The sequence below is a fragment of the Suncus etruscus genome, chromosome 7 (assembly GCF_024139225.1).
Source record: "Suncus etruscus isolate mSunEtr1 chromosome 7, mSunEtr1.pri.cur, whole genome shotgun sequence".
Classification (NCBI taxonomy): domain Eukaryota; kingdom Metazoa; phylum Chordata; class Mammalia; order Eulipotyphla; family Soricidae; genus Suncus; species Suncus etruscus.
This window is the reverse complement of record NC_064854.1, coordinates 64271071-64521422: the sequence shown is the minus strand read 5'-3', so window position 1 is coordinate 64521422 and position 250352 is coordinate 64271071. Positions and strand designations below refer to the sequence as shown.

The window sequence follows — 250352 nt, the reverse complement described above, 5'->3', positions numbered from 1 at the left end:
AACTTGCAATGAAAATGTTACAAATCTGGATTCTTAACATATTAAGTAAATTCTTTTTTTTTTTTTTTTTTTTGGTTTTTGGGCCACACCTGGCGGTGCTCAGGGGTTACTCCTGGCTGTCTGCTCAGAAATAGCTCCTGGCAGGCATGGGGGACCATATGGGATACCGGGATTCAAACCAACCACCTTAGGTCCTGGATCGGCTGCTTGCAAGGCAAACGCTGCTGTGCTATCTCTCCGGGCCCTTTAAGTAAATTCTTCTGAGGACAACTGATAAAAAAAATTTTTCCCCAAGGTTATCACCCTTGAAGTCATACACAGGCATAAAATGTTATAATATGAAAAGTATCAAGTTCAGTTGAAAGATTAAATATGGAGACTTTACTCTTCTTTTATTTCTGAATCACTTAATTGCCCAACTTTCACTCCATAATCTACTTTAGGATTAAACTGCAACAGACAACTTTATACTTACTCTTCTGTGAGAGACTGCAAAATGTTTGCTAGTATTTTTATTAACTTAATGAACTTGTAGTATTTTTAATCCCCAAATATGTGAAATAAAATAGTTTAACCCCTTTAAAAGATGTAATAGGTGAAATGAAATTGATCTTTAAATACTAAGTGTATTTTTGTTGTTTTGGCCACATCAGTGGTGCTCAAGGATTTGAGCTCTATGCTCAGCTACTCCTGGCTCTACATTCAGGGGTCATTTCTGGTGGTGCTTGGGGGAGCCTGTGGGATGCTGAGGATCAAATCTGTGTGTCACATGCAAAGCAAACTCCTTACACACTGTGCTACTATTCCAGCCCAAAATATTAAGTTTTTTGAGTACTACATTGTACTATGTGTTGAGGATCTAACACAAGGAGTCAAATAGAAAATATATTCTCAGAGTTTCTTTATAAAGATAATGGGAGGGACTGGAAATCAGCCTGGTAATCTGATAATCAGCCTCACATTTCAAATAATATGAATTTTCACATTTCAGATTATTTCAAATAAGAAAAGCATTGGCAGACATAAACTGGACTATGAGAATAGTGCTTATAGTCTATACAAAGGCCTTTCAATAGAGGAATGATTGTCCTAAGTAATAATAGTCTCATTAAGTATGTACTATGTGCCAGACAATATACTAAGTTCTTTTGAATGTGCTAATTTAGTCTTCAAGATGGTCTTACAATAACATACTTTATGGCCCTCAATTTATAGGACAAACAGATCTAGAGTTTCCCCAACAAGGCTGGTCTTTGAATGCTCTCTTACCCTAGAGGTTAACATGGCTACATTTAAAAAGAAATAAAAATGTAAATATTTTTTTAGAAATGCACTGACTAAACGTTGCTTATTATGGAAACTAGTGCAGGGGATGTTGAACTATGTTATATTTTAGTACATTTAAATATTTTATTAATTTTTATAATTAATTTTATTATAAAGACCTGAGAAGCTCAGAGTTAAGATGAAAAGTAAGCTCAAATTGATAAAGAAGTGCCTTAAAACTGTCCAAGAGTCCAGAGAGATAGCACAGTGCTAGGGCATTTGCCTTACATACAGCCAACCCAGGACAGACCTGGATTTGATTCCCAAAATCCTGTATGATCCCCCAAGTCTGCCAGGAGTAATTTCTGAGCACAGAGCCAGGAGTAACCCCTGAATGTGACCGGGTGTGGCCCCAAAACAAAAAACAAACTGTTCAAGATTTGTACTTTATCCTAAAAATTCTTTGAAGCATACTAAACAGGAATAAAATGACAATGTTGAAAAGATTATAGCAATGATAATGAAAGCATTAAAAGAAAAACTAAATGTGAGCCCATACTATAGCAAATACAGAAATTATGTATTATTTACAGGTTAGGTAAAAGATACAACAAAGCCTATGAATTATAGAAAAATGAAATGATGATTTGAATATTTGAATTTTTTGTTTTGGGGCCACATCTGGCAGTGCTCAGGAATTACTCCTGAATGCTTAGAAATTACTCCTACCATGCTTGGGACACGGGGAATTGAACTCAGGTTGGCCTTGTGCCAAGCAAATGCCTTTCCCACTACTGTTGCTCCAGCCCCTGAATTTATTTCTCTTTTCTTTCTTTCTTTTTTTTTTTTTAATATAGAAAGGTGAAAAACTTGGTTTTTTCAGACTCGGTCTTATCTCAATCAACATATAATTATCAAAGTGAAATATACAACCGAAAATGGATAAAATAACTGGAAAACATTATTGCCATAACTTTTTTAAAAATATTAAAGTATGGGCCCGGAGAGATAGCACAGCAGCGTTTGCCTTGCAAGCAGCCAATCCAGGACCAAAGGTGGTTGGTTCTAATCCCGGTGTCCCATATGGTCCCCCATGCCTGCCAGGAGCTATTTCTGAGCAGACAGCCAGGAGTAACCCCTGAGCACCGCCGGGTGTGACCCAAAAACAAAACAAAAACAAACAAACAAACAAATACTAAAGTATTTGAAACTTTTTTTAAGCATGTTATATTTAAACCATTTTTTTCTCTTTAGCACCCCACCCCCTAAAATATATTTTTAAGTTAAAAAATAACGTACAAGGGGCTGGTGATGAGAGGCCCTGGATTCAATGACCTGCACAAGTTTTTTACTGTCTTGAATTTCCAAACATTCTTCTCTAGAAAATTCCTAGAAGCTTCCGTAATATTTTAATTTATTGCTTTTTCATCAGTCTAATGTGACAGCTAAATGAATTTGGGATGGGCACCCTTCCTCAAAGTTTGAAATGCTTTGTGACCTAGCAATTAAAAGAAAAAAAGGAAATAATTTACTAATTGAAAATAAGGTCAGTGTTGAAATAACATTGTTTTTAAAATGGCTTTTGCTTTGTTACCACCTGGTATTGATTGGATCACTCCTTGCAGCATACAGTGGCTACTCCTGACTATGTTCAGGGATCACCTGTAGTAATTCTTATCAAAATGGGATAATATCTTTTGGTATCTTTGTCTCTGCAGCATCTTGTGAAAATTAAACTAGTATAATGAAAGTCAAAGTGAAAATTATGGGCATTTTATCATTCCAGGTAAACTTAGTTGGATGAATAATAGCTGTCCCAATTCTCAGTAGTCTCCCTTTGTTTAGTGAGGTTTGGGGATTTTTGTTTGTTTGTTTGTTTTCCTTGGGAATGTCATTAATGACAAAAAGAGGAAAGGAAGGAAGCTCTGCTTATCAGTTAACTTCATGTTAACATCTAGGATGATGGAAAATTACTACAAAAGGACCTGAAGAAACAGTATAATGGGTAGAGCACTTACCTTATGCATGGTTGTCCTGGGTTTGATCCCTAGTACTCCTGCAGACCCCCAGGAGTAATCCCTGGGCATAGCTAGATATGGCACTCCCTCCAAAAATGATTACAGAGTAGGAATCAGGTGAGAACCTGGTGAGCCATCCATTGACTCAAAGTGTTACATTACCTCTACCGCACTGCACTGGTATAAGCTAAATAGTGCTCCTATTTTTGAAAGGGACAAAGTGATGTACTTTACCATGTTTACAGGAAACAGTTTTAGCAGCCTAAGTCTATACACGTAAAGGTCACTCTCTTTTCCAGTTTTTTGCAATAGTACATCACATTTCCTGTATTAATTATTTAAGTACTTTTATTTATTTTAGATTCCCAGGAATAGCTGGATCAAAATTCATATCTACTTTTGAATTTTATGTATGTTAGCTTGTTTTACAAAAGAATGTATACATTCACACAAGTGATTGAGTGCAAATTTTTCTGCATCTATTTAGTATTGTAGCTATTAAATGTTTTGTGCACATAAAGAAGTTTTCATTATCACTCGATTTGTCTTTGAACTAGTAGATGTCTTTCTGTATATAAATATAGATTTTTGTGCTCCAGGGACATATGTGGTCCAGAGTATTTCTGTGATTATTTTTCTATATGTTCTAGTGTATGTTCAGTGTCTTCATAATATATTTGTAGAATTTGCTTATAAGGTATCTTACATATCAAAGGTTTTGTGTATTGTTTCTTATCTTTATATCTCAGTTTAGAAACTACAAATGTATTTTTGCTTTAAATCACACTTGGTGGTGCTCAGGCTCTACCCCTGGTGATGTTGTGGTGACTATATCATACTAGGGATTAAATGTGGGTCTTCCACATTGCAAAGCTTATGCTCTAACCTTTTGAGGTTTTCTAGCTAAGAAGCTAATGTTTGACTCTTGATAGTAGATACCATCGCATTCTTCTTACAACAGATTTAATAAAAATTGTTGTTTTTTTTTTTCTTTTTGGTTTTTGGGTTACACCCAGCAGCGCTCAGGCGTTACTCCTGACTCTACTCTCAGAAATTGCTCCTGACATGTTCGGAGGATCATATGGGATGCCAGGATTTGAACCACCGTCCTTCTGCATACAAGGCAAACGCCTTACCTCCATGCTCTCTCTCCGGCCCCAGGTTTAAAATTTTAATTAAAATGCTAATAAGCCTACAATTTCTGTATATGGAATTATTAAAATTTTTAAATTCTTTCAAAATTTAAATTTACATTATAAAGATTTTTTGCTGATGTCAATTTACTTCTTTTACAATGCCAAGTTGTTTGATCTATTCGTTTTATCTGGTAATGCAAGCTATACCCAAATAAAGACTTATTAAACCCAAGATTAAAAGAATTAAAGCTTTATGTTAACAATTTAGAAGCAGGCCACTGAAGAGATAGCAGCCAGAGGCCTTGAGCTGTATTCCCAGCATAGTTTCTCAGCACTTATCCCCATTTCACCCTGCACTGCCAGGTTTATTGTCAGTGGCCTCAAGCAGTATACATCTCAGGAACTGAATGCCAAAACTGTCAGGATGTGAGTCACCCTCAAGGGCCCTCCCCGCAAAAAATTAGAAACAAAAGAGTAAGGTACTTTATTTCTAATTAGAGAAAGGAAATAAGATAATGGGTTAGAATCCATACCAACATATTCCTCACATCTCTTTTATTTTCAAGATAAGTAGTTACATAACCATAGGGTCGCATTTTTGAAAGTTTAAAGGAAATATATGTTTATTCAGAAAGTTAAAATACCACACAACTGATTTAAGAAGCAGATTAGGGGGCCAGGCGGTGGCGCTAAAGGTAAGGTGCCTGCCTTGCCTGCGCTAGCCTTGGACGGACCTCGGTTCGATCCCCCGGTGTCCCATATGGTCCCCCAAGCCAGGAGCAACTTCTGAGCGCATAGCCAGGAGTAACTCCTGAGCATTACTGGGTGTGGCCCAAAAACCAAAAAAAAAAAAAAAAAAAAAAAGAAGCAGATTAGGCAGGTAAGTCAAGTTAAACTTTTTTTAGAGAATAGAAAGAAGTATGATTCAGTTCTGTATAAGGACAGCATAACTTTTAAAAGAGACTAGAGGCTCAATTGGTAGAGCACATACCTGTCATGTTCTTCAGCCTGAGTTTAATGCCAGGTACCCCTGCACATACACTGGTCTTTCCCACTTCAGTAATTCCAGGTAGAGATTACCACTGCACCACTTTTTTTGATTTTGGACCACACTTAGCTGTGATCTAGACTTACTCCTGGCTCTGTGCTTTAGGGATCATTCTTAGTAGATTTGGGGCACTGTTGATCAAACCAGGGTTGGCCATGTGCAAAGCAAGTGGCCTACTCACTGTGCTGTCGCTATGGTGGCCCTTTATTTTTAAAAACCTAGTAAAGATGGTGTCGGAAAAGAAAAGTCAAGAAATTATGTAATTTATGATTTTAGATAAAGTATTGACAAGTAGAATCTAGAAATAACAAATGATACCTTATGTCCAGTGTTAAAAATATTCAATATCAGAGACTATCAATGATTATGTCAAGAATTAAAGGAAATATAAATGATTGTAAATTTATTTTAGGACTATTTTTAAATTTTTTTACTTAGGCACCATGACTTACAGTAATTTAATAGTAATGTTTCCACACCCATTCACCAATATAATACAATTATAATGAAAATATAAATTTGTGAAACTAGTATAAACATAGCTTATTAGTTATACATTAAGTGGTGAAATGTTTAAACTAATATAAAGTCCTAAGTAACCTCCATACAATATTCAACACTTTTAGCGCGAAGATTGATAATGAGATGTATAAACATTTTGTTTTACCATCATTGGGCATTAATCAAGAGACCACTCAATGCCATAGTTTGACTGAGAATTTGGTCACAGCCAGAAAAGGCAAGCACCTTAAACTTGGTACTGTGTTTCTGGTCCTGGCATCGATTTTTGTAAATAAGTTATTATTTTTGTTGATTAGGTATTCATTCAGAGAATTCAGGAAACATGTTTGAGGTACAAAAATCTTGGTATAGTGTATGGATAAATTATACAATGAACCTAGAGATGAAACGACAAACAATAATTTAGAATAAATATAACAATGAAAACTTATTACCTGAAGGAGACAGCTATATAATTTTTCATAAGTAATTTTCTATATAATTTTGCAAAGAATAAGTAAGACCTTTAGAAATAGAAATATGCAGGTAATTATATTTCAGATAGGAAGATACAGTACTGTAATAGAGTCAATTTTTCAATGTCAATTTAATTTTATACAATGCTAATAGTACTGATATTTAGTTTTTGAAGTCTCAAGTAAAAACGCTTAAGATGAAGCAGGAAAAGAGATGTAGACAACCTTAGAATGTATGACAATGCCAGTGTAAAACCAATATAGAATCTGGGGAGAGGAATAGAAAATGCGGTAAGGTCAGAAAATCAGATTGAGGCAGAGGAAGATTGAAGCTATCACATGTGAATGAGGTACTAACAATACACAATAATAAAAGAACATCATAATACTGGAATATAAATGAGCAGTCCAAATATTTTTTTTTCTTAGTTTTGTTTTTTGGGTCACACTCGGCAGCACTCGGGTCCCCCTGGCTCTACGCTCAGAAATTGCTCCTGGCAGGCTCAGGGGACCATGTGGGATGCTGAGATTCAAACCACCTTCCTTCTGCATGCAAAGCAAACACCCTACCTTCATGCTATCTCTCCGGCCCCAAATAGTTCATTTTTTGGCCATTTCTCAACCTACCATTCATTTTCAGGTGTTCCCAAGTTATTTGGCTTACTATCCACTGCTCAGGAAAGAAGTTACACACATACACAAACCTCCTACCTGAATTGCTCCTGCACACACACACACACACACACACACACACCTCCTACCTGAATTGCTCCTGCACTCCTTCCCCATTCCCCAGACACACAAATGCATGTACACACACTGCCTATATTGCCCACTTTGGGAAAGGCTGTTTTAGATTGTATACTATAGAGCAAATTGCAGCTCGTCATCAGCAGTATTTGTAATGGAATTATCCCATGATAATAGTCCTTCAGATTGTTTTTATATGTAAGTCATTAGAGACTGTTATAAATAGGATAATCATGGGACTCCTGAGAAAAAATGGTTCTCTAGAAAAAGCACTGGTCATGATTTTCTCAAGTTGCCAACTAATCTAACAGGCCCGGCCAAGACAAAAGTTCATAAAGTGAAGTTCCTTCATTGGATAAGCAGTGGCTATAATGACTGTCAGGCTTCTTCTTTTTGTCTGGTTGTTGGGTAGTGACATTAATTTTTTTTTAATTTGGGGGTGTTTTGGAGGGCACAACTGGTGATGTCCGGGGTTACTCCTGCCTCTACTCAGGGATCACACCTGGTGCTTGGGGGACTGTATGTGGTACCAGGGATTGAACCCTAATAAATCAAATGCGAGACAACCCTACTCACTATACTGTCATTTTTACCTCACTCCACCCATTTTTTTCCTTAATGCACAAGCACCAACTAAAAAAGTCAAACCTCTGGTGAGCACAGCAGCAATCATTGAACATGTGCACTTCAACTAAAGAGTGTTGTGATTTTCACCTGTGGTTGACTTGGAATATCCTAAAGCCTAAAGGTGAAGGCATATGGTCCCAGGTTGAGAAACTCTGCCTTAAAGCACAAGCCTTGCAAGCTACAATTTTGTTTTGTTTTGTTTCTAATAATATCTTTATTTTTTTTATTTTTGTCAATGTCGTTTTTTTGTTTGTTTTCTTGTTTGTAAGTTTCTGCGATTTCTTTTGTATTTTTGTTATGTTTTTCTTCCTTTCTTCCTTTCTTCTCTTAAATTGATATTTATAACCTTTAGATGGACTCCTCCCGGATTTTTGTTTGTTTTTGTTTTTGTTTTTCTTCAAATAGAACCACATAACTTGAATCATCTTGTTTTACCTCATAAACTGAGGAGGAAAAAAAAATGGATGGTACCAAGTCGTATGAACATTGAGTAGAAATAAAAAAAATGATCAGACTTAAACACCAAATCCAAAGCCAATGACAACAGAATCGATACCCAACCTACAACAAGCTAGACAAAGACTTATACTAGCAGCCCAGGGGCAAAAGAGGAGGATATGGGATGCATGCTGGGAATGGGGTGGGAATGCCCCTGATTCAATGTCACTATGTACCTAAAATAGTACTGTGAAAGATATGTGATTCACTTGGCTCACAATAAAAATTATTTTTAAAAAACTTTAGATATAAGAAAAATATCTTAGAAACAAATTTTCTGATTTTTATGAAGAATATAACAATAGAAGTGTAAGGAGTAGATTATTTGTGTCAGAATGATAAATAAAATCAAATTTATCTAAAAAATATTTTTATTTAAGAACCTTGATTACAAACATGATTGTAGTTTAGGTTCAGTCATATAAAGAACACCTCCCTTCACCAATGCAAAATTCCCATTCACCAGTGTTCCCCATCTTCCTACCCACCCACCCTCTGCCTGTATTCAAGACAGGCATTCTACTTCTCTCATTAACATTGTCATGATAGTTGTCAGTGTAGTTATTTCTCTAATTGCATTCACCACTCTTTGTGGTGAGCTTCATATTGTAAGCCAGTCCTTCCAGCACTCATCTCTATTGTCTTTGGGCATTATTACAATAATGTATTTTATTTTTCTTAAAACCCATAGATGAGTGAGACTATTCTGTCTCTCTCTCCCTCTGATTTATTTCACTCAGCATAAAAGATTGCATGTACATCCGTGTATAGGAAAATTTCATGACTTCATCTCTCCTGATGGCTACATAATATTCCATTGTGTATATGTGCCACACAGTTTCTTTAACCATTCATCTGTTGAAGGGCATCTTGATTGTCTGGATATTGTAATTAGTGCTGCAATGAATATTGGTGTGCGGAAAGGATTTTTGAATTGTATTTTTGTGTTCCTAGGGTATATCCCTTGGAGTGGTATAGCTGGATCATATGGGAGCTCAATTTTCAGTTTTTTGAAAAATCTCCATATTGTTTTCTATAAAGGCTGGACTAGATGGCATTCCCACCTGCAGTGAATGAGATTTCCTTTCTTTCCACATCCTTGCCAGCGATTGTTCTTGTTCTTTGTGATCTGTGCTAGTCTCTGTGGCATGAGATGGTACCTCATTGTTGTTTTGATTTGCATCTCCCTGGTCATAAGTTTCAATCCTTGTGTTCTATGTGCACTGAGCATGATCTGGCACTTCTGCTGTGATCTGGCTATGGCATTACTGGGTATGTGTACCACAAAAGTGGTGTCATTTCTGGTATGCATAGTAGCTACAAATATGTGTGAGCCCATGGTCAGGAAATTTGACCTCTTGCAAGTACATGTGAGCACCACTGCACCCCCAGATGAGCAACACAACTATACTACATGTGTGTCAGTTACATATGTGAGTCCCAGTAAGCACATGTACATGTATCACAACAATCTGTATAAACCTCACTGTGCACCTTGGCCCTCAGCTGAGTATACAAGCACTGTAACTTGTGTGACTGTCATGGAGCATCTCAGGAAGGTGTATAACTCTGGTTATTATAACATCAGCAACAGTGAGGACAAAGGGAAGAGTGAATTAAAAGTCCCTATTTTCTTATAAAGACCATACTATTCATCTATTTATCTTTTTAAATGAATTATATTAAATTAAGGCATTTTAAATTTATATTTGTGTCATTGAAAACAAACATGCTTTATTTTTTATTTTATTTATATTTTTATTTTGGTTTTTGGGTCACACTCGGCAGTGCTCAGAGGTTACTCCTTGCTCTACGCTCAGAAAATCGCTCCTGGCAGGCTCGGGGGACCATACGGGATGCCTGGTTTGAACCACCGTCCTTCTGCATGCAAGGCAAATACCTTACCTCCATGCTCTCTCTTCGGCCTCCTACCAGTAACATTTTTTAAAGCCAGATCACACTAAGTAGAGCAGGGAGGTAGTGGGTGCATTATTGGGATTTGTAGCTCAGTGTCTTGCCCAGCACCTGTGGTAGGGATATGCTGGACCATACCGCACAGTGGGTTTATGCTGCTGGAATTGAACTCAAGGCTAAGTCAGCATGTGCTCTAGTACTTTGCATACTTTGCATGATATTCCTGGATCCTTGTGTCTTTTCTACCAACTCTGTCATGTAATCTTGAATAACTAATGTGATAAATTAGATTATTAAACAATTGCATACTTTGCATGATATTCCTGGATCCTTGTGTCTTTTCTACCAACTCTGTCATGTAATCTTGAATAACTAATGTGATAAATTAGATTATTAAGCAATTGCTCAACAGTCACTACACAAGAATTTTATGAAGTCTATTCATCCTGGGCTGGAGAGAGGACACAGTAAGGTTAAGGCTGCTTTACTGACATGTGACCAACACTGGTTCCAGCTCCAGCACTGCCTATCCCCTCCCTTGCCCCACCTCCTGGACATTACTGGGAACAATTCCTAAACACAGACCTGGGAATAGTCTCTAATCATAATTTGGTGTACCCAAACACTCCCCACATACCCCTTCAATCCCATGTCTATTCCTCCTTGGTTGCCGAAATGACAACAGAATGCAGGAAGAAGTTTCAGTGTTCCAATTCTGTCTAGCTTTAAGAAACCTCGTGGGTTACTAACATGTGACACCAAGTAGATGCTCCCCGGCCAGTGATTGGCCCTGCAGTCTAAGTCTACAATGCCATATATAAAACAAACCTGAATTTACTAGCAGCTTAAATTAAGATGACCTGTATACTTGCCAGGGAGAAAGGTAATTACTTTTGTTATATCCCATTGAAATTGTGTCTGCTGGCCTACCAGTAAATAATCATTTGGTAAATCTCAGAAAAGCCTAAGTGTAGGAACTTAGTTTATTACACTCTGGATCAGTTTAATGCTTTGTTCACCTCGAATTTAAGTTTATCATTAACTGTAGGATAATATTTAACTGACATGTAATTATATGCCTCATGGTTAGTTATTATTTGATACTTTCTTTTTTTTTTTTTTTTTTTTTTGGTTTTTGGGCCACACCCGGTGGTGCTCAGGGGTTACTCCTGGCTGTCTGCTCAGAAATAGCTCCTGGCAGGCACGGGGGACCATATGGGACACCAGGATTCGAGATTGGAACCAACCACCTTAGGTCCTGGATCGGCTGCTTGCAAGGCAAACACCGCTGTGCTATATCTCCGGGCCCTATTTGATACTTTCTATTTGAAATAGAGTGCTCTGTTTCAATATATTACTATTTTAAATGCAAGGAATTCTACTACCACTATTCTTTTAACTATTTTTCTTATTTATTTATGTGTTATATCTGGAAGTACTGAGTGCGTGGGAGTTATTCCTAATAATGCTCAGAGGACTATGCAGTGCCAGGGCTAGAACCTGAGTCTTTGGCTTGGATAGCATATTCTTCAGCCCTTAGAACTATACACCTTGGACCTACTTAACATTTTTAACACGTTTTTGCACTAAAAAGAACATTGTGAGTTGATGAGTCCTTCAAATAATACAACGCACACCAACTATATTTCTATTATTAGTAATATTTATGTAATACCATTTGTAGCATTTCAGTAATTCTCAAATATTGGTACTGTTTAGAGTACTGTATGCTTTGCTGGAGGAGTCCTGGATTTGACCCTCAGCAATATATATGGTTCTTTCAATTCCTGAGCATTGATAGAATTGCTGAGATATGACCCAAGAACCAGTATAGTGTAATAAAATGGAAATTTTTGAGAATTATATATTTTGAAATATAAATTTTAGGGACTGGAGAGATTGTAGAATGGGTTGGGTGCTTGCTTTGAAAGTAGCCAACCCAGGTTCGATCATTAGCACATTGGGTAATGTATTTCCTTGAATTCCACTTGGAATGATCCCTGAGCACACACAGAACCAAGAGTAATGCCTGAGTCTACCACAAGAGAATGTGGCCCAAACAAACAAATAAACAAAAATATATGTGTTACAGAGAATAGTTTTAACTTTCAGATTTCATTAAAATTGCACATAAAAATAAATCTATATTGGGGCCGGAGTGGTGGCACAACAGTAGAGCATTTGCCTTGCACACGCTAACCTAAGACGTATCGCAGTTCAATCCCCCAGCGTCTCAGATGGTCCCCCAAGCAAGGAGTTATTTCTGAGTTCATAGCCAGGAGTAACCCCTGAGCATCACCAGGTATGGCCCAAAAACCAACCAAACAAACAAACAAAAAACTATAATGTATTTCTTAGTATATTCAAAAAACTATTTGTTGAGGAAGGGGTTGGGAGGAGTCCTTAAGAACTGGTGGAGGAAAGTGAACGTGGTAGTGGGTATTGGAATTTTATATATATATATATATATATAAGAAACTGTCATTAATAGTATTATAAAAAAAAGAGGTCTGGAAGATCCAGCTGACTACATGAAGCTCACCACAAAGAGTGATGAGTGTTGTTAGAGAAATAACTACAATGAGAACTATCATAACAATGTGAATGATCAAGGAAAGTAGAAGCCTGTCTAGAATACAAGTGTGGGTGTGGTGGGGAGGAGGGAGATTTGGGACATTGGTGGTGGGAATATTGCACTGGTGAAGGGGGGTGTTCTTTACATAACTAAAATCATACAACTACAATCATATTTGTAATCACGGTATTTAAATAAAGATAATTAAAAAACAGTATTATAAATCATGGTACCTCAATAAAGATTTGTAAAATTTCAATTTTTAGTAAATTTTAGCATTGGTTTTATTTTAAAAGATGTACTTCCTTATTTTTCAAATTATTTACAAATGTTTCTAGCATGTAACAATTGTAAGATGACATATGAGTGTGTTCTTTTTTGGGGGGTACTCAAGGGTACTCCTGGCTCTGCACTCAAAAATATTCCTGGCAAACTCAGGGACCATATGGGATGCCAAGGATCGAACCTGGGTTGACTGCATGCAAGGTAAAAGACCTTGTGCTGTGCTGTTTATCTTTATGTGAAATTGATACTAAGCTGTTTGTAAACCTCTATGTAGTTTGCAAAATATTTTTATTTTTGTATTATACTACTTAGTCTCTTTCTTGTGGAGGCAGTATTTTATCACGACTACTTTACTGATGAGTAAACTGAATCTCAGAAAAATTAAATTACTTATATAAGTCACAGACCTGAACAGCCAGTTGAAGCATGGCTCCTACTCATGCTAGTCACTTCATGTCAAATATATTTCGTTTGATCTTGTCACAATGACCTTGACTCATTTGCTTGCTTCTAATTTCCAAGTGAAGCTAGATTATATTTGCCCATTTAAATTTGCAAAAATAGTTTACTCTTCCACCTGTCTTCAAATTAGCATACTTGAGCTGAAGATCACAGAGCATGGCAGATTAGATGAAAGATTAAAGACACTGACAGCTCAGGTAAAGTGTTTAAGATGATGAACTTTGGTTATATTTAGGCATTTGTTTTAGTTTCAATTATAAAGCCACTAAAACTATTCAGGAAAAACTAGCTAGAAGTTTCTATAAAATAAACTACAGTTGGGGCCCGAGATATAGCCTGGAGGTAAGGCGTCTACCTTCCAGGCAGAAGGATGGTGGTTCAAATCCTGGCATCCCATATGGTGTGCTGAGCCTGCCAGGGGTGATTTCTGAGCCTAGAGCCAGGATTAACCCCTGAGCACTGCCGGATGTAACCAAAAAAACAAACAAACAAAAAAACCCAACTAACCAAACAAACAAAAAAACCTACAGTCATGCAAAGTCCCAGAAGCTAAAATATTAAAAGATATGTGGTAATTTGGATAAGAATTTTTAAAAAGTATTTACCCATAATAACATTTCAGCTTTAATTCTATTTATGTTAATTATGTTAATTCTATTTATGTTAAAATATATTGAAAGTGCATTATACTGATTATAGTTAGAATGGTAAAACTTAGATACAGGTGTTTTTATTATCTTAGCAGGCACTAAGATCTACCCTATGAAAAAAACTTTAAGATTTTTTTTAGAGACCTATTATTATGTAATTTATCTTACTATAAATTCCACATGATTTTCATTTCTGCAAATTTGCAACTGATTGTTGCAATGATTAAAACTTTTAGAAGCTAATATTTATAAATACTTGTTTGATAAATATTCGAGCACCTATGCATTACCTTTTTTTTGTAAAATGGAGAAAAAATAATCACCCTTTATCAATTAGAATTCTTGCTTGAAGCTAACACAAAATCTGTAATTTATCTATTAAAATACTGCATTGAAGTGTCATATAGTTTAGACTCAGGGGATGATGGAAAAATGGTGGGAAAAAGGGGCATCCATTTGAGGTATTACTATTGACACTGTGATGATCAGACCTTAGCTGCCACAACAATCTCTATTACTGTGAATACTCTCTCCCACTTGGCATCTTAGTATCACTTTGTCCAGATTCCAAGTTTCAGGTGAGAACATCCAACTGACTTTAACTTAAGTCTCATGCCATGTATCTGCCCTAGTTGTCAGATACTTTGGGGACTTAGGCCAAACTCAATTTCCAAAGTAAGAGGTAGGGAATATTTCTACCAAGATAAAAAAGGAAAGATTCTCTACAAAGTAATGAAGTTAAAAATCTAGGAAGATACACAGCAAATACCTGACAATACCTCACAGGATTGTGAAATTTTAATGTATAATTTTTATAAGGAATTTAGTAGACATATAATAAATAATTTATGTTAATTTTTTCAAATTCCATGATTAAGCATTGTGCTTAACTCTAGGCATAAAAAGTAATAGGGATGGGTCTGAGCAATAAAAAACAGTGGGTAGGGAGCTTGCTGGTCTGAGGCTAATCCAGTTTGATCCTCAGAGCCCTGTATTGTCCTTTGAACTCTGCTATGAGTGAACCCTGAGAAAAGAGCCAGAAAATCAGCCTGAACACTGCCAGGTGTGGCCCCAAAACAAAAATAATAAGAAAGATTTTTTTTTTGTGAAAAAAATAAAGTATCTTGAGGCATAGAGCAATGGCACAGTGGTTAGGGCATTTTTGCCTTGTACATGACCAACCCGTTTTGGATTTCTGGCATCCCGTATGGTTTCCTGAGCCTACCAGGAGTGATTTCTGAGCCAGAAATAACCCCTGAATGCCACTGAGTATGGTCCAAGAACAACAACAACAAAATGTAGTATTTTGAAAAGTGGTTATATTACTATGATGAGTGCTTAGATTGCTATGTTTAAAGTGTTTATAGTACTAAGCATAATAGGGCAGACTTTTTAGTTAAAACATTCAGAATTTTGAATAGTAGTTCAGTAATATTTAAAACAATGTTATTTTAAACATAAAAGCATGATTATAAAAGGACAATATATGCTACAACATATGCATGAAGTAAAAAGTAAGTGCTATCTCAATCCTCTTCTATTTTGTGAAGAGTTGGAGAGAGAATTCAATGGGCTGAGAGTATACTTTGCACATTGGAGGCTAGGGTCCTATTCTAGAAGTGACTGAAAGCAAGAGCAAAAAGTAACCCCTGAGCACCATAAGATGTGACCCTCAAGAAAGCAAACAACAACAAATGGAGAAAAGGGGAAAGAATTATGCCAGAATCAGACTAGAGAAAATAATAGATGAGCTAAATTTTAAATTTTGAAAAGAAGCATCATGAAAGGAAATGACATATTTCAATAACTATGATTTGGGTACGATCAGGATTGTGGAGGACTCCAAGTATCATATAAGTAAATTGTTGATGATATTAAAGTTATTCTACTTTATAAAAGAGTCACAACTATTTAGGCAAGGAATGACTTTCCAGGAGTAGTGATGGAATGCACTAGAATGAGCAGAGGCAATGCCAAGAGTTCAGATAACAGAAGATGATGACCTAAGGAAAATGGAGAATAAGACATCAACATAGAAATAATTTATGAATTGAATTCACTGACTGCAATGAGGGCAAGAGAGGCAAGGAGTCTTGGGTGACTTAAAAACTATCCATGAGAATAGTGATTAGTTGAATTATAGTGATTAGTTGTAATTATAATAGGACCTATTGGCTAGAGAATCATTTCAGACTGTTGGAAGAGGAAAGAGCATAAGATTTTGTGGTTATTCAGCCAGCCCTACTTTAGGAGTAGGCAACAGAGATATGGTTGAAGCTGATAAGGTGGCTATCAGCTAGGAAGGGTATATAGAGATGCTTTAAATACCTGTGATATTAAGTACTATAAAAACAAAGGGTAAAATATCACAAAAACTTGTATATGGTTTCTGAGAGGTGTATTTGGATTTCTCATTCAACATAGGGTCTCTATGAATCTCTGAGGTAGAACAAGAAGACTCTTGGAAAAGTCTTTAATATTTTATAAAAAATTGATTTTCAATATAAATATAGGATAAATTGTTAAGATGAGCTTCGATTCTAATATTAACATACTTACATTCTCCATGCTTTGATGAAAGTATATTTCATTTCCTAGGGTTTTAAGTTCTTCACATTTGCTGAATCATTTGTCCCATTTATTGAATACTAATGATGATGAGTATGATAATAGTTGGCACTGTTTAATGATTGACTGCCATATGAAAGTCACCATATTTGTCAGTAGGTACAAAAATATTTCTACTCTTCTACCCTTAAGTTGCATATAGTTGAGCGATACTTATAGTTGCCTGATGTAGCAACATGAAATACATATTAAAATAAATGTTATTTATGGGCCCGGAGAGATAGCACAGCGGTGTTTGCCTTGCAAGCAGCCGATCCAGGACCAAAGGTGATTGGTTTGAATCCCGGTGTCCCATATGGTCCCCCGTGCCTGCCAGGAGCTATTTCTGAGCAGACAGCCAGGAGTAACCCCTGAGCATCGCAGGGTGTGGCCCAAAAACCAAAAAATAAATAAATAAATAAATAAATGTTATTTATATTTATTGCTCAATGAATGCCAATCAAAAGATATTTTGAAAAGAATATCAACTTGCATTTAAGTTTGGAATAAGGGTGTTAGGATGACTTCTTGGAGAGGACAAATTATAAAGGATTAATTAAATTATCCTGGAAACACTTGGAGGTTGTAGATAGCATAGGTACAGCAAATATTTTGGAGGTGATTGAATGTAAAGCAAAAGATATGGAGAAAGGCAAAGCAGGGAAATGAAACTGGACAGTTAATCAAAGGTAGGTCGGAGGCCACATGACAGTTATTCCAAACATTGTGTGAAAAAAACTGGTTTAGGACAAGGCTTTAGGCACAAAGATGTAATGAGAATATCATTCAAATTCAGTAGAAATCACTCAAATTCAACGAAAAATAGTTCACTATGTTGGTCAAACAAAACAGTCAAAGTTAAAAGTCATCTTAATGAGTTTGGGTTTTCAATGCAAGACTGTCATTTTAGGAGTCTGAAAAGACAGTTCTCATAAGGTTCTCCAAGCCCAAGCCCTGCCAGGAGTGATCCCTGAGTGCAGAGCCAGGAGTAAGTCTAAGTATTGCCACATATGGCCCCCAAACAAAGGCAAAAACAAGACATTAAAATAAAGTTCATCACCATGCAGCCAGAGCAATAGTACATACAGCAGGTTCACTGTAGCAGACCCGGGTTGGATCCCTAGCATCCCATTATGTCTCCCGAGCCTGCCATGAATAATTTCTGAGCACAGAGCCTGGAGTAACCCGCCAGATGTAGCTCAAAAACAAAAATCCAAATTTAAAAAAAAAAAAGAAAAAGAAAGTTTATAACTAGACTTTTTATAAAATACAATGCAGGAAAAGAAAGTCCATAAAGAGTCTTTTTTATAAAATACAACGCAAATGACTGGATTAGGAGGGGCATGATTTCAGCCTGGGACTGCAATTACTTGGTAGGTAATGTAGTATACCAGATCTGAAAAGATGTTGGCCTGAAACAAGATGATGGTAGGGTTTATGAAGAGGAACTGGATACATTAGAAAGATAGTGAGCTAGAAGCAAAAGAACTCGGTAAAAGATTAGAAGCTGGGGCAGGTAGAGAGCTCACCTAACCAAGCCTCAGGCTGTGCATGTGAAAGCTGGTTCTGATCCATAGAACAGTACTGGGCCACCAGTCTAGCACTGGGTCAGGAGTAGTCCCTAAGTAACATAGGGTGTAGTTCACGCAAACAAAAACACAATCAAGAGGCTGGACAAAGGATAGAGAGGAGCTTCACAAGCCATACGAAGTATAGGCACCTATAGGATCGAGGATTTGGGATTTGATCCCAAATCCAAAAGGAAGTCAAGGCAGTTAATTGAAATCATCCTTTCTTTGTTCCTTTCCTCCCTTCCTACCCCATTCGTTTGGAAATCTGTTTCTAGATATTTGATTTAATACTTAATTAGATATTCTTAACTTGAAATCGGATTTTTTTTTGGCTTTTTTTGGGCGGGGCACACCCGGTGATGCTCAGGGGTTACTCCTGTCTAATGCGCTCAGAAATCGCTCCTGGCTTGGGGGACCCTTATTGGACACCGGGGGATAGAACTAGGGTCCTTCCTAGGTTAGCCGTGTGCAAGGCAAACACCCTATCGCTGCGCCACCACTCCGGCCCCAGAAATCAGATTTTTTGAGATTGCTGTTAATTATTTCCTTTCTGGATTTCTCTTCCTGTTTTTGACTTCCCTAATTTATTCTTTTTTGTTTTATTTTTTGTTTGTTTTGTACCACACCCGCTTGAGCTCAGAAATTATTCCTGGTAGGCTCCGGGAACCCTATTGGATGCCGGGGACGCAAATGGGGTCGGCCGGGTGTAAGGCAAACTCCTACTCGTTAATGCAATCTTAATTGGATTGCTTTAGTTCTAGCTGAGAATTTTCTAACAATTGTCCCATGAAGAGAACCGTGCAACTCTGACTAGCTGAGGGTGTCCAACCCGAATCCTCTCGTTTTCCTCCAGCTTTCGAGACGAAGAACAAAAGCTCTAATGTTTCTAGGGGCCCTCGTCTTTTCCTGCTAAACTTGACCTGAGTGTTAAAAGCGACTTAGTTCCCTTTCTCAGGGTTGAAAGCAGAGCTCGGAGTTAGCCCTGACCACAGCCAGGGGATGACATCCTCCCCGACCAAACCCCCATAGAAATCAAAAGAAAAGATTCTTTTTCGTCGCTCGCACAGGCCACATACGGATTTCAATTTTGCAAAGCGACTTCTGATCTAATGTTCAATATGACTTCCAGGTTTGACATTTATAAGAAACAACAGGAGTGACCATTACTCCTCCTTTTTGAACTTGCTATTGGGGGGGCCCTGCGTGCGCCCCTGCGCAACTTTCTCCTTTCCAGCTCTGGGGATTCTCTAGGGGACCATCCGCATCGTACTCGCAGGGTCTGACCCCGCCAGGCCCCCGCGGCTCAGGGGCCCGAGCGAGAGGGACTCTCGGGCCGGCCGCACGCCGACCTCGAAGCGCCCTTCCCGGCCTCGAACCCGCCCCGCGGGAGCTGGACTCGGCCCGCCGCCCAGCGCCTCCTCCCGGCCCGACCGCCCCGCCCCGGCCCCAGCGCCTCCTCCCTCTCGGGCGCTCCGTAGCCGTGACGTGCGCGCGGCAGGGTCGGGATTTGGGGCGCCGGCCGGCGGGCGGAGACGGATCCGGGATTCGCAGGAGCAGGAAGCGAGCGAGTAGCCCGGGAGTCACCACTGCCCTGTCCGTCCCCGAGTGCTCAGTTTGCGCCGCCGTCCTCCGCCCTCGCGCGCACCGGCCACCCGCACCCGGCCGCGGGGGACCCGGCTCCGCACCTGCCTCCGCGCCCGCCGCTGTAAGTGTCCAGAGCCCCACTCTGCGCCGGGGCCTCGCATATTCCCTCACCCCACCCGGGGGGGTGTGCTGGGGGCCACTTTTCACTTTCCAAGATGCATTCGGTGGTGTAGGTGAAGGGTGGGCCCGGAGTGCCGGTTTGAGCCCAGGAGCACCCCACTGGGAGTTGTCCCACCTCCACCCACACCCGTTGGGCTGATCAGCGCCCTCAGACCTGCTTGCCCTTTGTGGGGCCCAGGTAAAGGCGGAGCTCGCGGGTGTCCCACTCGCCGCCTCGGACACTGTGATGCTGCTGGGTTTTGCTCGCTCATAAACAAGGTCACTGTCAATGCTGGACCCGGGCAGTTTGTTTTGGGGTGAGGGTCTGCGGCTGGCACTGAGATCCGTAGAACAAGTGTCTCTCCAAAGCTCTATTTTTTATTCTTTTCCTGATCCCGAACTTTGAGTATGCAATTTTATATATTTTACTGAAAAAGAAGCTTAAAAAATTAGCTATTGTAAAATGCTCCAATGCCAAGAGATTTCCATTGCATCACCAGAACATGCCTCTCGGAAAAGTATTTCCTTAAAGTTCGAGAAACATGTTGCGCTTTTTTTTTTTTTTTTTCTGGCATAAAATAAGTGTGGAAACGTTTCCATCGATTCTATATCCAGAACAGAGACTAGGAAGTCTTACCATATTAAAAGTACACGCGTAGTAAAAAGTTCATTTATTGTTTTACTGGGGGGAAGCAGGTAAATCTTAGTGTTGTGAGCTGACAGTTTAAAAATTAGGTTTAGCTCAGCTTTTCATGCCATAAAATGCAAATCTTGAACTTGAGTTGGTAGTGGTCATGGTACAAAGGTTGGGAGCAAAATGGAGTTTCTGTACAAATTAACTCAACTTCATGGATGTCTTGGGTTGTGGTTAGCTACTTGGAAATAATTTTAGAGAAAAAAATTGCCTTAGTGTCTTTCATCATTAATTTCAGCAACACCACAAACTGGACTGTAGCCAGTGCATGAAACAATGCTGCTGTTCAATAAAAACTCATTGACTTTTAAATATTCAGCTCATTTTTGTATTTTCTGTTGTGTGGTCATCAGGACACCCCTGATGTTCTCCCGGCTCTTTAATTTACAGTTTTGTTATCAAAAACTTTTAAATGGCAGGAATAGAAGTGATAAATAACATTAATAACAGATTATCATTATTTAAAAACTATATAATATGCATATCTATTAATGGTTTATATAAGAATTTAATGGCACATGGCAATATGTAACGTAAATTAATCAAGCTGTTATAAATGGACCATAAGTAATAAGTCATGGAATGTCTGAAATGGAATTTTCCCCTCTGTTTATGTTTATGTGATAAAACTTTAAAATAACAGTAGCCAGGAAATCTGAGAGGGCTGAAGGCTCTTTTCTCTTCCTGTTGTAACTTTGGAGACTGTGTGTATCATGTAGCCTATTGTTTAGATAACTGGGCTGTCTGCAGATTCTAAAACAGCTTTCTTCAGAAAGATTAACATTTTTTGACTATGTGAGATTTGATTAAGTACCCCAAACATGAAAAAAAAAGTTCTCACTGTTGATAATTGAAGCACCATTTTTCTATATAAAGTGTCAGTTTAAAAAAGATGTCTTATATCTGTGTTAATTTTATTTTTTCATTCTTTTAATTTTTGTATTTCTATTATTTAAGTAAAAAATTGAAAATGGGGGCTGATGAGGTGGTGCTAGGGGTAAGGCGTCTGCCTTGCCTGAGCTAGCTTAGGATGGACCGCACTTCTATCCCCTGGAGTCCCATATGGTTCCCCAAGCCAGGAGCGATTTATGAGCGCATAGCCAGGAGTAACCCCTGAGCGTGACCGAATGTGGCCCAAAGACCAAAAAAACATAACAAAACAAAACAATAAAAAGATTGAAAATGTATTAAAACTTTAGTAAATCTCATGCAGTTTAATTGTGATCCCCATAATGTGACACCAGTAATACTTTGTGAAATTGTCCTGGCTTTCTTTGCATCACCACATACACATAAATAGAGACACTTGTGAAATGACCATTTAGTAGTTTCTGACTGTTGATCATTTGCCATAGTTATGCATAACCATAACTAGAACTCCCACAAAAGAACTTGCTCTGCCAAATAATTTTCAAGGTTGTTGGTTTTACTCTTTTAATCATGAGGAAATTTAGTTCCACATCAAGGTAATTCAGCACAACAACTGTCGCTTTCACACCAAGTCTTTGTTTTTGGGTTACATCCAGTGTGCGTCTTCTTTGGAGACTGTATGTCGTTGTTGGAGAGATCAAATCAGTGATGGCCTTGTGCAAGGCAAGCACTGCAACTCCTTTATTATCTCTCTGATACCAGGTGAAATTTTTGTTCTTTCCACTAGACCAGGGAAACTTGATCTCAAATCCTTTAGTAGAGAATATTAATTAGTCTGCAGAATCAGTTTGTTCCAGAATGCTATTTGAGGTTTGAAGAATGCACACATCAGTGGGGATAAGTAATGTCATGACTGTGGTCTGAAGCTGATTTTGAATTCTGCTATTTGTTTCTTTATTTTTAAGCAGACAGCCTTGAACACTGACAAGATCCTGCCCTATATTTTCTGTTCTTTCACAATATTACACATACTGAACACTTTTTGTTTTAGAGACTTTACAAGAGGGAGAATTTCACTGTAATATGAAATTTGACATTAATTGTAGCTAAGATAAATAGTATAATGTCCCTAGTCAAGAATTGTAAGATTTTCTTCAAATGAGATAGACTGTTGACTATAAATGCAGTAGCTGTGTTTTATATAATTGATTTGATCTTTCTAGAATAGAAAACATGATTAAATTGTAATCTGTGCAATTAGAACAGATATTTTTGTATGTGTGTTTATTTCATATTTTTGTGTGTATTTATTTTGGGTATAACTCAAGCTAAAATAGACATAAAGAATAAAGATGAGCACACAGTTAATCTTTTGTAATAAACTAGGAGTATTCTTGTGAATTAATGTTGTGAAAATGAGCAAAAATCACAGGAAGCCCAAATTGAGTGTTTCATTTCTGAATTTGAATTATTAAAATATTTAACATCTTAAAGATACTTATATTCAACTGTAAATACAAAACCATCATCCAAGTTCTTAACATAAATGACTTGTAAATATATCTGTTTGTATGTATATATATAAAAGGAAGAACTAACTAAAGTTAAATCAGATTTAATTCTTTTGGGGGGGACTAGATAGTACAAAGAAAAAGATTAGAGTGCTTGAATAACTTGAGATCCTGGAACCAAATACAGGTGGCCTCCACAGAGTCAGGTTTGCCTCTCCTCCCAAATTTTGTTATTGAGGCATTGTGTAATGTTCAGAGAAAATCATGTTTTGATTAAATAGTCACACTTTTATCTTACAACATTTGTTGGGATGCTAGTATTCCTCTTTAAAATTTAGAATATATTTGTGTTTTTTAAAATAAGAATTGAGTAGCTTGAGAATGATTGAAAAATGACCAGTCTGCCAGAAATTCTTGTATTAGTATTGAAGCATAGGAAGTAAAATTAGAACCAATCTGTCATTAGAAATCTTGCTGGTGTTCAAGAGAGAGGGAATCCTTTTCTCTGTATAAAGTGAGTCTCCAGTGAAACCAATATACAGGAACACATTCCTTTTGTGATACTCATGGCCACATTGAACAGGTTGCACAAAGAAAGGTGGTGTTCTGGCAAAACCACATGCATCTTTGTGTATGTCACTTCACTTGTTATTACATTTGGGAGTAACCTGCTGCTTTGCCTATAAAAGGTCAAGTATTACATCTTGCAGAATTAAAAATCTTCTATTATCACCTTTTTTGGCAGAGATGAAAATACTTTTGCATTTAAAATATGACTATCTTTGAATTTACAAAATTAGAATTGTGGAAATGTATAAAGAAATATTCATTTAAAATTACATGATGTCAGAAATTTGTTAGAACACTTCCAAAATATGGTGCAGTTATTATCCAAATTATTAGAATATAGTCTAAGAAGGAAGCTATTTATTTTTGCTCAATTAGTGCTTAAATCCTAGGGCCACTCCTAGCAATACTGGTCCAACTGGGCTTGATGGTTAAATGGTAGGGCCCCATGATAGGGCTCAGGATAGAACACATTCATTGCTTGTATGAGGCTCTGGGTTTGAGACCTGGTATAAAAACAAAAAGTTATCATTTTTTTTGTATGATGTTTTCTTGTCCTAGAAATCCAAGTTCAGAAATTTGATCCTTAGAACACCTTGGTAAAGTATATGTCATATATGTCTTCCTCAGATTATACAAGTGAAAAGATGGAGACAATAAATACCTTGTTTAAGATCATATACATGGTTACATAGAAGCGTAGCTGAGAATGGAATACAGATTCCTTAATTATGCACCCCATCTCATCATTCTCTATTTCTTTGTCTCTTAGCAGTGGACTCTAAGACTTGAAGTCCAGTGATTCAGAAAACTTAAAACTCAAGATTACTGAAGTGATGATATGTATAATATTCTTTTTAGTCGAAGGTAGAGATGATCATGATTCTGGGACTAGTTTAACTTTTCTAGGGTGTTGTCCATATCCAGTGGTACTCAGGCTTGTTTATTAAGGGTACCTCTAGTGATGTTTGGTAGGGGATGATAACAATGTAGTGCTGAGACTCAAACCTGGGACTTCTGCATACAAATCGTGTTTGCCACTTCATTGAAGTATTTTCCTGGCTACTTTAACATTTTTTTTTTTTTTTTTTTTTGGTTTTTGGGCCACACCCTGTGACGCTCAGGGGTTACTCCTGGCTATGCGCTCAGAAGTTGCTCCTGGCTTCTTGGGGGACCATATGGGACGCCGGGGGATCGAACCGTGGTCCGTCCTAGGCTAGCGCAGGCAAGGCAGGCACCTTACCTCCAGCGCCACCGCCCGGCCCTACTTTAACATTTTTACATTTTTCATTTTAATGAAACAAATTCAGTAATCAGTTTTTTTTTTTTTTTTTTGTTCTTTAAAATGTTTTTAAAATTTAGTTTAGGGATCATGGGTTACAAAACTGTTATTAGTAGGGCTTTTTTCTTTGGTTTGGGGGCCACACCTGATGGCATTTGGGTTACTCCTGGCTCAATGCTCAGGAATTACTCCTGGCAGGGTTGGGGGACCATATGGAATGCCAGGGATCAAACCCAGGTTTGGCTCCTTGCAATGAAAACGCTATTGCTCCAGTCTCTTAGGAGATTGTGTGTGTGTGTGTGTGTGTGTGTGTGTGTGTGTGTGTGTGTGTGTATGTGTGTGTTTGGGTCACACCCATCAGCGGTCAGGACTTAATACTGGCTCTGCGCTCAGAAGTTGCTCCTGGCAAGCTCGGGGTACCATTTGGGATGCCGGGTTTCGAACTGGGATTCATCCTGTGTTGGCCACGTGCAAGGCAAAAGTCTTACTGCTGTGCTATTGCTCCGGCTCCTTAGTAGGGTTTTGTACTGAAACATTCCAGCAACACCTCCAGCAACACCCCATCCACCAGAGTGTCCACTTTTCTTCACCATTGTCCCTGTGTTCTTTCCTCCCTCCCTTCCAGGGGTAAGCTTACAAGTAAAGGAGCAGTTCTCAGTTTTGGTTGCCTTTGGATGTTTTTCAACAGCAATTCTCTATATCCAGTGTAGGAGAGATAATTCTTTGTCAAACTCTTTCTGTTTAACTAACTTCACTTAGCATGATATTCTCCAGCACCATCCATGTACAGAAAATTTTATGATTTCTTTCTGGTTTTGGTACCACAACCTGATTAAGGTTTATTCCTGACTTTGTGCTCAGGGATCCCTCCTAGCTGGTTTGGGTGAGCTTGATTGAAAGGATTGAACCCAAGTGGCTTTCTGCAAGGCAAATAAAATAATGCCTTACCCTCTGAATTGCCATGCCCTCATTTTTTTTCTTCTTAAACGCCAGTGGTATTTTTTTTTTTTTTTTTTTTGCTTTTGGTTTTTTTGGGCCACACCCGGCAGTGCTCAGGGGTTACTCCTGGCTGTCTGCTCAGAAATAGCTCCTGGCAGGTACGGGGGGACCATATGGGACACCGGGATTCGAACCAACCACCTTTGGTCCTGGATCGGCTGCTTGCAAGGCAAAACCACTGTGCTATCTCTCCGGGCCCACCAGTGGTATTTCATTGTGTATATGTACCATAATTTCTTTATCTAGTCATCTGTTTTTTTTTTTTCATTTTTTTTGTTTTTTTGTTTTTCGGTTTTTGGTTTTTGGGTCACACCTGGCAATGCTCAGGGGTTACTCCTGGCTCTATGCTCAGAAATCGCCCTTGGCAGGCATGGGATTTGAACCACCGTAACTTCTGCATGAAAGGCAAATGCCTTACCTCCATGCTATCTCTCCGGCCCAAACCATCTGTTTTAAGATATTTGGGTTGTTTCCAGATTTTGGTTATAGTGAATAGTGAGTGGCACAGTGAACATAAGAGTAAAAATGTCTTTTCTAATGGAAGAGATTTTGGACCTTGGGAAGATGCCAAGAAGTGGAATTGCTGGGTCATATAGAGACTCAATTCCTAGTTTTTTGGAGGTGTGTGTCTGTGGTGGTGGGGCCATTATGCCTTCATGCAGTTAACAAATCTTTGAGTGTTTTCTATGGCCCTAACACTATTCTAAGTGACAAAAACATAGTGATAATTTAAGGCCACGTCTACGTACTGAGTGACATTTCATTGTTTTGAATTAAGATAATTATAGACTCTTCATGCTATATAGTCAGCAGCTTGACCTGAAGTAGGTGTAATCAAAATGATGTTATTTAAGGACTGCCGAAAGACTCGTTGGCTATCACAGATTATCTGGCCTTCACCCACTGAGTTATAGCACTGCACACATTCTGTTCCTTATAAATATAAATCCTTTGTTATTATCTCCAGAAACAAAATAAGTGAGCTATGAGACATATGTTGGCTTAAATAAGTGGAGGCTGGCTAATATAATTTTAATAGCCACTGTTTATTGTGTTGATTGTACGTGTCAGAAATTGTAGCTAGCAAGTATTTAGTCACCATGTAGCATTAGGTCACTTAGCATGAGGATTCTCATTTTAGACACTAGGAAACGGAGCCACAGAGATGCTAAGTTTGCACGTGTTTCTATCCAATAGTTTGTGATCCTGAAATTAGGTTCCTTGCAATAATTAGTACTTAGTATGTTCTCCTTTGGGAATTGTGCTGATAAGCCTTGTGATGGTCTGCTGTGCTGTGCTATTCCAGTATGTAGATGAAAACTTGGATGAGTGAGTGATGGTTGTAGTCATTAGAGCTTGTCAGTGAGTGATGAGTGGTGATATTGTGTGTGTGTGTGTGTGTGTGTGTTTTGCTGTGAGAGAGAGTGTAGACCTTGCCTTGTATATGACGAATCAGGTTTGTTCCCCGGCATCCCATACAGCACCCCCTGATGATTGCCAGCAATAATTCCTGAGTACAGAGTCTGGATTAACTCCTGAGGTGATTTGTGCCAGGATGCATAAAAAAACAAACAAAAAACCCCAAACAAACAAAAAGGGGGCTGAAGAATATTGCTAACCTAACTGCTTGACAATCTTACAGTGATTACCCTTTGGTAAAGAGCAGTGGCACCTGAGGTGAATTTAGTTTTTCAAATTCTTAACATTGTCAGTTAGATTGCAAGGTTACTCAGTACTTTCGGTTTTTGATCAATGAAATCAAGGAAACAGTTTATCTACCTGATGTGAGGTTAAGTTTTATAATATATGCAAAGCACATTTCACACTGTGTGGCATATGGTTTATTTATTTTTTAATTGAGTTAAAATTTTTATTTTAGTCCTGTTAGTATGGGAGGCACATCCATAGGATCAATAGAGATTGGGTGGAACCTGGAAAAATTGACATTTTAGAAGTAGTTTTGAAATGTAGGTATGCAACAAGAGTTACTCAGGTAACTATTTGTCAGGGCAGTGTGGGTCGGGCCCGGCAGTCACTTTTTAATAGGCTTGTTGGTTGATTTACCTGTGTGCTGAAATTTGATGATCACTGTTGGCTTTAACTTTTTCCTTAATCCTGTGCTTATGAAAGGATGAAAGGCTTCAACAACAACAACAACAACAGCAACAAGAAAAATTGCTTGGAATTACCAGGCAGTGTGTGATAGAAGGAAGTGAGTTATCAGTTACCAGCATTCCTTCATTAATTTTATTTTTCTTTTAAGCTTGAGATTTCTGGCATTGATCTTGAGAGGACAATGTGGTTTTAAGTATTACACCTAGCCTCAAATTTGAATATTAAGTTTCAGGTTTTTAACCAGTTTTGTTTGGAAATTTTAAGCAATTATGCAAATAGCAATAATTCATACATGCTTGCACAGATCTTTAGATAGTTTGTTAGACAACACACTGCTGTTGAATAGCCGTACTTGGGATCCTTTGCCCTGTTTGGCAGGGCCCTAGCAGAACAGCCATGTCTTCACTGACTGTAGTGTAGAGCCTACAGGGATTACAGAACCAATAGGGGGAAGGGAAGCACTGAGGGAGGATCTGCAGCTAAGACCCTAAATGGGAGAAGTCCCCCTGGGAGCTGAGGCTTTGAGGCAGTCAGGGATGGGGCAAGCTCTCAGATCTATCCTCTTAGGCTTTTGGGATCCTGCAGATCTGTGCCTGCAGAGACTTGAGGGTGCCATGGTTCAAGTGGAGAGTAATGAGGGCGTTGATTAGAACCTTGGGGAACTGCTGCATTTCTTCTGTGCTTTTAAAGTAACTTTTAGCATTGTGATACAGCTGCAGAATGCCTAAAACTACTTGTTTTTAGCCTTGTTTTTCAGAAATAATTTATTTTACTGTCACTTTAATCAGTTATTTTAGGAACCTGTAATGATCCTTATCCAGTGAGGAATGTACTTTAATTCTGTTAGTTTAAGGCACTTTTATTAACATGTTGTATACTTTAGTGAGGCTTTCTGCAAATGCCTTCATTAGGTAGCTTTAATTTGATAGAATAAATATTTTTCATTAAAATTCTTTAATGACTAAAATTTTAAAACGACATCATAGGAAGTCCATTGATTTCTGTAATTTATGATTCCTATTCCTTGGAACCTTTTAATAGCAAAATACCAAAACATATAATCTTGGTTTAGCAGTGGAAACAAGGCTGTTAAGAAATAATGTCATTCCTTGCCAGGTCTTTTAAAAAACACTAAATTTCTCTCTCTCTGTCTCTCTCTGTCTCTGTCTCTGTCTCTCTCTCTCTGACTCTATTTTTTATTTTTATTAAACTTTATTTATTGATTAATTGATTCCAGTGGTGCTCAGGGATCAGTCCTGGCTCTGCACCCAGAAATTGCCACTGGCAGGTTGGAGGACCATAGGGGTGCCTGGTATCGAACCAGGTCCCACTAGGTTGGCGTCATGCAAGGCAAATGCCCTACCGCTGTGCCATCTTTCCTGCCCCAACTCTATTTATTTTTAGATTATTAAAATGTACTTTAGTGGGGCTGGAGAGATAGCATGGAGGTAAGGGGTTTACCTTGCATGCAGAAGGACAGTGGTTCGATCCCGGCATCCCTTTTGGTCCCCTGAGCCTGTCAAGAATGATTTCTGAGCGTAGAGCAAGGAGTAACCCCTGAGCGCTGCCAGGTGTGACCCAAACATAAAAAAAAAATGTACTTTATTTAAACATTGTGTTGTATTTTCTCTCACAGTTAAAAAGTTTTTCATAATTGAGTTTCAGTCATACAACGTACAGTGCCCTTCACTAGTGAACATTTCTCAGCACCAATGTCCCCAGCTTCCTTCCTACCCTCTACCTTCCATCTTCCCTAGCTGTCTTTTGGGCAGACATTCTTCTTCTCTCTTTTTCTCTCTTCCTTTTTTCCCATTTAGATAAATACTGTGGTTTACAATATTGTTACTGAAAGGGTCTCATACATACCACTTGATCTTTCAGCAACCAGTTCTTGTCTAGAGTGATCATTTCCAACTATCATTATCATAGTGTCCCTTCTCTACCCTAGCTACACTCCCCTGCTATTTGTGACAATCTTCCTACCATGGACTAGTTCTCCCAAACTTAATCTCTATTGTATTTGTGTATTAATATTACTCTCTCTATATTTTGTATTACACAAATGAGTATGATTATTCTGTCTGTCCTTCTCCCTCTGACTTACTTCACTCAGCATAGTACTCTTTATATCAATACATGTATAGGCATATTTCACGAGTTCATTTTTTCTAACAGCTACATAGTATTTCATTGTATTCATATACCATAGTTTCTTTATCCACTCATTTGATCTGGAGCACTTGGGTTGCTTCTAGATTCTGTCTATTGTAAATAGTGCTGTGACAAACATGAATACAGAGGGCTTTTCTGCATGTGTTTTTGGGCTCCTAGAGATATATATCCCTAGGAATGGTGTCGCTGGATCATATGGAAGTTCAATTTTTCATTTTTTTGGAAGAATATCCGTATTATTTTCCTAAAACTGGACCAGTCAACAGTCCCAACAGCAAAGAATGATAGTCCCTTTCTCCTCATATTCATAGCAATACTTGTTGTTCTTGTTCTTTGTGATGTGTGCCAGTCTCTGAACTAAGATGATATCTCATTGCTATTTTGATTTGTACCTTTGGTGATTAATGATGTGGAACATTTTTTCCCATTTTTTAATTTTTAATTATGAGAACAAAGATGCAAAGAAAGAGGACAAGGTAAAGCTACAGTGGAAGGACAATCACCCATAAACAGAATTCTCAGTAGTCCTATTGCTGATATCTTAACTTTGAACTTTCAGCCAAAGAACATTAAGAAAAATAAAACAGAACCTATGTACAATTGCTTTGTCCCTCAAGTCCCCAGATTATAGTACATAATATTTCTTAGCAGCATACAAAGTAATCTAAAGACATAACACTTATGTAACTCCTTAAACATTGAAGGCAAAGTCTTTTTTACATTTCCATGCACATGCATATTAGTTTAAGTTAACCTCAAAAGTTTAAATGGTTTGTTTCTCTTAAGGATTAGAGTCAAAGGAGCACAGTAAAAACGGTGTTAGAGTGGCAATTATTATTTGCATAGGCCCACCAAAATATGAGGGACATGGAACGGAAAAGCTTTGGCCTAAATACAAGGAGACCCTACCCCTGAAGTTTCCTGGCATAAGACCAACTCTAGGCTCCAGGCAAACTAGTTTTTCCAATCCAGGTCATTGTCTGTAGTGCCAGTACATTTTTATTTTTCACACAGTCTCTGTTGTTGGTATCATGTTTCTGTATTAAAGATCCTGAAATCTGCATATCCTATATTGCAGTCAGGATGGTGCAGAGCGTCCTCTCGTTTCACCTCACAATTAAAGGGCAATGCAGAGAACCCTGTCCTGTAAGCAGGTCGTTGTTGTTGTCAAGTCTTCTTAGTGTTAAGGGAAGTCTCTTTTGAGCACATCGATGTCAGAGCAGTGGTAGTGTCTTCCTGGTAGAGGATTTCTTCCAGGTGATGTTATAAAAAACCTTGGATGTTTCATAGATACTTTCCCTGGTTCAGGGGTGAATGGAGGATGCCCAATCTTCTGAGGCCTGTGCCAGGTCATTATATCAATGTTCAGGGTGTAAGGCCCCATTGCACTACAAGATTTGTATGTTCCGTTCTCTAATAGATAAGAACTTATTTGTATTTATAGTATTTTCCCATTTTAATGTGCCTATGCAAACAAGGAACAATGCCACGTGGTGTTGTCGGCTCATATGGGGGCCATAAGAACAAGTCCAACAATCCCCATGACATGGTTCAATCATAAGCATTAAACTGAGGGACTCTTATGTGGAACATTTTTTCATGTGCTTTTTGGCCAACTTTTATTTCTTCTCTGAGGAAATGTCTGTTCATCTCTTCTTTGCATTTTTGGATGGAGTTAGACGTTCTTTTCTTAAGTTCTACCAGTTCCTTATATATCTTAGGGATCAACTCCTTATCAGATGGGTTTTGGGTAATAATTTCTCCCATTCCCTGGGCAGTCTTTGTATCCTACTCATCATTATCTTTGAGGTGCAGAAGCTTCATAGTTTAATGTAGTCCCATTAGTTTATCTTTGCTTCCACTTGCTTGGTCAATAGTGTTTCATCCTTGTAAATATTTTTAGTTTCAATGTCATGTAGTGTTCTACCATTTTCCTCTGTGTACCTTATAGTTTCAAGTCTGATATAATGGTCTTTAATCTATTTTAATTTGACTTTTGTGCATAACATTAAAAAGAGGTATGAGGTAATTTTTTGGCATGTAATTAAACATCTTTTTCAACACTCCTTGTTGAAGAATCATTCCTTGCTTCCCTTTTATTACTTGTCCCTTATATCAAAGATTAATTGATTATATACCTGAAGTTCAGTCCCAGGATATTTAGATATATTTCATTGATCTTAGAGTCTGTCTATATTCTAATATCATGCTATTTTAATGACTACTGTTTTATACTGTACAGTTTGAACGTGGAGAAAATGATGCTCTTATCTTCTTATTTTCCCAAGGATTTTGTTAGCTATTTATGGAAATTTATTGTTACATATGAATTTCTGGAGTGTTTGATTCATTTCTGTGCAATAAGTAGCAACTTGAAAAATGGCATGAGTATCTTTATAAGAATTGTATTAAATCTATATAATTCCCTGGGAAATATTGCCATTTTAATGATGTTAATCCTCTCAACCAAGAACAGTGTTTGCATTTCTATTTCCTTATGTCTTTTATTTCTTGAAGCAGTGTTTTGTAGTTTTCTTTGTATAGGTCTTTCACTTCTTTATTTGAATTGATTCTAGGATACTTTATTTTCTGAGGCACAATTGTGAATGAAATTTTTAAAAAAATATCTCTTTCTTTTCTTTCATTATTTGTATATAGAAACACCATGGATTTTTGTGTATTAATTTTGTAGCCTGCCACATTTATATACAAATCTAGTGTTTCTAGAAGTCTTTCTGTAAAGCTTTTAGAATTTTCTAATTATAACATATCATCTGCAAGCAGTGAGAGCTTGACTTCTTTTCTATCTGGTTGCTTTAGATATAGTTTTCTGGCCTAATTGCTATGGAAGTACTTTCATTACTGTTTTGCATACAAGTGATTAGAGTTGGCTACCTTGTCTTGTGCCAGATCTTAGAGCAAAGGCTTTTGATTTTTCCTCTTAGAGTATTATGTTTGCCAGGGGCTTGTGATAAATTGCTTTGACTATATTGAAAAAGGTTCCTTCAGTTCCCATATTGTTGAGAGTTTTTAATATGAATGGGTGTTGGATTTTGTCAAATGCTTTCTCTGCCTCTATCTTATGATCACATGATTTTGATTTTTATTGATATGGTGTAGTAAGCTGACTGACTTGCTTATGTTAAATCATCCTGCATCTCTAATATGAATCCTGGTTGGTCATGGTGTCTGACCTTCTTTATGACTATTTGGATTCTATTTTCTAGTATTTTGTTGAGAATCTTTGCATCTATGTTCATTAAATATATCAGTTTGAAATTCTTTTTTTTTTGTGTGTGTGTGAATGATGACTGTTTTGGGTATCAGGTTGACTCTAGATTAGTACACATCTACACATTGGTAGTCAATTGTATACTCAATACTTATGTTGTACCTTTTAAGTGATCATTTATTTTTTTATTTGTTTTGGGTAAGCCCTACAATGCTTCTATGTCTATACTTTGTGATCATTACTGGTTGAACTGAGAAACCCTATGCAGTGCAGTCTAACCCAGGTTAGACTTGCAAGCAAGGTAAGTGCCTTACCCACCGTACTCTCTCGACATGTAAAGTTGGTATTTTTAGCCCATTTTGTAGATCAGGGAGCATAGATTTGAGACCTATGTAACTTGTTATTTTGTTTGTTTTTGACCCAGACCCACTGCTGCTCAGAAATCACTCCTGGCAGACTTGGAGGATCATATGGGATGCCTACCCATTATGCTATTATTTCTCCAGCCCCTATGTAACTTATAAAGTGCTAGAACTAGTGAGCAACAGAGCTGTGAAATATCTTCAGACTTAGCATTATAAAGCAGATTATATGTGTGCATTTTAAGACTGTAGACTTTGAAAAACTCCTCAAGTAGTAATCTATTCTGAATTTCTGTATGTAAAAACAGAATCACAGACTGATGATACACATGCAGCTATTGCTTGCTCTTGAGTCTAAGCTCCTCTCTGAAAGCTTCTTCTGGTCTTCCATAGAAATCCTGCTCCACACAGTGGAACAGCATCCCTGTTAGTGGAGACCTTGTGTATGTATATTTAAAAATATTTTTAATTAATTTTTTAAAATTATTATTTTTGGGGCGGAGAGATAGCATGGAGGTGGGGCATTTGCCTTGCATGCAAAAGGACAGTGGTTCAAATTTGAGCATCCCATATGGTCCCCCGAGACTGCCTGGAGCTATTTCTGAGCATAGAGCCAGGAGTGACCCCTGAGTGCTGCTGGGTGTGACACAAAGACCAAAACAAATAAAAATATGTTTTTGTGTCATACCTAGAAATGCTCAGGAATCACTCCAGTCAGTGCTCAGGAACATGCAAATCAAGTGCCTTATTCTCTGTACAATTACTCTGGCCATTTATTTTTTAAGACTTTTTTTTTTTTTTTTTTGGTTTTTGGGTCACACCCGGCAGTGCTCAGGGGTCACTCCTGGCTCTATGCTCAGAAATTGCCTCTGTCAGGCATGGGGGAACATATGGGATGCCGGAATTTTTTTTTTTTTTTTTTGGTTTTTGGGCCACACCCGGTAGTGCTCAGGGATTATTCCTGGCTGTCTGCTCAGAAATAGCTCCTGGCAGGCACGGGGGACCATATGGGACACCGGGATTCGAACCAACCACCTTTGGTCCTGGATCGGCTGCTTGCAAGGCAAACGCTGCTGTGCTATCTCTCCGGGCCCGGGACGCCGGGATTTTAACCACTATCCTTCTACATGAAAGGCAAATGCCTTACCTCCATGCTATCTCTCCGGCCCCAAGATATTTTGTACATTGTTTTTGCATTGTCTTTCACATTCAGTGAAATGCATATTTCATATAACATACCTATATTGCTTGTTTTTGTTTTTGTTGGTTTTATTATTTTGGCCACACCCAGCAGTACTCAGGGGTTACTCCTTGTTCTTGCTCTACACTCAGGAAATACTCCAGGTGGTGCTCAGAGGATCATTTGGGATTTTGAGGATCAAACCCGGGTAGGCAGTGTGCAAGGTAAATTCCTACCTTCTGTACTATCACTCTGGCTCTATATACCTAAATTGTTTATCTCATATTGTTGATATTAATTAGAAGTGATAGCTGTGATATAGGTTTTTGTTGTTATTAAGTATAGTTTGTTTTTGATTTGCATGGCAATATACTTTAGTAGTGTATGCAATAAGAAATATTTTTTAGGAGTGGAATCTAAGTTTATTATATATAGTACAATGTTTGTATCATACATATTTTTAGATAAAATGCTAGTTTTCTGTTGTAGAAATGATTAAATCAGCTATTTGTTTGACTAAAACAAATTTGCTGAAAATAATATGTTGTAGATATTTTCATTACATGTTATAATTGAAAACAGGCAAACTATAGTTTATAATCTGCTTTCATGTAATCCTAAGTAAAAGAACTTGCTAATAAGACCATGAACTCAGATGCATTGTAATATGTATTCTGTTCTCAAATACTCAATCAGACTGCTCTATAACTTTCTAACTAATAGATTCAGTGACCTACTTAGGATCTTTTTTCTCTTCTGTCCCTTTTAGTGATAGACTAACAAAAGCTCTTTGAATTTTTTCTTAGTTTCTGTAATTCTTCACTCTCAGATCTCTAGCGTTTCCTATTTTGCTTTTGATTCTTTTACTTTATTCTGCCATGCCTTTATGGTTGTCTCATAAAATCCAACAATATAAAATCATAAAATCTTGAAATTATGAAATAAAAATTCTTTGTTCACTAGGGACACAGTTTCACTGAGTTTTGTACATATTCTAGCCTATGTAATGTCAAAAATTATGCTTTGCTTACTTAATAATAGTCTAACCATAGAATGAGGATTAGGAGGATTAGTCTGTGGTAGGAAGCTGACCAAAAAGAGCAGAGAGTGCAGTTAGAATAGAGAATGATCTAATGTGAAAGGGACCCCTTCATTAGCATAAGAGCAAACCACAATAGGTAGAGAGAAATAGATAGAGAGAAAATGAGAGAAAAAAAGAGAAAGAGAAGTAAAATGGCTGCCCAGAGGCAAGAGGGGGAGATTGGGTGGAAGGGAAGAGGACATCAGGGAGAGAGAGAGAGAGGGAAACTTGACTTATTTGATGGGAAATGTGCACTGGTGAAGGTTGTTACACATTGTATGACTAACTCAATCATGAACAACTTTACCTGTGGGAAAAAATTGTAGTATGAACAACCTTGTAACATGGTGTTTAAATTAAAAATAAATAAAAATAAAAACTGGAAAAAATAGTCTTTAATTTTTTGTGGTGCTGGGGATTAAACCCAGGGCCTCAGTAATGAAAGCAAGTACTTTTCTATGGAACTAAACCACAAGCAAAATCCTAATATATTTAAATGTAAATAGTATAACCTGATATGCCCACAAGTTAGGTAAAATTTTCCTAGTTTTTATTTTTTAATTGAGTTTGATCATTGCTAGCAAACAATGTTAGGCACATTCCTTGAAGTGAAGTCAATCAAAAGATGATTCCCCATCCCCTCAAGTATATAGATCTATCTATCTATCTATCTATCTATCTATCTATCTATCTATCTATCTATCTATCTATCTATCTATCATCTATCTATCTATCTATCTATCTATCTATCTATCTATCTATCTATCTATCTATCTATCTATCTATCTATCTATCTATCTATCTATCTATCTAATCTATCTATCATCTATCTATCTATATCTATCATCTATCTGTCGGTTTATCTGTCTTTCATCTATCTACCTATCAATCTTTCTCCGTTTGTCTATGCATCCATCCATCCATCCGTGCATCCATTCATCCATGCATGCTTCCATGCATACATCCACCCTCCCACCCATCCATCCATCCATCCATCCATCCATCCATCCATCCATCCATCCATCCATCCATCCATCCATCCATCCATCCATCCGAGTTGTCTCTTTGTACCTGGCCAGCTCTACAAACTAATTTTTTTTCTCAAAATAGATGTAAACTAAGCTGTGAAAAACCATGGGTACACCAGCCATGCAGATGAAAGCTGGCAATCTTGGGAGAAGGTAGGCCAAAGCCTTACCCTGCCAACCCACATCTGCTTCATCCACCACTCATAATTGCTGCTTTTCTATGGCCCTGCTTCACTAGTGCTTTATGATTTTCTGCAGATCATCATCTGTCTAAATTGTAGATATGCTGGTACATGAGCTGATACCACTAGGGCTTTTTTTGAGTGAGTATGGGCATTTTCCACCACTTCTGCCTGCCTTCTATTACTTGTGGGGGAGCTGACAGCTGAGACTAGGCCTCATAAAAGCTGCAGTATAAGTAATAATGCTTTGAATTCCTGGACAACTTCATTTGTTTGATACTGTCATCCCCATAGTAGCGTACCGATTTTAATCCCAGTGTGTAGCTGAGGTCACTTAATGTTTGAAAACAAATGAAATAACAGAATGGAGCTAGCAACAAGAACTTACTAAGCCTGTCAGTGCCTAATGCAGATACAATAATTTTCACAAACTTGCCTGTCATTGTACTTTTTAAATTTTTTTCATTCTTTTTTTCTATTCTATTCTTTTTTTTTTTTTTAATTAACTTTGACTCACTTATTTGGAAACAAATGTATTATGGTCAACTATGTCAAATATGTGATGCATGTTCTTAATATTTTTTTGAATTTTTTGTTCTTTAAATAAAGTAAAAGAAAGAAGTATATCCCAAAGTTTAACTCCCCTCCCCTTTTTGTTTGTTTTTGGGCCACACCTGGTGGTGCTCAGGGTTTACTCCTGGCTCTCTGTAAATTTAGGGAATCAGTGCTGGCAGGCTTAAGGGACCAGATGGTATACCTAAGATCAAACCCTGGGTCGGCTACTGTGTGCAAAGCAAACGCCCTATCCAGTTCACTATTGCTTCAACCCCATGACCAATAATTTTTTGTTGTTGTTTATTTTTTACTGTAAAAATGCTACTGAATGGGCCCGGAGAGATAGCACAGCAGTGTTTGCCTTGCAAGCAGCCGATCCAGAACCTAAGGTGGTTGGTTCGAATCCCGGTGACCCATATGGTCCCCCGTGCCTGCCAGGAGAAACCCCTGAGCACCGCCGAGTGTGACCCAAAAGAAAAAAAAAAAAAAAGCTACTGAATAAGAAAAGAAAAAGGCAAATTTCTCAAGATTACAACTCACTGGTATTTGTGACTGCCATCATACTTTATTTAATTTATTTTTGATTTCCTTCCTACATATAAAATATTAAAAAAAATGGATGTACTGGAATGGGAGTATAGCTGATAGGTCATTTGCCTTGCACACTGCTGACTTTGGTTCCATCCCAGTATACTACATGGTCCTCTGAGCTTTCAGGAGTGATCTCTGAGCTCAGAGCCAGAAGTAATTTCTGAGCACAGCTGAATGTAGACCCCCCAAAACAGGAAACAAAATAAAATTAAGATGTAATAAAATTAGTAAATGACATTGCTTTATCAAATTTTAAGTCATGTGGACTTACTAACTTTGTGGCCTTGATTACTAGGTAGTGTTTGTTTTATCTATCACTGCTTCCTCATTGTTTGGGCAAAAGTACACATGTTGAAAAGGTTCTTCTAGAAAATCATGTTTACCTGGTTGATTCTGAGAGAGTATCAGGAATCGTACTTGAGTGGTCTTGGTAATTGAACTATAAATGTGTTTGATTCCCATCACACTTGCTATGTAGGAGCCTAGAGTGTTATAATTAGACTTTATCCTTAAGTTTATTTCATTCCAGTTCAATATAGAGAAGTTGTGAAAAAGGTTTAGAGAGGAAAAGAGACTTCTTGAAGATTGTACAGATTAAAAGTTAGTGGTAGAACTGAAAGATATTTTAAATTACATTTTATTTCAAAATTTATTTTTATCTGTCCATATTGTATTGTTAGAAAATTTAGAGGCCCTTTAAAACACATTTTGTACAAAACTATGACTAAAATATAAGCATTTCTGTTTATGCCAAAAGAATACAGTCAAATTCAAAGTAGTGAAGTTCAATCTCTTTAGAAATTTTATTTTGAGCTTTGATCTAGCTGTGATCAGCTTTCATCTTTTTTTTTTCACCTTTAAGAAAAAGATCCATTATCGATATGAAAGCACTCATTTTTATTAGATAGAGGATTAAGTGATTTGGGTCACATACAGTATTCCAGGGCTATTCTTGTTCTGTGCTCATTTGTGATTCTTGATAGTGCTCAGGGAACCATATGCGGAGTTGAGAGTCTATCTGGGGTTGGCTGTATACAAGATGAGTACCTAATACCTTAACCTCTGTACTATTTCTCAAGAATGTTATCCCTTTAACTTTGCAGAAACTTCTCAAAGACTATTATTTGTGCTGTTAAAAGCTAAATGTGCTATAATTCGTTTATCATTCTTGATTTATTTATGTAAAATTTATTGAGTATTGATGAATAAAAGTATAACTGAAGTTTTCAGTGTTTTTGAGAATTAGTATAGTAACCAGCGGTCTTCTGTATTAATTAGGGGGTCCGAGTGGTCTGCAGCCTTGATGTAACTGCTGATTTCTGGACCTCGACACAGGACGAGGTTCAGTCTGTATGTGGAAAAGCAGTGAAGAATGCTGGGTAGATTGCTTTGCCCCTCAAATGTATGGAACTGTAAATTTAAAAGACCTGTATAGAAGTTAGAAATTCTAAAGAGAAGAAGTTCCTCTTTAGAATAATTCTTTCAAAGGCTCTTTACTAGGATATATTTCTTTACAGGATATATTTCCAAAAAACAGATTAATTAACAAAAAGGAAAGAAATGTAAAGGGCCCAGGTAAGAGTTTCACATGTCTGGTGGCTCTAGAGAACTGCTGCGTGTGATCCCTGTTTAAAAACAAATAGAAATTACATGTTTTATCTCAAAACACATCTATACTAGTTGTCATTCTGAGCTGCAGTATTTGTATTTGGGAACTGAGTAGTACATGTACTTGCTTTTCTTAAAAAGACAAAATAAAATTAGGGCTGGAGAGATAGCATGGAGGTAAGGCATTTGCCTTTCATGCAAAAGGTCATTGGTTCGAATCCCGGCATCCCATATGGTCCCCCGAGCCTGCCAGGAGTGATTTCTGAGCCTGGAGCCAGGAGTAACCCCTGAGCACTGCTGAGTGTGACACAAAAACCAAAAAAAAAAAAAAAAAAAAAAACCAACAACAAATAAACAAACAAAAAATCCCACAAATAAACAAAAACAAAAACCAAAACAAAATAAAATTAAACTGTTGATATACAAATTGATTCCTTCAAATTATTTGACGGTGTAATAAAGTCGTTACTTTGCAAATTTGTGAAATCTTTCCAAACAATTATTGTATCAACATGAAAGGGATTGAATTTCCAATGGTTACATTAAAAGCTAGACTCTAGACTTATAGGCTTCTCAGAGGATAGTAATATCCTTTTTCAGAGGTCCTTAGAGAGTCCACTAAAGAGTTTGTCTTAAAAATATTTTTATGGGGCCGGGTAGGTGGCGCTGGAGGTAAGGTGTCTGCCTTGCAAGCGCTAGCCAAGGAAGGACCGCGGTTCGATCCCCTGGCGTCCCATATGGTCCCCCCAAGCCAGGGGCGATTTCTGAGCACATAGCCAGGAGTAACCCCTGAGCGTCAAACGGGTGTGGCCCAAAAACAAAAAAAAAATATTTTTATTATATACATGCACAGACATATATTATTGGGGGGATGTATTTGGAATTGAAACCATTTAAGGTTTCTGTCAAAAAATGGTGGTGATGGGGCCAGAGAGATAGCAGGGAGGCAGGGCATTTGCCTTGCATGCAGAAGATCTGTGGTTCAAATCCCGGCATCCCATATGGTCTCTCAACCTGCCAGGAGCTATTTCTGAGCATAGAGCCAGAAGTAACCCCTAAACATTGCGGGGTGTGAGCCCCACAAAAAAATGGTGGTGATTAAATGGAATTTAAAACAGTTTAATATTTGTACACTATTAAAATGTTCATTTTATCATGGAGGAGATTAAAAAGTGAATATAGTTCTAGAGCAATAATACAGTAGGTAAGGTGCTTGCTTTGCACATTACAGACACAAGTTCGATCCCTGGCACCTCATAGGTCTTTGGTGTCTACCAGGAGTGATTTCTGAACACAGAGCCAGGAGTAACCTCTGAGTTCACTTCCCCCCACCAAATGAACATATTCTAGGTGAAGGCTTAAAAATGTCAAATCATTAAAGTCTATGCTTGAGGGCAAGGGAGATAGATAGCTGAGAATTCTAGGTGAAGGCTTAAAAATGTCAAATCATTAAAGTCTATGCTTGAGGGCAAGGGAGATAGATAGCTGAGATGGCTCTGTGTAGCTCAGGCTTTTCGTGCCTTTGTCTGTGTTCAAGTCCCATTACTGTGTGGTCCTGAGAGTAACTTTTGATCAAGGAGTTAATTGTGTCTCCAGCTTCATTAGATATGGCCAAAACTCCCCTCAAAGAAAAAAAAATATGTGTTTGTTAGTCATTATAAAATTTGGAAATAAAATAAAAACTAGTGCTATTAAGTCATTTTCTATTTACTAGCAGACCATTTTTTAAAATGCAAAACTGATTATTTGCTATTTTATCATTATTTCAAAAAGATCCTAAGAAAGTGTTTTTGTAATCACTTTTAGTCTCTGTTTTTCCAGAAGATTCATGCCTGACTTAAATTTTTCTATCTTCATGTTCTGTCTTTTTGGAAATGTAGGCCATTTAATCATTGTTTTATTTATTTCACTTGTCTGCCCCATCCCAAACATATTTTTGATCTTTATTATTGTCATAATCAGACTTAAAAATGCCTTGTTTAATCTAAATAGTCTAGGTAAACTTTGTTCATGATTCAATTAGAAAATTCTCCTTTTGGACTTATTTTTTAGGTTTAGGAAGTATTTTATTTTATTATTTTACTTTTACCTTGTTTAAATTTTTTCAAAATAATTTCTTTATTTAAATACTGTGATTACAAACGTAATTGTAGTTGGAGTTTTAGTCATAACAAGAACATCCCAGCAACCTTCCCATCACCAATGCCCCATCTCTTCCCTCCCCACCCCCTGCCTGTATTCGGGGCAGGCTTTCTACATCCCCCACTCACTGACATTGTTATGACAGTTCTCAGCATAGTTATTTCTCTTAACTGCATTTACCACTCTTTGTGATGATCTTCATATGTTGAGCTGTTCTTTCCGGCCCTCATCTCTGGGAATATTTCAATGTCTTTAATTTTTCTTAAAACCCATAGATGAGTGAAACTATTCTGTGTGTCTCTCTTCCTCTGATTAAACTGTGATACATATACACAGTGGTATATTATGCACCTATCAGGAGAGATGAAATCATGAAATTTTCCTATATGTGGATGTACATGGAATCTATTAGGCTGAGTGAAATTAGTCAGAAACATTTTAAATAAGGAGTCATTATCTTGACCGTCTTGATGATGAATCAAAAATAGTAGTGATAAAATGGTTGATTTTAGTTTAGAAGACAGTGTAGTGGAGAAGTTAGGCTCTAGAATTGAACTCAGGACCATCTTTGAAGAAATAGCTCTGAAAACCACTGGGTGTTGTTTAAGGTTTGGATCGATGAAGTAACATCTGTGTTTTTAACTTGGGAAGGTGAATTGTTAAGAGATTTTATACTTTAATGCATTTTTCCCTGTTATTTAGGCATTAGGTCATCACATTTTATAGCATGTAAAGAATTTTGAGTTCTTTAATAGAATCCCAAAGCTGTAGACAGTTTCTCACAATTTTACTAAATATGCTGCTTACTAAAATAAATGGTTTAAGTACATTGTTCAGATTTAACTTTTGTTTACACTTTTCAAAATATATATTGATTCTGTGAATATTATATGTGCTTTCTTTGTGACGGATATGGGCTAAGTAATGGTCTTAAAGATAGTCTCACAAATAAAACAGTACAGTTGTATTATAGATCGGAAATAATGCTAGTAGAGAATGTTGAAAATGAAATGTTACTGGCAAGTTGATATTTTATCTTTTGGGAAAGTAGGTATTTTTTTTTTTTTTTTTACAAATGAAGGCATTGTGAATACTTGTTAATGTTTACCCCAATTTTATAAAACAAAAGAGATAATAAAATGACTTGGAATATACCAAATTTTATAACAAGCTAGTAAACAAACTAGTATTCAGAATGAAAGTCTCATAGAGAAATGTTTAGGGAATTGAAATTTGTTTACCCATAACCATTTAACTTTCTGCTTTCTGCTTACTGTTAGTGGCACTATGCCCAGTTCTACAGATGGAAATGTGATCAATGGAGAAACACAATCCTATCACCAAATTTATATTCTACTAGAGACAGATGTTAAATACTTGTTTATCTTATGGCTATGCTTCAAAGAAGTTTTGCCTATACTCTGAGTGCACATGGCAGGAGGAGGAAAATGAGACAAGAAGCGTAAGCTGGAAGTAAGATATTAGGTTGGTTGTAGAATGCCCCTATCAGACTTCTTTTTTGCATCCCGTACACACACACACACACACACACACACACACATACACATACACATACACATACACATACACATACACATACACATACACATACACACACACACACACTTCACTCATCATTTGCTAATTGCGAAAAATACTCAGATGAAGTCATTAGAATTTTTGGTTAGGCGAAAGAAAGAAAGAAAGAAAGAGAGAGAGAGAGAAAGAGAGCAAGAAAGAAAGAAAGAAAGAAAGAGAAAGAAAGAAAGAAAGAAAGAGAGAGAAAGAAAGAAAGAAAGAAAGAGAGAGAGAGAAAGAGAGAAAGAAAGAAAGAAAAAGGAAAGAAAGTTGGTTCGAATCTCTGTGTCCCATATGGTCCCCTGTGCCTGCCAGGAGCTATTTCTGAGCAAATAGCCAGGAGTAACCCCTGAGCAACGCTGGGTGTGGCCCCCCCAAAAACAAACAAACAAACAAAAAAAAAACAAAAAAGAAAGAAAGAAGAAAGAAAGAAAGAAGAAAGGAAGGAAGGAAGGAAGGAAGAAAAGAAAAAAAAACAAAGAATAGCTATGCTGTTGCTTAGAGATATTTTGTGATGAGTGAGGTTCAAAGAAACTAAGCTTTCTTCTCCTTTTGTTTGTTAGTTTTGTTTTGTTTTGGGGCCACACCCAGTGATGCTCAAAGGTTATTCCTGGCTCTGTGCTCAGAAATTGTTTCTGGCTTGGGGAACCATATGGAGTGCTGGGGGTTGAACCCAGGTCCATCCTGAGTCAGCTGCATGTAAGGCAAATGCCCTACCAGTATGCTATCGCTCTGGCACTGCTTCTTATTTTTTATTCCATATTTTTATCCTTTATTATTATGAAGCTCTAAAACTAGGGTTATTTAGGAGATTGATATTTTACAGTAATATATACATGATTTTCGTAGCATTAAATAATTAACGATGGTGCTGGATGGTGAAGGATGGATTGAAGGATTCTTCCCTGCCATCCCAGGCCACGTGGCTCCGCAACCCCCATTCAGCTGGCGGGTTCCAGGTTTAGGTGAACAGCGGAATCAGACTCATCCAGAGACAGGCATCAGGAAGTATCAGCTTTATTCATGCCCTATCCACCTTATAAGTATTTAGCCATTCTTAGCTAGCCCTGCCTCTTAACTCCTTTCAGCCATCTTCCCTTTGGGCTCCATGCTGGCCAAAAACCAGAGAGCCAGCCAAAAAGCCCTAATCCCCTCTGGTCCATACCTTATCTACCTTTTCCAAGACCCCTCCCAGGAATGGGCGGGGTCTTACAGGTAAGGTCAAGTTACCTAGGGGGAAAGGGTGGGGGATGAGGCTCCAATTTTCCTTTGATATTATCCATCATGCATGGTAAAGAAGGTGTGTTTTTACAGTATTTAGCTACATCCCAGTAGACCAATGTACTTTCCTTAGTAAATATCCCCGTAGGACTGACTCAGAATTTGTTATTGCTGGGTTGCCAGTGATAAGGCTAGTGTGTGCTTAGTAACTAGGCTGAGTAAATCCTTCATGGATATTAGCAAGTGTGGAAGATTTTATGTTGGTTACCACTGGGTTGAGAATATTTACAGAAGATATTGCTGCTTTAGCTGCTGGCATTGGTGCTGGGCTAGCCCATGTCCCTGGATACTTCAAATGAGTCAATTTGGCAACACTCCTGATTGGAAAATATAGCTTCTCGGGTACAGGCCTCCCTTGGCTCATCTGAAGACAGAGCATGGGGAGAACAGCACCCTCAAGTGGACTCCTAACTTTGCAAAAGTTGGTCCCCTGCGTGGAGAGCTGTGCTGTTTATCTGTGAACAGGGAGCAGGTTGGCAAATAAATACATGTCAGGAAGCACATATGAACTGCCAAATGATCCTCTTTTTTATTATTTAAGTTTGTGTTTTCTTCAGTTATTATTGGTTTAATGTTGTTTCCTTCTTTAGCAGATTTTGATATCTATTCAAAGGAAAAATTGGAAAAATTTTAGTTGAGGAAATATGGCTTGTATCCAATTCAAGATGATTAAGAAATGTGTTACAGTAGGTGTGGGGCTAAGATGAGATAGTTTCTACAAATGAAGGAAATATGCTGCTCATTTGCATTTCAGGGCGTGAACTTTTTGAAAATTTTCCAAAGTTAATTTTACTAATTTGTACATATTATTTCTTTTAGACTCCTCCTTTGTGGTTTTGTGTACTATATATTTTGCCACAGAGTTGAATATGTTAGAAAGGTAGTTAACTCTTGTAAATATATACCTTTGTAGTATCATCCTTTTGCATGCAAGGCAAATGCCTTACCTCCATGCTATCTCACTGGCCCCACAGAGGAATATTTTGAGCTATTTCTCCCTCCCTAACTTTAAGATTTTTGTAACATTTTGGTTTTTGGGCTACACCCAGCAGCGTTCAGAAGTTACTTCTGCTCTGTGCTCAGAAATTGCTCCTGGTAGGCATGGGGGACCATATGGGATGTCCGGATTTGAACCACCATTGGTCCTGTATTGGTCACTTGTAAGGCAAAAACCCTACTGCTGTGCTATCTCTCTGGCCCCTTTTTGGAAACTTGTTTTAAATTGTGATATTTAATCATTTTTAATATGCTCAAAGAAAAATAATGATCCTTTGGATTGAGGGCTATGAATTCAGAGTGATGTTTTTAATATATTCTTTATCACACCCCAGTGGTTTTTTTGAGTAATAGCTTTTATATTGCATTTATTTAAAATGAAATGAGTTAATAATTGCATTCTTTGCTAAGTTAGGCAACATTGATAAAGTTTAAATATTGCTTTTTTCCCCTGTATTTCTTATTTTGGTTTGCATTCTTTTGTGTCTTTTATTATTCAGTTATGGACTAAAATGGCTGCATAATAAAAACCTCTTCGAGAAATTATACAGAGGGTAAGGTGCTTATCTTGCACATAGCTGACTCAAGTTTCATCTCAACCACCATATATGGTCTCTCAAGCCTGCTATCAGTGATTTCTTTCTGCAGAGCTAAGAGTAAGACCTAAATACTGCCTGTATTGGCCCCAAACCAGTCAACAAACCCACCCACCCACCCACCCACCAACCAACGAAAATGGTTGGGTGTCTTTCTAAGCTTCAGGTCTAGCATAGTTTATTAAACCATTTCATTCATTGATAGGCATTTATATTATTTGCAACTTTGTTCTCAGAGTTTTATGATACATATTCTTGGGGAATATTATTATTTAAAAATTATTTTTATTGAGACCATTGTGAATTACAAGTTCTTCATAGTTGTATTTCAGGCATATAGTGACAGTGAATTAGGGTCATTCCTACCACCAGTTTGACCTCCCTCCACCAGAGTTCCCAGCATGCATTCCCTACTCCCACCCTTAGCCCCCTGGTCTACCAGTATAACAGGTCCATTTTGTGTTTATCATGTTATAGTTTGGGTCTCTTAATTCTATTGTCATTAACGTTGGCTTGGGTATTTAGTTCTTACCATTTTATTCCACCTAATGTACCTGAGACCACGTGGCCCCTGGGCCTCATCCACTTTTTTCCCTTCTCTCAGTTTGTAGAAAGATGTAGAAATATGAATTAAAATAAAGTGATGTGATTGATATTCCAAGGTCCTATGGAAAAAGTTGGAGCCCCTATCTAGAAGATATAAATAAAATTTAAAAAGGTGTGGTGGGTGTGGCAGGTTTTTTTTTTTTTTTTTTTTTTGCATACAGAAGGGGGGAAAGGGCAGGAAACCTACATAATATAAGAAGGCAGCTCCTAAGCAGGCTTTCTACTATTATTACTTTGATGTTTTTTTAATGACTAAGGTCTAAAGTAGGGGTCCTCAACCTTTTTAAACAGGGGACACTTCACTGTCCCTCAGACTGTTGGAGGGCCTACAAAACAAAAATTATGAACAAATTCCTATGCACACTGCATATGTCTTATTTTGAAGCGAAGAAACAAAATGGGAACAAATACAATATTTAAAATGAAGTAAAATTAAACCAACAAACATACCAGTATTTCAATGGGAACTATGGGCCTGCTTTTGGCTAATGAGATTGTCAATGTCCTGTTCCATATTTGTCACTGCTAGACATAACAAATGACGCAAGTGTGTGTTGATCTGGTGGGAGATTTCAAATGTTTCAAATGTTTTATTCTAGAAAAAGTCTGTTCACAGACATTAGTGCTGCCACAGATGGTTGCCATTTTGAATGCATCGTTCCTGAGATGAGAATATGTCTAAGAGGGGAAAGATGCATAAAAATTAAGAAGGCTGCTCGACTTGAATGTGTCTTTCAGAGAGTCACAATTGTGCAGTTCAGACAGTTCCATTTTGTAAATTGTGTCCACATTTTTAATGTCAATAGAAAATGAATTACAGAAAAGCTGTATGTCTTGTTTGTGGAGATGAAACTCTTTAAATCTAATTTGGAACTCTTTTTGCAATATTTCCAGTGAATCCACATGTTTTATTTGGGAATGCAACCAACGGTTTTTCCACTAACAGATTTTGAGTTGTGGGAGATGGCAGAAGTTTTCCTCCTCCACTTGTTGATGAGGAGGCCTAATTTTACTTTAAATGCTTTGACATGTGATGCATTCACAGATGAGCTTCCCCTTTCCTTGAAGTTGCACATTGAAATTGTTGAGTAGCTCTGTTACATCTATCAGAAAGGCAAGGTGCCATTTCCATTCTATATCATTGAGCTCTGGTACTTCTTTGTTTTAGAAAGGAGGAAATCTGTGGAAGTAACTTATAGAAATGTTTCAAAATTCTCCCTCGACTCAGTGATACAGAACATCTTCATAGTCAACATTTAGCTCAGACAAAAATTGTAGTCCAGCTGCAATGTTTGGATCCTCTCACTGCCTGATGGCCAGACATTGATCCCCATAATTTCCCACCCCCTCTCTCGCCAATGACTATCCTTCTGTAAAAAAAAAAAAAAAAAATGACAGGCAACAGCTGGCCCAGTGGGCCAGCAGGCCATATAAATGTCCTCAGCAGACTGCATGTGGCCCACAGACAGTAGTTTGAGGACCTCTGGTCTAAAGCACCATAATACATTCTGTATTTTATGGTTTCTTGAGATTGTGCAGTAAATGAACAGTTTTGTTTAATTATTTTATAGTACTTAGTTTTATGTCTTATATTGGTTTAGTGAAATAAAAATAAGAGAAATAGTTCTGTCTTCATTTACTTCATGTGGGGAAAATATATCTTAAAATTGAACTAAAGAGTAGGGCCAGAGCAGTAGTGCAAGCAGTAGGACGTCTGTCTTGCATGCAGTAACCTAGGATGGACTGCAGTTCAAGCCTACGGCATCCCATTATAGTCCCCTAAGTCAGGAGAGATTTCTGAGTGCATAGCTAGGAATAGTCCCTGAGCATCACCGGGTGTGGCCCCAAACCCAAAAACAACAACAATAACAACAATGACAACAACAACAACAAAACCCCACCAAAATACCTTTCTTCTCTTTTTTATTTCTATTCTTTTTTATTTATGTAAACAACTTTGCTCTCACTTGTCTGGAAACAAATTATCATGGTCAACTATGTCAACTATGTGATGCATTTTATTTAATAAAGTAAAAAAAAGAGTATAGTGAAATGCTTTGAAGTACGGAAGGTATTTGATAAAATTTTGAGACAGTAAAGAGACCATACAAATAGTAGAAGAGTGCATATATTCCTGGTGAATGGTTAAATCATTGTTGTGTTTGCAGCACAGAAGATATACTAAGATTGCCTTGCGGGAAAAGGACCCATTTAATGTAGGTAGAGGGACCCTGTCTGAATGCTTTCTCCCAAGAGGGGTTGATTGGTTGATCTGTGAGGGGTCATAACTCAGCTTTCCAGGTTTTCAAGATTGCATGTGTCTGCTCTAGTGTTGCTTGGAGGAACAGTTTCAGTTCAAGATAATATAGACAAAGGAATCGGGAGAGTGGGGTGTAACCTAAACCTCACACAGACAGACAGCTTGTGCAGGAGTGGAGTTCAGAATGGAGTTAATTATTCTGAGTAACCTTACTCCAAATATTAAAGTCAGGTGAGGCTTGGGAAACACAGCAGGAGAATGAAGATAACTTTGGAATGGGTTTCATAGATCTTTGCCTTAATGGAATCCTCATAAGCATGCTATCTTTGCACTTCAGATCTAATCCTATGTGAGCATTTTAATCAATATAGGTTTAAATGCAATTAATATTAGTGAATTACCTTAATAGCATTTAAAATTTTGTCCTATGGTTTAACTTTATATTTTGTTCCTTATATTCAGGACGTTGGCATCTTTTTGCAATTTCTTCCACAGATTCTGCTTTATCTTTTTCTCCATAGTTGATTAAGAAAAATAGCATAAAAATGATGAGTTTTGGTAATTTAACATGGTGACCATTGCAGTTTTCCCTTTTTCTTCTCTGCTATTTAGTTTGCAATGCTAAGTGAGTTATTTTCTTCTTTCCTCTTCTTCTCTCCCTTTGTTGCTGTTGCTACAAGGTCAGATACCATTGTTTGTGGTAGTCTCCACACATGTAGTCATTGTACATACTTGCTCAAATACTTACCAGGGGTCATCCATTTAGTATTGCTGCTCAAGCACATTCTAGTGCTTGGTGCAAGTTGTTCTGATGTTCACACTTATGCTTGATGACAACACTCAAAGCAGGGATCACTCTTCATAGTGCTCAGCATACCACATGGGGTGCTATGGGGGGTTGAACCAGCCACATGTAGGCCAGCACTCTATCCATTGTACTAATCTTTCTAGCCCCCTGTATTACGGTACTATTTTCTTAAGTCGGTTGTTATTCTGGTTGCTACAGCTTTCATCTTGCCCTGATATCCTATCCTTGGATTCATGTTTCCTCTCTGCTCACTCTGTTCCTTTTAAGCCTGTGCCGCATCTGTCCTTGTTTCCTTGACCCATAATCTATTTTGTGTGCATGCTTTCTATCTCTTAAGTTGAAAACATGTTCTTGCTTTGTCTCCCAAGGTTCTGGCATAACTTCATGAAGCTCTCTGAAATCTACTTGTTTCAAATGAGCTTTTGTTTGTTTGTTTGTTTGTTTGTTTTTGGGCCACACCCAGAGACTCTCAGGGGTTACTCCTGGCTATGCACTCAGAAACCACTCCTGGCTTAGGGGACCATATAGAATGCCAACTGCATGGGCAAGGCAGACACCTTACCCCTTGTGCCACTGCTCTGACCCTCAAATTGAGCTTTTAACAAAAGAATAAGCAGCAATCTTTGATATATTCATATAGCTTTTTAGACTTTCCTAATTTCTAGTTTTCTCCCAAAGTTTTTATTTTTTCTGTCCTTGGAGAACTTACATTGACACAAGTTTTTTGAATGACACATATTCCTGGATTCATAATTGGGTTCACTGAGCTAGTAACTCCTCTACTTGTGAAATTATGACTTCAAAATAGCCTTGTTAAATAGGACTTTGACCTCCTCCCTTATTCTCTTCCTGTATTTTGGTCACAGATCATAGGGTGGAGCTCATTTGTTTAATGAAATATTGGACATAGAATATAATTACACCTCTAGGATAGCATTTAATTTCTCTCTCTCTCCCTTTTGCTACTTTAAAAATGCTGCTTGCACAGTTAATACTGATTCATTCCATAATTTGACACAAGGCCTTGGGCTATATCAGGAGGTGAGCAAAATAATTGTTTTGATAGCTGAGGCAAGGCTTCTCTCAACTAACATCTAATGTATACCCATTTTTGGTTATTTTTATAATTCTCAGTGCTTGTTAGCAGTCTTGAAAGAATTGGAGATGAATTTTCTAGAAAAGTACAAGCTGTATAAATGTTACTTGTATCTGTAAATATTATAATTGAGGAAGAGCAAAAAGGAAGGCTATGGTTTTAGAAAGAAATAAGAATGGACCAAGGAAACAGAGGTGCAGTTGAAACAAGAATTAGAAGTGTAGAAATTAGGCTTGGGAAAAATCAACACGATAACAGGACATGGCAGTAAGTAATAGAATAGAGTATACGGAAAGTGTTTCAGTACAGACAGACTTAAAGAAAAAAGAAAAAGGATGGAGAAGAGGAATAAACGTACTAGCTTGCTTGAGATAGAAAAAATGTTTATGTAGTTTTAAAATTATTATAGAGGCCAGAGACAGCGTTAATTTGGGAAAAACCATTGGTTTGTAGTTAGTTGTTTGAAGTAAAGTTTCTAGACATGTGAGTATAGAAGAAGAAATCATAGCTAAGATAAAAAAGTATAAGAACTGAAAAAATTTTTTTTTTGTTTTAGGGTCACACCGGCAGGCTCAGTGGTTACTCCTGGCTCTTTGCTCAGAAATTGCTCCTGGCAGGCTTGGGGGACCATATGGGATGCGGAATTCGAACTACTATTGGTCCCTGGGTAGGCCCTTGCAAGGCAAAGGCCCTACCACTGCGCTATCTCTCCGACCCAGAAACTGAAATTTTTTTTTTTTTTTTTTTTTTTTTTTTGGTTTTTGGGCTACACCCGGCAGTGCTCAGGGGTTACTCCTGGCTGTCTGCTCAGAAATAGCTCCTGGCAAGGCACGGGGGACCAATGGGAACAGGGATTCGAAGCAACCACCTTTGGTCCTGGATCGGCTTCTTGCAAGGCAAAAGCCACTGTGCTATCTCTCCAGGCCACCAGAACTGAAATTTTTTATGAAGTTTTTTTAAGGGGAATCTTTAAAAAAAGGTAATATATACAATGAGTTAATACAGAACACAAACTCTTTATTAGACAGATTTATGATTCTTTTTCTTTGTGATTAAATCTTATCCTGTTTAAAATTCTTTGTTCCTGTGCTCAAGAAGATAATTTATTGGATTTGGAAAGGCCTTTATTATTTGCCTTTTATATGGATATTTATAATACACTTTCAATGGTTAATTTTTTTTGGATATGATGTGAGATAGGTCTCAAATTTTATTTTTTCCAAATGTTTATCAGTTCTTTTGTTAGCATTTGTTGAATGCTAAATCTGTCCCCGTGTGTTGCTACTTTTTTCAAAATTATAGATATGTAAAATAGCTTTATTTAGATTTTTCTGTAGTGCCTCAATATTTTTGTATCTTCCCCAATATGTATTTTATATATGTGTGTGATTACAGATATTGTAATTGATTACAAGCTACCAATGTTCAGAAAAATAGTAATATTACAAATTTAAAATGTGTATTGCATGATAAAACTGGCAAATACCTTTCTTTTTTTAAAAAATTACATGTATATCTACACAAATCTATATAATATAAATTGTATTTCTGTTTCACTGTTCTATTTATTATTCAGTCATTCTTCCTTTGTTTTTGTTTTTGTTTTTGGGGCCAAACCCTAACGATACTCAAGGGTTTACTGCTGTCTCTTGTGCTCAGAAATACTCTCTGGCAGGCATGGGGGACCATATGGGGACACCGGGATTCGAACCAACCTTTGGTCCTGCATCCATCCACTGCTTGCAAGGCAAACGCCCTACCGCTTCGCTATCTCTACTGGCCCACCCACATCAGTCATTCTTCCTTTATTGTAAATCTTACCTTTCAATCTGGATCTTTGAGACTGTCTTGATTATTTTGGGTGCTTATACTTTCTTTGCTTTTTTCTAAAATTTTATTTTGAGCCACACCCAGTGACACTCAGGGTTACACCTGGCAATGAGCTCAGCATTGCTCCGGACTTGGAGGGACCATATGGATGCCAGGGGATTGAACCACGGTTTGTCCTGGGTCAGCCACATGCAAGGCAATGCGCTACCATTGCACCATCGCTCCAACCCGAGGGTGCCTTATATTTCTAAAGAAATTTTAGAATTCGTTTGTTCGTTCTTTTTGTTTTGTTTTGTTCTTGTTTTCTGGGCTACATTCGGTGGTGCTCGGGTTATCTACTCCTGGTGCTCAGAAATTGCTCTTGGCAAGCTTGGAGGACCATTTGTGATGCTGGGATTTGAACCAGGTCTGTTCCAGGTTGGCCACGTGCAAGGCATTACACACTACCACTGTGCTAGTTGTTTAGCCCCCAGCCCATAGTATGTCAGTTCTGATAAAATACCCACCACTTCTATATTAATTTTGTAATTCCCAGGGCCAGAGAAGAGAGTCTGAGGCAGGGCGTTTGGCCTTCATGCAGAAGGATGTGGTTTCGAATCCCGGCATCCCATTTGTCCCCAACCTAATCCTGCCAGGAGCAATTTCTGAGCATAGAGTCAGAGGTAACCCCTGAGCGCTGCTGGGTGTGACCCAAACCACCCCCCCCAATTTTTTTGTATTTTCAATTCAACATAATGCTGAATTGTTTATGTCTTTGTTAGTTTTTGTTGTTTGTTTTTGGTTTTGGGGTCACAACCTGGCAGCGCTCAGGGGTTACTCCTGGCCTCTGTGCTCAGAAATTGCTCCTGGCAAGCTCAGGGGACCATATGGGTATGCCTGGATTCAAACCACTGTCCTTCTGCATGCAAGGCAAATGCCTTACCTCCATAGCAATCTCTCCGGCCCTTTTTGTTAGTTTTATGACGGGTCCCCGTAGTTTTATATTTTTTAGGTTGCAAATTCTTACTTTATTCTAATTTCCCACTTTGAGATGTATTACAAAGACTGTTATGCCTATAAAAGTAATTATAAAGTACACCCTTCATCCAGATTCCCTTGATGAAGACTCTGACACATTTTGAGGACCTAGTAGTTCAAGGATCATTCCTACAATGTTCAGCCTGGCCGTCCCTCAGAAGGCCATTGAGTGCTGGCAAGAAAAACTCTGAATCTTGCATAGTCTAGGCATGTGTTCTGCCACTTGACTCTCATGTCCAGAATTGTGTGCTTTATAACATTAAATATGCTCTAAACAAGTCTCTAAGGACAGATGAAGATGCCAAAGGTATTTCTCTGTGTAGTTGTATTAAATACATTTTAGATTATAGTTTTAATACTGGAATTGATTTTATTACTATTTGCTTAGTATGATAGAATGACGTAAGTTTTTAATATTTATAATTTTTTTTTAGTTTTTATGGGCAATTTTGCAGAATGCAGAATTTTTTTCTTTTTTTTGGGGGGGGTAGGGTAATACCTGATGGTGCTTAGGAATCACTCTTGGCTTTGTATTAAAAATGACTCCTGGAGTAGTTTGGGGGGCCATATGGGATGCCAGAATTCAAACCCAGGTTGGCTGCATGCAAGGCAGGTGTACCCACTGTACTATCGTTCCTGTACCTGTAAAACAAAAAAAAACAAAAATTAAACAAAAAATTCATTTTTGTTTTGTTTTATGACAAAATGATATAAGATACTGTACATTAGAAAAGATAGAGTGGGCCCGGCAAGGTGGTGCTAGAGGTAAGGTGTCTGCCTTGCAAGCATTAGCCAAGGAAGGACCGTGGTTCAATCCCCCGGCGTCCCATATGGTCCCCCCAAGCTAGGGGCAATTTATGAGCACTTAGCCAGGAGTAACTCCTGAGCATTAAACGAGTGTGGCTTGAAAAAACAAAAAAAGATATAGTGAAATGCACTGGAGTGAATAAATGGTTTTCCTGTTCAGTTACATAGGCTTTAAAAGAAGAATGAACGGAAAACTGGGACAATGAGAAGGGATCTAGGGGGAGGGAGTTGGTTTGAGATAGAACATAGCAAGTACATTTGATGATTTGGCGAGTGTGCATGAAGAGACATTTGTTAAAATGAGATTGTAGTGTCAGTACAGTATGAGTCATGGAAGGCATGATAGTGATATTTTCAAGAATTTGGTCTGTAATCTTATGGTCTTCTTATTTTGCTCCTGAACTGTACTTCGAAGCTGCCACTGAGGGTCGATATCAAGGCTTAGAATCTTTGTTTAGGATTACCTAAATTTGCCTCTAGATCTTTCTGGATTTAATTCAAGGATTGTTGTTTTGTTTGCGAAAAGTTGTTTAACAATTATGTGAATGGTGGAGATCCTTTGAGAGATTTCTCTACTGGTGCTAGCTATCCTTAAATCCAGCTTTCTTTCATCTGTGAGGCAGGAACTGTCCTCAGAGCCACAATCCCACATGTCCTCTGAGAAATTTTAAATTAGGTAATTACAGGTCCAATAGGCAAATTAGAAAAATTGGCAATGGAATGTCATTTTCCTGTATATTTTTTGGCAAGACATAGGTTTTTGATGTTTTCTATTTTAATTAAGAAATAAAATAGTTGGGGCCGGAGAGATAGCATGGAGGTAAGACATTTGCCTTTCATGCAGTAGGTCGGTGGTTTGAATCCCGGCATCCCACATGGTCCCCCGAGCGTGCCAGGAGTGATTTCTGAGTGTAGAGCTAGGACTAACCCTGAGTGCTGCCAGGTGTGACCCCAAAACCAAAAACCAAAAAAAAAAAAAAAAGAAATAAAAATAGTTGAAAATTTCTTTTCTCAAACTCTTTTTAAAAATTACTTTATTTAAACACCATGGTTATAAGGTTGTTCTTGATACATATGTCTTTTTTTTTGTTTTGTTTTTGGGTCACACCTGGCAGTGCTCATGGGTTACTCCTGGCTCTATGCTCAGAAATCCATTCCAGGCAGGCTCAGGGGAGCCATATGGGATGCCGGGATTTGAACCACCACCTTCTGCATGCAAGGCAAAATGCCTTACCTCCATGCTATCTCTCCGGCCCCATATGTCTTTTTTAATAGTTACAAATTTGTTCATGATTGTGTTTCAGTCATACAATGTCCAACACTCAACAATCAGTTTTTCTCCTGCCTTCCTCCTTGCCTGTCTCTCAGGGTGAAACATTTTTCTCTTTCATTCTCTCTCCTCCCTTTCTCTTTTAGATACTATAGTTTGCAATATTGTTACTGAAGTGGGTATCTTGCATATTACTTAATCTGATTTCAGCCCCAGTTTTTGCCCAGAATGATCATTTTCAGCTATCATAATGATCCCTTCTCTACCCTAACTATACTCTTCTATTTGTGGCAAGTTTCCTACCATGAACTTGTTCTCCTGGACCTTGTCTCTTGTTATCTCTGGATATTATTACCATACTATCATATATATATACATATATATCTCACAAATGATCATGCTTATTTTATGTGTACCTCTCTCTCTGACTCATTTCACTCAGTGCAATACTCTCTATATCATGTATAAGCAAATTCCATACTCTTGGTTATGCAGTTTGAAAGCTGTTAATTGTTTTTTACAAAAATCTTTATATCTTTTGTATATTTAAGCTGAATAGAAGAGTTCAACATTCACAATCAGGAACAACATAGAAGCTACATTGAGCAAGACATTTTACAACCGTATTATCTGCAGGAAATAACTTGGAACCTGACCTTTGTTAAATATACACTTCTAGTAGCTCCAGTTGGTAATATGCTTTGGAAAGCCTGGAAACTCCTATCAACCAGGAAGGATGTCATTTGTTTTTGAAAAAAAAAAAAAAAAAAAAGAGTACAATAATTTTTCTCATTTGAATGCATTGACTTCAGATTACTAGGATATTATTCTTTCTTTTTTGGGGAGAACAAACCAAAAATCAGGGGGTGACTCAGGGATTACTCCTGGATCTGCACTCAGAAATCACTCCTGGCGGGCTCAGGGGACCATATGGGCTGCCGAGAATTGAACCCAGGTTCGTTCAAGGTCGTCTCTGCAAGGCAAACACCCTACCACTGTGCTATCGCTTTGGCTCCACTAGGATATTTCTAGGAAATTAATAGATAACGTAGTTTTAGTATTGATTTAAATACTCTTAGCAGTACGTAATTTATGAACTTTATTCCAGATTCAAAATCATTTTGGCATTATTTATAATAGTTTTTTTTTTTTTTTTTAGAATTAAAGAGGTAATTCTGTAACAAACTTGAGAAAAACTTGTTTTAAGATTATATAAAATAGGGGCCGGAGTGGTAGCATAGCTGGTAGGGCATTTGTCTTGCATGTGACTGGCCTGGGTTCAATCCCCGGCATCCTGAACACCACCAGGAGTAATTTCTGAGTGAAGAGTCAGAATAACTTTAGAACACTATGAGGTGTGGCCTATACCCCCAAACAGATTATTTAAAATGAAGTGGTTGTTTATTATCTAAAATAAAATGGTTGCCAGTTTTCTCAACCATTTTATTTTGAGGTATGATGGGATAAAGTTAATATATAAGTTAAGTTCTATTCATATTTTGTGGCATAAGAATATGCCACAAATATGAAATTAGTTAAGTATAAAATTAGATTTTAGTGCCTTTTAAATATTTCTGTCATATCTAAAATTAGTTTTGTTCTGTGATACATTCCTTTATGTAACATTTACAGGAAGTTTACTGTGTTTGTGTCTTGAGAAACTCCAGTTTAGTGGAAAGATGTAAATTACTATTAGTAAAATACTAGTAGTAAAATCAATCCTTCCTTCCTTCCTTCCTTCCTTCCTTCTCTTCCTTCCTTCCTTCCTTCCTTCCTTCCTTCCTTCCTATCCTTCCTTCCTTCCTTCCTTCCTTCCTTCCTTCCTTCCTTCCTCCCTTCCTCCCTCCCTCCCTCCCTCCCTCCCTCCCTCCCTCCTCTTCCCTTCCTCCTCCTTCCTTCCTTCCTTCCTTCCTTCCTTCCTTCCTTCCTTCCTCCCTCCCTTCCTCCCTCCTCCCTCCCTCCCTCCTCCCTCCCTCCCTATCCCTCCCTTCCTCCCTCTCCTCCCTCCCTTCCTTCCTCCCTCCCTTCCTTCCTTCCTCCCATTCCTCTTTCCCTTCCTCCCTTCCTCCTTTCTCTCTCTTTTTTATCCCTCCCTCTTTCCTTTTCTCTCTTAAAATAGTTTATTAGAGATCACATCCAGCTAGGCATGTGCAAAGCAAGTAACTTATTTTACTATATTACCTCTCCAGTCCCAGTAATAGTATTTTCTTTGGTTCTTATGAAGCTGCATATGTATGTAGTGGGAAGTGGAAGCAAAGATGATAGCGTGGGCAAAATTAGGCTCAGGAGGAAGTGGAAAAGATGATTTCAGAATCAGTTCTGGAATGATTATTTTCAAAGGAACCTATTTGTTCCAATTGTGTAAAGGGGTTCAGCTTGGAATAAGAGAGAGTGGGTGTAAAGAATTTGTAAAATAGTTAGCAAAATAAATAAGCACTTGCTTATTGAATAAGCTAAGCAAAAAAAGACAATGTGTTATTTCCTCAAATGCAATTTATACTTTAACTTGCATGAGTTACTTTGCATGCCATTTGTCAGTACCATTAATGCTGAGGTCTATGGCCTCAATGCTCAGATGACAAATATTAGGTCACCAGATTCATATATTTCTTTCTTTCAATCTGTTATTAGGATTTATTGAATTTAAATCTGTCCTAATATCCACCAATTCTGAGGAGCAGAATTATTTTATGTACATTTGACAAAGGAAAAGATTACCTATTAAGTAATTGTTTGTAGACAGAAAATTTGAATGCTAAATATATCTTAATTTTAAACATGTGAAAAAGTGCATGTTGAAGTTGTTGAGATAGTCAATGCTTTATTTCATCCTCATAGTAATAGCCCTACATGGTACACCCCTCCCCAAATGCCATGGATTTTCAGAATAGTTATTAATAATCAAACCTGTGTTTGTTAGCTCCTCAAATACTGAATTACACACATACTATAGACATTTAGCTTTTTGTTTGTTTGTTTTTGGGTTAGCAGCTCAGAGACTACTCCTGGCTCTATACTCAGAATCTTCCCCAGCATGCTCGGGGGGACCATATGGGATGCCAGGATTCGAACCCACCATCCTTCAGCATGCAAGGCAAATGCCCTACTGCTATGCTTCTCTCCAGCCCCAACATTTAGTTTATTTTTATTTATTTATTTATTTATTTATTTATATTTTTATTTTAAAGTTTTACTTTTTCTATTTTTCCTTTTGCCTTAGCTTTATTTAATTTATTATTTTGGTGAGTACCTTTTCAGAGAATATATTTATAGATTAATTAATCCCTTTTTTTGTTTGTTTTTTTTGGCCACACCCAGTGATGCTCAGGGGTTACTCCTAGCTGTGCTCTCAGAAATTGCTCCTGGCTTGGGGGACCATATGGAATGCCAGGGATCAAACTGAGGTATGTCGTGGGATCAGACTGCATGCAAGGCAAATGCCCTTCTGCTGACGCTATCACTCCTGGCCCCTGATCCTCCCATTTTTTAAGAGCTATCCTTAGTGGTATTGGGAAGTTGCACCACCACTAAGGTGGTTGGCTTGGTGGGGATTAAGTAATAAGACATGTGGTGTTGGTTTGAATTCAGGGCCTGGCACATTAGAGTTAGCTCCTAAGTTAGTTGCCAGGAGTTTTAAATATGGATCTGTTTTGAATGAATCGTGAAATAGTAGGATATTCACTGAGATTTTTAAATGATATATTGGTTTGGAGAGAGATACAGATTGTAGCGAGTTTGCCCTTGCACATGGTAAAACCTTGTTAGAACCCCAGCACCCCCACGTAGTTCCCAATCCTGCCAGGAGTGATATATGAGTTCAGAGCCAGGAGAGAAGCCCTAATCATAGTAGGGTAGGGGATGTTGGATTCCACCTGATCTGCTGTTTTTCTATATCGATTAGGTGGCATGTCTTAGAATTTTATATAAATTGAATTACACAGTGTGTATTTTTTGTTTGGCATTTATTAATTAGGATCATCTTAAGATGCATCCATGCTATTTTTATTTACTGAGTTTTAATTTCATATGGCTATACCACGATTAAATACATAAACTGTAGAATTTTCTGGTGGCAAATATTCCTACTACTGTGATGTCTGGTAGAAGCTAATTAAAAAAGAAAGTTGAAAGGTCAGTACAGTGTAATTGAAAACAAATGAATAAACAAAGGGAGCTTTGTCTTAGTGCATTGTCATAGATGAGTCATTTAACTTTGCATTTGTTTTCTTCTCTATGTTTGTTTTCTTTTTATTTGAAAAAGAATATATAATACTGGTAGTGATCATATTATAAAAAGTCAAATTCTTATATTATGAGTTTATATTTTAATATGTACTATTACATGTAGCCCACTAACAGTATTTAATATATGTTTACATATATAAAATATATTTACATATAACAACATAACATTTAATACATATAAAATATGTTTATATATAAAATAATATATAACCCATATATTATAATGATATCAACACTATTGGCAATGATAATAACACTTGTATACATAGTAAGCTATTGATCTTTCTATCTAAATATCAATATTTAGAAATAAATGGTTTTGGGTTAAAGATTTTTTTCAAAGCTTGACCCAATCTAGAATGTTTAAATTATTTTACTTTTTTGATATTTTTGAATTATCATGGATGATGACAGTTATCTGTTTAGAAAATATTATTATTATATTATTCTCCAGAATATAGGCTGATTGTATAATTTTTCTACAAAGTTTTAAAAAGGTACATTTGGCCCATAGATATTAAAATTCCAAATGTATAATTTTTATTGTGTCAGAAAATGATAGTTTCTTTAAAGTCACCAGAATATTTTTCCATAATTTTTATTCAACTATTAGACATTTACTTTAGCCTTTTGAGATATATTTAAATAAACTTTTGAGATATGTTTAAATAAAGTAAAAATATAAAATTATTTGTCTTCTGTGAGATTGTTATCATAGTACTGGTTCTGCTAGTATTAGATATTTCATATCTTCTCTTTGCTTTATAATTTAATGTATACATCTGAGCAGTTCTTTAAACATTTATGTGAAATTTAATGTTTTCATAATAATTTTATTAGGTACTTTTGGGCTAACAGCTGGCTAGTGTCAGGGTCTATTTCTAGCTTAGTGCTCAAGTCTACTTCTGGTGGTGCTCAGGGGACATGTAGTGCTAAGAATTGAACTATGGTCTTCAGTGTACAAGGGAAACTTCTTACTTCATGTGCTAACTCTCTGCCCCTCCTTCAATAATTAAAAGTCTTTAATATCTTAAAATATTATTCCTGGAATTCAGTCTCTTTCCCTTCAGGAAAAAAATTCTAATTTATAAAGTAAATATACAAATCAACAAGAATATAATTCATTTACCTGGAATACTTTATGTTAAACTTTCAGAAATTAAGTTAAAATGATTATAATAAAAAAAAATGATTAAACTAAAGTATTGGGACATTTAAAATAAATAAATATACAAGGCTGGCGAGGTGGTGCTAGAGGTAGAGTCTGCCTTGCAAGCGCTAGCCAAGGAAAGATCGCGACCGCGGTTCGATCCCCTGGTGTCCCATATGGTCCCCCAAGCCAGGGGCAATTTCTGAGCACTTAGCCAGGAGAAACCCCTGAGCATCAAATGGGTGTGGCCCAAAAAACCAAAAAAAAAAAAATAGATAAATATTTGGAATCTTTGTTGCATATTTCTGATGCAATGATGAAAGTAATTATTTACAGTGAGTTATTCTATAAAAATGTTTGCCCTTGTGTCTTTTGTGAACATTTATCTCTATTTTTTTACTCCATTTTCATTACAGTAATAGCACAATAATTAAAAAAAGGTCTTAATCTACAAGAGCACAAATATTAGATAAAGAAGCAATAATAGATGAAGGATTTCAGCAAATCTGGAGTATTACCTGATTAAGTTAAGTGAAAGAATATGTAGTCTAAATTATTATAGGGGGAAAACCAAGATGGGGATAAATCAAACTGAAGAAGAGTTACCGCCCACAGTGGTCCTCAAACTTTTTAAGTAGGGGGCCAGTTCACTGTCCCTCAGACAGTTGGAGGGCCGGACTATAGTAAAAACAAAAATTATGAACAAATTCTTATGCACACTGCATATGTCTTATTTTGAAGTGAAAAAACAAAACAGGAACAAATACATATGTGGCCTGCGGGCCATAGTTTGAGGTCCACTGTTAGAGTATAAGGAAATTAGGTCTTTGTCTTTAGGTGTCTTGCCAGTGGCTTTGTACTCTGGAAAACAAGATTTTTTTTGTTTTGTTTGTTTTGTTTTGTTTTGTTAGATGGGCTTCCCGGGTGGTGGCCCGTGTGGAGGGGAGGTCCTCAGGATCCACTGTCAGTTTTTAACCAAATGGATCATCAGTTCCACACATCTGAGACTGGTACTTTTTGGGCTCTGCAGTGTTGGGTCAACCCAGTGGTGTTGGAAACCCCCAAGGCTTCTCTGAGTGATGTTCACTCAGTAAATCATGTGGTGCCAGAAATCAACTTGATTTAGTTGTTCATGCCTTAATGTCTATACTGTCTCCAGGTTTCTGAAAAACAATTTTATCAGAGGAAGGTGAAGATACTACAGGGGAATTTTTCCCATAGTACTGCCCAGTTACATTAAAAGGAAATCTTTGAGGTGATGATCTTAATTTATTGAAGCAGCTTTCATGTCTTGTGAATGAATAGAACTAAAAAGACATGACATAACCAAGTCTATGCAGAGAACTTCAAAGAAGAAATAAAAATTTCTATAAAAGAATAATAGTGGAGATGTTTCTAACTAAATTTGCATAATGCAGTAAAGAAATGGGAATGTGGTTCATTGGAAGCAATTTCCTGTTTCCTTCTCAGACACTGCAGAAAGAAAAAGAAAAATGTGTAAGAAGTTAGAAATGAGAGATTTTACAAAATACAGTGTTCAATTGCTAGTACTTTCAAAAAGATGACAAAATTTGGAGAAACATTGAAAAAGAAATAAAATAGAAACAATCTCAGGGAAATCCTAGAACATTTCTCAGTACTCTGTGATTTGTGTTTCCAAATGAATGTATTCATGAATAGAACTTGTCAAATGCTTCTTTTGAATCTATTGCTATGATAATATGATTTTAATTTTTCTTTTATTGATCTGGTGTATTATATTGATTGACTTGCATGTGTTAACCATCCTTGTATCTCTGGGATGAATTCTACTTGGTCATGGTGGATAATCTTCTTGATGAATTATTGGATTTTATTTGCTAATATTTTTATTAAAAATCTTTGATTTTTTTTTTTGGGGTCACACCCGGCGGTGCTCAGGGGTTTCTCCTGGCTGTCTGCTCAGAAATAGCTCCTGGCAGGCACGGGGGACCATATGGGATACCGGGATTCGAACCAACTATGTTTGGTCCTGGATCGCTGCTTGCAAGGCAAACGCTGCTGTGCTATCTCTCCGGGCCCAGAATCTTTGATCTTTATTCATCAAGAATACTACCCTGTAATGCTCTCTTTCTCTCTCTCTCTCTCTCTCTCTCTCTCTCTCTCTCTCTCTCTCTCTCTCTCTCTCTCTCTCTCTCCCTCTCTCTCTATATCTCTTTCTCTCCCTCTCTCCCTCTCTCTCTCTCCCTCCCCCCCTCTCTCTCTCTGTCTCTCTGTCTCTCTCTCTCTCTCTCACACACACACACACAAACACACCACACACATACACACACACACACACACACACTTTTGTGGTGTCTGTCTGCTTTTGGTATCAGGGTGATATTAGCTTCGTAGAAACTGGTCCCTAGGAGTGTTTCTATTTCTTCAATTTCCTGTAAGAGTTTGAAAAGGACTGGCAGTTGGTCCTCTTTAAATGTCTGAAAGAATTCACTAATGAAACCATCTGGGACTGGGTTTTTGTTTTTGGGAGGCCTTTTGATTACCAAATGAATGTACTCAATTACCAAATGAGTGTATAGCACGGTGAGAATTCAAGCACTACATTGAATTCTGCCATGCAGAATTCTGCATGTCATCATAGAAACTATGGCATGTATGAGGAGAAGATCCTTGCAGCTTGTAGCTTAAAGGAGAGACACAGAAGAATGTAAAATGATCAGCAATCTGAAAGGCTTGTCAGTTTTGAATGTTGAATGTTGAAAATATACGGTAAAAACCTTAAACTATTGAAGAGAAATGTTTTTTAACCTAAAATTTTATTGAAGTGCTTGTGTGCATGCATGTGTGTGAACAAGCTCTTGTTTCAGCATGATGGCAGAGTAAAAACTTTTTTTGGACATGAAAGAATTTTCCTGTACCCTAGAGTGAGCAGTTAATGAAATATTCTAGAATGAGAGTGGAGCCACAGGCTTCAAAAACAGTTACACTAAGTAAAGATGGGTGAGGGGAAGGCAGCAACCCATGTTGGTTTTGTGTATATATATATATATATATTTTTTTTTTTTTTTGGTCACACTCGACGGTGCTCAGGGGTTACTCCTGGCTGTCTGCTCAGAAATAGCTCCTGGCAGGCATGGGGGACCATATGGGACACCAAGATTCGAGCCAATCACCTTTGGTCCTGGATCGGCTGCTTGCAAGGCAAACGGCACTGTGCTATCTCTCCGGGCCCTGGTTTTGTATATTAATAAACACATATACATATATTTAAATATTCTTTTGTGTTTTAATAAAAATATTAGAAACCATCTCCACAAAGAGATTGTAATCAGGCAATTGTAATAAGATAAATAACTGAAGGGATAAAACTAGCATAAAAAAATCTTTTCTTAATGAAGACCACTTAGTGTTTCTTACAAATTCTCTTCTAGCATTGTAATTCTCAGTTTTTCTCTTAAGACTGGTTTTGAGTCTGTAAATTTTCTGAGCTGTTTTTTGTCTGTGAAACCATGTATTCTTCCGTCAAACTGGAAAGTGAGTTTTGCTGGATACAGAATTCTAGGTGAAGCGTTCATTTCATTCAGTCTTGTCACAATATCCCACCACTGTTTTCTGGCCTTGAGTGTTTCTGGTGACAGGTCTGCTGTAAATCTCAAGGATGCTCGCTTGAACGTAATTTCCCCTTTTGATCTTGCTGTTTTCAGAATGCTGTCTCTATCTGTGGGATTCGTCATTGTGACTAGGATGTGTCTTGGGGTGGTTTTTCTGGGGTCTCTTTTGGTTGGTACTCTTGGAGCATGCAGGATTTGATCACATATATTCTTTAGCTCTGGAAGTTTTTCTTTAATGATGTTCTTGACCGTTGATTCTTCCTGGGAATTTTCTTCCTGAGTCTCTGGGACTCCAATGATTCTTAAGTTGTTTCTGTTGAGCTTATCATAGACTTCTATTTTCATCTGTTCCCATTCTTTGACTAATTTTTCCATTGTCTGTACATTTGCTTTAAGTTATTTTTTCCAATCTCTCTTGCTGTATGGAATTGTTATGTATCTCATCTTCCACAGCACCAAGTCTATTCTCAGCTTCTGATACCCTGTCCCAGAGCTTATCCATTTTGTCATTCACTTCGTTTACTGAGTTTTTCAGGCCTGTTAGTTGACATGTTATTTCAGTTTGGAGTTTTGTGATTTCTGTCTTCATATTTTCTTGGTTCTTATTAGTGTTCTGTTCAACTCGATCCATGGTTTCTTTGAGTTCGTTGAGCATCTTCCATATTGCTAGTCTAAAGTCCTTATCTGAGAGGTTGATTAGTTGGTTGGTCATTATCTGGTCATCAGAATTGTCATCTTCATTCTCTATGTCTGATGCTGGCCTGCGTTGTTTCCCCATTGTCACACTTGTATTGTGGGTTTTTTTACGTGTTGTGGTGTTATTCATTGGCTAAATGATGCAGGCAGCACACTCATCTGGCTCCACCCTTTCTGGATGGGTCGACTTGCCTCCAAGGGAGGGGAGTCCTCCGTGGATGAAGCCTCACACAGGATCAAATCTTAGGCCTGAGCACGCAGCAGAGAAGACAGTCAGGAGAGAAATGCTGGGCTTCAGTGATCTAGCACATTTTTAGTGTGATTTTTTCTTCTTGTTGCGATGGTGTTCTTTTCTTAGAAAGAGCATAAGGCCGCGTAGCAAAGCGGAGCCAAAGTGCTCTGCTGGAGCCTCTTTTCGGCCCACTCCCAAGAGGTTCACGCAACAGGATAGTAGGTAGATACACACAGGCAGCACTCACAATTTTTCACAGTCGGGCCCCACTGGGCAGGCGTAGGTTCGTGGATTTTCCCAGCCTGACGTCACAAACAGGGGACCTGGCTTCTGCAAAGCCTAGCATTGTAATTCTCATGAATTGAAACTAAATTGTAACTGAGTTGAATTTTAATGGTTGAACAATCACTATTAATTAAGCCCAGAAAATGAGTTAAAATTATATTAAAAAAATAACCTAGTACCCGAACTACTAGGGCTTAAAATTTTTGGACCCAATTGACTTTAATTCCCAGGGAATTATTAATAAGTAAGTTGATACTTAAAAATCTCAGGATTGAACTTTTTTCTGTGGGTGGAAAGCATCAGAATTAAAAGAAATTATTCACAGTCAGGAGTAAAGGCAGAATGCCCAAAACACAGTTGAGGGGAGGTTTTCTTTGTGAGGCCTACTTAAAACATAAAACAAAACAAGTTTGCATACTGTTAACTCTGTTTAGGGAAACTGAAGGCCTTTAGCTGGATTTTGCTGAAATGTCATGTTTTTTGGGATGGGATGATGTGATGTATGAAGTTTTAGATCATATAATAACCGTTATATTTTAAGGTGATTAGTTCCTTTTGTTTGTCAAAAGTTAACTATCAGATTAACTTCTAAAGTGACTCAAAAAAGTATTGGCTTCATAAAACTTTTTTGAAGTATGATAATACAAAAATTTATTTGTTTCCTAATACAGTTAGAAGGTTAGAAAAATTAAAATAAGAAAGTTAGAAAAACTGGCAGATGTATCTTTTCAGAGGGCTATTAAATGTTTGATCTTTTTGGAGGTCTACTTACAAATCTATTTTTGGTTTTAATCTTTTTAAACAATCTTTTACTTAAAATGCTGCTGAATTTTGGACAGAACTTTGTGTTTTTAGAATGTTTTGAGAATGTATTATGTTACACTATTTTCTGTACTTTTATTTATCCAACATTTTTGTGAAATCCAAAGTTGCAAGAAAACTAATGAATAAATCTTATTTGACAGATATTTATATCTTAGGAGTTTGTGAAAATAAGAAGTATTTACTGCTGAATAATCTTTTTTCTTTTTTTTGTGTGTGTGGGGGACACCTGACTGCACTTGGGTTATTACTCCTAGTTCTGTACTCAGAAATCACTCCTGGCAAGCTCAGAGGACCATATGGGATGCAGGGGTAGAACCTGGGTTGGGTGTGTGTAAGGCAAATGTCCTTACCCACTGTGCTATTGATCCGGCCCCAAGCTAAATAATCTTTATTCTTTTGAAAAAAAATGAATTACATTTATTCATTTATTTTATTTGTATTTTTATTGAAAGCATTGTAAGTCTTTTAGAGCTGGATTTCAGGCATAAAGTGATGTGAACTAGGACCATTCTCACCACTAGTGTTAACCTCCCTCCACCAAAGTTCCCAGGGTGCAAACTATACCTTCATCTTTAGCCCCCTGGCATGCTAGTGTTGCAGGCCAATTTTAAGTTTAGAATGTTGTAGTTTGGGTCTTTTGATTCTATTGTTGTTGACTTTGGCTTAGGTATTTAGTTCTGTTCTTTTTTGTTTGTTTGTTTGTTTGTTTTTTGGGTCACACCTGGCAGTGCTCAGGGGTTACTCCTGGCTCTATGCTCAGAAATCGCTCCTGGTAGGCTCAGGGGACCATATGGGATGCCAGGATTTGAACCACCAACCTTCTGCATGCAAGGCAAATGCCTTACCTCCATGCTATCTCTTCAGCCCCAGTCTGTTTTTTTTTTTTTTTATCTTGACTAATGTACTTGAGACCACTTGGCCTCAACGTTTATCTACTTTTTTATTCTCAATTTTGTAGAAAAGTGTAGAAATGTGAAGCAAAACAAAGTAATTCATGTTCCAATGTTCTATAAAAAAGGTGGGAGCTTCTTTTTTTTTTTTTTTTTTTTTTTGGTTTTAGGGCCACACCCAGCGGTGCTCAGGGGTTACTCCTGGCTGTCTGCTCAGAAATAGCTCCTGGCAGGCTCGGGGGACTATATGGGACACCAGGATTTGAACCAACCACCTTTGGTCCTGGATCGGCTGCTTGTAAGGCAAACGCCGCTGTGCTATCTCTCCGGGCCCTAAGGTGGGAACTTCTATACAGGGGTCTCAAACTCGCGGCCCATGGGCCGCAAACGGCCCTCTGTACATTTTGTGGCCCTGCCCTGGAGGAATCTTTTTTGTTTTAGTTGTTTGGGTCATACCACCCAATGTTCAAGGCTTACTACTGACTTTGCACTCAAGGATCACCCCGACTTTGCCTCCTGTGGCCCCCAGGTAAATTGAGTTTGAGACCCCTGAAAGATAAAAATAAAAGAATAGGGAATGGCAGGTTTTTTTTTTTCCTTATGGGTGCAGCAAATTTTGGGGAAATTAAAAAGGAAATATCCTTGGCCTAAAAAAAGCAGTGCGTTCCTATCCATGAAGCATCCAGTCATAAGGCCAACTACAGGGTTCCAGGCATACTAATTGTCTAGCCCCAAGGTCTTTCTTTTTGGTCCCAGCAAAAGTTCTACTTAATTGTGGTTATTAAATTCAGGCTTCTATAATTAGAGATCTTGATTTTTACACAGATCCTATGTACTACTGTGATGTGTCACAGAGCATCTTCTGATTTCATCTCACCATTAGGTGACGAGTCAGGGGAAACCTACCCTGAATGCAAGTTGTTGCTGTTTCCTAGTCATCAGGGTGTCATATGAGCTCACCCTGGAGCATGTCAGTGCTAGGGTGGCATTAGGGCCTCCCAGGTGGAAGTTTGATTACTGGTGCAGAAAACTGTTCCAAGGATGGGATCAAAGGATCGGGGTTGGATGTTGATGTCCAATCAGCTGAAGCTAAGTCGAATCATTATATAAATGTTTAGGGTGAAAGGCACTCTTGCACTATAAAATTTATGAGTTCCTCTCCCTATTAGATAAGAACTTCTTTATGTAATATTTCCCCATTTTTATGTGCCTATGAAAAGCAAAACAATGCCACATGATACTAACAGTGCATATGGGGGTAAAACTAATAAGTTAAACAATCCCAAGAGAAACTTATCTATTAGAATTTCCTACTAAGCAAATCCAAAAAGGGAATGGGGACACTATTTCTACATAAGGCAATACACACCAAGAATTGTAACTATTAAGGAAATACATCTAAGTAAATATACAAAGAACATATACATATACTCTTTAAGTCGTTTGAAATAGTGGGACGGCACTCATAATATCCAGAGCACAGCTTCAACCTGCAGTGTGGTCTTGTAGAATCTGAAAAATGGCTCACAGAAGTTAGGGATCAGGTAATGTCCTCTTACTGCATCTCTCAGGAGCCAAATCTAGTAGTGAGCAATAGTCTATGGATGTGAGAGAAAGGGCCCACATAGAGTTAATCATCAGGAGTTGTGGCAAGGTGGGTTGGGAGGCTATCCATTCACTTTGGGATCTGGCTGGCAGCTGGCTGGGGCAGGGGTAAGGTTCCCGTTTCTGAGGTGCTAAGAGCTGAGGATAAAGAGCATTAAATAGGGATAAATAACAGATCAGGGGTGAGAGGATAGAAGAGGATTTGTAAAGTTTTAAGCAGGGAAGGTTTAAAAGGAAGGACGACTATATAAAACAGGACTATATACACTATAGACAGGGATTATGTACAATACAGACTAGACAGACATAGAGATGCCCCCTAAACTGAATAACTTTAAATGGCAGATACAATTCTGAATTCAATATATTGGGGAGTTTTTTTAGTGAAATTTTTTTATGTAGCAATTAATTTTCCTTTTTAATTGGGAGGTTCTTCCCAAGTGGTGCTCAGGGAGTCCATGGCTCTTCCCAGCTGTTCTCTGCTTTACTTTAGTATGAGGGCTCAAGTCTACAGTGCTTATTGAACTCTCAGTGCTCATATTAACTAGGGCCCTTCCTGATGGTGCTCTCTTCCAGGACCATACCTTATGGTGTTTTGGGGTTTCTGGGGCTATACCTGATAATATTTGGTGGATCATGTCATTCTCACATAGAGCCCAACATGAAAGGATTTGGAAGCTTTTGAAACCCAAATATTAAGTCTCTAGACCTGACCAGTAACAGTCTTGGTTATATTTTCCTTTTTGTTAAAAATATTCAGTTAGTAAATCTGTTTAGTTCATTTATTTATGCATTAACTAATTATTTCCTGCTGTGTGGTATTTTATCATCCTTTCTGAATTTCCTGATTTTGTTGTGGTGATGTTTCCCCTCATATTGGATTCATAATCTCTTCTACATGATCATAGCAATCTTTTCATATGCAGTCTAATTAGATGCCTCTTCACTGCCTCCAGGATAATTAGTTAGACCTATCATAGGTCTGCCTTTCCAATTTTATCTTCAACTGACTTTATTTTTGTTCATTTCAATACACCCCCTTTCAGATCTTTTAATTTCTGTTTTTCTTATTTAATTAAAAAAATCTCTCACTGATGTTTTTCTTATTTGTTTTTGAGAAAAATTTTTGGACTGTCAAGACTCAGCATAAATTGTTACCTCTCCAGACTAAATTCTCTTCAGATGACTAAGTTAGACAGTGAAAGTTCCCATATGAGAGCATTTATTTCACTTTGGATCATTACTTATGTGCCAGAGAAGAATAAATAAGGTTATAGGTGAGACAGGCAGAAAATAATCTCTAAGTCTGGAAATAATCGCAATATATACATAGCAATTTTTATCATTGTTTGAAGAAATACAAATTAAATATTTTAAATAGTATTATCTCAGGGGAATTAATAGGACAAGCTAAATATAAACTTGATTATAAAGCAAAAAGCATTAACTACCCTTCCCCATTATTATCCAGGGTGGTTAGAAATATTAAATGATAAACAGTGGGCTATAGCGCTCAATTCTAGGATTCTTTGTTGAAGATGATTTCTTTAAAAGTTGGTTTAATTTCACATAAAATAAAGCCTAAGTAGCTGAGGAAGTGAAGTTTAGTATTTACTTTTCTTACATTAATGAAAAGTTATGAACAGAGCCAGAGGATAATGCAGTGTGTTGGGTGCTTACATATTACCCAAGACCTGCCAGGGTTAATCCCTCAACGCAGAGCCATTGGACTATAAAATAATTTACCTGATCATTTCCAGGTATAGCTCAAAAACCAAAACCAAAACCAAAAATCTAAGAAGAAAACTTAATTTTTTATTACTTTATTTAAACTCCATGATTTACAAAGTTCTCATAATACAGTTGTTTCTAGCGTTCTATGTTCCAACACCACTAGTTCCACCACTAGTATATCATTCCCTCCACTATTGTCCTGAGATTCTTACCAACCAGCCTGCGCCCTTGGCAGGCACGAAATAACTTCATTTATATTACTTGTTACTACTAAGTGGTAATGGAATTAATAATAAAAACACTTCAGTAATAAAAAATTTATGAAATTATTATGTCTCACAATGTAGTCATTATATTATTATCTTAAGGTTTACTAAGCAGTTTGTTGCCAGTTGAGCATGCAGTGTTACTGATTTTATTTGCTGTCCTTAGGTGGCTTCAGTGCTGCTTTGTCACCTACTTTGGTGCATTCTTTCAGGGGTATAAATACTGAAAAATTTGAGATGTCATGCATGGCCAGTAACTCCAAGAATTCCAGGATCTGTGGAGCTGGGCTGATGAGTTGCCATGGCTGTGGCATCTGGGTCCTGGGGCTTCTGGAATAGAGGAGGGGCAAGGGGAGCTGCCCACCCTGACTCAAAAAGACCCAGAATTCTCAACCTGCAAAACAGCTCACTTGGAGTTTTTGTCATTTATGTATTTCTGTGGAGATTAGAGGAAAAGTGTTAATGTTAGGCCATTGTGGGTCATGGATTCAACTGTCGAGGCCTCGGCAGGGCATTGATTTGGCCTATCTCCCCATTCCATGCCCAAGAATTTTCAGCTTTAAGACCAGTGTTCCCATGAATTTTTGTGGCTTGGCTTCTCTTTTGAGAATAAAATGAGTTTATGGAGTTGGTAAATGAACTGACCTGGCAGTGGCTGTAGGACTTGTCTGTGGCAGTTGGGGCTTCTGGAAGTACAGAGGGGTTGGGAGAACAAAACTTCTTTTTGTTGAAAAGTGCTTCCTGACATTATTTCTGGTTATTGAGCTTCTCTTCTGAACCATTTGTCTCAACAAATACTGAGCTGTCCTGTTAGGTAAGGTGTCCTGTTAGGTGGGTGCACCTCAGTAGCAGTGTACACTGTGAACTTTTTTCCTTGGATTCTTGTTTACTGTACGTTAAGTTACAAGAGACATATGACATAAGCCCTTTTAACCAAAGAAAATTCAACTTGGTATGAGACTAAACAGATGTGAACAGATCTACATTTTCATTCAGAAGCACACACCATGAGTTGTGTTCCCTAAAAAAATTATGGGCACCCAAGACCTAGAGCTTCTGAAAAGTACTGATTTTCTCATTTTCCAGCTTTCAGATACAAGTGGGTCCCCATAATTTGTTTTTAGTATTTCAAAAGCCTGATGTAAGGTTTATATTTGCTGTGCTAGCAGTGGAGTAGTATAACTAAAGTGTCATTTCTTTGCTTTTAGTTTATTATCTCTGCAATAAAAAAAGGCTGTTTTATGGATGACAGGACCATAAAATAATCTTCCAGTTTAGCAAATACCCTTTTATAAAAAAAAGTTGGTGTGTACTTGACATTGATCTGAGTGTTATTTGGATTCTAAATAGTGAAACAAACTAAAATTTCTAGAGGGAGGGAGCATTTATTTGAAGTAAGTAAAATATGTGTTTATCACATGATAAGTACAATAGAAAAAAAGTAGTGAAGAGTTGTTAGGGTTTGCAGGCTTAGGGTAAATAGGTGTGGTGGTAATGTAAAGGAGTTGGTCAAAGAGGTCTTTCTGAGAAAAAAAAAGTGCCATTAAATTATCATTTAATGAGAATAAGAACAGATTTGAAAAAGAGAAAGAAGGACATTTTAGCATGGATTTGAGATGGTCTGTTAGTCTCCAAGGAATTTATTTTGAGTTTGGTATGTGCATTAGATAATCTGAAGATTTCTCTTTTAAAATGAGTTAGCAGAGCATATTAATGATAGGTGTTTTGCTAGAGCAATGGCACAGTGGGTAAAGGCATTTGCTTTGCTCGCAGCTGAAGCAGGTTCAATCCTTGGCATCCCATATGGCCTCCTGAGCTTGCCAGCAATGATTTCTTCTTTCTTTCTTTCTTTCTTTCTTCTTTCTTTCTTCTTTCTTTCTTTCTTTCTTTCTTTCTTTCTTTCTTTCTTTCTTTCTTTCTTTCTTTCTTTCTTTCTTTCTTTCTTTCTTTCTTTCTTTCTTTCTTTCTTTCTTTCTTTCTTTCTTTCTTTCTTTCTTTCTTTCTTTCTTCCTTCCTTCCTTCCTTCCTTCCTTCCTTCCTTCCTTCCTTCCTTCCTTCCTTCCTTCCTTCCTTCCTTCCTTCCTTCCTTCCTTCCTTCCTTCCTTCCTTCCTTCCTTCCTTCCTTCCTTCCTTCCTTCCTTCCTTCCTTCCTTCCTTCCTTCCTTCCTTCCACAGTTCAAGATGCATTTATTAAAGGTCTATTAACATTTTCTCAAATAATATACTAAAAGTTATATATGAAAGCAGAAACTGATCCCCTAGTTTATGTTCCTGCAAAACTTCATACAAAGCTTTTACACCTATTAAATCAAACTACTCCATATCCTTCCTTTAGTCATGATTAGTTATTCATTTTTATATGAATTTTATTATTCTAAAATCTTCATCTACATGAAAAAACTTCTCCACTTTGGGCTCTGTTTTCAGGATCACTCTTGGCTCTATTAGAGGGCCTATAATCAGTGCCAGGGATCAAACTGAGGCTACTTGAGTGCTGTACCTTTAGTAGTATCTGTCTACCCCACAAATCTAAAAATGATAAGCTTACTAAAGTAACTTCAATAATTCTTCTAGCCTTTATTCTGTGCTGTGTTATATAATAGGAAGAATCTCCCCCCCCCCTTTTCTTTTGGTTTTTGGGACACACCTGGCAGCGCTTAGAGGTTACTCCTCGTTCTATGCTCAGAAATTGCTCCTGGCAGACTCGGGGGAACCATATGGGATTCCGGGACTTGAATCACTGTCCTTCTGCATGCAAGGCAAATGCCTTACCTCCATGCTATCTCTCTGGCCCCAATAGGAAGAATCCCTTTACTGACTTTGGGACTTGGATCTGATGCAGGAGCAGCATTAGATATGTGCCTTTAAATTGTTGTCTCAATGGTAGTAAGTGAGAGAAATAGAATGTTTGTCTCAAATACAGGCAGGGGGTGGGAAGGAAGGTGGGGAGGAAGGATTTGGGGGGCATTGGTGGTGCACTGAATGTTGCACTGGTGAAGGGGGTTTTCTTTTTATGCTTGAAACCCAACTACAAACATGTTTGTAATCATGGTGCTTAAATAAAGATATTAATGAAAAAATTTGTTGTCTTAGTTGGGAAATTGTAGTAAATGGTTCAAAATTAGGAAAGTAGTTTGGATTGTTTAAGAAACTTAGCCATTTTATTTTGGACTTCTTGGGTTTTCCTTGCTGTGATTTTTCCAGTTAATTGTTTCTAAGTGAGCTTTCATGATTATCATTTTCTTTTATATTTAGAGTTATAACAAGATAACTTTTTTTCTGTAATTTGTTGGTAGCTTTGTACAAGGACTGTGAGTAGATAAGGTGAGGATATGTAACTAGCACTTGTTGGATGACTTTGTAATGGTGCTCTCAGTTTTTTTTTTTTTTTTCGGGCCACACCCTTTTGATACTCAGGGGTTACTCCTGGCTACGCGCTCAGAAATTGCCCCTTGCTTGGGGGGATCATATGGGACGCTGGGGGGGATCGAACCGTGGTCCTTACCTTGGCTAGTGCTTGCAAGGCAGACACCTTACCTCTAGCGCCACCTCGCCCTGTGCTCTCAGTTTTGTCATTTAATCCTCATAGGAATTCTGTCTGGGTAAGGATCAAGATAATGATCAGAGAGATTAAATAACTTGATTAAGAGCTAGTCAGAAGGAGATGGAGCTTAGTTTCAAACTGGATTTTAAAACCTTCCAACACACTTTCTAGTCTACCAATTTCTTTAATTTTCCTTGAGTAGTGTGAACAGTTTATTCACTTGTGAGTATTGAATTGTTACCGTGATTGGCCTTGGAGACACAAAAAACCCAATGCCCTGATGAAATAGAAATGACACGATCAGGGACCTGAGAGATAGCATGGAGGTGTTGCATTTGCCTTGCATGCGGAAGGGCGGTGGTTTGAATCCCGGCATCCCATATGGTCCCCGATGCCTGCCAGGGGCGATTTCTGAGTGTAGAGCCAAGAGTAATCCCTGAGCGCTGCTGGGTGTGAACCTCCCCCCTCCCAAAAAAAACCAAAAAACCAAAAAAACAAAAAAAGAAATGACATGATCAGATTTTCTTTTCTATAGTATTTCTGGTAATTTGTGTAGAATACAAAGAAAGATAGCATCAGGCTACTAGTTTAGCTAAAGATATGCAGTAAAGAGACCTATTGTTTTTGACTAGGTGCATAGCAGGGTAGATATAGAAGAGTGAGTTAGATTTGAGATACATACTAGAGAAAGTAAGCCTGATATGATTAATGAGGAATGATGTGAATTTAGAAAAAGAAATTAAGGATGCGTGCCAGAGTGATGGTACTATGAGTAGGACATTTGCTTTGCAGCCAAACCGTTATCAATTCGGGCATCCCATATGGTCCTCCTAGCATTTCCAGCAATTCCTGACTAAAGAGCCAGAAGTAACCCGAGTATTACCAGGTGTGCCCCCCTCAAAAAGAAAAAAACAATAATGAGGTTGAGTCCAGATTTTTATCAGCAGTGCTGTTGTTGCCTTCATGATTTATGAAGAAGAGTAGGCAAGGGGGTGGAAAAGGATAATAATGTAATGCTAATGTTGCATCTGTTATAATCATGAGGAGGTTTTCAGTAGACAAGTTCATATCTGGGAATGCAGTATTGTGAGGAGCTGGGAAATAAATTTAGATATTATTCACCTATTAATGGCATTTAAAGCCATGGAACTGATATATAGTAGTACTAGTTTGAAGTAGTGTTAGTGATAGACTTCTTGGGGAAATCCTCATTTAATTGATTATTTCAGAATTATACTTAAATATTATAGCATTTGCTTAATGGAGAAAGCAGGCCTTATGGTGTAATTAAAATCTGACAGATATTAATAAGTACTCTGAAAATATGCAAGTTAGCTGTATTAATTGGAAGGGATGACTGTCTCAGATGATTCTTTGGAGGTACAGCCAGTCTGGTAATTCTGAACAAGTACAAGTAAATCTGAGACTGTCATTCATAAAAGAACACTTGAAAATTAGGAATTCTTAAAATATTAGAAGTTACAGTAGTAAAAGTAGGAAACAAAAGCAGTGTGGTGTAGTCAGAGAACTATTATATACAAATTTATGGTAAAGGTTTGTTGAAAGAAAAAAGTCAATCAAAAGTAAATATTTTACTTGTATACTAGTGTGCTTACATATTAAAATACTTGTATGCAAATATATATTAGTATACTATATACAAAATATATATTCTATATAATTTCATTTACAAAACTTAGTGACAGGAAAAAATAACAATGATGATAAAAGCCAGAAGAGTTGAATGAAACCAAAAAATGTTTGTTTTGTTTTTGCCCACACCTAATAATCTTCAGGGCTTACTCCTGGCTTTGTAATTAGGAATTCCTCTTGTTAGTACCTGGGGGACCATATCGAATTCTAGGGATTGAATCCAGGCCTGCTTTATGCAAGGCAAGCATCTACTCGCTGTACTATCTCTTTAACCCCAGAAATAAGTATTGAGCAGGAATCTGAATGAGAGAACTTTCTGGAATGATGAAAATAGTCTATATATTTATTTGGATGCTTGTTAAATATACATATTTATATGTTGAATTCTTTTGAATTTTATGCTGTTATATTATTAGGATTTTACAGATCACTGTGCATAAGTTTTACCTGAATGAAATAATAAGAACCGTGTTATGGGCCTGGAGAGATAGCACAGCGGCGTTTGCCTTGCAAGCAGCCGATCCAGGACCAAAGGTGGTTGGTTTGAATCCTGGTGTCCCATATGGTCCCCCGTGCCTGGCAGGAGCTATTTCTGAGCAGACAGCCAGGAGTAACCCCTGAGCATCGCCGGGTGTGGCCCAAAAACCAAAAAAAAAAAAAAAAAAAAAAAAAAAGAATCGTGTTATGTTGAATGTTCTTGTGGGTGAGAAATACCTGTTACCTCAAACTGTCAACAATAATATCCCAGAGAAAGTAGTTTTCTTTTTTTACTTTTAATTCTTGACCTGAAGTGATTATACAGTAACATTATTCCTAGTATAACTTAATTTGTATTACTGTTTTAAAATTTATTTTCTTATGGGGTGACATTGATTTTCAAGAGTGTAAATATTTATGTGTTTTAGTAGTACACTGATGCAAAGCAGACCCACCTCTAAGGTGCTGATATTCTATTCTAAGGTAAAGTCTTGGACTGACTTTGCATTTTATTGTCTAACCTAAAATACTTGAAGTAGAGAAAGAATTGGGCCAATTGGTGAAAAAATATTTTCTGTGTAGCTTAAGTATAATGATCTTTAGTTGCAATCACAATTGGAGAGGCATTAGAAGAGCAGATATTAGCTTAGGGTAAGTAGAACAGCTCTGCCTCTTCCTTCTCCAGAGAGAGGTGGATAAAGGGAAGCAGTGTATAGCAAGATGAGACTTTAAATGGTGACTATCTGTGGCAGAAATAGCTAAGTTTTGAGAGTTACTGTTGACTTTGTAATTTTTGTTTTTTCGTTATTTTTTACTTCCAAATTTACTCATGTTTCTTTTTTAAAATTTTCTTTGAAACAGGAGATAGTGGACAACTTCTTTTGAAAAAAAAAATGGAGGATGGAAAGCCCGTTTGGGCACCACACCCTACAGATGGATTTCAGATGGGCAATATTGTGGATATTGGCCCAGATAGCTTAACAATTGAACCCTTAAACCAAAAAGGCAAGGTGAGTTTCTCAGAAAAATGAAAACGTTTAGTTCCTTTCTGAATTGTCTCCCTTTCTAATGACTTAGAACGATATATAACAGCATCTGATAAAATGATTTAGTTTTCTACTGTTATTTGATTTAATATGAAGTACATATACCCTAGGAAAATGATATACTATGATAAAGTCAGAAATGTGGTGTATTTTTTTTGTGGTTAAAACTTTAGTAAATGATAAATTTTGTGTGATAAAATATGTTAAGCAGCCCTTTAAATTTCTGTTGCTGAATTATTGTAGTCAAAAGGCTACAAAGTAAAAATATGAAGTGAGTGGAATTATGTTAGCAAATTATGATTTTTTATTTATCTTACTGAAAATTTAATTTAATTTTTTTTTATTTAAATGTATTAGCATAGGATCAGAGTAAAATGATTTCCATTAAGTACTATTAATATACCTTTCATTATTTTTGTTGTAACAATAGCTTTTAAACAATAATATCTTAATTTTTGTATATATGTTGTATGCTTTATTTTGTGCCTCTATAGACCAGACAGTATTTTTAAATGTGAATTTGGGTAAAAAGTGGAATAGATCGATTTTCTCCGTTTGTCTTGGGCATTTAGAGGGTTTCTTATGGGGAGCTTCAAAGCGTTTATTTTAAGAAATATTTCTTTTAAACAAGTCTTGTGACTAAATTTGTTGAGGTCATTTTTGTTTACTTTAGACTGTGAATGTTCATGAATAATTTATATTCTACTGATATGTGGTTAACTAATGCCATATGACTGCCACCCTTCTGGGAACCTTAGAATAACAAGCTGGATCTCTCATGAGGTGTTTTCACAGAGAAAACTATTCTGTAAACAACCCTGGAACCTAAATGCATAATATATAATGTACTGCGTTTGAGGAGGCCAATTAATGATACCCTCAGGAAAGAAAAGACAAAAATGTTTCTTGCTTTTCCCTCTTATTAAACAAGTACCTACTTATAATGCAGTGCATACTTAAAAAAAAAAGAATAGCTCAGTCATATAAAAGAAAAGGTCAATCATTTTTATATATTTGAAGATATAGGGAAGAAAATTTTTTCTGTATTGAGAAGCATGAGACTCTGACTGGGCCTAATGACTAAACATAAAACAATAAATTCATAGCAGAAAAGCATATAATTTTATTATTAATAATCTTTGCCTGTACATGGGAGTCTCCAAAAGAGAATGAGGATTCAAAGAAGTGACTGAAGTGCAAAGCTTTTTAAATACTTTTTAGACAAAGAAATGAATTGTGAAGTATTGAAACAAGAATGTGAGCTAGAAGCAGTAAATTGTAGAGAAGTAATTAGGAAGGTAGGATCAGTTTAGCAAGGTCTGTTTGTACAGATTTCTCCCTGCTTCATTTCCTCTTTTCTAAGAAGATCTTCTTTCCTTCTGGCATGGGAGTGGGTGTTTGGGGGTACCTTTCAAATGGTAGGTTTATCTTTGGTTTTTGGAAAGAAGGGGAGTGTAAAATTACTTCGCATAATTAGAGGCTGGGTTTCAAATGGCTCTAATTAAAAATAACCATAATGCCAAAACAGCATCTTTGCAGGTTGGCGTGGTTTGAGCTCTGCCAGTCTTTTAAAACTTAAATATATTTTATAAACATAGTAAATCAGAATGACTAAATATATATATATATATATGTTAAATATAATTTTTATTTTGACCATATTGGCTCACATATCTTTCACAGTAATATTTCAGGTACATATTAACATTGAATCAGGGGAATTCCCATCACCAAATTTGTCCTCCCTCCATCCCCGTTCCCATCTTGCATCCCATACCCTCACCCCCCCCCCCTCCCGGGCTGCTAGAATAAGTGGTCCCCTCTGTGTCTAGCTTACTACTAAAAATATATTTTCTACAGAAAAAAAACAAAAGCACTTTCTAAGCATATCTATTAAAAGTTATTAAGTCTACAGGTTATAAAATAGTTCAGATCAAGAATGGGAGAAAATTGATCAATGTGTATATGCGTAATACTTTTATATATCTTAATACTTTTAAGTACTTTCAACTCGGCTTTGTCAGTTTTAGTTATACATCTTGAATGAATAAAGCATGAATAGTGAAGTTATGAAGTTTGTGTAGATCTTTCAATAATTCTATAAAAGTGGCATTTTTAGTTATCAATTTTGTTTGTTAGTTTTTGGGCCACACATAGTGGTACTTAGGGTTTACTCCTAACACTGTATTCAGGGATCATCTGGGGCCTGGATGACCGACCATCTAGGGTGCCAGGGATTGAATCTAGGTTTGCTGCATGTAAGGCAAGTGCCCAAACCATTGTACTATCTTTCTGGCCCAGACTCAACATTTAAAAAGAAATTAATTTTGTTTTTGTGTTTTTGGTCACACCTGATGGCAGTTCTCACAGGTCCATCAAGTATCAGGGATCAAACTGGGCTTCCTGCAAAGCAGGTCCTGTGAAACTGTAAGATAAAAACTTTTTATTTCTTTGAAGTTAAATTCTCAGAAATTCCTTCTTTTAGTTATTTTTTAAAAATTAAATCACAGTAAGAGACACAGAATTAAAAAGTTGTTGAAAGTTGAGTTTTGTTTATAAATGTTTCAACATACAATTCCTTCACCAATGTTCATTTCTTGTCACCAATTTCTCTTGTTAACTCCCATCATCCTACCCCCATCTCTAGCCCTACTCTTTAGCCTGCCACAATAGAGGCAGACACTTTCTTCTCTCTCTTTCTCTCTTTTTTCCTTTGGGGCATCATAGTTTGCAATATTGTTACATGAAGGAGTATCATTTATATCTTTTAGCTTCTTTCTAATTCCCAGTTCTTGATATGGTGTTAAATTTCAACTGTTATTGTCATAATGGTCCTTTCTCTGTTTTAACTGAACTCCTCACCCATCATTTCAGGAAATCCTTTTAATCTTAATTTCCCTTTTCGTTCTTGGTTGAGGGTTCTAATAATAGTTAAGATATATTAATAACTTTATAGTTTAAAGCAGCCATCAGAGCAGCAGTTTCTTTTCTTGTGGCCCAATAACTCATTGTCTGGAAATCATTAACTTTTTTTTTTGTTTTTTGTATTTTGGGGCACACCTGGCGGTGCTCAGGGGTTACTCCTGGCTGTCTGCTCAGAAATAGCTCCTGGCAGGCACAGAGGACCATATGGGACACCGGGAATTGAACCAACCACCTTTGGTCCTGGATCGGCTGCTTGCAAGGCAAACGCAGCTGTGCTATCTCTCTGGGCCCGAAATCATTAACTTTTTTTTTTTTTTTTGGGTTTTTGGGCCACGCCCGGCGGTGCTGCAGGGGTTAACTCCTAGCTGTCTGCTCAGAAGTAGCTCCTGGCCGGCACGGGGGACCATATGGGACACCGGGATTCGAACCAACCACCTTTGGTCCTGGATCGGCTGCTTGCAAGGCAAACGCCGCTGTGCTATCTCTCTGGGACCGAAATCATTAACTTTTAAGTAATGAGTTAAATACATAAAACAGTGAATGAGTAAGTTGATCTGTTTGGCTGTTTATAATTCTCTGATTTAATGAACTTTTGTTTTGTTATGCTTATTAGACATTTTTGGCTCTCATAAACCAAGTGTTCCCTGCAGAAGAAGACAGTAAAAAAGATGTAGAAGATAACTGTAAGTATCAGTTAAAAATTGTTTCTCAGTTTATGAAAAAAGTTTCATAAAATATGTACACTATGACAAACAAAATATTTTGAGGGAAATTATTTTTTTTAAACTAAAAATAGCTAAAGTTTTTTTTGTTTTTTTGTTTGTTTGTTTGTTTTTTTTTTTTTTTTTTTGCAGCACTTAGGGGTTACTCCTGGCTCTATGTTCAGAAATCACTCCTGGCAGGCTCAGGGGACCATATGGGATGCCAGGATTCGAACCCCCAACATTCTGATTGCAAAGCAAATGCTATCTCTCTGGCCCCTTGTTTTTTTTTTTTTTTTTTTTTTTTTTTTAATTTTTGGGTTTTTGGGCCACACCGGCGATATTCAAGGGTTACTCCTGGCTCTGCTCTCAGAAATTGCTCCTGATTGGGGGACCATATGGGATGGCGGGGAATTGAACCAAGGTAGGTCAGCCGTGTGCACCACTGCCATGCTACCTTTCCGGCTTCTAAGAAGAAAAATAATTTTTTGATGTTTTCTACTATTAAATAATTTGGTGTTTTTATTTGCATGTGGCTAAATACAAAATGACTTTAATTCAAACTTATAATTTATGTTTAATTTAATAAATTAATATTCTGAAGCATTTTACATGTTTATTTATCTTAATCTAGATGACCAGTCTTTTATTTTTCTTGGTCTTAGTGTTATTTAGCTTCCTTTTACTGGCATTTTCTTTGATGTTGATGGAAGCATTGTTATTTAACTATTTTCATCAACCCCATCCTGATTTGAGTACTTTTTCTGAAGTGAAATGAACATAGATAGAATTGGTCATTGATTGTAGAATGTCAGTTTTCCAGCTGAAGTGATTCCATCACTTAGAGTTTTTTTATTCCTCAGAGGCTTGCTCCTATACCATTGTCTTCTGTCAAATGTCGTAGGACATTTGGGGGCATTTTAAACATATATTCAATTTATATATGTCTAAAATCCACTTCTAGAGGATGATGATGATTCAAAGCTTGCTGTCCCTGTAGCATTCTGAATTGTTTCTATTGAAGCAGAGATAAGTAGTTTGTTAAATAATACCCTAACAGTATTGGAGATTTTATTACTGATTTCTTGCTGTAGGTTTTCTATGTTAAGGGCTATATATGTGAAAATTAATATCTGCTTTTTCTTTTTATCCAACACTTAATTTTAATATCAGAATAGCAGTGTTCTTGCACACTGACTAGTGCTGTTAGAGTTGGTGTAATTTGTTGCAGTGTATGTTGTACATTTTTGTTGCAGTAACCACACAGACTATACTGCAGCATGTGTCTCCATATTTTTAGGGTGCCAGAATTACCAAAGGTTGTGCCCTGAGGCATTAGGGTACCTCTTCAGAGGTAGGGCAGTACCAGAGATAAAGTTCTGGCCACATATCTACTATTTTACACCATTTTTATAGTGGGTTACTTATTATATTAAGCTGTGGGGATGCTGGGCCATTGGTCCCTTCTCATTCTGCAATCTGATCCTTTCGTGCTTCATGCTTTCTGTCAAATTCTGAGCATCAGACTGAATTGCTGTCATCACTTTGTTGTAACAAAAGTATATTAAAACTAGCACTACCTCATATGTACTGATATTCAAGTACCCCTTTACTTGAGTTTCTCAACTTTTAAGCCAACTTTTGTTAATGCATACTCACCTGGTACTCATTTTTTTTGGAGATTTATTATTAAAAGATACCACTGTAAAGGGACCAGAAAGATAGTGTAGGAATTAGGTGCATACCTTATCTGCATCTCACCTAAGTTTGATCCCATGCTATTGCTTGGTCAACCAGTACCACTGGGAGTTACTCCTAGGTACAGAGCTGATAACCTCAATCACTGCCAGGTATTGCCCAAATTTACCCCCAAACAATACTACTGTAACACATAGTAAATAGGTAAAGGTAAAATAAACCTTTGGGGATTACATCTAATTAAGTATATTATAACAGGGGAATTTTAGTTTAGTTCAAGGTAACTCTGGTTAAGACAGTATTTTTTCAAGTATTTAATGATTTACAAATCTATTTCTCAGGTTCACTCATGTATTTAAATGAAGCCACACTTCTCCATAATGTTAAAGTTCGATACAGTAAAGACAGAATTTATGTAAGTATTTTACTTGTAGTTTAAGTTTTTATGGAGATTAACTATTTTACCTGTTTCCATTTGATGTTGTTGAGCTTGGCATTTTCTTTTCTTTTCTTTTCTTTTCTTTTCTTTTCTTTTCTTTTCTTTTCTTTTTCTTTCTTTCTTTCTTTCTTTCTTTCTTTCTTTCTTTCTTTCTTTCTTTCTTTCTTTCTTTCTTTCTTTCTTTCTTTCTTTCTTTCTTTCTTTCTTTCTTTCTTTCTTTCTTTCTTTCTTTCTTTCTTTCTTTCTTTCTTTCTTTCTTTCTTTCTTTCTTTCTTTCTTTCTTTCTTTCTTTCTTTCTTTCTTTCTTTCTTTCTTTCTTTCTTTCTTTCTTTCTTTCTTTCTTTCTTTCTTTCTCTCTTTCTTTCTTTCTTTCTTTCTTTCTTTCTTTCTTTTTTTTTTTTTTTTTTTTGGGTCACACCTGGCAGCGCTCAGGGGTTACTCCTGGTTCTATGCTCAGAAATCGCCCCTGGCAGGCACGGGGACCATATGGGATGCCGGGATTCAAACCAATGACCTTCTGCATGAAAGGCAAATGCCTTACCTCCATGCTATCTTTCCGGTCCCAAGCTTGACATTTTCTAACATTGAATGACACATCACTGCTATGGAGAGACACATGCCTGTCATGCACATAGACCCGAGTTTGGGTCCTGTTCTCTGGCATTGCTGGGTCAGAGCTATACAGCATCACTAGGGCATGCAAGTGTCTGGCCAACTTGAGTTTTCCTTCCCCTTATGGGGGTGCCTTTTGAACACTACTTGGGAGAATAGCTCCCAAGAAAAGAAAAATCATGTCTGTCTTAGCCTGTACAGACCATGTGTTGCACTCCATGAGAATAAGGATAATTTTCTAATTATGTGTTAAACTTCATGTAGAAAAATAACAGAACAAAGTAGCCAAAATTATATTTGACAATACTTAGACTTATGAATGACAGCTTAAACTCTGTGAGACGACATAGCAAACTCCTGTGTACTTCCACAGTAGAAAGAGCCTCACCCCCCACTCCTTGATAATGACTATCATTTTTAGAATTAGTTCCTTTTTATTTATTTCTTTTGGCTAATATTCCACATATGAGTGAAACTATTTGCTAAATTGTCTTTAATTTTCTAATTTTATTCAAGTTTTATATCTTTTGCCTCCAAAAGGCAAAATTTCACTTTGTAAATGGCAGAATAATATTCTGTCAGCATGTAGACCACTGTTTTTTATCTGGTCATTTGTTGGTAACTATATAGTTCTATTTCATTTTTTAGCTACAGAGAATAAATGCTATGATCATAAGGGTGCAAATATCTTATGTATGTGTGAGTGGGGGTGGGTGGGTGCTGAGTTCATCAAATCTAGATCCTCACACCTGCAAGGCATATGTTCTACCATCAAGTCAGATACCCAGTCCTGCAGATACCTTTTCCTTTTTTTTTTTTTTTTTTTTTTTTGCAGATACCTTTTCAAATAGTGTTCTTATGTCGTTTGGATAAAAGATTGGTGTTGCCGAATTTGGTAGTTCCATTAAAATTTTTTTTGATTTTTTAATATATTTTTTTTATTTAAGTAACATGATTATAGTTGGGTTACAGTCACAAACAGAACACACCCTTCACCAGTGTAACATTCCCTCCTCCCAATGCCCCCTCCACCCATTTAAATTTTTTTTTAAATTTTAAAATTTTAATTTTTTATGATTCTTTCTTTTGGTTTCCATAGAGGCTGTCCATAGGAAATCACATCCTTTTCCTTCCTTCCATATCCTCCCTCACACTTGTTTTTAGTCTTTGCGAGATATATCATTTTTCCTGATGTTGGATAATAATTCTTTGGTTGACCCTTCTCAATCTATGTGCTGCTGAGCACTTTTTCATGAATCTGTGGGTCATCTTCTTTGACAGTGTATCTTTGAAGAAGTGTAGAAGTCATTTGCTCATTTAAAAAATGGATTACTTGCTCATTTGAAGTTGTGTGAAGTTTATTTATAGTTTGAAAGTTAATTTCTTGTTAGATGTGAGAATATTTTTCATGATTACTCAATTGTATCCATTTTTGTGGTAGTCTTTATTGCTGTATAAAGCTTTTAATTTATCTAGTACTGTTTGTACTTGCTTTTATTTCCTTTGCCAGTAGAGTTGAGTTTCCAGAAATGTATATAACCTCTGTTTTTTTCATGTATTTTAAGTTTCAAGTCATGTGTCAATCTTTAATACATTTTGAGTAAATTTTTTGTTTTCAATTGTTAGTGATTTCTTTTTCTTTTATGTATCAATTTAGTTTTCCTAACACTATTTGGATAAGGTGCTTTTATTTCTTATAATATGATATAGTTTTATTTATGGTAAATTAGATGTTATGGCGATATTTTGTGGGGGTATATTTTGCTATCTATTTCTTTAGTTTGTGTGCTTTTTTGTATTCCCAAATATTCATATAACTAATTGCTGTTAATTTGTAATATAAATGCAAGTCAGAAAACATAATGCATCTATTTTTACTTCTTTCACAAATGCTTTGGCTAGTCAGGATCAGTCTTTTGTTGTTTTACAAATATTTTATCATGTTGCATTTTTTATATAAAATCTTTATTTAAGCACCATGATTACAAACATGATTGTAGTTGGGTTTCAGTCATAAACAGAACACCCATCATCATCAGTGCAGCATTCCCACCACCAATGCCTCCCCCCCACCCCCCCCCGCTTCCTTCCCAACCCTGCCTTGTATTCGAGACAGGCATTTTACTTCTCTCACTCATTAAGATAGTCATGATAGTTGTTAGTGTAGTTATGGCTCTAGCCATTTGAGTTATCTCCTACATATTCTCTTTTTTTAATTAATAAACTTTATTGTGACCAAAGTGGATTACAAATATTTCACAGTAATTTTTTAGGTACATAGTGGCATTGAACCCAGAGCATTCCCACCACCAGTGCTGTCCTCCCTCCACCCCTGTTCCCATATCCCCCTCTGGCTGCTAGTATAAGTGGTTCCCTCTGTGTCTAATTTATTGTAGAATGGGTATTGATTCTGTTGTCATTGGCTTTGGATTTGGTGTTTAAGACTGATCTTTTTTTTTTCTATTCAATGTTCATACAACTTTTGGTCTTGGTACCATCCATTTCCCCCCACTCATTTTATGAGGCAGAACAAGATAGTTTAAGTTATGTGGTTCTGCTTGAAAGGAAAGAAAAAGAAAAACATAAAGAAAAGAAAACAAACAAGAACCCCTCCAAAATCAAAAAACAAAAACAAACAAAATATTGGGGAGGGGTCCATCTATCGAGTTATAAATATGATTTAAGAGAAGAAAGGGGATAAGGAAGAAAAACATCACACAAAGAAAAAAAAATAAATAAAAATTAAGGAAAAAACCCAAACAAGAAAACAAACAAACAAACAAACAAAAAAAAAACAAAACAAAACCAAAACTACAGTGACAAAAACATCCAAAAAGCACCACCGCAATACAGACAACAACCAAGCAATAATCACGAGCCAGAAATAAAAAGAAAGAAAAAGGAAAAAAATTGTGCTTCCTTTATTTTCCTCCCTCTTTTGCAAAGGCACAGTAAATATTGGGAAGATTAGAAAGGGAATTCCCTTGGCCTAAGAGATACAGGGTTTCTCCGCCTTTGAGACATTCTGTTATGGATAACTACAGGCTCCGTACATGCTCTTTTACTAGGTCTTTTTGTGGTGTCTGGAAACTTACTGCTCAGTTGTGGATGAAAAATCAGGCCTCTGTAACTAGAGATCTTGGTATTTTCAGAGGTCATAGGATGGAGTCTAGGATAGAGTCTTTCTTTACAGTTTTAGAAGTTCTGTTCCAACTCTGTTGTTTTAATCAGTCTTCTGTAATTGGTGGTCTTGGTGTTTGCACTGATCCTAGGATGAAGCCTAGGACAGAGTCTTTCATTACGTTTCCAGAAATTCTGCTCAGTTGCAATTGTCTCAGTCAGACCTCTGGAATTAGAATTTTTGGTTGTACAGATAGATCATAGACCAAAGCCTAGGCTAGGGTCTTTCTTATTGGTCCCAGGATAAGTTCTGCCCAGTCATGGTTGTTGCAGTCAGTCTTCTGTTTTTGCATAGATCAAAGGGTGACATGTCTTCTGATTTTATCTTTTTGATAGGTGATGAGATAAAACAACCTGCTCTTAAATCAAGTTGTTGCCATTTCCTCATTGTCAGGATGTCATATCAAAACTGGCGCATATTGGTGTCAGAGCCGTATTAAGACTGTCCGAGAGGGATTTTGGTTCCTGGAGCTGTTGCAAAGAACTGTTGGTTCTATGTCTGAGATCTGGGGATCGGGGTTGAACAGCCGCTGTCTAATCACATGGAGTCTAAGTTGGGGCCACATGATATATGCTCAAAGACATAAGAACTCATACTTCTTCTCTTTTAGTAATTAGTTGCCTACATCTTCTTATTTAGTAATGCTGCATAGTTGAAAGCCAATGCTTTTAATGTAAATAAGGTTTGCATCAAATTATTAAGAAAGATGCTTAGCTTATCTGCTTTAACAATATTTATTGGTCATGTGTAAGATTTTTTTTAAATTTTATTTAAACACCTTGATTACATACATGATTGTGTTTGGGTTTCAGTCATGTAAAGAACACCACCCATCACCAGTGCAACATTCCCATCACCAATGTCCCAAATCTCCCTTCTCCCCACCCGACCCCACCTGTACTCTAGACAGGCTTTCCATTTCCCTCATACATTCTCATTATTAGGACAGTTCAAAATGTAGTTATTTCTCTAACTAAACTCATCACTCTTTGTGGTGAGCTTCCTGAGGTGAGCTGGAACTTCCAGCTCTTTTCTCTTTTGTGTCTGAAAATTATTATTGCAAGAATGTCTTTCATTTTTCTTAAAACCCATAGATGAGTGAGACCATTCTGCATTTTCTCTCTCTCTCTCTGACTTATTTCACTCAGCATAATAGATTCCATGTACATCCATGTATAGGAAAATTTCATGACTTCATCTCTCCTGACAGCTGCATAATATTCCATTGTGTATATGTACCACAATTTCTTTAGCCATTCGTCTGTTGAAGGGCATCTTGATTGTTTCCAGAGTCTTGCTATGGTAAATAGTGCTGCAGTGAATATAGGTGTAAGAAAGGGGTTTTTGTATTGTATTTTTGTGTTCCTAGGGTATATTCCTAGGAGTGGTATAGCTGGATCGTATGGGAGCTCGATTTCCAGTTTTTGGAGGAATCTCCATATTGCTTTCCATAAAGATTGAACTAGATGGCATTCCCACCAGCAGTGGATAAGAGTTCCTTTCTATCCACATCCCACCAACACTGTTTATTCTCATTCTTTGTGATGTGTGCCATTCTCTGTGGTGTGAGGTGGTACCTCATAGTTGTTTTGATTTTCATCTCCCTGATGATTAGTGATGTGGATTATTTTTTCATGTGTCTTTTGGTCATTTGTTTTCCTTCTTTGTCAAAGTGTCTGTCCATTTCTTCTCCCCATTTTTTTGATGGGATTAGATGTTTTTTTTTCTTGTAAATTTCTGTCAGTGCCTTGTATATTTTGGAGATTAGCCCCTTATCTGATGGGTATTGGGTGAATAGTTTCTCCCATTCAGTGGGTGGCTCTTGTATCCTGGGTGCTATTTCCTTTGAGATGCAGAAGCTTCTCAGCTTAATATATTCCCATCTGTTCATCTCTGCTTTCACATGCTTGGAGAGTGCAGTTTCTGCCTTGAATATGCCTGTAGTTTCAATGTCCTGGAGTGTTTTGCCTATGAGTTGTTCTATATAACTTATGGTTTCGGGTCTGATATCGAGGTCTTTAATCCATTTGAATTTTACTTTCGTACATGATGTTAACTGGAGGTAAGTTTAATTTTTTGCAAGTGGCTAGCCAGTTGTTCCAACACCACTTGTTGAAGAGGCTTTCTTTGCTCCATTTAGGATTTCTTGCTTCTTTATCAAAAATTAGGTGATTGTATGTCTGGGGAACATTTTCTGAGTATTCAAGCCTATTCCACTGATCTGAGGGCCTGTCCTTATTTCAATATCATGCTGTTTTGATAACTATTGCTTTGTAGTAAAGTTTAAAGTTGGGGAACGTAATTCCTCCCATATTCTTTTTCCCAATGATTGCTTTAGCTATTCTAGGGTGTTTATTGTTCCAAATGAATTTCAAAAGTGCCTGATCCACTTCTTTGAAGAATGTCATGGGTATCTTTAGAGGGATCGCATTAAATCAGTATAATGCCTAGGGGAGTATTGCCATTTTGATGATGTTAATCCTGCCAGGATTAACAGGGTATGTGTTTCCATTTCCACGTGTCCTCTCTTATTTCTTGGAGCAGGGTTTTATAGTTTTCTTTGTATAGGTCCTTCACATTTTTATTCAAGTTGATTCCAAGATATTTGAGTTTGTGTGGCACTATTGTGAATGGGGTTGTTTTCTTAATGTCCATTTCTTCCTTATTAATATTGGTGTATAGAAAGGCCATTGATTTTTGTGTATTAATTTTGTAGCCTGCCACCTTGCTATATGAGTCTATTGTTTCTAGAAGCATTTTGGTAGAGTCTTTAGGGTTTTCTAAGTAGAGTATCATGTCATCTGCAAACAGTGAGAGCTTGACTTCTTTCCTTTTTATCTGGATTCCTTTGATATCTTTTTCTTGCCTAATCGCTATAGTGAGTACATCCAGTGCTATGTTGAATAGGAGTGGTGAGAGAGGACAGTCTTGTCTTCTGCTAGAATTTAGAGGGAAGGCTTTTAGTTTTTCTCCATTGAGGATAATATTTGCCACTGGCTTGTGGTAGATGGCCTTAAGTATATTGAGAAAGGTTCCTTCCATTCCCATCTTGCTGAGAGTTTTGATCAAGAATGGATGTTGGACCTTATCAAATGCTTTCTCTGCATCTATTGATATGTTCATATGATTTTTATTTTTATTGTTGTTGATGCTGTGTATTATGTTGATAGATTTACGGATGTTAAACCATCCTTGCATTCCTGGGATGAAACCTACTTGATCGTAGTGGATAATCTTATTAATGAGGCATTGAATCCTATTTGCCAGGATTTTGTTGAGGATCTTTGCATCTGCATTCATCAGCGATATTGGTCTGTAATTTTCTTTTTTGGTCGCATCTCTGATTGGTTTAGGTATCAAGGTGATGTTGGCTTCATAAAAGCTATTTGGAACTGTTTCTGTTTGTTCAATTTCATGAAAGAGTCTTACCAGGATTGGTAGTAGCTCCTCTTGGAAAGTTTGAAAGAATTCATTAGTGAATCCATCTGGGCCTGGGCTGTTGTTTTTGGGCAGACATTTGATTACCGTTTTAATTTCATCAATGGTGATGCGGTGTTTAGATATGCTACATCCTCTTTTTTCAACCGTGGAAGATTATAAGAGTCCAAGAATTTATCTATCCATTTCTAACAGGTTCTGATTTTTAATGGCGTAGAGTTTCTCAAAGTAGTTTCTGATTACCCTTTGAATCTCTGTCATATCAGTAGTGATCTCTCCTTTTTTATTCCTAATACGAGTTATCAAGTTTCTCTCTCTCTTTCTTTGTTAGTTTTTCCAGTGGTCTATCAATCTTGTTTATTTTTTCAAAGAACCAACTTCTGCTTTCGTTAATCTTTCAGATTTTTTTTTTTTGGGTTTTCACTTCATTGATTTCTGCTCTCATCTTTGTTATTTACTTCTGTCTCCCTAGTTTTGGGTCCTTCTGTTGAGCACTTTCTAGTTCTATTAGCTGTGTCATTAAGTTACTCAGGTAAGCCCCTTCTTCCTTCCTGATGTGTGCTTGCAAACCTATACATTTTCCTCTCAGTACAGCTTTTGCTGTTTCCCATAAGTTCTGATAGTTTGTGTCTTTATTGTCATTGTTTCCAGGAACCTTTTGATTTTCTCTTTGATTTCATCTCGGACCCACTGCTTATTCAGTATGAGGCTGTTTAACTTCCAGGTGTTAAAATTTTTCTTCTGTGTCCCTATGGAATTCACAAATAATTTCAGAGCCTTGTGGTCAGTGAAGGTAGCCTGCAAAATTTCTATTCTCTTGATATTGATATTATGGAGGTATGTTTTATGTGCCAGCATGTAGTCTATCCTGGAGCATATCCCATGTACATTGAAGAAGAATGTGTATCCAGGTTTCTGGGGATGGAGTGTCCTATATATATATCCACTAGGCCTCTTTCTTCCATTTCTCTTTTCAGCTCTAGTATATTCTTGTTGGATTTCAGTCTGGTTGACCTATCCAGTGTTGACAAAGCCGTGTTGAAGTCCCCCAGAAGTATTGTATTGTTATTTATATTATTTTTCAGATTTGTCAACAATTGTATTAAATATTTTGCTGGCCCCTCATTCAGTGCATATATGTTTAGGAGAGTTATTTCTTCCTGCTCTAGATACCCCTTGATTAATATAAAATGTCCATCTTTGTCCCTTACAACCTTCCTGAGTATAAAGTTTGCATTATCTGATATTAGTATGGCCTCTCCAGCTTTTTTATGGGTGTTGTTTGCTTGGATAATTTTTCTCCAGCCTTTTATTTTGAGTCTATGTTTGTTCTGACTATTCAGGTGCTTTTCTTGTAGGCAGCAGAAGGTTGGATTGAGTTTTTTTGATTCATTTAGCCACTCTGTGTCTCTTAGCTGGTGTATTTAGTCCATTGATGTTGAGAGAAATAATTGTCCTGGGATTTAATGCCATCTTTATATCAAAATTTGGTGTGTCTTTTGGTTAGTCTTGTCTTAAATTAGGTCTTTCAGTTTTTCTCTTAAGACTGGTTTTGAGTCTGTAAAGTTTCTGAGCTGTTTTTTGTCTATGAAACCATGTATTCTTTCGTCAAACTGGAAAATGAGTTTTGCTGGGTACAGTATTCTAGGTGAAGCATTCATTTCATTCAGTCTTGTCAGAATGTTCCACCACTGCTTTTTGGCCTTGAGTGTTTCTGGTGACAGGTCTGCTGTAAATCTCAAGGATGCTCCCTTGAATGTAATTCCCCGTTTTGATCTTGCTGTTTTCAGAATTCTGTCTCTATCTGTGGGATTTGCCATTGTGACTAGGATGTGTCTTTGGGTATTTTTTCTGGGGTCTCTTTTGGTTGGTACTCTTCGAGCATGCAGGATTTGATCACATATATTCTTTAGCTCTGGAAGTTTCTCTTTAATGATGTTCTTGACCATTGATTCTTCCTGGAAATTTTCTTCCTGGGTCTCTGGGACTCCAATGATTCTTAAGTTGTTTCTGTTGAGCTTATCATAGACTTCTATTTTCATCTGTTTCCATTCTTTGACTAATTTTTCCACTGTCTGTTCATTTGCTTTTAGTTTTTTTCCAATCTCTCCCACTCTATGGAATTGTTATTTATCTCATCTTCCACAGCACCAAGTCTATTCTCAGCTTCTGATACCCTGTCCCAGAGCTTATCCATTTTGTCATTCACTTTATTTACTAAGTTTTTCAGGCCTGTTAGTTGACATGTTATTTCAGTTTGGAGTTTTGTGATTTCTGTCTTCATATTTTCTTGGTTCTTGTTAGTGTTCTGTTCAACTCTATCCATGGTTTCTTTGAGTTTTTTGAGAATCTTCCATATTGCTAGTCTAAAGTCCTTATCTGAGAGGTTGATTAGTTGGTTGGTCATTATCTGGTCATCAGAATTGTCATCTTCATTCTCTATGTCTGATGCTGGCCTGCGTTGTTTCCCCATTGTCACAATTGTATTGTGAGTTTTTCTACATGTTGTGGTGGTATTCATTGGCTAAATGATGTAGGCAGCCACTTTCTGGATGGGTCGACTTGCCTCCAAGGGAGGGAGTCCTCCGTGGATGAAGCCTCACACAGGATCTAATCTTAGGCCTGAGCACGCAGTAGAGAATGTCTGGAGAGAAATGCTGGGCTTCAGTGATCCAGCACAGTTCTTAGTGTGATTTTTTCTTCTTGTTGCAATGGTGTTCTTTTCTTAGAAAGAGCACATGGCCTTGTAGCGACGTGGAGCAGCCGTGCTCTTCTGGAGCCTCTTTTCCGCCCACTCCCAAGAGTTTCACGTGACAGTACACACACAGGCAGCACTCACAATTTTTCACAGTCTGGCATGTGTGAGATTTTATCAAATAACACCTAGTTGTAGATTCCTTTGTTGGCTGGAGATAAGTTACTTCACTCTAGTTCTGCTATAAAATGGGAACTCTTCATTATTTTAAGACGAAGAAAACACATGGCTTCTTTGATACTTCCAAGATCCAATGACAATTTTAATCTTTTATATCACTATCAATTTGCCTAATTGTACATATTTAATTATGTCTAAATTACTCACAGTCTTTACCATCTGTCCAAGTAGTGACAGCTGGGAAGTAGAGCGAATCTAACGGCGTTTAAATGCCAGCTTTTGGTTATTAACTTCCATACTTTTCTCCTACCTCCAGACTCCCAAACAAATAAACTAAATAGAGTATATATTGTGGCTTTACTAGAATTTCCTATTTAGCAGATAAAAGGGGATGGGGAAAGCTACCTCTACATAATGAAATGCACATTAAGAATTATACATATTAAGAAAATACTCGTAAAGAAATAAACAAAAGAAACATACATATGCCCTTTAGGTTTTTTGAAGTAGTCTGACGGGAAGGGATAAAAGCCAGAGCACAGCTTCAAACTGGATGTGGTCTTGTGGAGTCTGTACAATGGTTCGCAGAAATAAGGATCAGGCAATATCCTCGAGCTGAGAATCTCTCAAGAGTCCACAGTGAAGGGAGGTGAGAGAGAAGGTGCCACATAGAGCAATCAGCATGAGCATTGGCAACACCTTCTACCCTGGGTGAGGCCAGGTAGGCTGGGAGGATGTCCTTTCACTTTGGGACCCAGCTGGCAGCTGGCTGAGGTAGGGGGAAGGTTCTGATTCCCGAGGAGTTAAGAACTGAGAGTAAAAATGGTTTAATAGGGTAAAAATGGTTTAATAGGGAGAAATAACAGATCAGGGGTGAGGAGAGTATAGAAAAGGATTTGTAAAGTAGTAGCTTTAGAGGGGGAAATGGAAGAATTATATATAACAGGGATGATATACAACACAGACACATTATTTACAATACAGATTACACAGACAAAAAAGTGTCCACCATATATACACTCACAAATATACATATAGACAGACATTAAAGACTGATTCATAGGTTGCAATTGAAAAATCTGACCTAGGTAGAGTTGGTCAGAGCACTTAAAATATATGAGGCTGGCAAATCAGGGGAAAAAGTTTTCTTTGTTGGTCTTTTAATTCTCTTTTTTTTTCTTTTAATGCTCTTATTTGCAGTGGCAATACTCTTGCTGCAATCAGTAGTCAATCATAGAAAATTATATGAATATTAATTGTATGTAAAGTATTATTTGTCATTTTCCATTCTATTACCTACAAGTGTGCTATATTTTATTATTGATTGGAAAGATGTGCTATTTACAAAAATTTAGCTTTTGTTTGCTTAGTATTATACCTGTGACACTCTTTTATGATGGGGTTTTAGGTTTATGTCTAGCTGTCTTTTTTGGCGTTTGTATAAAGTTATGACTTTTTTTTATCACTCTGTAATAGTTCAGTATTCTCTGAACTATTGTTGAATTGTTGAATGTAAGCAGTAGGAAATTTAGCAGTTTTATAATCCTTATATTCCTAGAAAAAATATATATGTATATACATATACATATCCCAAGTTATTTGTTATTATGGAAGAGTTTATCTCTGTTAGGTAATGACTATTTTGTTCTTGAATGAAAACGTATTCAAAGTCAACTGAAGCCAGTAATATTTTCCCTAACAATTTATGCCTCTTAGTTATAAGGCCATTAAAAGATAAAACTAAATAAATATACTTCATAATGCTTTAAAATACATGAGAAGGAAACTTTGAATTAGTTTAAATTTTCTATTTTCATAGTTTTTATGACTCATATTTTTATTATTTCCCTTTATAATTGTGTACAACATTAGCTAAATCAGATTTAACATTTCCATCAATTTCTAAAAATATCTTACTTGCTTTTGCCTCCAGTGGATTAATATATAACTTCTCTCTATTTTTAAATCACACTTCAAGAAAATTTTTAATACCATTTTTTAAATTTTGGATAACAGTTTGAAAGTTTAGTTTTTCCACATCATTTTTTTCTATAATTAGAAGCATAAAAAATATGTATCTGTATGTCCTAGTTTGACCAGTAAACCACAACTAATGCTAAACCACAGCTCATTTTCTTTTCACAAAGAAATTTTTAAATCCTGTTGGTACATTTTTCTGATCTTTTAGAGCCACAGTTAAATGCCAAATTTAAAATCATGCTTAAGGCTTGTTAAATGTTTAGTGTAACAGTATTTTAAACAGCGGTTTACACATGTTGCTTGCAAAAATTTGGGGCCAAGTGATCATCACATGTTAATAAACTGTTGGTATGAGTCATATGAGTTTTTATTAAATTATTCATTAAATTGTGTGAACAAAGTATTCTAGGTGAGGAATTTAAGTGATCAGATCTCAAGCAATAGGAATGTAAGCAGGAGAGTAGACATTTTAAATATTGTCAGTAGAGGGTTGCTGTTTGAGACAGAGGCTGAGAGACTCAGCTTTGTGTTTAAGATGTCTTGGTGGTGATACCATGAACTGGGAAAGCACATAGGAGATTGTTGGCTTTATTTTTGAACCAAAGGGAAGTCAGTAAGTATTATCTACACTTGATTGTGCTGAATTTAAGATGCCTATGAGACTGAGAAGATATTGCTCTTGATTGCATTAGAGAAATATGAATTTGTGGAGATCAGTAAGACAAGAAATAAATATATCAGAGTCCTAGTAATAAAATCTATTGTATTTTCTTTCTCTTTCAAAAACTGTAGTTTTGGGGTCAGAGTGAAATCATAGCAATAGGTTATTTGCCTTGCATGTGGCTGACCCAGGACGGACCTGGGTTCAATCTTTGGCATCCCATATGCTCTCCTAAGCTAGGAGCGATTTCTGAGTGCATAGCCAGCAATAACCCCGCGCGTCACCGGGTGTGGCCCCCAAACCTGAAAATAAAATAAAAAAAAACTTGTTTAGTTTTAAAAATTATCTTAACTGGAAATTTTTGTTTGTGCTTTTTCAATATAGACTTATGTTGCCAATATCCTGATTGCAGTCAACCCTTACTTTGACATACCTAAAATCTATACTTCAGACACAATAAAGTCCTATCAAGGAAAATCTCTTGGGACAATGCCACCTCATGTTTTTGCAATTGGTAAGCAATTTAACTTTGTTTTCCTTAATTTGTACATATTAAAATTTGTTCTTTTGGCTTAATAAAATATACCATGAGTTCAATATATATTCTGGAGGGGCAATATCAATTTTAAATATATCACTGTTGTTATATCTTATATCTTATAGGGTAGAAAAGACATCTGATGGAGTAGTTTATATGTCAGTATCTTTCTTAAATGCTTGTATCCTTTAATATATGTTTACTCAATTCAGGTACATATGTTTAGACTTTAGTATTTCTAGACTCCTCATTCCCATCAGCTCACTTAAAAAGTATATTTCTGCATTGCTTTAAGACCAAGACTTTCCAGTATTTTCTTAGCCAGAGCCTCTTGCCTAAGCAGGTTATTTGAGTTTGATAAGAGCTACTAAGAGCTGACTTTTTTCCATGCTTGATCTTACATTAGGGCCTAACATATTTAAAGAGACATTGATGTAAGAAAATAGTCAACACTTTTTATTTTTTTCAACACTTAATGGATCAGAGAAAAGTTACTTGCTACACACACACACACACACACACACACACACACACACACACACACACACACACACACACACACCCTACCCTATCACCTGTGATTATGTGTCATTTTCATATAGCCAACTCTTTAGAACCACCATTACTGGAAGTTAAGTGGTGACATGTTTTAGTGCTGCTGTCTAGTGTAACTATTTTCTCTTTGGGTTTTCTCTTCATGTCTGTGTTTTGGCCTACAGAAACTTCACCTTCAGAATTGACTTGTGTGTGTAATATTTACTGCTAAGTCCAGTGCCACAGCAGATTGACTGTGGGTTCTAAGATGCCTATTGGGTACAGGCCTGTTTTCTATCAACTATAAATAAAGTTCAAAATCTCTCAAGTCTAAATCTAAGCAATTTTATTACTAAAGAGAGGCTGCATACTTAAAATGTAAAAAGGCCTTCTTATAAGTTGCTTATTACTGTTAAAAAAGTATTGACAAAATTTCACAAATGTGGGTGAAACAGATTGTTGATAAATTGGTCAAAAGAATGGCTATATACTTTTCATATTTTTCATTTAGTCCTGATGAATAAAAGTCAAATTTGTAAAGTCTTCTTCTGTATAGTTTGTTTTGTAGCACATGCCTAAGGTAAATGACATCTTAGGATTAAATTGTCAGGACCTAATTTTATATGAAAATTATTTGAGTTAAAAACCACTTTAATAGATTTAAATTTTTGTTGCAAAATTTTTAAACAGTTAGTTTATTACTTCTTGCTTTACTCTGATGACTTCATTAGTTGTAGAAGGCATTTTAAAAATCCTTTAAGATTTTCTTTAGTACTAGGAAGAACAGAGCCACCATTCCTAATATGAAGATATTCTAGTTTATTCTTTTTTTATTTGTTTTTGTTTTGTTGTTGTTTTTGGGCCACACCTGGCAGTATTCAGGGGTTATTCCTGGCTCTGTGCTCAGAGATAGTTCCTGGCAGGCTAGGGGTGACCATTTTGGATGCCAGGAACTAAACCTGGTTCTGTCCAGGGTCGGCTGCTTACAAGACAAATGCCCTGCTGCTGTGCTATTACTCCAGCTCCAATATTCTATTATATCCTATACAAAAAGCAAGAGTTGTTTGTTTGTATTTCATATTACTTAGCTGTTAGAATATTTTTAAGGGTGATGCTGTTAAGGGCACTTTAAATTTGTGTGTAATACATTTTATTAATATGTTATTTTGATCCTAGCTGATAAGGCTTTTCGAGATATGAAGGTGCTCAAGATGAGTCAGTCTATCATTGTATCTGGAGAATCAGGAGCTGGAAAAACAGAAAATACAAAATTTGTTCTCAGGTAAGGAGTATAATCCTTAGCTAACCTGAAATTACTTGAGCAGGTTGCTTTTTATAAATGTTTCAGTAAAAATTTTGAACCCATGCATTTTGAAAAATTTTATTCAAAATTTTTGTTTTTGTCCTATATATTACATTGTAATTATCACCTATAATCTATTAAATTAAAAGTAAGCATACTAAAAAGTGATTCTTTTAATAAAAGTGATGTTGAATTACTTCTACTAAATTGATGCTAATCGTAAGAAGTTGTTTTTCTGTGAAGAAGTGAGTAATTGATAGCAAACATATTGTTAAAACATTATTTAAGTTTCTTCCTTTGCAGTTAGCTTCAGTGTTTTACCACCTTTGTGAGAATCTTCCTAAAGAGTGAGAACTTAAATATCCAAATGTTTCTGAATATAGTCTCTATTTCTGTAGATCTTGATTTTATGTTAGTTCTGTGCAAATCAATGAACAAATAATTATGGAGACTAAATGTGCTCATATTGTAAAATAAGAATGTTTAAACTTAAAATAGACCATTTAATCTTAGTTATTAGTGTTAACTATTTTCACATGGTAGAACCAGTCTCTAGATTTTTTAATCTTGCAAAATTTAAACTGTATCCATTAAATAGCTTACCATCACCCCTTATTCTCAATCCCTGACAACACCTATTCTGTACTTTCTGCTTCTCTAAATACCTTATTTATTGGTAATACATTATTTGTCTTCCTTAAACTGGCTTATTTCTTGGTATATTATATTATAATATATTTATATTATAATATTTTCAAGTTTTTATTTTTGTAATAATAAAGAATTTTCTTTTTAAGTTTCCATTACATATATATATCACTTTTTTTTCCTATCAGTTTTGGGAAACACTTTGTGGTGTTCAGGGATCACTCCTAGTGGTACTCAAGGGACCATCTGGAGTGCCAGGAATTGAACCCGGGTTGGCTACAATCAAGGCAAGCACCCTAACTGTTTTCTACCACTCCAGCCTACATTTTTAAAAATAGGAGCCACATCCTAGAGGGAGGGTGGCATTTCTATCAATGTTCTGTTCAGTGCTATGACCCTGATTGTTATGTGCTTAGACTAGCAATGTGGTGCCTGAACTCAGATCATGGCCTGGAGCCCTGGCAATTAGGTACTTGGTCTGGTAGTGTGTTGCCCGAATCCACTAAATCCGGCCCCGGGTCCATCAGATCAGTGTCTGGTGGTGATGGGTGCATAAAGGTGTGGTGTTGGGGACTGACCTCAGCTCCTTGTATGTTGCATTAGAATTATATATATCCCAGTCATACCATGTTTTATTTACCCATCTATCCATCAGTGGGCACTTTTTTGGTTATTGTGAATAATATATAGACTTGCTATGAAGAAAGAGGTACATATATTTCTCTGAAATTTGAACAAGTTGCCTTTGGATACATTCACATATTAATATATTGCTTTAAAGATTGGGCTTGATCTCTACATAAAAACATATTTTATGTATGAAGCTAAGTCTCATTTCAGAAAGCAGTTCTAAAGTGGTTCTCATGAATAAAGTGGAGAAGGCTAATGCTAATTTGTTGAAGGAGTCTAGGAATGCTTCTCAGAATTCAACTATTGTATTCTATTCTCAACAGTCCTGTTGAAAGTGTGGTTGAAACATATTTTGCCTTACATATGACAATTAATCTTATTTCAATCTTAAGACTTTCTTTCTATCCCCTTTTCTGCCATCAAATTAAATCTACACTAATAGATGCACAGTATTTTATTTATTTACTCATTTTAATTAAAAAATAAAATGGCCATGAATTACAAAGTTAAGAAGTTATTTATGATTGAGTTTAGGTATACAAATGTTAAGAAGTTATTTATGATTGAGTTTAGGTATACAAATGTTTCAACACCAACTCATTCTCCAGTGTTTGGTGTCAACTTCCCTTTTCCTCCCACTCCCCAGATTTCCTCTGTTGCAGGCACTTTTTTCTTTTGGACTCTGTGTTTTAGATTAGAATACTGTTACTCATAGGGTTTGGTTTCATGCATATCATGTTACCTCCTTTCAGTACCCAGTCCTTTTCCAGAGTGACTACTCTCCCTAATCATTGTCTAGTGGCCCCTTTCTGACCTATACATCCCTAACCCCACATTGGAAAGATTTCTACTAAGTATCAGTTCTTTTGATCTTCATTTCTATTGTCTCTAGTCATTACTTATTTCCCTAATATATTTCTTTATCCCACACATATTGTGTCCCTTGTTTTCATTTCACTCAGCAAATTGCTCTTCAGATCTTTCCACATAGCAGGAAATTATCTTTACTTTTTCTTTCTGTTGATTAGTATTCCATTGTGTATTGTGTTGTAACTTCTTTATATAGTCATTTATTTTAGACACTTGTTTCCAGATTTTAGTTATTGTAAAAAGCACTACCATGAACATAGGAATGAAGATATCTTTTCTGCATTATGTTCTTGGGCTCTTGGTGTATACTCCCAGGAATTAGATTGTTGGGTCATATAAAAGCATAATCCCTAGTTGCAGTTTTTTAAGGAATGTCTGTATTATGTCTGTATTATCATCCAAAAGGTTGACATTCGCTCAAGCAGTGAATGAATGGCCCACATCTACACCAATATCTGTTGTTGTTGGTTTTTTTGTTTGATGAGAAACACAGCATTTTAAATATACAAGGAATCATAGTACTTATTACAGATCTTTCAATCTGTACAGCTATGGACCAACAGTGAAACACTACTGCTGCGACCAGAGAATTTTAAATTTTTGTTCCACTGTTCTTAGTGGAATATTATGGGTCACTTAGGTCATTTTTTTTTTTTTTGTGGTTTTTGGGTCTCACCCGGCAGTGCTCAGGGGTTATTCCTGGCTCCAGGCTCAGAAATTGCTCCTGGCAGGCACGGGGGACCATATGGGACGCTGGGATTCGAACCAATGACCTCCTGCATGAAAGGCAAACACCTTACCTCCATGCTATCTCTCCGGCCCCGGGTCACTTAGGTCATTTTTAAGAAAAATAAAAAATATATTTTGGCCACCACCTGGTTGTGCTCAGTGGTCACTCCTGGCAGATCTTAGTGGGACCATATGCTTTGCTGGGGATTGAACCTGGGTCGACTATCTGCAAAGCAAGCACCTTACCCACTGTACTATCTATTTGGCCCAGAGAGATACCTTTAAAATTTTGTTGTTATACAAATGTCAGTTATTTGTGCCTAACCAAATTAAGAATTCATTTTTTGACTGTTATTTAGCAGTTCTGATTAATGCTTTATAATTAGTTGTGAAATTCTCAGTGGCTTAATGCCATATTCCTTCTTTCTTGAATGCAAGTGTTAATTGGTGAGTTTGTGATTTCTATATCCTTTGGAAAATAAACAAGTAATTAAATGGTAAACTCAGAATGGAAAACATATTGTGAGCTAAACATAGCTTTTTCATTTGACATGTACTGAACAACTAGTTGTCTCATCTCCTGTAATACTCTAACTAATATTAAACTCCATGGGGGTTTGGGGTGATACCATTTTTCCTTTAGCTTTACAAATTACATTAATATACTGTCACTTAAGAATTTAGAATCTGTTATAGAAGTTGAATATTTCTGTATAAAATGTAGGGAATATTTAAAAGTAAATAGTTGCTTAAAATCAAAATATTCTTTTTATTTCGTTTTTGGGCCACATCTGGCTATGCTCAGGGGCCACTCCTGACTATGTGCTCAGAAATTGCTCCTGGCCTGGGGATCACATGGGAGGCCCGGGGATTGAACCCTGGTCTGTCCTAGGCTAGCGTGCGCAAGGCAGACCTTATGCCTTGTGCCACCTCTCTGGCCCCCAAATCAGAATATTCTTAATAATAATTTTTAATTTATTTAAAATTATTATTAATATTAAAACTTAATATTTTAATAACATTATTTAATATGTTTAATAATTTTTATTCAGGGGCAGAAACAATAGTACAGTTAGTAAAGACTCTTGCCTTGTAACTGAATCAGTTTCAATTCTGGCACCATATGTATTTCCATGAGCCCACTAGAAGTGATCCCAGGCTGAATCAGGAATAAGTTCTGAGCACAGTCGGGTGTGGCCCAAACACCAAGAAATGTAATTCTGATTTATATGTAAAATGCAATTCATATAGAATTTTAAGTATCTGATATATTAATATTATAAAAATAATACATGTAATATTGTTATCTAAAAGTCTTATTCTAATATTTAAACAGATATCTGACTGAATCTTATGGATCAGGCCAAGATATTGATGACAGAATTGTTGAAGGTATTGTTAATTTTAAAAATTCATATTTTTTCACTTGTTTGATATATAAAGATATTAGCTTAGGGGAATCCTCTTAGTGGCCTGGAATGTTCTCACAGAGGTATAGAAGTTTCTTCGATGTCCTACAAATTGTTGCTCAGATATCACCTGCTTGTTTATTTAATAACTATAGTCTCCATAGTTATGTGGTATAAATGAAAGAGATAAGGAAAACCCCATCGCTTTGTTTGTCATGCTTTTTCTAAAGAAGGAGGTAGGGAGAGGTTATTTGGAATGGTCATGCCTTTTTATAAATGACTTTATTGACCATTATTACATAGTTGCTCATAATAAATTTGTTTACAAGTGACAATAAAATTCTTTCAAAAGAGAAAAAAAGAAAAAAGATAAAGAAGTACAACAACAAGAAAATTTGTGAAAATAATTGTATCTCACTATGAGGTCATTGTCAGAAGGTTGACTAAACTCTTGTAGCTAGTTGGTCTATTACATATTTTGTTACTGAACATGAAGTGGCATTGAATCAGTTTGACATCTAAATTGGGATGACATCTATATACTGGGATGAAGATATTGAAAAATTGAAGTTGTTGCACAACCCCATGTGCAGCTGTGCAGTCCGGAATTCCAAACTCTATGGTGGATATTTCAGTATTTGTGGGGGTGTAGTTTCTGCTGCCACGCCTTCCTGAATATGAAAAGACAGGGAAAGATGCCTGTAGTCACTCCACAAAAGTCCTGGTGATGTCACCCCAAATACTGACATACCTAGAGTTTGGGGCTGCTTGGCATCTCTGCAGATCCATAGTTGAGAGGTGAAGCTGGGCCATTGGTGAGTGATGGTTGTGGGTGCTGATATGGATATGATTTGTAGGGGAACTTATAATAACAAAAGAAATAAACACGAATAGACTTTTAGTAAGAAAGGTTCCATATCCATTTTGAGATATTTTGGTAATATCCTAAACTACAGCAAGAACTAGTACATTGGGGCAGGAGGTAGTAGAGCACATGACACTCATGAGTCAGCATCATCATCTGGTGCCCCCTGAGCATGACCCAGACCCACCACCATAAAAAAAAACAAAACTAGTTGATCAGTGAGAGAATATGGAAGACCGTTACTGAGATCCTCCTTTTCACCAGTGACAAATCCTGTAGTCTTCAGAAATCAGGTCCTGCCTGAAAGATGGTGTGGATGTGACAGCAATTTCTTAGTCATAAAATACCTTATTTTGGGGGCATGATCTTTTAAAGGGTTTAGGGCCAGTTAGCTTTCTATTATGGATAAAATAAGAAAAATGGATTTTAAAAAAAATTGTTTTTGGGGGAGCCACACCTGGCGGTGCTAAGGGGTTACTCCTAGCTGTCTGCTCAGAAATAGCTCCTGGCAGGCACGGGGGACCATCTGGGACACCAGGATTCGAACCAACCACCTTTGGTCCTGAATTGGCTGCTTGCAAAGCAAATGCTTCTGTGCTATCTCTCCGGGCCCGAAAAATGGATTTTTAAAAGCCTTAAAGAATACGTTGTAAACATTGTAACATGGTTAAGCAGGTTTTGAGGCTGTGGATGAAATTGTAAATGAAATTAACATGCTGGTTTGCATCTCTTTGAGACTATGTAGGTAGAATAATAGTATCTAATAATCCTTTTCTAGTCATGTGTAATGTATGATTGTAAAAGAATAATTCCATGTCTATATTTGTTCATTGGTATTCATTTTTATATTTTGCTGGTTGTAGAGCATCCAGCTCAGCGATGTACTAGAGCAGTACACGTAATGCCATAATTTGCTTTGACACTTGACTTTATCCTCAGCTTATAGGAATTTGATATGATTTAAAATTCTTTTTTGTGAATAGCATAATACTTTATTAGAAAAAACATGAAAGATTTAGCATGTTAAATCTTTTGACATCCAATACTATATACATATAATTTTGTAGTGAGAAATTAGACATATATTCTCTTAAGAACTTAAAATATGCAATACTGTATTATGAGACATAGATATCCATTTGGCGCCTATTATAATTCATTATATATATATATTTCTTTTTTTTGTTTTTTTTTGGGGGGGGCCACACCCGGTAACGCTCAAGGGTTACTCCTGGCTATGCGCTCAGAAGTTGCTCCTGGCTTGGGGGTACCATATGGGACACAGGGGGATCGAACCGCGGTCTGTCCTGCGCTAGCGCTTGCAAGGCAGACACCTTACCTCTAGCGCCACCTTCCTGGTCCCATTATTTATATTTTAATGACAATACTATGTCATTAAACATTTAAACGGACTAGTTTAAAAGTATGTAATTATATTTGTCTGTGTATTTTCAAAACTCATGTTCTGAAACTCTCTTAGATAATTCTGTATGCCCATTATTTTTAGCTTGTATTGGATACACATATGAAAATATGTATGTTAATTAAGAGATTATGTGATATATAAGATATTTCAGGAAAATAAGTCAGCAGTTAACTTTATTGCCTATATTTTGTATTAGGAGGTTTGTGTATCTTGTATCATAATCGTCTTTTAATAATAATAGACATGCTTCTGAGATCTTAAAATTTTTAGGCAGTCATTTTTAAAAGTTGAGTTATACATTTGTAATTTAGAGACATTTAAAATTATTCTATTGAAACATTTATACCATCTTTATATATATGTTTAATAAGTGTTTTTAAATCTGCACATGTTAGGATCTGAATATAGTGGACCTGAATTTATAAGTATTTGTACATAGATTTTTGCAGGATTTGGCCTAATATAGAATTCGCTATTTTAAACTTTGAGAACTTTTTCTACCCATCCATATTTATTAACAAATGAAAACATGGTATGTATTATGTTATAAATATTATTTATGTCAATTTTTTCAATATTCTTATTTATTTCTAATAGCTAACCCACTCTTAGAAGCCTTTGGAAATGCAAAAACTGTTCGTAACAATAATAGCAGTCGATTTGGAAAATTTGTCGAAATACATTTTAATGAAAAGGTAGGTGAGATTAGTTTGGGGATAAAATTCGGGAGTATTTTTGAAAAGTACATGTCCTTTTATAGAATTGATACTGTATTTTATTAAATTTCTGGTATATCTATTAACTTTCTACCATTTTAGGTAATTGGGAAAATATTTATCGTTACAGTGACATCAAAAATACTCTGTTTTGGGGGCACATCCAGAAATGCTAAGGAGTTACTCCTGTCTCTACACTGGGGAATTATTCTTGGTGGGTTAAGGGATGGGATGCCAGGGATTGAATCTAGGACAGCCACATGTAAGACAGATGCCTTACCACTATATTAACTCTCTGGTCTCAAACCTCAAAATACTCTTAGATTTCTCATTTTTTTTTAAATTTCTTTATTTAAGCACCATGATTACAAAAATGTTCATAGGTAGGTTTCAGTCATTGAATGTACACCATCCTTCACCAGTACAACCTTTCTGCCACCAATGGTCCCCATTTCCTACCCCAATCTCACCTCCTCCTGCCTCTCTTTGGGACAGGCATTCCATCTCTATCATTGTTATGGTAGTTGTCAGTGCAGTTGGTGCTCTAATTGTGCTCAACACTCTTTGTGGTATTAAGCTTCCTTTAATAAATAGTTTTTCCCCTTTCTTTGATAAATATTGCATCCTCTTAAATAAGTATTTTTAATGATAACTATTTTTGTTATTATACTAGAAGACTTTACATGTATCATTGTACTTTATTTATGGTACTGGGAATCAAGCCCTGAACATCATACATTTTAGTTAAGACTATCATTGAACTATACCCCAAATTCCAGCAATAATATAACCCAAATATAACATCATTTTCTTTTTGTTTTGTTTTCTAGAGTTCAGTTGTCGGAGGATTTGTATCCCATTATCTTCTAGAGAAATCTAGAATCTGTGTTCAAGGCAAAGAGGAAAGGAATTATCACATATTTTATAGATTGTGTGCTGGTGCTTCTGAAGATATTAGGGAAAAACTTCATTTGAGCTCTCCGGATAATTTTCGGGTAGGTAAATACAAGAGTGAATATAAATACCATTATTCCTGAGGTATTTTGTGTTTATTTTGAGCTAAATAGAAGATTTGTGGTATCTAAAATAAGTTCTATTTTGGAGACAATGAATCATTCTAGTGAGACTGTTTGAAGGACAGTTTAAGTGTAATAACCTGAGATAGGTATGGAAGATATTTACTTTTTTGGTGGTATTTATTCTGAAAATATTATTAAAAATTGAGGTCAGAGTGATAGCACAGTGGTAATGCATTTGCCTTGCATGTGTCTGACCCAGGACAAACTGGGTTTTGATTTCTGGCATCCCATATGGTCCCCTCAGCCTGCCACAGGCAATTTCTGAGTAAAGAGCCAGTAGTAACCTCTGAGCACTCCTGGGTATGGCCCCAAAACAAAACAAAAATTTTCATGATTTAACAAGTTATTCATAGTTAAGTTTTGGACATATAGTGTGCCAGCACTGATCCCACCATCAGTGTCAATTTCCGTCCACCAAAGTTCCCAGGTTCTAAACTATAACCATCCTCTTTTACATACCTACCCCTGCCTGCCATCTTGCCTGACACCATTTTTAAGTTTGGTTGTTAAAGTTTGAATCCCATGATTTCAGTGTAGATGACTCTGTGGTTTGGATATTTAGCTCTGCCATTCTTTAACACTATCCATGTACTTGAATCCCCTTGACCCCTGCCTTCACCCATTTTTCATTTGTCTTTCTACCCTTTTCCTTCTAGTATATTTCTTTCCTTTTCCTTCCTATACTCCGGGTGATCTTGTCATTACCTTTTATTTACTTGCTCCAGTTTTTATTACAGCATTGTGATTAAACAAGTTCATAGTACAGTCATTTCAGGCATTAAATATTCAAACATCAGTCATACTACCAGTATGTCCACCCTTTCACTAGTGACTCCAATGTCATACCCACTATTATAGTCTGCCTCCACGCAGGCACAAAAATTTTACTTCGTATTTCTTGTTAAAAACATGAAGACTGGGGCTGAGTGATAACTCAGTGGTAGGGCGTTTGTCTTCCGTGCAGCTAATTTAGGATGGACCTGGGTTCAATCCCTTGTGCCCCATATGGTACCCTGAGCCAGGAGCGATTATATACATAAATATAGTTAAGAGTAAATACTACTTAACAATGAGCAGTTGATCGTGTTTAGCATGATCATATAATGTCTAAAATATGTTTGAGGGTCAAAACTTTGGATGTGAAGTAAGATGAGCATATGGAGTTTGTTTCCAAGGGAAGAGATAGCATACTTCACAAATCCTCAGAAAATAGCAACTGTATGCAGGATATGTGGGAGTCTTGGTTGGGACCAGGTGTGTGCTTTGGATAAAGTTTTCCAGGAACTGTGATAGTCTTCTTTGCTAGGAGTCTTGCATTTGGAAATTGCATTATACGTACAATCTTTAATTATTGCTCTCTGTATGTATGATTTTGCTCTTTCTTCTCTTTGATACTTCAAGCAGTGGCTTTTAATGTGTATTTGGAAATTTAAAACTTAAAAGTATTTCAAATGCTTTATAAACTCAATTTATTTAAAAAAATTCTGAAATACTTAACTTTATTCACAACTCTCCAAATACCATTTAAAGTGAATTTATGTTTATGAAAGGAAAGAGGCATGTTTCTAAATCATGTTAAGAAAGCAATATAAGATACTCTGAGTAATATAAAATTTTGTAATGTGGCTTTTTCAACAGTGAGTTTATGAAAAAGTGATGTAGTCATCTTAATATACCATCTATTATATAGAATATATATTGACTATAGAATAATCTCACTCATCTCTTAGATATAAGGTAAATAAAAGACGGTGTGGGGATGATATCCAGAGATAATAGAGATGAGGATTAGGATTAGGAGGACCATGGTAGGAAGCTTGCCACAAAGAATAGACAGTACAGTTAGGGTGGAGAGGGTCTACTGTGAAAGGGACATACATGGTACCCCTTCAGTGCAAACTGCAGTGTCAAAAAAGAAAAGGAAAGAGAGAGAGAGAGAAGAAAGAGACAGAGAGAGAGAAAGAGACAGATAGAGAGAAAAAGAGAGAGAGAGAGAGAGAGAGAGAGAGAGAGAGAGAGAGAGAGAGAGAGAGAGAGAGAGAGAGAGAGAGAGAGAGAGAGAGAGAGCGCTTGCCCCAGAAGCCAGTGGGGAGATTGGGTGAAGGGAAGAGGTTATCAGGAAGGGAAATGTGCACCGGTGATGGTTGTTGTACATCATGAGTGTAACTCAATCATGAACAACTTTATCTTTTTCTATGGAAAAATATTGTCGTATAAACAACCTTGTAACCATGGTGTTTAAATAAAAAAAATAAAGCTAAAAGGATTTCAGGTTAAAAAAGTAGATTAATTATTATGCATACTCCCTGAATTTGACACTGTGCTAGGCAAGGAAACAAAGGGGAAAGGAAATGATAATGCAGGAGGGAATAAAATTAAGTAACCCAGATTGCAGTTTAGCTAGAGATGACTCATTTACTCAAGAACATGTATCTGGAGTTCAAGAGAAAAATATACACCATTTTTCCTTGGAGACTTGGGAGCATAGGATATTGTGTGTGTAATGATGTAAGCTTTTTTTTTTTTTTTTAAGCACAGTGTCTTAATCATAAGAGGACATGCATACTGAAAGTTTTTATTAGCTCAGAGTGTTTCCTGCCTTTGTAATTTGGGGACATGCTTTCTCTCTTCCAAGGTTTTACTGGTGAGAGGGATCATGAAACAGTATGTCTGTAGGTCTGAATACTCTTACACATGCATGCATATCTACACCTCTGTATTTTTTTCCCAAAATGATTATATCTTAAAGTAACTTAAAAGTATATAAATAATTGCATGTTTTTCCATAGTTCAGCTTAAGTGGTTGGTTATAACTCATAGACATGGTTATAAAGACAAATGATAACCCTACAGCAGGGTGAGCACTTACATGAGTTTTGTGTATCCAGAGAGATCTCAGTAGATGTGAACATTGTTTTGCATGTGGGAGACCTAGGTTCAATCCTGGTCTTTGCGAAATCTGCCAAGTACCACTAGTACAACCCTGAGCACAGAGCTGGGAGTGGCCTACAGGCATGGCCAAGTGTGGCCCCAAAACAACAAAAACATTTTTGTAACTGTGCTCAAATTGGTATGGAAAGAATTAAAGAGCTGTATCTATCTAAAGTCATTTGAATTATATGCAAATATAGTCTAGAAAATAAAAAGCTGGAGATGATTATATTAAAAAATTTAGAATTTAAATTAAAATTTTTGGGGCCACCCAATTGTTGCTCAGAGGTCTGATACCCTACCAACAGATAGGATACCCAATGCAGAGATAAGAGGATATTGTTGGTGCCTTATGGTTTTGATAATCACTCTGATCATCCCAGCAGTGTTCAGGGCATTTCAAGGCTGTTCCCAGAGCTGCTCAGATTTTAATCTGGGTCAGGCACATGCCTGGTCTGCTCCTTAGTAATCATACTAACTTCTGCCCCAAATCTCAAACATTTCTGTGTTTTATAAAAGCACTTATTGAAGTCATGCAGAAATCCTTAATATAATAGAAGCTTGGTAGAATGAGAATGAATGGTGGGAATAGTAAGGAGCATTCTAACTATTCTAATAAATTGGAAGAAAAAAGTATTTTTTCTAGGTTTAATAATAGGTCTATCTGCCCACAAATCAAATGTGTGACACAATAGTAATGTGATAAAAAAATCTTGCTAGAAAAAATATTTTTGTCTTTATGTTTATGCTACTGTTATCTTAAGAAGTAAAATTGCTGTTTGAAAATATACTTTGAAATATACTTTGAAAATACTTTCAATGTTATTGCTCCTTTCTCTTTTATTCCCCCCCCCCCAATATTCTAGGGTATCTTGATATTTGAGTTCTGAATTTGAGTTTTAAGAAAGTGAACTCATTGCGATTTATTTTCTGATTCTAAATGTATTTTAATTTCTCATTATAATAGAGGGTAAAGATACATTTCTCATCTAAAATGCTCATTTATCTTCAACTTATTAAATTCTTTTTTTTTTTTTTTTTTTTGGGTTTTGGGTTTTGGGTTACACCCAGCAATGCTCAGGGGTTACTCCTGGCTCTACTCTCAGAAATTGCTCCTGGCAGGCTCAGACGAACATAGGGGATGCTGGATTCGAACCACCAACCCTCTGCATGCGAGGCAAACGTCTTACCTTCATGCTATCTCTTGGCCCCTTTTGTTTTCTTATTTTTTTATTTTTTATTTTTTTTTTGTTTTTTGGGTCACACCGGCAGTTCTCAGGGGTTACTCCAGGCTCTACGCTCAGAAATCACTCCTGGCAGGGGACCATAAGGTTATTACATTCTTTTTTTTTTTTTTTTTTGGTTTTTGGTTTTTGGGTCACACCCGGCGTTGCTCAGGGGTTACTCCTGGCTATCTGCTCAGAAATAGCTCCTGGCAGGCACGGGGGACCATATGGGACACTGGGATTCGAACCAACCACCTTTAGTCCTGGATCGGCTGCTTGCAAGGCAAATGCCACTGTGCTATCTCTCTGGGCCCAAGGTTATTACATTCTTAATACTTGTATTGTGTAGTCAGTGTTTAAGCTTAGAATTCATACCATGATATAGTGAATAGAATAGTGAAGGGATTTAAAATAAATTGAGATGTTTAGAACATTTCCTATCCTGTTACATGTGTGGTTCCTTCCTGATTCCCTCTCCCAGCCTTTCTGAAATATGAATAATAGATTCTACTCGAGGTAAGTGTAATATTTTCTTCTAAACTTCTTCTATATTTTCTATATTTTCGAAGTTTTACTGTTTCAAAGGTTCTAAGCAGCAAAGAGTATCATTTAGATACAAGCTGAAATTGTTATTTGAATACCTTTGAAACAAGTTATTTATTTTATATGTGATCTGTGTTAACTGTCAGTAAATATAAAAGTCATTTTAAAGATTTGAATCTCAAAAGTAAAAAAATTTAAGAAAACATGTTAAGAATTTTAAATGCTAAATTACAATATGTAGATCTTGGGCCAGGGCAATGGCACAGTGGGTAAGGTAAGGCTTTGCCTTGCAGGCGGCTGACCCTGGTTCGACCTCTGGCATTCCATATGGTTCCTGAGACAACCAGAAGTGATTTCTTTCTTTTTTATTTTTTTTAAATAAAATCTTTATTTAAGTACCATAATTACAAGCATGATTGTGGTTGGGTTCCAGACATAAACAGAACACCCCCCTTCACCAGTACAACATTTTCACCAAACAACAAAGTTACAAACGTAGTTTTATAGTAGTAGTGTTGCCCCCCTCCCACCTCCCAAATACCTGCCTTTATTTGAGGCAGGCATTCTACTTCTCTCACGCATTAACATTGTCATGCTAGATGTTAGTGTACTTATTTCCCTAACAGCATTCACCACTCTTTGTGGTGAGTTTTATATTGTGAGCCCATCCTCCCGGCCTTTAACTCTATTGTCTGGGATTATTACTATAATGTCTTTACTTTTTTTTTTTTTTTTAGATGAGTGAGACTATTCTGTGTCTATCTTACTCTCTCTGACTTGTTTCACTCAGCATAATAGATTCCATGTACATTCATGTATAGGAAACTTTCATGACTCAATTCTTCTGACGGCTGCATAATATTCCATTGTGTATATGTACCACAGTTTTTTTAGCCATTCCTCTGTTGAAGATGCTGGCATTTTGGTTGTTTCCAGAGTCTGGCTATTTGTAAATAGTGCTGCAATGAATATAGGTGTGAGGAAGGGATTTTTGAATTGTATTTTTGTGTTCCTAGGGTATATCCCTAAGAGTGGTATAGCTGGATCATATAGAAGCTCAATTTCCAGTTTTTGGAGGAATCTCCATATCACTTTCCATAAAGGTTGGACTAGACCACATTCCTTTCTTTCTTTCCACATCCCTGCCAGCACTGCTTATTGCCATTATTTGTGATGTGTGTCAATCTCTGTGGCATGAGATGGTACCTCATAGTTGTTTTATTTGCATTTCCCTGATGATTAGTGATGTGGAACACTTTTTCATGTGCTTTTGGCCATTTGTATTTCTTTTTTGAGGAAGTGTTTGTTCATTTCTTCTCCCCATTTTTTGTATGGGATTAGATGTTTCTGATAAATTCTGTCAGTGCCTTGTATATTTTTGGATACTAGCCCCTTATCTGATGGGTATTGGGTGAATAGTTTCTCCCATTCAGTAGGTGGCTCTTGTATCCTAGGCACTATTTTCTTTGAGGTGCAGAAGCTTCTCAGCTTAATATATTCCCATCTGTTTATCTCTGCTTCTACTTGTTTGGAGAGTGCTGTTTCCTCCTTGAAGATGCCTTTAGTCTCAATGTCATGGAGTATTTTACCTATGTGTTGTTCTATATACCTATGGTTTCAGGTCTGATATCAAGGTCTTTAATCCATTTGGATTTTACCTTTGTGCATAGTGTTAGTTGGGGGTCTAAGTGATTTTTGAAAGTGGCTTACCAGTTATGCCAACACCACTTGTTGAAGAAGCTTTCCTTGCTGTTTTATCAAAAATTCAATGATTTTATGTCTGGGGAACATTCTCTGAATACTCAAGTCTATTCCACTGATCTGAGGATCTGTCTTTATTCCAATACTATGCTGTTTTGATAACTATTGCTTTGTAATACAATTTAAAATTAGAGAAAGTAATGCCTCCCATATACCTTGCTTTAGCTATTCATGGGATTGCTTTAGCTGTTCATGGGTGTATTGCTCCAAATGAATTTCAGGAGTGTTTGATCCACTTTTTTTTTTTTGACATTTTAAATTGCTTTATTTAAAGACCATAATACAGGTTGTTCACAATACAGTCAGGAGTATTTTTTTACAGTTGCAAAGTATGCATGATTGAATTTCAGTTATACAATGCACAACACCATTCACCAGTGTATGTTTTCTGCCACCACTTTCCCTAATTTCCTCCTGCCCTGCTGCATCTGAGTGAGATATTTTCTTTTCTCTCTGTATAAGTATATATACACACACATATATATACACATATATGTGTATGTACATATATTTTTTTTCTTTTCCTTTTTTTTATAATAGCTTATTTTTATTGAAGATCTGAAGTTAATATACGGTTAACATTATTTCTGCACACAACTTTCCAACAGTACCCCCATGGCCTGAGCGCTTCTAACCTTCACAGTAGCCCAAGGGCCCCTTTCATAATAGCTCAATCCAGGGCCTATTTTAGTAACATAGGATTGAAACATAAACCAATCAGATTTGTACAAGTACAACAATTTTAACCAATGGGAGCATAAACACATTTTGATGGCGGGAAGGAGAAAGAGGAACTTGGCATGATGGGGGGAGGGGAAGCAAATTCTTAAACAAATAGCTAAATGATATTTATGCAAATACAATTATTTGTTTAGCCTATTTTCCATTTAGATCTATCTTTTGTGCAAGCAATAAGGATCATAATTTAAACTTTACAAAAACATATCAATAACTACATACTTGAGAGCAGTTACAAAACCAGGTTCCATGGAAAGGTTAAGGCATCTGGTTAAGCCAGATTCTTTGTGCTGAGCTAAATTTATTTGCAGAGTTTTCTGTTGGTTCGGGGCTATGCAAACTTTTGTGGCTTGAATCAGACAGGCGGTGGAAAATTCATTCAGAGTTCCTTTGATATGTGGGGTGCTCGATCTCCCACATCTCCCCCTGTTTAGTATACAATATAGAAGGGACAGACGTGCCTCGGTGGACTGGCCACACTGGGTGAAGAGGTGTGGGGCTTCCAGTCACCGCATCTGCTACCCTTGATTCAGTCGTTTCCAAAGCTTGGCAAGGCACAGATTGAGGTCTATGCGCCAGCTCCTCGATAACTTCAAACTTAAGTGGCGGAGAGTTGGCAGTAGGGGAGATGTCAGGTGTCAGCTGGTCTTCTGAGGTGCATAGTTGTTGGTATAGAACCTTTGAGTCCTTTCTGGTTGCTTCATCCACTTGATTCTTTACGAAGGTGGTGAGTTTGCGAAAAGCCCAAGGACCAAAGGAAACTAGCAACATAAAGCCAATGAAGGGCCCCAAAAAGGCTGGGAGCACCGTTGTTATCCATGGAGTGGTAGAAAACCAATTTTTGTACCAGCTCTCACTCTGCTCTATATCTTTTTGTCTATTTACTAAATTATCCTCTATGTGTTGAATGCTATCTCTAGCTAAGCCGAATTTATTTTAAAAAGCAACATTTTACTCTAAGGATGACACAAATTCCCCCCTCCCTCAAAAAAAATGTTAATTTTGAACCACGGCGGTTATTCTGCACTCTTTGCTAGGAAATCAACAGTAGTGTAAACTTCTTTAAGTTTGTAAACATTTTTAGCCATAGTTATAAGGCATTAGCAGATTCTAGAGTATGAACCAATGAATAAATATTTGTGCTTACACCAATAACACGTAGGCCTTTTAATAAGGCTAGGGTGATGGCAGTGTTTGATTTTTGTACTGCAGCGGGGAGAGACACAAGATTATATTTAAGAGGTAATAAGGCAATTTTTGATCTAACAGTCAATTTAGGCATTAAAACAACCAAAACACAGTGGTACTAGGACTAAAGAAACAAATGTAAAACAATGGGGGAGATAAACTAGTGAAACAGGCAAAAAAAACGTTAAATTGGGGGCAATCATGAACTGAAAGGAAAAATCAACAACAAGAATTTGATTACAATTTTTTCAGATTATTAAAATTTGCGGCAGGGAGGTCTTGGAAGAGTTCTTGCAATGGGGATACTTTTGGAGCTAGGCCCAGTTTCAAGGAACAGTCCGCGTTAGGGAGAGTTAGTAGGGAGGGCCTCGCAGCATGTGTCCACAGGGGAGTTGGCTGTCTTTTCTTTCAGGAGACAAGGTGTGGGTTTATCTGGGTGTCCCCTCGCCTGGGTGCAGAGTACTGGTTCGTTGAGTAGGAGGTCGATCTTGAACCCTAATAGAATAAGGACTGAGGGTGAAAAATTTTAATATGGTGGAAAATCTGGATGGGATTGAGGGGTAAAGGGATAGTTGGATTTCCGGAGGGGAGAAAGGGGAAGTTATATGGGAAGGGTATGAAGGAAGAGAAAAAAGAAAATACCTTAGAGAGAAAAGGGGAAGAGAAAGAGGAAAAAAAGTAATAAGCAGAATAGAGAGAAAAAAAAAAGAAAAGAAAAGTAGTAAGAAGAGAGGAGAGACTAGCAAGGGAATGCTGGTTTAATTAAAAGTGTTCGAAGAATCGAGCCTGTGGTTTAAGTCTGTACATCTCAGGTACTGCTTCGATGATCTGAATGATCACGTGCTTCAATTCCTAAATGGAGGTATTACCTAGAGATAAAGTGTATGTTAAAGAGTTTACTCGTGGCCATCTCGTAGTGCATGCAAGGTATGGTATCCCGTGTGGTATCCCGAATTGATCCACTTTTTTGAAGAATGTCATGGGTATCTTTAGAGGGATCACATTAAATCTGTACAGTGCTTTTGGGAGTATTACCATTTTAATGATGTTAATCCTGACAAACCATTCGCAGGGTATGTTGTGTAATACTTTATTTCTTGAAAGAGTGTTTTGTAGTTTTCTTTGTATAGGTCCTTCACATCTTTAGTTAAGTTGACTCCAAAATATTTGAGTTTGTGTGACACTAATGTGAATCTGAGTGATTTCTGGGTGCAAAGCTGGGAGTAATCCCTGAGCACCATTGGGTATGGACCAAAAATAAAACAACAAACAATATGTAGATATTTATTTATTTGGTTATATTTTAAATAAGTTTGTATTTTAAATAAGCATATTTCTAATAAATCCTGGACAATTAAAATATTTACAATAAGATAAATATTTGATATTGATTTTTATGTTAATGAGTTCAGTAACTTTCAAGAATTAAGATGTTTAGCATTCTTTGATTAGTGAAAATAAATGTCTATAATATATGAGAGTATCCACACTCAAAATTATAACTACATGTGGTGATGGGTTGACCAACCAGATTTATTGTCATCATTTTCCAATACCTATCAAATCATGCTATATACTTTAAACTGATATAAATGTCAGTTATATTTTAAGATTAAAATAAGAAAAATAAAAACTTAAAGATACTATTAATTGAATGATCTAATGAATGGTCATGTTTAGAAATTGTTAATATTACTTGATATAATGAGCTTCTGCTTTTTTTACTATTTATCTTGGGTTAAATTTGCTAATTACTTTTTTATTTCTTTGTCATAGTATTTAAATCGAGGCTGCACTAGATATTTTGCAAACAAAGAAACTGACAAACAGATTTCACAGAACCGTAAAAGTCCTGAGGTATTGTATATTTGAAAAATGATTCTTTAATTTTTTTAAATTTAATTATTTAATTAATTTATAATTAAAATGATTCTTTAATTCACTCTCAAAATTTCATTCTAAATTGTTGGAAATCAAGTAATATTTCTTACTTTAAGTTTATACTTTAAAACACAGTCATCCAAATTCCGTACAGTATAATATTTGAGTGCTTCTATTGATTTATGCAGAAGCAACAGTTAATAGTTCTTAGATTTTAGTGCAGTGTTTCCTTTATTTTTGCTAACATAAAGTTATTAAATTGTCTCAGAATTATTGTTTTGCTAGGTTTTTCAAAATTCATTCTCATAATTCCCACTTGGGTTGCAGTGCAAAATGTTGTTTCATAATTTTTTGTCTTCTGAACGATAAATAGAACTAGCATTCATGTGAGCAAGTTTATGTATTGTGTTTCTCATAAAACATCATATGTCTAGGAGTGGGAGATGACTCAAAGGGCTGATATGTGTACTGTGCGTTGGGAAGCCCTCAGGGGAATAATCCTTAAGTATAAGTTATAGCCTCTGAACAGCACTGAGTGTGACCCACAGACTAAAAGACAAGTAATAAAAGCTTCAGGTCCCATCACATTTCTTTTTAAGACATTATGAAATAGTTTTAATTTTTTTCACATAGTTTTTTGGTTTGGGGGCCACAACTATCTGTGCTTGGGAGGGCATGCAATGTTGAGGTGATATCTAGGGGAGTGGGATCCTGTCCTTTGAACTACCTCCCGGCATTTTCACCTAGATTCCCATCTGTGCCAGTATTCCTTCCTTTCTGCCTTCATCCTTTCCTCCATTCCTTTTTCCTTTCCCCTCCTTTCTACTCCTTTCCCCTCCTTTTACTTCCCCTCCTTTCACTTCTTTTCCTTTCCCTTCTCCTCCCTTCTTTCCCCTCCTCTCCCTTTCTCCCCTTCCTCCCTTCTTCCCCTCCCTTTCTCTCCTCATCCCTCCCCTCCCCTTCCCTTTTCTCTTTCCTTTCCTTCCCTTTCCTTCTCTTCCCTTCCCTTCTCCCTTCCTTTCCCTTCCCTCCCCCATCCTTTCCCATCCTTCCTTCCTCTTTTCCACTTTCCTTCTCTCTCCTCCTCCCTCCCTTGTTAGCTGCATGGAAAATTTATATATAACTCTTTAAATGATAGACTTCAAAGAGTAATTACATTTAATTTATTAGGTACTATATAAAAAGAATTAGATACTTACTCTTGAATAACTTTATAAAATTTTAACATGCAGTGTTTATATTATGTAATCTTTTATCATTTTCTTTAGGAACTTAGATTAGAAATATCTCAGATTTTTTAGTTATTTTCTATTAATTTGACTGAAATACGTGTATTTGAATTTTTTAAAAATATAACCAGTTTTAATCTTCATTATTTGTGAGTCATATCTTTAGACTCTTTTCAAAATGGAGGAGATGAATAATGCCTCTAATATATTTCTAGTAGATAAAAAAACCCAAATTATCGTTATTTTGATTGTACATCAGTGATAATATTAACCTGCAGTTAATATTATTGAGGCTTATATTTGACCCCATCATTACTGACATCTGAATTATAAACTATAATCTTTACTTTAGAGTAATGGATGGGACTTGATAAAGGAGCATTAATATTTATTGTCAGACACCATCAAAATATAGAAACTGCATTCTCTCAGTAAAATCACAGATAAATTTGCTGTTGTTCTAAAGATCTTACTTTTAATATGAAAAACACTAAGAGAAAAGTAAGTTAGATTTTATTTCCCCAAGAGAAAAATACTTTATTCTCTCCTAAGAGAAAAATAAATATATTCTTTCTGATTCTAGAGCTAGCATACTTTGACAGGAATCTTGTTTATATTTTTGAATGTATATGTAAAGCTATGTAAGTAAACAATGTATTAATATGTTAAATTACTTTTTATGTCTCTATCAGGAGGATGAGGTGATCATTTTGACTAATTAGAATCCTTTACTTAGTTCTCATTGGAGTGTCTTGGCTATATGTAGTTTTATAAAAATGCAGTATTTTTAGTCTGCCATAATAGCTATTTATTAAAATTTGATTAAAATAAATTATTAAATCAAATATCTAATTACATGGCTAAAAATTCTGCATGATATGCACCTTCTGCAAATTTTGGCTGCATGTAACTGTTGGCTTATTTTAAGAAGAAATTTAAATTTCTTTAGATATTTTCCAGAACTTTCACACAAGCATAGTTGAATATTTTTAAAAAGTCTTGTGAAAAAATAAAACATAGGGGAGATCCCTTCTTAGTGGTGTCTTTAATGGTCAGTTAATTCTCATACAGTGTGTCCAAATGTTAAATTTTACTTACTAATTCCCAAGTTCTGGAAAATTTCTAATCTCCTCCTATCTTTTGTTCAGTATCTTTTAAATTTATTTTTATCATTTCTGCAGGGTTGATTAATTCTTCCCATTTAATGAATTTATTGTAGATGTAACAAATTAATACTATAGGTACAATTTTTTTTAAGAGCAAAAGCAAATATAAAAACTTTTTTTTTTGGGTCACACCCGGTTGTGCTCAAGGGTTACTCCTGGCTGTCTGCTCAGAAATAGCTCCTGGCAGGCACGGAGGACCAAATGGGACACCGGGATTCGAACCAACCACGTTTGGTCCTGGATCGGCTGCTTGCAAGGCAAACGCCACTGTGCTATCTCTCTGGGCCCAAATATAAAAACTTTTACTGGTCTCTTCAATCATTTTCTAAATTCCTATAGTATACTTATATAAAAATTATATTGTCACATAAATTAAGATTACATATCTTAAAGGCTTAAAATAATTCATAGAAAAAATTTAAGCTGTTTATTAGTTACTATTTTAAATCTTGTTTCAATTGAGGCAGTTTACCCAAAGGAATATAGTACCAGGCTTAATTTTATTTTGCCTTAATTGTTTTTGGTCTATGGACTCATATTCATTGTAACCACTGACAATAAACTTCTCCAAAATTTAAATTTTTACCCAATATTCTGGCCTTATAACACTTTACATTGTAATTACTTGGAAAATATTTTATTCTATTTTGGAGTACTTTTTTTTTTTTTTTTTTTGGTTTTTGGGCCACACCCTGTGACGCTCAGGGGTTACTCCTGGCTATGCGCTCAGAAGTTGCACCTGGCTTCTTGGGGGACCATATGGGACGCCGGGGGATCGAACCGCGGTCCGTCCTAGGCTAGCGCAGGCAAGGCAGGCACCTTACCTCCAGCGCCACCACCCGGCCCCTTGGAATACTTTTTAATGAGATAATGTATTTTAACATGTAATTGAAGTAAATAATAATAATAATAATAATAATAATAATAATAATAATAATAATAATAAAGAAGTATGCTGTATCCTTTGCCCAGTTTTTGAATGTTTTATTAAAGGTTTTTCCATTGGCATTTTTTGCATGTTATGTAGTATATTCATAGATTTATGTCATTGTCCTTAAATAATATAAAATCACTAAATAAATGTTCTTGTTTTGTAGTATCTTAAGGCAGGTTCCTTGAAAGATCCTCTGTTAGATGACCACGGAGATTTTATTAGAATGTGTACAGCCATGAAAAAAATTGGTTTGGGTGATGAAGAAAAGCTCGATTTATTCCGTGTAGTGGCTGGAGTTCTGCACCTTGGAAATATTGATTTTGAGGAAGCTGGCAGCACCTCAGGTTTCTGTGTGTGTGTGTGTGTGTGTGTGTGTGTGTGTGTGTGTGTTTGCACTACTTTGCTTCAATAGGAATATAATTAGAAATCCTGTCATTTAATTATCGAATATAAATTGAATCTTGTTTGTGTGCAAATGTTCCTTGCTATTTCAAGAATGACCTGTTTTTACAAGGTAACTCTTGTAAGTTAGTGAAGTGGCCATCATAAGTAATTATAGGCAAAAAGTAAACCACTTATTTAGGGATTGATAAGTGAATGGTTATTAGGTTCATGTTTTTACTGGTATTGTACTTTTCTAGTAAATGATTAGAATATACTCTCCCACCTAATAAGGATTTTTGTTTGTAACATTTTTCTGGTTTATTGGTAAAATCTTGAATCAATTAGGCCTTTTAAATTTATCAGTTAAATATATACATGTAATGATTAATAAGTAGAAACTTTATGCAAATTGAAGGGTATTTACTCTCCTGTATGATGGTAATTTTTCAATCTGTATTTTATTCTCTATATAGAGACTACTTTTTATAATATTTTAAGCTTGATTGGTAATAATATGGATCAAATCTGACCAGTCACTGATTTTATAAAGTGTTATTGAAACATAGCTTTACACATTCCCTATGTCTTGACTCTGCTGACTTTTATACTTTAATGACAGAATTAGTAGGATGGAATAGAGACTAGTTAGCAAAACTTAAAATAAGGCCCCCTTATTTGGACAGGGAGTACACCCGGTGACTCTCAGGGATTACTTCTGGCTATGCACTTAGAAATCACTCCTGGCTTGGGGGACCATAAGGGATGCTGGGTGATTGAACTGCAGTTCATCCTAGGCTAGCACATGCAAGGCAGATGCCTTATGGCATGTGCCACCGCTCTGGCCCCAAAATAAGGCCCTTTTGGCATGAAATATTATTTCTCTCATATTACTAATGTAATATTAAAATTTTTTATGCCAACAGTGAGCTTTTAAAGATACAGCATCATTTTATATTGTAGCCAATACATATATTTTTTATGTCAGATCCCAGGAGTTCCCTGAGACTTGACTTACTAATTATATGAAAAAATAATTTGTGAAAATATACTTGAACCAAAAAGAACATTCAGAAATTTGTCTGCTATTGCAAAATCCTATTGCAAAACATATTTTATCACATACTGCACATAATTTAAACATCAGAAAGAATTAAAGGTTATTATCTTCATTTCACAGAAATGGAATCTGGCAGAAAGTAAGTGATGTGGATATCAATGACGTTGATGTGACAGCTGGGTTCTAGTCTTGTCTGACTAGGAACTTGTAACACTTGTGTCTGCCCTCAGTCACTGAACCTTCTTCAGAGCTCTGATCTACAGTGAACAAATGAAATAGACATTCTCCTTTTTTGTGTGTAGCTGGGTCTCCCAGCACTGCTAGGAGACTTGTACCCCTCACACCCCTGTAGCTCTTGACCAATCTGACTGGTGGTTAAGCTAGGCTGTTTGTTCTAGGCTGTGGTTTTTCTCAGAAGACCACATTGACCTGGAGATTGAACCCACCCAGGCTGTGCATTGACCACTGTACTATTTTCAACCCCTATAATAGGCATTCAGAGACTTTAAGACATAATGATGCTGAAGAGTCATATAGTATAGTGTTTAGGACAAATGCTCTTGGGCTGCACTGCTTTACCATGTGCAGCCAGAACTTAACACTTCATGCACAACACTTTGTAACTATTAGTTTTAATTCTTTATTTATTTAATTATTTAATTTAATTATTTATTTCATCTTTGAACCACAGCTGGCAGTGCTCAGAACTTATATTTGACTTTGTTTTCACTCCTGGTCATTTCAGGGAACCATTATATATATCATTATATATATCAGGGAACCCATAGTCATAGATAGAGTCCAGGTTGGCTGTGTGCTAGTAAAGTGCCCTCCCAATGGACTATTGCTTTATCCCCTGTAAACATTGTGTTTTAATGAATAAAGTAAAATTACAAGTCACTGTGTTTAAAATAAAAAGAAAAGGGTCAGAGAGCCCTGTAGTTAACCTTGTTTGAACCCCTGGTATAGTTCCTAAACACTACTAGTCATGAGCACAGAGCCAGGAATAGTACCTGTGTACAGCCAGTGTGAGTTAACCCCACCCACCATAAAAATATCAAGCAAAAGCAATTATGTTCTCACTATGAATTAAGATATTTTAATTACTTTTTCTGAGGTATTTGAAATTTTGTGTTGAAACACATCATTGGCTCCATAGCATTGTTAAAGAAAGGAGCTGATAGGAATTCTATATAAAGCAAAGGAATTTTGAATACTTATTACACATTTTTATTATGTAACTTGAAGGGAATTGTTGAGTCATTTGGGAGCCTATATTTAAACTTTGAAAACTTTCAGACTGTTTTCAGAGTACCTGTGCCTTTTTTAAATTTTATCAGTGGTGTATAAAACTTTAGCTTCTATCCATCCTCATTAACACTGACTAATTATACCCACCACGATCTCTCCCATTTGGTCACATCTGATAGTGCTTAGGGACCACTCCCTGAAGTTTGCTGAGGATCCAGTCAAGGCCTCCCTTATGCAAATTATGCACTGTGTTCCTTTGAACTAGCTTCCTGGACCTGGTTATACCCATCTCAATGTAGCTATGAACATTAATCATGAAAATATTAGCAAATTATTATTTAAAATACTAGTAATAAAAAAGACAACCAGTTGGGACCAAAGCAGTGGTGCAGGAGGTAGGGCATTTGCCTTGCATGCACTAATCTAGGACAGACCACAGTTAGATCCCCCGGCGTCCCATATGGTTCCCCAACCCAGGAGCAATTTCTGAGCACATAGCCAGGAGTAACCCTTGAGCGTCACTGGGTGTGGCCCCCCCCCCAAAAAAAAAAGACAACCAGAGTAATGTTTAATTTTTATATAATATATGGGGACCTCTTCCAACCACTTCTCTATGTAGCCTCCTTAATCTTCCTGACGATCGCATTAAGTATAGTAGCTGTAGGATGAAAGTGAACACAGAGCCAAGCTATTCAAATTCACATAGATAGGTAGTAAGTTGTAGGGTTTTTATCAGCTTAGAATATAGAGCACTGTAGTATAGTATCTCTATAATATAAGCATAAATAGATAGACAAATATATAGTATATGTTACCAATATAATAAAGCGTCCTCTTTAAATAGAAACCTTCAGGTCTGATTTGTGAATAATAGCAATTTCTTCTTTATCCTCTTATCTTACCCTCAATCAACAGAAGCATATAGTGTACACACATATACATTTATTTACAGACAGAAACAAGCACCCCATTGACTAAGCATCCTACAATATTTACCACTAAATTACTCTTTAAAGTTTTCTGAAATCATGTGAATCTAAACTATAAGACACTATTTCTACAAAGTCTTCAAATGTATTAACTATAATTCTAATTCATCAGTTTATTTCACTTGCAGGGTTATAAAAATATTGGCAGGTTACTATCAATAATATGAAAGCATATGAAAAATTAAAGCTGCCTCATAGTATGAGTGTTTGATAAGTGTGTAATGAGTCTGCTTCTTTCATAGTTTTATACAAATCTAGTTTACATATATTTATTTTAAATTAAAATATTTTTAGGTGGTTGTAATCTGAAGAATAAATCTTCTCAGTCACTGGAATATTGTGCTGAATTACTGGGTTTGGATCAAGATGACCTTCGCGTAAGTTTAACTACAAGAGTCATGCTCACTACAGCAGGAGGCACTAAGGGAACAGTTATAAAGTAAGTCACTTTGATTATTGCTTTATAAATTCCCTGCATTGTGGTTTGCCAAGGAAAAATTGTTTTGAGAGCAGTGAAATTTAAATTTGAACTTTGTACGTGATTTATTTTACTTGTTTTTTAAATTTTCTTGATAGAACAAATTTCTGTGCATCCCGAGTTTTGTGGTTACAAAAAAACGGTCCATTTTATCCATACTATCCACCATATATAAGCACTGATTATTTTTAATATAATTTAAAATAGTGTCTCAAAGATACATTGAAGGGTATGGATTTAGAATTTATAAGATCTTTTTTTGATTTATAAGATTTAAGAGCTGCTTTTATACAGTGTTGAAAATAGGGATTGATTGTGTTAATAAATATTTGACTTTTATGTGACTTATTTTTCTAAAACTTTCAGATATGAATTTTTGGAGATACATTTTAATAGAATTTATATAAATTTTATAGTTGCAAAGTATATAGTAGAGTTTTTGAGCTAAGAAATGAATCTTTTACTCACATAATTTTACAATATAATCTTAGATTTTACAGTATAATCTTAGTTTCTTCTCTGTGGTACACAAGTTTCATCAGTATGTCCAATTTATAAAATGAACTATTTTCATCTTCACTGTGAATGCATTTAGATATACTTTTACTTGGATATCTGGTTTATTTTCACAATTTTTAATATATTTTTTATTTAAGTAACATGATCATATTTGGGTTAGTCATAACCAGAACACCCCCCTTTACCAGTGTAACATTACCAGTGTACATTACCCCCTCCCCCTTCCCCATCCCTTGCCTGTATTCGAGACAGGCATTCTACTACAGTTATTTGTTTTTAAGTTCAGTAAGTTGTATTTTTTTTCCTTAAAGGATAAGAGTAAAAAAATATAGTAAAGGTGTAATAGTGGCAATCGCCGTTGTTTGCATAGGTCCAGAAAAATGGGAAAATGGAGAAAAACTCCTTGACCTGATTACAAAAAGGCCTCACCCTTGAAGTTTATTGGCATAAGATAGACTCTGGGTTCCAGGCATACCAGTTCGTCAAACTCCAGTCATTCCAAGGTCCCGGTGAAACTTTTTCACACTTTAGCTATTGTTAGTATCAGATTCTTATATTTAAAGACTCTGGATTCTGTCCATTTCTTTCATCGATGTCAGGCTGATGTGGAGCATCCTCTAGTTTCAGCATACCATTAAATGCAGAGCAATCTGCACTGCATGCAGACTGTTGCTGAGTCGTCTGGGTGTTGGGAGCACTCTTTGGAGTAAGTCAATGCCAAAGCAGTGGTAGGAGAGGCTTGGATCCTGGTAATGTTAAAGACAATTGTGGTTGTTTCCATAGATGGTATCCATTGTTCAGGTGTGTGTGGGTGATGCCCATTCTTCTGAGGCCTGAGCCAAATCATTATGCCAATGTTCAGGGTAAAAGAACTAATTACATTACCAAATTTGTGTTCCCATCTCTATTAGATAAGAACTTGTTTGCATATGTATTATTTCCCCCATTTTAATGTGCCTATGCAAAAGAGAAGCAATGCCACAAGATATTGTTGGTGCATCTGGGGGCCAACGAATAAAATCCAACATTCCCCATAACTTGGTACAAACATGAAATCTATACAGAGATACTCTTCTACTAGTATTGCTTATAAAACAGATCTCAAAGGGGGGAAGTCAAACAATCAAATAACAAATCCAGTGGGCAAAATTGTCACTATATGAGGATATTCACAAGAGTTATAGATGTTAAGGGAATACATCTGAGATATACAAAAGAGATACACTTGACCCTTTTATGTTTTAGAAATAGTCAAGAGGGAGGGGGTTGTTTCCGAGATACCACTTTGGTCTATGATTGGACAAGCGAAGAGAGAGCATGGAGTCATGTCCTCCCCTTATTGCCTGCTGAAGCTCCCCGAGAGGCTTTTGCTTCCTAATTGCTGGAAGTTGAAAGTTCAGTAGACCCCTCTCAGCCCCTTGCAGGAACAAGGAAGCCTGGGGTCTCTTTTAAATTGCACCTCACTGGATCCCACTTGCTGGGACCTTGAGCAGGTGTCCAGGAATAACCCTGGGGACAGGGAGGAAGGAGAGAGAAGGCTGTGGGGGGCTGCCGAGGCTGCATCTTCAACTTATCTTGGCCAAAAAGCCGACAGCATGGAACCTTGCCATGACGCGTTGCCTGCTGAAGCTTCAGACTCCACACAAAAATTACTGTGAAAGATATATAATTTACCTTGGTCAAAACAAAAATCATTAGTACAGAAAATGGTTAAATGTGGGGTAACATTCCTGGACCTGTACAGAGACTGAGATCTCTAGATACAGAGGTCTGATTTTATCACCCAGGAAGGAGCAGAAGCCTTCCAAACACCACGAAAGTACCAAGGGGAGAGTAAATGAACCTGAACAGAATCTATAGATAATCCCATGACAATATACTCCAAGGGTGGAGAAACCCCATATCTCTTTTTTTTTTTTTTTTTTTTTTTTTGGTTTTTCGGGCCACACCCGTTTGATGCTCAGGGGTTACTCCTGGCTACGCGCTCAGAAATTGCCCCTGGCTTGGGGGGACCATATGGGACGCCGGGGGATAGAACCGTGATCCTTTCCTTGTCTAGCGCTTGCAAGGCAGACACCTTACCTCTAGCGCCACCTCGCCGGCCCCGAAACCCCATATCTCTTAGGCCAAGTGAATTCCTTTTCGAATGGCCCCAATATTTACTGTGCCATTGCAGGAGGGAAAAAAGGCAAAAAGCACAAAACATTTTTTATATATATTATTATTTTTTTAAATACTCATTTTTTATTATTTTTTATTTTTATTTACCTATCTACTTTTTGTCGATTTCCTTGTTTTGGTGTGGTTATTGAAGTTGTCCCCATTTACATTTATGTTTTTCCCTTCTTTTCTTTCTTTATATGCCCTGCCATGTTTTTTATCTCAAGACCATGGCTATTTTTGTGGTGCTTATCATTGTTATTGTTGGAGTGCTCACTGGATATTTGACACTTCTTTTTGTACTGTTGGGTGTTATACCTTTTTTTTCTCCTTTGTCTCTCAAACCGATGAGAGCCTCTAGAAGGATCCTGCCCATTTTCAGCGTATTAGACTTTTACCCCAGTTTGTTACTTTTCTCTTCTTCAAACAAAACCACATAACTTGAACTATCTAGTCCTGCCTCCAAGTTAGAGGGGGGAAATAAGGGAGGCACCAAAACCAAACAGGTGCAAGACTACTAAGTAGTAAACTAGGTACAGAAGGGACCACATTTTCTAGCAGCCCCAGGGGTGAGGGAGGAGGATTTGGGAGGTAGGACGAAAACAGAGGTATAGGGAGGACAAATTGGTGATGGGAATCCCCCTGATTTTATGTAAATATGTACCTAAAATATTATTGTCAACAATATGTAAGCCACTATGTTCAAAATAAAAATTATATTTAAAAAAATGTGGGGTAACAAGAGATGGGAGTGAGGGAGTAAAGGAATAAAACGAGCACCTGGACGGCATTCAGATAATGACAAGCAGATGAAACACAATGATATCCATTATTTTCACAATTTTTTTTACTGTAAGTAATTTTCTTTGGTATAATTTTTTTATAGAGTTCCTTTGAAGGTGGAGCAAGCCAACAATGCCCGTGATGCCTTGGCAAAGACTGTCTATAGCCATCTTTTTGATCATGTCGTCAACAGAGTAAATCAGTGCTTCCCATTTGAAGCATCATCCTATTTTATTGGAGTCCTAGATATTGCTGGTTTTGGTAAATAGTTTTGTTTGTAAATATTTGTTATTTTCCCTTTCAAGTTTTTCACACATGTTAAAAGAACTTAAATATCTTTCATTTGGTGCATTTTCAGTTATCTGTCCATATCTGTATTTGATTTTATAATATGATTTAAGTAGGACTGCAGTGCTTGGAATAAAAAAAATAGAAAACTTTTCAATTTTGGATACACAAATGTGAAAAGATGTTGATTGAAACTATAGTAATTAGAATATGCCTATATACTCTTAAAAGTAATTCAATAAAGGTAAAATCTCAGCTGCTTATAATGGAGAAAACTAAGTCATTAAAAATAACGATTTCAGGGGCTGGTGAGATGGCGCTAGAGGAAATGTGTCTGCCTTGCAAGCGCTAGCCAAGGAAGGACCATGGTTTAATCCTCTGGCATCCCATATGGTCTCCCCAAGCCAGGGGCAATTTCTGAGCACTTAGCCAGGAGTAACCCCTGAGCATCAAATGGGTGTAGCCAAAAAAAAAAAAATAACGATTTCAGCATAGGGCCGAATACAGGTTCATACAACACAGTGGTTTATAGCTTTTTTATAACTGAAAACCAGCACCAGTCTGGTTGGTTAAAATCCACCATTTAAGTGGCAGTACTTTCCCATGACAGGGAGGAAGTTTCTGTGGATCAATACCAGTCTACAATCTAGAAGCTAAAACAACTTTCTTTGGTAAAAATAAAATTTAGAGTCAATTTTTAACAATTGTTAATTGTTAGCTGTTTCTATTTAGTTGTAAGCAAATGAGTAATATTCTAAGATAAAATACCTGAGAACAGCAGCAAAACTCTTCTACTAGAATTGGGTTGAGTCACCAACATCTGTATGCTGCTTTGTTTTGAATGAGTGTGTTATGAAAGTCTCAGAGTAAATCTGACTGTTTGCATAGAGTTTATCAGTATTGCAACAGAATAAAGTTCCTTCTAGTGTAGGCTAATGTGAATGTGTGCATTCTGAGAGTGACAGAAACTTTGTTTTTAATATAAAACATACCTAAACATACTGTGATAAATCATTACTTTTTATTCAAAGATATAAAAATATGTCTATTTATGATGTTATTGTCTTTAAATGTTTCGTTCTTAGTCTGTACAGTTTTAGCAGAATGCAGATACATTTTAGATATAGAGCTATAAGGATCTTTTAATTTTTTTATTTAAGCCATTGTGATTTACAAAGTTATTCATAATTGGGTTACTTGAGTTGAGAACAGTTATATGTATTTTAACCTAATCATTGAGCAATAATATTTTATTAAAGTAAATTTTGATAACAAAGATGATTACATAGTGACTCTTAATTCTGGTTTTATGTTTTCAGAGTACTTTGAGCATAACAGTTTTGAACAATTTTGTATCAACTATTGCAACGAAAAGCTTCAACAATTTTTTAATGAAAGGATTCTCAAAGAGGTAATTATCTTTATAGCTTACAAATAGGTATGCCACAGTTGTCCTTATTGATTAGATAGGTAATGCAATTTCCCCCAGGGAATTAAAGATGCCCAGCATAAGTTCCACTGCCTTTTCATTGTTGTTTAGGCAATCTGACCTATTAATGGTGCAGTTAAAGATTAAGGATAAAACTAATAAGCACCTCCTTAGGAGTTAACATTATTTCACATAGTTGACATAATTGATCATAATACATTTGTTTCCAGATAAGTGGGGACAAAAGTATTAAAAAAAGAAAACAAAAGAAGAAAGAGAAGAAACAAAAGTATAGTGACAGACAAATTTGTGAAAATTATTGTACCTCCAATAAGTCATTAAGTAATTCTCAGAAGGTTTAGTAAACTCTTATTCCTAGTTGATATTCTCTTACTTCATTTGTTTCTGAACATTAAGTGACTTTAGCTACCCATTGGCATCTAAATTTATGTGTTCCTAAGGGGATGACAGTATTAAACAAAAATATGATTGCTTGGTCTAGGAATTTCAAGCATTATTGCTCATATAGTGGCTCTCGTGGGGCATGATTTTAGCTGCCAGATTATCTGGATTTATGAAGAGATTCGGGGAGGGTATCTGCACTCCAAAAAGGTCCTGGCAATATGAACAAATACCAGCATAATTGGAGTTTGGCTAGATTGGCTTCTCGGCAGAGTTTGTAGAGGAGTCATCAGTGAAGTGGCAATTGTCAGTGTTGGGTGCAGCTGGTGTGGTTTTGGCAGGGCGGGACTTGGCCCATCCACACTTCCTGAGACTGCCAACTTTCACCAGCATGACCAATGTACCCATGATTTTTTCACAGCTTGGTGTACATCTCTTTTGAGAACAGAATGAGTCTGTATCGGTTACTTTCTCACTAGTGCTTTTCACTAGTCTTAAAGTTTTCTACTTGTTTCTGTTTCTGATTAGTTTTGTCTCTATTCTGTTACTGCTAAACAACTTTCTTCTCATCCTAGTTCTTAGTAGCTCTCAATCTTCCTTTTTCCCTCTATTTTGGGGGCATGCTTTGCTATCTCATCATACTTTCTCTTTTTAAGAAAGGAAAGGCACTGAGTTGGGAGATTCTTGAAGGGGAGTATTGACCTGAAATATCTTTGGGAAGAACTTCTTTTGTTTATGATTAGACTAATTTCTAGTCATCTGTGACTGTGATTGTGGTCTGGACATATTTCTGGTTCTATCTATAAGGAACTTCCTGCCATTACTCCTAATAACTGTGGAAATGGCTGCCACCACATCTAGGAAAGTTTATCTTTTGTATTTTGGTGGGGAGCAAGTTCCCAAGTGCTTAAGAAACTTGGCCTCTCGTGGTGATTCTTGACCAGTGAGTGAGGCTGGGACTTTATGCTTGGATCCTGTGCTACTGGGAAGTTTACCTGGGCTACCTCAACCCCAGCAGTGGTACCTTCGGGGTCACAGCTTGCAGAATCTAGTTCCCTCAAGGTTTCACCTGGTGATGCTAGAGGATGTGGTGTAGTTTTCCCTTAAGCCTTGTAATATATGACCCCTCTCTTTATTTCTTGGCACTGTAGAAGCAACCAGGGCATATATACAAAACATGCATTTACCCTTGATCTGTACTCCAGGTTTCTATAATTCATCAGAGTAAGTTACAGAGGTTCTAGATAAGTTGATTTATAAACAAGCTTATCTTCTCCACTCCCAGCCCCTGTATTTAAATTCTTTAATATCTTTCTTCTAAGATCTTGACTTTACTTAGTAAATAAGTGCAGCAATGTTAAAAATCTAGTCTGGCCCTTTATTTCACTAATTAGAACTTTAGTAACTGCTTCAGATCTGAACCCCAGCCTCATAACTTGCTCATCCACATAATTTGCTCTTTCTCTTTTTTATTTTTTTGATTCTCTACAAACTTATTTAAACATTTCCGGTTTGAATTTCAAACTATTCTGTGGCTAAATACTTCTTAAATGGACCAGGGAAGTAAGGCACTAAGGCAGTTGCCTTGTGGATGCAATTAGTGGTTGTGAACCATTTTTACCTCTGAATGCCTCTATCATACATCAGAAAGAGGGTAATTAATGATTATCAATTAAGGTTTATATTTTCCAAGGAGAATGAACACCCACCCACCCACACACACACAGACACACACAAATTCTTAAAGCAGTAGTGCTAGAGTTGAGGTAAAGAAGGTGAAAGAGCAATTTTTGAACACTGTATTCTTTTTTATTGGCACTGAGGCTTTTAAGTTCTGTCTTCCACTGTATCTGGACTTTAAATGTGTAATATTTCTATTACCATAAAATCCATCTTTATTTTGTTAATTTTTGTCCTTATGGATTTCCCACATGCACATTACATTTATATATATTTTACTTTTATGCATTTTAATGTATATAATATCTTTTTCTTATATTAATCTGGAATGAATAGATAAAATAAGCACTTAACTTTAAAAAATTGTTTTCCTATAAATGTTTTCTCCAACTACACTAAGTCATTACTTTTATGTGAAATTTATTTGTCTCATTGCCATTTAATATACCCTAATTTTTTCCTTCATACCAATCAAAGCTGTATCAAGAAACTCTCTACAGAGACAGTGTCATGATATAGCAATATATAAAAATTCAAGGAAAAAACTGTTCAAGCACATGTTAACTTAAGTTTATTCATAGTTTAGTATTCTACAGTAACATTTTATCATAAATGATAAAGGATTTATGATAAAGGATTTTAAATTTTAAGAAAATATAGTATTTAACATCTAGTGTTTAAACAAATTTGTAATTGTTTTTTCCAAATAATATGTTAAAAATAATTATACCTCTTTTTCCCAGTGACATGTTCATTTTAAATATATCACCATATAAATATTTATAGTTGTTTCCTTGATTTTATTTTAGTAATATTGAAATTATTAAAGAAAAATTCTAACTCAGAAATAAGGTAGTTTTTTTAGCTGATCTATAAACCTTTAAGACAAATTTAAAAATTATTTTTCACTACACTTGGCGATTACTCTTGGCTTTGCACTCAGGAATCACTCCTGGTGGGCTCCAGGGACCATGTAGGATACCATGGTTTAAACCCAGATCCATTGTGTGCAAGGCAAGCACACTACACACTGTCATATTGCTCCGTGTCCAAGGCAACTTTTGTTATTTTTTTTTAATTTCTACATTTAAAAAAAATTCTAATAATATCTATATTTAAACATGACTACAAACATGTTTGTAGTTGGGTTTCAGTCATAAAATGTATACCCCCTTCACCAGTGAAAACTTCCCGCCACCAATGTTCCCCATTTCTCTCCCTGCCACACCCTGCTCCCCATCTTCAAGACAGGCATTCTGTTTCTCTCACTTACTATCGTTGTCATGATTGTTATTAGTGTAGTTATTTTTCTAAGTGTGCTCACCACTCTTTATTTATTTTTGAGGTTTTTTTTTGGGGGGGAGGAGGGTTGGATCACACCGGCAGGGCTCAGGGGTTACTCCTGGCTCTTTGCTCAGAAATCACTCCTGGCAGGCTCAGGGACCATATGGGATGCCCGGATTTGAACCACTGTCCTTCTGCATGCAAGGCTAATACCTTACCTCCATGCTATCTCTCTGGTCCCCTCTTTATTTATTTTTAAATTCAAAGGGAAATGTTTATTCAAAGATGAGGTAAAAACAAGAAAGGAATGGCCACTAATCAGCAGGAAACATTACATATAGGAATTTACAAATTTTTGCTGCTTTTTAAAATTCAAAGTGTCGTATATTGAACAAAGCAATTGTCCAACTATTTCTCACTTAAAAAGCCTGAGATAGGCTATAGGCCCCAGAATCAAACTTTTTTTTATCATTATTTTTATTTAAATACCTTGATTACAAATATGATTATAGTTGAGTTTCAGTCATGTAAAGAACACCCCCTTTACCACTGCAACATTCCTATCACCAGTGTCCGAAATCTCCCTCCTCCCTAACCCACCCCCACCTGTGCTCTAGACAGGCTTTCTACTTCCTTCCTTCATTCACATTGTTATTATAGTTCTCAATATAGTTATTTCTCTAACTGCACTCCATCACTCTTTATGGCTCACCACTCTTTGAGGTAAGCTTTCATATAATGGGCTGGTTCTTCTTGCCCTCATCTCTAATAGGTATTATTACCTTAATATCTTTTATTTTTCTTAAATCCCAAAAATGAGTGACACTATTTTTGTCTCTCTCTCCCACTGACTTATTTTACTGAACATAATAATTTTCATGTCCATCCAAGTATAAGAAAATTTCATACCTTCATTTTTCTTTCTTTTCTTTTTTTGGTTTTTGGGTCACATCCAGCAGCGCTCAGGGGTTACTCCTGGCTCTACGCTCAGAAATCGCTCCTGGCAGGCTCGGGAGACTGTATGTGATGCCAGGATTCGAACCACCAACCTTCTTCATGCAAGGCAAATGCCTTACCTTCATGCTATCTCTCCGGCCCCACCTTTAATTTTTTAACAGCTGCATAGTATTTCATTGTGTAGATGTACTACAGTTGTCTTTAGCCATTCATCTGTTGTTGGACACCTGGTCTGTTTCCAGATTCTGGCTATGGTATATATAGCTGCAATGAAAATAGGTATGCAGAGGATATTTCTGTATTATGTTTTAGTGTTCCTAGGGTGTATATATACATATATACATGTATATACATATATATATATAACATATATATGTAATAGTGGTATTGCTGGATCATATGTTAGCTCAATTTACAGTTTTATGAGAATATCCATATTGTTTTCCAAAAAGGCTGGAAATTCCAATCAGCAATCTCACCAGCTGTGAATGAGAGTCCTTTTCTTCCCACCTCTACCATCAACACTGCTTGTTCATGTTCTTTGTGATGTGTGCCATCTCTGTGACGTGAGATGATACCTCTTTCTTTGTTTTGGTTTGCATCTCCCTGATGATCAGTGATGTGGAGCATGTATTCTTGTCCCTTTTGGCCATCTATATTTCTTCTTTGAGGAAGTGTTTGTATATTTCTTTTCCCCATTTATTGATGGGGTTAGATTTTTTTTTTTGGTTAAGTTCTATCAGTACCTTGTATATCTTATTAACCCATGCCTGATGGGTAGGGGTGAATAGTGTCTCCCATTTATGGGTGACCTGTGTATCCTAGTTATTGTTTCCTTTGAGGTGCAGAATCTTCTCAGTTTAATGTAGTCCCATTTGTTTATATCTGCTTCCACTTGGAACAGTGTGACCCTCCTTGAATATGCCTTTAGTCTCAGCATCATGGAGTATTTTGTCTATGTTTTCTTCTATACACCTATTAGTTTCAGGTCTGATATCAAGGCCTTTAATCCATTTTGAATTGACATTTGTGCATAGTGTTAGACATGGGTATGAGTTCACTTTTTGCATATAATGACCAGTTTTCTCAAAACTGCTTATTGAAGAGGCTTTTCTTGCTCCATTTGTGTGTGTGTGTGTGTGTGTGTTTGTGTGTGTGTATGTTTGCCCCCTTTTCAAAGATTAATTGTATGTATAGGGATGTCCTCTGAATATTCAAGTCTATTCCATTGATATGAAGGCCTGTTTTTATTCCAATATCTTGCTGTTTTAAGGACTATTGCTTTTTAATACAGTTTAAAGTTTGGAAAGTGATGCCTCCCATTTCTTTTTCAAAAAAGTTGCTTTATATATTCATGGACATTTATTGTTCCAAATCAGTTTAGGAGATTTTGAGACAATTCTTTGAAGAATGTCCTGGAATATCCTGAAATTAGAAGGATTGCATTAAATCTTTACAAAATTTTGGGGAGGATTGCCATTTTAATGATGATAATTGTCCCAATCCATGAACAGGATATGTGTCTTTATTTTCTTGTGTTCTCTTTTATTCTTAAACAGTGTTTTGTAGTTTTTTTTCTATAGATCCTTCATATCTTTAGATGAGTCCAAGGTATTTGAGTTTGTGTGGCACTATTGCAAATGGGATTGTTTGTTTAATGTCCATTATAATGATTATAGCGTCAATTTTAATGTTTGTCATTATTTGTGTACAATTTCTATCCTCTTGATTTTATGGATGCATGTTTTATGGCCCATCATGTGGTACATACTAGAGAATAATCCATTTGCATTAGAGAAGAATGTGTATCCAACTTTTCTGGGGATGTATACCACTCTCTATATATCTACAGGCTATTTCTTCCATTTCTCCTTTCAGAGCTAATATATTCTTGTTAGGTTTCAGACTGGTTGACCTATAGAGGGGTACCAGGAAGAAGTGCAGATCAGCAGTACAGGTTTTCTGGGGACTAGCAGCTGACCCTGCACTTCTCAGTGATTGCAGCACTGATCCACACAGCTGGTCTTAGAGCATGAGTAGCAGGGAGGAGTGTACTCTGTGTCCAGAAAAGTGTGGGGTGACATGGTGGTGTTGAAGTATACCACTGTTGTGTTGCTATTGTTGTCTTCTTTAAGTTGTGGAAACAGATTTTTTAGTTTTTTAGAATTAGATTCTTTAATGAATCATCATGAGGTACACAGTTACAAAGTTGTTCATGATTCAGTTTCAATCATACAATGTACAACCTCCTTTACCAGTACACATTTTCCACCACCAACATCCCCAGTTCTCTCTCTCTTTGCTCTCTCTCTCAGCAGTAATCAATTCATTTCTTTTTCTCTCTCTTTCTCTCTCAGCAGTAACTAATGTGTAGGCTTACTTTTTGTTTTGTTTTCTTTTTTGTTTTTTAATATAATTTTTATTTTAATCATAGTGGCTTCATATCGTTGACAATAATATTTTAGGTACATATTAACATAAAATCAGGGGAATTCCCATCACCGAATTGTCCACTCTCCACTCTGTTCCCGTCCTACTTCCCATATCTTCTTCTCTCACCTCCAGGGCTGCTAGAATAAGTGGTCCCCTCTGTGCCTAGCTTACTACTTAGTGGTCTTACACCTGTTTGGTCTTGGTATCTCCCTTATTTCCCCCCCCCTAATTGGGGGGCGGGACTAGATAGTTAAAGTTATGTGGTTTTGTTTGAAGAAGAGAAAAGTAATAACCTGGAGAAAAAAAATAAGAAAAAAAGAATCAAATACTTCGGAAATGGGCGGAGTCCTTTTAGAGGCTTTCATCCTTGGTTTGAGAGATGAAGGGGAAAAAGAAGGTGAAACACTACAACAGTACATAAAGAACTGTCAAATAAAATATCCAGTGAGGATTCAAAAAAAAAAAAAAGAAAAAACGGTAAGCACCGTATAAAAGCCATGGTATTAAGATAAAATAAAAAAATGTGGCAGAGCACATAAGAAAAGAAAAGAAGAAAATAAATAAATAAATATGAATGGAGACATCCACTTCAATAGCCAAATCACAACAATGAAATCAACAAAAAAAATAGTAAGTAAATAATATATTTTTTCTTTTTTTTTTTTTTGATTTAAACACCTTGATTACATACATGATTGTGTTTGGGTTTCAGTCATGTAAAGAACACCACCCATCACCAGTGCAACATTCCCATCACCAATGTCCCAAGCCTCCCTCCTCCCCACCCGACCCCTGCCTGTACTCTAAACAGGCTCTCCATTTCCCTCATACATTTTCATTATTAGGAAAGTTCAAAATGTAGTTATTTCTCTAACTAAACTCATCACTCTTTGTGGTGAGCTTCCTGTGGTGAGCTGGAACTTCCAGCTCTTTTCTCCTTTGTGTCTGAAAATTATTATTGCAAGAATGTCTTTCATTTTTCTTAAAACCCATAGATGAGTGAGACCATTCTGCGTTTTTCTCTCTCTCTCTCTGACTTATTTCACTCAGCATAATAGATTCCATGTACATCCATGTATAGGAAAATTTCATGACTTCATCTCTCCTGACAGCTGCATAATATTCCATTGTGTATATGTACCACAGTTTCTTTAGCCATTCTTCTGTTGAAGGGCATCTTGGTTGGTTCCAGTGTCTTGCTATGGTAAATAGTGCTGCAATGAATATAGGTGTAAGGAAGGGTTTTTGTATTGTATTTTTGTGTTCCTAGGGTATATTCCTAGGAGTGGTATAGCTGGATCATATGGGAGCTCGATTTCCAGTTTTTGGAGGAATCTCCATATCGCTTTCCATAAAGGTTGAACTAGACGGCATTCCCACCAGCAGTGGATAAGAGTTCCTTTCTCTCCACATCCCCGCCAACACTGTTTGTTCTCATTCTTTGTGATGTGTGCCATTCTCTGTGGTGTGAGGTGGTATCTCATCGTTGTTTTGATTTGCATCTCCCTGATGATTAGTGATGTTGAGCACTTTTTCTTGTGTCTTTTGGCCATTTGTATTTCTTCTTTGTCAAAGTGTCTGTTCATTTCTTCTCCCCATTTTTTGATGGGATTAGATGTTTTTTTCTTGTAAAGTTCTGTCAGTGCCTTGTATATTTTGGAGATTAGCCCCTTATCTGATGGGTATTGGGTGAATAGTTTCTCCCACTCAGTGGGTGGTAAGTAAATAATATTAATAAAAAATTGTTTTGTGCTTTTTTTTTTCCTTCCTGCAGATGCACAATAAATATTGGGATCACTCGAAAAGGAATTTCCTTTGCCTAAGTGGTACAGGGTTTCTCCACCCTTGAAGTATATTGTCATGGGATTAACTATAGACTCCTTTCAGGTTCATTTACTCTCCCCTTGGTGCTTTTGTGGAGTATGGAAGACTTCTGCTCCGTCCTGGGTGATAAAATCAGACCTCTGTATCTAGAGGTCTCAGTATCTGCACGAGTCAAGGAGTTGAACTTATGGTTATGTCTTTCTTTGTGGTTCTAGAAGTTCTGTTTCCTCAGTGTCGTTTTAATTCGTCTTCTGTAGTTGGCGGTCCTGGTCTTTGCATTGATTCTAGGAAGGGGCCTAGGATAGCGTCTTTATGAAAACAGTTTTTAAAAATATTTTTCTTGCCTCTTATTAAGTGTATACATGTTTATGAGTGTTATTTCTTCCTGTTTTACATATCACTGGATTAAGAAATATTCATTTTTGGCCCTTAGAATTTTTTTAAATCTAAAATCTGTGCCATTTGATGTTAGTATTGCCACTTCAGCTTTTTCAGAGAGTTGTTTGCTTGTCTAACTTCTCTAAACTATTGACTTTGAGTCTATATTTGTTCTGACTATTCATATATGTTTCTTGTAGGCAGCAGAATGTTGGATTCAGCTTTTTGATCCACTTTTCCACTCGTCTCTTAACTAGTGCATTTAGTCTATCTTGGGGCCTGCGCGATGGTTCAGCAGTAGGATGTTTGCCTTGCACGTGGCTGAATAGGACAGACTGCGATTCAATTCCCCCAGTGTCCCATATGGTCCCTCCAAGCCAGGAGCAATTTCTGAGCACAGAGCCAGGAGTAACCCTTTAGCATCATTGGGTGTGGCCCAAAAATCAAATAAAGAAAAAAAAAGGAATATCCATCTCTGTCCCTGATAACTTTTTTTAAATCTAAAGTCTATGTCATTTACTGTTAGTATTGCCACTCCAGCCTTTTTAAGGGAGTTGTTTGCTAGACTGACTGTCCTCTAACTTTTGACTTTGAGTCTATTTTTATTCTGACCATTCAGTTGTTTCTTGTAGGCAACAAAAACATTGATTTCAGCTTTATTATCCATATTTCCACTTTGTGTCTCTTAACTGGTGCATTTAGTCCATTGATGTTGAGAGAGATAATTATCATGGGACTTATTGTCATTTTTTTGTACTAGTTTGGTATGTCTGTTGGTCTGTCTTGTCATAAAGTAGATGTTCAGTTCTTTTAAAGCTGTTTTAGAACCTGTAAATATTTTGAGCTATAGTTTATCTATGAAGCTATGTATCCTTCCTTCAATTCTGAATGTGAGTCTGACGAGGTGAAGTACTCTGGCGAAGCATTAATTTCTCTTAATTTTGTCACTATATCCTACCACTTCCTTTGTGCCTTGAAGGTTTCTTGTGACAAAAATCTGCTATCAATCTTAAGGATGCTCCTTTGAATGCTATTTCCCTTTTTGATCTACATGTTTGTAGTTGTGTCTCTGTCATAAAAATAACACCCTCTCATCACTAGTGCAACATTCCCACCACCAATGCCCCCCTTCTCCCTTCTACCCCACCACCTGCCTGTATTCCAGACATGTATTCTATTTATCTCACTTGCTAGCATTTTCATGATGGTTATTAGTGTAATTATTTCTCTAACTGCACTCATCACTCTTTGTGGTAAGCTTCATATCGTGAGCCGGACCTTTCATTCTGTCCCTATCTTTGTATTTGTCATTGTGACTAGGATGTGTCTTGTGGTGCTTTTCTTTAGATTCTTAGCTGCTACCCCTCAGATATGCAGGGTTCTGTTAGCTCTTTAGTTCTGGGAGATTCCCTGGGAACGTGTCATTGACTTTTGATTCTTCATGGGAATTTTTTTTCGGAGTCTCTGGGACTCCAATGATTCTTATATTTTCTCTGTTGAGTTGTCAGAGACTTCTATTTTTCTCTATTCACATTCTTTGAGGATTTTTTTTCATTGTCTGATTATTTGTTTTAAGGCTCTTTTTCAATCTTTTCTGGTATATGGAGTTGTTATGCGTCTCATCTTCCAACTCACTGATTATGTCCACAGCTGCTGTTACTGTGTTGGAGAGGCTTTCCAGTTAGGTTTTCATTTTGCATGCCAAGTTTTTCAGTCCTGTTATTCAATTTGAAGTTTTAGCATTTCTTTTTAAAAAATAATATCTTTAAGCACCATGATTACAAACATGTTTATAGTTGTGTCTCTGTCATAAAAATAACACCCCCTCATACTAGTGCAACATTCCCACCACCAATGCCCCCTTTCTCCCTTCTACCCCACCACCAGCCTGTATTCCAGACATGTATTCTATTTATCTCACTTGCTAGCATTTTCAATATGGTTATTAGTGTAATTATTTCTCTAACTGCACTCATCACTCTTTGTGGTAAGCTTCATATCGTGAGCCAGACCTTTCATCCCTTATTTCTATTGTCTCTGGGTATTATTACAATAATGTCTTTTATTTTTCTTAAATCCTATAGATGAGTGAGACTATTCTGTTTCTATTTAGCTCCCTCTGACTTAAGTTCATTCAGCATAATAGTTTCTATGTCCATTCATGCATAGGAATTTTTTACGACTTCATCCACTGACAGCTGACAGTGATGGTATTGCATTGTGTATATGTGCCATATTTTCTTTAGCCATTCATCTGTTGAAGGGCATCTTGGTTGTTTCCAGGTTCTGGTTATTCTAAATAGTGCTGCAATGAATATACATGTGCAGAAGGCATTTTTGTATTGTATTTTTGTGTTCTTTCATATCCTCTTGATTTTTACTTGTGGTTTATTCAGTTCATGCCTTACTTTCTTTGAGTTCTATGAAGACCCTCCATATTTCTTTTTTATCTGAGAGGCCAATTAGGTGTTTTTTTTTCTGGTCATCAGAACTGCCATTATCATTCTCTATGCATTGTGAAGGCTTGTTATGTTTCCCCATTGTCATGCTTGTAGTGTGGTGTTTTCTATGTGTTGTGCTGTGGTTTATTGACTAGGAGAATTGCGCAGCCATAGAGTGGAGCTGATGTCTGTGCTGCTCTGGATCCACCCTTTATGGGAATGGGTAGGATCTAATGGCAAGTTTTTAAGCTCTGTCACTTTCAGGATTTGTAAACTATGGCCCCTGGAACAAATTCTGCATTTCATTAGTTTTTGCAAATGAAATTTATTGGAAGAAAGCCACCCCTTGTTTTTCACTGCTAATCTAAGACCGCTTTTGTGCTGCCATAGGCATAATTGGGTGCTTGTGCTGCAGAGTTATGACTCATACTTTCTTTATTTACTGTTAGGCCCATTAGAGTAAAATGTTTACTGACCTTGGGTCAGTTCTAGTAAGTTTGAGTTTAAAATTGCTAAAATATTTTGACAAGTCCTGGACTTTTCTTGGGTCTGAGTGGTTATGAAGAAATCTACATTTGTGCATGCCTGCACTACATATTTTAAGAACAGTATGCTTATATTCAGGAGGGAACATTTTCATATATGTAAAGCATATGTTGGCCATTTCAGTTTTTATTTTATCTTACCTTTGGGGAAAGGATTTTTATTCTCTAGTACTTTGTAAGACTCAGGCCTCTAAATAATTTTGATGGATTTATATACCCTGACTTTTTAATGCATGTTATGATAAAAATGACATGGAACAATGAGTACTATTTATATCACATAGTTTTCAGTACTTGAGATTTTATTATTTAATTTTAGGAGCAGGAACTCTATCAAAAAGAAGGTTTGGGAGTTAATGAAGTGCACTATGTGGATAATCAGGACTGTATAGGTATGTATGCTTTTCACTTTATATTTGGAAAATATAAGGAAAATGGATGCTTTCACTAGTAATTATTTTGTATTGTGTTGACAATTGTTTGAAAGTTATTTTTATTTAATAATAATTTATTTAAGCATATGGTCATAGAAATGTTTATAGTAGGGTTACAATCATAGAATGTATACCACTCTTCACTAGTGCAAGCATTCCTCCCACCAATGTCTCCCATTTTCCTACAACTTCCCACTCTCTGCCTGTCTCTGGGACAGACATTCTGCTTTTCTCTTTCACGTGCTCTCTCTTTGCTTTCTATATTTAGAAATATTATTATTATTTAGAAATATTATTATTAATGAGGGGGTGCCTTGCATATCACTCTATTCCCTTTCAGCATCCTGTTCTTATTCATAGTTATCAGTTCTAACTACATTGTCATAGTAGTTGTCAGTGCAGTTACTTCACTCACTGATTGTTATGGCAAACTTCATATCGTGGCTGATCATCCTGACCATCATCGCTGTTGTCTCTGGACATTATTTCCATGCTGTCTTTTATTTTTTTTATATTCTACAGATGAGTGAGACTATGTGTCTATACTCATCCATCTGACTAATTTCACTCAGCATAATAATCTCCATGTCCATCCATATATAAAGAAATCATATGACTTCATTTTTTCTTAATGGGTTCTTGTTGTGTTAAATAAATAACGATGGGGCTGGATGGTGGATGATGCCATCCAGCCCACATGGCTCTGCAACCTCCATGCAGCCGGTGAGTTCCAGGCCCAGGTGAAATCACTCACACGCAGGCTTCAGGAAGAATCATCTTTATTTATGCCCTAGCCACCACAGGTGTGTGGCCTATGTCAACCTTTTAAGCATTCAGCTATATTTTGCTAGCCCTGCATCTTATCTCCTGTTAGCCATCTTCCCTTTGGGCTCCATGCGGCCCAAAGATCCAAAAGCCAGGAAGCCAAGCCGGGCCAAGAGAGAAACGGCCAAAGGGGCCGAATCCCCTGGCTCAGAGGTTTATCTATCCTTTTCCAGACCCCTCCCAGAAATGGGAGGTCTTGCAGGTAGTTACACCTATTATCCGGTTCCCAAGACCCCTCCCAGATATGGGTGGGTCTTAGGGTCTTTGCACCCAACTTCAGGGTTTTAGCTAGGTACACCAACATTTCCTCCTTTTCTTAATATTTTTATGCACCAACGTAATAGAGTGAAAATTAATATACCAGCCCTTTTCAAAAACATATCATTTGCAAAATATACTTTACACCTGTAACCTAAAATTCTATTAATGCTTTTTTACCAAGCACTATTTTGGAACTTTCATGTTCCTATATTTTTAAACTATATTGGGGGAACTTCATTGTTCCTATAACTTTTCTATACACAAGTACTGCAGCATACATGCATAACATACATTTTAAAAACAGGCTAAGTACATTAAAATACACAGTAAAACATTTTGCAATTGAAAATATTAACTTTGAAAGACAACAAAACACATTTAAATCATAAAGAAAATGACTAAGACAAAGATGCAGGTGGTTAGAAATTAGATGTTAAAATGGGCTAATTTGTATTACCTCCCTTATATTTTTATTTTTTAACCACTAACTAATTAAAACTTATTCCATCACCAACTATGAGTAAAATATTACTACCCACTAATTTTCTACACCTAAAACCATAGTTTAGATTAATTTGTCCCACGCTGATTTCACCACGTGGCTTTTGTAAACTTTTAAAGTTCAGATGTTGGTTTGTCCCACGCTGATCTTACCACGTGGCTTTCTTACGTAGTTCCAGGCTCCGCTGCCGGTTTGTGATCTGGAGCGAGGATTCCAGGTTTTTCGCTTTTCCGGGCAAAGCTGAGCCCAGCCAAGCCGATCCCAGCCGAGATTCCAGCCGAGCCGAGCCCAGCCGCTTGGAGCTTTTCGCAGCCTTTTTTTTTTCTTTGGGCGCACTTTGCAAGCAAGTTTTCGGCCACTTTTCTGATGCTGGAGGGGCTTCACCGCTGCCTTATTTTTCCCTCCGGGCGCACTTTGGAAGCAGCTTATGGATGTTCAGAGTTTCAAGTGATTTAAACTAAAAGTTCAGTTCGAAATTTCCAAAGTCGAAATCCAAATTCAAGCCAAAGGTCATTTTTAGAAAATCAGTCCACTTTAAATACAGTCTTTTTTCTCCTCCGTTTCCAATTTAGACTTTTAATAAGTTTTTGAAGAGGCCAAGGTTTTTGTTTCTTGTAACAAAGTTTCAGTTTTGGGCCTGGGCCTGGGCTGGAGGTGATGCAAGCTTCCACCTCTTTTGTTTTAATTGCCCTTGTTTCCCTAGAAGGGGTCACGGCCATGTTTGAACATGGCTGCACGTGGCCCAGTGTTTTGGGCTTAGTGCACCCGAAAAGAGCCAAAATGAAACTGAAAAGCAGAAATATTACCATTGTTGCTGGTTTCTTGGGTCCAGGATTCAGGTCAAAGTTCGGAGCGCCAGATGTTGTGTTAAATAATTAACGATGGGGCTGGATGGTGGATGATGCCATCCAGCCCACATGGCTCTGCAACCTCCATGCAGCCGGCGAGTTCCAGGCCCAGGTGAAATCACTCACACGCAGGCTTCAGGAAGAATCATCTTTATTTATGCCCTAGCCACCACAGGTGTGTGGCCTATGTCAACCTTTTAAGCATTCAGCTATATTTTGCTAGCCCTGCATCTTATCTCCTGTTAGCCATCTTCCCTTTGGGCTCCATGCGGCCCAAAGATCCAAAAGCCAGGAAGCCAAGCCGGGCCAAGAGAGAAACGGCCAAAGGGGCCGAATCCCCTGGCTCAGAGGTTTATCTATCCTTTTCCAGACCCCTCCCAGAAATGGGAGGTCTTGCAGGTAGTTACACCTATTATCCGGTTCCCAAGACCCCTCCCAGATATGGGTGGGTCTTAGGGTCTTTGCACCCAACTTCAGGGTTTTAGCTAGGTACACCAACAGGTTCTGTTGTGTAGATATCCCACAGCCTCTTTAGCTGTTCATCTATTGTTGCTCATCTGGCATGTTTCCAGATTCTGACTGTTACTGCAATGAACATAGGAGTACGTAAGGCATTTTTATAATGTGGTTTTATGTTCTTAGGGTATATATCTAGGAGTGGTATTGATGGATCATGTGGGAGCTCAATTTCCATGTTTTTTTTTTCAACTCCTTCTAAATCTCCCTTTTGGCTTCTTTTTTTTTTATTTATTTAAACATCTTGATTACAAATATGATTGTGATTAGGTTTCATTCATGTAAAGAACACCCCCCATCACCAGTGAAACATTCCCACCACCAATGTCCCAAATCTCCCTCCATCCCACCTCACCTCCACCTGTACTCTAGATAGGCTTTCCAGTTATCTCATTCATTCACATGATTATGGTAGTTCTCAATGTAGTTATTTTTATAACTGCACTCACCACTCTCTGTGGTGAGCTTCATGAAGTGAGCTGGAAGTTCCAGCCCTCCTCTCATTGTCTCTGAGGATTGTTGCAAAGATGACTTTTATTTTTCTTAAAACCCATAGATGAGTGAGACTATTCTGCATCTCTCTCCCTCTGACTTATTTCACTCAGCATGATAGACTTCATGTATATCCATTTATAGGAAAATTTCATGACTTCATCTCTCCTGACAGCTGCATAATATTCCATTGTGTATATGTACCACAGTTTCTTTAGCCATTTGTCTGTTGAAGGGCATCTTGGTTGTTTCCAGAGCCTGGCTATTGTGAATAGTACTGCAATAAATATAGGTGTGAGGAAGGAGTTTTTGTATTGTATTCTTGTGTTCCTAGGGTATATCCCTAGGAGTGGAATAGCTGGGTCGAATGGGAGCTCAATTTCCAGTTCTTGGAGGAATCTCCATATCGCTTCCCATAGAGGTTGGACTGGACAGCATTCCCACCAGCAGTGGATAAGAATTCCTTTTTCTCCACATCCCTGCCAGCACCGATTGTTCTCATTCTTTGTGATGTGTACCAATCTCTGTGGTGTGAGATGGTATCTAATCGTTGTTTTGATTTGCATCTCCCTGATGATCAGTGATGAGGAGCATTTTTCCATGTGCCTTTCAGCCATTTGTATTTCTTTTTTTATCAAAGTGTCTGTTCATTTCTTCTCCCCAATTTTTGATGGGATTAGATGTTTTTTTTTTCTTGCAAAGTTCTGTCAGTGCCCTGTATATTTTGGATATTAGCCCTTTATCTGATGGGTATTGGGTGAATAGTTTTTCCCACACGGTGGGTGGCTCTTGTATCCTGGGCACTATATTGTTTTCCAGAAAGGCTGGACTAGAAGGCATTCCGCGCAGCAATGAATGAGAGTTTCTTTCTCCCCACATCCACACAAGCACTGGTTGTTCTTTTTCTTTGTGATGTGTACCAGTCTCTGGTGTGTTATTTTATACCTCATTGTTGATTTGATTTGTATTTCTCTGATTAGTGATGTGGAGTATTTTTTCCTGTGACTTTTGGTTATCTGTATTTCTTTTTTGAGTAAATGTCTTTATTTCTTCTCCCCATCTGAATGGGGTTTGATTTTTTTTCTTATTGAGTTCTGTCAGTACCTAGTATATCTTAGATATACACTTATCAAATGGGTATTGGGCTAATAGTTTCTCCCATTCTCTTGATAGCCTTTGGATCCTAGTTTCTGTTTCCTTTGAAGTACATTGCTTCTCAGTTTAAAGTAGGAATTTATTTTTCTTATCAATACATCAAATTCAGTTATTTGAAAACTAATGTAATTTTACTAAGGTTCAGTTGGTAGTGTTTCTTTTGTAGTTTTTCTTTTGGGCCACACCTAGGGATTATTCTTGTGAGGTACTGGGGGTCAAAGCCAGGTCAGTTGCATGCAAGTTAAACTCCCTATCACTATAAAATGCTTGAAACTCACTAGTGTTTCTTATCTTTTTCATTTGGAAAATCAACTATCAGGTAAGCTTGTTTTAGAAAGCCCTTTGACTGTTGAGTCAGTAACTCATGCTAGAATTGGAAGTAAGAGGATTATAATAGTGATATTATTTTACTTTTCAGAATCTTTAAGTGAATTTATATGTAAAAGTTTCACCTCCTTTATAATAGTTTTTAGTTCCTCAGTATCTTTCCTGGCTTAGAGATGCAGTATTAATTATAGTGGTCACTTTATGAAATTTTCCTAAAACTTGTGATAACCCCAAACCTTTAATAAATTGCCAGAATTTTATATTTTTGTAGAGATTTTGAGAGAATATTTACAAATCTCATTGCTTTTCACCTCACCTTGAAATGTTTATCAGCAGTTGCTCACAAATTTTTAAGGTGACATATTAAAATTTTTATTTAAAAAATACTGATGTTCAGCTTTATGAATTTTTTATATTTTGGAAATAGATTTAATTGAAGCAAAATTAGTAGGAGTACTGGATATTTTGGATGAAGAAAATCGCCTTCCTCAGCCAAGTGACCAGCACTTTACATCTGTTGTTCATCAGAAGCACAAAGATCATTTCCGACTTACTGTGAGTTTTCTGTTCCAAAATTGAAACTCTCTAATAAGAAGAGAAACCTTTAAAAGGATGTATGAGGAGAAAGAGAGACAATGCAGAGATAATAAGGCACAATTCTTGGCACTTTGGGGCCTTCCTAAGCATTTGGTGGCCCCAGCATTATTGGGGTTTTGGACATATCTGGTGATTCTCAGGGTTCTGTGCTTAGGGTTCAATCTTAAGTGCTTGAATATCAACCATGGTTGACTCTGTGCAAGAGAAGTGACTTAACCTCTGTATTATTTCTTTTGCCCCCTTCACTGGTACTCAAAGCTTACTAAAGATCTTTAAAGGAGCATAATTGTGAAAAACATAAAAATCACTTATATGTTTTTAAGTATTTTATATTCTATAATTTATAAAGTAAGTTATATATTATCTTAGAATTTAACAAACTATCTTATCCATTTATTTCAGATTCCAAGGAAATCAAAGCTGGCAATTCATAGGAACATCAGAGATGATGAAGGTTTTATTATCAGGCATTTTGCAGGAGCTGTATGCTATGAAACAGTGAGTATGGCTTTTACCGGGAGAAAAGTCATTTGAAGTTGAAGTTGTATGCTAAAAAGTATGGTTAACTTCTAGTTACATCTAGCTACTTGCATTTTAATTAAATAAAATTAGAAAGCCAGTTTCTCAGTGTTAGATGTTCTCTGTACTCACAATGGCAGGTGGGTTCTGGAACAGCACAGCTATGGCAAATTTCACTTATCCCAGAAATATTGACTGGACATTGCTGGGAAATTATATAAGATGAGCCAAAAGGAGGTAAGCAACCCATACCATCAAAGGCTGAGGCGAAAAAGGGAGTCTGTTTGGTGGTGCCCAGAAAGCATCACCAGGTAAGTGACCCCTGCCATAAACGACTGGGAAAGAAAAGGGAGTCTGTTTGGGTGACCAAAAAGCATCATCAGGTAAATGACTCCTGCCACCAAGGACTAAGCAGAAAGGAACTCTATTTGGCAACACCCAGAAAGAATTGGCAGGTCAGTGTGTCCTGCCATCAATGACTGATTCAGAAAGGGGAGTCTGTGTGGTAGTTCCCAGAAGGATCACCAGGCAGGTGACCCTGCCATCAAGGAGAGCCAGAGGAGCATGATCACTCCACTTTATTTTATGGGTACATACTTTTTTTAGTTAATGGATGCCAGCATAGCATGTAGAAGACACTACACTGAAACCATGACAATGGGGAAACAATACAAGCCACAACCATGCTTAGAAAATAAAGAATTCTGGTCAGCTCTGATGACCAGAAAAGTAAAAACCACCTATTTCGCTTCTCAGATAAGTACTTTAGAGAAGAAATATGGTGGATACTCATAGAACTCAAATAAAACACAGTACGAACTGAATAGACCACAAATAAGAATTAAGAAGATATGAAAGTAGAAATGCTAAAACTTTAAACTAAAATAATAGTACTGACAAACTTGATAAGCAAAAGGAAAACCTCACTGGAAAGTCTCTCTGATGGAGTAACAGCAGCTGTGGACATAATCAGTGATCTGGAAGATTAGATGCATAACAACTCCATACAACAGAATAGATTGGAAAAGTCTTAAAACAAATGATCCAACAATGGAAATAATCCTCAAAGAATGTAAACAGATGAAAATAGAAGTCTTTGATAAAAACTCAACAGAAACAATGTAAGAATCATTGAAGTCCCAGAGACCCAGGCAGAAAACTCCATGAAGAATCAACAATCAATGAAATCATTGTCGAGAAACTCCAAGAACTAGAGTGCATAACACCAAATCCTGCATTCCACAAGAGTTTCAGCAAAAGAGATCTAAAGAAAAGTACCCCAAGACACATCCTAGTCACAGTGATAAATCTCAAAGATAGGGTTAGAATACTGAACCGACCAAATCAAAAAGGGAAATAGCATTCAAAGGAGCACCCTTAAAATTTACAGCATAGCTGTCACAAAACAAAACAAAACAACAACAACAACAAAACACCCTTAAGGCCCGAGGAAGTGGTGGGATACAGTGACAAAATTCAGAGAAATGAATGCTTTGCCAGTGTACTTCACCCAGTCTGACTCACATTCAGAATTGAAGGAAGCATACATAGCATCACAGATAAACAATAGCTTAGAAACTGTATAGACTCAAAACCAGCTTTAAAAGACAAATTAAACATCAACTTTATGACAAGACAGACCAGCAGACCTACCAGACTCTTACAAAAAGATGACACACTAAGTCCAATGACAATTATCTCTCTCAACATCAATGGACTAAATGTACCAGTTAAGAGCACAAAGTGAAAAATGGATCAAAAAGCTGAACCCAATATTTTGCTGCCTACAGGAAATATACCTGACTAGGTATTCTGAATAGTCAGAATAAATATAGACTCAAAGTCAAAGGTTAGAGAACAGTCAGTCAAGCCAAAAAACTCCCTTAAGAAGAAGAAGCACAGTTTAATATTTTTCTTTTTATTTTGTGCTCATGGTTATTGTTTGGTCGGTTTTTTTTAATTTTATTTATTTTTATTGTATGGTTCTTGTCTTTATTGCTGTGGTGCTTTTTTAGTCACTGGTTTTGGTTGTTTGATTTTTTTTGTTTTTGTTTTGCTTTTTTGTTCTTTTATTTGTTACTGTTTCTTATATATTTTTTTGCCTTTTTTGTTATGTTTTTCTTCTTTTTGTCCCTTTCTTCTTTTAAATTGATATTTATAACCTCTAAAGGTTATAAATTCCTCCCCATTTTTATCCTTTCTTTTCTTTATTTCTTCTTTCTTTTCTTTAAACAGAAGCACATAACTTTTTTTTAATAATAATTTTTATTGTGACCAAAGAGTGAATAACAAATCTTTCACACTAGTATTTAAGGTACATAGTGACAATGAATCAGGGCCATTCCCACCACCAGGGTTGTCTTCCCTCCACCCCTTTTCCCAGCATGTGTCCCATATCTCCCCTTTTCCCCCTGAGTGCTAGTGGAATTGTTCTCCTCTGTGTATAGCTTGTTGTAGATAGGGTATTGATTCTGTTATTGACTTTAGGTTTGATGTTTAAATCGGATCATCTTTTAATTCCACTCAATGTTCATATGGCTGTTTGGTCCTGATACCATTCATTTTTATTTTACCCCTCAATTCATGAGGCAGAACAAGATGATTCTAGTTGTGTGGTTCTGCTGGAAAAAGACAAAGAAAAAAAAGAAAAAAAGCATAAAAAAAAAGAAAGAAAACCCAACAGTTTTTACAAACAAACAAAACAAAACAAAAAAAAGATAGCAACTACCAAAAAATAAAAAGCACCCAGCAGCAACAAAATCACCAAATAATAACCACAGGAGTGAAAAAGGAAGAAAAAAGAAAAAGAAGAGAAAATAAGAAAAAAAAGAAAGAGTGCTGGTGTGGCATGGTTTTGTACCCCCACCCCTTTTTTTGTATAGGCACAGTAAGTATTGGGAAAGTAAGAAAGGGAATTCCCTTGGCCTAAGAGATTCAGGGTTTCTTTGCCCTTGAAGCATACTGTCATGGGAACAACTACTGGCCTCATTAATGCTCATTACTACACCCCAAGGTCTTTTTTTGTGGTGTGAAGAAACTTTCCACTCAGTTGTGGATAATAAAATCAGAACCACATAACTTGAATCATCTTGTTCTGCCTCATAAATTGAGGGGAAAAAAATGGATGGTACCAAGACCAAACAGTCATATGAACATTGAGTAGAAATAAAAAAAATAATCAGACTTGTATCAAATCCAAAGTCAATGACAACAGAATTGATACCAAGTCTACAACAAGCTATACACAAAGGAGACAAGTTATACTAGAAGTCTGGTGTCAAAAGAGGGGGAAATGGGGTACATGCTGGGAACAGGGATGGAGGTAGGACAATACTGGTTGAGGGAATGCCTCTGATTTAATATCATTATGTATTACTGTAAAAGATTTGTAATTCACTTTGGTCACATTAAAATTTATTAAAAAAATGCTGGAGTGGCAATACTAACATCAAATGACATAGACTTTAGATTTAAAAGAGTTATAAGGAACAGAAGTGGATATTTCTTTCCTTTTTCTTTTTTTTTTTTTTGGTTTTTGGGCCACACCCGGTGAATGCTCAGGAGTAACTCTCGGCTTTGTGCTCAGAAATAGCTTCTGACTTGGGGGACCATATGGGACACTGAAGGGTTGAACTGAGGTCCATCCTAGGTCAGCTGCATGCGAGGCAAATGCCCTACCACTGCACCACCACTCAGGACCTGAGATAGATATTTCTTAATCCAGTGATATGTACAACAGGAAAAAATCACACTCATAAACAAATATTCACCCAATGAGGGGCAATAGAAATATTTAAAACAATCACTGACAGATTTGAAGAAAGGCTTCAATAGCAACAAATAATAGTGTGAGACTTCAACATCAACCTGTCAGTTTATGATAGGTCAACAAGCTAAAGTCCAGCAAGGATAAACCAGCTCTATCAGGAGAAATAGATGAGAGTCACTAAGTATATATAAATAAGGTTCTCTATCCCAAAAAACTGGATACACATTCTTTTATAATGCACATGGCTTATTTTCTAGCATAGACCACATGCTGGCCCATAAAACATATGTCTATAAAATCAAGAGGATAGAAATTGTACAAACTGCCTTCTCAGATCATATGCATTGAAATTAGAAGTGAATTACAGACACACAGGAAAAACTTTAACACCTGGAAATTAAACAGCTAACTATGGAATAACCAGTGGGTGAGAGGCGAAACTAAAAGGAAATAAAAAAATTCCTGTAAACAAATGAGATGAAAACAAATTATCAGAATTTTTGGGACACAGCAAAAGCAGTACTAAGTGGAAAATTTATAGCTTTACAGGCACTCTTCAGTTTATAAAATTAGAAAGTGATCAACAAAATTAACTAAAAATGAGCAGGCAGAAGGAAATAACAAAGCTTAGAGCACAAATCAATAACTGGAAACCCCTTCAAAAACAATCTGAATATCAATGAAAGCAAAAGTTGGTTCTTTGAAAAAAAAAATCAATAAACCACTAGCAAAAATCACAAAGAAAGGGTGAGAGAGAAACTTAATAAATGAAATTAGAAATGAAAAGGGGGAGATGGGCCCGGAGAGATAGCACAGCTGCGTTTGCCTTGCAAGCAGCCGATCCAGGACCAAAGGTGGTTGGTTCAAATCCCGGTGTCCCATATGGTCCCCCGTGCCTGCCAGAAGCTGTTTCTGAGCAGACAGCCAGGAGTCATCCCTGAGCACCGCTGGGTGTGGCCCAAAAACCAAAAAAAAAAAAAAAAAAAGAGAAAAAAAAAAAGAAAAGGGGGAGATAACTACAGACATGCCAAGTGTAATTAGAGAGTACTTTTAGAAACTCTATGCCACAAAACAAGAGAATTTGTAAGAAATGAATAAATTCTTGACCTCTTATAACCTCCAAAGGTTGAACCAAAATAGTCTAGCATATCTGAGCAGACCCATCTTTATTGTGGAAATTAAAATGGTAATTAAAAACTTTTCTCCAGAACAAAAGCCCAGGTCCACATGGATTTGCTAACAAATTCTTTCAGACCTTCCCAAATAGTTTTTTATGAAGCTAACAATACCCTGACACCAAAAACAGAGAACCACCGCCCCCCCCCAAAAAAAAAAAAGTAAAGTACTGACCAATAGCCCTGTTTTACACAGATGCCAAGATCCTCAACAAAAATCCTAGCATGTAAGATCCGGCACCTCATCAAGGAGGTCATACACTATGTCCAGAGAAGCAAATCAATCAATATAACACACTGAATCAACAAAAGAAAATAACATGATCATGTTAAAAGATGCAGAGAAAGCACTTGATAAGATCCAATACCCATTATGATAAAACTCTCAAAAAAATGGAATAGAAGGAACTTTTCTCAATATAGTGAAGGACATTTGCCACAAGCCCATGGGAAATATACTCAATGGAGATAAAATGAAAGCCTTTCTTCTAAAAGGTGGTACAAGTCAAGACTTCCCCACTTACCATCCCTATTAAGCATACTAGTGGAAATACTTGCCATAGAAATTAGGAAAGAAAAAAGATATTTAAGGGCATCCAGATAGGAAAGGAAGAAGTGAAGCTTTCACTGTTTGCTGATGACATACTATATTAAGAATACGCTAAGGACTCTACCAAAAAGCATCTGGAAACAATAGGTTTATATAGGAAAGTGGCAGGCTAAAAGATTAACATGCAAAAATATGGCCTTCTTCTCTATCATACTTAACTTACGATAGAGAAGAAATAAACCATCCCATGTAGTGTAGTATCGCAGGTATCAAATTCTTTAGACTAAAGTAATGAGGTTAAGGCTTATACAAAGAAAACTAGGAAACACTCCTGCAAGAAATAAAAAAAGACATAAGGAAACGGAGTCTTATATCCTGTTCATGGATTGGGAGGTTTAACATCATTACAAATGCAGTAGTCCCCAAAGCATTGTATAGATTTAATGCAGGAGTCTCAAACTCAATTTACCTGGGTGACGCAGGAGGCAAAGTCGGGATGAGGCAGGGCCGCATAAGGGACTTTGCTTACCGAATATTCGCAATAAAAAAATCGCATTAGTAAGAAAAAAATAGCAAAAAATCGCATTAAACATTTGCATACCCCGAACGGAACTGCTCGGGGTATGCGAATGTTTAATGCAATTTTTTCTTACTAATGCGATTTTTATTGCAATTATTCGGTAAGCAAATAATCGTGAATACTGCGATATTTGAAGGCCAGCCGTGGGCCACAAAATGTTGTTTGGAGGGCTGCAAATGGCCCGCGGCTGCAAGTTTGAGACCCTTGATTTAATGCAATCTTTTAAGGGTACCCGTGACATTCTACAAAGAAGTTATCAAACCCTCCTGAATTTAATTTGGAACAATAATATTTCACAAACAGATAAAGCAATCCTAGGAAAAAAAAAAAGACTATACTTTCAGGGCTCATTTCTTTTCTTTTCTTTTTTTTTTTTTTGTGCCTGTACTAACTGTTGTAGAAGCTGCACATAATTGCATATTCTTGAAAATGTAGACAATATATTATTTTTCTTTTTTTTAAATTTAAACACCTTGATTACATACATGATTGTGTTTGGGTTTCAGTCATGTAAAGAACACCACCCATCACCAGTGCAACATTCTCATCACCCAATGTCCCAAGTCTCCCTCCTCCCCACCCGACCCCCGCCTGTACTCTAAACAGGCTATCCATTTCCCTCATACATTCTCATTTTTAGGACAGTTCAAAATGTAGTTATTTCTCTTACTAAACTCATCACTCTTTGTGGTGAGCTTCCTGAGGTGAGCTGGAACTTCCAGCTCTTTTCTCCTTTGTGTCTGAAAATTATTATTGCAAGAATGTCTTTCATTTTTCTTAAAACCCATAGATGAGTGAGACCATTCTGCGTTTTTTTCTCTCTCTGACTTATTTCACTCAGCATAATAGATTCCGTGTACATCCATGTATAGGAAAATTTCATGACTTCATCTCTCCTGACAGCTGCATAATATTCCATTGTGTATATGTACCACAGTTTCTTTAGCCATTCGTCTGTTGAAGGGCATCTTGGTTGTTTCCAGAGTCTTGCAATGGTAAATAGTGCTGCAATGAATATAGGTGTAAGGAAGGGGGTTTTTTATTGTATTTTTGTGTTCCTAGGGTATATTCCTAGGAGTGGTATAGCTGGATCGTATGGGAGCTCGATTTCCAGTTTTTGGAGGAATCTCCATCTCGCTTTCCATAAAGGTTGAACTAGATGGCATTCCCACCAGCAGTGGATAAGAGTTCCTTTCTCTCCACATCCCCGCCAACACTGTTCTCATTCTTTGTGATGTGTGCCATTCTTTGTGGTGTGAGGTGGTATCTCATCTTTGTTTTGATTTGCATCTCCCTGATGATTAGTGATGTGGAGCATTTTTTCATGTGTCTTTTGGCCATTTGTATTTCTTCTTTGTCAAAGTGTCTGTTCATTTCTTCTCCCCATTTTTTGATGGGATTAGATGTTTTTTTTTCTTGTAAAGTTCTCTCAGTGCCTTGTATATTTTGTAGATTAGCCCCTTATCTGATGGGTATTGGGTGAATAGTTTCTCAGTGGGTGGCTCTTGGATCCTGGACGCTATTTCCTTTGAGGTGCAGAAGCTTCTTAGCTTAATATATTCCCATCTGTTAATCTCTGCTTTCACTTGCTTGGAGAATGCAGTTTCCTCCTTGAATATGCCTGTAATGTCCTGGAGTGTTTTGCCTATATGTTGTTCTGTATATCATATGGTTTTGAATCTGATATCGAGGTCTTTAATCCATTTGGATTTTACCTTCGTACATGATGTTAGCTGAGGGTCTAAGTTCAATTTTTTGCAAGTGGCTATCCAGTTGTGCCAACATCACTTGTTGAAGAGGGTTTCCCTGCTCCTTTATCAAAAATTAGGTGTTTGTATGTCTGGGGAACATTTTCTGAGTATTCAAGCCTATTCCACTGATCTGAGAGCCTGTCCTTATTCGAATACCATGCTGTTTTGATAACTATTGCTTTCTAGTACAGTTTAAAGTTGGGAAAAGTAATTCCTCCCATATTCTTTTTCCCAATGATTGCTCAGGGATCATTTCTATAGTATGTGCCTAGGAAAAAATATGGGAGGCATCACTTTCCCCAATTTAAATTGTATTACAAAGCAATAGTCATTAAAACAGCCTTGTATTGGCTTAAAGACAGATAAAAGGAATAGTTTTTAATATTCAGATAATGTTCCCCAGACATGCAATCAATTAATCTTTGATAAAATGGTAAGAAGTGTGAAACTGGAACAAGGAAAGCTTTTTCAACAAGTTATTTTGGACAACTCGTCTTCCACATGCAAAAAAAAGTGAACTCCAACCTATGTTAAGGTCAAATCAAAGTGAAGTAAACCTTGATATTAGACCTGAAACCAACAGGTATATAGGAAAAAAAAACCAAAAAACAACAAGACAAAACACTCTATGACTTTGAGACCAAAGGCATCTTCAAGGAGGAAACAACACTTTCTCAACAGGTGGAAGCAGAGATAAACAATGGCATTACATTAAATTGAGCTTCTGTACCTTAAAGGAAACAGTGACTAGACACAAAAGCTACCCACCTAATGGGAGAAACCAACCCAATACCCATAATAAGCGAATGAGATATACAAGGTACTGACAGAACTTAAGAACAAAACATATAACCTCAGCAAAATTGGGGAGAGTAAATGAACAGATATTTCCTCAAAGAAGAAATACAGATGACCAAAAGAGACATGAAAACATGCTCCACATTACTAATCATCAGGATCTTGCAAATTGAAACAACAAAGAGGTATTATTTCATGCCACAAAGGCTGGCTCACATCACAAAGAACAAGAACAACTAGTGCTGGCATGGATATGGGGAGTTAGGGACTCTCATTTTCTCCTGGTGGGAGTGCTGTGTAATCCAACTCTTCTGGAAAAAATATGGATATTCCTCATAAAACTGGAAATTTGAACTTTCATATAATCCAGATAAACCACTACTAGGGATATACCTTAGGAACACTAAAACACAATACAAAAAACCCTTTGCACTCATATTCAGTGCAGTACTATTTACAACATCCAGAATATGGAAATAATCTAATTTCTTAACTACAGATGAGTGGCTAAAGAAACTGTGGTACATCTACACAATTGAATAGTATGCAGCTGTTAGGTAAAATGAAGGCATGAAATTGATGGACATGGATACTATTATGCTGACTGGAATAAGCTGAGGGTGAGAGATAGATAATAATCTCATTCATCTGTGGGATTTAAAAAAAAATAAGAGATAGCATGGTAATAATACCCAGAGATATTAGAGATGAGGGCTGGAAGGACCAGTCCATGATATGAAGCTTACAACAGAGTGATGAGCACAGTTAGAGAAATAACTACAGTAACAACTACCATGAAAATTAGAGTGAGCGAGAAATAGAATGCCTTTCCTGAATACTGGCTGTGGATGGGGAGGAGGGAAATGGGGTACATTGCTGGGGGAAAATATTGCACTGATGGCGGGGGGTGTACATTAAATGACTGCAATCCAACTACGAACATGTTTGTAAGAAAGATGCTTAAATAAAAAATATTAAAAAAAGCTGTGCCAACCAATTTGTTGTTTTCTTTTTCAGACCCAGTTTGTGGAGAAAAATAATGATGCCCTACATATGTCTCTTGAATCCTTGATATGTGAATCCAGGGATAAGTTTATTCGAGAACTATTTGAATCATCCACAAATAACAACAAAGATACTAAGCAAAAAGCAGGAAAACTTAGCTTCATTAGTGTGGGAAACAAGTTTAAGGTATTTGTGTTAAATTAACTATTAACAATTTTAACTGCATTTAGAATGTGCTGTCTTATAGAGAATAGTGTAGATCACTGTTGGCAATCACACAACTGAAGTTCAGCAGAAGACTCTGCATTGTTAATGTTTTATGCAAAATAATATAATGTAGACAGTAATAGTATAACATACTGAAATGTTCCTCATTTCATGAATATTCTTTCTCGGTGCTTAACATGCCTGGTTACTTCTCCAAATGTTCTCTTTTCTGTTCTGGTTGACCTACAAACTTTCTCTTTCCCATGTGTTTTCTGTTTCCTTCTTCATTTAGCAGTTTTGTTTTAGTTGGAGTAGTCCAGCTTGGAGTGTCTAGAGAGGACTAGTTGAGTTGAGAGAGGAAAAGCAGGCTCAGCCAGGGCTTCAGGTAAATGATCAGCTTCATCTACTCTTTTTCTGAGCAGTTGCCATGCTAAAAAGAACCATCTTTCATGTCGCTTTATGGTTGTGCTTATTACACTAAAATTTGCTTACTGCTTTTGTAAAAAATGAGTGCTCTGTATGGCAAATTCTTTAAATCGCTTATTTTACACTTTACTTTTAAAAATTAATTTTGTAATTTTTTTAAAAATATTTGTTCTTTGACATTATACCAAGGAATATTTACACAATACATTTAAGAAATTAAACAGATAATTATTGAGTATTTACCACAGAAAAATATTTTTAAAACTTTTATGTCAGGACAGTGATTGAAAGTTTGGGGCACTTTTGTGTGGAAAATGTGCATCAATATATAAATATTAACACTTTTATAACCTGTTACATAATTACAATAAATTTTAGAAGAAAAACTTCAAAAGTTTAATGAATAAAGTTAATTTTAGTAACATAAAGGATTAGGTTTACTTTCTCTTACATAGTTTCATAGTATAATGAAATTCTGTCTCATATTTAGTAAATATAAAATAAGACAATAGTTTATACTATTATTAATATACTCATTCTGAAATAAATAGAAAATAATCATATTTTAATAAAGCTATGTTTATAAATAGTAAATTTATTCTAAGTGTAAGCATAGAAGAAAGCCTTTAGTATCTTTTCAGGTAATGGAATAAAATGTCTAACTTTATCATCAGTTTTGTACATTAGTTATCATCCCCTAAAACTCTTGAGCACTATTTTTTATAATAATTTTTATTTTGACAAAAGTGGATTACATCTTTCACAGTAATATTTTAGGTACATATTAACATTGAATCTGGAATTCCTATCATCAAAGTTGTCTTCCCTCTACCCCCTTTCCCAGCTTGCATCCCATATCCCCCACCCTTACCCCCAGGTCTGCTAGTATAAGTGGTCCCCTCGACCAGTATTTTTTAAGACAAGATAAGAGATTGACTAGAAATTGTGCATTAGTCTATGTGAAATGCCTATCAATTCATTAAGTATTTTCCTCCTGTATTGTAGTAATCTTGCTGGCAGAAGCATGCTTGGAATTTTAAATAATATACACAAAAATAAACATTCTTTGAATTTTTTTTTTTTGGTTTTTGGGCCACACCCAGTGACGCTCAGGGGTTAATTCTGGTTATATGCTCAGAAATCCTCCTGGCTTGGGGGACCTGGGGGAGGAATTGGGGGAGGCAATCCGTCCTAGGTCAGCCGGCATGCAAGGCAAATTCCCTACCACTGTACCACCGCTTTGGCCCCTCTTTGAATTTTCTTGTTAAAATATTTTATATAGTCTCATCTGTCTTTAATTTAGATACAATCAGAGGCATTTTGCATATTAAACATCTGAAAGCTGTAACTGATTGACATTATTATTATTTATTATTATTAATTATTATTTTGGTTTTTGAGTCACATCCAGCAGAGCTGAGAAGTCACTCTTTGCTCTGCACTCAGAAATCATTCCAGGCAACTCAGGAAACCATATGGGATGCTGGGGATTGAATCTGGGTTGGCCGAGTGCAAGTCAAACACCAAACTAACTGTGCTCACTTTGGCTCTTAGTGATGTTATTTATAAAATATTTCAGATTCATTTTAAATGATTTTAATGGAATAATTTATTCTTTATTTTAAATGTAAAGGAATAGCTTATCAGATTCAATATATGTAAGACCATACAAATAAAATCAATTTAGAGTTTGGAGAGCTAGAACAGGTGATTGACCTAAAATTAGCTGATCCATTTGACCCCAGAATCACAGATGGTTTTCCAAGCACTTTAGAGAGTGTCATCTGAGCACAGAACCAGGAGTAAGACCTTAGCATTTCTGGGTGTAGTCTTAACCCCTTCCAAAAAAAAATATATATATATATATCGAGCATTTATAATAGAATTTTAATCTAACATTTCTGAGACACAAACATTTTCTACTCAGAAGCAACTTCTTTAGACAATGAATCTTTTAGCAGGAGTGATTCTTCTGACAGAAATCTAGTTCTGTCAATATATGCATGAATAGTTGTATGTTCTAAAATAAAAATAAACTGCAAAGCATGAAGTTGCATAAGGCAGTCTATGCTCTTGACTTCTAATATTTTATTATGGACATTCCACCTTCTTTCAGGTATCTTTAGTTTATTTTTGCTGCTCCACTTATGCTCAGTTTGAAGAATGTTTTCGTGACAATTTTTTCTTTCCATGCTTTCTTATGCTTACTTTCAGCTGGTGGTATCCAGACTATTAGCACTGTTACAACTCTGCCCTCCAGATAAGAGGACATGGCTAAATACATATTTTTTATCCAGTGATAAGTTTATTTTTTTAACATAAGCCTATATTATCTGAAGTATACAGTGGTGTAAGGGATAAGAAAGTAAAATTTGATGTCAGACCTATATTATAATCTTAGTTTTATCATTACCAAGTACATGATCTTGGGCAAGTTAGTTATTTCTCTACCTGTCAACATGAGGCTAATAATAACCCTTAATTAAAATTGTGCATTTTAAAAATGAAAATGCCTGTGAAAAGTTTAATGCAGTGTCTAACTTGTGGTAATGAGCTACTTGATTGGTGATTTATTAGTCATATTTATTATTTTTGTATTGTTAATAGCTATGATTGATCCAATAAATTAACTTTGCACTTATATTCTTCTGGTAGTCTGATGTGTCAATTATAAAATTTGTGAACTTTATTTGAGAAGCAGAACACATGATGTTAATGTATTGAATCAGAGGTATTTATAAACCATTTCATGTTAATAAAAGCAAGAAAGTGGGTAGAGGAGATAAAACAAAGATAAGAAACATGTGTGTGGTGAGTCTGACCCTTGGTAACCCCCTCAACACTGCCACCACAGATGCAGCTTACCTTTGGCCCTGGGTTGTCTGGGTGTTGCTGAGCGTGGTTTTCAGACACCCTGATCATTATTTGGAAGTCCTCTCATTCCTCAAAATAATAACACAACAAGAAAATGTAGTAAACTGAAATGTTTACTGTCAATTTATTTTTTGAGAAAGTGTCCAACTTAAAAAAAAAAACTAAAGTTTTATAATAGTAAAACGAGTTTCTCTAGCTAGGCAGGATAATTTTATAATAACTGTTATAAAGAAAAATACTAATAATGTACTATATGTGGTATTTTTAATGCATCTACATTCAGTTTAAAATCGTATCACATCACTTACTGGCGAGTGACACAAACTATGCCCTGCTTGCATATATTCAAATCCCAGCCTCTTCAGATTCTTCTCTGTTAGTCTTTGAGTCAGCCCTTTAATTTTTATTTATGTATTTCCTTGCCTGTCAATTTTTCTTTCATTCACCTCACCTGGAAGTGTGCATGCATATGTTTAATGTTGCTAATTTTTAGTCTTTTAATTACATGTACAATATATGTACTATAATGTAGGTTATATATAGTAAAATAGGTTAATTATATATGATGTTACATAGATTGTGCATGATATTTATCTGCTGAAGTTTGTTTACCATTATTGCATGTTATTTTAATCTAATATTAATTTTTACTTTTCTCTTTGAAATAAACTGATTTCCTTTTATTCACAGACACAATTAAATTTACTTCTGGATAAACTTCGAAGTACTGTGAGTTCACAATATTTAAAATATTATCTCTCAAATTATGATTATTAATTGATCAAAGAAGCCATATAAACAGAATAATTAGAAATTTGCATTTTAAGCCCAATTTCCTTCACTTAAAATCAGTTTCAGGGCTGGAGAGTTAGGCACTTTCCTTGAACATGGCTAATGTGGTTCAGTCCTCAACACTAATTATGCTCAATATGAGTGATCCTTGAACACCAAGCCAAGAGTAAACCCTGAGCACCACTAAGTGTAGCACCAAATTCCCTCCCCCACAAAATCATTTTTAAATTATTGTCATTTTGCTTTGGCTTGTTTTCTGAAGAAAAGTCAAATATATATATATATATATATATATATATATATATATATATATATATATGAAGTATAAGTATTTTAAAAACATGAAATTCTCTGAATTGTACTAAATTAGAGTTCTTGATGTATTTGGAAAGTAAAAATAGTTGTTATAAAGAAGGAAGATGCAGAAAATAGTGACTACCGTATTTTCTGGTGTATAAAATGACTTTTGAAACAAAAAAAAAGTCAACCGAAAATTGGGGGTTGTCTTATACGCTGAGTATATTCCGAAAAATGTTTCAATATGCCACTAAACGAAAATTGTCTGAATATTGCCACAAAATGAATTTTCCAACTCGATCCTGCACCAATCACTGCAAGGCTGCTCGGACCACCTCTCTCACTCAGCCAACCCAAGCAGGCTTTTTTTTTTTTTTTTTTTTTTAAATTTTTTTTTATTTAAACACCTTGATTACATACATGATTGTGTTTGGGTTTCAGTCATAAAAGGAACACCACCCATCACCAGTGCAACATTCCCATCACCCAAGTCCCAAATCTCCCTCCTCCCCACCCAACCCCCGCCTGTACCCTAAACAGGCTCTACATTTCCCTCATACATTCTCAATATTAGGACAGTTCAAAATGTAGTTATTTCTCTAACTAAACTCATCACTCTTTGTGGTGAGCTTCCTGAGGTGAGCTGGAACTTCCAGCTCTTTTCTCTTTTGTGTCTGAAAATTATTATTACAAGGGTGTCTTTCATTTTTCTTAAAACCCATAAATGAGTGAGACCATTCTGCGTTTTTCTCTCTCTCTCTGACTTATTTCACTCAGCATAATAGATTCCATGTACATCCATGTATAGGAAAATTTCATGACTTCATCTCTCCTGACAGCTGCATAATATTCCATTGTGTATATGTACCACAGTTTCTTTAGCCATTCGTCTGTTGAAGGGCATCTTGGTTGTTTCCAGAGTCTTGCTATGGTAAATAGAGCTGCAATGAATATAGGTGTAAGGAAGGGGTTTTTGTATTGTATTTTTGTGTTCCTAGGGTATATTCCTAGGAGTGGTATAGCTGGATCGTATGGGAGCTCGATTTCCAGTTTTTGGAGGAATCTCCATATCGCTTTCCATAAAGGTTGAACTAGACAGCATTCCCACCAGCAGTGGATAAGAGTTCCTTTCTCTCCACATCCCCGCCAACACTGTTTATTCTCATTCTTTGTGATGTGTGCCATTCTCTGGGGTGTGAGGTGGTATCTCATCGTTGTTTTGATTTGCATCTCCCTGATGATTAGTGATGTGGAACATTTTTTCATGTGTCTTTTGGCCATGCGTATTTCTTCTTTGTCAAAGTGTCTGTTCATTTCTTCTCCCCATTTTTTGATGGGGTTAGATGTTTTTTTCTTGTAAAGTTCTGTCAGTGCCTTGTATATTTTGGAGATTAGCCCCTTATCTGATGGGTATTGGGTGAATAGTTTCTCCCACTCAGTGGGTGGCTCTTGTATCCTGGGCACTATTTCCTTTGAGGTGCAGAAGCTTCTCAGCTTAATATATTCCCATTTGTTAATCTCTGCTTTCACTTGCTTGGAGAGTGCAGTTTCCTCCTTGAAGATGCCTGTAATGTCCTGTAGTGTTTTGCCTATGTGCTGTTCTATATATCTTATGGTTTTGGGGCTGATATCGAGGTCTTTAATCCATTTGGATTTTACCTTTGTACATGATGTTAGCTGGGGGTCTAAGTTTAATTTTTTGCAAGTGGCTATCCAATTGTGCCAACACCACTTGTTGAAGAGGCTTTCCCTGCTCCATTTAGGATTTCCTGCTCCTTTATCAAAAATTAGATGGTTGTATCTCTGGGGAACATTTTCTGAGTATTCAAGCCTATTCCACTGATCTGAGGACCTATCCTTATTCCAATACCATGCTGTTTTGATAACTGTTGCTTTGTAGTACAGTTTAAAGTTGGGAAAAGTAATTCCTCCCATATTCTTTTTCCCAATGATTGCTTTAGCTATTCGAGGGTGTTTATTGTTCCAAATGAATTTCAAAAGTGTCTGATCCACTTCTTTGAAGAATGTCATGGGTATCTTTAGAGGGATGGCATTAAATCTGTATAATGCCTTGGGGAGTATTGACATTTTGATGATGTTAATCCTGCCAATCCATGAGCAGGGTATGTGTTTCCATTTCCGTGTGTCCTCTCTTATTTCTTGGAGCAGAGTTTTATAGTTTTCTTTGTATAGGTCCTTCACATATTTAGTCAAGTTGATTCCAAGATATTTGAGTTTGTGTGGTACTATTGTGAATGGGGTTGTTTTCTTAATGTCCATTTCATCCTTATTACTATTGGTATATAGAAAGGCCATTGATTTTTGTGTGTTAATTTTGTAGCCTGCCACCTTGCTATATGAGTCTATTGTTTCTAGAAGCTTTTTGATAGAGTCTTTAGGGTTTTCTAAGTAGAGTATCATGTCATCTGCAAACAGTGAGAGCTTGACTTCTTCCTTTCCTATCTGGATTCCCTTGATATCCTTTTCTTGCCTAATCGCTATAGCAAGTACTTCCAGTGCTATGTTGAATGGAGTGGTGAGAGAGGACAGCCTTGTCTTGTGCCAGAATTTAGAGGGAAGGCTTTCAGTTTTTCTCCATTGAGGATAATATTTGCCACTGGCTTGTGGTAGATGGCCTTCACTATATTGAGAAAGGTTCCCTCCATTCCCATCTTGCTGAGAGTTTTGATCAAGAATGGGTGTTGGACCTTATCAAATGCTTTCTCTGCATCTATTGGTATGATCATGTGGTTTTTATTTTTCTTGTTATTGATGTTGTGTATTATGTTGATAGATTTACGGATGTTAAACCAGCCTTGCATTCCTGGGATGAAACCTACTTGATCGTAGTGGATGATCTTCTTAACGAGGCATTGAATCCTATTTGCCAGGATTTTGTTGAGGATCTTTGCATCTGCATTCATCAGTGATATTGGTCTGTAATTTTCTTTTTTGGTAGCGTCTCTGTCTGGTTTAGGTATCAAGGTGATGTTGGCTTCATAAAAGCTATTTGGAAGTGTTCCTGTTTGTTCAATTTCATGAAAAAGTCTTGCCAAGATTGGCAGTAGTTCCTCTTGGAAAGTTTGATAGAATTCATTAGTGAATCCATCTGGACCTGGGCTTTTGTTTTTCGGCAGACATTTGATTACTGTTTTAATTTCATCAATGGTGATGGGGGTGTTTAGATATGCTACATCCTCTTCCTTCAACCGTGGAAGATTATAAGAGTCCAAGAATTTATCCATTTCTTCCAGGTTCTCATTTTTAGTGGCGTAGAGTTTTTCAAAGTAGTTTCTGATTACCCTTTGAATCTCTGTCATATCAGTAATGATCTCTCCTTTTTCATTCCTGATACGAGTTATCAAGTTTCTCTCTCTCTCTTTCTTTGTTAGGTTTGCCAGTGGTCTATCAATCTTGTTTATTTTTTCAAAGAACCAACTTCTGCTTTCGTTGATCTTTCGGATTATTTTTTGAGTTTCCACTTCGTTGATTTCTGCTCTCAGCTTTGTTATTTCCTTCTGTCTTCCTATTCTTGGGTCCTTTTGTTGAGCATTTTCTAGTTCTATTAGCTGTGTCATTAAGCTACTCAGGTAAGCTCCTTCTTCCTTCCTGATGTGTGCTTGCAAAGCTATAAATTTTCCTCTCAGTACTGCTTTTGCTGTGTCCCATAAGTTCTGAGAGTTTGTGTCTTTATTGTCATTTGTTTCCAGGAACCTTTTTATTTCCTCCTTGATTTCATCTCGGACCCACTGGTTATTGAGCATGAGGCTGTTTAACTTCCAGGTGTTAAAGTGTTTCTTCTGAGTCCCTTTGGAGTTCACAAATAATTTCAGAGCCTTGTGGTCAGCGAAGGTAGTCTGCAAAATTTCTATCCTCTTGATCTTATGGAGGTATGTTTTATGTGCCAGCATGTAGTCTATCCTGGAGAATGTCCCATGTACATTGGAGAAGAATGTGTATCCAGGTTTCTGGGAATGGAGTGTCCTATATATATCCACTTGGCCTCTTTCTTCCATTTCTCTCCTCAGGTCTAGTATATTCTTGTTGGGTTTCAGTCTGGTTGACCTGTCCAGTGTTGACAAAGCCGTGTTAAGGTCCCCCACAATTATTGTGTTGTTGTTGATATTATTTTTCAGATTTGTCAACAGTTGTATTAAATATTTTGCTGGCCCCTCATTCGGTGCATATATGTTTAGGAGAGTGAATTCTTCCTGCTCTACGTACCCCTTGATTAATATAAAATGTCCGTCTTTGTCCCTTACAACCTTCCTGAGTATAAAGTTTGCATTATCTGATATTAGTATGGCCACTCCAGCTTTTTTATGGGTGTTGTTTGCTTGGATAACTTTTCTCCAGCCTTTTATTTTGAGTCTATGTTTGTTCTGACTATTCAGGTGCGTTTCTTGTAGGCAGCAGAAGGTTGGATTGAGTTTTTTGATCCATTTAGCCACTCTGTGTCTCTTAACTGGTGCATTTAGTCCATTGACGTTGAGAGAAAGAATTGTCCTGGGATTTAACGCCATCTTTATTTCAAAATTTGGTGTGTCTTTTGGGTAGTCTTGTCTTAGATTAGGTCTTTCAGTTTTTCTCTTAAGACTGGTTTTGTGTCTGTGAAGTTTCTGAGCTGTTTTTTGTCTGTGAAACCATGTATTCTTCCATCAAACCGGAAAGTGAGTTTTGCTGGGTATAGTATTCTGGGTGAAGCATTCATTTCATTCAGTCTTGTCACAATATCCCACCACTGCTTTCTGGCATTGAGCGTTTCTGGTGACAGGTCTGCTGTAAATCTCAGGGAAGCTTGCTTGAACATGATTTCCCCTTTTGATCTTGCTGTTTTCAGAATTCTGTCTCTATCTGTGGGATTTGTCATTGTGACTAGGATGTGTCTTGGGGTGGTTTTTCTGGGGTCTCTTTTGGTTGGTACTCTTCGGGCATGCAGGATTTGATCAGATATATTCTTTAGCTCTGGAAGTTTCTCTTTAATGATGTTCTTGACCATTGATTCTTCCTGGAAATTTTCTTCCTGGGTCTCTGGGACTCCAATGATTCTTAAGTTGTTTCTGTTGATCTTATCATAGACTTCTATTTTCGTCTGTTCCCATTCTTTGACTAATTTTTCAATTGTCTGCTCATTTGCTTTAAGTTTTTTGTCCAATCTCTCCTGCTGTATGGAATTGTTATGTGTCTCATCTTCCACAGCACCAAGTCTATTCTCAGCTTCTGATACCCTGTCCCAGAGCTTATCCATTTTGTCATTCACTTCGTTTACTGACTTTTTCAGTCCTGTTAGTTGACATGTTATTTCAGTTTGGAGTTTTGTCATTTCTGCCTTCATATTTTCTTGGTTGTTATTAGTGTTCTGTTCAACTCGATCCATGGTTTCTTGGAGTCTGTTGAGCACCTTCCATATTGCTAGTCTAAAGTCCTTATCTGAGAGGTTGATTAGTTGTTCAGTCATTATCTGGTCCTCAGAATTGTCATCTTCATTCTCTATGTCTGATGCTGGCCTGCGTTGTTTCCCCATTGTCACACTTGTATTGTGGGTTTTTCTACGTGTTGTAGTGGTATTCATTGTCTATATGATGTAGGCAGCACACTCCTCTGGCTCCTCCCTTTCTGGATGGGCTGACTTGCCTCTAAGGGAGGGGAGTCCTCCGTGGATGAAGCCTCACACTGGGTCAAATCTTAGGCCCGAGCATGCAACAGAGAAGACAGTCCAGAGAGAAATGTTTGCTTCTGTGATATAGCGCCGTTCTTAGTGTGATTTTTCCTTCTTGTTGCAATGGAGTTCTTTCCTTAGAAAGAGTGCACGGCCGCGTAGCGAAGCGGAGCGGCCGTGCTCCTCTGAGCCTCTTTTTGCCCCACTCGCAAGAGTTTCACGCAAGAGGACAGTAGACAGACATAGACAGGTCACACTCACAGTCTTTCACAGCTGAGCCCCACTGGGCCGGTGTACTTTCGCGGATTTTCCCCGCCTGGTGTCACACACAGGGAGCCAGCTTTTGCAAAGGTTAGCCGGTTTTTATGCTCTGAAGTCCCTCCCTGAAAATGGCGTCTGGGCGAGCGAGGTTTCTGGAGGCTCTTTTTGCCCCACTCGCAAGAGTTTCACGCAAGAGGACAGTAGACAGACATAGACAGGTCACACTCACAGTCTTTCACAGCTGAGCCCCACTGGGCCGGTGTACTTTCGCGGATTTTCCCCGCCTGGTGTCACACACAGGGAGCCAGCTTTTGCAAAGGTTAGCCGGTTTTTATGCTCTGAAGTCCCTCCCTGAAAATGGCGTCTGGGCGAGCGAGGTTTCTGGAGGCTCTTTTTGCCCCACTCGCAAGAGTTTCACGCAAGAGGACAGTAGACAGACATAGACAGGTCACACTCACAGTCTTTCACAGCTGAGCCCCACTGGGCCGGTGTACTTTCGCGGATTTTCCCCGCCTGGTGTCACACACAGGGAGCCAGCTTTTGCAAAGGTTAGCCGGTTTTTATGCTCTGAAGTCCCTCCCTGAAAATGGCGTCTGGGCGAGCGAGGTTTCTGGAGGCTCTTTTTGCCCCACTCGCAAGAGTTTCACGCAAGAGGACAGTAGACAGACATAGACAGGTCACACTCACAGTCTTTCACAGCTGAGCCCCACTGGGCCGGTGTACTTTCGCGGATTTTCCCCGCCTGGTGTCACACACAGGGAGCCAGCTTTTGCAAAGGTTAGCCGGTTTTTATGCTCTGAAGTCCCTCCCTGAAAATGGCGTCTGGGCGAGCGAGGTTTCTGGAGGCTCTTTTTGCCCCACTCGCAAGAGTTTCACGCAAGAGGACAGTAGACAGACATAGACAGGTCACACTCACAGTCTTTCACAGCTGAGCCCCACTGGGCCGGTGTACTTTCGCGGATTTTCCCCGCCTGGTGTCACACACAGGGAGCCAGCTTTTGCAAAGGTTAGCCGGTTTTTATGCTCTGAAGTCCCTCCCTGAAAATGGCGTCTGGGCGAGCGAGGTTTCTGGAGGCTCTTTTTGCCCCACTCGCAAGAGTTTCACGCAAGAGGACAGTAGACAGACATAGACAGGTCACACTCACAGTCTTTCACAGCTGAGCCCCACTGGGCCGGTGTACTTTCGCGGATTTTCCCCGCCTGGTGTCACACACAGGGAGCCAGCTTTTGCAAAGGTTAGCCGGTTTTTATGCTCTGAAGTCCCTCCCTGAAAATGGCGTCTGGGCGAGCGAGGTTTCTGGAGGCTCTTTTTGCCCCACTCGCAAGAGTTTCACGCAAGAGGACAGTAGACAGACATAGACAGGTCACACTCACAGTCTTTCACAGCTGAGCCCCACTGGGCCGGTGTACTTTCGCGGATTTTCCCCGCCTGGTGTCACACACAGGGAGCCAGCTTTTGCAAAGGTTAGCCGGTTTTTATGCTCTGAAGTCCCTCCCTGAAAATGGCGTCTGGGCGAGCGAGGTTTCTGGAGGCTCTTTTTGCCCCACTCGCAAGAGTTTCACGCAAGAGGACAGTAGACAGACATAGACAGGTCACACTCACAGTCTTTCACAGCTGAGCCCCACTGGGCCGGTGTACTTTCGCGGATTTTCCCCGCCTGGTGTCACACACAGGGAGCCAGCTTTTGCAAAGGTTAGCTGGTTTTTTTTCCCCAAGCAGGCTTTTTATGCATGCAAATTAGACAATGTTCTGGACCGGAATCTACACTGTAAAAAGCCTGCTCAGATTGGCGTCAGAGAGGAAGTCTATTACAATATAACCTTTAAACCTTTGCTTGTTGTGATTGGCTCACTGTGGTACATGACAGGAACACATGCAGCACTTGCAGCACAGGAACGTTCTGTCTGATGCAGCGAATATAGACCTAAACCTATGTTTTATCTGAAAAATTAGGGGGTCGTTTTATACGCCCAGTCATCGCTGGCAAATACGGTAATATTTCTACCTCCATTGTAGAGGCAAGTTTTCCTACTAAATATCCTGTTTAAATTAACTGTTACTTTGTGATGGAACCACTTTGAAAGGACAGTGACACTTGAATATCTAGTACGTTGGCCTTATTACGGAGCCATTTCATAAGAAAACTATTGCTTACTAATCAGTATTTCAGCCTCATTAAAATACTTCAATAATGATTTAAAGTGTTATAATATTTTAAAAATATTGTTTCATCATTAAAACTTAAAAATGTGCAACAGTGCATCTTTTAGAACTCATATCCATTTTTTGTTTGGGTGGAGATTTTGAGGTGCCACAATCTCATAGTGCATAGAGATAAATCCTGGCTCTTTGCTCAGAGATCACTTCAGTGGTGGTTAGTGCACACTGTGGGAGGCTAGGGATCAAAATGAGGTCCAGCTGCATGCAAGGCTAGAGCCTCAACCATTGTGCTATCTTTCTTATTTATGTTTTTGAAATATAATGAAAAATATTATTTCCACCATTATGGCCCAAAATGTACGTAGTATATATATATATAAATTCCAGCCATATAAGAAAGTAGAACTAACTTTCATTTCATCATCGTCCAACTTTAATAGTTAATAATATATTGCCAGTCTTGTATTTCATAATTTAACAGATCCTAGATTTTTTTTGGGGGGTGGGCACATCCAGCTGGTGCTCAGGGGTTAATTCTGGCTCTGTGCTCAGAAATTACTTCTGGCATGTTTACAAGACCATATGGGATGCTGAGGTTCAAACCTGGATTGGCCATGTCCAAGGAAAATGCCATACCCACTGTGCTATCGCTCTGGCCCCATCTTGTATTATTTTGAAGCAAATCTCTGATATCATCTAATTTTATCTAATTTCATTTTCAATAAAGTATTGCTTAAGACAGTGGAATAGGGGAACTCCTATTTTAAATGTAACATCAGCATTATCATAAGCTCTTCCCAAATTGTATCAGTAATTCTTAATAACACCTTTTTTAAAACAGCTTGTTAAAATATTCATTTGCAAAGGAGGAAAAATGGTTACAGGTTAAAAGAATAAAATACCCACTGTGTTTCTAGTGAATTCAATTTACATTAACTTCAGTATGAAAATGTTGGTATCTTTGGAACAGAAGAGCAGATCGTTTAGTGACCTATCCCAGTTCGAGACTTTTCCAACAATCTGTTCCCTGGGCCTCAAACATCTGCGCAGTGGTTGTTTTCTTAGGATCAATCCCATCCTCTATGATCCTAGCCCATAAATCTCTAGGAGCTAAGTTTAATGAAAAGTTTTAAAGTGAATTTTCTTTTTTTTGGGGGGGGGCACACCCGTTTGACGCTCAGGGGTTACTCCTGGCCAAGCGCTCAGAAATTGCCCCTGGCTTGGGGGAACCATAGGGGATGCCAGGAGTCAAATCACGGTCCTTCCTTGGCTAGTGCTTGCAAGGCAGACACCTTACCTCTAGCACCACCTCGCTGGCCCCTAAAGTGAATTTTCTTATGAGACATTTATTTATTTAAAATTACTTTATTATACAGTTTTCTTATTACAAAAATACATCATGTAAACACTCTTAGATACAAAATAAAGAAATGTATTTCTTAAATATGTTGAAGCATTTCATAGTAAAAATTTCTTTTTAAGAACAAAACTTTTGATAATCAGTTGTGAAAAATATTTATGATTTGATTAACATATGATTTAGATACTTTTGGTTTTTGGGCCATACTGGTGACACTCAGGGATTACTTCTAGCTATGAATTCAGAAATTGCTCCTGGCTTGGGGGACCATATGGGATGCTAGGGGATCGAATCGAGGTCTGTCCTAAGCTAGCGCAGGCAAGGCAGATGCCTTACTGCTTGCACCACTGCTCCGGCTCCTTAGATACTAATTCTAACTTATGTTACAAACATGTGGTAATAAAGACTTATGTTGTTTGTTTATTTGCATGCTAGTGAACAAACCCAGGTCCAGGTATGCATACTACCAGTGAGCCATATCCACAGTCAGTCCCCTAGGTTATTATTATTATTTTGTTTTGCTTTGTTTTAGGGCCACACTCGGTGACTCTCAGGAATTACTCCTGGCTATGCACTTAGAAATCGCTCCTGGCTTGGGGGACTATATGGGACACCAGGGGATCAAACTGTGGTCCATCCTAGGCTAGCGTGGGCAAGGCAGATGCCTTACCCCTTGCACCACCGCTCTGTCCACCCCCGATTATTATTTTAAAAAAGGCTCATACTTCAGTGGAAATATGCTCAGAAACTTGTGAATATGAACAGAAATAAAAATGTTATCATTTATACAAATTGTATATTGTACTTTTATTTTTCTAGGGAGCCAGCTTTATTCGCTGCATCAAGCCTAATTTAAAGATGACAAGCCACCACTTTGAAGGTGCTCAGATTTTGTCTCAACTTCAGTGTTCAGGTAATTTTCTTTTTGTTTTGTAACCTCTATCTGTGTATCAGCAAGTTTAGCCCAAATAGTTTTGGTTTTCAAGTTAATTCACAGTTCTTTTAATTTTATAATAAGATTTTTATATTATTATTTTTTAATTATAAGACAAGATAAGCTGGAAAAGTACGTGAAAAAATCTTTGTAATCATTGTTATAAATTTGAATAAAGCTCCCTTTAATTGTCAGTCTAAAACTACTTAAGTAAACTGATTTCCTGTGATTTTCTCAGCTCTATCAAGTGAGCATTATCTGATATGGCTATGGAGGTTTCCTGAGGACTGCTGGTATAGTTCAGTGGTTCATGGTGTTAGTGTTAGGCCTGGAAAAGTAGAACAGATGGCAAAAGGCTGCAGGAGCCAGGAGTATGTATACAGTTTCTCCATCATTCTGGCAGGGTCCATTCAGCAGGAACAGTTAAGCAAGGGCAATAGCAGCAGAGTATCCTCAACCCCATAGCATTTCAGCCTGGGGCTTAATATACCCCAGGCCAACTATAATCCTGTGGCAGTTACAAGGGATGGAATTTTGGTAACTGATGTCTTCACCCTTAAAGCCCTGTACACCCTGCATCCATAAGCACTATACCCACTTATGGCTCTCTGTTTCCTTATATCTCCTCCTTTTTCTATAGAAAAATAAATGGGGTAGGGTAGGAATAAATAGAAGTATCCAAGTATTGCTCTACATTGCTGATAAAGTTTCAGGTATGTCATATCCAAAGGATTTTAGCTAATGTCATAATCTATCAGCACAGGTCAGTCAGGAAGTCAATGGTCCTCTGTAGGTCAAAAGAGCCAGATATTTGAGCCAGAACCCCAATTGAAAAACTGATTCAAGTAGGTGGTGGACTGGTTGCAAGCAGCAGTTCTTTTACTCCTAATAGAGGGGGAGGGTTGGCACTCCATTATCAAAGGACCTAAAAAGAAAAAGGAAAATTTGTTTAGAAACAGTAAAATAGGAACTTGTTGAAAGAGGCATAGAACAAAAAGTAAAGCCATTTAATCCCTATAAAATTAAATATTTAATTCCTATAGAAGCAAACAAATAGGATAAAAAATAGCCTAAAAGAGAAAATTTGAAACATCAAGGAAATACTTGGAACAAAAACTGTTATTTTTAAAGATGACCCAAGTGCTGGTGGTTGTTAATACCTTTACAAAAAAAAAAAAAAAGCTAAACTTATAATTATATTCCTTTAAGAAGTGAAAAATAATCTTTTAGGAACTGATAGTCTGATTATTTTCTGTTAACCAAGGGTGTTGTGGGGTTGCCAGTGTTTCACTTTTTGATATTTATCTAAAGAGCATAGGATAAAATGACAAAAAAAATGGATTCTGAATGGGTCAAAAAGATAAAAAAAAACTATATTCTGATTCCTTTAGAAAATTATAAATGCAGCATCTAAATTGCCTGAAAACAAGAGGATTCTTCACATGTTTTTTTAAGTGATGACAAGGCTAAAGCCTTACTGAGTCTCAGAGATGTCAACTTCTGATGAAGCTTAATGGAACCCAGAGTTTCAAAACTTTTGGGGGCTGTTCTCTGTAGAAATATGAGCATAGCCTTTCCCTCTAAAGATTAGGTTGCCTGCTACCCAGTCTTCATTTTCATTCAGATAGGTGAAGCAATTGTTTTCTGAGCCTGCACATCTTTTTTGAAAGTGTCTTTCCACAGCTGTATGGGGTTCTTCTTGAGGTAAATTGTAAAAATTTAAAGAAAATAATGGTAAGGATAGGAAATCAAGTTGAGGCATACCCCCCTTTTCTGATTTTAACAATTGAGTTTTTTGGCCCAGAGAGATAGCTCAGCAGTAGGGCATTTGCCTTGAATGTGACTGACTCGGAACAGACCCGGCATCCCATATGGTCCCCTGAGACTGCAGGATTGAATTATGAGTGCAGAGCCAGGAGTAAATCCTGAGCACCACTGGGTATGGTGCAAAAACCAAAATGAAATTGAGTTTTGAGAGTCCCATAAGCATTTTTAACAATGGCCTGTTCTTTAGGATTAAGGCAATACCAGTACTTGCCATTCTTTGAAAAATGATTGAAAAGTTTTACTAGTGTAGGCTGGACCATTATCAATTTTGATGGTATTGAGAATACCATGAAAGAAAAACATTGAAATTCAATCTTGTAAAAGAAGGACCTGGTATTCCCAGTTCTGAATCAATCTTCACTGTGCAGTGGAACCACTTCCAGGGCTTGGTGATCTGCTCACTCTAGAACAGCTTGGCCACTGCCAACAGCAAATGAGGGTTGTGTTCACTCTTCTTCAGTTTATCTATGCTCTTGGTCTTCCTCTGAAGCAGTGCTTCCAGGGCCACAGGATACCAGAGGTGGGGCACTCCTGCAGTGCCTTTGTCATGAGCATTTTGGTGATGTTCTTCAAGTTGGCTTGGTACTCCAGCCACAAGAACTCCAGCATAATACCTGGGTTCTTGGGGTTCTTTAGACCAGACCTTGCCAGAATGGCATGAGCCCGGATCAGCTGCCTGCTCTTCTCTTTAAGCCAGGAGAGCAGAGGCCACAGTGGCAGGGGATGAGGCATTTTTTTAAACCCCTGGCTGTAGACTTCCTGGGAACGCTACTGCAGTGGCTCCAATTAAAAAAAAAATGTGTGTACCCTGAATTACGGGCTAGAGAAGTGGATGAAGGAGAGATCATGAAGTCAGTGTGCTCTTGTTCATTTACATCTTGACCTCTTAATTCAGGAGCAAGGGAGCTACATAAGGCTGAAATGTGGCTATAATTCCTTTGGGGCCAATGCTTTTCAGTGATGTAGCACTCTGTAGTCAAAATGCCTACTCCTTTCAAGCCATGAAGTATCTCCTGCACAGGGCTATTACTGGGAAGAGCTGATAGAAATATCAGCACCTGTATCAATCATTCTTTTAAATTATTTTCCATGTTTATCTAGAGTTATTAGTGGGTGCATGCTTTTTGTAAGATTATAGGTGAAGGCCACTAGAGAATCCACAGAGGCTAATAGGTGGTTAGTATACCAAAACCTCCAATTCTTGGACAATCAGAGAGGCCAGTCATAACAAATAGAAGAAGCAAGAGTTGGGAAATGTACTCTTCTTTTTAAATATCCATATGCTTAGTACTGTGATAACAATTATTATATTTCCCATGTAATGGTATTATTACTATTTTTGTTTCTCTTATACTCCACAAATTCCATTATTATTCACTTATTTTATATCTATTCCTTTTCCTTTTACTCATTTCATTCAACATAATAGTCTCCATATCCATCCATGTATAGACAAATTTCATGACTTCATTTTTCCTAAAAGCTATGTAGTATTCCATTGTGTACCACAATTTCTTTAGCCACTCATCTATTTTTGGGCACCTAGGTTGTTTCTAGATTCTGGCCATTGTAAATAGTACTTAAATGAACATAGAAGTGTAGAGGGAATTTTTGTATTGTGTTTTGGTGTTCCTGGGGTATATCCCTAAGATTGTTGGGTTATATGGAAGCTCAATTTTTATTTTTTATTTTTTAATATAAATATTTATTTAAGCACCATAATTACAAGCATGTTTGTAGTTGGGTTTTAGTTATAAACAGAATACACCCCCTTCACCAGTGCAACATTCCCAACACCAATCCCCACCCCTGCCTGTATTCATGGCAGGTAGACAGGCATTCTACTTTTCTCATTATTTAACATTGTCATATAGGTTGTTAGTGTAATTATTTACCTAACAGAGTTCATCACTCTTTGTGGTCAGGGAAGCTCAATTTTTAGCTTTTTGAAGAATGTCTATATTGTTTTCAAAAAAAAAAAAGCTGGATCAGAATGTATTCCCACCAGCAGTAAATAAGAGACCCTTTCTCTTCACATCCACAAACCAGCATTGGTTGTTCTTGTTTTCTGTGATGTGTGTTAAACTCTGTGGTGTGATATGATATTTCATTGTTGTTTTGATTTGCATCTCCCTGATGAATCGCTTGGCCTCTTTGGCCTTGCATCACTGTGAGTAGATCCAGATTCCTGTAGCAATACTTGGGAAATCACCATTAAATTGTAATTTTATATATGTTCATTGTAACAAAAACTAAACTGTGTATAGAATAAGTAATTCTTTCTTTTAAGGGGTGACCAAATTCTATCTTTTGTATGTGTATGTGTATGTTTTGTTTTATGTATTCTTTTTCTTCTCCTCCACCTCTTCACCTTTTCCCCCCCTCCACTTCTCCCCCTTTCCCCTTCTTCACACTCTTTCTCTCCCTCTTACTTACCTCTTCCTCTGTCTTTACTTTCCCACTGTCTCTCCCTCTCCCCTTTCCTCTTCCTTCTTCTCCTCCCTCTTTTCTTTATTTTTCCTTTTAGATATGTGGTTTGCAATATGATTACTCAAGCGGTATCATTTATATCACTTTATCTAATATAATGTTTTCTGTTCACGTCTTTTCTCATACAAGTGGGAAGTTTTGGGATATATTTATAGAAAGAGAAATTTCTGGATTAAAGGGATGAATATTTTAATTTACCATTCAGAGTTTTTGTATTGCTTTACTGTCCCTCTGAGAATATATGGGTGTGTTTTCCTACACTATCACACTCTCACCAGCCTCATATATTATTGGTGTTTTATAACTTCGCCATTCATATAAATATTCAGTCTGACTGCCTGAAGAGACTCTTTTGTAGATACTCTTTTTAAAAATTTTATATTCCATTTTTAAACTATCTTAGGGCATTGACCAACAATAATTACTTTTCTGTAAAGCATCAGATAGGATACAATGTTATTTTTTATTTTATTGTAAGCCAAGGGGGATAGTGAATGTTGAATTCCCTTTATTTACCAGTTGTTTGCACCAATGAGAATTCAGGAATTACTAAATTATACTGTTGAAAAACTATTTGACATCTTTCAAAATTAAACTCAGGATTTGGAAAATGGCATGCTTGTGGGCTTTTATTTAAATATACTATAATTGTCACCTAGGTTCTAGCAGTAAATAATGATATAAGTTAGATTAAGACTTTATAGAAACCAATAACTTGTCTCTAAAAGTGTTTTATCAAGCTGATTTTATAGTTATTTTAGATGGTGAATATAAATAGGACATGCTGAGCTATTTTATATATTTTACTCATTCTAAACAATAACTTGTAAAGCTGTTCATTTATAAATTTAAAAAATTGCTTACAGTGACTAGCAGTAATTTGCTTTATTTCAAAATTCAGGGATGGTATCTGTTTTGGACTTGATGCAGGGTGGTTTCCCATCACGAGCTTCCTTTCATGAACTCTACAATATGTATAAAAAGTATATGCCTGATAAACTTGCAAGACTAGATCCAAGACTATTTTGTAAGGTATGAATGCCACATAAATCAAATATTTTCCTGTGAATTATGTTCTTATTAATTACTAGTTGATATTAAATCATTGAATTTTTTATATTTCAGGCTCTTTTTAAAGCTTTGGGCTTAAATGAAGTTGACTACAAGTTTGGGTTAACAAAAGTATTTTTCAGACCTGGCAAGGTAATTACACATTTATTTTAAATTTTAACATGATGAATATACCAGTGGGGACAAGTGAATATTTTAAAACTTTTAAGGATGTTATTTTGAACATTCTGTACATAATAAGTACATATAAATATGTACATATGTATGGGCACATAATTTTCCCCCTACTTCATTCAGTGTTTACAATTTATTTTTAGTGTGGAAGATTTGGAATCAGAAATTGTTTCATTGCATTTTAGTTTACATAAAGGTTAACTACAAAATGTTTCTGTTTTAAATAACCTAAAATCATTTATTAAACAGTAGTTCAGGGCCGGAGCAGTGGTGCAGCAGTAGGGTGTTTGCCTTGCACACAGTCGATCTAGGACGGATCTTGGTTTGATCCCCCAGCTTCCCATATGGTCCCCCGAGCCAGGGGTGATTTCTGAGTGTCTAGCCAAGAGTAATCCCTGAGCGTCACAGGGTGTGGCCCCCAAAGCAAAAACAAACAAACAAACAAACAAAAACCAAGTAGTTCAGTCTTTAATAATTATACATTTTATGCTAGTGTTTTGAGTTTTTTTTTTATTGTGACCAATGTGAATTACAAGTCTTCCACAGTTATATTTAAGGTTCATAGTGACAGTGAATTAAGGCCATTCTCACCACCAGTTTTGTCCTCCCTAGGTACAGTAAGTATTGGGAATATTAGCAAAGGAATTCCCTTGGCCTTAAAGATAAAGGATATGGTAGATGTATGGTGGTTAGAGTGGGAGAACAGTGGTAGGGTATTTGCCTTGCATGCAGCTGACTCAGGATGGATTCAGGTTTAATCCCCAGCGTCCCATATGATCCCCTAAGCCAGGAGCGATTTCTGAATGCAGTGCCAGGAGTAACCCTGAGCACTTCTAAGTGTGGTCCACAAAAACAAAACAAAACAAAAGAATATGATAGATGTATAAGGTACAGGAAATTTGGCTAGATGTATAAGGTACAGGAAATTCTAAATCCTATAGTGAACATATACATGATTCTATTTTTAAAAGACTGATATACACCAATATATGTATTTAGAATATGAAGTACTTATGCATTTTAATAGTTTATGTTAGTATTCCAATAGTTAAGCTAACATCATATTAGATATTTAATTATTTGTGTGTTATAAAACTGATAGTTTGAGGGGCCAGAGTGATAGCACAGTGGTAGGACCTTTGCCTTGCACATGACTGACACAGGAGAAACCCAGGTTTGAACCCCTGGCATCCCATGTGGTTTCTGAGCCAGCTTGCCAGGAACGATTTCTGAGCACAGAGCCAGGAATAACCTGAGCACCACCGGGTGTGGCCCCTCCCCCCAAAAAACTCCTGATGGTTTGAGAAATGCCAATAGATTAAAATACTATTTTATTACTGTAATAAAACTTAAGGGCTGTTCTCACTTCCAGGAAAAAATATTAAAAGTTAGTTTTCAAAGAAATTTTTCTCTTTGCTACTCTTAATGAATTTTGATTATAAAACAAATATTGCTATGTTTATGACGTTGCCAGTATATTGTAATAGGGTATTTGCTAAGGGATAGAAATAAAGTTGAATCTGCAACAACAAAAAACAGCTTTACAGATAGAAATTTGTGCAGGACCTTGCCCAGAAAGCAAACCAGAGAGACCAACTGCACTAATCTCTGTAGTGGGCATTTCAGTGGAATAGTCTCTGAAGGTAGAGTTAATCAGACTCCTCCCAGCCCCAGGAGGGAGTGGGAGATGGGCGAGAGGAAGGGAGCTATGTTCCGAGAACTCCCTAAAACAGATAGAGTTGGGGTGGAACCAGCTGAGCCAATGTGGTGAGTCCAAGGCCAGCTGGTTTCTTCCAGCAAGTTGCTGGGAAGCTGGATATGCACAGAGAATGAGAGACCACAGCAATGACATCTTGAGGGTGGATGGATGAACTGTGTGTATGTTTGTGTGTATGCGCGCGCGTGTGTGTGTGTGTGTGTGTGTATTGGCAATAGCTGTGGCCCCTCTGTTCTGCTTTTAGTGATGGGATTGGGGGGGGTATATTTGAACAATTGGATAGAGAGAAGCAGCAAATGCTTCCCAGATCAGCTCAACCAAACATACATTTGGAGGCACACTCAACACAGGTGCTCTGGGGAAAGACAGGTCAGAAGTACTTCCCAGGTTACTCTAGGCATATGTTCACTTAGTAACAAAAGACAGAGAACCTTAAGATGAGGCACAAAGCAGTGTGGCATTTTCTTCATTATTATTCAGCATCATATTAGATTTCCTAGCCATAAAAATTAGGAAAAATAAAAGCATTTGAATTGGAAAAGAACTTAAACTATCACTGTTTGTAGGTAACATAATTATGTTCATAAAAGACCCTTAAGATTCTTTCAGGAAACTATTAGAGACAATAAACCTATCCGGTAAAGTAGTAGGGTACAAAATCAACACACAAAATATTGTGTGGTTCTACATGCAAACGATGAACCAGAAAATAAATTCCTCCCTGCCCAAACAATCCCATTTAAAATTGTATCCCAAAACACCACATACATACGAGTCCACTTAACAAAGGATGTGAAAGACTAATACATTAAAAATACAATGTAATTATTAAAAGCTTTTAATTTATAACAGAAAGCCATGAAATTGAAAAATATCTACAATAGTGCATTGAAATAACACTGCTCTCTAAAGTATTACACAGATACAATGCATTCCCATCAAAATTCTAATGGTATTCTTCAAGGCTGTACAACAAGTGGTGCTTAAAATTGTATGGAACCATAAAAATCTCTGAGTAGCCAAAATAATGCTGGGGGAACAACCAGGAAGGAATTGTGTTACCTGACTCTACATTATAAACTATAGTAGTCAAAACTGTATTACTGTGAAAACATTCTTTCAGATCAGAGACTTCAGAACTAAATTCCCATATATATGCACAAGTTAATGGAAATTCAATTCAACAAATAATAATGGGAACTTGGAATACTATATTACAAAAAATGTAACTGGACTCCTTTATGAGTCACAATGATCAATTTAAAATGAACAAAAATTCTCTATATTATTCCCTAATTCATAAAATACAGTAAGGAAAGCAGAACTCTCCAAGGTATCAGTCTATCCACCTCAAGTATCCCTTTGATGACTTACCTCCATTGGCAAAATAATAAAATCAAGAGTAAATAAATGATCCTATGTAAAACTAAAGAGATTTTGCACTTCAAAATGAAGTATTACTGAAATAAAAAAGATTACTGAATGGGAAGTATACTTAGACAAAGGCTAAAATCCAAGATATATAAAATATAAAGCTGATGAACAAAAAAAAAAAAAAGATATCCAGAAAGATAATAGACACTTCCTCAAGGAAGATATACAGATAGCCAAAGATATATGGAAAAAAGTGTTGTTATTGTTAAAGAATTGCAAATCGTAAGATCAAGGAGCTTTATGATACCAGTTAGAATGACCTACATCAAAAGAACAGAACCAGAATTTGTAGAAAAGTAGAGAAAAGAGAATCTTCATTAATTGCTGATAGGAAAGATGTCAGAGCCAGCTTCTATGGAGAGTAGTATAGAAACATCACAAAAAATATATATTCTCTGTGATTCAATGATTCCACTCATATTAGAGACAGATGAAGTAATGGTAAGACAGTTGTGGAGGGTCTTTTGCATTTTGGCCATGGTAATAGTAACTTGTACATTGTAACATTAATGGTAATATCATTATAGTCATAGTACTTAAATTATAATAAAGAAATTATGTATTTTTGTGGCAAATTGTGGAAATAATACATTTTATTTAATAATAACTGTTTTATCTGTCTCTTAGATTAAATTTGACCAAAAATAGGGATGATGGTTGGAAGAAACTGATTAGTGTTGCTGGTTCCTCTTACTGTATATATATTTTATGTGTATATACATATAATTAGCCTTCACTCAAAATATAAATGACTTTATTCTTTTCTCAACAGAGAGACTGTTTGGGCTAACCATATTTAACTGTCGTTTAAGATATTTCCATTTTTATTATTGAATTTGCTAATCAGTAGAGGCAGATTCTAGTCTTATTTGTCCCACATTCTCCCAAAAGAGAGAGATCAAGAGGAAAGGAGGAGAAAGGAAACAACAAAATAGTTGTGTGTTTGAGTTTGCCATATATCTTAATATGTATATAGTTCACTGTGACACATCTTTACATATCTTAAGACTATTTCTGAAGAGTTAGATTTTAGACTTGAGTTCTAAATATCTTCTGCTTTGCTATGTTTAAAGATAGTTATCTTTTGGTACTAATACTGATTTTTATTTCCTAGTTTGCTGAATTTGACCAGATTATGAAGTCTGACCCTGACCATTTGGCAGAGTTGGTTAAAAGAGTCAATTACTGGCTTGTCTGCAGTCGCTGGAAGAAAGTTCAGTGGTGCTCACTCTCAGTCATTAAATGTAGGTGCTTGTTTCACACCAAGAACTTTTATAATGAAATTCACTTGGCTTGTTGAATGTTATAAACATTTATCAGGAGTGAGTGTTGTATAGTTAGATATCGGTGCTGTTTTTTATAAATGGTTTCTCAAGTGATATTTCACAAATTAATTAGTATTTATGAAGTCCCTTAAATATTTTTGAGTATAAATTTGTATAATTTGAGTATAATTTTTGAGTATAATCCAAGTATATTATAATGTCATACAGGATTCATTTTCTCTTGTCCTGATTTTATCTTGTTCTAAGAATTAAAACTCAGTATCTTTGTCCTTCTCTCTCCCTGTCACACATACTCACACTTGCATGTATGCACACACATGTGTGCACACACACCATCCTTCAATATCAATATTAAGCCAGAAATTTTCTTTTATCATATGGCATCATCAAAGATTATTTTTGTGGAATTTATTATACAGTTAAAAATTTTCTTTTAGTTAGATAATTGTGAATATTTCTTAAGGAATTAGACTAAACAAAAGGCATCCAACTTCTTTCCTCATTATTTTTCAAAGCAAAAGATATAATTGTTAGTATGGTTCAGTGCTTTCAGCTTTATGTTTTACCTTATGATATAAACACATTTATCTTAATTATCTATACCATGCTGCCCTATGTGGGTTATATGGGTATACACTGGAACTATGTGGGTATATACTGGTATTGAAAATCTCTGAAATGCTTTAAGGTCAGATCAGGTAGGATAAACTTGGTTAACTGAAGTTAAATAGATTTGTATTCTCTGGAATTCTCAAACCTTTCTCTCTAATTGTTGTGATTATCCAAAAAGTAGTTAGAGTATATAGTCTTTTTTTCTAACTTCCCTTACAGGTGACTTATTTTTTTAAGACACCTGTTGACATTTTATATACCAATATTGTCTCACATAGTTTGGTAAGCGGCAGTGCAGTCTAATTATAATGCACTGGAAGTATAGCAAGCCTTATATATTATTTACCTTTTTAAAGAAGTATCATAAATTAAGGAGATGTTAAGTTTCTTGATTTTGATCTTTGACATCAAAGTCTGCTTATCAAGTTTTCATGTTTCTTAAAAATTGCTTTGAGGAAATAGTATTATTTTTAATGAGACATTTGTATAATATAAATAAAATAATTTTCAACAATGATATTTTTCTCTTGTATGTAGTGAAAAACAAAATAAAATATCGAGCTGAAGCCTGCATTAAAATGCAGAAAACTGTTAGGATGTGGCTTTGCAAAAGGAGACACAAACCTCGGTAAGTAAGATGAATTAATATTTAAAGAATTGTATACTCCTCCAATATGTGTCTATAAAGTCAGTTTTTAAAGAGCTTTAGTTAGTTGTGTTGTCTATTTAAAATTAATTACTTGATTAATTTCTTGCCTCAAATGTCTGTAAGAATTTGAAATAGGGCCCGGAGAGATAGCACAGCGGCGTTTGCCTTGCAAGCAGCCGATCCAGGACCAAAGGTGGTTGGTTCGAATCCCGGTGTCCCATATGGTCCCCCGTGCCTGCCAGGAGCTATTTCTGAGCAGACAGCCAGGAGTAACCCCTGAGCAATGCTGGGTGTGGCCCAAAAACCAAAAACCAAAAAAAAAAAAAAAAAAGAATTTGAAATAACTTTAAAAGTGTAAATGCTATAAAAGCTTAAAATAGGGCCAGAGAGATAGCACAGTGGTAGGGCATTAGCCTTGCAAGTGGCAATCCAGGATGGACCTTGGTTTGATCCCTGGCATTTTGTATGGTCCCCGAGCCAGGAGCAATTTCTGAGTGTGTAGTAACCCTAACCCCTGAGTATAAACGGGTGTGCCACCCCTTTTCCCCAAAAAAGCTTAAAATAATTGGTTGTAAGAAACTTCTAATTTAATTTAATTTTTTTGAAAAATATCAAATTGACTTTATAAAATAAATGTTTGGCTATACATAGCCTTTGAGATAACCTGTTTATATAACACTATAAGGTTGGTCTTTATACTCGAGCCTTTGTCAATTTAAATGTTTTAAACTTGGAAGTTTGAGTAACTACACAGCTTATTGATACCTTTTAAAAAGATAAGGTGGTTTAAATTATATAATTTGAATTATTTTATTTTTCTGTGTAAAGAAGTATACATTCTCTTAGGAGGCATTAGTATATTTACATTTATATTGATTCTCTGTTACCCTTAACAAGGGACTAAAAAAGAGAATACTAAACAGTAAAATATAGGTTGGAATATTCTGTTTAGCGATATATTTATAAGTTTATTCAAATTAAAGTTACCTCTGGTTTTAAAATGGTGATGTTCAAGCTCTGTTGGAACATTATCTTGACAGCATTGATGGCCTGGTTAAAGTGGGCACCCTGAAGAAACGGTTGGATAAGTTTAATGAAGTAGTAAGTGCATTGAAAGATGGAAAACCAGAAGTGAATAAACAGATCAGAAACCTTGAAGTTTCTATTGATGCTTTAATGTCCAAAATTAAGGTATGCAATTTTAACTCAATTAATTTTGACTTTTTACATAACATAGTCATTTATTGGAATTGAAATTATAAAATGTCTTTATATTTTTATATACAAAATGTTTCAAATGCTGATTCTCAGTGATTTTCATGTTAAAAATTTCTGTAGTGAAAAGATAAAAACAACTAAAATATATGTTTCGGGAGAAGACCATACCTGTAAATGTTGAGCTTACTCCTCCTGGTTCTGTGCCCAAAACCAGGTAGTACTGGGTTAACTAACTATATGTGGTGCTGAAGTTGAATCTGGGTCAACCTTGTGTGTGGCAAGTGTCTTATCCAGCATTGCCTCTGTGCAATTTTTTTTTTTTTGTCATTGTGGAGCAGTACTTAAGAGTCCCTAGGACCACATCCAGTGTTTATTGATATCATGTAGTATTAGGGATTAAACCCATGGCTTGAACATATACTAAATTGAGCCACATCTTCAGCCTTAAAAAGTTTTGATGTGGGGCCCGGAGAGATAGCACAGAGGCGTTTGCCTTGCAAGAAGCCGATCCAGGACCAAAGGTGGTTGGTTCAAATCCCAGTGTCCCATATGGTCCCCCGTGCCTGCCAGGAGCTATTTCTGAGCAGACAGCCAGGAGTAACCCCTGAGCACTGCCGGGTGTGGCCCAAAAACAAAAACAAAAAAAAAAAGTTTTGATGTGAGTTAATCACTACTGTGAAAGAGCTATCCCTCTGAAAATTACTAAAATACTTTTCTTTTGACAAACTTTGACATAAGAATTCTTATCTAATAGGGATATGATTTCATAAATTTTATATTGCAGGGGTACCTTTCACCCTGAACATTTGTCATGTGAACTTAACTTAGACTTTAGTGGTCAGACATTGACTGCAAACCCAAATCTTAGATCCCATCATTGGAAATGGCATGGTTTTCTGCAACAACTTGCTGTAAGGGGAGGTTTCCCTGCCTTGCCTATCAGTGAAATTAAATCAGAAGATTATCCACGACATCCTTGCTTTGACATAGGATCTGTGCAGAAAACCAAGATCTCTAATTACAGAAGCGTGACTTCAGCTATCACAATTGAGTAGAACTTTTCCTGGGACCATGAAGAAAGATTTTGGGGTTGGACAATTAGTATGCCCGGAGACTATAATTGATCTTACGACAGGATACTTGATGGGTTGGGACACCCTATTTCTTTAGGCCAAGGGTATTTCTAATTTTCCTAGTGTTTGCTGTGCCTAGCAAAATAAAACAGAAACAAATAACCTACTACCCTCCCTATACCTTTTTAAAAACTATCAATTATATATATATTTTTTAATTTTTTTATTTAAACAACTTTATTACATACATGATGGTGTTTGGGTTTCAGTCATGTAAAGAACACCACCCATCACCAGTGCAACATTCCCATCACCAATATCCCAAATCTCCCTCCTCCCCACCCAACCCCCGCCTGTACTCTAGACAGGCTTTCTATTTCCCTCGTATATTCTCATTATTAGGATAGTTCAAAACGTAGTTATTTCTCTAACTAAACTCATCCCTGTTTGTGGTGAGCTTCAAGAGGTGAGCTGTAACTTCCTGCTTTTTTTACTTTTGTGTCTGAAAGTTATTATTGCAAGAATGTCTTTCATTTTTCTTAAAACCCATAGATGAGTGAGACCATTCTGCGTCTTTCTCCCTCTCTTTGACTTATTTCACTCAGCATAATAGATTCCATGTACATCCATGTATAGGAAAATTTCATGACTTCATCTCTCCTGACAGCTGCATAATATTCCATTGTGTATATGTACCAGTTTCTTTAGCCATTCATCTGTTGAAGGGTATCTTGGCTTTTTTCAGAGTCTTGCTATGGTAAATAGTGCTGCAATGAATATAGGTGTAAGGAAGGGATTTTTGTATTGTAATTTTGTGTTCTTAGGGTATATTCCTAGAAGTGGTATAGCTGGGTCGTATGGGAGCTCGATTTCCAGTTTTTGGAGGAATCTCCATATTGCTTTCCATAAAGGTTGAACTAGACGGCATTCCCACCAGCCGTGGATAAGAGTTCCTTTCTCTCCACGTCCCCGCCAACACTGCTTGTTCCCATTCTTTGTGATGTGTGCCAATCTCTGGGGTGTGAAGTGGTACCTCATAGTTGTTTTGATTTGCATCACCCTGATGATTAGTGATGTGGAGCATTTTTTCATGTGTCTTTTGGCTATTTGTATTTCTTCTTTGACAAAGTGTCTGTCCATTTCTTCTCCCCATTTTTTGATGGGATTAGATGTTCTTTTCTTGTAAAGTTCTGTCAGTGCCCTGAATATTTTGGAGATTAGCCCCTTGTCTGATGGGTATTGTGTTAATAGTTTCTCCCACTCAGTGAGTGGCTCATGTATCCTGGAAGCTATTTCTTTTGAGGTGCAGAAGCTTCTCAGTTTAATATATTTCCATCTGTTAATCACTGTTTTCACTTGCTTGGAGAGTACAGTTTCCTCTTTGAAGATGCCTTAATCTCAATGTCCTGGAGTATTTTACCTACGTGTTGTTCTGTATATCTTATGGTTTAGGGTCTGATATTGAGGTCTTTCATCCATTTGGATTTAACCTTTGTACATGATGTTAGCTGGGGGTCTAAGTTCAATTTTTTGCAAGTGGCTAGCCAGTAGTGACAACACCACTTGTTGAAGAGGCTTTCTTTCTTCCATTTAGGATTTCTTGCTCCTTTATCAAAAATTAGGTGATTGTATGTCTGGGGAATATTCTCTGAGTATTCAAGCCTATTCCACTGATCTGAGGGCCTGTCTTTATTCCAATACCATGCTGTTTTGATAACAATTGCTTTGTAGTACAGATTAAAGTTGGGGAAAGTAATCCCTCCCATGTTCTTTTTCCCAATGATTGCTTTAGCTATTCTAGGGTGTTTATTGTTCCAAATGAATTTGAAAAGTGCCTGATCTACATCTTTGAAGAATGTCATGGGTATCTTTAGAGGGATCACATTAAATCTGTATAATGCCTTGGGGAGTATTGCCATTTTGATGATGTTAATCCTTCCAATCCATGAGCAGGGTATGCGTTTCTATTTTCGCCTGTCCTCTCTTATTTCTTGAAGCAGAGTTTTATAGTTTTCTTTGTATAGGTCCTTCACATTTTTAGTCAAGTTGATTCCAAGATATTTGAGTTTGTGTGACACTATTGTGAATGGGGTTGTTTTCTTAATGTCCATTTCTTCCTTATTACTATTGGTGTATAGAAAGGCCATTGATTTTTGTGTGTTAATTTTGTAGCCTGCCACCTTGGTATATGAATCTATTGTTTCTAGAAGTTTTTTGGTAGAGACTTTAGGGTTTTCTAAGTAGAGTATCATGTCTTATGCAAACAGTGAGAGCTTGACTTCTTCCTTTCCTATATGGATTCCCTTGATGTCTTTTTCTTGCCTAATCACTATAGCAAGTACTTCCAGTGCTATGTTGAATAGGAGTGGTGAGAAAGGACAGCCTTGTGTTGTGCCAGAATTTAAAGGAAAGGCTTTCAGTTTTTCTCTATTGAGGACAATATTTGCCTCTGGCTTGTGCTAGATGGCCTTAAGTATATTGAGAAAGGTTCCTTCCATTCCCATCTTGCTGAGAGTTTTGATAAAGAATGGGTGTTGGACCTTATCAAATGCTTTCTGTGTATCTATTGATTTGATCATGTGATTTCTATTTTTCTTGTTGTTTATGTTGTGTATTATGTTGATAGATTTATAGATGTTAAACCATCCTTGCATTCCTGGGATGAAACCTACTTGATCATAGTGGATGATCTTAATGAGGCATTGGATCCTATTTGCCAGGATTTTGTTGAGGATCTTTGCATCTGTATTCATCAGCGATATTGGTCTGTAATTTTCTTTTTTGGTCGCATCTCTGTCTGGTTTAGGAATCAAGGTGATGTTGGCTTCATAAAAGCTATTTGGAAGTGTTCATGTTTTTTTGATTTCATGAAAGAGTCTTGCCAGGATTGGTAGAAGTTCCTCTTGAAAGGTTTGAAACAATTCATTAGTAAATCCATCTGGGCCTGGAATTTGGTTTTTGGGCAGACATTTGATTACTGTCTTAATTTCCTCAATAGTGATGGATGTGTTTAGATATGCTACATCCTCTTCCTTCAACCGTGGAAGATTATATGAGTCCAAAAATTTATCCATTTCTTCCAGGTTTTCATTTTTAGTGGCATAGAGTTTCTCAAAGGAGTTTCTGATTACCCTTTCGATATCCACCATATCAGTAGTGATCTCTCCTTTTTCATTTCTAATATGAGTTATCAAGTTTCTCTCTCTCTCTCTCTCTCTCTCTCTCTCTCTCTCTCTCTGTCTCTCTCTCTCTCTGTTTCTCTGTTAGTTTTGCCAGTGGTCTTTCAATCTTGTTTATTTTTTCAAAGAACCAACTTCTGCTTTCGTTGATCTTTTGGATTGTTTTTCGGGTTTCACTTCATTGATTTCTGCTGTCAGCTTTGTTATTTCCTTCTGTCTCCCTATTTTTGGGTCCTTTTGTTAAGTGCTTTCTAATTCTATGAGCTGCGTCATTAAGCTATTTACATATGCCCCTTCTTCTTTCCTGATGTGTGCTTGAAAAGCCATGAATTTTCCTCTCAGTACTGCTTTTTCTGTGTCCCATAGGTTCTGATAGTTTGTGTCTTCATTGTCATTTGTTTCTAGGAAGGTTTTGATTTCCTCTTTGATTTCATCTCGGACCCACTATTTATTCAGTATTAGGCTGTTTAACTTCCAGGTATTAAAGTTTTTCTTTTGTGTCACTTTGTAGTTCACATATAATTTTAGGGCCTAGTGGTCAGCGAAGGTAGCCTTCAAAATTTCTATCTTCTTGATGTTATGGAGGTATGTTTTATGTGCTAGCATGTAGTCTATCCTGGAGAATGTCCCATGTACATTAGAGAAGAATGTGTATCCAGGCTTCTGGGGGTGGAGTGTCCTGTATATATATACTAGGCCTCTTTCTTTCATTTCTCTTTTTAGGTCTAGTATATTCTTGTTGGGTTTCAGTCTGGTTGACCTGTCAAGTTTTGACAATGCCGTGTTGAGGTCTCCCACAATTATTGTGTTGTCATTGATATTTTTTTTCAGAATTGTCAACAATTTTTTAAAAATTTTGCTGGCCCCTCACTTGGTGCATATATGTTTAAGAAAGTGATTTCTTTCTGCTGTATGTATTCCTTGATTAATACAAAATGTCCATCTTTGTCCCTTACAACTTTTGTAAGTATAAAGTTTGCATCATCTGGTATTAGTATGGCCACTCCATATTTTTTTAATATAATTTTTATTTTGATCATAGTGGCTTACATATTGTTGACAATAATATTTTAGGTACATATTTACATAAAATCAGGGGGATTCCCATCACCAAATTGTCCTCCCTACACCTCCGTTTTTGTCCTACCTCCCATTTTCTCTTCCCTCACCCCCAGGGCGGCTAGAATATGTGGTCCCCTCTGTATCTAACCTACTACTTAGTAGTCTTGCACCTCTTTGGTCTTGATGCCTCCCTTATTTCCCCCTCTAACTGGAGGCAGGACTAGCTAGTTCAAGTTGCGTGGTTTTGCCTGAAAAAGAGAAAAGTAATAAAGTGGGGTAAGAGTCTAATACACCGTAAGTGTGCGGAATCCTTCTAGAGGCTCTCATCATCGATTTGGGAGATGAAGGAGAAAAAGAAGGTGAAACACTCCACCAGTACCAAAAGAAGTGTCAAATATCCAGTGAGGACTTCAGCTATATCGATAAGCACCACAAAAAACAAACAAACAAAAAACAAAACAACAAACAAAAAACATGCCATGGTCTTGAAATAAGAACCATGGCATAGCACATAACGAAAGAAAAGAAAGGAAGAGAAAATAATACGTATAACTGGGGACAACAATTTCAATAATCACACCCAAACAGAGAAATCAACCAAAATAGATAGGTAAATAAAAATAAAAATAATAATAAATGAAGGTAATATATATGTATATATATATATATATATATATATATATATATAATAACCAAGGTTTTGTGCTTTTTGTATTTTTGTTTTTTCCCTCCTGCCCTGGCACAGTAAATATTGGGGTCATTCGAAAAGGAATTCACTGGCCTAAGAAATATGGGGTTTCTCCGTCCTTGGAGTATACTGTCATGGAATCAACTCTAGACTTTGTTCAGGATCATTTACTCTCATGGTGGTGTTTTCGTGGTGTGTGGAAGACTTCTGCTCTGTCCAGGGTGATACAATCAGAGCTCTGTGTTTAGAGGTCTCAGTATCTGCACAGATCCTGAGGTGGGACTTATGAATAAGTCAGTCTTTGTGGTTCTAGAGGTTCTATTCCCTCAGTGTCATTTTAATTCATCTTCTGTGGTTGGTGATCTTGGTCTTTGCACTAAACCTAGGATGGCACCTAGGATAGCGTCTTTCTTTGTGCTTCCAGAAGCCCCATTCCATCCCAATTGTCTCTGCCGGACCTTTGGAACTGGGGATCATGATTATTGTGAAGGTCATAGTTCAAACCCTAAACTAGGGCTTTTTTATTGGTCCCAAGATGTATTGTATACAGTCTGGTCGTGGTTCTAGCAGCCAGTCATCTGTAAATCGCGATCTTGGTTTTTGGACCTACCAAAGGGTGCCAAGTCTTCTGGTTTTTTCTATTCGTTAGCTGGTAAGGTAGGCTAATCTGCTCTAAGGTCAAGTTGATCACATTTTTCTTGTTGTCAGGATATCATGTTAGAGTTGGCCCTTGTTGTTGACCCCGCAGTATTAAGGCTGTCCCGGATGGAATTTGTTTCCTGCAGCTGTTGTGAAGAACTGTGCTGTTTCTATGTCTGGGATCCAGGGTTCAAGGCTTGTTGAATGGTATCTAATCACCTGTGGCCACTCCATATTTTTATGGGTGTGGGTTGCTTGAATGATTTTCCTCCAGCCTTTTATTTTGAGTCTATGTTTGTTCTGACTATTCAGGTGTGTTTCTTGTAGGCAGCAGAAGGTTGGATTGAGTTTTTTGATCCATTTAGTTACTCTGTGTCTCTTATCTGGTGCATTTAGTCCATTGACATTGAGAGAAAGAATTGTCCTGGGGGTTAGTGCCATCTTTATATTGAAGTTTGGTGTGTCTGTTGGTCAGTCTTCTCTTAAAGCAGGCAGTTTAGTTTTTCTTTTAAGAATGATTTTGAGTCTGTAAAATTTCTGAGCTGTTGTTTGTCTGTGAAATCATGTATTGTTCCTTCAAACCTGAAAGTGAGTTTTGCTGTGTGCAGTATTCTAGGTGAAGCATTTATTTCATTGAATTTTGTCACTATGTCCCACCACTGCCTTCTGGCCTTGAGTGTTTCCGGTGACAGGTCTGCAGTAAATCTCAAGGATGTTCCCTTGAATGTAATTTCTCTTTTCGATCTTGCTGCTTTCAGAATTCTGTCTCTATCTGCGGGATTCGTCATTATGACTAGGATGTGTCTTGTGGTGTTTTTTTCTGGGGTCTCTTTTAGTTGGTATTCTTCGGGCATGCAGGATTTGGTCGCATGTATGCATTAGCTCTGGTAGTTTCTCTTTAATGATGTTCTTGACCGTTGATTCTTCCTGGAGATTTTCTTCCTGGGTCTCTGGGACTCCAATGATTGTTAAGTTGTTTCTGTTGAGCTAATCATAGACTTCTATTTTCATCTGTTCCCATTCTTTGAGTAATTTTTTCATTGTTTGATCATTTGCTTTAAGGCTTTTTTCCAATTTATTCCGTTGTATGGAATTGTTATTCTTCTCATCTTCCAGTGTTCTAATTCTATCCTCAGCTACTGTTAACCCATGGGAAACCTCAACCACATTTTTCTTCAATTCATTTATTGAGTTTTTCAGACCTGTTGTTTGAATTGAAATTTCAGTTTGGAGTTTTCTGATTTCTATCTTTATATTCTCTTGATTTTCCTTAGTGTTCTCTTTTATACTTTCTTTGGGTTCTTTGAACATCTTCCATATTGCAACTCTAAACTCCTTATCTGAGAGACTGACTAGTTGGTTGGTCATGTTCAAGTCATCAGAGTTACCATCATCATTCTCTATGTCTGCCGCTGTCCTGTGTTGTTTCCCCATTGTCACATTTGTATTGTGGGTTTTTCTATGTGTTGTGGTTGTATTCATTGGCTAAATGATGTGCATAGCTGGGAAATGAAGCGGATCGGCCGTGCTCTTCTGGCTCCACCCTTTCTGGGCTTGTAAACTCACCTCCAGAGAAGGCTCCAGAGAAGGCGAGCCGTCTGCAGATGAGCTACATACAGGATGAAATCAGGCCAAAAATGGAGCACAGCACAGAAGACAGGCAGATAGGGGAGCTGGCATCTGAGTTCCAGCAGAGTTCAGTGGCTTCCCCATTGGGCGTGTAAGCTCACCTCCAGGGAAGGCTCCAGGGAAGGCGAGCCATCCGCAGATGAGCCACACACAGGATGAAATCAGGTCGAAAATGGAGCACATCACAGAAGACAGGCAGATAGGGGTGCTGGTATCTGAGTTCCAGCAGAGTTCAGCGGCTTCCCCTTTCTGGGCGTGTAAACTCACCTCCAGGGAAGGCGAGCTGTCCTCAGATGAGCTGCACACAGGATGAAATAAGGCCAAAAATGGAGCACAGCACAGAAGACAGGCAGATAGGGGTGCTGGCATCTGAGTTCCAGCAGAATTCAGCAGCTTCCCCTTTCTGGGCTTGTAAAGTCGGCCATTTCTTACTCACTCGCTCGCTGGGTAGCTTCAGATTACAGTTTTTTTTGGGTTCGCTTCCTAGGGCTCAGAAGAGCTTCAAGAATTCAGAAAAGACAGAGAAGCACAGGACAGGGCTCCCTTCAGGTCCTCGGTTTCCTCAGAAGAAGCACAGCAGGACGGAGACTCCGCATTTGAAGCAATCAGCACTTCACCTGGCAGTCCCCACAGTCAGCCATTTCTTACTCAGTCACTCGCTGGGTAGCTTCAGAATGCAGTTTTTTTGGGGTTCGCTTCCCAGGGCTCTGAGAACTTCAAAGATTTAGAAAAGACAGAGAAACACAGGACAGGGCTTCGTTCAGGTCCTCAGTTTCCTCAGAAGAAGCATAGCAGGGCAGAGATTCAGTAGGTGAAGCAATCAGCACTTCACCTGGCAGTCCCCACAGTCAGCCATTTCTTACTCACTCACTTGCTTGCTGGGCAGCTTCAGAATCAATTATATCTTCTTGATAGTGTCGTTCACCTCCTTCATAGAGCTAAATAACCAACCCAAAATCAATGTCAATAGAACAGAACAATAGAATCAAGAGACCCAAACCACAACTATCTAAACGTAAAATGTACCTGTTACATTGGTAGACCAAGGGACTAAGGGCGGAGGTATGGAATGCATGCTGGGAACTTTGTTGGTGTAAGGTCAACACTGGTCATGGAAATGGCCCTAATTTACTGCCACTATATGCCTGAAATACAACTACGAAGGACAACAGTGATCTTGATAAAAAATTTAAAATATTTATTTCAGTTGGCCATTTAGTAGTGTCCAGTGTGTTGTCATTGTTGTGCAAATAAAAAAATCTTTATAAAATACATGTTTATTATTTTTGTTTTTAAAGTCCACTATGATGACAAGGGAACAAATACAAAAAGAATATGATGCACTAGTTAAAAGCTCTGAGGATCTCCTCAGTGCATTACAGAAAAAGAAACAGCAAGAAGAGGAAGCAGAAAGACTGAGGCGCATTCAAGAAGAAATGGAAAAAGAAAGAAAAAGACGAGAGGAAGATGAGAAACGTAGAAAAAAAGAAGAGGAGGAAAGAAGGATGTGAGGCTTTAATATTATGTTATTTTGAATTACAAGCTAACAAAATCCTTAACTCCTGATAGTCACAGTAGTTCTTATTTTCAAATATTTTATTTTAATTAGGAAAAAATATCACTAATATTGGCTCAGTGATAGGATGTTTGCTTTGCACGTGGCTGAACTAGGACGGACCATGGTTCGATCCCCTTGTGTCCCATATGGTCCTCTGAGCCAGGAGTGATTTCTGAGCATATAGCTAGGTATAATGCCTGAGCGTCACAGGGTATGGCCCAAAAAAACAACAGAAAAATCAGAATGTTTCAAAAAAGAAAATTATATTGTTAATAACATGAAATTATTTTAGTTACACATTTAATTTTAGTTAGAATTTTACACTTAAGGAATTTAAACTTCTTTTTAAAACTATATGACTTGCATAGTATATTACAAGCTAGGAAAAAGCCATTTCTATTTTTCTTCTTGTTTTAAAACTGATAGCTTTCTATAATATTGCCATTATCAGGTAGATAAAAGGGATATAAATAAGTCATTAGACCGAATTCGTAGAAGGAAGCATGTCCAATAGGAACATTGTTTTCTTCCACATTACTTTCATTAGAGTTATATTTTCTTTTTTGAAAATTGACTTTATACACAATCAGGTTATTCTATATTCTGTAACCTTGTTCGTTAATAGCTTCCATACTGAAAGTGGGCAAATCCAGCATTTTGAAGGTTTTTTTTTTTTTTTTTTTTTTTTTTTTTTTGTGGGCATTTAGGAAACTTGAAATGGAAGCAAAACGGAAACAAGAAGAAGAAGAGAGAAAGAAAAGAGAAGATGATGAGAAACGAATCCAGGTATGTATTTATGGACAATTGATTGATATCTGTAAAAGCAGAATCTAGAAAGTTATGCCAGCAAAGAAATATTGATAAAGTTACGATTTGCTAGATCAAACCTCTGAAGAAAGGCATTTTCTGAAGCCATTATGGAAAAGATGTTTAGAGTTAAGGAAGTTAACTCAAATCCTGGATCTATTGCTTGCTCACAGAATTTATAACATTGCATAAGGAATAATTAGTGACCGTGGACTGTACTCTTCTTTCTGTATAATGGGGGTAAATGATAGCCTCGAGCATTAAATGAGTAAACTCATTAAAGCATCTGAAACAGTACTCAGCTGAATAAACACTAGCTTTCTTAACGCTATTGTTGGTACACTTGGGGTAACCAGATAATTGTTCACTTAAACCATAATTGCAATGTTTTAAAATATTACTATTTAATGACTTTGTTAATAATAATATTCTTAGGATAGGATTTAAAAAATCTCTGCCACTCAGGAGTTGATGTTGGTATATTTATGACGATATTCATGTAATATTTAGGATCCTTTAATGATAGAATGGTGACCTTCTGGTTCCTTTTCTGTCTCTTGGAAATGAAAGAGAACTGAGAGTTAAGAGATTACAAGTTCTGCAGTACTTTTGTGGGATAATTCAAAGAATGAGTGAGTCAGCGAATGGAAGAGCCCCTTGGTAAATGGTTCTCTGGGCCTTTCTATACAGGCAGAAGTGGAGGCGCAGCTGGCCCGACAGAGGGAGGAGGAGTCCCAGCAGCAAGCGGTTTTGGAGCAGGAGCGGCGGGACCGGGAGCTAGCTCTGCGCATCGCCCAGAGTGAGGCCGAGCTCATCAGCGATGAGGCCCAAACTGACCCAGCCCTTCGAAGGTATGACGCAGTGCAGTGTTGGGCTTTTCCTTTGCTTCCTTTGACTTGTCTGCAAACAGAAACAAATCTTATTTCTTATATCCTGTAAGCCATTAAAGTAGTACTTAGATCTGAGATCTGAGAGCTGATACAGTGGGTAGGGCACTTGGCTTACCACAAGGCCTTTCCAGGCTCTCACCATGTCCTATGGTCCTCTGAGTCTGCCAGGAGTGATTTCTGAGTTCAGAGCTAGGAGTAACCCTTGAACACCATCAGGTGTGGCCCCAAACCAAACAAACTTCAAACTTTAATCTATTTTTTTTTATTAATATCTTTATTTAAACACCTTGATTACAAATATTATTGTAGTTGGGTTTCAGTCATGTAAAGGACATCTCCTTCACCTTCAGTGCAATATTCCCATAACCAGTGTCCTCAACATTCCCATCACCAATCTTCCTCCTCCCTACCCTACCTCCACCGGTACTCTAGACAGGCTTTCTACTTCCTTCATTCATTCACTTTGTTATGATAGTTCTCAATGTAGTTATTTCTCTAATTGCCCTCATCACTCTGTGGTGAGTTTCATGTCGTGAGCTGGACCGTCCAGCCCTCCTCTTTTTGTCTCTAAGAATTATTGCAAAAAATGTCTTTTATTTTTCTTAAAACCCATAGATGAGTGAGACTATTCTCCGTCTATCTCTCTCCCTCTAACTTGTTTCACTCAGCATAATAGATTCCATGTACATTCATGTATAGGAAAATTTCATAACGTCATCTCTTCTGATGACTGCATAATATTCCATTGTGTATACGTACCACAGTTTCTTTAGCCATTCATCTGTTAAAGAGGCATCTTGGTTGTTTCCAGGGTCTGGCTATTGTAAATAGCACTGCAATGAATATAGGTGTGAGGAAGGGATTTTTGTATTTATTATTGTGTTCCTAGAGTGTGTCCCTAGGAGTGGTATTATTTGTGTGTGTGTGTGTGTGTGTGTGTGTGTGTGTGTGTGTGTGTGTGTGTCCTTAGGAGTAGTATAACTGGATTGTATGGGAGCTCAATTTCCAGTTTTTGGAGGAATCTCCATATCACTTTCAATAAAGGTCAGACTAGATGGCATTCCCACCAGCAATGAATAGGAGTTCCTTTCTCTCCACATCCCTGCCAGCACTGCTTGTTCTCAATCTTTGTGATGTGTGCCAATCTCTGTGGTGTGAGGTGGTACTTCATAATTTTGATTTGCATCTCCCTGATGATTAGTGATGTGGAGCTTTTTTCATGTGCCTTTTGGCTATTTGTATTTCTTCTTTGACAAAGTGTCTGTCCATTTCTTCTCCCCATTTTTTGATGGGATTAGATGTTTTTTTCTTGTAAAGTTCTGACAGTGCCTTGTATATTTTGGATATTAGCCCCTTATCTGATAGATATTGGGTAAATAGTTTCTCCCACTCAGTGGGTGGCTCTTGTATCCTGGGCACTATTTCCTTTGAGGTGCAGAAGCTTCTCAACTTAATATATTCCCATCTGTTTATCTCTGCTTCCATTTATTTGAAGAGATCAGTTTCCTCCTTGAAGATACCTTTAGTCTCAATGTTATGAAGTGTTTTACCTACATGTTGTTCTATATATCTTATGGTTTCGGGTCTGATATCAAGGTCTTTAATTCATTTGGATTTTACCTTTATACATGATGTTAGCTGGGGGTCTGAGTTTTCTTTTTTGCAAGTGGCTAATTGTTTGTGCCAACATCACTGGTTGAAGAGGCTTTCCTTGCTCCATTTTGGATTTATTGACTTATATCTATTTTTAAAGTTAAGTGAATGAAGCACTTAAGTGATTTTCCCAACATTAAAACTATTTTTAAAAATATAAACTGGACATTGAGCTTTCATATGATCCAGCTATACCACTTTTAGGGATATACTCTAGGAACACAAAAACACAATATAAATATGCGCTATATACCTATATTCATTGTAGCACTATTCACAATAGCCAGAATCTGGAAACAACCCAGATTCCCGACAACCGATGAAAGGCTAAAGAAACTGTGGTACACATACACAATGGAATACTATGCAGCTGTCAATAGAGATGAAGTCATGACCTTTTACTATACAAAGGTTTACTATACATGGGTTGAAGGGTAAACCATTATGCTGAGTGAATAAGTCAGAGGGAGAAAAATAGACACAAAATAGTCTCACTTATCTATGGGATTTAAGAAAAATAAAAAACACTATTGTAACAATACCCAGAGACAACAGAGCTGAGGTCTAGAATATTGGTCTATGAGATATATGTTACCACAGAGGTTGGTGAGTGCAGTTAGAGAAATAATTACACTAACAACAAACATGACAATGAGAATGACTGAGAGAAGTAGAATGCCTGTCTCAAATATAGGCATGGATTTGGGGGAGGAAAAGGAGGGGTTTTAGAGCATTTGCACTGTGGGAAGACATGTATTTTATTTTTTTGTTCCTAGGGTATATCACTAGTAGTTTTTCAGATGGATCATATGGGAGCTCATTTTCCAGGTTTTTTTTTTCCCCACTTTTCCCAACTTTATTAAAGAAAATGCACTGATGGTAAATCTCTAGAACATAGTCAATTTTCTGGACTTCCAATCTCAAAAACATGACATTTGATTTTGAAACACATGCCAGAGTGTACATGGTTCCAATGGTACTAAGAAAGGGAGAAACTAAAATCCTATAAATATTCATCTTCCAACTTTGACCAGTCTGTGGTCTGTCTTTAGATGGGCAATAATTGCCTGAATAGCTACTATGGCTTCTTTAATTTTTGTCTGTAGCTCTCTTCTATATGCAGCAATTGCAGAATTAGAGCAGCTTCATTAGAGAATATGCTTATCTAAAGCAACAGGCATGCCCTCCTTTGTTTGATTTGCTTTAGCTACTGCATTCTGTGTCAGACGCTCCTGGACCAAAATGCAAATTGCCTTAAGCATTACAAGGTAATCATCATGATGCTGAATCTGAAGATAGGCCAATTGTAAAGTCAGGGTTAGTTATATCCAAATTGATCAATGGTTCTGCATTTTTAGCTGTATTGTCAGAGTTTCTTGTATTATCTGGAGATAAATCTTCGTATTTTTCAGCATTCTCTCCATATTCAAGTCTAACTGTTAAGCCAAGAAGCCAATCAATTGCTTCTTTTCCATCTTGAATCTTGAAAGGACAGTTAACATTGTTGAGATACTTTTCAATGAACTTGGGCCACTCACTGCTGTGGATATTTCTTAAATTAACTCTGTCTTCAATCTTGTAATGTCCGATCTTCTGGTCTTCAAGCCAAACAATAAAGTTTCTAAATTCGGTTTCATCTTTGCAATTGAAGCCCAAAGGATTGTGATAGTTGCGGGTCATGAGATTGCATTGGAACATGGTCCCTGCTTCTCACTCTGCCTCCCCCCAGCCCCCATGGTTCCAGCCAGGAGAGGAGAGAGGAGGGTTTTTTTCCCTTGAGGAATATTCATATTGTTTTCCAGAAAGGCTGGATTAGACAGAATTCCCACCAACAGTGAATGAGAGTTCCTTTCTCCCTGCATTGATGCCAGCACCAGTTATTTTTTTAATGTTTTTCTCTTTTTTTTAATTTTTTGTTTAAACAACTTTATGACATACATGATTGTGTTTGGGTTTCAGTCATGTAAAGAACACCACCCATCACCAGTGCAACATTCCCATCACCAATGTCCCAAATCTCCCTCCTCCCCACCCAACCCCTGCCTTTACTCTAGACAGGCTTTCTATTTCCCTCATACATTCTCATTATTAGGATAGTTCAAAATGTAGTTATTTCTCTAACTAAACTCATCCCTGTTGTGGTGAGCTTCATGAGGTGAGCTGTAACTTCGAGCTTTTTTCTCTTTTGTGTCTGAAAGTTATTATTGCAAGAATGTCTTTCATTTTTCTTAAAACCCATAGATGAGTGAGACAATTCTGCGTCTTTCTCTCTCTCTCTGACTTATTTCACTCAGCATAATAGATTCCATGTACATCCATGTATAGGAAAATTTCATGACTTCATTTCTCCTGACAGCTGCATAATATTCCATTGTGTATATGTACCAGTTTCTTTAGCCATTCATCTGTTGAAGGGTATCTTGGCTATTTCCAGAGTCTTGCTATGGTAAATAGTGCTGCAATGTATATAGGTGTAAGGAAGGGATTTTTGTATTGTAATTTTGTGTTCCTAGGGTATATTCCTAGGAGTGGTATAGCTGGGTCGTATGGGAGCTCGATTTCTAGTTTTTGGAGGAATCTCCATATTGCTTTCCATAAAGGTTGAACTAGACGGCATTCCCACCGGCAGTGGATAAGAGTTCCTTTCTCTCCACATCCCCGCCAACACTGCTTGTTCTCATTCTTTGTGATGTGTGCCAATCTCTGGGGTGTGAGGTGGTACATCATAGTTGTTTTGATTTGCATCTCCCTGATGATTAGTGATGTGGAGCATTTTTTCATGTGTCTTTTGGCCATTTGTATTTCTTCTTTGTCAAATTGTCTGTCCATTTCTTCTCCCCATTTTTTGATGGGATTAGATGTTCTTTTTTTGTAAATTTCTGTCAGTGCCTTGTATATTTTGGAGATTAGCCCCTTATCTGATGGATATTGGGTGAATAGTTTCTCCCACTCAGTGAGTGGCTCTTGTATCCTGGGCACTATTTCTTTTGAGGTGCAGAAGCTTCTCAGTTTAATATATTCCCATCTGTTAATCACTGTTTTCACTTGCTTGGCGAGTGCAGTTTCCTCTTTGAAGATGCCTTAATCTCAATGTCCTGGAGTATTTTACCTACGTGTTGTTCTATATATCTATGGTTTCAGGTCTGATATTGAGGTCTTTCATCTATTTGGATTTAACCTTCGTACATGATGTTAGCTGGGGGTCTAAGTTCAATTTTTTGCAAGTGGCTAGCCAGTAGTGCCAACACCACTTGTTGAAGAGGCTTTCTTTGCTCCATTTAGGATTTCTTGCTCCATTATAAAAAATTAGGTGATTGTATGTCTGGGGAACATTCCTGAGTATTCAAGCCTATTCCACTGATCTGAGGGCCTGTCTTTATTTTAATACCATGCTGTTTTGATAACCATTGCTTTGTAGTACAGTTTAAAGTTGGGGAAAGTAATTCCTCCCATGTTCTTTTCCCAATGATTGCGTTAGCTATTCGAGGGTGTTTATTGTTCCAAATGAATTTGAAAAGTGCCTGATCTACTTCTTTGAAGAATGTCATGGGTATCTTTAGAGGGATTGTATTAAATCTGTACAATGCTTTGGGGAGTATTGCCATTTTAATGATGTTAATCCTGCCAATCCATGAGCAGGGTATGTGTTTCCATTTCCGTGTGTCTTCTCTTATTTCTTGGAGCAGAGTTTTGTAGTTTTCTTTGTATAGGTCCTTCACATTTTTAGTCAAGTTGATTCCAAGATATTTGAGTTTGTGTGGCACTATTGTGAATGGGGTTGTTTTCTTAATGTCCATTTCTTTCTTATTACTATTGATGTATAGAAAGGCCATTGATTTTTTTTGTTTGTTTGGTTTTTTTTTGTTTTTTGTTTTTTTGGGCCACACCCGGCGGTGCTCAGGGGTGACTCCTGGCTGTCTGCTCAGAAATAGCTCCTGGCAGGTACGGGAGGACCATATGGGACACCGGGATTCGAATCAACCACGTTTGGTCCTGGACTGGCTGCTTGCAAGGCAAACACCACTGTGCTATCTCTCTGGGCCCAGGCCATTGATTTTTGTGTGTTAATTTTGTAGCCTGCCACTTTGCTATATGAGTCTATTGTTTCTAGAAGCCTTTTGGTAGAGACTTTAGGGTTTTCTAGGTAGAGTATCATGTCATCTGCAAACAGCGAGAGCTTGACTTCTATTTTCCTATCTGGATTCCCTTGATATCTTTTTCTTGCCTAATCGCTATAGCAAGTACTTCCAGTTCTATGTTGAATAGGAGTAGCACCAGTTATTCTTATTCTTTGTGATTTGTGTCAGTGTCTGTGGCATGAGATGATACATCATTCTTGTTTTGATTTGCATCTCCTTGATGATTAGTGATGTGGAGCTTTTTTTTTTTGGTGTTTTGGGCCACACCCATTTGATGCTCAGGGGTTCTCTTGGCTAAGCGCTAAGAAAATGCCCCAGGGTTGAGAGGACCATATGGGACGCCGGGGGATCGAACTGCGGTCCTTTCTTGGCTAGCGCTTGCAAGGCAGACACCTTACCTCTAGCGCCACCTCACTGGCCCCGATGTGGAGCATTTTAATGAGCTGTTTGGCCATCTGTATTTCTTTGAGGAGATGTCTTTTTATTTCTTATCTACATTTTTTAATGAGGTTAGATTTTTTCTTAATTGTTCAATTCTGTCAGTACCTTGTATATCTTAGATATTAATTATCCCCTTATCTGATGAGTGTTGGTGAATAGTTTTCCCCATTCGATGGGTGGCCTTTGTATCCTAGTCATTGTTTCTTTTGAGATGCAGAAGCTTCTCAATTTAATGTAATACCATTTGTTTATTTCGGTTTCCATTTGTTTGGACAGTGGTGCTTCTTCTTTGAAGATACCTTTAGTCTCAATATCATGGAGTATTTTGCTTATGTTTCCTTATATATACCTATAGTTTCAGGTCTGATATTAATGTTTTTAATCCATTTTGATTTGATCTTTGTGCATGGTTTTAAATAGAGGTCTAAGTTTTTTTTTTTTTTTTTTTTTTTTGCATGTGGTTCCAACAGCACTTGTAGAAAAGGCTTTCCTTGCTGCATTTTGCATTTCTTGCCAGTTTAGCAAAGATTAATTGACTGCATGTCTGGGCTCATTCTCAGAATACTGTAGTCTATTCCATGGATCTGAGGGCCTGTCTTTATTTTAATGCCATGCTGTTTTAATGACTCTTGCTTTGTAATACAATTTAAAGTTGGGGAAAGTGATACCTCCCATCTTTTTTCCCCTAAGGTTTACTTTAGCTATTCCTGGGCAATCATTGTTCCGAATGAATTTCAGGAGTGTTTGATCAACTTCTTTCAAGATTGTCATAGGTTTTACCTTAAGTAATTCAAGTATTAAGGGGCCGGACTGGTGGCACTAGAGGTAAGGTGTCTGTCTTGCAAGCGCTAGCCTAGGACAGACTGTGGTTTGATCCCCTGGCGTTCCATATGGTCCCCAAGCCAGGAATGATTTCTGAGCGCATAGCCAGGAGTAATCCCTGAGCATCACCAGGTGTGGCCCCAAAACAAACAAAAATAACAACAACAAAAAGAATGCTAACCCCTGCCTTCAACAGTCAAATATCTGAGTATGACTTTTGTTTCACAAACCTTAAATAACTAAAGCTTCCCATTGAATGGAAAGTTTACATATTGTGAACACATATTATATATACATATATATTTATACACACATGTTATGTATTATAATCTTACAGTAAAATTTTCACACCAGCTTTATGCAAAATGCATGCTAATATGTAACAAAATTGTGCACCATAATGTATTGCTCCTTTAATAAATACAATCAGCATAAAATCCTCAAGAGAAAAGATATTAATAAAATGATTAGGAAACAATGCATTCTTAATATGTTTTACTTTTTAATATAACTTATATAATCTTAAATGAATACAATTTATATTTTGTTGCTTTGGTTTGTTTGGTTGGTTCACACCCAGCTGTGCTCTACATTCATTCTGGCTCTGAATTGATGGTGTGTATATGTGTGTGTGTGTGTGTGTGTGTGTGTGTGTGTGTGTGTTAATAAGAGTCCTGAAATTGTGTAAATGTTTGCAATAGGAGCTATGAATCAAGAACACCTTCCCTATTGCAGGAAACTTTTTGCTACTACTATAGGAAGCTTTCAGGTTTCTTTTACTCTCCTGTTAGTTGCCTGTTAAGGAAGCTTCCACCACACTTATCACATTTCTTTGTTTTTGTTGTTTTTTTTTTTTTTTTTGGGCCACAACTGGTGACACCCAGGGGCGTGTCTCCTGACACAATACTCCTGGCTATGCTCAGAAATTGTTCCTGGCTTGGGGAACCATATGGGATGCTGGGAATAGAACCCAGGTCTGTCCTGGGTCAACCGCATTCAAGGTAAATGTCCTACTGCCGTGCTATTGTACCAGCACCACTTATCACATTATTTTTGTAATTGTTAGAAGGATTGCATTAAATATTCACTAACCCTTTGGGAAATATTGTCATTTGAAGGATGCTAATCCTCTCAATCCATGAACAAGGTGTATATCTCCATTTTCTTGTATTCATTGTATATCTTTGTATATCTCCTTGTATATCATTGTATATCTCCATTTCCTTGTATTATTTCTTGAAGCAGTGTTTTATAGTTTTCTTTGTATAGATTCCTCACCTCTTTAGTTATGTTGACTCTAATGTATTTGAGTTTCTGTGAACGAGATTGGTTTTTTAATGTATATTTCTTCACTATCATTATTTGTGTTTAAGAAGGCCATTGATTTTTGCGTGTTAATTTTGTAGACTGCCACTTTGCTATACAAATCTATTTCTAGAATTTTTTTGTGAGAGTCTTTAGGATTTTTTAAATATAGTATCATGTCATCTGCAAACAGTGATAGCTTGACTTCTTCCTTTCCTATCTGGATGCCCTTGATATATTTTTCTCTCATAATTATTATGTCAAGTACTTCCAGTATTATGTTGAAGAGTTATATCATCCCAAACTCTAATCTCTAATATCTTTAAGAAAATACTGCAGTTAACAGAACTATTATGGATTATGTTCATCTAAGATACACCTTAATGAATTCTTATTTCTGTTTATGTTCTAACTTCATGCTAAATATTTGAAGTATTATATTATACCCACTGGTTTCCCTCTACTTTAGGTAAGATACTACTAATATTGAGATTTATCCCCATTTTCTCAGATGTTATAAATTACTTGTGATTTAAGTTAAACAGAATGAAGTAGGTAATAGGATTACAACAGAGTAATTCAAGCATTTGTGGCCTGATAGAATTCTTTTTTGTTATTTGGGCCAAATCCTTGGTAGATGTTTCCCTCTCTGTAAGGTTTCTTTATTAGAAACTTTGCCAAGGCTTCTGGAGTATCCTTCCTTCTAAGTCTTCTGGTTCTTTGCTGCTTTGTACTATAAGCAGTACTACTTTCTGATAAATAATGATTTTTTTTACATTTTTTTTGTTTGATTATTTTAGAGGCTGAATGTTTTGATTAGTTGATTATTTTAGAGGCTGAATGTTTTGATTAGTACTCAATTTATTCCTGGAAAATGTGTAAGAACTCTATCTGTAACTATGTTATTTATTTATTTATTTATTTTTATTGTGGGCAAAGTGAATTACATATCTTTCACAGTAATATTTAAGGCACATAGTAGTAATGAATGAGGCACATTCCCACTACCATTGTTGTCCTCCCTCCACTCCTGTTCCCAGCATGCATTCTCTTCCCCCACCTCTACCCACCTCCACAGTTCTGGTTCAACTTTCCCCCCATGTATAGCTTGCTGTAGATTGGGTATCATTTATGTTGTCGTTGACTTTGGATTTTGTGTTCAAGTCTGATCATTTCTTTTTTTTTTATAATTTTTATTTTTATCATAGTGGCTTACATATTGTTGACAATAATATTTTAGGTACATATTAACATAATATCAGGGGGATTCCCATCACCGAATTATTCTCCCTACACCTCCGTTCCCATCCTATCTCCAATACCCTCCTCCCTCACCCCCGGGGCTGCTAGAATACGTGGTCCCCTCTGAGCCTAGCTTACTTTTTAGTGGTCCTACTTACTTTTAGTGGTCTTGGTACCTCCCTTGTTTCCTCCTCTAATTGGGAGGTGGGATTAGATAGTTCAAGTTATGTGGTTTTGTTTGAAGAAGAGAGAAATGATAAACTGGGGTAAAAATAAAATATGCCGAAAATGGGCGGAGTCCTTCTAGAGGCTCTCATCATCGGTTTGAGAGACAAAGGGGAGAAAGAAGGTGAAACACCCCAACAGTACACAAAGAAGTGTCAAATAAAATACCCATGAGCACTCCAACAATAAAGATAAGCACCACATAAAAGCCATGGTCTTGAGATAAAAAGCATGGCAGAGCACCTAAAGAAAGAAAAGAACAGAAGAAAAAATTAAAAAAATAAATATAAATGGAGACAACAACTTTAATAACCATACCAAAACGAAGAAATTGACAAAACCTAGATAGATAAAAAAAATTGTTTTGTGCTTTTTTTTGTCCCTCCTGCACAGGCACAGTAAATATTGGGGTCATTCGGAAAGAAATTCCCTTGGCTAAGAGATACAGGATATCTCCACCCTTGGAGTATATTGTCATGGGATTAACTATATACTCCGTTTAGGTTCATTTACTCTCCCCTCGATGCTTTTGTGGTGTTTGGGAAGACTTCTGCTCCATCCTAGGTGATAAAATCAGATCTCTGTATCTAGATATCTCGGTATCTGCACAGGTCAAGAGGTGGAACTTATGATGAAGCCTTTCTTTGTGGTTTTAGAAGATCTGTTCCCTCAGTGTCATTTTAATCTCTTCTGTGGTTGGTGGTCTTGGTCTTTGTGCTGATCCTAAGATGGAGCCTAGGATAGCATCTTTCGTTATGTTTCCAGAAGACCCATTCTGTTGCAATTGTCTCAGACAGACCCTCGGAACTGAAGATCATGGTTGTTGTGCAGGTCGTAGCTCAAACTATAGACTAGGGCTTTTTTATTGGTCACAGGATACATACAGTCCGGTCATGGTTCTATCAGCCAATCATCTGTAAAACACGATCTTGGCTTTTGGACAGACCAAAGTGTGATAAGTCTTCTGATTTTGTCTTATCGTCAGCTGGAGGGGTAGGATAACCTGCTCTTAGGTCAAGTTGTTCTCATTTTCCTCGTTGTCAGGATATCATATTAGAGCTGGCACTTGTTAGTGTCCGAACAGTATTAAGGATGCTCGGATGGGATTTGTTTCCTGTAGCTGTCGTGAAGAACTGTGTTGTTTCTATGTCTGGGATCCAGGGTTCAAGGCTGGACGGATGGTGTCTAATCACCTGGGGTCTAAGTTGGGTCCACGTGACATATTTTTAAGATAGGAGATGTCCCTGTATTGTTAACAAGTATGAGTTTTTATCCCTAGTAGATAAGAGCTCATTTTTATATGTAAGATTTCCCCCCTTTTTAGTGTGTCTTTGCAGGGGGAAATGGTGCTACATTATATTGCTGGTGCATTTGGGGGTGGAATAAGAAGAAAACGGAAATAGGTCACACACCCAAAAAAGATAAAAATAGAAATAAAAATATATGTGCTTACATACATATATATATGTATATATGTATATATATATATATATATATATATATAAAACAAAGATTTTAAATAAATGAAGTAACAAAGTAATTAAAGGAACAAAATGATGCTATAGACCAGTGGTCCTCAAACTATGGCCCGCGGGCCACATATTGTATTTGTATCTGTTTTGTTTCTTCATTGCAAAATAAGATATATGCAGTGTGCATAAGAATTCGTTCATAAGTTTTGTTTTTACTATAGTCAGACCCTCTAATGGTCTGAGGGACTGTGAACTGGCCCTTTGTTTAAAATGTTTGAGGACCCCTGCTATAGACTATCTTACATTTGGGGAAAAGCAGGTAAAGAGATAGTGCAATACAGGACTTATACTTTTGATGGAAGTATAGGTTTCCCCAATGTCTTTTGAGATTTTCTTGTGGTGTGTGGGTTTGCAGGTGCCTTTTCATTACACACCTTGAACTTCTTGAGGTTGGCAAAAGTTTTGCAGCAGGGAGGTCTTGGAAAGAGTTCTTGCTTTGGGGATACTTTTAGTGCTGAGTCTGGTTTCAAGTAACAGTCCACGCTAGGTAGAGTTGGTAAGGAGGGCCGCGCAGCTTGAGTCAGCAGGGGAGTTGGCTGATCATTTCTTATTTCCACAAATGGACATACGACTGTCTGGTCTTGGTACCATCCATTTTTCTCCCTCCAATTATGATTATGGTCAAGGTAATTCCAGTAGTGTGGCTCTAGTGGAGATATAAGAAGGGATATGGGAGGAGTCTTTGGAAGAAAAAAGGGGAATGAAGAAAAAAAGAAAAAAGTAACAAAAAAAATAAAACAAGATGAGACAAAAACAAAACAAAATGAAAAACCAATAAGGGGGTAACAAAAAGTACAAAATGGATTAAAAAAAAAGGAAAAAAAAACAGACCAACAACTTCTTAAAAAAAGGATTGTGTTTCTTTTTTTTCTTTTTTCTTTTTGCATAGACACAGTAAACATTGAAAATTAGAAAGGGAATTCCCTTGGCCTAAGAGATACAGGGTTTCTCCGCTCTTGAAGCATACTGCCATGGGAACAACTACAGGCTCCATACTCACTCTTTTGCACACCCCAAGGTCTTTTCATGGTGCCAGAAGAATTTCTGCTCAGGTGTGGGCAATGACATCCCGCCTTTGTAGCTGAAGATCTTTATATTTGCGTAGATCATAGGGTGAAGGCTAGGAGAGGTTTTTTGTTTGTTTGTTTGTTTGTTTTGTTTGTTTGTTTGTTTTCTACGGTTCTAGGATTTCTGTTCCATCACCTGTAATCAGTCCTCTGTGGGTAGTGGACTTGGTTTTGCTCTGATCCTAGGTCCGAGCCTAGGCTATAATCTTTCAGCATGGTTCCAGATGTTCTGCTCAGTTGCAGTTGTTAGAGTCAGACCTCTGGGATTAGAGATCTTGTTTTTTGTATGATTCTGAAGCTGAGGCCTAGTCTAGGAACTTAGTAAGTTTGTTATTAATATATATCATGAAAATGTTCTTGGGTTCTAGGATGTACTAAAAATAAAAATATAGATTAATTCTGCAATAATAAACAACCTAAGTTACTTTTCTAGCATGGATTCCCATCCAGTGACGTCTGTGTAAGAAATACTTTTTATGTATCTACAAACACATATATAATCAACTTTGCATTCATTGTTTAGTGGAAAGTGATTTCACATTACATAAAATTATAAAATAATCAGATTTAATAATAACAAGTAGGCAAACTCACAATGTGTGGATTTTTCAATCTTGATATATTTGCTCTATCATTTTAATTGAGTATTTTGATTTATTCACTTCTAATCATTTTAATTATATATCTTAAAACATTAAAATTATAAGTGACCAAATAATTAAAGACAATAGTTTTAGAAATCATTGGTACACAATTAGCTCAATTGGTTATGCTATTAATGAGATTATATTTTTTTTTCAGGATTGGTGACTCAAGATACAAAATGACACCGTATGTCATTTCTTTTTTTGTAAAACTACATTTAGTCATGCTATTGTTTTATAATAGCTTATCAATACTTTAGGATAATTTCTTAATTTAAGAAAATTTTATATTTTCTTTTACTAAAGATAATAAATTTGTTTCCTCTCTCCCTTATATTTTGAGTTTTTGGTCTTGGGACCAGATATGGTAGTAGTGCTCAGGTCTATTTCTGGCTCTGTACTCAGGCATTACTCTTGGTGAGATCAGAGGACTGTATATGCTAAAATGAATATGTGTCAACTGCATGCAAGGCAGTTGACTCTACCCACTGTTCTATCATTTCAGTCCCATTTCCTCTTTCATTTCTGCCAGGAAATGTATTTTATTGCTTCTTTTTGTCAGTCACAAATAGTAATTAAGATGTTTGCTTCCATTGTTTTCTAGCTCTTTAAAACTTTAATAGCTATTTTATGCCTCTTGATTATCCCATACTTATGCCTTACCAGAAGATAGGGAAATATAAATAAGAATAAATAAAATAGTTATATAATTTGCATCACAGCAGCTTAATTTTGGGTAATATATATGTAATGTATGTAACATTTCATTTTTTCGTATCTAAAATATCACATAACCTGGAATTTTATACAGAATGTCAATTTTGATACTAATACTTTTCATTTTAAGAATCCCATATAGAGAAAGGATCTAAGTAATATTGGATATATACAATGAAATGTATGCAAAAATATACTGTAAATTTTTAAATGTGCTTAACATATGAATTTAATTTTAAACTTTAAGGACTTCAACTATAATCTCTATAGCCAGAGTTTTCAACTCAAAACTCACTGCTAACATTGTTTTATAAATAAGGCCTTAATTCTTTCTAAGCAATACATGTGATGGAAAAATACAAAATTGTAGAAAAGTTCAAGGATATAATTTTCTTAATTCTACATTAGAATCAATAGAAATGTTTTTATCTACAAATGCTAAAATATAGATATGCTGTATCAGTCAATTAAATACCACAAAATAATGAACTGTTGTTTATAGAGTTCTGAACAGAGCACAGTACTGTTTTCTCTCAATAATATAATGGTTGCATTCTTAGAAAAAAAAAGAATATTAAAAGATTGGGGCCTTCATACCTATTTACAGGGCATAGTGGATAGGGCATTGTCTTTGTATGCAGCAGACTGAGGTTTGATACCTGGCATCCCATATGGCCCCATTATCACTGCCAGGAATAATTCCTGAGCAGAGAACTAGAAGTAAACCCCTGACTGTCACTAGGTGTGGCCCCAATTTTCCCAAGTTAAGAGAAAATGTATGTATTGTTTTTATGGGGGGCTATAGTGGTGATACTCAGGGATTACTCCTGTCTCTGTGTGCAGGGATCACTCACTCCTAGAAGGGGTCTGGGGACCATGTGGATTGAACCTGGGCCAACCACAAGCAAGACCCATTGTCTATAGTCATAAGAATTTTATCAAAGCTTTAAATATATCAGGCACTTAATCGCCTATTTTGCTCACTTGGTAGAGCATGACACTTATAAATACTTTAGAACCTTGAAGTCTGACAAGAAAAGGTCAACTTTCAGCAACAGCTCCCTTTGGGGGTAAGGGGGCTAGAAGTCTAACTCAGCATCAAGCTTAGGCTGTGCCACTGAACCACATCTCTGACTCATTGTACCTTGTTCTATTTATCTACAAAAATTCTGTTTCGTTTTGTTTGGGGCCACACTGGCAATACTTAGGGCTTACTCCTGGATCTGTAATCAGGAGTCACTCTTGATAGTGTTCAGGACCATATGGGGTGCTAATAATTGAACCTGGGTCTGCTGCATTAAAGTCAAGCAGCCTACCTCCTGTACTATTGCTCCAGATATGCCACTGCAAAAATCTTATATAGAATCTATACCCCTCCAGTTTTCAGTATTTACTTAGAACATGCTAATTATATATATACATATATACTATCAAAAACCTTATTCTCATAAGATTTTACTAAAAGTTTCTACTACAAAAATGAAAATATGTCTAAATAACCTTAACTGTATTTAAACAAAACTGTTGTTTCTTAGCTCTCTATTGAAAAGTATGTTAAGACTTTTATTATGTAAAACTACAGTGATATATTAATGATATTATTGAAAATATAAATTTTAATTATGTTCTTAGGTTTTCAAAACAATTTATATAGTTATCTTTTTAACATGATATTCTGTCTTTACTATTTTTCTTATAGGGAACAAATGGCAAAAGAAATGTCAGATATTTTGAGTAGGTTAGTACAATGTATAATTGGGATAATGAGTGTTTTCTCAAAATCATGTTTATAAATTATTTTTCACTGTTTGAACTAGAACCTCTTACAAACATTCCCTACTTTTATTGTTAGATTGTCTGCATAAAAAGTTCCCCTCACTCTTCTTTCACAATAGCATAAAAAGGATTTTAAAACCAATCAATGAGTGATTTCTAAATCAATGTTTCACTGAAAATTATCATTGGCACTTTGGATGTTACTGTTCTCTTGGCTGTTATTGTTTAGTAATGACTGCTGAGCTGAGGAGGAGATAAAATAAAGCTCCGTGGAACTTTTATACTGTTCAGGACCTCTAGACATTAATTTAAAACCATTGATTTATAAATTGATCCACCAAAGACTGTATAGCTATCTTGTGGGATTAGTTCTGTCAGTTTTGTAAGTGGGCCTGAATCAGCACCATTCTCCTGGTCAAGTTTGAAGTTATAATGAGTATATATTTAAGAATTAAAGGTAAATTTTTATATTAATTCCTTAACAAATCTAAATAATTTTTTAAGTATACCTTTCTTTTACTATTTATATCTTAAAATATATAGAACTTTATAAGATAGAAAAAAGTAATTAATTGCATTTCATTTGTATGCTTTGTAGAATATATTTTTAGAATTAATGTTGTTTAGGGTAATATACATGAAAAGTCAATAATATTAAATTAATACTTTTTGAAGATTTAATTTTAGTGCAGTATTTTTTTAATTTCAAAACATTTCTTATATATATTTGTACCTCAATATGTAAATTCATTTATCTTTCAGAATAAGAACAGCATCAACAAAACCCATAATAATTTTAGCTGCTATTTTAAACAAACTAGTGAAAACTAGAAATTTTTTTCTTACTGAATGATATTTTAGAGATATGTAAAAGAAGAAATAATTTTAATAAATGTTAAAACATAATTTTCAAGAGTTATAAACCTTGTTGACACAGCTTATTCTTTATTAAGAAAACAGTTAAGAAAAAGCTACAGGGAAAAATGTCAATCACAAAGCTTAAGAAAAGTATAGATTCTGTAGTTTACTTAAAACACAATTTATTTATTTTCATCTTAAAAATTAAAAACTCCAATTCAACCCAAAATTACAGGAAATACTAAATGACCACACATTAATTAAAAGTATAATAATTTTTAGTTATGTGGATAAAGAATACTATATTTATTATTTAAAAATGAAAACATGGGGCTGAAGTGATAGCACAGTGGTAGGATTTTTGTCTTGCATGTAGTTGCCCAGGACAGACCTGGGTTTGATCCCCAGCATCCCACCAGGTGTGGCCCAAAACAAACAAAAAGAGAAAACATGTGTTCTTTAAAATGAGATCCTCTTATAAGCCATATATTTAATTAAGTTTAATATTGAATAAAATATTCTTTATTTTCAGAACAACATGATTACCTACTTTCAAATGTTTTTTCTGTATTATTCCATGAGTCTGTCTTTGATCTCCAAGATTTTTAACATTTTTTGGGGGGCACACATGGCAGCGTTCAGGGATTACTCCTGGCTCTACACTCAGAAATCACTCATGGCAGGCTCGGGGGACCATACGGGATGGTGGGATTCGAACCATCATCCTTCTGCATGCAAGGCAAATGCCTTACCTTGATGCTTTCTCTCTGGCAAGATTTTTAACTTTTAAAATATAAAATAATAGCTAGCTGTGAGGTCATTTTTGGACATGAAACCTTGAATATCTATCTCCTCAAGAAGAAAACAGTTAAATACCTGCCAGAGGACAAACTGTGATACCTGAGAAGTAATATTTTACTTTGATACTTAGTTATTTTAATATTTATTCCATCTTTTTATTTTATGGTAAAGTGTGCATAAATTATTTTGTTACATGAATAAAGTCTATTTGCAGCTTTTCTGAGAATCTGTGGAAATTGTAATATTTTGTTGAAAATATTCACTAAGACAGAAAAGAAGGGGGCTGGAGCGACAGCTCAGAGGAGAGTTTGCTTGCCTTGTATGCAGTCGACCCTGGTTCCATCCCTGGTATCCCATATAGTCCCCGGAACCAGCCAGGAGTGATTCCTGAGTGGAGAGCCAGGTGTTACTCCTAAGCACAACTGGATATGAAACAAAAGCAAAAACCAAACAACAATGATGAAAATATCTTCTTTTATTTATGTGTATAAGCTATATAACACTTTCTACATATAACACTTTCTATAATGTATATTTAAATTTTGTATCTTATACATATTAATGCTGTGCATATCCTACATATCAGAGTTAAATATATAGCTGTATTATATAATCATATGAGAAATATCAATGTATTTTTGAAACAGATGTTCATCTATATATTAGTTATATAAGAGTATTTGAAACTCTGAGGATGTCTGTACTAGAATTTTGGGATCAAAAGCTGTTATTTAGAATCTAAATAGAATCTAATAGAATCTGTGAAATTATGTTCTGGAAGACTTTGATTTACCTTGGTGATCGTTCAGTGTACAGGGTTTTAGTCTAACTTGTCAAAGATACAAAAATTATTACATGTTTTTTCTAGTAGTTATTTCTGGTCATCAAACTTATCTTCACTTTATTGCTTCTTTTGTTAACATTTAACTCATGATTATAACTTAACTATTGAAATAAATATCATTGCAGAGGTCCTGCTGTTCAGGCTACCAAGGCAGCTGCTGGTTCCAAGAAACATGATCTTAGTAAATGGAAATATGCAGAACTACGTGATACTATCAATACTTCTTGTGGTAAGTGTATAACCAGGACAAAATTGGAAAGGATGAAAAAAATTATAGCTTAGGTAATAAAATAAGTATCTACCCTAGAGTAGTTTGAAGGGCATATATATTAGTATAAGCCATTTTCTTTTTCTTTTTCTTTTGAAATTATGTGGTTTACTCACAAAGCTAGAGGAAATGCATATTAATTAAATTCAATGCTTTAGGCCTATGTCTTGCCTAGATTAAGGAGGACAAACAGATATTAAGGTGTGGATGGTATTAGTGACTGACCCTCTGTTATTCATGATATCTAAATAGTTGAATGTTTAATTTTGGGTTTCCATGAATGCAAAATCAATAGTACTGTTGCAGGTTTTTAAAGTTTTTTTTCTTCAACAGAACAGAGGATAATACTATATCTAGAAGATCCCAAGTTGTACTCTTATTCAAAATATGATATTTGAATCCAGAATACTATGACTTGTTGGATGGATGTCAGAATTTTATATATTTCTTTCTACTGTGGAGAGTATTCTCCTTCATTAAGTGTATTTGTGTAATTAAAAAGCATAAAAAGTATTACATGTAAATCTAACTTAATTTTGAGCATAGTGAAGTTTTTTTTAGGGAGCCAGGAAATACTATTTTGAATCATGATTAAGGATTGAGTAGGAGAAAATCTTTCTGGTAGGGAAAACAGTCTATCCAACTGCTTGCCCTGCACATAAAGAGCAGGTGCTACTTAGATACCCTTACAACAGGTGGGATATTTCTTCTTTTTTTTTTTTTTTTTTGATTTTTGGGCCACACCCGGTAACGCTCAGGGGTTACTCCTGGCTATGTGCTCAGAAGTTGCTCCTGGCTTGGGGGACCATATGGGACACCGGGGGATCGAACCGCGGTCCGTCCAAGGCTAGCGCAGGCAAGGCAGGCGCACCTTACCTTTAGCGCCACCGCCCGGCCCCAGGTGGGATATTTCTAATGGAGAAAACACACTAAAGTAATCAAAGCATTATTTAAAGTGACTTAATCTTCTTGTTGTGGCGAATGGCCTTGGACAAGTGGCAACCTAAAACTTCTGTGTTTGAAACTAAGTTTTTTCATATGCAGCAAATGATTTTAAGATAGTAATCATGTATAAGAAATATTATATAAATATTAATGGTAATTTTATTGTAAAATATTTGACTAAGCTTCAATTATATATTCATATCTCCATTTATACCAAAATGTATTATGTTATATAAAAATTAAGTTTTTTTGTTTTCTTTTGTGGGGTGTTCATTATTTGTAATCAATAGATATTGAGCTTCTGGCAGCTTGCAGAGAAGAATTTCATAGAAGACTAAAAGTGTACCATGCTTGGAAATCCAAGAATAAGAAGAGAAATACTGAAACAGAGCAACGAGCTCCGAAGTCTGTTACTGATTATGGTAAACAGATTTTATTTTTGAGCTTTTCAAAAAATATGTATATAGATACATACATAGGAAATTTGGTTAAATTGTCTATGGTAAATTTTCTTGTACTCTAGAATTGTGATCTACAATCTAATACAATCATGATCTTTCATACCATTATTTCTATTAATTATATCCATAAAGTCATTGTTTTAAAGAAGTATTGAATTTGCTTATTTAAATTCTAAAGGGAACAATATTCTTTCTCTTTTAATGTTTTACCATTTTTGTATAAGTTACAAATTTTAATAGCATGAATTACAGAGATACAACTTTATTCATTAAGTCTCAGATGTGCAGTGTTCCAACACTAATCCCATCACCAATGTCTACTTCCTTTCACTAATGTCTTCAATTTCCCTCCCATCCCTTAACCTGCCTCTAGAGCAGATACTTTTCCCCTCCACCATTTGTCCCTTCTCCAATTTATCCCTGCCACCACCTCCTCCAATCCAGTGGCAAGCGTCCTGCTGAAGAACAGTTCCCCTGCTCTTCATTTCTATTACGTTTTGAGCTTTATTAAGTGGTAGAAATTTAGTATTTAATTGCTATAAAGAATAGATTAAGAAAGACAGTACAGAGTCTAAGACTTGCTTTTCATGTATCGATCCCTGGATCCATCTGTGACAACTCTATCCCATACCCCTAGAACTATCAGGAATGACCCCTGAGCACAAAGTCAAGAGAAAGCCCTGAGCACCTCTAGATTGTATGGCCTAATCCCTGCCAATAGATTGAGGGAAGTGGTATTAATCATTGTTTATAATATAACTCTTTAGGAAGGAGAGCTCATCCATAACTAGGAACTGGTGAGCGTGGAATCCCTTTATAAATTGATCTTATATGTTGATCTTTATACATTGAATCCCTTTATACATCTTACTCTTTTTGTCTAATAATAAAACAGATCTCTGTGAATTGAAAATGATAGGATGATTTTATTACCTGGTCACTGACTGTACCAAATTTGTAACCTGAATTACCCTCATTTTGTAAAATTTCAATGGGTTATTCTTTTTATTTGTAATGTTCTAATCATGACTTTTTGTTAATAGGCATTCATTATGTTTTATTTAAAAAATTTATGGATCATTGCATTTATTAAAACAAAAAGAAATAAATGTGCTATTTGATGCACATCTTTTTTGTTTGGACCACATCTGGTGACACTCAGGTTACTCCTGACTTTACACTCAGGAATTACTCCTGGTAGGTTTGGAGGACCACAATGGATGCCGGAATCAAACCCAGATTGGTCACATTTAGGACAAATGCCCTCTAAACTATCATTCCAGCTACTAAGCACATATTTTCTTAATACCTATACAAATAGATGAGTTTGTGTGTTGTGTGTATGTATGTGGGGTGTGTGCACCAGGAACTGAACCAAGGACTCACACGTACTGAAACATGTATTTTACTGTTCAGCTACATCTACAGATCTCAGATATTCTTTGTATCTTAAAATGTTGATACCTTATTTAACTTTGTTCTCAAAGGAGCAAGTTATATGTGGTTTTACCCAGTTAGGTTTTACATGTTTCCACCTCTAGTTCTGGAAGCTATTAGATAATTTTCCTCAAGTCCACTCTGGTATATGAGCAAACAGGAGTTTCATGTGATCAAACTATGTATATTAACTTAGCCTTCTATACATTTGGTTATAGGTCTTTTTTTAGGATAAAATACAATAATTCTGTGAAAAGCATTGTTTTTGTTTTATTCTTTTCTGGTGTAAAATTCATCCTGACTTAGGAATATAATTAAAAGAAAAAGTTAAAGGCCCCATTGTGCTTGCTTAACAGTTCAACTGAGAAAATCCGTGCTTAAGTGGTTTCCTAAGAGGGCTGCTCAAAAACTTTCAAAGGAAATGCTATGTAGTTCAGTGTTTAGGTTGATTTGAATTCATGAATTTGAGAAAATGATGACAATTTAAAACTAACAGTAACATAATGATTTTATTGTTGTTAATGAGTTAAACATTGATAAGTTATGATAAAATCTTTTGGAAATTTGGTAAAGTCATGTTAAATTCTTCTATGCTAGTAGATTCTGAAGTCTCAATCCTCTTCTTGGTTTTCTCTGGGCAAACATGCTCTCATCACATTTCCATAAAAAGATATTATCTATGGGGCTCAGGATAAATTACCCAGAATAATTCAGAATATTTTGTTTCTGAATGTAATGATTTTGGAGAGTAGATTATAAAATATAAACTTAAAGTCAAGCTAGCAAGAGTTTCTGATTTTAACAATTTGAATTAAAAATCATACATATTAAATATAGGTAAGCATAATCAATAAGCAGTGCTTTTTCTCTAATCAGTCTCTTTTCTAGAGACATTTTTGTCATAAAAAGAACAGACCCCTTCACCTGTGCAACATTCCCACCACCTGTTCTTTTTGTGGCTGAGGCCCAACTGCAAACATATTTGTAATTTTGAAGAATAAAGTATAATAAAAAAATAGAAAAAATTAGAAACATTTTTGTAATGCTTTAAAAAGCATTATTATGGGAGGTGGCTAGAGCAACAGTACAGCAGTGAGGGCACTGGCCTTGCACAAAATGACTCCCGTTTAGTCTGAGGCACTGCATATGGTTCCCAAAGCCCCATCAGGAGTGATCCCAGAGTGCAGATGCAGGGATGATTGAATACCCATCTCTTAGCATCGATGAGTGTGGCCCAAACCCAAAACAAAACAGAAAAGTACTTTTCTTTTTATTATTAAGTTGTGTTGTTTATTTGCTTATTAGTACTATGTCCCCAAGTTACAAATGAAAAACAATTAAAATTTTCTGTTTTCATTGTATGTCCTGCAACCAGAATTTCCTAAAGCATAAAATAATTTTTTAAATTGAAAACCATCTTCATAGGCACTTCTGATGATATTTTATTATAGCAATGACATTCACTTGTTGGTAGTTGCCACTACAGTGGGAAGGTTTATGAATTAGAATGCTCATTTAACAGTGTGGAATTTTTCTCTCCCATATAAAATGTTTGTTCACAGATTTTGCACCATTTTTGAACAATTCACGTAAGTCAATGACTGGTAACTCATGAGCTAACTGGTTGATGGGTTAAAAAATACATTACATAAATACTAACTTCTATTGAGCATTGTTTTGCTGCAATTTTAAGTAGTATTGTACATTAGTACTGGCTTATCCATACTAAGATATTTAATTTGAGATGATGCTTTTATTTGGATCACTCCAAATATGCATAAAATGTTTTCTTAATTCGTTTGTTTAATCAAATTATTTTAAAAATAAACACAGTATTTTAAACTGTGAATATACATGATTCTTATTGTAGCAAAACTCTTAATAAACAGCTGTTCTCTAAGAATAAAACTAACTTTAGGTGCTGGGTTTCACAGACTGTTTCAAATATGGACTGGTTTCAAATACTGTGATGTAATTGTATTTCTGTCCAAAGAGACTGTGTATTATATATTATGTTTAGGCTTAGTAGGAACATTTATAACTCCCAGTGATTACAGTTATTAGTAATTTAAAAGCTTTAAAGTCATGTTAACTTAAAGTAAATTTCTTCTAAAATAAGTTGAGTGATAATAATTTGGATAGAATGTCATATTTATTAGCCAAATTAGTTAGACTTAATTTTTAAATGATTTTTGTAATTTATGAGGCTACATTTGAAACTCATTTCACACTTTTGGAGGTACTACAAATGGATATGAAAAAATAACTTCAAGATTAATTAAATTATCTTTAAATTTTTCAGATGGATGTTAATTAGTAGGCATTTCTAATGCAAATAAAAAATTATTAAGACTTTTGACTTCTTAACTTTATTCAATATGTTACATTATAGGATGCTTACTTAACAAAAGTTAGGTAAATTGAATGGGTGACCTTAAGTATTACAGAGAGTTTCTTACCAACTAGACATTGAAGTGTGATCCACTGCTGATGTATAGGGAAGAATATTTTGTATTTTGTTATTTTAAAGTATGTCCTATTTGAGTTAATGTATTTTTTGCAAAATAAACAAATTATGTAATAAAGGTTTTAAATCAAATTACCCGAGATATATAGACACAAAGTTGTTCACGATTGAGTTCTAATCATAAAAATTTTTGAATGAGCAGATTGTTTTTGTCAAGTAGATAATAAAAACTTAAAATGATAGCAAAAGTACTGTAAGTAATTTGAGAGGAAAAGGACAGAGTAAAATAATTAAGTTCATCTTTGCTAATATACACTAAAGGTGGTTTGGTATTTTACTCACTAACCAAACTGGGTATCTGTTTTATTCCTTCATGGGCATCTATATACAGCTTTGCTAACTGCTTTTTGCATTCTCTGGTTTATATAAAAATAATTCAGCTACTATCAGGCTTTTGTTCTATCTTGGTTTCAAAAGTAGAGTAAGAATATTTTCATCCTTTTAGTATTTTGAAATTTATATAATAGCCCTGCACGGCTATCCTTGACATTTACATATATTTTATGATTTGTCATTGACATACTTCATTTTTCAGTGAGATTCTTAATAAGCTGCAATAAATGGTTGGTCCACTTTTAAATTTGTGAGTATAAAATAGATTAAATCAACATAGAATAATTTGGTATTAAATATGTAATTACCCAACGGAAGTGTTTGTGTCTGCAGGTAAAATACAATGCATTTAGTAATAAATATAAGCAAAAGAATAAAGATTTATATGATTGCAATGTCTATTACTATTTGAGAAGCAAGTTTTTTTAGTGAGGAAAATCTAATACTGTCTGTACGATTTATAGGTTTTTTTTTTTCAAAAATTTTGATTTCAGACTAAGTATTTATCTCTGAGGGAAAAGTCACGTTTACTGTTACAGATATTTTGTTCTCAGAATTTGATAAATATTATTAGTAATATATCTTGACCAGATATTTAAAATGCCCAAATCAGAAGAGAATTCTTTTGTGTCTTACTTTTTCCACTGTGTTAAGATTAAGTTAACAAATACCTAAAATTCTTTAAGGTGATGAAATTATGGCTTATATTTTTATCACAAACAATCAAGTAAAATTAATTTTGCAGCTTACATTGAATTTTTAGAAGGAAAATATAAATGTACTAAAGATACTGGTTTACTTTCCTGTCATCTGAGTTTGTTTTGGATTAACTTGATACCACAATTTGGGAGGAATCTACTAGGAGATGTGTGTGTGTGTGTGTGTGTGTGTGTGTGTGTGTGTGTGTGTGTGTGATTGCATAATGGTAAAGAATAATCTGGGGGAAAGAAAATTGTAAATCAGATTGAATTGTGATCTTTGTTAGCAGTTAATGTTTTTACTTGACTTAAATTTGCTGTTAGAAACAGCTCTTCTTTTTCTGTGGCATGTTTTAGGTGTCAAGGCTGCTCTTGATGTTTGTTGGGCTTCTGGGGGTAACTTTCTTTGCTCTGTGTAACAGCTCAGCAGAACTCAACTACTCAGCTTCCTAACATGCAGCAAGAGATTGAAATGAACCGACAACAGCGCTTCTTTCGCATCCCATTCATCCGCCCTGCTGACCAATACAAAGATCCTCAGAATAAGAAAAAAGGCTGGTGGTATGCCCATTTTGATGGACCATGGATTGCCAGGCAGATGGAACTCCATCCTGACAAGTCACCCATTCTTCTTGTGGCTGGTGTGTATGATTCATCTGAAAAAGAGGCGGGGGGTAAACAAAAAAGAATTACAAATACTTTGAATAAAACTGTAATTTATATTTATTTTTTGTCAGTTTTTTTGGGGGGGCCACACACATTTGATGCTCAGGGGTTACTCCTGGCTAAGCACTCAGAAATTGCCCTTGGCTTGGGGGGACCATATGGGACGCTGGGGGGATCCAACTGCGGTCCTTCCTTGGCTAGCGCTTGCAAGGCAGACACCCTGCCTCTAGCGCCACATCGCTGGCCCCTGTAATTTATATTTCAATAATTCATTAAGTTTCCAGGGTAATGGATGGAAGTTTTCAATTAAACAACTGAAATGTTTAAACAGTTAAACATTTCCTGTTAATCGAGGATTAACTGGATTTGCAGTTATGTGGTTTATTTGTGTCTTTGCAGAGCAAAAAGCCTTTTTCACTAATTATATGTTGATTTACAACACATAATTTTGTAAATATTTTGTATAAATAGTATTCTTTTTAACCCTAATAACTCTTGGTCAACTGATGTTAATATATTTCAGAAGAGTCTCTGTGAGAGACAGGTTTTATTCTGGTGAATTTATTGAGCAGATTACCATCTTAGTGGAAAGAAATGTTTCAAGTTCTTATTAATAGAATAATGATAATAATAGGGATAAGATTTTGTATTTTTAAAAAAAATGGTTTTGTAAAGAGAGATGGTCATTCTCAACATCCTGTTTTTGCAGGTAAGGATGACATGGAAATGTGTGAGCTGAATCTTGAAGAGACTGGTCTGACTAGGAAGCGTGGTGCTGAGATTTTGCCAAGACAATTTGAAGAAGTATGGGAACGCTGTGGTGGCATCCAGTACCTGCAGAGAGCAATTGAGAGCAGACAGGCGAGGCCCACCTATGCCACAGCCATGCTACAGAATCTGCTCAAGTAGATGATGCAAAATAGCACCTGGTGGCTCTCTTGCCTTTCAACTAGGCAGGGTTTGAGCTTTAGAAATGTAACCCGTTTTGAGATCATGTTAGAATTACTTACACAAGTGAACAGGTCTTGATAATCATGGTTTTCCAAATTTAAAGTAAATCAAAAGTAGTGAATTTGGGACCTAAAACCTATCTTCCTGATTCCATTTAAAACTATGAAGTCATTCTGTTCTAATATTGGTTACACTTGGACAGTTCTGACAATTCTCATTCTTTTCCAATAGCTACCTTATCAAGCGTAATTGTTACCTAGGAAAATTAATTTTTTAAAAATTTCAAAATGCTCACTTTTTAAGGATGACACAGTACTACAGAACTGGAGTAATTAAATCTAAAGTTTCTTATAAAATTAATGTATTTAAAATGAGCCAGGCACTGATCTAAAATGCAGTGCACTTTATTTTCTTTTCTTCAAAAATTTAGGGACATTACACTAAAGGTGATTTCTACACTCCCCCCTTTTTTGTAGTGTTTATTAAGTTTAAGTAAAGCAGTTTGCCTGAAGTTCTAGAATTTTAGGAAGAGCTCTAATGTAATCGATGTATTCTGTGATAAAGTACTTTGGTACTTTGTAATATCCTGCACAGATTTTGTTTTCTATCATGTGTGTTGTTCAAGAAAATTGTTCATAGATTCTAGGGACATAAGAAGTTCAAGAGGATGAAAGCTTCAAGATAGTTTTCATTTACAACAATAAATAGATTTTATCTGGAATAGTAGCTTTAACTGGATTGAACCAAATATTCAGTTTCATCTCAATTAAGATTTCCATATAATAATCTTGTCCAAGTTTTTTCATATGATTTAATCAAGTGTTCTGCTTTATGCAACTTTCTTTTAAAATATTTTCTAGAGCCGTTTTTGGCTTTTGAGTAATTGTAGAGTCATTTTACAAGCTTTGTAATAAAAAAAAACTCTTGAGTAATTCCTTATTTCATGTAACTGATAATTTAAAGGAGAATTTAATTGTGTGCTGTTAATTTTGAACAAATATCAGCAGCTTCAAAGCTAATACTTAAGAGCTACATTTTGGAGACAAAAGTACATCAAGGAATTAAGTCAACATAATCCTAAGGAGTCTTGTTTGTATCTTAGAATAAAATCAGATAATAAAATTGTTCTCTGCGCCTTTATTCCTGTCTTTAAGGATCCCTACTTTGTCATAAATTTCTGGTGATCTTTTTTTCCTAGAATACCTCAGTCTGAAAAATAGTTCCCAGCTGATGATAGTAGTGCTTATGAACCACAGACATTTTCCATAATCACTTCTCTTATTATACGTGATCTGATATGGAAATATTTATTTATTATATTATGCAAATGATTGTCTTTTGTGAAAGAAATTAAATGGCCCTGTTTGTTCTATTGAGAATATGAATATAATTATTTTCTGAAGATTGTGCAATTGCAGGGACTCAACACCCATCTTTGGGTGTAACAGAAGATCTGGTTATAAAACAGATGGCCTGTTCTCTCTTTTCATTTCTTTTCTTTAATTGATATTTTGCTTTTGTATAAAACAGTGAATGTCAAGATTTATTTCTTAACCATTAATAAGTAAAGGCTTTGTAGAAAATTTAAACATTAAAATCAAATTTTTAGTGAATCCCTATTAGTACTCTTCAGTAAGTTTTACAAGTGTGACACTAGATTTAAATAAATCAAATAAATTAAAATTATAATAAAATGTTAAGACTGCAATAAATATAGCAAAGTGCTGTTATAACTTTATAATTTTTTTTACCTTATTAGGTAATAAAGTTATAGTCTTAGTTGATTTCTAGGAATGCCATATAGCTCTAGAATTTATCTATCTAGTCTCCTGAGTTAATTTTTATTACTAGGAGAACTACCCTAATTCAGATAGACTTACAGGAGTCTACAGAAACAGTAGATATACATATACACAGAGGCCCATTTTAGTGAGGGAAATTTAGGACCCCATCAGCCTTTTAAGAGAAATAACAGAAATGGTGTTCTAAAAGAGGTTGATATAGCTTCTTTGCTAATTTCATAATTGAATCTATAAACCCTGAAGGAAGATTGCAGGAATTAAAAGTAATTGATTTATTAATCATTCATCTTGAGATTTAAAATAATTTTGTCAGTGTACTATAAATTTTTCTTTATATATAGTTCTGTATTAGTTTTTCGATATGTTTTGAAAAAGTAGTAATATATAAAACGTTAACAATGAGAAGATAATGTTTTCACTTTCAATTCAGTTATAATGTAATTCTTTATTCCACTAACACACTGGAAGTAAACATTTTGACTTATGAGTATGCATTCAGAGAAGGAAATTTTCTCTAATATACCTATATAAGCAGCAAAATTGAGTTTCCTTACTTGTAAAGTTGAGTAGATTGTTCCTCTTCAGAGGATTCTGTGAGGAAATGTGAGCTCAAACTCACATAAAAGACTTAATAATGTTATATTCTGCTTCCATAATGATTATTATAGGCATTTTTCCAATAAGTTAATGAATGTGTTTCTTTTGTAAGCAACCAAGAAAAGAGCATCTTAATAGAAAATAGTAGTGGTTTTTGTAAAAGTTTAGAAAATAGAAAGAAACTCACAGGCCAGAATAATCAGGCATATTTTGGGGGAATACATTTTTCTTTCATTCACAGGTTATTACTATGGTTCTCAGGGGAATTCAGATATGTAGGTCTTGGGTTTCTTTAAAGTATCTTAAGAGTACTTTCAATGAGTAGAATAATTATTTATTTAATAATTTAGTTAATACAGTGGTATACACCTGACTCCTTTTTATAAGAGGTATAAAAGGTATCCAGAGAGATCAAGTACATTTGCTGGGGGACATGAAAAGAAGTATGACTTGGTTCCAATTACATAGAACAAAAATAATCAGAACAAGAAAACGTGCCCGTGAGACATGACAAAGCACTGCTCCTGTCTTTTCACTTTAGGAGATGTGACAGATTTTCTCTTTATTACCAGTAATAGCAAGCATTGAGAATTATAATTTCTAGCAGAAGATAAAGTAGGACTGGGTATTTGGCTCAGAAAAAAAAACGTGTGTGAAGTCCTATATTCTGTATATGATACTAAAAAAATGGCAGAGGATATCTAATAATGAAAATAGGACTAATTAGGGGAACAGCTTTAATAGGAAAGATGAGCAACAAAAGTGGGAGAGGGCATGTTTACCCATGAACACCATTCCCCAGGTTGAAAAACAATGACATTGTTAAAGTAAAAAGCACTTTTAAGTTTTTGTTAAGATTTAAAATATACTACTCATAATGTAACAGCAAACTCTATGGTGGTAAAAATTTGGACCAATATAGGGCTGTTATGAGTTCTTTTTTTTTTAAATTTTTTTCTTCTTTATTTGAACATCTTGATTACATAAATGATTGTGATTAGGTTTCAGTCATGTAAAGAACACCCCCTTCACCAGTGCAACATTCCCACCACCAATGTCCCAAATCTCCCTCCATCCCACCCCACCCCCGCCTGTACTCTATACAGGCTTTCCAGTTCCCTCATTCATTCACATGATTATGGTAGTTCTCTGTGTAGTTATTTCTATAGCTGTACTCGCCACTCTTTGTGGTGAGCTTCATGGAGTGAGCTGGTGTTCCAGCCCTCCTCTCATTGTCTCTGAGGATTGTTACAAAAATGACTTTTATTTTTCTTAAAACCCATAGATGAGTGAGACTATTCTGCGTCTCTCTCTCACCCTCTGACTGATTTCACTCAGCATGATAGATTCCATGTACATCCATGTATAGGAAAATTTCATGACTTCATCTCTCCTGACAGCTGCATAATATTCCATTGTGTATATGTAGCACAGTTTCTTTAGCCATTTGTCTGTTGAAGGGCATCTTGGTTGTTTCCAGAGCCTGGCTATTGTGAATAGTGCTGAAATAAATATAGGTGTGAGGAAGGGGTATTTGTATTGTGTTCTTGTGTTCTTAGGGTATATCCCTAGGAGTGGAATAGCTGGGTCGAATGGGAGCTCAATTTCCAGATTTTGAAGGAATCTCCATATCGCTTTCCTTAGAGGCTGTACTAGGCGGCATTCCCACCGGCAGTGGATAAGAGTTCCTTTCTTTCCACATCCCCGCCAGCACTGATGGTTCTAATTTTTTGTGATGTGCACCAATCTCTGCGGTGTGAGGTGGTATTTCATCGTTTTTTTGATTTGCATCTCCCTGATGATTAGTGATGAGGAGCATTTTTTCATGTGCCTTTTGGCCATTTGTATTTCTTCTTTGTCAAAGTGTCTGTTCATTTCTTCTTCCCAATTTTTGATGGGATTAGATGTTTTTTTCTTGTAAAGTTCTGTCTAGTGCCCTGTATATTTTGGATATTAGCCCCTTATCTGAAGGGTGTTGGGTGAATCGTTTCTCCCACTCGGTGGGTGACTCTTGTATCCTGGGCACTATTTCTTTTGAGGTGCAGAAGCTTCTCAGTTTAATGTATTCCCATCTGTTGATCTCTGCTTCCACTTACTTGGAGAGTGCAGTTTCCTCCTTGAAGATGCCTTTAGTCTCAATGTCATGGAGTGTTTTTCCGAAGTGTTGTTCTATATACCTTCTGGTATCTGGTCTGATATCAAGGTCTTTAATCCATTTGGATTTTACCTTCGTACATGATGTTAACTGGGGGTCTATGTTCGCTTTTTTGCAAATGACTAACCAGTTCTGCCAGCACCACTTGTTGAAGAGATTTTCCGTGCTCCACTTAGGATTTTTTGCTCCTTTGTCAAAAATTAGGTAATTGTATGTCTGGGGGACAGTGTCTGAGAACTCAAGCCTATTCCACTGATCTGAGGGTCTGTCTTTATTCCAATGCCATGCTGTTTTGATAACTATTACTTTGTAGTACAGTTTAAAGTTGGGGAAAGTAATGCCTCCCATTCTCCTTTTCCCTAGGAGTGCTTTAGCTATTTGAGGGTGTTTATTGTTCCAGATGAACTTCATAAGTGTTTGATCCACTTCTTTGAAGAATGTCATGGGTATCTTTAGAGGGATGACATTAAATCTGTACAATGCTTTGGGGAGTATTGCCATTTTAATGATGTTAATCCTGCCAATCCATGAGGAGGGTATGTGTTTCCATTTTCGTGTGTCCTCTCTTATTTCTTGGAGCAGGGCTTTATAGTTTTCTTTGTATAGGTCCTTCACGTCTTTGGTCAAGTTGACTCCAAGATATTTGAGTTTGTGTGGCACTATTGTGAATTGGGTTGCCTTCCTGACTTCCATCTCTTCCCTATCATTATTGGGGTATAAAAAGGCCATTGATATCTGTAGGTTGATTTTGTAGCCTGCCACCTTGCTATATGAATCTGTTGTTTCTAGAAGCTTTTTGGTACAGTCTTTAGGGTTTTCTAAGTAGAGTATCATGTCGTCTGCAGACAATGAGAGCTTGACTTCTACCTTTCCTATCTGGATTCCCTTGATATCTTTTTCTTGCCTGATTGATATATCAAGAACTTCCAGTACTATGTTGAATAGCAGTGGTGAGAGCAGACAGCCTTGTCTTGTACCAGAATTTAGAGGAAAGGCTTTTAGTTTTTCTCCATTGAGGATAATATTTGCCATTGGCTTGTGGTAGATGGCTTCAACTAGATTGAGAAAGGTTCCTTCCATTCCCATCTTGCCGAGAGTTTTGATCAAGTCTGGGTGTTGGACCTTATCAAATACTTTCTCTGCATCTATTTGTATGATCATGTGATTTTTATTTTTCTTGTTGATGTTGTGTATGATGTTGATAGATTTATGGATGTTAAACCATCCTTGCATTCCTGGGATGAAACCTACTTGGTCATAGTGTATGATCTTCTTGATGATGCATTTGATCCTATTTGCCAGGATTTTTTTTGAAGATCTTTGCATCAGCATTCATCTGGGATATTGGTCTGTAATTTTCTTTTTCTTTTTCTTTTTTTGGCAGCGTCTCTGTCTGGTTTTGGTATCAAGGTGATGTTGGCTTCATAAAAGCTGTTTGGGAGTGTTCCTGATTTTTCAATTTCATGGGAGAGCTTGGCTAGGATTGATAGTAGCTCCTCTTGAAAGATTTGAAAATATTCATTAGGAAAACCATCTGGGCCTGGGCTTTTCTTCTTGGGCAGATGTTTTATTACAGTTTTAATTTCCTCAGTAGTGATGGGGTTGTTTAGATATGCTACATCTTCCTTACTTAAATGTGGAAGGTTATAAGTGTCCAAGAATTTTTCCATTTCTTCTAGGTTCTCATGTTTAGTAGCATAAAGTTTCTCAAAGTAGTCTCTGATTACCCTTTGGATCTCTACAATTTCTGTCGTGATCTCCCCCTTTTTATTTCTAATATGGGTTATCAGATTTCTCTTTCTTTCTTTGTGAGTTTTGCCAATGGTCTATCAATCTTGTTTATTTTTTCACAGAACCAGCTTCTGCTTTCATTGATATTTCAGATTGTTTTTTGGTTTTCCACTTCATTGAGTTCTGCTTTCAGCTTTGTTATTTCCTTCTGTCTCTTTATTTTTGGTTCCTTTTGTTGGTCATTTTCTAATTTTTTGAGCTGCGTCATTAAGTTATTCAGGTATGCTCCTTCTTCCTTCCTGATGTGTGCTTGTAGAGCTATACATTTTCCTCTCAGAACCGCTTTTGCTGTGTGCCATAGATTCTGGCAGTTTGTATCTTTAGTATCATTTTTTTCCAGGAAAGTTTTGATTTCCTTTTTGATTCCATCTCGGACCCACTGGTTGTTCAGTAGCAGGCTGTTTAATTTCTAATTGTTAAAGTTTTTCTTCTGTGTGGCTTTGTAGTTCACATCTAATTTCAGAGCCTTGTGGTCAACAAAGGTAGACTGCAAGATTTCTATCCTCTTGATTTTATGGAGGTATGTTTTATGTGTCAGCGTGTAGTCTATTCTGGAGAATGACCCATGTACATTGGAAAAGAATGTGTATCCAGGTTTTTTGGGATAGAGTGTCCTGTATATATCTACTAGTCCTCTTTCTTCCATAACTCTAGTATGTTTTTGGTGGATTTCAGTCTGGTTGACCTATGAAGTGTTGATAGGGCCGTGCTGAGGTCTCCCACAATGAATGTGTTATTATTGATTTCTTCTTTCATATTTGTCAGTAATTGTATTAGATAATTTTCTGGTCTCTCATTGGGTGCATATATGTTTAATAGTCTGATTTCTTCCTGTTGTACATATCCTTTGATTAGTACATAGTGTCCATCTTTGTCCCTTACCACTTTTCTGAGTATAAAGTTGGTGTCATCAGATATTAATATGGCCACCCCAGCTTTTTTGAGGGTGTTGTCCATCTTTGTCCCTTACCACTTTTTTGAGTATTGGTGTCATCAGATATTAATATGGCCACCCCAGCTTTTTTGAGGGTGTTGTTTGCTTGGATGATTTTCCTCCAGCCTTTGATTTTGAGTCTATGTTTGTTCTGACTATTCAGATGTGTTTCTTGTAGGCAGCAGAAGGTTGGATTCATCGTTTTGACGCATTTTGCCACTCTGTGTCTTTTAATTAGTGAATTTGGTCCACTGACATTGAGGGAGATGATTGTCATAGGATTTAATGTCATCATTGTAGTTAAATTTGCTGTGTTTGTTGGTCTCTCTTGTCTTAGCGTAGACCTGTCAGTTTTTCCTTTAAGGCTGGTTTATCATCAGTGAAATTTCTGAGTTGTTGTTTATCCATGAAGTTGTGTATTCTTCCTTCAAACCTGAATGTGAGTCGGGCTGGGTTCAGTATTCTCGGTGAGGCATTCATTTCATTCAGTCTTGTCACAATATCCAACCACTGTCTTCTGGCCTTAAGAGTTTCTTGTTAGTTTTCTGCTGTAAGTCTTAGGGATCCTCTTTTGAATGTAATTTCCCTTTTTGATCTTGCTGCTTTCAGTATTCTATCTCTATCTATGGGATTTCTCATTGTAACGAGGATATGTCTTGGGGTGTTTTTCTTTGGGTCTCTTTTAGCTGGTACTCTTCGGGCATGCAGGACTTGATTGCATGTAGTCTTTAACTCTGGGAGTATCTCTTTGATCATGTCTTTGACAGTTGATTCTTCCTGGAGATCTCCTTCCTGGGTTTCTGGGACTCCAATGATTCTTATGCTGTTTCTGTTGAGTTTATAAAAGACTTCTATTTTCATCTGTTCACATTTCTTGAGTACTTTTTCCATTGCCTTTTCATTTGTCTTAAGATTCTTTTCCAATTTCTTCTGTTGTGTTGAGTTTTTCTGCATCACATCTTCCAGTACTCCTATTCTCTCCTCAGCTGCTGATACCCTGTTGGCAAGGCTATCCATTGAGGTTTTCAGTTGAGCAACCGTGTTTTTCAGGTCTATTTTTCAGTTTGGAGTTTTCTGATTTCTGTCTTTGTGTTCTCTTCAGATCGATCTATGCTTTTTTTGAGTTCTACGAACATATTCCATATTTCTATTCTAAACTGCTTATCTGAAAGGTTAATCAGGTGGTTTGAATTTATTAGGTCATCTGAGCTTTTATCTTCATTCTCTGTGGATGGTGTTTGCGTACGAGGTTTCCCCATTGTCATGCTTGTAGTGTGGTTTTTCCTGTGTGTTTTGGTGGTGTTCATTGGTTAGAAACTGCGTGGCCGCAAAGTGAAGCTAAGCAGCCACACTCTTCTGCTGCCTCTAGTTGACAGTCCTCAGAGTGAACAAAGGCACAGCAGGGCAGAGGCTCCACAGGCCAGAGACCTCAGCTTATTGGAGAGTGACCCCCGCAGCCAGAATGTACTTACTCAGCAGCTTCAAAATGCAGTTTTTTGGGGGTGCGCTCCCTAGGCCTCTAAGGAAACCTTCGGGGATTCAGAAGCATAGGCAGACAGGCATAGAAGTTACCCCTGAAGTCCTCAGAGTGAACAAAGGCACAGCAGGGTGGAGCCTCCACAGGCCAGAGACCTCAGCTTATTGGAGAGTGACCCCAGCAGCCAGAATGTGCTTACTCAGTAGCTTCAAAATGCAGTTTTTTGGGGGTGCGTTCCCTAGGCCTCTGAGGAAACCTTCGGGGATTCAGAAGCACAGTGTCTATGAGTTCTTAACTAAGAAAAATGGTAAAGCCATATCAGAGATGGGCTAACAATTAAGTGGGCTTACCCTGCTTCACTTGTGATGTGGAAAGTGAAGGTGTTTTCAGAAATAGATTTCTACCCTTGCCAGGGCCAGATATTTGTATAGTTATATTTAATTCATTTAAATCGGTGTATTTGTTCTTCCCTATCACTAGCTGAATACAATTGGTTGTCATTTTCAATAATCATGAAAAAACATACCAAGAAAAGAATAATTAATCCCAACTTTCACCTTTGCAGAGCCTCACATTCAGACTTCAAATAGACTTAATTATTGGTCATTTTCACATCTGAAAATTTGTGTAATTGCAGTTGGTACTATATCTTTATTCCCTCTTAAGTGTCTTATCTGATACTTGTCTAAAATTCTGATGTACTAGAAATATTAATAAATGCTTTCCATTGTAGAACTTTCATTTGAAGTTTGTGTTTTTTAATTCACTTATAAGGTATTATTAAAATTATGTTGTAAGTGTTTTCTTGTGTCATATTTTATATGAAATAAGTTGAAGTCTGAGCTCCCAAAACATAATCAATTCACCAGAGCTGGAAGCCCTGTGCTAGTGACTATAGGAAGAAGCAAAAAACTCAGGGTGGTTTACATATCCTGGAGCCTTTGGTCTCAGTTCTGATAGAATCACTGTCCAGGGAACAAACTATAGACTATAGATCTAAATCAGAGTAAAACCAAATCATGGCTCTTCACCCCCAAACCCTGATTATTTGTGCTTAGACACAGTTGTAAAAATTTGGATCTCAAAGAATTTTCTTTAAGACTTAGAATGTAGTTAATATATCTAGACTAGTGTTTTTTCACTTTGGTTTTAATTTAATTTAAAATTTAAAATTATTTTATTTAAGCATTGTGGGTACAAAATAGTTTATGATTGAGTTTCTGTCATAGAATATACACCACCCTTCACCAGTGCATGCTTTCTTGCCACTAATGTCCCCAGTTTCCCTGGCACTCCCACCCGCTGTCTGCCTCTTGGCAGGCATTTGACTTCTCTCTCTTTCCTTTTTGACACAGTGGTTTCACTATTGTTAATGAAGGGGTACCATGCTATATTGGCATTTTAATGGTGTTAATCCTCCCAGTACATAAGCAGGGGGCATGTTTCTATTTTCTGTGTCCTCTTATTTTTTGAAGTAATGTTGTAGCTTTCTTTATACAGGTATTTCACCTCTTCAGTTAAGTGGACTCCAAGGTACTTGATTTTCTAGCCACTGTTATGAATGGATTGTTTTTTAGTATTTCTTTTCTTTCACTGTTTATATATAGAAAACCATGGATTTTTATGTATTAATCTTGTAGCCTTCCACTTTACTATACAAATCTATTGTTTCTAGAAGCTTTTTAGTAGAGTGTTTAGGATTTTATAAATATAGTATCATGTTATACACAAATAATTGTGTTTAACTTCTTTCTTTTTCATCGTGGATACTCTTGGTATCTTTTTCTTGCCTAATTGCTATAACAAGCTTTTTTGGTACTATATTTAATGGCTAGAGTGAGCAGCTTTGTCTTGTGCCAGTGTTAGAGGAAAGGCATGTAGCCTTTACCCACTGAATAAGTTTGCTGTGGACTTGTAAATGGCTTTGATGAAAGTTTCGTTAATTTCCACCTTGTTGTGAGTTTTTGGTATGAGTGGATGCAGGATCTTGTCTAATGCTTTCTTTGAATTTATTGATATGATCACATAATTTTTACTTTTTCTTTTATTGATGAATGTATTATATTAATTAACATACAGATGTTAAACCATCCTTGCATCAATGAAATGAATTTTACTTGGTCATTATGTATGATCTTTTTGATGAATTGTTGGATTCTTTTTACTAGTATTTTATTAAAAATATTTGCCTTTGTGTTCATCAAGGATATTGGACTGTAATTCACCTTTTTGTGGTGTCTTATTTGCTTTTGGTATTAGGCTGATATTGGCTTCATCTAAGCTGTCTGGGAGTGTTTCTATTTCTTCAATTTCCTGGAAGAGCTTGAAAAGTATTAGCAGTGTCCTCTTTAAAGATCTGAAAGAATATGCTAGTGAATCTATCTGGTTCTGATCTTTTATTTTGGGAAAGCCTTTTGATTACCATTTTAATTTTTTCAATAGTGATATAAAGGTTCAGGCATTCCAAATCATCTTGTTCAACCTTGGGAAATTATAGGAGTCTCATTTTGTGACATAAAGCTTCTCAAAGAGTGCTTTGATTATCCTTTCCATTTCTGTAGTAACATTCTCACTTTCAATTCTGATTGTTATTAGGGTTCTCTTTCTTTGTGATTCCTGCTAGTAGTATATAGATCTTTAATTTTTCAAAGAACCAGCTCTTTCATTGACCTCTTGGAATAGTTTTTTGGTTTTCATTTAATTAATTTTGGCTCCAAGTTTATTTTTCCTTTAATTTACTTGCTTTTGGTTTATATTATTAGTCATTTTTTAAATTTCATAAGCTGTGCCATTATTTATTTATTTATTTATTTACTTATTTTTGTTCTTTTTAAATATAATTTTTATTTTGATCATAGTGGCTTACATATTGTTGACAATAATATTTTAGGTACATATTTACATAAAATCGGGGAATTCCCATCACCAAATTGTCCTCCCTACACCTCCGTTTTTGTCCTACCTCCCATATCCTCTTCCCTCACCCCCAGTGTTGCTAGAATATGTGGTCCCCTCTGTATCTAGCCTACTACTTAGTAGTCTTGCGCCTGTTTGGTCCTGGTCCCTCCTTCATTATTTATTTTTGTATTGAATGCTGTAAAGCAATAAATTTTTCTTAGTATCGCTTTTGCTATGTCCCACAAATTCCAATAGTTTATGTCCTCATTCTCGTTTCCAGAAATCTTGTTATTTACTCTTTGACTCACTGATGATTTAGTAGTGAGCTACTTAATTTCCAGTTGTTAAAGTTATTTCTCCATTTCTGTTTGTAATTTCTATTTTTAGTGCATCATGACCTGAGAAGATAGTTGATACAATTTCTCTCCTTTTGATTTTATGGAGGTTTTCTTCTTCTTCTTCTTCTTCTTCTTCTTCTTCTTCTTCTTCTTCTTCTTCTTCTTCTTCTTCTTCTTCTTCTTCTTCTTTTTTTTTGGAAGTATGTTTTGAGGCTAAGCACTTGGTCTGTTTTGGAGAATCTCCATGTGGATTGGAGAAGAATGTGTATTTGGCTTTTTTGGATAAAACACACACACACATACACACACACACACACACACACACATATATATATATGCACAAATACACATATATGTCTACTAAGCTCCTCTACTCTGTTTCCTTTTCAAAGTCAGTATATCCTTGTTGAATTTTAGCCTGACTGATCTATCAAGAGGTGACAGAGTGGTGTTGAAGACTTAAATTGTTACTATGATACTATTGATGTCTTTCTTCAAGTCTATTAGCAGTTGTTTTAAGTATTTTTCTGGCCCCTCAGTGAATGAATATATATTTAGGAGTGTTATTTCTTCCTGATGTACATATCCTTTGTTTATTAAAAATGATGCTCTTTATCTCTTATAATCTTTTGAGCATGAAATCTATGTCATATTAGTATGACCACCATCAATTTATGAGGTTGATTGCTTGAAGTATTGTCTTCCAACCTTTGATTTTGAGTCTGTGTTTGTTCTGATTATTCAAATGTATTTCTTGCAGGCAGCAGAATGCTGGATTAAATTTTCTGTTCTATTTGCCACTCATTTTCTTTTAATGGTACATTTAGTTCTTTGATACTGAAAACTATTATTTTTATGGAATTTCATGCCATCTTATATTGGAAGTTTGGTGTGTTTTGTCTTTATACACTTCAGTTTTTATTTTTCAGTTGGTTTTGAGACTGTAAAGTTCCTGAGCCATTATTTTTCTATGAAACTGTGTCTTCAAACAGTGTTGAGGCCATAGACAACTATTAGGCAAGTCTGAACCCTAGCCCCTATTCATTTTTAATTTCCTTAGAGTTCTAAATAGACCAGTTTTTGTTGTTAATTTTTGAAAACATAGTAACAGAAATTTTGTGTGTGGGTTCTTGGGGAGAATTTGAAGGCAATTATATTTCTTTTACCCTTATTGGTCACTGCCTGAATCTTGAATCCTACCCTGTGGAAAAAGCGGGGGAGATTGTAAGAAAGGGCAGGCCGGGCAACAGCAGATTCTTTTCTGTTTATTTGTTTGTTTTATTTTTGTTTTTGACCCAAACCCAGGGCTACTCCTGGCTCAGCACTCAGAAATCACTCCTGTCAGACTCGGGCTTGGGACCATATGGGATGCCAGATGTTGAACCTGGTTGGTCGCATGCAAGCCCTACCTGTTGTGCCTACTCCGACCCCATCAATAGATTCCTGAAAATACTTTTTTCTTCAGGTAAGATCAAATCTTCCTGTGAAGAATGTTTTTCTCTATGTCTGGAGATGGCACTGTGGACAACCAGATCTGGATAAGGTGAAGTGGGTGCTTCTGCTCAGTTTTCCAAGCTTTCTGTTTCAAGTGCTTCTAGCCACTACATTTTTTTTTGGGTCACACCCGGCAGTGCTCAGGGGTTACTCCTGGGTGTCTGCTCAGAAATAGTTCCTGGCAGGCACGGGGGACCATATGGGACACCGGGATTCGAACCAACCACCTTAGGTCCTGGATCGGCTGCTTGCAAGGCAAACAACGCTGTGCAATCTCTCCGGGCCCTCTAGCCACTACTTAAAGAATCGTTTAACTTTACTCTGACAGCACAGTTGATGTGTGTCTTGGATGTAGTTTAACAGATAACAACTGTCATCAACTTAGTACTCAGGTCAGTGGTATTGAAAATAGAATTCAGGTTAAGCCAGTTACTGTTCCTTATCCTTTTTCTGGAAAAATATATTTACCCTGGAATGTCAACTGAATAAATACATGGAGTCTGTCTGCTTGACAGGACTAGATAGAACAAATAATCAGATGGCTTTCTGATTAAAATGAATGTTTTTGTTTTTTATCAAATTTCCTTAAGCCTAACTAGGCATGCCTATGTTGTTTCTTCAATAGTGAGTTATGATTCCATATGGTGAAAGTGAAGATTGTGAAAAATCTTACAAATGCACTTTAAAATACATTTCTTTATAATTTACTATCAGTAAAATAAATCTTCAGCATTAAGAATTTCAGATCAACAGAATAATTACATTTAAATTTTACCCATTTAAATTTCACATTTTAGATGGAAACTTAGAGCATTAATTTTCCCTCTGCAGATGGGGAATCTCAAACTGCAAAGCTGAAGGTGGCTATGTTTGTGACAGAATTAAAGTCCACAGTCATGTATGGATTGTGAATTCCTGGGTATGAAGTGCCTCAAGGGGGAGCTGTTTGTCTATGGTATGGAAAGAGGTATAGTCAGCTAGCTCACCAAACAATAGAAACCATTTTTGCAACCATTTTTCAAACCATTTTTTTGTATTTGAAGCACCCTCACTCCCTTCAATTATACTAGTTTTAAGTGTTTCCTCCATGCATACAGTGACTGTACCTATAGATTTTTGACTAAGGACACATCAACTCTAAGTTTAGACAGACTTGTGCTAGCTGATTGTAGGGAAAGAAATGGCAAAGAAGAGAAGGGATTGGTTTTGTGACAAATGAGTTTGACTAATACGACTTCTTAAGCAAAACATTTATTTTTTTATTTTATTTATACCAAGGGCTATTTTAGAAATGATGGATTCAATACAGAGGGTTAATATGTCTACAGGGGATTTACACAAATCAAAGTAGCCTGAATTCTGTTTCTGAACTAGAAAATGTTAATGTAAACATTAAGTAGTAACAAACTAAAATACTCTGTTCTTAATTTGGTCTGTTGCTTAGACAAAGGTAAATAATCAAGAAAATGGATCAATTAAAATGAGAACATTTTGATGTTTTCTTAAGGTATTCTTAAGTCATAAATCATGTGCAAAATTGAAGAAGTGAAGTCCGTATGTTCATAATTAGTACTTAGTTTTATTGACTTAAGTTAACTGGTTTGATTTAATTGCCTTATTTTTGGGATTTGTTGAAATCTCTAAATAGATGATATTTATGGTGGGTACTATAGAGAAGTTTCTTTATCTTACATTTAACAAATACCTATCATGCTCTGGGAATCATCTGAATCAATATTTTTCTGACTTTGGCTTCCTTCTGAACTTGTTTCTTTCCAATGCATTTCCATCCTACATTCATCCTTTCTACTTCCCTGCTTTCATGCTCTGGAGCCCCATGCACTCCATTTTTACTCATGACCCCTTTGGAATATCTGGTATCTCACAGAAGAGCTGCATAGTCTCCAATGACAATAATTGCTTGCTGGCACAATGACTTAATGTTCACTCCTTAACCTATAGCTCTCCTACAGAGCAATTTTACCATCTCTCTGGGGAGGTAGCCCAGAACTGTAGTTGAATGGTGTCAATAGCAACTAATCTATAGTTGGTTGGAAATACTTATGTCTGTCCTATCACCCAAAAGGAAGTTCAGGTTAATCTTTAACTTAAGCATGAGCATCATTCAATTTAAAGCTGACCTTGATGTGATCTGAAAATAATCATGAATTAAGCCTCCAAGATTTACTAGCAGGGCAAACCATAGTTATAAATAGAAGTTTGTGATTATTCTGGTCCATTCTGCATTTTATATAGTGCTGAAGTTATCTTCATTAATAATAATAGATTTCTGAAATAAATATTACTAATTAATTTTATAGGTTAAAAAGGGCCTATTATTTTTGTTTTCATTTTTATTTTTATTTATTTATTATTATTTTGGTCTATTGGGTCATATCTGGGAGTGCTCAGGGGTTATTCCTGGCTCTGCACCTAGAAATTGCTTCTGACAGGCTCAAGAGACCATATGGAATGATGGGGATTGAACCCAGGTCCATCATGCAAAATGCATGGCAATGGGTCAGCAACATGCCCTACTACCTTGCTATCACTCTGGCCCCTATTCTTATTTTTATTATTTTATTGAAACCAATGTGAATTACAAGTCTTTCACAGCTGTAATTTAGGTACATAGTGATAGTGAGTTAGGGTCATTCTCACCACCAGTATTGACCTCCCTTCACCAGAGTTCCCAGCATGAATACTATTCCTCCACCCTTAGCCCCCTGGACTGTTACCATAAGAGGTCCATTTCATGTATATATTGTTATAGTTTGGTCTCTTGATTCTATTGTCGTTAACTTTGGTTTGGGTATTTAGATCTGACCATTTTTTTATTTCCACATAATGCTCTTATGACTGGTTGGCCCCTGGGTCCCATCCTTTTTTTTTTCTTTTTTTTTTTTTTAATTTGTAGGAGGACATAGAAATATGAGGTAGAACAAGATTATTTGTGTTCTGTGGTTCTGTAAAAAAAGGTGGATCCCCTATGAAGAAGCTATAAATAAAATTAAAAGAAGAAAAAATATTTTAAAAAAGAAGGAAAGAAAAGTAAAAAGAAAAAAAAGAAAAGACAAATGTGGCCTTTTATTTATTTATTTATTTACTTTTTGCCTAGGAGCAGTAAACATTGGAGAAATTCGAAAGGAAATTCCCTTGGCCTAAGAGATACAGGGTGTCTCTACCCTTGAAATATACTGTCATAAAATTGACTACAGAGTCCAGGCATCTTAATTGTTGAACTTCAAGGTCTTTATGGTCCCAGGAAAAGTTCTGCTCGGTCACAGTTGTCAAAGTCAGTTTTCTGTAATTAGAGATCTTGGTTTTTGCACAGATCCTAGGGCGAAGCCTAGGATAAAGTCTTTATGGTCCCAGGAAAATTTCTGCTCAGTGGTAGTAGTTGTTGTCAGTCTTCTGTATTCAGAGATCTTGGTTTTTGAGATTAGAGATTCTAGGACAGAGTCATCTGATTTCATCTCACTTTTAGTTGGTGAGGTAGGGCAACCTGCCTTTAGATCAGTTGTTGCTGTTTCCTTGTTGTTAGGGTATCATATAAATGAACCTACCCTGGAGAAATTTGGTGCCAGAGTGGTATTAGGGCCTCCCCCCTGGGGGGAGGGGCTTGATTCCTGGTGATGGTGCAGGTAACTGTGCCAACTCTAAGATTGGGATTCAGGGTTTGATGATTGATATGCAATCAATTGAGGTTTAAGTCAAATCCCCATGATAAATGTTCAGGGTGGAAGGCAGCCTACATTATAAAATATATGGGTTCTTATGACTATAGATAAGAACTTCTTTCTATACATAACATTTCCCCATTTTAGTGTGCCTAAGCAAAAAGGAATGATGCCATATTATAATAATATTGGTGCATTTGTAGGTAAAAATAACATGCTGTACTGTTCCTTTGCCCTGGTTTTGACCTGAGGCCTTATCCCAAGCAAAACTTTTCTACTAGAATTTCCTTCTAAGTAGAACCAGAAAAATAAAAATAAAAGGGGCGTATGGAGAAGGTACCTTCACATATAAAAATAATCACTAAGAGTTATAACTATTAAGAAAATGTGTCCACAGAAACATACAAAGAAAATATAAATATCTCCATTAAGACTTTTGAGATAGTCTCAAGAGGGGATAAGATCCAGGGCACATTTTTCTCCTACACGGTGGTCTTGTGGAGTCTGAGAAATGGTTTGCAATGATCAGGGATCAGGTAAAGTCCTCGAGCTGGGGGTTCTTTGAGAGCTGAATTTGAAAGTAAGCTACAGCTGGAGTGGCGGCGGCAGCTTTTTGCTGGGGCAAGTGATGGGGATCTGAGAGGGTGTTCTTTTGCTTGGGAGCTGGGTGGCAGCTTGCTGGGGCCCGGGAAGGTACTGGTTCCTGAGGAGTAAAGAGCTGAGGGTAAAGAAGATTAAAAGGGAGAGATAATGGGTCAATGCTGAGGGGGTGAGAGGATAGAGGTATTTCATAAGGTGGTGAACAAAGTTGGGGAAGAGGTATAATATAGCATAGGGACTGTGTACAAGGTAGGCAGGGATTGTGTACAATACAGATTAGACAAATATATAGGAGTCCACCACCAACCCACTCCCACCCACTTATAGACTGACATTGGAGATCTATTTGTAGGTTGTAGTTGAAGGCCTGACCCTTATGGGGTATGATCATAGCAATTAAAAACAAACTGGGGCCGGCACATCAGGAGGGAAAGGTATTCCAATTTCTAGGCACTTCTTCAATGCTGGGGATAAACTTTGCTAAATAAAGCTTTTGGGGTTATTTTGTGCATGGAGCATTTTAGGTTAAACATAATTTTCCTGTCTAGAGTACTAAGCAAAATAGTAGTAAGCACTATAAAAGGAGTCTACCCATGTAGTATCATCTACCATGTCTTGTGCATTAAAGTTCCTTTCCTGAAAGGAATATGACAGTCTGGGCATTATGATATAATAGTAAGGTAGCTTGAGTTGAAAAAAAAAAAAAGAAAAAGGATAATAGTAACTTGCAGAAACATACTCAAGGATGAAGGCCCAGTTTTTATTTTTAACCTGAGATAAACTTTCCTATGATTGCTTACAAATCCATGTCATTCCATTGATTTTCAAATGGGAGTTTGCTAGGAGACACCTCAGGCTCTAAGGGACCCGTAGAAGCTGAAAGAGTGAATGGAAATTGAGGACACACCAGCAGTCCCATTATCTACTTAGATGTCATTCACATAGTTTTTGAATATCTGCCAATAATTTCTTCAGGACTAGGGCTCTTTCTGCACAAAAGAGCTTAGTACCATGGACACTATTACATTCAAGCAGCAGCATGTTTCACTGTAGAAAGCATGGTGTAGAATTGCATGGCTCTGCAATTGTTTCTGTTCTTCTAATGTGATGGCAATGAATATGACTTGAAGTAAATGTTACCACGTCACTCTTGAACTTTTATCTATATCTATAAACACAAACACATATTTATTGCATATATTTTTGTATATTTTATGTATTTCCAGTGGAAGTTCATTTTTTGGAGGGGATACACTGTAGGATTTAGGGGATACTCTTAAGTTACTCAGTGGTGGGTATTCAAGGTACCATGCAGTGTCATAGATCAAACACAGGCCTCCTGCATAAAAATGACACACTTAGCTCATTAAGCTGTCTTGCTAGTCCTGGAAGAACATTATACACCAGTTTCTTCCCTGGAGTTGCTTTTTAATGCCTTGAGTAGGAATTTCAAATGTCCTAAAATATGCCCAATTAGTTACCTGAGGAAGGCTATTTACCATCAGAAAATTAAATAGTAGTCAAATGAATGTCATAAAACACTTAGGGACAGTTTTCTGTGAAAATCTGAAAAAATATAAGGTCCTGGTCATCAAGAAGTTACCATGGGCTCCCGATAATCCAAGAGTGGCCTCTTCAAGCTTTCTCTTCCGGTCCCAAGTGCATGCAAGCTTATTGGATCTGAAAACAAGGCTCTTTGCAACAACCAGACCTCTTAGGTTCTTGGGCCTGCATGCCAGCAAATTTAGTTCATGTGCCTTTCAGTCCCTTGTCCAATGCCTACCACTTGCCCCTAGCTCCTAGGAGCTATTGGTTGCATTTCTGTCCTATTTATCATTGCATCATCTTCACTTGCACTGTCAGCACAATGATGTGGTGTGCAAAGTGAAGCATCTTTTCTGATTAAGTTCTGTCCTTGGGCAGGCTTTCAGAGGAGCTGATTCTAGCCACAGCTGATGTTTAGCTACTTATTTTAATGCAATGAAACCCAGTACACGCTAGATGGCACTCAGTAAAAGACTTTCAACCAGAGTCTGGTAGGGAATGTTAGGTGCAGGAATAGGCTATTTAAAAATCCATTGTGTACTGCTGTGCTTTGTGCAAGAAAGTAAGGTCAGGAAGGAGTTCTAGGCGTGACAGAAGAAACTTCAGGGGAGGGGGTTTGATATAGCCATTACTATTCTGTGATTACAGCAGCAGAACTGACTGGAAGGGGGACAGGTCATACTGTGTGTGTGTGTGTGTGTGTGTTGGAGAGGTGGGCATTATTCCTTTGGGCATTAGACCCAAACCCTTTGTTCCAATCATCCACCAGCACAGGATATCCTGCTTTAAGTTTGACCGGTTTAGGGGTCTCAAAAATATTTTTAATTGATTTAAAAATTAAAAGAAAAAAACATTCTGACTCCAATAAATCTGGATCGCACTCAGATTGCACTCATTTCTATACCCACAGAATCATAAGATAGAAATTGACATATTTTTATTAAGATTTATCTTTATATATCTTGCCTTTATGAAGGCAAAGGCATCTTCTACACAGGAACCCTAATCAGCTTTAGTAATCTTTCTATTCCTATATGGGCTTCCACCCTAGATTTACTTACAACTTGGTGCTAACAGCTGAGGAGTAAAGTCCCAACATGGCCTTTTAAGGATTCATTGAGGCATACTGCACAGTTCCATTCTGCTCATCCAACCCAGTCCTGAACACATTCTGGGGTGTCTGAACTGCAGAGAATTCCTGGAGAATTCTATGATGCAATGACAGTTGGGAGTGTTTAGGGTAGGTACTTTGTGCAGGACTGGTTTCCACAACTGTCTGTGTCATGGGGAATGCACATATTTAAACAGTGATTACTTATGTCCCAGCAGTCCAAATTTAAATGTGCTTCAGGTCTCCTAATAAAGACAGCAAGAGTATTACCTGGTCTGCTGACACACATCTCCAGAATGAGTTAGGCATTCTTCACTAAAAAAAAAAAAAAAAAAAAAAGAAAGAAAAATCTAACTTCATGATTTATTGTTATTTTATTATTGACCCCAAAATGTTTTGCTTATGAATTATTGCTAAAGGGTAATATTAGTATGAGAATTATTATTTAAAGATAAATAAAACAGTGTACACTTGTGGCATTGAATAAATTATTATGAGTTCTATTTTTTACACAATGTAAGAAAATTGTGGTTTCATTTTCATACCTCACCCCCATTCTCAAGAACAAGACTACTTCCATTATTTATAGTAGGTGCTCAGTAGTTCCTTTTAATAGGGTGGATTTGTGACTTTCCATAAAGAAATCTTGTCCTGGATGACTGGTTGAAGAGTTATTTTTGTGCAACCATTATTTGGATGTGTAAAAAGAAATTTGGGGGTGCTAGAGCTTGATTTTTCTGGGATTTCTGATGAAGAGGGGTTCTGTCATCAGGGAGTTTGTGAAGTTGGTCCTGCAGTTGAGTTAAAGTCTCAGGCAGACAAAGCCCCAAAACATCATACCAAAGTCCATGAGAGCTTCACAAAACTCTGCTCAGGTATAGGGACTGGACACAGGGTGAAACTCAAAGAGAAGTGAAAGGCAACCCCAAATCTTGCAGAAAGCAGATGTGAACAAAGTCTTGAAGACTTTTCACAGGGTAGCAAAGGGTAGCAACAGTGTCACCTCTAGAAATGGGCCAAGGGGCTCAGAAGATGGATATGGGCAAGTGAAGATTCCTGTGGCTGCCCTGAACTGGGAAGAGGCCTCCCAAAAAAGTCATTGGGACATAGAAAAGGGGATATGAGACAGTTTGGGACTTTTGTATCTGACCTTTATTTGCCATTGCAAGAATAAAACTAATAGGAAAATAAACTTGGTGAAGTGTAGAACCTAACAATTCATTTAGCATGAATTAAACTGAAGGGGATTGTCACCTTTTCTAACTAGATTAAACAGCTTGTATACCCAAGAGGAGGGTTTCAAAGATTCCTTTCCATAGAAATTTGAAGAGAGCACAGCAAATTACCTTTCGCTCTCATAAACAGCCTTGAAATGATATGACCAGTAAAACTACTAAATTAATCTGACTTCTCTGAATGATTGGCTTCCTTCTGTAATATAATAGAGGAAAATAATGACTGCTTCTGCTAGGTTGTTTATTAAGATAAAGTTAGTTAATCCTACATATTGGGAGTGGAGGAGATGGCTCCCCAGCTGGAGTTCAGCCCTTATGTGCTGCGGCCCTGGGTTCAGACCCCTGCATTGCATACTCCCCCTCAGTGCAGGGCAGATAGCTCACTTAGTGGAGCACATGCTCCATGAGTGTCTCCCTGAGATCAGTTTCATCCACCAAATATCCCACTCAGCACCACTGGTTTAGCTGGAGTCCCCAGCAGTGCCTGGAAAGTAATAGCTGTCAGTATTTTTGTGGTCCTTATTTTCTTGGGGCTGGTAACTATACGGGACCTTACAAATGATGCGCTCTCCGAACCAGAAGATTTGTTAATCTATATCCAGGGAGCACTCTGGATGCCAAACTATAGTGTCACTGTTTATCAATCTTGAGGTCTGACTATATTGAGGAAAACATCTCAGAACCTCAAGAGAAAATAAATAAAATTTTGTTCATGTTTGAATCCCTTAACCTGCACAGCAAACTAACCTGAAAGTCCTTCATGGATCTGAAGAATTTTTAAAATTTCATAGCAGCCTAAATGAAAAATGGCTCAAGTTCCTGTCAGAGAATGACCTAGAATACTCAGCAAGGGTGATTGATTCAGGTTTTCAGTTGATAAATCACAGATAATGTGCTTTAACATTGGTACATGCTTTATAGATATTAGGCTCATTTAGACTCAAAGTTTTCCAAAGGGCAGACCACAGGAAGCCAGAATTGTCCTTTTGATAGCTGCATCTCTGCAGATGGTATTAGAGTCAATGAATTGCTGACTCTCATTTTGAGTATATGCTCAGGAATTTAAATAACTAAATGTGGAAGGATTCTCAATTAGAACTCATTTGAAGGGGCTGGAGTGATGATAGAGCAGATAGCGAACGCTCTTTCCTTGCACACAACTAACCCAGGTCCAACAGGGTTCCCTGATCTCCCAGGAGGGATCCTTAAGTGTAGAGCTAAGAGTTAGCCCTGTACAACATTGGATGAAACCCCCAAGCAAGAAGTTACTCAAGAAATGTCAGATTTTGTCTTCTCTGGTGCTCAAAATTTTTACTGGGAAAATCTCCCCTATTCCCACCCCAGCATTAAAACTACATAATTTACCCTGACATTTGGTTGGCTCAATTTAAGTAATTGTTTTATGTGTGGTTTTGCATTTTGCAAATAGAACAAAGTAACTGTTTTGTTTAGCCATTGCCTATAAATATACTACAATTGAGACTTGGCACCAAACAGTAAATTCTCAGAACAAGACTACCTGTCAACATCCCGCGACTTGGCTAAATATTTGATAGGCTTCACTCTCACTCTGGGCCTCCCTGCCCCATTTTTGAGTGCAATTATTTTAGAAAATTGGCCCTTCTTTCTATCCCTTTGAGAGGCAAATCTTGAAAGTTCTTGCCAGTATTATATCATCAGGCTCTTTCTTAAGTCTAGAAATAAATCACCAGAAAAGATGTTTGTTTGTTTCCACAACCCCACCCCCTTTTTTTTGTGGACGTGCAGGAGTCTTGCTCTGAACTGCAAGCCTAGCTAGATAAGGCATGCTAATTTTTTCCACTTTCCATCTCCTACCAAATTTACTGAAACCTGGCTTTGCTCCTGTCACATACCACCAGTCTTTTGCATGGTTTTCTAACCTATGCCAAGATTTCCAGTTTCTGAGATGTCAACTTGAAAACCCCATTTTGTTTGCGCTCAAGGCTGTCCAAGCTGCTGACATGTCTCCTGAGGAACTCATTGTTTAAAGTCTGCAGTCTTGTGATATAGGTGGCATCCTTTCCTGGTTTCCTGCTTACTACTCTCTTGGCTCCTTTATTGACAATCCCTCTAGTTTCCAATAAAACCTTGTTGGTTCTCAGACTTCCCTTCCTAGTTGCTTCTCCCTCTCATGCTGCAAGCTGCCTTAAGTAATTTGAAACATTTCTCTGGACTCAAGCGTCCCCCAAAACATGCATTCAACTCTGGCCTTGCCCCATAACTGATATTCAGACAGCTACTATATAGACAAGATCAGTCAAACTCCTGATCATTTTTCAAAAAGTGTTTTTTCCTCCCAAGTTTTTGGAATCTTTTTTTTTTTTTTTTGGTTTTTTGGGCCACACCCGTTTGACACTCAGGGGTTACTCCTGTCTATGTGCTCAGAAATCGCCCCTGGCTTGGGGGGACCATATGGGATGCCGGGGGATTGAACCGGGGATCGAACCGCGGTCCGTTCCTTGGCTAGCGCTTGTAAGGCAGACACCTTACCTCTAGCGCCACCTTCCCGGGCCCTGGAATCTTTTATAGGCATTTTGCTAAATAGTTTTAAAGCTGGAAGTATTTAATGAAAAATAAAGTAGAAATTTTACTACTTAATATTGAGAAAGTTGCAAAGGCCACGTATTAGTATGAAGACTTTTTGACTTTTACTATAATTATTGAAGTTTTAAAAAATAATTACTTTATTCAAACACTGTGGTTACAAAATTGTTTATGATTTAGTTTCAGTGATAAAATGTACACTACCCTTCACCAGTATATATTTTCTGTCATTAGTGTCCCAATTTCTCTCCTACCAACATACCTCTTCCTGCCTCTGACATAAGCATTTTGCTTTTCTCTCTTTTTCTCTTTTTTTGTTTTTGACACTGTGGTTTACATTATTGTTAATGAAGTGTTATCCCCTTTCAATACCCAGATCTTTTCCAGAATGTTCAGTTCCAACCATTATTGTCATAGTAAATACTTTGTTACCTTAACTGGACTCACTGTTCTTTGTGGCAAGCTTTCTACAATGTCCGGTCCTCCGGGACATCTATTGTCTCTGAATATTCTTACCGCACTATCTTTTATTTTTCTTATATCCTACAAATGAGTGAGATTATTTTATGTCTAGCCCTCTCCCTCTGACTCATTTAACTCAGCATAATACACTTCATATCTATCCATGTATAAGAAAATTCTATGACTTTATTTATTCTAAAAGATGCATATTAGGGACTGGAGAGATAGCATGGAGGTAAGGCATTTGCCTTACATGCAGAAGGTCAGTGATTCAAATCCTGGCATCCTATATGGTCCCCTGTGCCTGCCAGGGGTGATTTCTGAGCATAGAGCCAGGAGTAACCCTTGAGTGCTGCTGGGTGTGACCCCCCAAAAAACAAAAGAAAAAAATGATGCATATTATTTCATTGTGTAGAGGTTTCACAGTATCTTTAGACACTCACCTGTTATGGAACACTTGGATTGTTTCTAGATTGTGACTCTTTTAAATAGTGCTGTGATGAACATAGAAATGCAGATTTTTCTTCATGATGTGTTTGGGTTTCTAGGATATATCCCTAGAAATGGTATTGCTGGATATAAATTTCTAATGTAATAATAATAATTTTATAATCTAATAATAGTACTCATATTATTTTTTTAAAAAGCTGGACCAGTCGATATTTACACCTGCAATGAATAAGAGTTCCATTCTCCCTGCATTCACTCCAGCACATGCTATTCTTGTTCTTTGTGATATGTGCCAGACTCTATGGTGTGAGATGATATCTCATTGTTGTTTTGATTAAATTTTCTGGTGATTAGTAATGTGAAGCACTTCTACATGCCTTTTGACCATCTGTATTTCTACTTGATTTTTAATAGTGTCTTATTTATTTATTTTAATTTTATTATGAACAAAATGAATTACAAATCTTTCATAGTAATATTTAAGGTACATAGTGAAATTGAATCAGGGCCATTCCCACCATCAGTGTTGTACTCCCTCCACCTCTATTCCCAGTATACATCCCATATCTCCCCCATTTGCCCCTGGACTGCTAGTGTAACTGGTTCCCACCATGTATAGCTTTCTGTAGATTGGGTATCGATTCTGTTGCCATTGACTTTGAGTTTGGTGTTTAAGTCTGATCATTTTTTTTATTTCTACTTAATGTTCATAAGACTGTTTGGTCCTGGTACCATCCATTTTCCCCCCTCAATTTATGAGGCAGAACAAGATGATTCAAGTTATGTGGAAAAAAAAGAAAAGAAAAAAATGAGAAGAGTTTTATCTAGAGGTTATAAAAATCAATTCAAAAGAAGAAAGAGAAAAAAGAAAAACATAACAAAACAAAAAACAAACAACCAACTTAAAAAAAAAGGAAAGAGGGCTGGTGTTGCCTTTTTTTTTTTTTAGCATAGGCACGGTAAGTATT

General features: G+C 36.7%; 1 protein-coding gene and 1 pseudogene across 2 annotated transcripts; one reads left to right on the top strand and one right to left on the bottom strand.

The window, feature by feature from the left end:
• The first annotated feature begins 19903 nt into the window (after positions 1 to 19903).
• MYO6 (myosin VI) lies at positions 19904 to 225372 on the top strand. 2 transcript variants are annotated; one of them, XM_049776810.1, is made up of 33 exons: positions 19904 to 20089; positions 78500 to 78648; positions 82223 to 82292; positions 84350 to 84423; positions 97579 to 97708; positions 99443 to 99548; positions 103783 to 103838; positions 106744 to 106841; positions 107693 to 107857; positions 118105 to 118185; positions 121702 to 121882; positions 125514 to 125658; positions 129263 to 129420; positions 130767 to 130858; positions 143140 to 143212; positions 148608 to 148735; positions 149180 to 149275; positions 158937 to 159110; positions 163122 to 163160; positions 173781 to 173874; positions 179114 to 179244; positions 179338 to 179415; positions 183723 to 183852; positions 185044 to 185134; positions 186196 to 186346; positions 195942 to 196150; positions 196909 to 196987; positions 197699 to 197859; positions 216090 to 216193; positions 217468 to 217599; positions 220638 to 220664; positions 223056 to 223274; positions 224009 to 225372. In XM_049776810.1, the coding sequence occupies exons 2-33, from the start codon at positions 78532 to 78534 to the stop codon at positions 224206 to 224208; spliced, it is 3789 nt and encodes a 1262-aa protein (XP_049632767.1). In that variant the 5' UTR covers positions 19904 to 20089; positions 78500 to 78531; the 3' UTR covers positions 224209 to 225372. The 2 variants fall into 2 exon arrangements, with proteins under 2 accessions (XP_049632767.1, XP_049632768.1); XM_049776811.1 differs by lacking the exon at positions 220638 to 220664.
• Positions 200565 to 201272, bottom strand: LOC126013751 (RNA transcription, translation and transport factor protein-like; annotated as a pseudogene).
• Positions 225373 to 250352: the final 24980 nt, after the last annotated feature.

Coding starts and splice junctions, on each gene's coding strand:
- MYO6 (XM_049776810.1), top strand. CDS start 78,532: ATGGAGGATGGAAAGCCCGTTTGGGCACCACACCCTACAGATGGATTT. Junction 99,549..103,782: donor AATACAAAATTTGTTCTCAG/GTAAGGAGTATA, acceptor ATATTTAAACAG/ATATCTGACTGAATCTTATG. Junction 179,245..179,337: donor ATCCAAGACTATTTTGTAAG/GTATGAATGCCA, acceptor TTTATATTTCAG/GCTCTTTTTAAAGCTTTGGG.